The 273,144-nt window shown below is 32.3% G+C and overlaps 13 protein-coding genes across 24 annotated transcripts; 5 read left to right on the top strand and 8 right to left on the bottom strand.

Annotated features, from left to right (window-relative positions):
• Positions 1 to 8,670: 8,670 nt before the first annotated feature.
• Positions 8,671 to 9,813, bottom strand: LOC119605219. Its single transcript, XM_037958186.1, has one exon. The coding sequence runs from the start codon at positions 9,811 to 9,813 to the stop codon at positions 8,671 to 8,673; it is 1,143 nt and encodes a 380-aa protein (XP_037814114.1).
• Positions 9,814 to 16,275: 6,462 nt separating this feature from the next.
• Positions 16,276 to 17,997, top strand: LOC119605218. Its single transcript, XM_037958185.1, has one exon. The coding sequence runs from the start codon at positions 16,276 to 16,278 to the stop codon at positions 17,995 to 17,997; it is 1,722 nt and encodes a 573-aa protein (XP_037814113.1).
• A 1,876-nt stretch (positions 17,998 to 19,873) lies between these two features.
• On the bottom strand, positions 19,874 to 21,174 carry LOC119605217. The gene is made up of 2 exons (XM_037958184.1): positions 21,054 to 21,174; positions 19,874 to 21,000 (listed from the first exon to the last, which is right to left on the bottom strand). The coding sequence occupies exons 1-2, from the start codon at positions 21,172 to 21,174 to the stop codon at positions 19,874 to 19,876; spliced, it is 1,248 nt and encodes a 415-aa protein (XP_037814112.1).
• A 26,854-nt stretch (positions 21,175 to 48,028) lies between these two features.
• Positions 48,029 to 60,806, bottom strand: LOC119605230 (Golgi-specific brefeldin A-resistance guanine nucleotide exchange factor 1). 2 transcript variants are annotated; one of them, XM_037958201.1, is made up of 9 exons: positions 60,343 to 60,806; positions 59,989 to 60,187; positions 57,334 to 58,439; positions 56,274 to 57,269; positions 54,462 to 54,670; positions 54,174 to 54,400; positions 51,753 to 54,110; positions 49,351 to 49,622; positions 48,029 to 49,256 (listed from the first exon to the last, which is right to left on the bottom strand). In XM_037958201.1, exons 1-9 carry the CDS (start codon positions 60,442 to 60,444, stop codon positions 48,069 to 48,071), a joined length of 6,657 nt encoding a protein of 2,218 aa, XP_037814129.1. In that variant the 5' UTR covers positions 60,445 to 60,806; the 3' UTR covers positions 48,029 to 48,068. The 2 variants fall into 2 exon arrangements, with proteins under 2 accessions (XP_037814129.1, XP_037814130.1); XM_037958202.1 differs by lacking the exon at positions 48,029 to 49,256 and having other exon boundaries at positions 49,550 to 49,686; positions 60,343 to 60,800.
• A 588-nt stretch (positions 60,807 to 61,394) lies between these two features.
• LOC119605220 (protein HID1) lies at positions 61,395 to 64,774 on the top strand. The gene is made up of 2 exons (XM_037958188.1): positions 61,395 to 62,949; positions 63,009 to 64,774. Exons 1-2 carry the CDS (start codon positions 61,584 to 61,586, stop codon positions 64,349 to 64,351), a joined length of 2,709 nt encoding a protein of 902 aa, XP_037814116.1. The 5' UTR covers positions 61,395 to 61,583; the 3' UTR covers positions 64,352 to 64,774.
• A 3,632-nt stretch (positions 64,775 to 68,406) lies between these two features.
• LOC119605229 lies at positions 68,407 to 69,824 on the top strand. The gene is made up of 2 exons (XM_037958200.1): positions 68,407 to 68,890; positions 68,959 to 69,824. Exons 1-2 carry the CDS (start codon positions 68,556 to 68,558, stop codon positions 69,335 to 69,337), a joined length of 714 nt encoding a protein of 237 aa, XP_037814128.1. The 5' UTR covers positions 68,407 to 68,555; the 3' UTR covers positions 69,338 to 69,824.
• LOC119605228 (sodium-dependent nutrient amino acid transporter 1) lies at positions 69,801 to 149,869 on the top strand. 3 transcript variants are annotated; one of them, XM_037958197.1, is made up of 8 exons: positions 69,801 to 69,975; positions 133,571 to 133,735; positions 133,806 to 134,091; positions 134,148 to 134,644; positions 134,712 to 134,815; positions 134,886 to 135,352; positions 149,222 to 149,493; positions 149,554 to 149,869. In XM_037958197.1, exons 2-8 carry the CDS (start codon positions 133,628 to 133,630, stop codon positions 149,707 to 149,709), a joined length of 1,890 nt encoding a protein of 629 aa, XP_037814125.1. In that variant the 5' UTR covers positions 69,801 to 69,975; positions 133,571 to 133,627; the 3' UTR covers positions 149,710 to 149,869. The 3 variants fall into 3 exon arrangements, with proteins under 3 accessions (XP_037814125.1, XP_037814126.1, XP_037814127.1); XM_037958198.1 differs by lacking the exon at positions 69,801 to 69,975 and adding an exon at positions 126,319 to 126,773; XM_037958199.1 differs by lacking the exon at positions 69,801 to 69,975 and adding an exon at positions 126,339 to 126,691.
• Positions 71,955 to 78,839, bottom strand: LOC119605227 (spondin-1). Its single transcript, XM_037958196.1, is given in 7 exon segments — positions 71,955 to 73,322; positions 73,386 to 73,557; positions 75,569 to 75,823; positions 75,889 to 76,101; positions 76,166 to 76,221; positions 76,224 to 76,556; positions 78,612 to 78,839. Coding segments are annotated over 7 exon segments (2,424 nt in total). The 5' UTR covers positions 78,790 to 78,839; the 3' UTR covers positions 71,955 to 72,105.
• LOC119605223 (spondin-1) lies at positions 79,215 to 83,365 on the bottom strand. Of its 2 annotated transcripts, none has more exons than XM_037958193.1 (7): positions 83,144 to 83,365; positions 82,682 to 83,085; positions 82,411 to 82,623; positions 82,102 to 82,359; positions 81,882 to 82,047; positions 81,507 to 81,829; positions 79,215 to 80,314 (listed from the first exon to the last, which is right to left on the bottom strand). In XM_037958193.1, exons 1-7 carry the CDS (start codon positions 83,322 to 83,324, stop codon positions 79,319 to 79,321), a joined length of 2,541 nt encoding a protein of 846 aa, XP_037814121.1. In that variant the 5' UTR covers positions 83,325 to 83,365; the 3' UTR covers positions 79,215 to 79,318. The 2 variants fall into 2 exon arrangements, with proteins under 2 accessions (XP_037814121.1, XP_037814122.1); XM_037958194.1 differs by having other exon boundaries at positions 82,682 to 83,072; positions 83,144 to 83,248.
• On the bottom strand, positions 85,235 to 90,801 carry LOC119605222 (spondin-1). Its single transcript, XM_037958192.1, has 7 exons — positions 90,427 to 90,801; positions 88,224 to 88,396; positions 87,577 to 88,163; positions 87,267 to 87,521; positions 86,930 to 87,101; positions 86,504 to 86,871; positions 85,235 to 86,438 (listed from the first exon to the last, which is right to left on the bottom strand). The coding sequence occupies exons 2-7, from the start codon at positions 88,390 to 88,392 to the stop codon at positions 85,344 to 85,346; spliced, it is 2,646 nt and encodes an 881-aa protein (XP_037814120.1). The 5' UTR covers positions 88,393 to 88,396; positions 90,427 to 90,801; the 3' UTR covers positions 85,235 to 85,343.
• LOC119605224 (rho-associated protein kinase 1) lies at positions 93,096 to 115,731 on the top strand. Its single transcript, XM_037958195.1, has 15 exons — positions 93,096 to 93,390; positions 93,465 to 93,551; positions 93,611 to 93,762; positions 93,823 to 93,900; positions 93,961 to 94,288; positions 96,472 to 96,654; positions 96,720 to 96,865; positions 96,928 to 97,029; positions 97,085 to 97,344; positions 97,413 to 97,716; positions 97,783 to 97,841; positions 97,899 to 97,977; positions 98,038 to 98,277; positions 98,338 to 98,540; positions 115,431 to 115,731. The coding sequence occupies exons 1-15, from the start codon at positions 93,342 to 93,344 to the stop codon at positions 115,597 to 115,599; spliced, it is 2,439 nt and encodes an 812-aa protein (XP_037814123.1). The 5' UTR covers positions 93,096 to 93,341; the 3' UTR covers positions 115,600 to 115,731.
• A 5,838-nt stretch (positions 149,870 to 155,707) lies between the features above and the next one.
• LOC119605221 (myb-like protein U) lies at positions 155,708 to 202,929 on the bottom strand. 3 transcript variants are annotated; one of them, XM_037958190.1, is made up of 9 exons: positions 202,759 to 202,929; positions 194,842 to 195,571; positions 164,150 to 164,476; positions 160,338 to 160,504; positions 160,021 to 160,273; positions 159,784 to 159,898; positions 159,581 to 159,722; positions 156,489 to 156,562; positions 155,712 to 156,150 (listed from the first exon to the last, which is right to left on the bottom strand). In XM_037958190.1, the coding sequence occupies exons 2-9, from the start codon at positions 195,107 to 195,109 to the stop codon at positions 155,952 to 155,954; spliced, it is 1,545 nt and encodes a 514-aa protein (XP_037814118.1). In that variant the 5' UTR covers positions 195,110 to 195,571; positions 202,759 to 202,929; the 3' UTR covers positions 155,712 to 155,951. The 3 variants fall into 3 exon arrangements, with proteins under 3 accessions (XP_037814119.1, XP_037814118.1, XP_037814117.1); XM_037958191.1 differs by lacking the exons at positions 194,842 to 195,571; positions 202,759 to 202,929 and adding an exon at positions 167,464 to 168,036 and having other exon boundaries at positions 155,708 to 156,150; positions 160,338 to 160,468; positions 164,315 to 164,476; XM_037958189.1 differs by lacking the exons at positions 164,150 to 164,476; positions 194,842 to 195,571; positions 202,759 to 202,929 and adding an exon at positions 167,464 to 168,020 and having other exon boundaries at positions 155,714 to 156,150.
• Positions 202,930 to 222,056: 19,127 nt separating this feature from the next.
• LOC119605232 (calmodulin) lies at positions 222,057 to 261,053 on the bottom strand. Of its 6 annotated transcripts, none has more exons than XM_037958203.1 (5): positions 260,850 to 261,053; positions 259,923 to 260,140; positions 243,441 to 243,615; positions 234,431 to 234,673; positions 222,057 to 222,452 (listed from the first exon to the last, which is right to left on the bottom strand). In XM_037958203.1, exons 2-5 carry the CDS (start codon positions 259,923 to 259,925, stop codon positions 222,424 to 222,426), a joined length of 450 nt encoding a protein of 149 aa, XP_037814131.1. In that variant the 5' UTR covers positions 259,926 to 260,140; positions 260,850 to 261,053; the 3' UTR covers positions 222,057 to 222,423. The 6 variants fall into 6 exon arrangements, with proteins under 6 accessions (XP_037814131.1, XP_037814132.1, XP_037814135.1 ...); XM_037958204.1 differs by having other exon boundaries at positions 222,159 to 222,452; positions 259,923 to 260,126; positions 260,850 to 261,051; XM_037958207.1 differs by having other exon boundaries at positions 222,160 to 222,452; positions 259,923 to 260,126; positions 260,903 to 261,022.
• Between the last annotated feature and the right edge of the window lie 12,091 nt (positions 261,054 to 273,144).

Raw genomic sequence — 273,144 nt, 5'->3', positions numbered from 1 at the left:
TAAAATTAAGAAAAAATAATAATAATTTAAAAAGCTTTTATTAAGCAAATAATTAAATTAATTTATTTAAAACACATAATATTTAAAAAAAAAAAACTAAACTAAAAAAATATAAAAAATGATTTGTTATATATCAAGGGAATATTATAAAAAACATTGTTAATTAATTGCTACAACAACAAAGAAAAATATAAAGAAAAAAAAAACATAATTGTTATTTTAATTAAACAAGAAAACACAACATTAAAACACTTTAAATGAAAAACAAATATTAAAAATACAAGAAAAAAATCTATAAAATTTAAAAACCATATAAAAAGGCAAAAAACAACAACAACAATTTATAAAACAAATAAATTACCAAAACAATTTGTTTAACACAAACAAAAACTACTGCAAATTGCCTACAGTAAAGAAAATAATTAATTGTAATTAAAACATAAATAAACTACAAATTATTACACATAAACTTTAATTTTAAATATTATTGAAAAATAAAAAATAACAACAACACACATTTAAACAAAACCAAAAAACATTTTAAAACTATTAAAAAATACCACAACAACAAGAAAAAATCATTATTAAATAAAAAAAATTAAAAAAAAAAACAAATAAAACTTGTAATTATTTTCAGAAGAGAAAGAAGAGTTAAAGGTGAGTTTTCTTCACGAATAATATAGAATATAGTCCACACTATAGACTAGACTATAGTCCACATTATAGATTACACTACAGTCCAGACTGTAGACTAAATTATGATCCAGACTCGACTTTAATCAAGACTATAGTCCAGACCATAGACTCGATTATTTCCAAGACTATAGACTAGACTACAGTTCCGACTATAGACTAGAATATAATCAAGACTTTAGTCCAGACTATAAACTATATAGTATTATTTATTTCATGAATAATATGGTTCAGACTATAAACTAGACTATAGTCGAGACTATAGACTAGAACAAAGTCGAGTGTATAGACTAGATTACAGTCCAGACTATAGACTACATAGAGTATAATTCAGACTATAGACTAGATTATAGTCCAGACTATAGAATACAGACTAGACTATAGTCCAGACTATAGACTACATTATAGTCCAGATTACAGGCTAGACTATGGACTAGACTATCGACCAGATTATAGACTAGACTACAGCCCCGGCTATATACTTGACAATAGTCCAGGCTATAGACAACAGTCCCGACTAGAGTACCGACTATAGACTAGTCCAGACTTTGGACTAGACCATAGACTAGATTATAGTCCAGACTATAGCTTAAATTATAGTCCAGATTATAAAAAGAGTATGGTCCAGACTATATAATAGACATTAGTCCAAACTATAGAGTATACTATACAGACTATAGAATAGACTATAGTACACACCATAGACTAGACTATAGTCCAAACTATAGACTAGACTATAGTCCACACTATAGACTAGAATATAGTCTACACTATATACTAGACTATAATCCACACTATAGACTAGACTATAGTCCACACAATAGACTAGACTATAGTCCACACTATAGACTAGACTATAGTCCACACTATAGACTAGACTATAGTCCACACTATAGACTAGATTATAGTTCACACTATAGACTAGATTATAGTCCGGACTATACACTAGATTATAGTTCGGACTATAGACTGGACTATAGTCCAGACTATAGACTAGAACATAGTCTAGACTATAGTCCAGACTATAGACTATACTATAGTCCAGACTATAGACTATACTATAGTCCAGACTATAGACTAGACTATAGTCCAGACTATAGACTAGACTATAGTCCATACTATATACTAGACTATAGTCCAGACTATAGACTAGACTATAGTCCAGACTATAGACTAGACTATAGTCCAGACTATGAACTAGACTATAATCCAGACTATAGTCCAGATTATAGACTAGACTATAGACCAGACCATAGACTAGACTATAGTCCAGACTATAGACCAGACTATAGTCCAGATTATAGACTAGACTATAGTCCCGGGGCTGTAGTCTAGAATATACTATAGTCCAGAATATAGACTAGACTATAGTCCCGACTATAGACTAGACTATAATACAGTCTTTCAACTTGACCATAACCCAGATAATAGACTACAGTCCTGTCTATAGTCCAGAATAAAGACTAGTTTATAGTGCAGAATAAAGACTAGACTATAGTCCATTCTACAACAGACAACAGTTCCGACTAGAGTCCCGACTATAGACTATAGTCCAGACTTTGGATTAGACCATAGTCCAGGTTATAGGCTAGACCAAAGTCCAGACTATAGACCAGACTATAGTCCAGACTATAGACTAGACTATAGTCCAGACTATAGACTAGACAATAGTCCTGACTATAGACTAGACAATAGTCCTGACTATAGACTAGACAATAGTCCTGACTATAGACTAGACTTTGGTCCAGACTGTAGACTAGATTATAGTCCTGACTGTAGACTAGACTATAGTCCAGACTGTAGAATAGACTATAGTCCAGACTATAGACTAGACTATAGTCCTGACTATTGTCTAGTCTATAGTCAGACTAGGCTTTGGTCCAGACTATAGTCCAATCAGTAGTCCAGACTATAGACTAAAATAAATAATTGTACAAAATTAATTTTCTGAAATTTCCGAGTGACCCTCGTATTAATAACATTTAAATAAGGATTTATTTTAAAACATTGTTACAATTTTATTAATTTAACTATACGTAGTATCGGCTATGCCGGCATGCCCCCATATTTATTGTCGTCATAAAATTATGACCACAAATGTCCCTTTAATAAATTGGAAGGGTGGCCTATTGGCTCATAAACTGTGGTGCGTGTTTAGTTACAATTTAATGAATTTATAGAGCTTTTAAACTTAAAGCTTTCGTTTTTCATTTATGACTATATTTAAACTATAAATCAGGACAAACGTTACAAATTTATTGGGTTATTTTAATAGTTATATAGAACTAGATAATGGTAAATTTAGGGGAAAAGGATAATGGTAAAAAAAGTGGGTCAAAAATTTTAAGACTTAAAACAAATCGTCAGTATTTATTTCTATAGATTTATTTTGTAAAACGAAATTGTAGTCGGCATTATAAATCATGACTATATATCCGACTATTGTCATGACTTTAGTATAGTCTACAGTTAGGTCTATAGTTTAGATTATAGTTAGAACTATAGACCAGTCAGTTTAGTTAGTTTATAGCCAGTTTAGATAATAGTCAGAACTATAAACTAGAATTTAATCCAAACTATAGTTCTCTCTATAGTCCGGACTATAGATTGGGCTATGATCAGACAGAAGTTTTTTATAAGTCAGACTATAGTTGGGATCAAAGATCAGAGTATGAGCAATACTATAGTCAGAATTATAAACAGGACTATACAACAGACTAAAGTTAGTACTCGAGATCAAATTGTACTCAAGATTATAGATCAAATTAAGTTAGAAATGCAGGCTATAGATCAGATCATACAACAGATCGGACTATATCAAAACTATGGATCTGTCTCTAGTCAGGATTCCAGACTAAACAAAATAAACGTAACTGTATACCAGAAAATAGTCAGGGCTGTGAGTTAGAATATTGCCAGATCTGTAAGGTGGACTGTAGCTAGAACTTTAGACTAGAATGTCTGGTTTAGTTTAGTTAGATCTTTAAAAAGTATTCCATTTTTCAAAACACAAATTTGATTTTTTTTTTTAAAACTTAAATTTTATTTTATTTTACATTTCATATATTTTCCACATTAACCACTGACCCAGACCCTTACATATCTTTCTTAAACTTATCCTTCTTAACTCTAACACAAAGGTCACCAGGGCCAAAAGTAAACCCAACAACCAGACATAAAAAATTGAACGAAAAAAATCCATAGACAAAGCCCTAACGCCCTGATCATTCTTAAACATTTGAACATAACCCAAAAATAAGGCATCATCGAAGGCTTCATCCTCCCAGAAAAATATATAACCAGTTTGTGAAACCGATAAGATGAAATCCCTTAAGGGCTGCATGAGATAAGAATCCTTTTGCAAAGGAAATACATGATAAAAGGGACCAATGCAAATGGAGGTAAGACGAAATAAAGGTTTCTTGAGATAACGCTGTTGTTTGTTGAGAAAAGCCCAAGTATTGGAGGCCACACTATAGCCATAGCTGGTGTTAAGGCAATCACGATGTTTAGCCATTTCGGATTTAGAAACCGGTTCGATTAAATTCAAAAAACCGGGAGTATAGTTTCTCTCCAACAAATATTCCGTACTCAAAGTCCAACATCATTATGGGCAACTTAGCATAACGACATCTTGTACGGTATTGATTGTTCTAGAGACTTAATAGGCGGTCAATTGACTGGCCATTTTGGAGAGATATAAATTGGTTATACAGAATCCAAAAACAAATAGCAGCACAAATAAGAAACGTAAACGGATCAAGGGTAAAGGTTATGAGTTTAAGAGGTGTTAACGTAGTAAGGAACAAATGGATTGCAAAAATGATAAACTTACAATCCTTCTCTTTACGGGGGGAACACAGCCATAGGCCTAAGGTTATATATAAAGCAGCAAAGCAGAGAAGTAACCAACTGTTTTGCTGAAAACTCATTTGTAAATACAAATGCTCGGGAGTACGATTACGAAAAGGCACCATAAGACACAAATCATTAATACCCACCGGATAACTGGTACCCACCCGATCATCTCTCATCGAGGTATAGGAATGAGTACTTAACTCCAGCTGCTGCTTTCGCACCATTTCTATAACATCTCTTATATCGAAAGGCTCGAATTCATGCAGATATAGTAGGGTATCATTAAAGGTAGCATTGATATGATTCATAAAAGCTCCAAATATTTACCCGATGAACCACTTATTTTACTATGCCTTCCCTTATTGGGAAAACGTGTCAAACAAAATACTCCCGGCAAATCGAAATGGACCGGGGTCTTGATTTCAAAACCTTTCAAATCTAAAGTATCATTACGAAAGAAATCCTCCAGACACCAATCGTTCGATTTATTTACAACTTTTCCCATGGGAAAGGGTTCATATAGAAAGATATTATTATTTATAGTCACTAACAAAGTATTCAGGAACCGCTGCTGCCCACACCCACTCGTAAAGTAACTTATGTTTTCTTCTTTAAATTCTTGCTCTAAGGGAAATAACAGAAACATGGTTTCGTAATATTTCAAAACCATTTAAGCTCTCTGACGCCAGCTGCCATTATAGGATCCTGCCATCCAGTAGTCATAATGAAACACAAACAGGGTTTGTACCCAAAAACCCAGTCATCCAATTGGGATTATCTATTATAATGGTAACAGCTTGCCGTCGGCAATTTCTGCCAAAAACTCTTGAAAGTAAACGAAAGCAGTATGCGTATCCCGGTACAGAAGTTCTGAGATATAAAACACAAAATTTCGAACTCCAAACGTTGATGTAATCCTCTTACTATATCGGCAACCAATGAACTATTAACCATTTGTGGCCATTCTTCCCTGTCATTCTGAGCAGCTGTTGAGACCAGTAGTAGGTTGTAGAATGGTGCTGTTTAAGGCCATGAAATTTCAAAGTTGTTGTTGCTTAAAAGATTGCTAGAAAACTGTTTGCTCGGAGTGAAATTATTTGAACATTGACTTTCGCAAAACTTACCGTAGAGTTTTAATCGAAAATTTTTAATTTGCTTATAAAAATTTTAATTAAAGGTTTGAAATATTATTATTTATAAGCTAATTGCAATATTGTTGCGGGCACTATGGGTTGAAAAAAAAATGAAACCACTACTGTATGGACTACAGTTTCGACTACCGTCTAGCCCGTTGGATTACACTTTAGTGTCGACTATAATCTGGTCTTTAGTTCCGCTATAGTGTAGCTCTAAATTACAATCCGGTTTATGGTATCAACTATGTATAGTCTATAGTCTGACTATAGTCTAGAAACAGTCTTAACTATGGTTCATACAATAGACTTAACTATAGTCTACATAATAGTCTTGACTATAATCTACATCAAAACTACGTCCTGACTATAGTCTACACAATAGTCTTGCCTATACATAGTGCAGACAATAGTATTGCCTAAGATCTAGCCTACATTTTCGACTATAGTCTAGCCTATAGCCTTGTCAATAGTTTGGTCTGTAATCACAACTGTTGTTCAATAAATTTTAATGACTATAGTCTCGACTAGTGTCAAGCCTATTGACTTCATAACGTACTATTTTAACGACACGGCTACCCATCTATATATAGACTTCTTCCCATAGTGCTTATACCAATATCATGTTGTCAACAAAGTTGCAGTTGAACCGTTTAAGTTCATGGTCACTAATGATGGAGTATGATAGAAAACTTAAGAGCATTTTTTATACAGTCGATGACGCTACAATTGTAAATGTTCCGATGTAATAAAATGTTTCTAAAACCCACAATAATGAACTATAAGACTAAACTATATGCGAGTCCACAGTTTGGACTGTGGTCTAGTCTATAGTCTGGACTATAGTCTAGTCTATAGTCCTGGACTATAGTCTAGTCTATAGTCTGGACTATAGTCTAGTCTATAGTCCTGGACTATAGTCTAGTCCTATAGTCTGGACTATAGTCTAGTCTATAGTCTGGACTATGGTCTAGTCTAGAGTCTGGACTTAGTCTAGTCTATAGTCTGGACTATAGTACTAGTCTATAGTCTGGACTATAGTCTAGTCTATAGTCCTGGACTATAGTCTAGTCTATAGTCCTGGACTATAGTCTAGTCTATAGTCTGGACTATAGTCTAGTCTATAGTCTGGACTATAGTCTAGTCTATAGTCTGGACTAGTCTAGTCTATAGTCTGGACTATAGTCTAGTCTATAGTCCTGGACTATAGTCTAGTCTATAGTCTGGACTATAGTCTAGTCTATAGTCTGGACTATAGTCTAGTCTATAGTCTGGACTATAGTATAGTCTATAGTCTGGACTATAGTCTAGTCTATAGTCTGGACTATAGTCTAGTCTATAGTCTGGACTATAGTCTAGTCTATAGTCTGGATTATAGTCTGGACTATAGTCTGAATTATAGTCTGGACTATAGTCTGGACTATAGTCTGGACTATAGTCTAGTCTATAGTCTGTACTATAGTCTGGACTATAGTCTAGTCTATAGTCTGGACTATAGTCTAGTCTATAGTCTGGACTATAGTCTAGTCTATAGTCTGGACTATAGTCTAGTCTATAGTCTGGACTATAGTCTGGACTATAGTCTGGACTATAGTCTGGACTATAGTCTGGACTATAGTCTGGACTATAGTCTGGACTATAGTCTGGACTATAGTCTGGACTATAGTCTGGACTATAGTCTGGACTATAGTCTGTACTATAGTCCGGACTATAGTCTGAACTATAGTCTGGACTATAGTCTGGACTATAGTCTAGTCTATAGTCTGGACTATAGTCTAGTCTATAGTCTGGACTATAGTCTGGACTATAGTCTGGACTATAGTCTGGACTATAGTCTGGACTATAGTCTGGACTATAGTCTGGACTATAGTCTGGGACTATAGTCTGGACTATAGTCTGGACTATAGTCTGGACTATAGTCTGGACTATAGTCTGGACTATAGTCTGAACTATAGTCTGAACTACAGTCAGTATATAGTCTAGTCTATAGTCTGGATTATAGTCTGGACTATAGTCTGAATTATAGTCTGGACTATAGTCTGGACTATAGTCTGGACTATAATCTAGTCCATAGTCTGGACTATAGTCTAGTCTATAGTCTGGAAAACAATACTAAATAAAAAATACTACTATAGACTGGACTATAGTCTAGTCTATAGTCTAGTCTATAGCCTGGACTATAGTCTAGTCTATAGTCTGGACTATAGTCTAGTCTATAGTCTGGACTATAGTCTAGTCTATAGTCTGGACTATAGACTAGTCTATAGTATGGACTATAGTCTAGTCTATAGTCTGGACTATAGTCTAGTCTATAGTCTGGACTATAGTCTAGTCTTTAGTCTAGACTATAGTCTAGTCTATAGTCTGGACTATAGTCTAGTCTATAGTCTGGACTATAGTCTAGTCTATAGTCTGGACTATAGTCTAGTCTATAGTCTGGACTATAGTCTAGTCTATAGTCTGGACTATAGTCTAGTCTATAGTCTGGACTATAGTCTAGTCTATAGTCTGGACTATAGTCTAGTCTATAGTCTGGACTATAGTCTAGTCTATAGTCTGGACTATAGTTTAGTCTATAGTCTGGACTATAGTGCAGTCTTTAGTCTGGACTATAGTCTAGTCTATAGTCTGGACTATAGTCTAGTCTATAGTCTGGACTATAGTCTAGTCTATAGTCTGGACTCAAGTCTAGTCTACAGTCTGGACTATATTCTAGTCTATAGTCTGGACTATAGCCTAGTCTCTAGTCTGGACTATAGTCTAGTCTAAAGTCTGTACTGTAGTCTAGTCCATAGTCTGGACTATGGTCTAGTCTTTTTTTAATTTTAAAACAAAAACTATTTTTTAAAACACATAAATTTTTATTTAAATTTTATAAATTATGTTTTTACATTTCACCAAATTTTTCACTTAAACTTTCTGCACCATCTTTTCACTGTTGTCCGTATTTTGAAACAGCTGCATCTTTTAATTTCGAATAAAAATATTAGCGCCGACAAAATAAACCCAATAACCAGACCACATAGATCGAAATGAAAAAATTTATGGATAAAGCTCTGAAATCGTCAACATTTTTAAACATTTTAACATAACCCAAAAATAAGGCATCATCAAAGGCCTCATCATCCCAAAAGAAAGTGTAACCAGACTGCGAGACAGCCAATATGAAATCCTTTAAGGGTTGCAGCAGATGTGAGTCCTTTTGCAAAGGAAAGACATGATAAAAGGGACCGCTGCAGATGGAGGTAAGACGAAATATAGGTTTCTTAAGAAAACACTGTTGCTTATTAAGAAAATCCCAACGATCGGTGGAGACACTATAGCCATAAGAGGTATTTAGACGATCACGATGTAGATCCATTTGTGGTTTAGAGACAGCTAATACCAATTTTAAAAATTCACTATTATTGTTGAGATTTAGTAAAGAGGGATATTCCAAACCCAATATCATTATCTGTAGTTGTTCTTCTATGATATCTTGTATGGTATTTATCTGATCCGGACTACTGAGAGCGGTTAAATTACTGGCCATTTTGGTTAAGTAGATATTGGACAGACAAAAGCCCACCACAAATAATAATAGAAATAAGTAACGTAGACGTATATAGGGCAGAGTATAAAGTTTTATAGGAGCTATTTGTAAAAGAGAGCAGATGGTCTGTAGAAATGAGAGAGTTATATCACGCTCCCATTTGGGAGAACACAACCAGATGCCCAAAGTAATATAAACAGCAGCAAAACAAAAGAGAAACCAACAGTTCTGTTGAAAACTCTTTTGTAAAAACATATATTCCGGAGAACTATTACGATAGGGCACCATGAGACACCAATCATTAATGCCTATGGGATAACTAGTGCCCACCGAGGCATTTATCATGGAGGTATAGGAGTGTACACTTATCTCTAACTGTTTAGTCTCCACTAGTTCTATAAACTCCAATAGATTGAAAGGTTCAAATTCACGCTCTAGTATTACAGTGTCATTATAGCTGCCATTGATATGCTTGATAAAGGCTCCAAATAATTTACCCGAAGTACCCGATAAACGGCTGACACGTCCTTTATTGGGAAAACGTCTCAGACCAAATATTCTGGGTAGATCAAAACGTATAGGTGCTACAATTTCCATGCCTTTTAGGTTCAGCTTGTCTTTGGGGAAAAAATCTTTTATGCTCCAATCATCCGTTCTATTAACCACTCTGCCCTTAGGATAGGGCTCATAAAGATATATATTATTTTGTACTGTAATTAACATAATATTAAGAAATTGTTTTTGCCACGCCCATCCATACAGCAACTGTATGTTTTCATAAATTGAGACTTGTTGATTCCCCAAAGGAAACAGCAGAAACATGGTTCTAAAATAACGTACACTTTTCAAACTTAAAGCGGCCAGCTCCATAATTGTATCATTCCAGGCTGTTGTCATTATGATACACAAGGAGGGTGTGCTTAATAAACCCACCATAGATTGGGAATTATTCAACATTATCATTATCGGTTCGGAGGGAAAGTTAAGCCAAAAATTTTCAAAAAACACTGCCGCAATAGTTGTCTCTCGGTACAAATAAGGCGATATATAAATACAAAATTTCTTAACTCCAACTCTTCATGTAATCTCTTTACAATATCTATAACTAAAGTTCCATTGACCATTTGTGGCTCGAGTTGTCTGGCATTTGCGTTATTCGCAGCAGCAGCAACAGCTGATGAGGCCAAAATTAAATGTAAAATTGTGCTGTTTAAGACCATTTTAATGGAATGTTGTTGGCTAAAAGTTTATTTGGAAACTAATTCAAAAAAGTGACTTTATTTTGTGAAAGCATTTGCAGATATCACCGTTAAGTGTGTTTATGCGAATTTTTTTGTTTATAAAAATTTTAATTATATGGCTTTAAAAGTGTTATTTATGGCACAGAGAAATTTTGCAGAGGAAAAACAAAATAATTCTGCACTATGGTCTGTGATTTAACAAAAAAATACAAATAGAACAGTATTCCAGTCTATAGGCTAGGTCTAGTCTATAGTCTTAACTATAGTGTGGACTATAGTCTAGTCTATAGTCTGGACTATAGTCTAGACTATAGTCTGGAATATAGTCTACTCTATAGTCTGGACTATAGTCTAGTCTATAGTCTGGACTATAGTCTAGTCTATAGTCTGGACTATACTCTAGTCTATAGTCTGGACTATAGTCTAGTCTATAGTCTGGACTATAGTCTAGTCTATAGTCTGGGCTATAGTCTAGTCTATATTCTGGACTATAATCAAGTCTATATTCTGGACTATAGAATAGACATTCTGTAGTCTGGACTATAGAATAGACATTCTGTAGTCTGGAATATAGTCTAGTCTATAGTCTGGACTATAGTCTAGTCTATAGTCTGGACTATAGTCTAGTCTATAGTCTGGACTATAGTCTAGTCTATAGTCTGGACTATAGTCTAGTCTATAGTCTGGACTACAATCTGGACAACAGTCTAGTCTATAGTCTGGACTATAGTCCAGTCTATAGTCTGGACTATAGTCTACTCTATAGACTGGACTATAGTCTAGTCTATAGACTGGACTATAGTCTAGTCTATAGACTGGACTATAGTCTAGTCTATAGTCTGGAGTCTAGTCTAGTCTATAGTCTGGAGTCTAGTCTATAGTCTGGAGTATAGTCTAGTCTATAGTCTGGAGTATAGTCTAGTCTATAGTCTGGACTATAGTCTAGTCTAGTCTATAGTCTGGAATATAGTCTAGTCTATAGTCTGGAATATAGTCTAGTCTATAGTCTGGACTATAGTCTAGTCTATAGTCAGGAATATAGTCTAGTCTATAGTCTGGACTATAGTCTAGTCTATAGTCTGGACTATAGTCTATATTCTAGTCTATAATATAGTCTAGTCTATAGTATGGACTATAATCAAGTCTTTATTCTGGACTAGAGTCTATTCTGTAGCCTGGACTATAGTCTAGTCTATACTCTGGACTATAATCTAGACTATAGTCTAAAGTCTATTCTATGGTCTGGACTATAGTCTATTCTATAGTCTAGGCTACAGTCTGGACTATAGTATAGTCTTAAGTCTGGACTACAATCTGGACAAAAGTCTAGTCTATAGTCTGGACTATTGTCTAGTCTATAGTCTGGACTATTGTCTAGTCTATAGTCTGGACTATTGCCTAGTCTATAGTCTGGACTATAGCCTAGTCTATAGTCTGGACTACAGTCTAGTCTATAGTCTGGAATATAGTCTAGTCTATAGTCTGGACTATAGTCTAGTCTATAGTCTAGTCTATAGTCTGGAATATAGTCTAGTCTATAGTCTGGACTATAGTCTATAGTCTGGACTATAGTCTATAGTCTGGACTATAGTCTGGGTTATAGTCTAGTCTATAGTCTGGACTATAGTCTAGTCTATAGTCTGGACTATAGTCTAGTCTATAGTCTGGACTATATCTATTCTGTAGCCTGGACTATAGTCTAGTCTATTGTCTGGACTATAATTTAGACTATAGTCTAAAGTTTAGTCTATAGTCTGGACTATAGTCTAAAGTTTAGTCTATAGTCTGGACTATAGTCTAAAGTTTAGTCTATAGTCTGGACTATAGTCTAGTCAAGTCTATAGTTAGTACTATAGTCTAGTCTATAGTCTGGGCTATAGTCTATAGTCTGGACTATAGTCTAGTCTATACTCTCGACTATAGTCTAGTCTATACTTTGGACTATAGTCTAGTCTAAAGTCTGGACTATAGTCTAGTCTAAAGTCTGGACTATAGTCTAGTCTAAAGTCTGGACTATAGTCTGGACTATAGTGTAGTCTATAGTATGGACTAGAGCATATTCTATAGTCTGGATTATAGTCTAGTCTATAGTCTGGACTATAGTCTAGTCTATAGTCTGTACTTCAGTCTAGTCTATAGTCTGGGCTATAATCTAATCTATAGTCTGGATTATAGTCTAGTCTATTGTCTGCTGTATGGTCTAATATATAGTCTGGTCTATAGTCTAGTGTATAGTCTAGTCAATAATCTGAATAATAGTCTATTAGATATTCTATCCCATTTTCTGGACTATAGAATTTGGCAAGAAATATTTTTCATTAAAAATTATTTCACATTTTTTAACAAATATTTCTCATCAATAGTCCCATAGTGTCATATCAATAATATTAATTTAACGAAGTTAAATGGTTCAAGTGACCATTTAAGTTCATGGTCATAAATGTTGGCATACGTTTCAAATCTAAAGGCCATATTGGTAACAGTAGATGTGAAGAACCATTAGAAACTTCTATTAAAATCAGAACAAATATAACAATAGACAAACTTACATTTGGCAGTATTATGGGGACACTGAAAACGTCTGGAATCTTTCAACATAGCAAGTCATATTTGGTCAAACCATCTAAACGTTTTTTGCCTAGTTAAGGTACTAAGGTAAACAATTTAGTGCAGTTTAGTTGGAAGACTAAGATTGGCTCAAGATATTTACGGTACAGCTCAATAATTAAGCGGAAACTACACGGGAATTTGAGAATACATTGTTCGGCCCATATTTAAATATGTTGCAAGGTGGTCGATCTAGCGGTTGCCATACCTTTAGAATGTCGATTGCAATCAACTGTTGGGCATCGCCACATTGTACGTTAGAGTTTCGTAATATATTGATGCATCTGAAATCAACAACAACAATATGATCCGTTAGGTCTTTAATTAGTTTTTCAAAAAATTTAATATGAGAACATGAAAGCAAATCATTATTTCGTTTAAAACTATAGTAAATTTATTATAAAAAAAATGGAAACTGTTGGAAAACATTTTAGCAGGTTTTATAGCCATTTTGTTTTACTTTCACTTGACAAATGAAGTGTTGTCGTTAAACTACAATGTTGCGTTGCTCATAGCCATATTTAAAGGAGTCTATAGTAATTTTGAAATATGTTCATTTTCTATTCAACTATTTAGTTCAAAAACATATAGGGTGGCCCCATCATAATGTTGACTAGACTATAGACTAGACCACAGACTAGAATATAGACTAGACTACAAACAAGACTATTGACTAATCTATAAACAAGACTACAGACTAAACTATAGACTAGTCTATAGACTAGGCTATAGACTAGAAATATTAACTAAGCTTTTTAGCATTACCCTTTATTAACTGTCCTAAACAAATAGAACAAATTATGACAGATTGCTTATCTAAATCGTTGTTAAATCCAAAACTAATCTTATGCATTTCTACGCCTACTAGCAAAATGTCATCAAATAAAACAAATTATGTACATGAAATGAAATATTTACATTTTTATTTATTTACCAGACAATATAACTGTAAAATGTTAAAAAAAATGCGAGGTGTGTTTTAAAAGTTCAAGAGAATGGATTATACCATTTAGATGGTATACTGGCATTACAGTGGACTTTGCTATAGACTAAACTATAGACAAGACTAGAGTTCTACTATAAAATATTCTACAGTTCAGACTACAGACTAGACAAAAGTCTAAACTATAGACCAGACTATAGTCCAGACTATAGAATAAACAAAAGTCCGGACTAAAGTCTAGACTATAGACTAGACTAAAGTCTAGACTAGACTATAGACTAGACTATAGTCTAGACTAGAGTATAGTCCAGACTATAGACTAGATTATAGTGCAGACTATAGTCCAGACTATAGCCTAGACTATAGTCCAGACTGTAGACTAGACAATAGTCCAGAATACAGACTATACTAGAGTCCAGACTATTGACTAGACTAAAGTCCAGACTATACTCTAGACTATAGTCCAGAATATAGACTATACTATAGACCAGATTATAGACTAGACTATAGTCCAGACTATAGACTAAACTATAGTCCAGACTATAGACTAAACTATAGTCCAGACTATAGACTAGACTATAGTCCAGACTATAGACTAGATTATAGTCCAGAATATAGTCCAGACTATAGACTATACTATAGTCTAGGCTATAGACCAGACTGTAGTCCAGATTATAGACTAGACTAAAGTTCAGACTACAGACTAGACTATAGTCCAGATCATAGACTAGACTATAGTCTAGATCATAGACTATAATATAATTCAGACTATAGACTAGAATATAACTTAGAATACAGACTATAGTGCAGACTATCGACTAGACTATAATCCAGACTATAAACTAGAATATAGACTAGACTACAGATCAGACTATAGACCAGACTATATACTAGACTATTGTTGGACTACAGATTAGATTCCTGTCAAGACTATAGACTAGACTACAGACCAGATTGTAGACTAGATTATAGTCCAAACTACAGAATAGATCCCAGTCAAGACTATACTCTAAACAAAAGTCCAGGCTATAGAATATAGTCTAGCCGAGATCATAGACTAGACTATAGTTTAGACTATAGACTAGAATATTGCTCAGATTAAAGGTCATAGTCCAGACTATAGAATAGTCTATATTCTAGACAATAGTATAGACTATATGCTAGACTATAGTCCAGATTGTAGACTAATCTATAGTCCACTCTATAGACTAACCTATAGTACAGATGCTAGACTATAGTCCAGATTGTAGACTAATCTATAGTCCACTCTATAGACTAATCTATAGTACAGACTGTGGACTAGACTATAGTCCAGACTATAGACACGAATATAGTTCAGACTTTAGACTCAACTATAGTCCAAACTATAGTCCAGACTATAGACTAGACTACAGACAAGATTATAGACTAGACTACAAAACAAACTATAGACTAGACTATGGACCAGACTATAGACTAGACTATAGTCCAAACTATAGATTAGATTCCTGTCCAGACTAAAGACCAGACTGTAGACTAGATTATAGTCCAAACTATAGATCCAGTCAAAACTATAAACTATACTACAGTCCAGGCCATAGACTATAGTCCAGACTATATAGTCTAGACTCTAGACTAGACTATAGGGCAGACTATAGACTAGACTATGGTCCAGCCTATAGACTAGACTATAGTCCGGACTAAAGACTAGACTATAGTCCAGATTATAGACTAGACTATAGTCCAGACTACAGACTAGACTATAGTCCGGACTATAGACTAGACTATCGTCTAGTCTATATTCTAGACAATAGTATAGACTTTAGTCCAGACTATAGACTAATCTATAGTCCAGACTATAGACTAACCTTTAGTCCAGACTATAGACTAACCTATAGTCCACCTATAGTACAGACTATAGACTAGACTATAGTCCAGACTATAGACACGAATATAGTTCAGACTATAGATTAAACTATAGACCAAACTATAGGCTAGACTATAGTCCAGATTATAGTCCATACTATTAACTACACTATATATCCACTTCTCTAGTGCCCAAACTTTTCCTACCACCTCCCACTATTTCTCTCATGTAGTTGATTAAAAATTCCATAAATTTCATGACACCATTCTATTATTTACAATCTTAAAATTAATAGCTTAACTGTCCACTTGAAAACGAAATGAATTGCAAATAACTGAACATGTTAACATTTAGTTAACAAACTCCGCCAGCTGCCAACACTCGTTAGTCGTTTAGCATTGTTAAAACATTACAGCTGCAACATGATTTTAAATACAACCACGGCCTTGCTGTTACTCACCTCATCGGCCAGTTTATTGAGCAATGAAACGCAACCATATCCTCAAATGGTTAATAACTCACTAGTCATAAAAGTGGTGAGCGGTATACATGAGCTGTATCAGTTTAAAAATTTCGTTTTCTTTATATCGGAACGTTTGGCTCGAGATACGGATACGGCTACTATTTTCTTTGAGGATTTTTGGGATGCTTTTCCCACGGCTCCTACGATATTGATTATTAATGATCCGAGTAAAATGGCTGGTTTTCTGAGTACTCCTACGCTGTGTTTGATCTTGACCACGGAGGGAGAGGATCCTATAATGGAATTGGCCGCTTTAAGTATGAAGGGTGCTAGATATTTTAAGACTATTTTCATACTATTCCCCATCGTGGAAACGGATGAGTTTTATAATACCTTCGAGCAGTATACGATATTTTACGACAGCATACGTTTGTTATACGATTGGGTGTGGAAAAAACAGTTCCTAAATACTGTACTCATTACTATAAGGAATAATATCTATATGTATGATCCTTATCCGGTGGGGAATATTGTTAATAAGACTGATGATTGGTCAGCTACTGATTTCTTTGTTGATTTTTCCGGAGATTTTGAAGGCTATGAATTGCAGACTATGGTACGCCACGACTTACCCCGAGTATTTCGCATGTCTCGCTTTCCTCGCAAACACCAGCAGGATGAAATTAGCGGTACGTCGGGTAAACTGTTTATAGCCTTTGTGGAAGCGATTAATGCCACCTTCAATGACACCGTCAAGGATAAATCCGATGAGGAGCCACTGGATATTAATGCCATTATCCATATGGTAGAGGAAAAAGATTTAGAAATCGGCGTCAATTCCTATACCGCCATGATAGCTTCTCTAGTGGGGGCCAGTTATCCTATAGGCATTAATGACTGGTGTATTATGGTGCCCTATCAGAATCGTTCACCCGAACATGAGTATGTGAAGCGAGGTTTTCATGCCTACAGTTGGTATTTGATATTCTTTAGCGTTTTTTATATAGGCGTGGGCATTTGGATATGCACACCCTCCTGGGAGAGGGATCTTTCCTTAGCATTTCTTCAGTCTATTTGCTCCATTTGCTATATAGTTCCTCTAAGGCTTCTAACGCTACCCTACATACGTCTACGCTTTTTATTTATTTTACTTTTCATTGTGGGTTTCTTTTCCACCAATCTCTACATGTCCAAGATGACCAGTTATTTAACCACTGCCACCGCTCAACAACAAATCGACACTGTAGACGATGTCATACGCGCCAATTTGCCACTCATGATGATGGACTATGAGTATGAGAAAATGAAGGAAATGAATTATTCTCAAAAGTTTTTGGACCTAATAGTGGTGAGTTCGAAGGGTGAATTGGATAAACATCGTGATCGTTTCAATAGTTCCTTTGGCTATAGCATACAATCGGATCGTTGGTCGTTCCTTAACAAACAGCAGCTATACTTAAAGAAACCTCTCTTTCGCCTTTCATCCATTTGCATTGGTCCCTACTATCATGTCTTTCCCATACAACGTGACTCGCATTTAGCCAAACCTTTGCAGAATTTCATTATGTCCGCCTCTCAATTTGGCTTTACCACCCACTGGCGTTCGCAGGCCTTTGCTGATGCCTTATTTATAGGCTACGTTCATATGATATTGATCGATTTGAATATCCGCTGCCTTTGAATATTGGCATTTTTTCGTTTAATTTGGATTATCTGTGGTTGGGTTTGATGTTGGCTGGTTTCGCTTTCATACTTGAAATGAAAGTGGTGGTTATTAAGAGTCGCTGAGGAAAAGGATTTTTTTGGATTAAACGAAAGATATGTGAATTGTAAGTAAGTGTTCGATTTTGAAGAATAAAGATATTAAATGTTTGATTTAAGAAACGTGTTCTTTATTTCCAATGGTTTTAGGTTTTTGTTTTAAAAATGATGAATCATGACACATAAATGGGGAGAATGAAACTCTTACATAAGTTAGTCCTCCATGAACTGTAAACCCTTTAAAATAATAAATTAAAATCCAAAATGAAATCCAAAAATCATGATTTTTCACTAAAACAGACTTTGATAGTAGATCACATCGTTAGGAACGATATTGGATATAGTTTGATAAAAGGATTTTGGAAACCATCTTAGCTTAGCGCGCCGAGCGAGCCGAGCGAGCCGAGCGGGCCGAGCGAGCGAGCGAGCCGAGCGAGCCGAGCGAGCCGAGCGAGCCGAGCGAGCGGAGCGAACGGAGCGAGCCGAGCGAGCCGAGCGAGCCGAGCGAGCCGAGCGAGCCGAGCGAGCGAGCGAGCCGAGCGAGCCGAGCGAGCCGAGCGAGCCGAGCGAGCCGAGCGAGCCGAGCGAGCCGAGCGAGCCGAGCGAGCGAGCGAGCCGAGCGAGCCGAGCGAGCGAGCGAGCCGAGCGAGCCGAGCGAGCCGAGCGAGCCGAGCGAGCCGAGCGAGCCGAGCGAGCCGAGCGAGCCGAGCGAGCCGAGCGAGCCGAGCGAGCCGAGCGAGCCGAGCGAGCCGAGCGAGCGAGCGAGCCGAGCGAGCGAGCGAGCCGAGCGAGCCGAGCGAGCCGAGAGCCGAGCGAGCGCGAGCGAGCGAGCGAGCGAGCGAGCGAGCGAGCGAGCGAGCGAGCGAGCGAGCGAGCGAGCGAGAGAGCGAGCGAGCGAGCGAGCGAGCGAGCGAGCGAGCGAGCGAGCGAGCGAGCGAGCGAGCGAGCGAGCGAGCGAGCGAGCGAGCGAGCGAGCGAGCGAGCGAGCGAGCGAGCGAGCGAGCGAGCGAGCGAGCGAGCGAGCGAGCGAGCGAGCGAGCGAGCGAGCGAGCGCGAGCGAGCGAGCGAGCGAGCGAGCGAGCGAGCGAGCGAGAGGAGCGAGCGAGCGAGCGAGAGAGCGAGCGAGCGAGCGAGCGAGCGAGCGAGCGAGCGAGCGAGCGAGCGAGCGAGCGAGCGAGCGAGCGAGGAGCGAGCGAGCGAGCGAGCGAGCGAGCGAGCGAGCGAGCGAGAGAGCGAGCGAGCGAGCGCGAGCGAGCGACGAGAGCGAGCGAGCGAGCGAGCGAGCCGAGCGAGCGAGCGAGCGAGCGAGAGCGAGCGAGCGAGCGAGCGAGCGAGCGAGCGAGCGAGCGAGCGAGCGAGCGAGCGAGCAGCGAGCGAGCGAGGAGCGAGCGAGCGAGCGAGCGAGCGAGCGAGCGAGCGAGCGAGCGAGCGATCGAGCGAGCGAGCGAGCGAGCGATCGAGCGAGCGATCTAGCGAGCGAGCGAGCGAGCGAGCGAGCGAGCGAGCGATCTAGCGAGCTATCGATCGATCGATCGATCGATCTATCTATATATCTAGCTATCTATATTATCTATCTATCTATCTATCTATCTATCTATCTATCTATCTATCTATCTATCTATCTATCTATCTATCTAGCGAGGTGTCCACATCTGAACTGCAGGTATTTGCTAATGAAATGGTAAAAATTCTGCAAGTTGGTTTCCGAGATCCCAACTCCTCAAAGTACATACGATAGTTCAGCTTATTTTCCCGTCCTAAAACAAAACAACCAATTTGTTCCATATTCGATCACTTTATTTCCAAAACAATAACTTAAAACTAAGATTACCACCACCTTTCTGTAATCTATAATGAAGACACTCACCCAAAAATATTAAAACACAAACAGCACTCACCACCAACAGCATTAGAAAAACCATTGATACATGACTCAAGCCGGCGGCCTGATAATCATTACCACCGGTAAAGCGTTGCACATACCCAGCATAGACAGCATGTTCAAACGAAATACTCTCATAATAGTGTAACATGCCCGAAGAATGCACCCTATAGATAAAGTATTCCAAATTACGCCACAAAGGTGAATCCGTTTCCATGGGAAAAGCCAAATGAAAAGAACCAAAACAGATATCGGTGAGCTTAAAAAGACCCTGTTTAAGAGTGGTTTGTTGAAGCTGCAGGAAATGCCATTTTTCATCGGTAACAAAATAGGCATAAGTTTGATTTAAACGCGATTGATGATGATAAAACGTGGCCGAGTCGACGGGTGTTATGAGTTTAAGAAAATCATAGGGTAAGTTCAATTGACCCCCTAGCAAAAAATCATATTCGTAGTCTATTATTAAGGTAGAGATGTTGGCTTTGATAAGATCCTCCAAGGTATTAATTTCATCGCGAAAGAGGGTAACTGCTAAAATACTACCCAGCAGGGAGGTATAGCCCGTAGATAAAAAGAAAGCCTGGAAAAATACAGTGCTATAAAGGAAAAACCTTACCCAGGTGGGGCGTTTTATATTCTTAGAAGCGGATATATTAAGCATATAACAAAGATTATCTAAAATACTGCAACGCAAATGCCACATTAGGTGAGAACGCTTGGAAGGATCCTTTTGACTCTCCCATATAATCCACAAGCAATCGGTGGTGGCCAATGCAAAGAAGGTAAATATCAATATAAACCAGACATAAGCGGCAAAAGGTTTAATGGGATAATAAAACGTGGAAATGGTATTCTTAAGTGGGACCATTAAACACCAGCGTACCGCCATTAAGGGATAACTTTTATCTATGGTATCATCAGTTTCGAAGAGAGCATAGGCATGGGCCGTTATTAAAATGCTTTTATTCCTTATCAATTGCAATGTATCCTTCATATTTACCACTATGCCTCCTAAGTGATCAGCGGGCATTGGATAGGGCTCTATGGAGGCATTATATAGCTTATGAATAAATTTAAAATGCGATAAGCTATACCCTGCTTCTCTATTATGTTCTGCTTGTTGTAATAGCGAAAAACTCCGGGCAAATCCAAACGTAAAGGAGTATAAAACTTAAAGCCTTGACAATCCATTCCACCAGCTAATACTTTACCCATTGTCTTTCTTAAATCCCTTAAGAAATAAGTACGCAATTCAATTTTAAATTCGGGATAAGAATTAATGCCCAACAAATCGGAAGAAACCATTCAAGTAACCCACATAGAGAAAGGAATTTTGAAAATTATTTCTATGCAATTTACGCAAAATTCTCTCGGCTATCGTAAAATCTTCCAAAGGCTTAACCAATATAACAAAATTCATATAATAGTGGCGTCCCAAAAGTACACGATCATGCAGCCACATTATGGGATCCGAGGGACCCGTAGTCAATACTATGCCCATATAATTGCGTTTGCTGGTAGTTTTTATTATCCTGATATCACTATTATTGGTGAAAACCATTTGTGGTTATGGGCGTATGACGATGTATGGTATTGAAAAATTGATCCAAATGTTCACTGCTTTCGCTGTCCAAACGTTGTGATATAAACCAATTGATTTCTTGCGTTTGCATGATGGTACTCAAAGGTAATATATTGTTTAGTAGAAATTTCATATCCCACAACAACACCGTACGCCAGAAGGCCAATATTAGCAGTAGCAAGAGTGTTACTTTTCCGATGTTCATGTTAATAAAGTTTTCCAAAAACTAATTCCACTAATGTTATTTTAAGTTTAAGGAATACCTTTTAACAAGCAAAAGAAATTATTTTTAAACTCCTGTTAACAACTCCGGTTAGGTCATGTAAACATGCCCTCAAGGAATTGCATGTTTTAAGTGGTATGTTATTGTTATTGAGGGGTTTTGACAAATGTCGGCGAACTGTCTGAACTGTATTGCAGGCAGAAGAAAAACAAAATGTTTATGTGTAACAAATTGATTACATATTTAGTAAACTTAAAGATTTAATCGTTATTGCGGCTATTTTTATTATTATTCGAATAATCTATATGAAGTCAAATACTTGGAACTGGCCATAGTCATATACACTAGACTATACGCTGGACTATATTGCAGATTATTGACTAGGCTATAGTCCAGAATTTAGTATACTCCAAGTCCTGACTATAGCCAAGTCTATTAACTAGACAAAAGTCCAAACTATAGACCAGACTATAATCCAAACAGTGGACTAAACTATAGTCCACACTGGTCAAAACTCTAGTCAAGTCTGTAATCCAGACTTAAGACTATAATCAAGTCGAGACTATAGACCAGACTATAAGCTAGGCTATTATCTACACTATAGACTTGACTGTAGTTGACTTGACTAAAGAATAACTATAGTACAGACTGTAGATTGTATTACTGTCCAGACTACAAAGTAGACTATAATCCGGACTAACAATTGCACTAACTAACAGTTAATTAAGTTAGTAGTAGTTAGTTAGTTAGTTAGTTAGTTAGTTAGTTAGTTAGTAGTTAGAAGTTAGTTAGTTAGTAGTTAGTTAGTTAGTTAGTAGTAGTTAGTTAGTAGTTAGTTAGTTAGTTAGTTAGTTAGTTAGTAGTTAGTTAGTTAGTTAGTTAGTTAGTTAGTTAGTTAGTTAGTTAGTTAGTAGTTAGTTAGTAGTTAGTTAGTTAGTTAGTAGTTAGTTAGTAGTTAGTTAGTTAGTAGTTAGTTAGTTAGTTAGTTAGTTAGTTAGTTAGTTAGTTAGTTAGTAGTTAGTTAGTAGTTAGTTAGTTAGTTAGTTAGTTAGTTAGTTAGTTAGTTAGTTAGTTAGTTAGTAGTAGTTAGTTAGTTAGTTAGTAGTTAGTTAGTTAGTTAGTTAGTTAGTTAGTTAGTTAGTTAGTTAGTTAGTTAGGTTAGTTAGTTAGTTAGTTAGTTAGTAGTAGTTAGTAGTTAGTTAGTTAGTTAGTTAGTTAGTAGTTAGTTAGTTAGTTAGTTAGTTAGTTAGTAGTTAGTTAGTTAGTTAGTTAGTTAGTTAGTTAGTTAGTTAGTACTTAGTTACTTAGTTACTTAGTTAGTAGTTAGTTAGTTAGTTTAGTTAGTTAGTTAGTTAGTTAGTTAGTTAGTTAGTTAGTTAGTTAGTTAGTTAGTTAGTTAGTAGTTAGTTAGTTAGTTAGTTAGTTAGTTAGTTTAGTAGTTAGTTAGTAGTTAGTTAGTAGTTAGTTAGTTAGTTAGTTAGTTAGTTAGTTAGTTAGTTAGTTAGTTAGTTACTTAGTTACTTAGTTACTTAGTAGTTAGTTAGTTAGTTAGTATTAGTTAGTTAGTAGTTAGTTAGTTAGTTAGTTAGTTAGTTAGTTAGTTAGTTAGTTAGTTAGTTAGTAGTTAGTTAGTTAGTTAGTTAGTTAGTTAGTAGTTAGTTAGTAGTTAGTTAGTTAGTTAGTTAGTTAGTTAGTTAGTTAGTTAGTTAGTTAGTTAGTAGTTAGTAGTTAGTTAGTTAGTTAGTTAGTTAGTTAGTTAGTTAGTTAGTTAGTTAGTAGTTAGTTAGTAGTAGTTAGTTAGTTAGTTAGTTAGTTAGTTAGTAGTTAGTTAGTTAGTTAGTTAGTTAGTAGTAGTTAGTTAGTTAGTTAGTAGTTAGTTAGTTAGTTAGTTAGTTAGTTAGTTAGTTAGTAGTTAGTTAGTTAGTTAGTTAGTTAGTTAGTTAGTTAGTTAGTTAGTTAGTTAGTTAGTTAGTAGTTAGTTAGTTAGTTAGTTAGTTAGTTAGTTAGTTAGTTAGTTAGTTAGTTAGTAGTAGTTAGTTAGTTAGTAGTTAGTTAGTTAGTTAGTAGTTAGTTAGTTAGTTAGTTAGTTAGTTAGTTAGTTAGTGTTAGTTAGTTAGTTAGTAGTTAGTTAGTTAGTTAGTTAGTTAGTTAGTTAGTTAGTTAGTTAGTTAGTTAGTTAGTTAGTTAGTAGTAGTTAGTTAGTAGTAGTTAGTTAGGTAGGTTAGTTAGTTAGTTAGTTAGTTAGTTAGTTAGTTAGTTAGTAGTTAGTTAGTTAGTTAGTTAGTTAGTTAGTTAGTTAGTTAGTAGTTAGTTAGTTAGTTAGTTAGTTAGTAGTTAGTTATTAGTTGTTAGTTAGTTAGTTAGTAGTTAGTTAGTTAGTTAGTAGTTAGTTAGTTAGTTAGTTAGTTAGTTAGTTAGTGTTAGTTAGTTAGTTAGTTAGTTAGTTAGTTAGTTAGTTAGTAGTTAGTCGTAGTTAGTTAGTTAGTTAGTTAGTTAGTTAGTTGTAGTTAGTTAGTAGTAGTTAGTTAGTCGTTAGTTAGTTAGTTAGTTAGTTAGTTAGTTAGTTAGTAGTTAGTTAGTTAGTTAGTTAGTTAGTTAGTTAGTTAGTTAGTTAGTTAGTTAGTTAGTAGTTAGTAGTTAGTTAGTTGTTAGTTAGTTATTAGTTAGTTAGTTTAGGTAGTTAGTTAGTTAGTTAGTTAGTTAGTTAGTTAGTTAGTTAGTTAGTTATTTAGTTAGTTAGTAGTTAGTTAGTAGTTGTTAGTTAGTTCGTTAGTTAGTTGTAGTTAGTTAGTTACATAAAATAAAACTTCATCTAACTTTTTAATAATTCTTTTAAAGTTAACAACATTTTGAAAAGTTTTTTATTTATATTTTTTATTTTAAGTTTATAATAAATTACTTCCATCAAGAAACACCCAAAAGAAACCACATACATTGTGACCAATATATAAAAAACTAACCTCAAATGTTCCAAACCTGCAAATGTATAGGATTTCGATTCCTCCAAACGCTTCAGAAGACCCCCCTTAAAAGCATTTTGTAAAGCTTATTCTCGAACATCTGAAACAAACCCGAAGCATGTAAATGAAATAGAAAATATTCCAAATCACGCCATATAGGAGAATCCGTTTGCATGGGATAAGCCAAATGATAGGAGCCGAAACAAATATCACTAAATTTAAAAGGTTTCTGCTTTAAATGTTTCTGACATTCGTGTAAAAAGCGCCATCTATCGTCGGTAGTAAAATAGGCATAAGAAGTATTCAAAGAGATTTGATGTTTATAAAATGTCGAGGAGTTTACGGGCTTTAAAAGTTTTATAAATTCGGCAGAGGCGTGATAGCCTTCTAGAATGAGGAATTCTAGTTCGTAATCAATTATCATCACGGAAAGATTGGAGGCTATTAAATCGTCTAGATTATTAATTTGGGCACGAAATAGAGAAACGGTTAAGACACTACCCAGATAAGAGGTGTAAAAAGCACAAAGAAAAAATCCAAAGGAAAATATTGAGACATAATAAAGATAGCTCGACAGATGACTGATGGCAATTGAGCGGGTAGGAGAAATGTTTAAAATATGACAAAAATTATTAAGCCAAATGGCGTTTCTTCTCCACTTAAACTTTTTGCAGATAAAATCCTTTATACATAAAGCCATTAATGATATAACAATCAGATACCATACTTTTCCTTCGAAAGGCTGCAGGGTATAGAAAAAAGTAGAAATCTTGTTTCTTAATGGTACCATTAGACACCACTTTACCACCATTAAAGGATAACTTTTATCCAAATCATCATCGGGTTGAAAAAGCGAATAGGCATGAGCGGTTAAATCTATACGTTTGTGACGTATCAATTGCAAAACCTCATGCATGTTAATGATATTTAATAAATTTGTATTATTATCTCCAATATGATCGTACCTCTCCAGGGAACCATTTATGCTGCGTATAAATGTCTTTAATATAGAATAACTAGTTCCCTGAAAGACGTCCTTACCAATTTGATCCCTAAATGTAAAGACATTTGGTATATCTTGCTTAAGGGGTGTAAAGAATTTATAACCTTGGACATCTTGGGAAGCAGAACCAATCCTTTGCTTCATTTCTCGATAAAATTCTTTATAGTCGGTACTATTAATCATTTTAAATTTTGGAAACATTTCTATACTATATACTTGTTTCAAACCCTCAATAGTTTGAAAATAAACCACACTGTTAACAAAATTTCCTTGATATAATGAATAACATAAGTCTCTTATAGGTTTTAGATTCACAACTTTCCCGGTATATACCACAAATGTTGCACTATAATGACGTCCAATTAAATGGCGATGATGTACCAGCATTATGGGATCCTCAAGTCCAGTCGTTACCAATACACCCATATAACCCCTTTTCGATTGTATTTTAATCATTCTCACATCTCTCAATTGGGTCCAAACAAATTGCGTTAGTTGTGTCATGTTTCCGATGCCTTTGATCAAATTATTTACTCTCTCATCTTGTTCACCATCCAGTTGTTTACTGATAAACCATACCAAATCCTGCATGACATGTAGATATGGAAATGCAGCTATATATTCATAAAGGAATGCGTCTTCCTGTGGCCAGGCTGTTGAAGGCTGTAGGCTAAGTGCAGTTATTACAACTATGAAGAAGGTTTTATAATGCATGACTTCTGGATTGTAACTAATTATTTGTTTTACAATTTTACAGATTTAATTTGTAAAAGTTATAATTGCAAAAATTTGCTAAATAGGTGGGTGGTTCGGAAAGTGAACTTTATTAAAGCATGCAAAGTAATTAACTAACTACTAACAACTAACTAACTAACTAACTAACTAACTAACTAACTAACTAACTAACTAACTAACTACTAACTAACTAACTAACTAACTAACTAACTAACTAACTAACTACTAACTAACTAACTAACTAACTAACTAACTAACTAACTAACTAACTACTAACTAACTAACTAACTAACTAACTAACTAACTAACTAACTAACTACTAACTAACTAACTAACTAACTAACTAACTAACTAACTAACTAACTAACTAACTAACTACTAACTAACTAACTAACTAACTAACTAACTAACTAACTAACTAACTAACTAACTAACTAACTAACTAACTAACTAACTAACTAACTACTAACTAACTAACTACTAACTAACTAACTAACTAACTAACTAACTAACTAACTAACTACTACTAACTAACTAACTAACTAACTAACTACTAACTAACTAACTAACTAAATAACTAACTAACTAACTAACTAACTAACTAACTAATATAAGTCTGTAGTCAGAACTATAGACTAGTCTACAGTCTGGACTATAGTCTAGATTATAGTCTGGACTATAGTCTAGTCTACAGTCTGGACTATACTCTAGTCTACAGTCTGGACTAGTCTATAGTCAGGACTATAGTCCAGTTTATATTCTGGACTATAGTCTAGTCTATAGTTAGGAGTGTAGTCTAGTCTATAGTTAATCTCTATTCTGGACTATAGTCTATTCTATAGTCTAGGCTATAGTCTGGACTAAATTCTAGTATTCAGTCTGCACTATAGTCTAGTCTATAGTCTGGACTATATTCTAGTCTATAGCCTGGACTATATTCTAGTCTATAGTCTGGACTATATTCTAGTCTATAGTCTATACTATAGTCTAGTCTATAGTCTGGACAATTATCTATAAATTATAGTCTGGATTATAGTCTGGTCTATAGTCTTGATTATAATCTAGTTTGTAGTTATTATTTTGTCTCCTTGTCAATTTAACTACTTTCTCATATTATTTTCAGTTAATTGCATAATAACATTGTATATACCTGGGGATGTGCTGTTACAAAACAGAATATATTAAAATTTTGTTTTGTTTTTATTTTTATTAACTGCTAATTGTTACTTAAATAATTGAAATCAGTTTTTTGTAAATCAAATTATATAGCAATTATAATCCTTTGTTTCTTTTTTATAACAATGGTCACTCTATTTGTTAGTTTTTTTTTAGAACAAAATTATAATAAAAAATTCCCCAGGTATTGGTGTATAAATATAGTTATATATATAATATTAGATGGAGCTATTATTATAGTAAATTTTTAATATAACAATTGTCAATATATAATCCTTTATTTTTTGAAATAAATAGCTGTCAAACTAAATGTCATATTATATTCATACCTAATGACAGCTGCTCTCAATTTCAATGTTTCTTTTTCATTTCGTAACGTTTTATAAATTTTATACTTTTATAAAACAAAATCACAATTTTTTATTTAACTGACAATATTTATTAAATGACAAATCCTTATGCTGCATAGAAAATATGTGTCACCTAATATTGGACACATAATCCCTTATGTGTCGCTCTCCCCCTGTTATTTAAGCAGTGCTAATATGTCACTTATTACGTCTACTTTATTGTTATTATTAAAATAAATACAATAAAAAGTTCATAAAATAATATTACGTGTGTGGGTTATGTGATGACATATTGTCAGATTTATTAAAAGTTTGTCCGTAGCACATACTTTGATTTTATGTTTCCATAAAATAGCAAAAACGTAATACACAAACACTAGAGACTAGATAAAAGTCAAGATTAGACAAGGACATAGTCCAGACTATGGGCTAGACTATAATCCTGACTACAGACTGTATCAGACTATAGAATAGACTATAGTCCAAACTATAGAATAGACTACAGTCCAAACTATAGAATAGACTACAGTCCAAACTATAGAATAGACTATAATACAGTAGGGATAGAATTGACTATAGACCCAACTATAGAGTACACTATGGTACAAGCTATAGACTAGACTATAGTCCAGTCTATAGTTCAGACTATATACTAGACTATAGTCCGACTATAGTTCTGACTATATACTAGATTATAAGATAGACTATAGTCCAAACAAAAGGTTAGACTATAGTCTAAACTATAGGTTAGACTGTAGTCCAGACTATAGGTTAGAATACAGTATAGACTATAGGTTAGATTATAGTCGAGACAATAGATTACACTATAGTCCAGACTATAGACTAGCCTATAGTCCAGACTAAAGACTAGACTATATTCCAGACTAAAGACTAGACTATAGTTCAGACCACAGACTAGACTATAGTCCACATAACAGACTAGACTAGTATCCAGATTATAAACTACACTATTGTCAAGACTATAGACTAGAAAAGAGTTCAGACTATATATATAGTACAGACTATAGCAAAGATATAGTCCAGACTATAGAATAGACTATTGAATAGACTATAGTCCAGAGTATATAATAGTCTACAAATAGTCGAGACTATAGAATAGACTAGAGTCCAGACTATAGAATAGACTAGAGTCCAGACTATAGAATATGCTATAGTTCAGACTATAGAATAGACTATAGGTCCAAACTATAGAGTACACTATAGTCTGACTATAGTGTTGACTATAGTCCAGGCTATATAGTAGACTATAGTCCAGGCTATAGAGTAGACTACATTTTAGAATACAGCCCAGACTATAGCCCAGACTATACTAGACTATAACATAGACTATAGCCTAAACTAAAGGTTAGCCTATAGCCTACACTGCAGTCCTGACGATAGGTTAGACTACAGTATAGACTATAGGTTAGATTATAGTCGAGACAATAGATTACACTATAGTCCAGACTATAGACCTGACTATAGTCCAGACTATAGACCTGACTATAGTCCAGACTATAGACCTGACTATAGTCCAGACTATAGACCTGACTATAGTCCAGACTATAGACCTGACTATAGTCCAGACTATAGACCTGACTATAGTCCAGACTATAGACCTGACTATAGTCCAGACTATAGACCTGACTATAGTCCAGACTATAGACCTGACTATGGTGTAGACTAAAGTCCAGGCTATAGAGTAGACTATAGTTCAGACAATAGAACAGAATATAGTTCAGACAATAGTACTGACTATAGCCTAGACTATAGACCAGACTATAGTCCAGACTATAGACCAGACTATAGTCCAGACTATAGACCAGACTAAAGCCCAGATTATAGACCAGACTATGGACCAAACTATAGACCAGACTATAGACCAAACTTAAGCCCAGACTATAGACCAGACTATAGAAAAGTCTACAGTCCAGATTATAGTCCAGACTATAGTCCAGACTATAGTGCAGACTATAGACCAGACTATAGTCCAGACTATAGTCCAGACTATAGTCCAGACTATAGTCCAGACTATAGACCAGACTATAGTCCAGATTATAGACCAGACTATAGTCCAGACTATAGACCAGACTATAGTCCAGACTATAGTCCAGACTATAAGTAGGGCTATAGTCTAGACTATAGATAGGACTATAGTACAGACTATAGATAGGACTATAGTCCAGACTTTCGATAAGACTATAGTCCAGACTATAGGCCAGATTGCAGTTCGCCTTCCTTTGCTATTTAGAAACATTCTACTGTAATAGTTTACATTGTATTAGTGATTTTTCTATCCGCCAGCTGAAGTTTAAATTGATTAAAGGGGTTTTAATTATTTGATAGTTACTGTTATATGTGGTTAAGTCACGATATAATGGTTAGGAAAGAGCTTCCATATACATATTTAAGGGAATCTTTGTCTGGCGCATTGATTTAGTACTAAAATAGCCTTACGAAACAAAGAACATAAATATTTGAAATACGCTTGCAAAATTTATTTAAATAAAAATGAGAGTTTTTTTAAAGTTAATCATTATGCAATTGTTGTTTAATTCCGGTGGCACATGGAATGTGGAATATGTGGGCCAACAACTGGTATTGCCCATAGCCAAGGGCACCCAGGAGACGCTGTATTGTGTATGTGAAAAATGCTGGGATGATAATTTGGATTTACTTATGAAATGGGTGCAATCAGCCACTATGCATCCTTAACTGGTATTGTCACACAATATAGATTTGGTGCTGAAGAACAGCGATACTAAACGTAATATTTTAAGTCTGATAATTGCAAATGATTTCGAAGATCCCATATTTAAAATTCACCAACGTCTATTAACCGGAAGGCACTTTTATATTAACATCATTTTAATGCTGGAACCAGTGGAAGATTTTCAAAAAGTTGTCGCTGTGGTGAGATATTTGTATGAGCAAAAGTTTGTCAATAGCGATGTTTACTATCTGAATGCCAGCAGTCAACAGAATGAGGTCTTTAGCTATGATGCTTATCCGAAATTTTCGGTCTTAAATAAGAGTCATCTGGTGGGCGATGTGCGCAAGTTTTATTATAAAATTATCGATAAAACCGATTTGAAAGGTTATCGCTTTGATACGCCCCTTATGCAGGATCCACCTAAAGTTATACGTTATAAAAATAAAATGGGCTGTCCCCGTATACAGGGAGTTACTTATAATATCATACAATTGACTTTAGCCTACCTAAATGGCACCTTAAGTGAAACCCAGCAGAAGTCTTGGCACCAGGACCGCATACCTGTAGTGGATATGAAATATGTTTTAGAACAGGTGCGTGAGCGTAAAGTGGAATTGGCGGCCCATGCTTATGCTTTATTTCATAATGATGAGCGGGTTCAGAAAAGTTATCCTCTACTGGTGGTTAATTGGTGTTTAATGGTGCCCATTTTTAATCATGAGTTACCATGTTTTACCCGTTTATGCCGTTCCAATGGAAGGTATGGCTTACTTTTATGCTAGCCTTTGTGGTCATTAATATAGTCAGTTATATATTTCTAAAACTCCATGGCATAGATCACACCAATTTTATTCTCATCAATTTCTGTAAATTCATCAATACCGCTCCGCCCAAGCCAAGTCAAAATCCCACAGAATTATGGTTTGATATGTTACTTAATGGTTTTATATTCGTTCAAAGTTTTTTCCTTTGTGCCTTTTATACCTCTACGCTGGGCAGTTTCTTAACGGTAACCATAATACGCAAACAAATCAACTCCCTGACCGAGTTAATAGAATCCCAATTACCCATTATGATTATAGACTACGAATTGGAATTTTTACTTGAAGCCCAGTTTGATTTACCTCTTAAGTTTTGGCAACTATTAAGACCCGTTAATTCCTCTACATTTTATCGTCATCAATTTACTTTGAATAATTCCTACGGCTACTTTACCACCTATGACACTTGGCACTTTCTCAATCTCCAGCAACAGCATTTAAAGCCCGCCCTATTTCGCTATTCGGATATTTGTTTTGGTGATTACCATTTAGCCTTTCCCATGATTACCGAGTCTCCTATATGGCGCGATATAGAATATTTAATGTTACGCATTCATTCCTCCGGTTTGTATTATTATCACGAACAAAAATCTTTTGAATATGCAGTACGTGCTGGCTTGGTGCGTTATCGCAATGAACATTCCGGTTTTCAGACTGTGGGATTTGTCCACTTAAAATTAGTTTTGGGGTTTTTTATATTTGGTTTATTTGTTGCATTATTGAGATTTTTCTATGAGTTGTGGCAAAAGTGGAAAATGCATAAGTTGGCGAAGGAGGAATATAGTTATTTTAAAAAAGTTTCCAATATTTTAAAAGGATCCGGTATAATCCAAAACATTGATTGATTTATATTGTTAGATACATATGTATGTCAAGTTCTAAATAAATCTATGTATTATAAATTTAAAAAAATGTGTTTTAATTCAAAATAAATGAAATTACTCATCTAAAGACTGTACCATAGACCGATTTATAGTATGTACTATAGAATAATTTACGGTCTGGATTATTAAATAATCTATAGTTTGCTTTATAGTCTGAGCCATAAACTGAACCAAGGGATAGTCCATAGTTTGGACTATAGACTCATCTATAGTCTGGACTATAGACTCATCTATAGTCTGGACTATAGACTCATCTATAGTCTGGACTATAGACTCATCTATAGTCTGGACTATAGACTCATCTATAGTCTGGACTATAGACTCATCTATAGTCTGGACTATAGACTCATCTATAGTCTGGACTATAGACTCATCTATAGTCTGGACTATAGACTCATCTATAGTCTCGACTATAGACTCATCTATAGTCTGGACTATAGACTCATCTATAGTCTGGACTATAGACTCATCTATAGTCTGGACTATAGACTCATCTATAGTCTAGACTATAGACTCATCTATAGTCTGGACTATAGACTCATCTATAGTCTGGATTATAGACTCATCTATAGTCTGGACTATAGACTCATCTATAGTCTGGAGTATAGACTCATCTATAGTCTGGACTATAGACTCATCAATAGTCTGGACTATAGACTCATCAATAGTCTGGACTATAGACTCATCAATAGTCTGGACTATAGACTCATCTATAGTCTGGACTATAGACTCATCTATAGTCTGGACTATAGACTCATCTATAGTCTGGACTATAGACTCATCTATAGTCTGGACTATAGACTCATCTATAGTCTGGACTATAGACTCATCTATAGTCTGGACTATAGACTCATCTATAGTCTGGACTATAGACTCATCTATAGTCTGGACTATAGACTCATCTATAGTCTGGACTATAGACTCATCTATAGTCTGGACTATAGACTTATCTATAGTCTGGACTATAGACTCATCTATAGTCTGGACTATAGACTCATCTATAGTCTAGACTATAGACTCATCTATAGTCTGGACTATAGACTCATCAATAGTCTGGAGTATAGACTCATCTATAGTCTGGACTATAGACTCATCAATAGTCTGGACTATAGACTCATCAATAGTCTGGACTATAGACTATATAGTCTGGACTATAGACTATATAGTCTGGACTATAGACTCATCTATAGTCTGGACTATAGACTCATCTATAGTATGGACTATAGACTCATCTATAGTATGGACTATAGACTCATCTATAGTCTGGACTAGTCTAGTCTTTATTGTAGTCTATATTCTGGACTATAGACTTATCTATAATCTGAACTAGTACAGTCTGTAGTCTAGTCTGTAGTCTAGCCTATAGTCTAGTCTAGAATCTAGTCTATAGTCTAGTCTATAGTCTAGTCTATAGTCTAGTCTATAGTCTAGTCTATAGTCTAGTCTATAGTCTAGTCTATAGTCTAGTCTATAGTCTAGTCTATAGTCTAGTCTGTAGTCTAGTCTATAGTCTAGTCTATAGTCTAGTCTATAGTCTAGTCTATAGTCTAGTCTATAGTCTAGTCTATAGTCTAGTCTATAGTCTAGTCTATAGTCTAGTCTATAGTCTAGTCTATAGTCTAGTCTATAGTCTAGTCTATAGTCTAGTCTATAGTCTAGTCTATAGTCTAGTCTATAGTCTAGTCTATAGTCTAGTCTATAGTCTAGTCTATAGTCTAGTCTATAGTCTAGTCTATAGTCTAGTCTATAGTCTAGTCTATAGTCTAGTCTATAGTCTAGTCTATAGTCTAGTCTATAGTCTAGTCTATAGTCTAGTCTATAGTCTAGTCTATAGTCTAGTCTATAGTCTAGTCTATAGTCTAGTCTATAGTCTAGTCTATAGTCTAGTCTATAGTCTAGTCTATAGTCTAGTCTATAGTCTAGTCTATAGTCTAGTCTATAGTCTAGTCTATAGTCTAGTCTATAGTCTAGTCTATAGTCTAGTCTATAGTCTAGTCTATAGTCTAGTCTATAGTCTAGTCTATAGTCTAGTCTATAGTCTAGTCTATAGTCTAGTCTATAGTCTAGTCTATAGTCTAGTCTATAGTCTAGTCTATAGTCTAGTCTATAGTCTAGTCTAAGTCTAGTCTATAGTCTAGTCTATAGTCTAGTCTATAGTCTAGTCTATAGTCTAGTCTATAGTCTAGTCTATAGTCTAGTCTATAGTCTAGTCTATAGTCTAGTCTATAGTCTAGTCTATAGTCTAGTCTATAGTCTAGTCTATAGTCTAGTCTATAGTCTAGTCTCTAGTCTAGTCTATAGTCTAGTCTATAGTCTAGTCTATAGTCTAGTCTATAGTCTAGTCTATAGTCTAGTCTCTAGTCTAGTCTATAGTCTAGTCTATAGTCTAGTCTATAGTCTAGTCTATAGTCTAGTCTATAGTCTAGTCTATAGTCTAGTCTATAGTCTAGTCTATAGTCTAGTCTATAGTCTAGTCTATAGTCTAGTCTATAGTCTAGTCTATAGTCTAGTCTATAGTCTAGTCTATAGTCTAGTCTATAGTCTAGTCTATAGTCTAGTCTATAGTCTAGTCTATAGTCTAGTCTATAGTCTAGTCTATAGTCTAGTCTATAGTCTAGTCTATAGTCTAGTCTATAGTCTAGTCTATAGTCTAGTCTATAGTCTAGTCTATAGTCTAGTCTATAGTCTAGTCTATAGTCTAGTCTATAGTCTAGTCTATAGTCTAGTCTATAGTCTAGTCTATAGTCTAGTCTATAGTCTAGTCTATAGTCTAGTCTATAGTCTAGGTCTATAGTCTAGTCTATAGTCTAGTCTATAGTCTAGTCTATAGTCTAGTCTATAGTCTAGTCTATAGTCTAGTCTATAGTCTAGTCTATAGTCTAGTCTATAGTCTAGTCTATAGTCTAGTCTATAGTCTAGTCTATAGTCTAGTCTATAGTCTAGTCTATAGTCTAGTCTATAGTCTAGTCTATAGTCTAGTCTATAGTCTAGTCTATAGTCTAGTCTATAGTCTAGTCTATAGTCTAGTCTATAGTCTAGTCTATAGTCTAGTCTATAGTCTAGTCTATAGTCTAGTCTATAGTCTAGTCTATAGTCTAGTCTATAGTCTAGTCTATAGTCTAGTCTATAGTCTAGTCTAGTCTAGTCTATAGTCTAGTCTATAGTCTAGTCTATAGTCTAGTCTATAGTCTAGCCTATAGTCTAGCCTATAGTCTAGTCTATAGTCTAGCCTATAGTCTAGTCTATAGTCTAGTCTATAGTCTAGTCTATAGTCTAGTCTAGTCTAGTCTATAGTCTAGTCCATAGTCTAGTCTATAGTCTAGTCTATAGTCTAGTCTATAGTCTAGTCTATAGTCTAGTCTATAGTCTAGTCTATAGTCTAGCCTATAGTCTAGTCTATAGTCTAGTCTATAGTCTAGTCTATAGTCTAGTCTATAGTCTAGTCTATAGTCTAGTCTATAGTCTAGTCTATAGTCTAGTCTATAGTCTAGCCTATAGTCTAGCCTATAGTCTAGTCTATAGTCCAGTCTATAGTCCAGTCTATAGTCTAGTCTATAGTCTAGTCTATAGTCTAGTCTATAGTCTAGTCTATAGTCTAGTCTATAGTCTAGTCTATAGTCTAGTCTATAGTCTAGTCTATAGTCTAGTCTATAGTCTAGTCTATAGTCTAGTCTATAGTCTAGTCTATAGTCTAGTCTATAGTCTAGTCTATAGTCTAGTCTATAGTCTAGTCTATAGTCTAGTCTATAGTCTAGTCTATAGTCTAGTCTATAGTCTAGTCTATAGTCTAGTCTATAGTCTAGTCTATAGTCTAGTCTATAGTCTAGTCTATAGTCTAGTCTATAGTCTAGTCTATAGTCTAGTCTATAGTCTAGTCTATAGTCTAGTCTATAGTCTAGTCTATAGTCTAGTCTATAGTCTAGTCTATAGTCTAGTCTATAGTCTAGTCTATAGTCTAGTCTATAGTCTAGTCTATAGTCTAGTCTATAGTCTAGTCTATAGTCTAGTCTATAGTCTAGTCTATAGTCTAGTCTATAGTCTAGTCTATAGTCTAGTCTATAGTCTAGTCTATAGTCTAGTCTATAGTCTAGTCTATAGTCTAGTCTATAGTCTAGTCTATAGTCTAGTCTATAGTCTAGTCTATAGTCTAGTCTATAGTCTAGTCTATAGTCTAGCCTATAGTCTAGTCTATAGTCTAGCCTATAGTCTAGTCTATAGTCTAGCCTATAGTCTAGTCTATAGTCTAGTCTATAGTCTAGTCTATAGTCTAGTCTATAGTCTAGTCTATAGTCTAGCCTATAGTCTAGTCTATAGACTAGACTATAGACTAGACTATAGACTAGACTATAGACTAGACTATAGACTAGACTATAGACTAGACTATAGACTAGACTATAGACTAGACTATAGACTAGACTATAGACTAGACTATAGACTAGACTATAGACTAGACTATAGACTAGACTATAGACTAGACTATAGACTGGACTATAGACTGGACTATAGACTAGACTATAGTCTAGTCTATAGTCTAGCCTATAGTCTAGTCTATAGTCTAGTCTATAGTCTAGTCTATAGTCTAGTCTATAGTCTAGCCTATAGTCTAGCCTATAGTCTAGTCTATAGTCTAGTCTATAGTCTAGTCTATAGTCTAGTCTATAGTCTAGTCTATAGTCCAGTCTATAGTCCAGTCTATAGTCTAGTCTATAGTCTAGTCAGTATAGTCTATAGTCTAGTCTATAGTCTAGTCTATAGTCTAGTCTATAGTCTAGTCTATAGTCTAGTCTATAGTCTAGTCTATAGTCTAGTCTATAGTCTAGTCTATAGTCTAGTCTATAGTCTAGTCTATAGTCTAGTCTATAGTCTAGTCTATAGTCTAGTCTATAGTCTAGTCTATAGTCTAGTCTATAGTCTAGTCTATAGTCTAGTCTATAGTCTAGTCTATAGTCTAGTCTATAGTCTAGTCTATAGTCTAGTCTATAGTCTAGTCTATAGTCTAGTCTATAGTCTAGTCTATAGTCTAGTCTATAGTCTAGTCTATAGTCTAGTCTATAGTCTAGTCTATAGTCTAGTCTATAGTCTAGTCTATAGTCTAGTCTATAGTCTAGTCTATAGTCTAGTCTATAGTCTAGTCTATAGTCTAGTCTATAGTCTAGTCTATAGTCTAGCTATAGTCTAGTCTAGAGTCTAGTCTATAGTCTAGTCTATAGTCTAGTCTATAGTCTAGTCTATAGTCTAGTCTATAGTCTAGTCTATAGTCTAGTCTATAGTCTAGTCTATAGTCTAGTCTATAGTCTAGTCTATAGTCTAGTCATATGTCTAGTCTATAGTCTGTCTATAGTCTAGTCTATAGTCTAGCCTATAGTCTAGTCTATAGTCTAGCCTATAGTCTAGTCTATAGTCTAGTCTATAGTCTAGCTATAGTTCTAGTCTATAGTCTAGTCTATAGTCTAGTCTATAGTCTAGTCTATAGTCTAGTCCTATAGTCTAGTCTATAGTCTAGTCTATAGTCTAGTCTATAGTCTAGTCTATAGTCTAGTCTATAGTCTAGTCTATAGTCTAGTCTATAGTCTAGTCTATAGTCTAGTCTATAGTCTAGTCTATAGTCTAGTCTATAGTCTAGTCTATAGTCTAGTCTATAGTCTAGTCTATAGTCTAGTCTATAGTCTAGTCTATAGTCTAGTCTATAGTCTAGTCTATAGTCTAGTCTATAGTCTAGTCTATAGTCTAGTCTATAGTCTAGTCTATAGTCTAGTCTAGTCTAGTCTATAGTCTAGTCTATAGTCTAGTCTAGTCTAGTCTATAGTCTAGTCTATAGTCTAGTCTATAGTCTAGTCTATAGTCTAGTCTATAGTCTAGTCTATAGTCTAGTCTATAGTCTAGTCTATAATCTAGTCTATAGTCTAGTCTATAGTCTAGTCTATAGTCTGTCTATAGTCTAGTCTATGGTCTAGTTTAGTCTTGTTTTTTTATAACACGACTTCAGTTTAGTTTATATTTTTTTCTATATCCGATAGTTTAGAACTTATTTATTATATGTTAAGTCCTTAAGTTTCCCCTCTAAGGATGTTAAAAAAAATTTTATAAAATTATTGAAGCAAATTAGTGTTTATCGATTTAATTAAGTCTTTTTTAGAAATTTGGCATAATTAAATTAATTTCAGGTTAATGGTCATGTAAATAACTTCTAATGAAGATAATTGTAAACAGGTGGTTAATGTGGTAATCACCCTAATTTACCTCTAATAAGAAATAATTGAGGTCTTGTTAAAAACGATAAGAAATTTAAATACAAAAGAGTTAGAAAACCAAATCCTCAGCATTCCTTAAATGAGTTTAATAAGCTGAGAATAGCTACACATTTTGAGTCCCCTATATAAATACTTTAGACACAAAGATTTCTACCTCAGTAACGCTTTTAGCAAGCATGATTCGTGATCCAAAAGTTTTAATTCTAATATTTCTTAGCCTCTTTGGCTATAATCAAGCTTTGCCCTGTGAAGAAATTGTTCTGCAGCAACAAGTTTTAATATTAATGGATCTAATGTTGGAACTACATAGACTTCACAATTTCGATAATGTTATAATCTATCGTACACCGGGTTCTTTTTATGAACCGCCCGTGAAAAAGGGTCTTATGCTGGAAACTCGAAATCAAGGAGACTCGCTGCATGATGGCATTATACGTAAAAGTTTGGGTAACTTATTGGCCCGACATGTCTCTGCAGAGTTGAGAAAACCTTTAATGATTTTCACCATTGCCCCCTGGAATTATGTTAATAATACGGAGGGCATACCTAATTTGGGCTCAATTTTAACGAATAAAAATCTAGCAGTAGTCGTACTAAATGATATTTTCAATGCAGAGCTAAAAGAATTCGTATCTATATCTTTGGGGGCCAGTTTAGAGACGAAAATTGTATTCCTTGTCATAGGCCATGAGATGACTGAAATTTTCACCATTGTACGTGTGGAGAAAATGCGAAGATTTTTTCGTTGGTGTTGGTCGAAAAATTTACTTAATGTGGTGCTTCTATTCCAAAGGGACCATATTAAGAAAAGTTTACAGGAATTAAAATTGGAAGTTTATACTTATACACCATTTCCTAGGCCGATAAGAATTATACAGCTAACGCATGAACATCCTAGAGAATATTTTCGGGAACGTATATCAGATTTGTTGGGTTATAGGTTTCGGACACCTGTACTACCGGATAAACCTTTGGTTTTTAAGGTAAGTTGCCAAAAGAGGAATTTATAATGATAACAGCAATTTGTCTAAAAATTAGTTTTTTCAGTCTCAGGATCCTTTTACGGGTATAGATACCGTTACCGGCATTACTGGTCACATCTACAAGGAATATATCAAGTACATTAATGCCTCGTATAGGGAATTAAAATATGATGGCTTCAATGGTTCCTGGATTGCAGCCATGGACTATATTAACGATTTGCTAAATGCCCGCAATATAGACATCTCTATACATCCCTTAACCGCTCTAAAGCCCAATAATTTCTTTAACAGTTATCCTATTACCAATACCAACTGTTGTGTGGTGGTTCCAGTAAAACCGGAAATATTTCCTGCTCTCTATTTGCCGCTAACGTTGAGCTTCAAAATGTGGTCCATGTTATTGGTATTATTTTTGACTTTCCAATTATCCTATATGTTCGTTAATCATGATAATTATGGTCAAGTAAGAACCTGGTTAGCTTTTTCTACCACTTTAAAGGGACTGCTCAGTATGCCTCTGGGTAATATGGGTCATTTTAAAACGATAACTCGCAACACAATATCCTGCCGTAGGAAAATATTTCTTCATATGCTACTTTTACTTTCAGGCATGATTTTTGGTCAAACCCATATAGCCGCCCTAACTTCCTTCTTAAGCAGTACTTTGTATCCTCAGCAAATTGAATCACTAGAGGATTTAAGAAAATCTAATATCTCCATTATGCTGGTCGATTATATTCATGATGCCTATAATTATTTGGATTTAATACCCGATAATTTTAGCCATCATATAATTATAAGCGATCCCGATACCGTTTCCTATCATCTTAATCATTTAAATACTTCGTATGCCTACACTGTCTTTAAGGATGAATGGAGAGTTATACAACGTATACAAATGAATCTATGGAAACCTCGCTTTAGAATAGTACCCGACCTATGTATAGCCAATGTTTATATGGCTTTACCCATGCAATTTAATTCCCCCTTTTATCATTCCCTTAAGAAGTTTATATTGCGTGTACAGACCACCGGTCTGGAGGTTAAATGGAGCGATATGGTTTTTTGGCAAATACAAAAAGCAAATGGTTTAAATACTACTATAATGGAAAATCTTGAACATCCGGTACCATTGTCAATGATCCATTTTATGTATATTTTTTGTATTTATGCCGGTGGTATGTTGATGGCCATTATAGTGTTTTTATTGGAGGTCGCATGGGACAAAAAAGTGTGGAGGATGTTGAAGTAAAGTCTATAGTTGGAGTATAGTTTAGTCTGCAGTTGAACTACAGTTTAGTCTATAGTCTGCACTATAGTCTGAACTATAGTTAAGTCTATAGTCTGGACTACAGTTTAGTCTATAGTCTGGAATATAGTTTAGCCTATATTCTGGACTATAGTTTAGTCTATAGTCTGGACTATAGTTTGGTCCATAGTCTGGACTATAGTTAAGTCTATAATCTGGACTATAGTCTGAACTATAATTAAGTCTATAGTCTGGACTATAGTTTAGTCTATAGTCTGGAATATAGTTTAGTCTATATTCTGGACTATGTATAGTCTATAGTCTGGACTATAGCTTAGACTGTAGTTTGGTCCATAGTCTAGACTATAATTTAGTCTATAGTCTGGACTATAGTTTTATCTATAGTTGGACTATAGTTTAGTCTATAGTTGGACTATAGTTTAGACTATAGTCTGGACTTTAGTTTAGACTATTGTCTGTACTATAGTTTAGTCTATAGTCTGCACTATAGTTTAGTCTATAATCTGGACTATAGTTTAGTCTATAGTCTGGACCATAGTTTAGTCTATAGTCTGTAGACTATAGACTAGATTATAGACTTGATTATAGATTAGACTATAGAATAGACCATAGACTAGACTATAGACTAGACTATAGACTAGACTATAAACTAGACTATAGTCTAGACCATAGACTAGACTATAGACTGGACTATAGACTAGACTATGAAATACTATATTTCTATAGTCAAGCCTATAAACCGTTCTATAGTCAAGTCTATAGTCACGACTATAGACTGCTTTATAGTCACGACTATAGACAGTTATATAGTCACTATTATAGGCTGTTCTATAGAAGCTGTTCTTGAATCTAGATTGTTCTTTAACGAAGACCATAGACTTCTTAAATAATAAATTAAATATAAGAAAAAATAATAAAGAAACAGAAACAAATTTCAAATCACTCACCTTTTCTTTTTGTTGTTCAAATAACGATATTCTGCCGTTTGTATTTCCTTGCATACAAAAACAAATTTCCATTTTGCAACACATGCATACATAAACACCAACTCTTTTTTTCATTATTTGTCAACCTTTTCCCCTCACACTTTTTTCCAAAAAATTGGCATCTTTCCACACTCTCCCATTACCCCCTTTTATTAACGTTTTCTCATCACTTAACCAAACGAATGACTCGACAAAAGAAAACCACCGAGCAGCGCGGCGCTCGTCCTAACAAAATTGCATTGGATTTGTGGCAACTTTTAAAACACTATTTTTAACTAATAATGTAACACTCTTTCATAAACATTTTTCCATAACGGTTTTTATAAACAATTTTCAATAAAAATATTTAAATATTAACAATTAATTAACGCTTTAGATTAATTTAAACAAGACTATTAACACCGAACAACCGAACACTTTAGAAATTTTTAGCAACTAAAGAAAAAGACAAATAACTAAAGCAACAAATGTCATTGTTGTTGTTATTATTATTAATACTCCATTTAAAGAGCAAAAATCTCATAACAATAACAACAACTGCAACAAGTGATGGATGCTCTTTGTTATTGTTCCATTTCATTAGTTTTCTTAATATTTCTAAATTCTTCAGTTCTTTACGGGTTAATGGTACTTTTCAAATTAAACTCAAACGTTAATTAATTGTTAATAATAAAATATTTTTGTTGTATAATATTAAACAAATGTTAATTTATATCGGTATATAAATATATTTATGAAAAAAGTTGTAGAAACTAGTGAAAAAAGTGTTTTTGCCAAATTTATTAATGCAATTGTTAGAAGGTGATCGTTATTTCTTGGTTTCCAGGGCCATTCGTAAGCAGCCAAACAGGAGAAGGAGACAGTTGTTAAGTGGGTGTGTAAGAGGGGGTATACATACATATGTATATTAGTAATATGTTGTTGTTATTACATTATTACAAATTATTTAAGGAAGAAATTGTATGTAAGCAAAATCTGAGACAACTACAACAACAACATAAATAATAATTTGCCAGGCATGGCAAATTGAAATTTTGAAATAGTAGTAACTCAAAATAAAAGTAGTACTTTTTAGGTTTTAAAGTACTAAATTAATTTTTCAGTAGACTATAGACTAGACTATAGGCGAGACTATAGACTAGACTATAGGCTAGACTATAGGCTAGACTATAGGCAAGACTATAGACTAGACTATAGACTAGACTATAGACTATATACAGGCTAGGCTTTGGACTAAACTATAGACTAGACTATAGACTAAACTATAGAATAGACTATAGACTAGACTATAGACTAGACTATAGACTAAACTATAGACTAGACTATAGATTAGACTATAGACTAGACTATAGACTAGACTAGACTATAGACTAGACTAGACTATAGACTAGACTATAGACTAGACTATAGACTAGACTATAAACTAGACTATAGACTAGACTATAGACTATAGACTAGACTATAGACTAGACTATAGACTAGACTATAGACTAGACTATAGACTAGACTATAGACTAGACTATAGACTAGACTATAGACTAGACTATAGACTAGACTATAGACTAGACTATAGACTAGACTATAGACTAGACTATAGACTAGACTAGACTATAGACTAGACTATAGACTAGACTATAGACTAGACTATAGACTAGACTATAGACTAGACTACAGACTGGACTATAGACTAGACTATAGACTAGACTATAGACTAGACTATAGACTAGACTATAGACTAGACTATAGACTAGACTATAGACTAGACTATAGACTAGACTATAGACTAGACTATAGACTAGACTATAGACTAGACTATAGACTAGACTATAGACTAGTCTATAGACTAGACTATAGACTAGACTATAGACTAGACTATAGACTAGTCTATAGACTAGACTATAGACTAGACTATAGACTAGACTATAGACTAGACTATAGACTAGACTATAGAATAGACTATAGACTAGACTATAAACTAGACTATAGACTAGACTATAGACCAGACTATAGACTAGACTATAGACAAGACTATAGACTAGACTATAGACCAGACTATAGACTAGACTATAGACTAGACTATAGACTAGACTATAGACTAGGCTATAGACTAGGCTATAGACTAGACTATAGACTAGACTATAGACTAGACTATAGACTAGACTAGACTATGGACTAGACAATAGACTAGACTATAGACTAGACTCTAGACTAGACTATAAACTAGACTATAGACTAGACTATAGACCAGACTATAGACTAGACTATAGACAAGACTATAGACTAGACTATAGACCAGACTATAGACTAGACTATAGACTAGACTATAGACTAGACTATAGACTAGACTATAGACTAGGCTATAGACTAGGCTATAGACTAGACTATAGACTAGACTATAGACTAGACTATAGACTAGACTATAGACTAGACTATAGACTAGACAATAGACTAGACTATAGACTAGACAATAGACTAGACTATAGACTAGACTATAGACTAGACTATAGACTATAAACTAGACTATAGACTAGACTATAGACCAGACTATAGACCAGACTATAGACTAGACTATAGACCAGACTATAGACTAGACTATAGACCAGACTATAGACTAGACTATAGACTAGACTATAGACTAGACTATAGACTAGGCTATAGACTAGGCTATAGACTAGACTCTAGACTAGACTATAGACTAGACTATAGACTAGACTATAGACTAGACTATAGACTAGACTATAGACTAGACTATAGACTAGACTATAGACTAGACTATAGACTAGACTATAGACTAGACTATAGACTAGACTATAGACTAGACTATAGACTAGACTATAGACTAGACTATAGACTAGACTATAGACTAGACTATAGACTAGACTATAGACTAGACTATACACTAGACTATAGACTAGACTATAGACTAGACTATAGACTAGACTATAGACTAGACTATAGACTAGACTATAGACTAGACTATAGACTAGACTATAGACTAGACTATAGACTAGACTATAGACTAGACTATAGACTAGACTATAGACTAGACTATAGACTAGACTATAGACTAGACTATAGACTAGACTATAGACTAGACTATAGACTAGACTATAGACTAGACTATAGACTAGACTAGACTAGACTAGACTCTAGACTAGACTCTAGACTAGACTAGACTAGACTAGACTATAGACTAGACTCTAGACTAGACTATAGACTAGACTATAGACTAGACTATAGACTAGACTATAGACTAGACTATAGACTAAACTATAGACTAGACTATAGACTAGACTATAGACTAGACTATAGACTAGACTATAGACTAGACTATAGACTAGACTATAGACTAGACTATAGACTAGACTATAGACTAGACTATAGACTAGACTATAGACTAGACTATAGACTAGACTATAGACTAGACTATAGACTAGACTATAGACTAGACTATAGACTAGACTATAGACTAGACTATAGACTAGACTATAGACTAGACTATAGACTAGACTATAGACTAGACTATAGACTAGACTATAGACTAGACTATAGACTAGACTATAGACTAGACTATAGACTAGACTATAGACTAGACTATAGACCTAAGTTTGGTATATAGTCTAAAGTCTAGTTAGGACTATAGTTTAGTCTGTAATCTGAAATATAGTATACAATTTCGTCTATAGTTTACAGTCTGGGCTATAGTGTAGTCTATAGTCAGGACTAATATTTAAGTATATTGAATGGACTATAGTTTAGTCTATAGTCTGGACTGTAGCTAAGATTATAGTCTGTAGTATAGTTTAGTCTACAGTCTGGACTATAGTTTAGTCTATAGTCTGTACTATAGTTTAGTTTATAGCCTGTTCTAAAGTTTAGTCTATAGTCTGGACTATAGTCTGATCCATAATCTGTTGTGGAGACGGGTCTGTAATCTAATTTTAAACAAAAAAACAATTCAACATATTATTATGAATAAAACTTTAAACTTTTATGTTTCACCCTTTTAATACACTGAAAGAAAAATCCGATTTTTTTAATATTTTTATTATATAATTTGTAGATACAGTTTTATTTATAATATTTATATACAGATTGACATAGAGCTTTTTATTTAAATATTTTCTTTAGATTTTTACCATTATATAAGTGTATAAATTATTTTATGTTAAACAATTTATTTAAATTTCTGTTTGTAATTTTTTCTATATAAATATAATTAATTAAAGTTAAAAAAAAAAACACAAAAAAGTTAGCTTTTAAGCTGATGATGTGTTTTATATATATTTTTAATAATTTTGTAGCAATAATTAATAATTTTATATTTGTTACTTAATTGAACTAAATTAGAAAGTTAAAAACGTTAGACTAATTAACAAAATGGTGGAATGTTAGTGTTAGAAAAATTAAACCACCAAAATAGTAATAAAATTTGATAAAATTTTCATAAAAAGAAAAAAAATTATGCTGAACTTACTGCAGCAGGATAAACCTCTGAAAAAGGTTTTTTCTGGGGGGCATAAAACAGGTTAAGTTTTGCTTTAACTAATTCTGGGGAGCAACAGTTTGTTAATAATTTGTAAAGAAATTTATATTTTCTCTCCTTTATAAAAGGGTTTCACACTATTGTGAATGATAATTTTTAAAATCCTTTAATCTTAATCCAAATCTTCTAACTCTATTGTGATTGAATTGTGATTGCAATTTTAAAAATGATTTTAGAAATCTTTAAAATATTTTATAAATTTCAGCCAAAATTGTTTTCTAAGCTCGAGTTCTTAGATATTTTTGTTGTGAATATTTTATTGTGATTGATTTTCTCGATTGGTATTGGAATTTTGTAAATGATTTTAAAAATCTTCTCCAAAAAGTTGAAGAATTTCTTTGAAGCGAGTGGTTTTTCTCCGGAATAGTTTCTTAAACTCAAATCTGCAATGATTATTGAATTGAATGCTCTATTGTGATTTAATTTTGCTATTGTGATTGATATTTGGAAAAACCTTACTGAAACTAGAACTTTTTAAATTCTTCTACAACATTAAGGAATTTCTTTAGAGAATGGAATAAATAACTCCTCTAGAGTCCTTAAAAAAGTTTATATTGAATGCTCTATTGTGATTGAAAGTTTATGGTTAAAGGAAACTTAATAAATCTCCTAAAAAATAAAGTAATTCTATTGCGGCAATCAGTTTTATTACCTCCTAAAGTTCTCCAAAAGAAAGCCCACCAAAATCTTGGTATAAAATGTCTTATTGTGATTGTGTTAAACTATTGTGATTGAAATTTTCATTACACTTAGGAAACTTGGAAAATCTTGTACAATATTGAATAATTCTATTGGAGCAATGATATTTGTTTCCTTTTGGGATTCTCTGAGTGATAATTCTCAAATATATTGGCATAGAATGCTCTATTGTGATTGTGTTTAACAATTGTGATTGAAAATATCATTAAGCTTTAGGAAATTTGAAAAATCTTTTACAGAATTGTTAAATTCTTATGCAGCTAATAATTGGACCTCCAGTTTTAGTTCTTCAAGTGAGAGTTTACAAAAATCTTTGTTTAGAAAGCTCTATTGTGATTGAATGTCGGGGTTTTGAAAGAAATTTTCATTATGCTTAAGGAATTTTAGAGAATCCTGTATAAAATTGAGGAATTCTCTTGCAGCAAATGATTTGACTTAATCCTGCTCTTATCTAAGTGAGAGTACTCACAAATCTTTGTATATTAAGCTGTATTGTGATTGAATTTAACGATTTTGAGAGAAATTTTTATTCTGTTAAAGGAATATTGAAATTTTTTTAATGAAATTATAGATTTTACAGAAATTTTTGATTTTTACTTCTTTCAGTTGTTCCTTAAGCAAGAGACCACCGCCATTGTGATTGAATTTGACAATTGTGATTGAAATTTTACTTATGCTTAAGAAAACTTTCAAAATCTTTTAAAAACGATTCAGCAAAACTCTCAGTGCACTTAATTGAGTTGTGCTCTGAGACAGAGTCCAGAAAATACTTTGAAGAAGGCTCTATTGTGATTGAATTTCTTTAATATCTTCTATTGAACTCTAATTTCTTTACAAACTTTTATTACAACAACTAGAAAAGTAAAGTAACCTGCTTTTATTTTTTTCAACTCTATATTAATAAAACCTTTTAGATTAACAAGCATTTTAGGGTTGACCAAACAGCATTTCTGAACCGGGTGGTATAGAATTAGGATCCACAGTGGAGGTGAAATAATTGGCAGGGCTATTAAATGCTTCCGTATGATTAAGATGTTGTGAAGCTGTAGCTTGTGTAGAGGAAGGCTGTTGAGCCATTTGTTGTTGCTGCTGCTGCTGTTGTTGTTGCTGATATTGCAGCTGTAATTGTCGTAAGTTTTGTTGATGTTGTTCCACACTCACCAAGGGAGGAGCTGTGATATTGGCATTCGTTTGTTGCAGCGTTAAATTATAGGGATTTTGCACATATTCCTGATAGATATCATTGCCTGCTTGGGGCTGTTGGGCCGACTGCACATAGACGGGAGCAAAACTTTGTACAATGGCAGTTGGTGGCTGCTTGTGTAGCGAGGGATACTCATTACCGGCCAATAAATGGGAAATTGGCACATTGGCCGATGTATTGACTGCTGACGCTGATGTTGTGGTTGCTTGTGTGGGTGGAGGTCTATAATCTTCAGCACTTTCTGATATGGTTGAAACTTCATCGCCACTTAAGATGGATGTATTGAATGTGCTGGTATTATTAGCTTCTTTACTGGTGTTCATCGAATCATTGGCCATTTTTTTCATATGTTGCATTATGGTCTGATGGTGTTGATAGTTTTGATAATATTGATTGTATTGCTGCTGCAGTAACTGGCGCATGCTCTCCTGTCTCTGATGAGTTTCGTTTGACGATTGAGTTTCGGAAGAGTCCTGGGAATGAGTCGCTTGTTGTTGCTGATAACTTTTCTGTGAGCTGGCTGTTGGTGCTGATGCAGTTGGTGGTGTCTCAAATAGTTCTATGGAATATGAATTACAACCTGCTGTTGCTTCTGTCATTGTAGAACTCAATGGCATGCTATTAACACCGGTAGGAACATTAGAGGTTGCTGCAGTGGCGGTTGCTTGATTTGTCATCTGTTCATTGGTCATTGTGCTAACAGCTTCGGAAGCTGTTAGCTGGTGTATAGGAGAAGTTGTATTGGTAGTTAGCGTAGCTTCGGGTTCTATAGTTTGTGTTAGTAAAATATCACTCGTAGAGGGTATATCATCTAAGGTTGTTTGGGGCATTAAAGGGACCTGCTGCTGCTGTTGAGGTTGTTGTGGCACTAACATAGGCATGGGTACCATATTAGCATTAGATGGTGGTAACTTTTTGTTTGAAGAAAAAAAAAAAACAAAACAAAAATAATCCTTTTTAAGAAAAAAAAAAACAAAAAAAAAATCAATTTCATTGCGATCTTACTTGTCCCAATATAAAGGTCGGCTTTTGTAAAGCCTCTGCTTGAGGAGGCTGTAATATAATGCTATGACGTGGTGATTCCACTGGTGACATTAATAAAGGTGATTGTTGTTGTTGTTGCTGAATTTGTATGGGAGCCGTTTGCTGTTGTATTAAAGCCTGAGGTTGCGGTACTATGGCCACCGTTGGTATTCTATTTAGATCAGCATTTATAGTTGTTGTTGTGGATGGTGTTGATGATTGTTGTTGCTGATGCATTACATGAGCTCGATTTCCTTTAAAATTTTGTTTAAAATTTATTAGTTTTTGATGTGTTGTTAGTGTTAAGGAGAGCTTACACTAATTTAAAGTATGTAGATGAGTTTTTAGGTGATTGTTGCAATTTTATGGAAATGTTGTATGTTGTGTGAGATTTTGAGGAAAGGTGAAATTTAAAACAAAAGAAAAGACAATAATTGGGTTCATATTTTCATAAAATAAACACAAAAACACTTCACAGACAAAAATTATAAAAGCAGCATATGCGTTATATTCACATTATAATGAATATCACTACATTAACATCGCATTATAATGTAGTTCCATACATTATAATCCCATTATAATGTATTATTATACATTATAATCGCATTATAATGTATTTTTATAAATTATAATCCCATTATAAAGTATTTTTATGCGTTATAATCGCATTATAATGTATTAATATACATTATAATTGCATTATAATGTATTTTTATACATTATAATCTCATTATAATGTATCCTTATACATTATAATCACATTATAATTTATTTTTATACATTACAATCATATTATAATGTATTTTCACGCATTATAAACGCATTATAATGTATTTGCATATATTATAATCACATTATAATGTATTGCATGCATTATAATCGCATTATAATGTATTTTTATAAATTATAATCCTATTATAATGTATTTTCATACATTATAAAATCATTATAATGTATTTTCATACATTATAATCGCGTTATAATGTATTTTTATACAATATAATCGCATTATAATGTATTAATATACATTATAATCGCATTATAATGTATCCTTATACATTGTAATCACATTATAATTTATTTTTATACATTATAATGTATTTTCACGCATTATAAACGCATTATAATGTATTTGCATACATTATAATCGCATGATAATGTATTGCATGCATTATAATCGCATTATAATGTATTTGCATACATGATAATCGCATAATAATATATTTTTTGCATTATAATCGAATTATAATGTATTTTTATACATTATAATCTATTGCATGTATTATAGTCGCATTATAATGTATTTGCATACATTATAATCGCATTATAATGTATTTTCATACATAATAATCGGATTATAATGTATTTTATACATTATAATCGCATTATAATTTATTTTCATACATTATAATAGCATTATAATGTATTTTCATACATTATAATCGTATTATAAAGTATTTTTATACATAATAATCGCAATATAATGTATTGTATACATTATAATCGCATTATAATTTATTTTCATACATTATAATTTCATTATAATGTATTTTTATACATTATAATCGCATTATAATGTATTTTCATACGTTATAATCGCTTTATAATGTATTTCTATATATTAAAATGGTATTATAATGTATTTTCATACATTACAACCGCATTATACTGTATTTTCATACATTATAATCGCAATATAATGTATTTTTATGCATTATAATCGCATTATAATGATTTTTTATGCATTATAATAGCATTATAATGTGTTTTCATACATTATAATCGCATTATAATATATTTTTACACTTTATAATTAAATAAAAACTTAAATACATAAAATCAAAAGTTTCTTTATAAATAAAAAGAATTTTTCTAAAAAAACTACATTTCATTAAAATAATTATAAAATTATACAAAATCATTCTAAATTAAAGCAATTTAATGTGTATATTTAATGTTTTACAAAAACCTGCTGTAAATTCTTCAATTTCCTTATTGTTTTAAACAAATTCATTAAGAAATTTTTACGAAAATAAATAAAAATACAAAATATATTCTGCTAGAATTTTGAAACTGTCTTAAGTATTTTTCTGCCCCTAAAATTAAGAAAATCTGTTTCAAATTTCGGTTTGTTTAATCAACTTTTAATGGTCTTATACTTTTTGCAATAAGGTTTTTACTAGAAATTTATTTTTTTTTAATTTTCAGGCCACTTGAGATTTAATTCCATATTCTTTACTAGTTGGTTTTAATTGATTGGTATTTGCATACAATTTCAAGGCCTGTTCGAAGTAACCTTTAGGTTTATTTAGAATATAATTATGAAATAATGATAACGATGATAATAATGAAATAAATTTATAAGAAAAATGTTCACTTACCCTCATCCCGGAATAGTTCATCTTTAAGATTGGGTAAAAATTCTCCTATTCTCTTCCAGGTTAACTCCCACAAAGCCATATGCAGGGAGCCATCATTATTATGGAAAACTCTTACTGAATGCATGACCAGCAGCATATTTTTTAAAATTTCTTGCATTTGTTCCGACAGCATATCCGAACCAACTTTCATGAACTTTTCTATATAATCTAAAATTTGTATCCAAAGTTCATTGAAAGCATTACCCAGTTCTATCAGGGGGGTTAGGTGATGTAAGAAAACTTTTGACATAATGGTGGCGGTACGTATACGTGATTCTTCTAGGAGTATGGGATCTAACAGTGCCACAGCCGGGCTATCGGGTAGCAGTTCGTTGAGTAGAGGAAATAGAACCTGTTGGAAACAGGAAGCCCATTCAGTACCGGAGAGAGTTTGTAGATCGTGCACAAGTAAAGCTCTTTGTTGAAGACAGGATATGGCGTAGGTTCTAACCTCACGGCGTCTATCCATGGCTAAACGGGCTATGCCCTGTAAAAGAGGACACCAACCCTGAGCCCATAAGGCAGAGCACTGAGGCACAGCACAGCCTTCTTCGGCCCACCAGCGGAATATCTGAGCAGTGCGGGTATACAAAGTGTACATAAGATCTAGCAATTGTATGGACAAAGTCTCATAACGTTGAGCCAAATCATCATCGTTTTCTTCTCCAATATCGCCAGTGTTTTCCAAATGACCATGACTATCATGGCTATGATGTTTGGAGCGTTCATTTGCGCTAGTATTACGTTTGTTGGCCGCACGTTTCTTTTGATTTTGTCCTCCCGCTAATAAGGAGGCCTCAAATTTACGTCTTTGACGTATGCCACCATCACGGCAGGCCTCCACAAAGGTGCGTATACAGCGGACACAACTCTCAAAGTTGTAGGGTGTTATATGGGCCACATTGCGTACTATAAAGGCCAAAGAGTCCCAACATTTGAATAAAGCAAAAGGCATATGATCCATTAGCTTGCAATTGTAGATAAGATTAGATAAAGTGGGCGCCCCTGCCAAGGATTCTGGTGGTGATTGTGGCCGTGAAGCAGCCGCTGTTAAGTCCGTATCTTTATTAACCAAAATCCAATTCTCTGCCGTGGGACTAGAGGGAAAGGGACTGCTGGTATTGGAATTTTGCTGCTGTTGTCCTGCTTGCTGAGTTTGTTGAGTTCTTGTAGCTTGTTTGCCAGCCAATTCCGAGTCTGATATATAACCTCTATCAGGCAGACCGGAATCCTCCTCACTACTTAAAGCGCCATCTGATTTGGCTGTCATACCATTGGGTTGCGGCAGTGAAGCATCTTCATATTCTGGCGGCTCTGCGCCAGCGCCTACACATTCCAATATTGTAAAAACTATTTGCCAATCCTGTTCGGAATGTATATTTTGAGCCGAGGTCTTGAGTAATTCATACATGCCTATAGAAATCTGTTTAGAAATGCGCAAGATGACACTGGGCTTTAGCATCAGCAGCATTTTTAAGGATTTCAATACCACCGGACACAATTCTTCATTGCGCATTAGATAAATGGCCAACTTAAGCATGGCTACTATGCAACGGTTGAGTAAATAATCATAACCACAGGAGGCACTGCCCATTAACAGTAAATACATTTGATCTCTAACAGCCGGCCACAAGGGTATCATGCGATCTCTGTTGTAAATAACAATTTTCACCAAAAACTCCATCCAAAACACCACAATATCCTCTGAAAAAGGCATGCCTATAGATTTGTGGGCATTAGGAGCCTTAACAGAACCCAACACCTGTTTCAATAACTCCTGCAATGACTCCAATTGCACAAATTTCGATTCCTGAATCATTTGATCCAATTGGCATTCCTTAATGCATTTCTTTCCTATTTTAATAAATTCCTGTTCCTCATAGGAAGGTTCTCTTTGACCCTCGGAGGAGAGGTAGGAGTAAAGACTAGAGAATAAACCAGATTCTTGTTTTTGACTGGGTTTCTCTAGTATCAATTGAGCCTTGCCAGAAGGTTCACAAAAATCTTCTACCTCCATTAAAGATTTGGGTAATAATTTCAAACGGAATAGTTGCAGATAAATATCCAAGATATGGCGCCAGCCATCTCTTAAAGAATCACCATAATCATGGACCAAAGCAAATACCGTGCGCATGGCTGCTTGAGCTTTAGGATTCAAACCAAAATTAACCGCTTGCACTATTTCGTTTAAGGCTGGGTTAGGGGCCTCTTGTTGGGCACTGCTTAAAATGGAGGTGAACTTGCACAAGGTCAAAATCAAGGCATCAAAGTCCTCATAAAGATTATAGAAAGCCGAAATGCCTGCACATTTGGTAAAACCTAAATATATCAAAGGAAATTTTAAACATTTCTTAAATTACAATCTAATTTCTTCAAAATTACCGGCCAAAGTTCTTTGATAACCATTTTCACTGCTCTTATCAAACATAAAACTTAAAGAAGACAACGAAGGACCCCATATAACATTAAAGATTTCCATATCATAAGTGGCATCGTGTACATAGTTAAAAGCACCATCCGAAGTGGCACCACGTCTCAATAACACTTTCCACAAGTAATTTTCACGCACTAGACCAGTCTGCTCGGCCGGCATAACAATTTCTTCGTTTCTGTAATCCCAATTAGAAATTTAATAAAAAAATATTTTTGTGAAAACCAGTTCCAACTTACTTAATGGCATTGAATATGGTGGCCAAAAGTTCTTGATCAAAATCACTACCACCATTGAGACCTCTTAGATTTTTTAAGAAATCTTCCTGAGTCATAGGTACATTTAAACGTTTGGCATTAGAATTATGTTGATCCATATTCAACATAATAATAGCATAGGCCACACTAAAGGCAGCATCGGTATTGGCGAAGGGTTCACCATTTTGTTTCTGTAATAAGGTATGGGCAATGAGATTTAATTGGAATTTCATTAGGAGTTACATTGTAATGTACTCTAATAGTTTTATAAAGCTTTATAAACAAATTCTAAAACGTAATTATAATTAAATCACCTTTAAAATTCATTATAAAACATTTTTATACATTATAATCGCAATATAATGATCTCATATGCCTTATAACCGGAATATCGTATACTCTAATGCATTATAATCCTATTATAATGTATTTTCATACATTATAATCCCATTATAATATATTTTTATACATTATCTTTGCATTATAATGTGTTTTTATACATTATAATTGTATTATAATGTATTTTTTATCATTATTATCTCATTATAATGTATTCATAAAAATTATAATCGTATTATAATGTATTTTTATATATTATAATCGTATTATAATGTATTTGTATATATTATAATCACATTATAATATACTTCAATACATTATAATCCCATTATAATATATTGAAGTATATTATAATCTCATTAATGTGTATTTTGATTCATTAAAATCACATTATAAAGATTTTAATGCATTATAATCGCACTACAATCAACTCTTATCAGTTATAATTGTATTATAATGTATTTTTGTACATTATAATTGGATTATAATGCATTTTTGTACATTATTACCCTATTATAATGTATTTGTAAACGTTATAATACTATTATAATGCATTTTTATATATTATAATGCCATTATAATATAATTTTACACATTATAATCCCATTATAATGCATTAATATAGATTAAAATCACATTATAATATATTTTTACATATTATAATCGCATTATAATATAATTTTACACATTATAATCCCATTATAAAGCATTTTTGTACATTATAATCACATTTTAACATATTTTTACACATTATAATCCCATTATAATGCATTTTAATATATTATAATCTCGTTATAATGCATTTGTATACAATATAATCCTATTATAATGCATTTTTATACATTATAATCCCATTATAACTTATTTGTACATATTATAAGCTCATTATAATAAAATTTTACACAGTATAATCTCATTATAATGCATGTTTATATACTAAAATCGCATTATAAGATATTTTACATATTATAATAGCATTATAATATAATTTGACACATTACAATCCCATTATAATGCATTTTTATACTTTATAATCCCATTATAACATATTTTCACATATTATAATTGCATTATAATATTATCTGACACATTACAATCCCATTATAATGAATTTTTATATATTATAATGTCATTATAACATATTTGTATATATTATAATTGCATTATAATATAATTTGACACATTATAATCCCATTATAATGCATTTTTCTACATTATAATCCCATTATAACATTTTTTTACATATTATAATCACATTATAATGTAATTTTATACATTATAATCTCATTATAAAGCATTTTTATACATTATAAGCGCTTTCCAATGTATCTAACACATTATAATCCCATTCTAATTAATTTTAATCCCATTATAATGCATTTTTACTCATAATAATCCCTTAATTCTTCAGATTATTTTAATCCTATTAAAAGTTATTATAAATCTTTCACTTACATGCCAATGATCTGCAAAATGTTCCAAAACCAAGAAAATCAATGGAGCCTCACCGGGCAAACGGAATGTTTCCAAATACAAACGCAGCGCCTGATCAACGCGCAAACCATTAAAGTCAAATGATTCCACAAAATTCATAAGAATTTTAGAATCAACATTTTTCTTTTTCGATATATATTCTCCAATCATTTTCTTATCAAGACCAGGATTTTCACGTAAGAATAAAGCCACTTCCATGGGATCAAGTTGAGGATTTAAAATACCATTCTCCTGTAAGAATTGTATGCCCTTATCGGGTCTTTGATTGAAAAGTTCAGTACCTTGACTGAGAATACGTTTTTTGTTTTTGACATCTTTTAGATATTCACGTGTAATAGCCTTTTCGGCAGCAGTATCACCCGATAGTAAACGTATGCGTGTAGAGGAGTTAAGAAATTTGGAAATATTTTCCACTTTAGTGTCTTCCATATTATTGGGATCATCGATTACAATGCCTTCTAAACCGGAATTGTGGCGTGAGTGCCTGAGGGCAGAGGAGGGGTTATTAGGATTTGTTGAATCTGCTGTATTAGTTACATTAGTCGAAGAATTGGTATTTTTGGCGGCAGCACAATTACTTTCTATGCTATCCACCACGGAAATCAAAGTATCCATAGCTATTATATGGGTATTGTAGATGGCATTTGTGGCAGAGAGCGTGTACTTAGATAGTAAATTGGTAATACTTTCAAACAAATCACTGCAATATAAATCACAATCGTAATTGATATAAAGCTCGGTAACGAAACCAGGAATACGCCACAATTGTAGTAAATTATCCAAAGCCAATTCACGCATTTCATAGGGAGTCTTGGGATTATCACTGGCAATGATTTCGTTCAGTTTTCTTAAATAAAATTCCAATTGGAATTTAAGATGACCTCTCAGCGATTCGAAAAGCAAGAAACAAACTTGCAAATCAGCAGCAAAAATGGTCAAACGTTCAGAGTTCATAAGCTAAAAGGCAAAGAAATGAAATTCAATTTTAATTTTTTGGAGAATTTTAGTTAGAAATACTTACCGCAAATAGATTACGACACAAATCGTCTTTAACCAACTGCAGCAAAGAGTCATATTTGCCTATATTATCGGCTCCTACTTCAAAAGCCACTGTCAACAGACTTAAACCCATGTGCATCATGGTATCGGTGTTTTGTTTATCCAAGGGATTGCACAATAATATTAAGAATCTGAATAATTCCTGTATACAAGGCAAACCATAGGGCACCAAGGGTGCCATACCCTCTGAACCATCCACAGAGTTTTGTTGGGTAAAACGTACTCCTACAGAATTTATATATTCACTACTGCCCGCCTGGGAATGGGGCGACTGAGGACGTTGTTCTAAATCTGCTTCAGTGTTGTTATTAGTGGGTGGTGATGCTGGTTCTACCGATATCAAGGGGGTGTTAACATCAGTATTAATGGTTGTAGTATCTACCGCCATATCTGTGCTATCAGCTTGTTGTGTTAAAGCAGAGGTGGGAGTTTGGGTTATTTTCCCCTGCAAGTCTACAATATTACCAGCTGGTGTAGCTGGTGTGGTGGCCAAGGGAGGAGCTTTCAAATGATTGACCGGCCCTGGTGTCTGTAGAGTACCAGTATCCTCTCCCGGCTGTGAGTGGGTAGAAATTTTACGCTGCTGCTGTTCCTCCGTACCCAGTTTAGTTAAATCATTACCCTTTAAACTCTGACTACGCTTCAGATTCGTATCACTTGATGTTTGTGTTTTAAGCGATTTTTTCCTTTGCTTTTTATCATTTTCCATGGAAGCAGCCATCATTTGAAATTTCTTCAATAAACCCGATTCACTGCGATCATCAGCGAATTGCGGCAAACGCATAAACAGCAATAGAACCATATCTTTTAAGGCCTGCTCGGCTGATCGGCGTAAAAGTTCATTGAGTCTTGGTTCGAAACAGATTTTAAAACAACTTAACATAACTTCGCAAACAGCTTCGTTCGTTAGCACTGAACCTTCAGGACTGCGCATGAGTGTGTGCAGAACTTCAACTACACGAAAGAGAGTGACACCATCCGATGACTGATCGGTGCCCATGAAACGGGCGTGAGTCACTGCATCAGCTATGTTTTCTATTATTACCGCCAGATTGGGGGATGTGGGATCTAGTTAAAAGGCGGAGAGAGGATACAAATTAGAAAAAAATACAGTACAGTTCCATTCTAGTTCAGTTCTAGTTCAGTTCTAGTTCAGTTCTAGTTCAGTTCTAGTTCAGTTCTAGTTCAGTTCTAGTTCAGTTCTAGTTCAGTTCTAGTTCAGTTCTAGTTCAGTTCTAGTTCAGTTCTAGTTCAGTTCTAGTTCAATTCTAGTTCAGTTCTAGTACAGTTCTAGTACAGTTCTAGTTCAGTTCTAGTTCAGTTCTAGTTCAGTTCTAGTTCAGTTCTAGTTCAGTTCTAGTTCAGTTCTAGTTCAGTTCTAGTTCAGTTCTAGTTCAGTTCTAGTTCAGTTCTAGTTCAGTTCTAGTTCAGTTCTAGTTCAGTTCTAGTTCAGTTCTAGTTCAGTTCTAGTTCAGTTCTAGTTCAGTTCTAGTTCAGTTCTAGTTCAGTTCTAGTTCAGTTCTAGTTCAGTTCTAGTTCAGTTCTAGTTCAGTTCTAGTTCAGTTCTAGTTCAGTTCTAGTTCAGTTCTAGTTCAGTTCTAGTTCAGTTCTAGTTCAGTTCTAGTTCAGTTCTAGTTCAGTTCTAGTTCAGTTCTAGTTCAGTTCTAGTTCAGTTCTAGTTCAGTTCTAGTTCAGTTCTAGTTCAGTTCTAGTTCAGTTCTAGTTCAGTTCTAGTTCAGTTCTAGTTCATTTCTAGTTCATTTCTAGTTCATTTCTAGTTCAGTTCTAGTTCAGTTCTAGTTCAGTTCTAGTTCAGTTCTAGTTCAGTTCTAGTTCAGTTCTAGTTCAGTTCTAGTTCAGTTCTAGTTCAGTTCTAGTTCAGTTCTAGTTCAGTTCTAGTTCAGTTCTAGTTCTAGTTCAGTTCTAGTTCAGTTCTAGTTCAGTTCTAGTTCAGTTCTAGTTCAGTTCTAGTTCAGTTCTAGTTCAGTTCTAGTTCAATTCTAGTTCAGTTCTAGTTCAGTTCTAGTTCAGTTCTAGTTCAGTTCTAGTTCAGTTCTAGTTCAGTTCTAGTTCAGTTCTAGTTCAGTTCTAGTTCAGTTCTAGTTCAGTTCTAGTTCAGTTCTAGTTCAGTTCTAGTTCAGTTCTAGTTCAGTTCTAGTTCAGTTCTAGTTCAGTTCTAGTTCAGTTCTAGTTCAGTAGTTCAGTTCTAGTTCAGTTCTAGTTCAGTTCTAGTTCAGTTCTAGTTCAGTTCTAGTTCAGTTCTAGTTCAGTTCTAGTTCAGTTCTAGTTCAGTTCTAGTTCAGTTCTAGTTCAGTTCTAGTTCAGTTCTAGTTCAGTTCTAGTTCAGTTCTAGTTCAGTTCAGTTCTAGTTCAGTTCTAGTTCAGTTCTAGTTCAGTTCTAGTTCAGTTCTAGTTCAGTTCTAGTTCAGTTCTAGACTTTGTTTTTATTTAACACATTTCGAACAATTTTAATTGAGGTTTTTATGAAAACAATTTTTAACGCTCATACGAAAATCCAATAAGAAAGTTTTTATCTTTCGGATTTCCTCTTACAAATCTTAATCATAATGACGCAGAGTCTCAAAATCAAATAAGAAATACAATTTAACTTCCTTACCTATCAAACCATAGGAAAGAAATTTGTTTATAGCTGATAAGGCCAAACTAGTGACCGCTCCCGTGGTCTCTTCGGTGCGTATGACCTCCAGAAAGGGGGCCAAAAAGATATTCGGATCGATTAAGCGCAAATCCTCAATACGATTAAGCACTTGCTTAAGGTCCATAAATAATTTCATTAAACCATCTTTTTCCTCATCCTACAAAAATAAGAAAACATATATTTTATTTTAATTATTAACAAAAACACTAAAAACACCATATGTAAACTTATATAGTAATAAAGTATATACAAACACACAATATATAAGTACATAATATATACAAAGCAAGATATAAGCAAATACAAACTTACCACGTATGCGGTGGCATTCCAACGGGAGCCTCTACGCATAGCGGTCATCAAAGTGGACATTTCGCCCCGGACCACAAATATGCCATTGCCAGGCAAAGACATTTTTGCTTAAATTTGCGATTTTTAGGAAAAACCTTGATAAAATTTTCTTTTTTTCAGTAAATGAAAAAAAAATTAAGCACAAAAAATTCTTGATGATGGGGTGTTGTTAGTTTCTGGGGATTTTTCTCTTTTCTTTAAATTGTTTTAACTTTTTTTACTACTATTAAGTGTAAATGATGAAACACTTGTTGCTTTGTGTTGTTTTTTATTAATTTACATTTTATTTTTAAGGAAATTAATTAAATTTTCGTTAAAAAATACAACACGCAACCACGAATTAATAAAAAATCAAATTTTCTTGAAGCTTGTTTTTCCTGCTATCTGCTTCTTCTTGATCGTTGCTGTTTTTTTCTTTTAATAAGTGATGACGTTTCGTTAAGGCAAAGCAAAACTGTCAAAATTTGTTTTGGCAAACATTTTTTTAAACTGAATATAATGATATGGCAGCACAATAAACGTAAATATATGGCTGGGATGGTATTTCAGTAAAAAATAACATTTTCATAATTTTTAGATAAGTCTAGTCCATGGAATGATCCAGTCCATGGACTAATTTACAGGCGACTCTATAGACTAGTCTATAGTCCAGCCATGGTGTAGTCCATAGTCTAACTTATAGTCCTCTCTACAGACTAGTCTATAGTCTAAGCTATGGTCTAGTCTATAGTCTGGTCTATAATCGAGTCTATATTCTATAGTCTAGTCGGTAATCTAGTCTATCGTCTAATCTTTTGTCTAGTCCGTAGTCTTATCAGTCGTCTAATTTATTTATTAGTTTTTATACTAAAATAGCGCTACTATTTTTGGTACTAGTACTTTAACAACATTTCAATTTTCCATGCCTGATATATGACAAAGAGAGAGAGAGAGAGTTTGTATGAATGACAGCAAGAGCCAGAAATTAACAAAAACAAGAAGAAGTGAAGTAGTGGTAGAAAAAAAATTATGTGTCAAAGAAAATTTTTCTTGCTAATACGTGTTTTTGTTTAAAATAGTTAGAAAATTGTGAAAAAATAACAAAAATAACTTTAATTTCAGAATAAAAAATAAAAGAAAAATCTATAATTTACTTAAGTGAAAAAAGAAATTAAAAAAAATCATTTAAAAAGTGTGATATACCTAAAGAAATTTGCTACAATATGGGCAATACTGATTCAAAGTTAAACTTTCGCAAAGCCATTGTCCAGTTGACGCAAAAACATCAAAAGATCGATGCTGATGACCCATTTTGGGATCAATTCTGGTCGGGCCATCAAACATCGCTGGAGGATGTATTTGCCTTGGTTACGGCAGCCGAGATACGTAATATACGCAATGAAAATCCTGCCAATTTGGCCACCTTATGTTATAAGGCTGTGGAGAAACTTGCGGAGGCGGTCGATAGTAGTTGTCGTACCCAAGCCGAACAGCAATGTGTTTTAAATTGTGTACGTCTGCTGATACGTATAATGCCCTATATATTTGAAGATGATAAATGGCGTCATTTTTTCTGGAGCAGTTTGCCTGCTAGCCAAGAAAAGCCACAACAAAAGCCGTCGGTAGGTGGTGGGGAGGTGGATGATGCTGAGCGTGAATATTTGGCAGCACAAAATCATACTGTGCCCTTGGCTCAGTCATTGCTAAATGCTGTTAGTGATTTGTTATTTTGTCCAGACTTTACGGTGACTGCCACCCGCCGTCCAGGTCCTGATAAGGCAGAGGAATTGGCTAATATTGATAGCTGTGAATATATATGGGAGGCAGGTGTAGGTTTTGCCCACTCACCACCCAAAAATGCTCATATGGAGCGTAGGCGCACGGAATTGTTAAAATTACTTCTAACCTGTTTCTCGGAGCCCATGTATCGCACGCCTCAACCCACAGAGGAACCCAATAAATGGATAGCTTATTTTACTTCGGCCGATAATCGCCATGCCTTGCCCTTGTTTACTTCCTTTCTGAATTCCGTATGCAGCTATGATCCCGTGGGTTTTGGTGTACCCTACAATCATCTACTCTTTACCGATACCACGGAACCTTTAGTGGAGGCTTGTTTGCAAATTTTAATAGTTACCTTAGATCATGACATGATTATGCAGCAACAACAATTGCAGCAGCATCAATTGGAACTGCAAAGACATGTTAAAGGAGGCAGTTCCTCGGCTTTAGCTCCCACTGCTTACGATGATGTTTGTGGTGATAATCTATTCATTAATTATCTCTCTAGAGTTCATCGCGATGAGGATTTTCATTTTATTTTAAAGGGCATTACGCGTTTGCTTAATAATCCTTTGGTGCAAAACTATTTACCCAATTCTACCAAACGTTTGCATTGTCATCAGGAACTTTTGATATTGTTTTGGAAAATTTGCGATTACAATAAGAAATTTTTGTATTTTGTTTTGAAAAGTTCCGATGTTTTGGATATATTGATACCAATTCTTTATCATTTAAATTATTCAAGAGCAGATCAGTCAAAAGTGGGTCTTATGCATATAGGAGTGTTTATTCTGCTGTTGTTATCCGGTAGGTTAAATAATTCTTTATACATAAACTAAATGTAAACCTTTTTTTTCTTTTCCTAGGGGAACGAAATTTTGGTGTGCGCCTTAATAAGCCCTATACCGCCACCGTGCCCATGGATATACCCGTTTTTACCGGCACTCATGCTGATCTATTGATTACTGTATTCCACAAAATCATCGCCACTGGCCATCAAAGACTACAGCCTTTATTTGACTGCTTGCTTACCATTCTGGTTAATGTTTCTCCTTATTTGAAGACTTTATCCATGGTAGCCAGTGTTAAACTATTGCATTTACTAGAGGCCTTTAGCACACCCTGGTTTCTGCTCTCCGCTCCCAGTAATCATCATTTGGTATTCTTTTTATTGGAAATCTTTAATAACATCATACAATATCAATTTGACGGCAATTCTAATTTAGTTTATACCATTATACGTAAACGGCATGTTTTCCATGCCATGGCTAATTTACCCTCCGACATGGCGGGCATAGCTAAGTGTTTAAGTGGCCGTAAAGTGGGTAAATTTAATTTGCCTCCAGTTAGGCAAAAGAGGTTAACAACGGTAGTTCAAAATTTCAATTCTCCTTTGCCGCATAGTGTCGAAGATGAGGAGGAGGATGACGAGGATTTGGACGAAGAAGATGAGGAGGAAATTAAAAAGGTATGTGCTAAAAGAACTAACAATGAGGAGCCTAATTTAAGCTTAGTCGAGGAGTCAGAGACAGAGTCACATACTCAACAAGGCGAACAGCAAATGGAGGGTGCTTTCCCCGCTTTGCCAGCAGAACCGGGTACTTTAAAGGCCTCACTACCCGATACTCCGGGCATTAATCAAATGACTGAGCGTGAGCAGGCTCATCCAGGTTCGGTAGATCAAACACCCACCATAGATGGCACCTCTGACATTGTACGTTTCGATAAAATAAACGAAAGATCTCCTTCAGAATCTAGAACCGCCAGTCCCAATGGTCATGTAGAAAACGCCGACGAAAAATCACCCTTTAGCCGCCTTTCAGTGGCACATCGTGGCAGCATACGTATGGTACATCAACCTTCGACGGAAGTATGGACCCCTACCCCGGAATGGATTGTCTCTTGGCGCTCGAAATTACCCCTACAAACCATTATGCGTTTGCTGCAGGTCTTAGTACCACAAGTAGAGAAAATCTGCATCGATAAGGGTCTTACCGATGAATCGGAAATTTTGAAGTTCTTACAACATGGCACTCTAGTGGGTCTACTGCCCGTACCTCATCCAATACTCATACGCAAGTATCAGGCTAATGCTGGCACCACCGCCTGGTTCCGTACCTATATATGGGGTGTCATATATTTGCGTAACGTGGAGCCCGCCATTTGGTATGATACAGAAGTGAAATTATTTGAAATCCAAAGAGTCTAAATGTTGAATAACAACTAAGGTTAGGAGGTAAGCGAGATATATACACGATACACTACACAAATGACAGCATTAAGCTAGAGTTCTTCAGTGGGGAAATTGAAGAAATTCTCTGGGGAGATTCTTAATTATAGAAATATTTATAAATTTAAATAAGTTAAGCTTTAAGGGGCTCGTTACACCAAAAGAAATGGGGAAAAATGTACACCTTTGCTATTATTTAAAGATAACATTCGGGTATGACACAGTTTTCTTTCGGAAAAGTTTCAAACCTGGGATCGAATTACTGCACTTGTTCAAGTTTTGATCTAGTTCAGTTCTATTTAAGTTCTAGTTAAGTTCTAGTTCAGTTCTAGTTCAGTTCTAGTTCAGTTCTAGTTCAGTTCTAGTTCAGTTCTAGTTCAGTTCTTTTTCAGTTCTAGTTCAGTTCTAGTTAAGTTCTAGTTCAGTTCTAGTTCAGTTCTAGTTCAGTTCTAGTTCAGTTCTAGTTCAGTTCTAGTTCAGTTCTAGTTCAGTTCTAGTTCAGTTCTAGTTCAGTTCTAGTTCAGTTCTAGTTCAGTTCTAGTTCAGTTCTAGTTCAGTTCTAGTTCAGTTCTAGTTCAGTTCTAGTTCAGTTCTAGTTCAGTTCTTTTTCAGTTCTAGTTCAGTTCTAGTTCAAGTTAAGTTCTAGTTCAGTTCCAGTTCAAATCTACTTCAGCTCTAGTTCTGTTCTAGTTCAAATCTACTTCAGCTTCAGTGCGGTTCTAGTTTCTCTCCAGTTTAAGATCCTATCCCCCTCTAATGAAAAATTTAAAACCTAAAACAGAAAACAAATCGATGCTTTTTGTAAATAATCAAAAATTGATGTCCTTTATCCTAAAAAATAAACAAAAACGTAGTCATCGTATACAACATTCCAAGCTAAACACTGTCGCTCATCCTCTCACTACTACCTATTCCACATTGATTACGTTTTTCATGAACACAAACCGCTCAAAATTATTCTACGGCTTTCCCTTTTAAATTAAAAAAAAAAAAAACTATGATAAAAGACCAATTTTTTTTAAATAACTCTCTTATCGCTTTACATGGCATATACACTTAACATAAAAATTCAATCAAATTAGTTATCTGTCAATAACTGAAATATATGTTTATTCCCCCTCTCCACACCATCTTTATCTTAAAAAAACACGGGTGTATAAACAAAAACTCTTTAAATACATTTATTTATTCAACAAACTGCTAGTTCTTAATGTAATATTTAAACATTTTTTTAGCTTTTTTGTGTGTATTTAAGTTTAAGTGCAATTTTTTCTGAAAAAAACTACTTATTACCGTTATTTTTAACATAAAAAAGTATTTATTTTAATTATAAAAGTAAAGTTAAACAAAACAAACAACAAAAACTATATTCCAAACTAAGCAAATAAATAATTATTATATTATGTTACAAAATAAAAATAAACTATATAAAATAAAAGCAAAATATATCTTAAAAAATATGCAACTAATGTCAAATATAAGAAATTTTTGGGTATTTTGTTTATGGGGAAGTACTCATTTAAATTTTTTTCATGTGGCATCTCTAATAATGTGGCTTCTCTGTTTTGTTTTCATTTTTATGTAAACAAACAACAGCTGTTGCTGTAAATGAAGATTGGTGTAGGTAAAAAGTCAATTTCTGAGTTGAATATTTTTGACAAAGTAATTTTCCAATAAGAAAATCAATACAGCTGTTGTAAAGATAATAATAACGAATTAGCAAATTCATTGCGTTTTACGTAATTTTTATTTTATCCACAGCAGTTCTTATTTAATTCTTGATCACATCTAGTTTTAGTGCAGTTCAGTAATGAATTATAGTTTTAGTAATGTTCTAGTACAGTTTCGGTTTGCTTCTAGTTCAGTTGTAGCTCAGTTATACTACAGTTCTGGTTCTGTTCTAATACAGTTCTAGTCAGTTCTAGTTCAGTTCTAATTCGGTTTTTCTTCAGATTTTGTTAAGTTCTAGTTCAGTTGTAGCTCATTTGTATTTCAGTTATAATTCAGTCCTAGTTCAGTTCCAGATCAAGTTTTAGTTAATTTCAAGTTTTATTTCAGTTCTAGTGCAGTTCAAGTTCTAGATTAGTTCTATTTCTTTTTCATTTCAAGTTCTAGTTCAAGCTCTAGTTCAGTTCTAGCTCAGTTCTATTTCAGGTCCAGTTCAGTTCTAGAGTTGAATTCTTATTTAGTCGAAATTTGTTGTAGTTTACTTCTAATGAAACATCTGTTATGAAATAAAATGTCAAAGTTTTAATAAAAATTACAACTTTGGGGAAAATTAATTCAAAATTATTTTCAAAAAAAAAAAAAAAAAAAAAAATGTATTTTTATGAAAAAACATAAATTTTTTATGGTAAACATAGATTTTTTCTGAAAAAATGTTTTTTTTTTCAGATTCACTCAATTTTTTCAAAGTGAAACTTTTGGAATATTTTTCAATCTCTTTGTGATCCCTTTAAAGGATGTTGTTCTGGAAGAACTTTAACATCCATGTAAACATTTAGGGTAATAAATTGGGGGACTACCAATGAGGGGAGCGGAACCTCCCATATGAATTAAATACAAAAATTCGTTTATCTGGGAAACTAATAGAACTAAATTCTTCAAATTTTGCACGAAGAACTTTAATATTCATCTGAACATTTTGGAGAAAAAGGGGCGGAATTTCATCTGGGGGGGGCTTGGAACTGATTTTCTGCAAGATGTTTTATATGGAGGATAGGGTTAAATATCGGCAGATCCTCGTAAAACTTGGAGAAAGGATTTGTTTTTAATTTTTAAGAATTTTTTATTCATCCCTGCATAATTTCTCACACAACTTTTGAGCTTGCTCTGTTTTGTTGTTATAAACAATATATTTGCTTCCAAAATCCTACTTTCTGATCTCTCGGATTCCGTTTTTATCTAAAATCGTTGAAAATTTAAAAACTAAACGTAGTTGAAAACTTAGCCGGCTTAAAGTCGATTTTAAGCCGCCGCCGTTAATATTTGTCGGCGCAGGGCTCTGGCTGTTCCCTACAAGAAATGAATGACCGAAACTAACACATACAAAATTATTTTACTAACACACTTGTAGATTTTTTTAGAGAATTCTATAAAAAAAATGTATAATTCCATCAACAATGACAGCCAAATGACCGGTAAAATGACCGACACTGTACCAAACGTGTGGTATAAGGTTGCATTTGCATACGCAAGAGTGAAACAACTATATTTTGATTAATATTTTATTAAAATTTATATTTCCATCAACAATGACAGTCAAATGACCGATCAAATGACTGTCACTGTGTTTCAGAGTTGTATTTTTCGTCGTTATAAATTCATTATTTCTGCGAAAGCCAAAGTTCAAGAAGCGAAAAATTAAAAAATTTACAAAGTCTATAAATTATTAAAAATAAAGAGAATTATTATAAACTGAATTTAAAAAAAGTGCAGGAAGTGGAGCTGAAGATAAACACTTTGGAGTTTAATCAATCTATGGTAACATGAATACTTACTTTTGATTTTTATATTTCGATATTTATATGTATTTCTTTACAGACAACTTATTTCCACAAATTAAAAGGAGAATCAGAGAATTTAAGATTCTGCGAGGTATGTAAAATGGTGAAATGATTGCTAATTTATGTATATGCTTACTATATTAATAAAATTAAAAAAAAATAGATATCTTAAAATATTAATAAATTGTGTTTTATTATAAATTGGTATAGCCGTCAGTTTTGACGGATATATTCATCAAGTATGATTAGTCAACAATGACCGATTAATACATCATTTTTTATTTGTTAACTGTGATGGATATATCCATCAAGCATGATCAGTCAATCGTGACCAATATTTATATCATCCTTGATTACTAATCATCAAAAGAGTGAGCAGCTCAAATATATGTGTTAAAATCGATATAATTCATAAGTGCGAGTGTGATGAAAGATCACATGTACACAAAAGTTTCCATCAAGTTTTTCATATTGCCCTTAAGAACTTGATAGAAACTTTGTTCTACGCAATGATCGATATTTCCTTCAGTAGTGTCAGTCAAATGACCGGTCAAATGACTGTCACTGTTCTTGTAGGGTTCATTGAAAAAACTAGCGGACGCCGGAGAAAATTCGCGCATAATAATTACAAAACAAATTGTTGAAATTGTTTATAAATTTAATAAAAATTCCTAAAAATGGCATTTTTGCTTCGAAATTCTTTAAAATTTAGCTTGCAAAAACAGTTCCTTAATGCATGCAGGCAACAAAACCAACAGTGGCAGCAACAGGGATTTAAAACCTCCAATTTTATACTAAATCCTCACAAGCAAAATCCAAATACGACACAACAAAATGATACAACAGCCAATGCGCAAAAGAAACACAAAGAATCCATAAAGATAACATTAATGCAGAATCAAAATATGACAGTAACTGCTTTGGAGGAGGCACAAAGTTTGGCTAAACGACGTTCAATGCATTTGGTAAAGGTGCAGGATATGGATGCTAAAACACAAAGGCCGGTTTATAAGTGAGTATGGTGAAGGTAGGAGAATTGTTACCGACAGATTGGTTTTAATAGATTTTTCTGTTTTACAGACTCTTAACCGCGGCCGAAATGTTGCAAACCGAATTGTCCGATAAATCTTCATCTGCCGGCGATAAATCAGCGGGCAAGAAATCGGAAAAATCTTTAAATATAGGCTCGCGCATAGCAGAACATGATTTAGCCTCACGTCTAAAAAACATCTCTAAATGGTTGAATAAACAGCATGAAGTACGTATTTTAATACAAGGTAACTCCCAGCAAGATATGGCCAATTGTGAGAAAATCTTTAAGACCATAGAGGAATCCGTAAAAACCCCACAAGTTATCGGCAAAATAGTGCAAAAACGCACTAAAGGCAATATAGTCAAGTTTAATATATTGCCCGTAACACCCGATACCAATGTAAAAGCTGATGCTAAAAGTCAATGACTTGCAATAGACCATTTTATTTCGAACACCCTCACCACCATCACAATACGTTGCTATTCTCGCTTATCAACACAAAATCTCAATGATGAACGTCTTCTGTCTTCATCGGCTTCCTCAACCACATCAATGTCCAACACCTATAGAGGACCTTTGGCTTTAACTTTTCTTAGCATATGTTTTATAACCATGAAGTACATCTTTTGGTGGAATTATCTTGAAAAAGAAACTGTACAAGCACGACAGGAGGAATTGCAAATGGTGAACGATAAAAATGGCTTAAATTGAAATTTCTGCTACACTGCACGAAAATTGTTATTCTAAATTATATTTAAAAAAATGTTAGTAGTTCTTTTGATCTTTTTCATTTCGTTATTTTTTTTAATTTATTGTTTTTTATTGTAATATTTTAAGATTATAGTTTCTTTTTTTCTTATTTTCAAATAAAATATTAAACGACTGATAGTTAAATGATGATGACTGCAGATGTCTCTTCAAATGTTTCAAATAAACTCAAGAATTCAATCAAGATTCCATTGCTGTAAAATCAAAATACAAATAACAAGAAATATTTTTCAGTCCTGTTGCAAAAAATCAAGAAACCTTAGTAGTATTGGGAGTAATTTCATGTGTGAAAGGAGGTAAGAAAGACTTTATTTTTGTAGAAAGTTTAGTATTTTTTTGATAATGTATACTAAAATTTAATAAATATTCGTTAAGGACCTTGAAAATGTTTCAATATTATGGATCATCTGCTTTTTGAAATCCCTTTTATTACCCAATATGAAGGATTTTTTTTATAAAATATTGGAACTTAACTAGAACTGAACTAGAACTGAACTAGAACTGATCTAGACCTGAACTAGACCTGAACTAGAACTGATCTAGAACTGAACTAGAACTGAACTAGAACTGAACTAGAACTGAACTAGAACTGAACTATAACTGAACTAGAACTAGAACTAGAACAGAACTAGAACTGAACTAGAACTGAACTAGAACTGAACTAGAACTGAACTAGAACTGAACTAGTACTGAACTAGAACTGAACTAGAACTAAACTAGAACTGAACTAGAACTGAACTAGAACTGAACTAGAACTGAACTAGAACTGAACTAGAACTAGAAGTGAACTAGAACTAGAACTGAACTAGAACTGAACTAGAACTGAACTAGAACTGAACTAGAACTGAACTAGAACTGAACTAGAACTGAACTAGAACTGAACTAGAACTGAACTAGAACTGAACTAAAACTGAACTATAATTGAGCTAGAACCGAACTAGAACTGAAATAGAACTGAACTAGAACTGAACTAGAACTGAACTAGAACTGAACTAGAACTGAACTAGAACTAAACTAGAACTGAACTAGAACTGAACTAGAACTGAACTAGAACTGAACTAGAACTGAACTAGAACTGAACTAGAACTGAACTAGAACTGAACTAGAACTGAACTAGAACTGAACTAGAACTGAACTAGAACTGAACTAGAACTGAACTAGAACTGAACTAGAACTGAACTAGAACTGAACTAGAACTGAACTAGAACTGAACTAGAACTGAACTAGAACTGAACTAGAACTGAATTAGAACTGAACTAGAACTGAACTAGAACTGAACTAGAAATGAACTAGAACTCAACTAGAACTCAACTAGAACTCAACTAGAACTCAACTAGAACTGAACTAGAACTGATCTAGAACTGAACTAGAACTGAACTAGAACTGAACTAGAACTGAACTAGAACTGAACTAGAACTGAACTAGAACTGAACTAGAACTGAACTAGAACTGAACAAGAACTGAACTAGAACTGAACTAGAACTGAACTAGAACTAAACTAGAACTGAACTAGAACTAGAAGTGAACTAGAACTAGAACTGAAATAGAACTGAACTAGAACTGAAATAGAACTGAATTAGAACTGAACTAGAACTGAACTAGAACTGAACTAGAACTGAACTAGAACTGAACTAGAACTGAACTAGAACTGAACTAGAACTGAACTAGAACTGAACTAGAACTAAACTAGAACTGAACTAGAACTGAACTAGAACTGAACTAGAACTGAACTAGAACTGAATTAGAACTGAACTAGAACTGAACTAGAACTGAACTAGAACTCTACTAGAACTGAACTAGAACTGAACTAGAACTGAACTAGAACTGAACTAGAACTGAACTAGAACTGAACTAGAACTGAATTAGAACTGAACTGAACTGAACTAGAACTGAACTAGAACTTGAACTGAACTACAACTGAACTAGAACTGAACTAGAACTGAACTAGAACTGAACTAGAACTGAACTAGAACTGAACTAGAACTGAACTAGAACTGAACTAGAACTGAACTAGAACTGAACTAGAACTGAACTAGAACTGAACTAGAACTGAACTAGAACTGAACTAGAACTAGAACTGAACTAGAACTGAACTAGAACTGAACTAGAACTGAACTAGAACTGAACTAGAACTGAACTAGAACTGAACTAGAACTGAACTAGAACTGAACTAGAACTGAACTAGAACTGAACTAGAACTGAGCTAGAACTGAACTAGAACTAAACTAGAATTAAAACTAAACTAAACTCAAATTTAATTATAAATTCAACAAAAAATGCCAATAAGAAATATATTTAAATTTTCAATAATTTACATTTTAACTTAATTACAAAACTACCCTCGTTACTAAAGAGCATTCATACATATACATACATATAATTCTAGTAGAACTTAAACTAAAACTGATAAAGTGCCCAAAACAACACTAAACGTAATCTCTTCTCTTTTTAAAATCGCGCACATTTTGTAGTGGCACTCCCCGACTACATCCTTCTGCTTGTTTGTAGCGTAAAAATCTCTCTGCTCTTCTCATTGGAGCGGCACAATGCTCTTCACACTTTTCCAGCGAGAGAAATTTATTGCGATTATTATCACAAATATCGGTGGCAAAAAGCATACACTCATCCGTACAGTAATTGTAGAACCAGAAATTTCCAACGACACGCTGATCTATACAACCGCGAATTATATTTAAAGGTTGATAACAATATTCGGGTGGTGGTTTAAAGAGGGTTTGGCCATAGGGGTTATTGCTATGCTGTATTTGACTTATTTTCTGATAGGTGGGACGTAAATTGTTTGAATCCCTTAGTCTGGAATTTGCATAGTTTCTCATAGGTTTGTTGGGATATGTCTCTTCAAATGTTTCCTGCTTTAAATCTTCCGTTTGGAAATTATATTGCGGTTCTTGTTCTTCCTCAACTTCTTCTTCACCTTCTTCTTCAGGATCTATAGGTTGCCGGGAACGTGTCATATATTGTTGAGGTCTAAACTGATTGTTTAAACCCCTTCGTGCTGTAAATTCTGGTTTAGTATCAAATGGTTCATACGGTTTATGTGCCATTCGAAATCCGTTGTTATATTGCTGGGAATTGGTGTCAAAATCTAAATTTTCTTCTTCATCATATTCATTATTATTGAGAGGACCCAAACAACTTGGACCTTGACATTTTTTATATTCTTTTAACTTAAAGAAGAAAACTTCCTGACACTCCCTTTCATTATAGGGATTAACATATTCCCTTGTTCGTTCTCTCACACCTTCACCGCAGGAAACACTACACTCAGACCATGGCGACCAATTACCCAGCATACATTCAGCCTTTGATTTAGCCGCTTTAACAGGCATTTGTGGCAAAACTGAGTCAAATATTTCTTCCCGCTCTTCCACATCCGACCATTGATTCGTTTCGTACGGTGGATAACCAAATGCAGCCTCCATACCCGAACATTTTTGACCCTGACAAGGCCTATCTTGTCTCCTTCTCACCATTGAATCACAATTATAAATTTTAGCTACATCGGCTTGTTTATAGACTCGTGTACGATATTGATGACCTTCTCCACATTCCGCAGTACATTCACTCCAAGCAGACCAAGGATGAGTGTAACATTCTCTAGGTCTATCTTCGGGATTGTTGGCTACAGGTTTAAGATTAGCAAAATGTTATAAAGTTTGAATTGAGGATGAATTTTTCTACTTACAATCTTCATCTTCACATTTTCTTTCGTAAAGACGTTGCCTTTTAATGGTTAAGGTGGCCAAGGGCTTCATAGGCGCATGAGTTTCATCGAAAAAGGGTGAACGTGGATCTGGCGGATACTCAGAGCTCATACGTCTTATAACATCGGCGGGATATTGTGGCTGATCGGGAGACTAAATAATAAAAATTTAGAACAGATATAGACTTGAACTAGAACTGAACTAGAACTGAACTAGAACTGAACTAGAACTGAACTAGAACTGATCTAGAACTGAACTAGAACTGAACAAGAACTGAACAAGAACTGAACTAGAACTAGAACTGAACTAGAACTAAACTAGAACTGAACTAGAACTAGAACTGAACTAGAACTGAACTGAAACTAGAAACTGAACTAGAACAACGACTAGAACTGAACTAGAACTGAACTAGAACTGAATACTGAACTAGAACTGAACTAGAACTGAACTAGAACTGAACTAGAACTGAACTAGAACTGAACTAGAACTGAACTAGAACTGAACTAGAACTGAACTAGAACTGAACTAGAACTGAACTAGAACTGAACTAGAACTGAACTAGAACTGAACTAGAACTGAACTAGAACTGAACTAGAACTGAACTAGAACTGAACTAGAACTGAACTAGAACTGAACTAGAACTGAACTAGAACTGAACTAGAACTGAACTAGAACTGAACTAGAACTGAACTAGAACTGAACTAAACTGAACTAGAACTGAACTAGAACTGAACTAGAACTGAACTAGAAACTGAACTAGAACTGAACTAGAACTCAGCTAGAACTGAACCAGAACTCAGCTAGAACTAGAACTGAACTAGAACTGAACTAGAACTGAACTAGAAACTGAACTAGAACTGAACTAGAACTGAACTAGAACTGAACTAGAACTGAACTAGAACTGAACTAGAACTGAACTAGAACTGAACTAGAACTGAACTAGAACTGAACTAGAACTGAACTAGAACTGAACTAGAACTGAACTAAAACTGAACTAGAACTGAACTAGAACTGAACTAGAACTGAACTAGAACTGAACTAGAACTGAACTAGAACTGAACTAGAACTGAACTAGAATTAGAACTAGAACTAGAACTGAACTAGAACTGAACTAGAACTGAACTAGAACTGAACTAGAACTGAACTAGAACTGAACTAGAACTGAACTAGAACTGAACTAGAACTGAACTAGAACTGAACTAGAACTGAACTAGAACTGAACTAGAAAGAACTAGAACTGAACTTGAACTGAACTTGAACAGAACTTGAAAGAACTGAACTAGAACTGAACTAGAACTGAACTAGAACTGAACTAGAACTGAACTAGAACTGAACTAGAACTGAACTAAACTGAACTAGAACTGAACTAGAACTGAACTAGAACTGAACTAGAACTGAACTAGAACTGAACTAGAACTGAACTAGAACTGAACTAGAACTGAACTAGAACTGAACTAGAACTGAACTAGAACTGAACTAGAACTGAACTAGAACTGAACTAGAACTAGAACTGAACTAGAACTGAACTAGAACTGAACTAGAACTGAACTAGAACTGAACTAGAACTGAGCTAGAACTGAACTAGAACTGAACTAGAACTGAACTAGAACTGAACTAGAACTGAACTAGAACTGAACTAGAACTTAACTAGAACTTAACTGGAACTGAACTAGAACTGAACTAGAACTGATCTAGAACTGAATCAGAACTGAACTAGAACTGAACTAGAACTGAACTAGAACTGAATCAGAACTGAACTAGAACTGAACTAGAACTGAACTAGAACTGAACTAGAACTGAACTAGAACTGAACTAGAACTGAACTAGAACTGAACTAGAACTGAACTAGAACTGAACTAGAACTGAACTAGAACTGAACTAGAACTGAACTAGAACTGAACTAGAACTGAACTAGAACTGAACTAGAACTGAACTAGAACTGAACTAAAACTGAACTAGAACTGAACTAGAACTGAACTAGAACTGAACTAGAACTGAACTAGAACTGAACTAGAACTGAACTAGAACTGAACTACAACTGAACTAGAACTGAATTAGACTGAACTATATATGAACTGGAACTTAATTAGATATATACTGGACTGAATTGCTGGAACTGTCTATTAACTAGCCTTTGAATTTACATAAAATAACTGTAACTTACGGTATACGTTGGACCGGCATCGGTGCCAATATCCCAAGGATACAAATTTATCACCTTCTCCTCCAACCATGTACAGTTGCTGGCACATAACTCCAAACCTGGTACTCCTACAATCCAATCGGGTGAGGGCATAATTTTCGAAGCAATTGAAATTTGATGATGTAAAGGATCGACACGTACCGATGCTACCGAAGGACTATTTATATAGGGAAAGGCAGGACCTCTTGACTTAATAATAGTCCGGATTTTACCATCCTTTTTAAATTAAATAGAAAACTTTTAAGATTTGTTCATAAAATTTTTCATAAACTTTAACTTACCTTAAAATGTCTATTAAATTCTCTCTCCAAACCCTGGGAAGAGCCATGTTCGGCAAATTCTTGCATTTCTGGCGAGGCCAAACTGCCTTTATCCCAAAAACGATAATCAGAAGTATGAGCAGCACCCAAAATATCACTAAAGCGGGTTAGCCAGCCGCGAGCTGGGTAATCTTTGGGATGAAGATTGCGCGACCAAAGGCCTTCAAAGGTGATCTACAAAACGAAACATTTATAAAAGATTTTATTACTTGAGAAAACGTTTAAGTAATGAACATACCTCATAACGTGCCTCATCACAGGCACAACAGAGTCTCTCGTCTAAATCTTTCTCTGACTCTCCATATCATCGACTACCTCCTCGCATATACGTTTTGTTAAACCACCATCATCCATAAACCAAACATCCCGATGTTGCAATACAGTGGCTCGTATCAGAACACAACCATTTCCCGCATCCACTGGAGCTGTCCAAACAAAATCCATTCTAGTTTTGGGATTGGTGTTAGTACTCTCCACCATATTAATACACTGTTGACTATAACGCGTCTCCACCGGATCCACCACTTCTAAATGACCCAAATCTCCATTTATGGGTTTTTCACCATTTTCATTTTCCAACACCAGCTTAGCGCTTATAAAACGACGACCGTTGTAAGCATTTAAAGAAACTAATAGAAATTTCCAATTCGTTAGGGAAGTAAATAAAAAACACATGAATCACTTTACGGAAAACAGAAAATATTTAAGTTTCCAAGTTGTTTACATTTAAGAAATAAAAAAAATCGTTGTTATCACTTAAACGCCATAATTAACCTTAAAGAAAGATTTCGAATCTTTTATCAGCCAAACGACCAAATTAGTAAAACAATAAAAAGTATTTCAGATTGTTGCCAATACAAACTAGCGTGGGATTATAGTATATAGTACACCATTTCCAAAAGAGAACTAAAATTGAATTAGAACGGAACTAGAACTGAACTAGATCTGAACCAGAACTAAACTAGAACTCAACTAGAACTGAACTAGAACTGAACTAGAACTGAACTAGAACTGAACTAGAACTGAACTAGAACTGAACTAGAACTGAACTAGAACTGAACTAGAACTGAACTAGAACTGAACTAGAACTGAACTAGAACTGAACTAGAACTGAACTAGAACTGAACTAGAACTGAACTAGAACTGAACTAGAACTAGAACTGAACTAGAACTGAACTAGAACTGAACTAGAACTGAACTAGAAACTGAACTAGAACTGAACTAGAACTGAACTAGAACTGAACTAGAACTGAACTAGAACTGAACTAGAACTGAACTAGAACTGAACTAGAACTGAACTAGAACTGAACTAGAACTGAACTAGAACTGAACTAGAACTGAACTAGAACTGAACTAGAACTGAACTAGAACTGAACTAGAACTGAACTAGAACTGAACTAGAACTGAACTAGAACTGAACTAGAACTGAACTAGAACTGAACTAGAACTGAACTAGAACTGAACTAGAACTGAACTAGAACTGAACTAGAACTGAACTAGAACTGAACTAGAACTGAACTAGAACTGAACTAGAACTGAACTAGAACTGAACTAGAACTGAACTAGAACTAACTAGAACTGAACTAGAACTGAACTAGAACTGAACTAGAACTGAACTAGAACTCAACTAGACTGAACTAGAACTGAACTAGAACTGAACTAGAACTGAACTAGAACTGAACTAGAACTGAACTAGAACTGAACTAGAACTAGAACTAGAACTGAACTAGAACTGAACTAGAACTGAACTAGAACTGAACTAGAACTGAACTAGAAATGAACTAGAAATGAACTAGAACTGAACTAGAACTGAACTAGAACTGAACTAGAACTGAACTAGAACTGAATTAGAATGAACTAGAACTGAACTAGAACTGAACTAGAACTGAACTAGAACTGAACTAGAACTGAACTAGAACTGAACTAGAACTGAACTAGAAATGAACTAGAACTGAACTAGAACTGAACTAGAACTGAACTAGAACTGAACTAGAACTGAACTAGAACTGAACTAGAACTGAACTAGAACTGAACTAGAACTGAACTAGAACTGACCTAGAACTGAACTAGAACTGAACTAGAACTGAACTAGAACTGAACTAGAACTGAACTAGAACTGAACTAGAACTGAACTAGAACTGAACTAGAACTTAACTAGAACTGAACTAGAACTAAACTAGAACTGAGCTAGAACTGAACTAGAACTGAACTAGAACTGAACTAGAACTGAACTAGAACTGAACTAGAACTGAACTAGAACTGAACTAGAACTGAACTAGAACTGAACTAGAACTGAACTAGAACTGAACTAGAACTGAACTAGAACTGAACTAGAACTGAACTAGAACTGAACTAGAACTGAACTAGAACTGAACTAGAACTGAACTAGAACTGAACTAGAACTGAACTAGAACTGAACTAGAACTGAACTAGAACTGAACTAGAACTGAATTAGAACTGCAATAGAGTTCTCTCAGGAAATGGTGTTGTATGTAAGAGTTAGCTGTGAACGAACGAAACATTCCTCTAAATCCAAGTTTAAGTTCAATGCCACCATTAAAAAATCAAAACACATTTAATATTATGACGCGACAACCAGACATCGAGGCGTCTAGCTTAAATGCTGAATATATTAACTCTTCGTCCCTTCTATAAAAGAAAAACAACAAACTCAACACACTTACCATTATAACTCTGACCCAATATATACGTCTGAGCATTACCCGTTATAGATATAACAAAATTTTCATCAACTGGTGATTTAGGCGTAAAAGTATTCGAAGGATAGCGACTGCAGCGACGTGCAAATATATTTTCCGGTATTGTCAATAATAAAATAAATAAAATTTCCGACCACTTCATTTTCGCAGATCTTTATGATTGAGTTGTTTATTTAAAACTAATTTGAAATTTCCATTAAAAAATTTAAGTCAAGATTAAAATTTTATAAAAAAAAGTCACATTGTTTGGACTCTCTCTCCTCGCTATTTGTGTGTAATCTTGTTTTTTTTTTTTTTTTTGTTTATGATGAAATGTTTAAAGAGAATTTGCAAATATATTGAATAATTTCTTATCGCTTTTGCTGACTCTTACTCAATCCGCGGTCTGACGATTTCAAGGTTAGCTGAGGGAAGAAAGTATTTTTGAAAAGATTGTTTGTAAAGCGAAGCGCTATAGTTGGTAATATTGGGAAATAATTCCTAAAGAGAGTTCTACAAAGAGTTTTTTCGACTGTCGAACTAATTTTATATATTAATGTCGGAAATTTGAAATAAATTTTATAATTTTTAATTGAAAAAAATTGTTTTTATTCGAGAAAAGTTCTTAATTAGTTGAATTTTTAATAATTTTCTTAAAAAATCTTTCGACTTTAGCAATATTTAAAGTATGTTTATTTCCTATAATTCCATCTTGGCCTATAGGGTGGCTGCTGTCCGGTTTCGAAACCCCTATTGATGTAGCCTCCTCTATTATTGTACACATCCACTTCCTCTACTTGAGTCCTCTTAATGCCCACCTGGGAGCAAGCCTCTAAACACCTTTCCATACTCCAAAATTTATTTTTATTCTCATCACAATTATCGGCGGTAAATAGTTTACAGTCTCCATCTTCAGCATCATAAAACCAATAGTTTTTCACTATTAAACGTTTCTTGTTGCAGGGATCCGGATTGCCCACCGGTTTATATAAACAATAACTATCCGCTTGTTCAACTTCTTCCTGTCCCTGGCCCTCAATCGTCTTGAAACCATAAGGATCCCGTAACTTAGTGAAAGTATTACCAGTATTGCCAAAACCAGCACGATTACTGAAACTATCCTCTTCCCTAGGATTGGGTCTATTAGTTTCTAAGCCATATTGTTTGTTGGGCTTTAAGTTAGATTTCCTGGTATTTGTCAAACGTTTGTTACCACCCCCAAATGAGCCTTCTAACTCCCCAAATATATTGGTATTTTCTATTTGTTCTTCCTCATAAGGACGACGACCTTTAGCGCCTATCAATTTTTCATTGCCATAAATATTGTTGACATCAACAAACTCTTCTTGTTCGTTTTCGTTAGGTATAATGGGTCTTGAGACTTGATTTCTGAAATTGCTATTATCATTATCAAAATTCATGGGATTATAAGAGGGAGCTCCATAACTTGTTTCTAGATCTTCCTCAACTTCCGGGGCTTTCCATTTGGGTCGCTGTTGTTGAGGTTTGTTAAAAGGTTTTCTTTCAAATTTTGTGGGTTGATAGGGACTTTGCTCTTGTTCTGGTTCCTCGAAATTTTGGTTAAACATATCGCTGTTAATGCTATCGTAAGCGGAGCTATAAATACTGCCTCCACAATTTTCGCCATTGCAGGAGCGTGTTTGCTGCAGGTCCACTGGAACACCAGCCTAAAAATAAAACTAATTTTATAAATATTGCTCCATAGTTCAGTCTACAGTCTAGCCTAGTGTCTAGTCTATAGTCTAGCCTAGTGTCTAGTATATAGTCTAGCCTAGTGGCTAGTCTATAGTCTAGTCTAGTCTAGTCTATAGTCTAGCCTAGTGGCTAGTCTATAGTCTAGTCTATAGTCTAGTCTATAGTCTAGTCTATAGTCTAGTCTATAGTCTAGTCTATAGTCTAGTCTATAGTCTAGTCTATAGTCTATAGTCTAGTCTATAGTCTAGTCTATAGTCTAGTCTATAGTCTAGTCTATAGTCTAGTCTATAGTCTAGTCTATAGTCTAGTCTATAGTCTAGTCTATAGTCTAGTCTATAGTCTAGTCTATAGTCTAGTCTATAGTCTAGTCTATAGTCTAGTCTATAGTCTAGTCTATAGTCTAGTCTATAGTCTAGTCTATAGTCTAGTCTATAGTCTAGTCTATAGTCTAGTCTATAGTCTAGTCTATAGTCTAGTCTATAGTCTAGTCTATAGTCTAGTCTATAGTCTAGTCTATAGTCTAGTCTATAGTCTAGTCTATAGTCTAGTCTATAGTCTAGTCTATAGTCTAGTCTATAGTCTAGTCTATAGTCTAGTCTATAGTCTAGTCTATAGTCTAGTCTATAGTCTAGTCTATAGTCTAGTCTATAGTCTAGTCTATAGTCTAGTCTATAGTCTAGTCTATAGTCTAGTCTATAGTCTAGTCTATAGTCTAGTCTATAGTCTAGTCTATAGTCTAGTCTATAGTCTAGTCTATAGTCTAGTCTATAGTCTAGTCTATAGTCTAGTCTATAGTCTAGTCTATAGTGTAGTCTATAGTTTAGTCTATAGTGTAGTCTATAGTTTAGTCTATAGTGTAGTCTATAGTTTAGTCTATAGTCTAGTCTATAGTCTAGTCTATCGTCTAGTCTATAGTCTAGTCTATAGTCTAGTCTATAGTCTAGTCTATAGTCTAGTCTATAGTCTAGTCTATAGTCTAGTCTATAGTGTAGTCTATAGCCTAGTCTATAGTCTAGTCTATAGTCTAGTCTATAGTCTAGTCTATAGTCTAGTCTATAGTCTAGTCTATAGTCTAGTCTATAGTCTAGTCTATAGTCTAGTCTAGTCTATAGTCTAGTCTATAGTCTAGTCTATAGTCTTGTCTTTCAAAAAAATGCTCTTTACCTGACATTTCTCTTTAGCATAAGGATTACTATAATCTCTGGTACGAGTCTGAAATCCTTTGCCACACTTTTTCGAACATTCCGACCATTGAGACCAATTTGTGAGTTCACATTCTGCTCCCGGCAAATCGGGTTGTTGTATTCCACACTGAGTCCCCACACAATTTTGATTTTGCCTTAAAACCACTTTACAGTTAAAACTCTCCGCTACCCTGGGGTCCTTATAGGCTCGTGTACGATATTGGGTGCCAGCACCACACTTAGCACTACACTCAGTCCAGCTAGACCAGGGGTGGGTGGAACATTCCAAGGGTCCAGTTTGCTCTAAGAAACAGAAATGTTTATATGATATATCTTTAGCTTCTAGTTTACCCACCAAAATCACATTCTCTTTCATAGGTCCGTTTGCGTTTTACGGTGAGAGTGGCCAAAGGTTTCATAGGGGCTCCAGTTTCATCAAAAAATGGTGAACGATAATCACTGGGAAAGGTAGATGTTATGCGTCTTATAACATCAGGAGGATGTTGTGACTGATCGGGGGACTTTGAAAGAAAGATTTAAAGGTTTTTGTATTTTGTTATGGAACTTGTATTTACCATATAGGAGGGTCCGGCATCGGTGCCTATATCCCAGGGATAGAGATTTAATACTTTTTGCTCTATCCAGGTACAATTGGCTAAACATAGCTCTAAGCCTGACACTCCTAAAATCCAATCGGGGGAGGGATCTATTTTCGATACTAAAGAGATAACATGATGATTTGGTCCTACTCTTACAGTGGCTAAAGTTTTGCCAATAACATTGGGCCGATAGGCGATACCAGGGGCCTTGATTATGGTGCGTATATAGCCGGTCTAAAAGAAGAAATTTTTTACAAGTTAGTTTTTCCTTATACTTCCACTTACCGAGGTATGTTGCTTGATTTCATTCTCTAAAGTTTTGGTGGCACCATGTTCTCCCAATTCCTGCAAACCCTGACTGGCACGACCACCATATTCCCAAAAACGAAAATCCAAACTATGCGAGGCGCCTATAACCTCGCCCAAACGAGTGCGCCAGGCCTCCGAAGGAAAGTCCTTGGCATGGGTATTGCGCATCCATTTACGCTCCAGAGTAATCTGAATTGATAAGAAAGGGAAGGTAAACAAAAAATCTTCTTTTCCTTTTACAATATACCTCATATTTGGCCTCATCACAGGCACAGCAGGGATTAACTGGAGGCGTTTGACTATTGATTTCATCAATTTCCTCGGGACACAAACGTTTGGTTAGAAAACCATCGTCTACAAACCAAACATTGCGATGTTGTAAAATGGCCGCCTTAAATAAAACACAGCCACCTTGGGCATCAGAGGGAGCCATCCAAGCAACATCGATACGATTTTTGGTATTAGTATTACTGCTCTCTATCATATTCTCACACAAAGTGCTGAAACGCGTCTCGGCATTATCTATTATCTCAAAGCGGCCCAGAACATTATCTGCTGCATTAGGAGAGGTGGCTAAGAGCGACGGAGTTTCCGCCTCCACCAATAAAGTAAAACTTATAAACTTTAAACCATTCGTACTGGAAAGAGAAACTAATGAGGAGGGATTTAAAATAACGCATTCACATTTTAAAGAAAATCTGGATTTTACGATTATATTGTTGACCCGGTATATAGGTTGCAGGATTGCCATCTATTAGTATTTGATAGTTTTCATCCACGGGCGAACGATCTCCCGTAGCTCCTTGAGGTTTACGATAACAGGCCGCAGTAGTTAAATTTATTTCTGATAAAATTAAAACGCATAAAAACACTACTATTCTTTCGAACATTATTTCACGGAAGTGTTTTGCTTCACGATCTTAAACGTTACTCGTTTAAAGAAAGACTGATCGACAATATTGATCATTGATTTGAAAGCGAAAACTGTGACATAGTTTTTGTCTTTCTTTTAAATTTTCTTCCATGTCTAGCTCAGCGGCCATTTAACCCATTAATTTGTTTGAATTTTTACCCCCTAATTAAGTTGTTTTGACAATTGCTTCCACTCGTATCAATTAATTGAGTGTGTAGTATATTTACTATAAAAATCAGTGAAACACACAAAGAGCTCATGATCAATAAGAGAAACAGAATCAACATGCGTTGATTAAAAGCTGAAAAGCTTTATTAAAAGTCAACATCACATTAGCTTTCATGTGAACTAATGACTCTTATTCTCTGCTAGCTTTGAATGCCGATCACTGTTTTGAAACAATCAGAAAAACATAGTTTTTCTAAAAAATACTTTTATGTGTGGAAATGGGGTGTGTTTCACTGTGTCAATCGGCATCTTTTACTGCATATAATCTTGTCTTGTCGCCGTCATAGTATTGTTGTTGCTGTACACAATCATTAAATAGTTCAAATTCAATTCATTCATTCATCCACTTATTCATTCATTGATCTAGTGAAAAGTTGCCACGCGCTTCAATTAATGCTGTGTCATGAAAAAAGTTTATTGCTCTAAATTTGTTACTGAGAGAGGACAGAGACAGAGTGTCAAATAATTAACTTATAAACATATTGTATCTCTCATTTTAGTCAAAGTAGCGTTCAATGACCTCAAATCGAATCTTTAAAATTTTTATTAGTATTTGAGAAGTTTTAAAACGGTTCTAGTTTAGTTCTAGTTCAGTTCTAGTTTCAGTTCAGTTCTAGTTCAGTTCTAGTTCAGTTCTAGTTCAGTTCTAGTTCAGTTCTAGTTCTAGATCAGTTTTTAGTTCAGTTCTAGTTCTAGTTCAGTTATAGTTCAGTTCTAGTTCTAGTTCAGTTCTAGTTCAGTTCTAGTTCAGTTCTAGTTCAGTTCTAGTTCAGTTCTAGTTCAGTTCTAGTTCATTTCTAGGTTCAGTTCTAGTTCAGTTCTAGTTCAGTTCTAGTTCAGTTCTAGTTCAGTTCTAGTTCAGTTCTAGTTCAGTTCTAGTTCAGTTCTAGTTCAGTTCTAGTTCAGTTCTAGTTCAGTTCTAGTTCAGTTCTAGTTCAGTTCTAGTTCAGTTCTAGTTCAGTTCTAGTTCAGTTCTAGTTCAGTTCTAGTTCCGTTCTAGTTCAGTTCTAGTTCAGTTCTAGTTCAGTTCTAGTTCAGTTCTAGTTCAGTTCTAGTTCAGTTCTAGTTCAGTTCTAGTTCAGTTCTAGTTCAGTTCTAGTTCATTTTTCTAGTTCAGTTCTAGTTCAGTTCTAGTTCAGTTCTAGTTCAGTTCTAGTTCAGTTCTAGTTCAGTTCTAGTTCAGTTCTAGTTCAGTTCTAGTTCAGTTCTAGTTCAGTTCTAGTTCAGTTCTAGTTCAGTTCTAGTTCAGTTCTAGTTCAGTTCTAGTTCAGTTCTAGTTCAGTTCTAGTTCAGTTCTAGTTCAGTTCTAGTTCAGTTCTAGTTCAGTTCTAGTTCAGTTCTAGTTCAGTTCTAGTTCAGTTCTAGTTCAGTTCTAGTTCAGTTCTAGTTCAGTTCTAGTTCAGTTCTAGTTCAGTTCTAGTTCAGTTCTAGTTCAGTTCTAGTTCAGTTCTAGTTCAGTTCTAGTTCAGTTCTAGTTCAGTTCTAGTTCAGTTCTAGTTCAGTTCTAGTTCAGTTCTAGTTCAGTTCTAGTTCAGTTCTAGTTCAGTTCTAGTTCTAGTTCTAGTTCTAGTTCTAGTTCAGTTCTAGTTCAGTTCTAGTTCAGTTCTAGTTCTTGAGTGATAGATCCCTAGGAAGAATCTTAATGAAAGTTTCTGTAGGTTTGTGAATTATTCTTTATTAATTAAACGATTACATTAATACAGACACACATTTTATTGTTAATGTTTTTCTAAATACTAAATTACTATGTAATCTCCATATTACAACTTTACCACTTGTCAGTGTCATCATTACTATTCAAAAGACATGGTAACATTGAGCATTTTTCAATTCTAACACGATCCTTGCACTTATAACTCAAATCGGTGTTGAGTAGAGTGCGAGTCTTTTGACGATACGAATTATTGCCACAACTCACAGTGCAAGGAGTCCAGACCGACCACTCAGAGTAGCGGCACTCACTCTTTTCCTTCTCCTGTGCCCTAAAATGATGTTTGGCGGTGTTACGTCGACGTTCACCAGTATAAGTGGCGGAACTATAACCATCCACCGAATAGATATCTTCACAACGTTGATAGCATTTTTCCAAACGCACCAAATGTTTGGGACAAGGTTTACCACCATATTTGGGTGATCTTAAAACTTTGCGGGTTTTGATTTGAACACCATCGCCGCAGGTGGCATTACAGGCATGACTTACCCAATCGGAGACCAGACAATCGATGGGTGCCACTTGCAAGCTTTCACTTTGTAATTCCATTTTTTGTCTCGGCTGACGACAGGTTTCCTCACACGCCTCTTTGGAGGGAAATTTATTGCGATTTTTGTCACATTTATCGGCCCAGAAAATGGCACATTGATCACTCATATGATCATAGAACCAATAATTGGTTACATCACTATCACGACACGAACTAACCTTGAGATCTTCATAGCAGAGGGTGGGAACTATGGCATCACAACTGGGTATAGTGCAATTAACAACTTCTCTACGTTTAATATGGCGACAAGGATCTAAATTGTCATCATGATCGGGTTTACGTACCCCATAAACTTCATCATTATTCCACACAACACGTAGACGTTCACTAGTGCCAATGCCACCGCAGGGACCCAAACAGGGTGAGAAATCAGACCAGTGGGAAACACCACATTCGGGTGGTATATAATCATCGAGTTTTTGACTTAAACTCTCCAAGTCGCGATAACGTATTTCATTGTCTATATTGCCAAACAGAGATCGGGTGCCATCCACCTGGGCCTCATGCTCCTCGTTGTTTTTGTTGCCATTGCCATTAATATCGCCACCACAGTCCACTCCCTTGCAATTGCGTTGCTCCTGCAGTCTAACACGGCTGACTTGCTGTAAGAAAGGGGAATAAAAAACTTTACATGATTTTTGAACCTTTAAATTAGTTCCTAACCTACCTGACACTTTTTCTTAGCTCGAGGATTTAAATAATGTCTCGTACGCCTCTCAGTTCCTATGCCACAGGACACCGAACATGAAGACCATTCCCCCCAATCCGAAATGGCACATTCTGGCGTTTCAGGTGTATGACCCACTTGCAGATTTTCCGTTTCTATGGCTGCGGCTACCTCCTCATCAAATGAGTTACATTTACTGCCTGTACAGTCCTGTTCCTCCCTTAGACTAGTACGACATTTGAAACGCCAAGCTAAGGCGGCATTTTTAAATTCTCTAGTACGATATTGTTTGCCCGGACCACATTCAGCGCTACACTCATCCCAGCGGGACCAAGCGGTGGTGTCGCATTGTGGTGGTTCGTCTTCATCTGTAAAAAGAGGTAAAAATCCGTTAAGAGTCCTTTCCTTTTAGTTTATGCTACTCACCATCGGACTTATCACAGGTCTTTTCATATAAACGTCGTCGATTTATATACAATGTGGCCAAAGGCTTCATGGGTGCCCCAGAGGGATCATAAAATGGTGATCGCGGATCATTTGGGAAATTGGGTTTGATACGTCTTATTACATCCGGGGGCAATTGGGGTTGATCTGCAGACTAAAAGGAATTTCAAATTTATTATGTTCTAAAGCGAAAATCTTTCGCATGAGCTATAGATCTTTCTTTAGTATAGAGAAAATCCTGAGCTAGCGTTAGATCTTTCTCTAGTACCTTTCTCTTGAGTTTCAGTTTTTGATGAAATGTATTGTTTTTAATACCTACCGTATATGATGGTCCACTATCTGTTCCCGCGTCCCAGGGATAGAGATTATGAACCTTTTTCTCTACCCAAGTGCAATTTGGCAAACATAATTCCAAACCGGAAACACCCACAATCCAATCGGGTGAGGGATCAATCATTGACACTAAAGATATCAAATGATGTTTCGAATCGACACGAAAAACGGCGAAGGTCTTGCCCGTTATATTAGGATAAGTAATACCTCTAGCCTTGATAATAGTGCGTATTTGATCACTCTAAAACGAAGACTCTATTAAGACATTAATCTTAAGTATTAACGAAAGAACAAACCTTTTCTTTAAGTTCACTTTCCAAAGTCCTGGTAGAACCATGTTCCGCCACTTCCCTTAAACCTTCACTCGCGTTTTTACCATATTCCCAAAAACGATAATCAACGGTGTGTGATGCTCCTATAATGTCGCTAAAACGTGTCTGCCAACTATTGGCGGGAAAATCTTTGGGGTGGGTATGTCTAGACCATTTGCCCTCAAAGGTTAATTCATATTTAGCCTCATAACAGGCACAACAAGGTTCCGTAATACTGGGCTGAGTATCAATATCATCTACTTCCTCCTCGCACATTCTCTTGGTTAAGAAACCATCATCCATAAACCAAACATCACGATGCTGCACTATGGTAGCTCTCAAGAGTACACAACCCATGTTAGAACTGGCGGGAGCCACCCAAACCACATCTATGCGAGACTTAATATTGGTATTAGTATTTTCCACTAAATTGGCACAACGGGGACTATAGCGTGTTTCGGCTAAATCTACTATTTCAAATGAGCCCACCGCTTCAAAACCTCCTCCCGACTCAGATTCCAAACCCAGCATGAAACTAATAAAAGTTTGATCATTGTAGGCTATAATGGATACTGCAAATCAAAAAACTTTTAAAAATGATGGAAACTTTAAAGATCAATTTCTTAACTTACCATTATATTTCTGACCCGGTATATAAGTTTGTGGATTTCCGGCCACTGAGACCACATAACTTTCATCGGCCGGTGATTTGGCAGCCGTGGTACCTGTTGGCACGCGACTACAAGCTAACGCTATATTTAGAGTAGCCGATATGGAAATGGCTAATGACAACCAATTCATTTTGCTGGTAAAATATAAATAAAACATGTGCTTGTGAGTAATAGGAGATTTTTGTTGTAATTGATATTAATTAATATACTATTTTGATCTTGACTAAAAAGCCCGCTAATCTAGAATAAAAACAAACACTTATCAATTTCATAATAAACTATATAGTATAGAATATACTAGCAAATAGTATGGCGCAGTTAAACAAAAGTTATATTTTTATATTAATAAACTATAGCGAAATAAGGGGAGTATATGTATAGGCCGGACTATAGACTAGTCAGAATATGGCTTAATCTCTAGTCTAGTCTCTAGTCTAGTCTATAGTCTGGACTTTAGTCTAATCTATAGTCTAGTCTAGACTATAGTCTAGTCTATAGTATGAACTTTAGTCTGGACTGTAGTCTAGTCTATAGTCTGAACTATAGTCTAGTCAATAGTCTGGACTATAGTCTAGTCTATAGTTTGGACTATAGTCTAGTATATAGTCTCGACTACAGTCTAGTCAATAATCTGGACTATAGTCCAGTCTATAGTCTGAACTATGGTCTATAGTCTGAACTATGGTCTATAGTCTGGACTATAGCCTAGTCTATAGTCTGGACTATAATCTAGTCTATACTCTGGACTATAGTCTAGCCTATACTCTGGACTAAAGTCTAGTCTATAGTTTGGACTATAGTTTGGACTATAGTTTGGACTATAGTTTTGACTATAGTTTTGACTATATTCTAGTCTATAGTCTGGACTAGACTATAGTCCAGACTATAGACTAGATTGTAGTCTAGTCCATATTATGGACTATAGTCTAGTCTATAGTCTGGACTATAGTCTGAACTATAATCTAGTATATAGCTTGGACTATAGCCTAGTCTATAGTTTGGACTAGACTATAGTCCAGATTATAGACTGGATTATAGTCTAGTCCATATTGTGGACTATAGTCTAGTCTATAGCCTGGACTCTAGTCTGAACTATATTCTAGTATATAGCTTGGACTATAGTCTAGTCTATAGTCTGGACTAGACTATAGTCCAGACTATAGACTGGATTATAGTCTAGTCCATATTATGGACTATAGTCTGGACTATAGTCTAGTCTATATTCTGGACTATAATCTGAACTGTAGTCTAGTCTATAATCTGGACTATAGTCTAGTCTATAGTCAGGACTATATTCTAGTCTATAGTCTGGACTATAGTCCAGTCTTTAGTCTGGAGTATAGTCTAGTTTATAGTTTGGACTATAATCAAGTCCATAGTCTGGACTATAGTGTAGTCTATAATCTGGACTATAGTCTAGTCTATAGTCTGAACTATAGTCTAGTCTATAGTATTATAGCTTATTATAGCTTAGTCTATAGTCTGGATTATAGTCTAGTCTATAGTCTGGATTGTATTCTAGTCTATAGTCTGGACTATACACTAGACTAAAAGCCAGACTATAGATTATACTAATGTGTAGTCTATAGTATATACAATAGTCCAATCTATAGTCTGGCCTATGGCCTAGTGTTTAGTCTTGACTTTAGTCTAGCATATGGTCTGGTCTATGGTCTTGACTTTAGTCTAATATATTGTCTGGTCTATAATCTGGACTTTAGTCAAGTCTAGTCTATAGTATAATCTATAGTATTGTCTATAGTCTAATCTATAGTCTGAACTATATTCTATTCTATTGTCTGTAATATATTATTGTATCTAGTCTTAACTATAATCTAGACTGTATTCTGAACTATAGTCTAGTATATAGTCTGGATTATATTCTAGAAAATGCTAAACGTTTTTCGCGTTTATTTTTCTAAATAATTGGCATCACTTTAGAGTCTTTTTCTTCAGCATATGTATACGAACTGTATTCTCTATATTACGAGCATGAACATTTTCAATAGATTAAGAGATTTTAAAATTAGTTTGAAATTATCTCATTTAAGTACTCCTTTCTTTACCCACTTATCATCTAACAAATCTCAACTACCCTTTAACTAAATTGATCCCTAATTTTCCAAAATTTTACTTTTAACACTAAATGCAATAAAATACTCACTTGTAAGGTTTCTCGTTAATAAAAAATCTTTTACTCTAGTATAAAAATCGTTGAAGATTATAATTTAAATGGGAAAAAAAATTGTGTAAACAATTTTTGTTTTTCAAATAATTTGCATTAAATTCGTTTCAATTGAATCAATTAATTGAAATAAAAATACAACACACAATTCTTCCCGTACTATTTATTCAAATTTTTTTTATTTAATCACTTTTACTTTAATCAAAATGTTCCTGTTTATACTGGTACTGCAGCTGCTGCTAATGTTCCCGATGATTAGACTCGAATGCTCAACGTTTAATGGTCAACTGAATGAATGAATACAAGTGCGATGCATTTGAATCGTCTATGAACGGAATATAGAAGGGGTTGAGAAAATTGAAAAACACAGAAAAAATAAATAAATGAAAATTGCAAGAGGGTTATAGCATCAGGTGGGAATGGTGGTCTGAGGGGTTATGTATAGGTAGGAGGAACACAAGTGTCACTTACACTAAGAGTTTAAAATTAATTGAAAGGGCAGAAATGAGCATAAAATATATACGTGTGGTCAATAGCCGAGTAGAGATTCCCCATGTACATTTACAATTTTGAATAGAAAGAGATGGTCGGTGTTTCTCTTTTTGTGGTCAGTTGATGATTTATTTAGTATGTGCGGCATCTTCTTGTTCCGGCTTTTTGTTGTAGTTTTATTTTTTATGTTTTTATTTACATTTTTATGGCGAATTTTCTGTTTTTATTTGTAATTTCTAAACATGAAAGTGATTTTACTAAGAAATGTATACGGATGATGTGCAGAAAGAACTAGAAGAACTGAATTAGAACAGAACTAGAACAGAACTAGAACAGAACTAGAACAGAACTAGAACAGAACTCGAACAGAACTAGAACAAAACTAGAACAGAACTAGAACAGAACTAGAACAGAACAGAACTAGAACAGAACTAGAACAGAACTAGAACAGAACTAGAACAGAACTAGAACAGAACTAGAACTAAAACTGAACTAGAACTGAACTAGAACTGAACTAGAATTGAACTAGAACTGAACTAGAACTGAACTAGAACTGAACTAGAACTGAACTAGAACTGAACTAGAACAGAACTAGAACTGAACTAGAACTGAACTAGAACTGAACTAGAACTAAACTAGAACTGAACTAGAACTAAACTAGAACTGAACTAGAACTGAACTAGAACTGAACTAGAACTGAACTAGAACTGAACTAGAACTGAACTAGAACTAGAAATGAACTAGAACTAGAAATGAACTAGAACTGAACTAGAACTAAACTAGAAATAAACTAGAACTGAACTAGAACTGAACTAGAACTGAACTAGAACTGAACTAGAACTGAACTAGAACTGAACTAGAACTGAACTAGAACTGAACTAGAACTGAACTAGAACTGAACTAGAACTGAACTAGAACTGAACTAGAACTGAACTAGAACTGAACTAGAACTGAACTAGAACTGAACTAGAACTGAACTAGAACTGAACTAGAACTGAACTAGAACTGAACTAGAACTGAACTAGAACTGAACTAGAACTGAACTAGAACTGAACTAGAACTGAACTAGAACTGAACTAGAACTGAACTAGAACTGAACTAGAACTGAACTAGAACTGAACTAGAACTGAACTAGAACTGAACTAGAACTGAACTAGAACTGAACTAGAACTGAACTAGAACTGAACTAGAACTGAACTAGAACAGAACTAGAACAGAACTAGAACAGAACTAGAACAGAACTAGAACAGAACTAGAACAGAACTAAAACAGAACTAGAACAGAACAGAACTAGAACAGAACTAGAACAGAACTAGAACAGAACTAGAACAGAACTAGAACAGAACTAGAACAGAACTAGAACAGAACTAGAACAGAACTAGAACAGAACTTGAACAGAACTAGAACAGAACTAGAACAGAACTAGAACAGAACTAGAACAGAACTAGAACTAAAACTGAACTAGAACTGAACTAGAATTGAACTAGAACTGAACTAGAACTGAACTAGAACTGAGCTAGAACTGAACTAGAACTGAACTAGAACTGAACTAGAACTGAACTAGAACTGAACTAGAACTGAACTAGAACTGAACTAGAACTGAACTAGAACTAAACTAGAACTGAACTAGAACTGAACTAGAACTGAACTAGAACTAAACTAGAACTGAACTAGAACTAAACTAGAACTGAACTAGAACTGAACTAGAACTGAACTAGAACTGAACTAGAACTGAACTAGAACTGAACTAGAACTGAGAACTGAACTAGAACTGAACTAGAACTGAACTAGAACTGAACTAGAACTGAACTAGAACTAAACTAGAACTAAACTAGAACTGAACTAGAACTGAACTAGAACTGAACTAGAACTGAACTAGAACTGAACTAGAACTGAACTAGAACTGAACTAGAACTGAACTAGAACTGAACTAGAACTGAACTAGAACTGAACTAGAACTGAACTAGAACTGAACTAGAACTGAACTAGAACTGAACTAGAACTGAACTAGAACTGAACTAGAACTGAACTAGAACTGAACTAGAACTGAACTAGAACTGAACTAGAACTGAACTAGAACTGAACTAGAACTTATCTAGAAGTGAACTAGAACTGAAATAGAACTGAACTGGAAATTAACTAGAACTAAAACTGACCTGAACTATTCTTTAGTTATGTTTGCGAACTCTGTAATAATAAATGGATAGCAAATAAAAAATTACTGGGCCCAGTAACATTTGTTACAAATTTCAGCTAGACTTCAAGTTTGTCCAATTTATAAAAATATATTTTTTATATAAAAACTTAAAATTTTCCTGCCGAATTATAGGAATTTTCAAGCAAATTTATTAAAACTACAACAAATTACAGCGAAATTGAAATTTAAAATATTTTACAATAATATGGATAATTCTGCTATACCTTTAACAGCAGCAAATGAAAACTGTTTGGGTAATATTACAAAACAAATCTTTTATCTGATTATAGTGCTAATACATATATTAACGCTTTCTAAAACAATACAGATCAGGATAAATTAAAATCGCAAGAAGTGGTTGCCAAAACATTAGATCATTCCCCAGGCAGAACAAGTGTTAAAAGTTTTAAAGCAAGTAAGTTTAAAATTATTTTATTAAAAAACGGTAATATAATTTTTAAGCTAAACTTAAAGCTGTAGCACCAAAAGCAAGTTCAAAATCTATACCTAAATTAAAAGACAATAAATCTCCGAAAAGTACCACAAAGAATGGCAATAAAAGTCAAACAAGTCTTGTTAAAAATGAAGATCGTTTGCACACTTCTGTGATACCAACCAAGAAAACTGTAAGTGTTAATAAGATTTCACTTCTTTTATAAATAATCAATTACTTTTTTCTTGAAAAGCCCTCTCCAGTAGCTAATAAATCACCCAATACCATAAAGTCTCAGGCAAAGTCGAAAATACCTTTTATGAAAAAATCAGTAAGTTAAAGAGAAATTAAGATATATTTCTATTTCTAATACTATATTTTATTTCTCTAGCCTAGTTCCAGTTCCAATACGAATAGCATATCAACAGCACAGAATGTAGCTAAAAAATTACCTCCACAATCTGGAAAAATTCCCCAACAAAAGCTTACAGCGGAGATGAAGGCGCTCGATATAAAGCAGCAACATTTGATGAACTCCAAGTCCAAAACAAGTCAAAGTAGATCTTCATCGCCACAGCTGAATAAAACGCCAAGTAGCATTTCTAAATCTAGTTTTATAACATCAAGTCCAACTGTGCAGCAAAAGAAAAGGATTGCTAAAAATCAAACAGCTCGTTCCAATTCGGAGACGCCCGTTTCGGTAGCCAATAAACGGAGTGGTAAGCTTTAATCCAAAAGAAAACTAGAACAGAACTTGAACTAGAACTAGAACAGAACTAGAACAGAACTAGAACAGAACTAGAACAGAACTAGAACAGAACTAGAACAGAACTAGAACAGAACTAGAACAGAACTAGAACAGAACTAGAACAGAACTAGAACAGAACTAGAACTAGAACAGAACTAAAACAGAACTAGAACAGAACTAGAACAGAACTAGAACAGAACTAGAACAGAACTAGAACAGAACTAGAACAGAACTAGAACAGAACTAGAACAGAACTAGAACTAGAACAGAACTAGAACAGAACATAACTAGAACAGAACTAGAACAGAACTAGAACAGAACTATAACAGAACTAGAACTAGAACAGAACTAGAACAGAACTAGAACAGAACTAGAACTAGAACAGAACTACAACACAACTAGAACAGAACTACAAGAGAACTAGAACAGAACTAGAACAGAACAAGAACAGAACTAGAAACAGAACTAGAACAGAACTAGAACAGAACTAGAACAGAAACTAGAACAGAACTAGAACAGAACTCGAACAGAACTAGAACAGAACTAGAACAGAACTAGAACAGAACTAGAACAGAACTAGAACAGAACTAGAACAGAACTAGAACAGAACTAGAACAGAACTAGTACAGAACTAGAACAGAACTAGAACAGAACTAGAACAGAACTAGAACAGAACTAGAACAGAACTAGAACAGAACTAGAACAGAAACTAGAACAGAACTAGAACAGAACTAGAACAGAACTAGAACAGAACTAGAACAGAACTAGAACAGAACTAGAACAGAACTAGAACAGAACTAGAACAGAACTAGAACAGAACTAGAACAGAACTAGAACAGAACTAGAACAGAACTAGAACAGAACTAGAACAGAACTAGAACAGAACTAGAACAGAACTAGAACAGAACTAGAACAGAACTAGAACAGAACTAGAACAGAACTGAACTAGAACAGAACTGAACTAGAACAGAACTAGAACAGAACTGAACTAGAACAGAACTCTAGAACAGAACTGAACTAGAACAGAACTGAACTAGAACAGAACTAGAACAGAACTAGAACAGAACTAGAACAGAACTAGAACAGAACTAGAAAAGAAATAGAACAGAACTAGAACACAACTAGAACAGAACTAGAACAGAACTAGAACAGAACTAGAACAGAACTAGAACAGAACTAGAACAGAACTAGAACAGAACTAGAACAGAACTAGAACAGAACTAGAACAGAACTACAACAGAACTAGAACAGAAGTTGAACAGAACTAGAACTCAACTAGAACACAACTAGAACAGAACTAGAACAGAACTAGAACAGAACTAGAACAGAACTAACAACTAGAACGAACACTAGAAAAACAGAACTAGAACAGAACTAGAACAGAACTAGAACAGAACTAGAACAGAACTAGAACAGAACTAGAACAGAACTAGAACATAACTAGAACAGAACTAGAACAGAACTAGAACAGAACTAGAACAGAACTAGAACAGAACTAGAACAGAACTAGAACAGAACTAGAACAGAACTAGAACAGAACTAGAACAGAACTAGAACAGAACTACAACAGAACTAGAACGAACTAGAACAGAACTAGAACAGAACTAGAACTGAACTAGAACAGAACTAGAACAGAACTAGAACAGAACTAGAACAGAACTAGAACAGAACTAGAACAGAACTAGAACAGAACTAGAACAGAACTAGAACAGAACTAGAACAGAACTAGAACAGAACTAGAACAGAACTAGAACAGAACTAGAACAGAACTAGAACAGAACTAGAACAGAACTACAACAGAACTAGAACAGAAGTTGAACAGAACTAGAACTCAACTAGAACACAACTAGAACAGAACTAGAAACAGAACTAGAACAGAACTAGAACAGAACTAGAACAGAACTAGAACAGAACTAGAACAGAACTAGAACAGAACTAGAACAGAACTAGAACAGAACTAGAACAGAACTAGGACAGAACTAGGACAGAACTAGAAGAGAACTAGAACAGAACTAGAAGAGAACTAGAACAGAACTAGAACAGAACTAGAACAGAACTAGAACAGAACTAGAACAGAACTAGAACAGAACTAGAACAGAACTAGAACAGAACTAGCACTAAACTAGAAAATTACAAAAATTATTATCTTTCCAGCTTCCAACATATCCACACGTAGTACACCTTGTCCCAAAAGCAAAGAAATGCACGAAACGAATTTACGCAAAATGATTTCAACGGCAGGAGATCATAATAAAATGGAGAAATTGGATTCTGACATAAAACCACAAGAAGCCAAAAATCTTAAGGAACTCCCGGAAGAACTTGTGAATGATAAATGTAAATAATTTAGGAAAATAACTTAAGATTTAAGAAGATCATAATTGATTTACTTTCTCTTCCAGCAGCGGAATCACTCAATGAATTTAAGACTAAAATAAATATGTATATGGATCAATGGTTTTCTCCCTTTAAGGAGGAGTTAAATGTGTGTGATAAAAACAATTTACAGAACATTGAAAAGTTTCAAAAGAAATTAGAGGAATTGCAGGTAAGTTAGGTGAAATGTTTTGGTAGAATAAGGTTTGTTACACAGTTCATTTTTATTTATAGATCCTGCAATCCAATGATATTTTAGCCTTAATAGATGATATGTCTGCTGTTACCAAGGATAACTGTGATGTGGAAATGATTAATTTAAAACGCAAGTTAGAGGTAGGATTGGTTGTGGATTAGGTTTTGTTTAGGATGATGATAAGGTTTTGTTTAGGAAAGTAATAAAGCTTTAAGAAATTTGGAGGAAAAGTATAACGATTTAAGCAGACAATATGAAGAGGAAGTTGGCAAATGGGAAAGGGATTTAAAGGAGAAGAGTAGATTGGATTTGGGGGAAATAAAAGAGCTGCAAAAGAAGTTAAAAATGCAGGAAAAGCTAACGAAATCTACGATACAAAATGTGGAAAAGGAAAAAGAAAATTTACTAGCGGAGAAAAGCTCACTACAGGAAGAACTTAATACTTGTAGGGAAAGGTAAGTTTGTTAAACAAAATGGCTGACTAGAAGAACTTAATTTGTTATTCTTCTTCTTCTTTTTAAAGTTTGAACAATACAAATGCCAAATTTCAAACCATGGAACAGCAATTAAATCATTTGAAAAAGGAGTTGAAGCTGAAATCTGAAACAATTAAGAAATTTGAAAGTGATTTAGAGTCTAAAAAGAAATTGGAAATAAATTTAAAAGAAATGTCCAATAAACTGGAAGAACTAGAAGCTAAAGTAAAGAGTAAAACTCACAATGAATGTGTGGAACATTTGAAACAAATTTCAGAACTTACAAACAAAATCAATTGCTTAGAATCAGAAAATCAAGCCAAGTTACAAGAAAAAGATAAACTGGAACAGGTTAGTAAAAACTTAAACTAAAATTTGGAATAACTTTTTAAAGATAAGTTTAATGTTTCAATTAAGGAACTAAACGATTTGAGAAATGTTAATAAAAAACTTCAGCAAACCGAGCTTAAATTGCAGTAAGTTTTATAAACTTTAAGTTTTATGAACATTATATATATACGTCCCCCTTTTAGAGACCTACAAAAGGAATATGAAGCCAAGGCCAATACTTCTGAGCTGGTGCCCGATTATTCTAAAGAAGTGCAGCTAGAGGTGCCATAAAAAACTGCTAAAAATACTCAAAACTTTATAAAATAAATGAATTCTTTACAGTTCGCCAAATTTCGCCAATCCGAGGTGGAGAAACGTCGTGAAATTGATAAATTAAAAGTAGAACTATCCAAAGCTCAATTCAATATGTGTCAGCTGGAACAGCAAATACAACGTGATCAACAATTGCTGGAAGTACGCAGTGATCTCATCAATTCTTTGCAATCGAATGAAAAGACTCATCGTATACACATTGAGGAATTATTTGCCCAAGTGGGAGAGAAGAACAGCACCATAAATGAGGTAAGATAGAGCGCAGCATTTCTTACATTATTGTTATTAATTTGTGCTCTTGATCCTTAGCTTAATCGTGAATTGCAAGCCAAATCTGAAGAATTTCGCAATTTATTTACCACCTTAAGTGCTAAACAAATGGAAGTGGCCAATCAGGAGCATATAATCAAGCTATTGGAGGAGAGTAATGAACGCAGCCAAATGTTGAGAGTCAAACAGGAGGAGAAAATTGGCCGCATGGAAGAGGAGTTGACACATCTCAAGCAGACCATGTAAGTTATAAAGGGGAAAGCTTTAAAAACAAGGAAGTTTAAGAAGGGAAAGGAATATGCAAATCTTTTGCCCCGAGCGCCTTTAGTTTAGCCAGAAAATGCACTTTTATGTTTTCACTCAAAAATCGAGTTTTGTTAGGAAATATAAGTGATCACAGATTTTCATTGTTTAAGCCCTAGCTCTTCTGGAAGAGGAGTTGACGCATGGAAGAGGAGTTGACACATCTCAAGCAGACCATGTAAGTTATAAAGGGGAAAGCTTAAAAACAAGGAAGTTTAAGAAGCGAAAGGAATATGCAAATCTTTTGCCCCAAGCGCCTTTAGTTTAGCCAGAAAAAGCATTTTTGTAATTTCACTTAAAAATCGAGTTTTGGCAGGAAACAGAAGTGATCACACATTTTCATTCTTAAAGCCCTAGCTCTTCTAGTTTAGCCAGAAAATGCACTTTTATGTTTGCACTCAAAAATCGAGTTTTGGTAGGAAATATAAGTGATCACAGATTTTCATTCTTTAAGCCCTAGCTCTTCTAGTTTAGCCAGAAAATGCACTTTTATGTTTTCACTCAAAAATAGAGTTTTAGTAGGAAATATAAGTGATCACAGATTTTCATTCTTTAAGCCGTAGCTCTTCTAGCTTAGCCAGAAAATGCACTTTTATATTTTCACTCAAAAATCGAGTTTTGGTAGGAAATACAAGTGATCACAGATTTTCATTCTTTAGGCCCTAGCTCTTCTAGTTTAGCCAGAAAATGCACTTTTATGTTTTCACTCAAAAATCGAGTTTTGGTAGGAAATATAAGTGATCACAGATTTTCATTCTTAAGGCCCTAGCTCTTCTAGTTTAGCCAGAAAATGCACTTTTATGTTTTCACTCAAAAATCGAGTTTTGGTAGGAAATATAAGTGATCACAGATTTTCATTCTTAAAGCTCTAGCTCTTCTAGTTTAGCCAGAAAATGCATTTTTATGTTTTGACTCAAAAATCGAGTTTTGGTAGGAAATAGAAGTGATCACAGATCTTTATTGTTTAAGCCCTAGATCCTCTAGTTTAGTCAGAAAATGCACTTTTATGTTTTCACTCAAAAATTGAGTTTTGGTAGGAAATATAAGTGATCACAGATTTTCATTGTTTAAGCCCTAGCTCTTCTAGTTTAGCCAGAAAATGCACTTTTATGTTTTCACTCAAAAATCTAGTTTTGGTAGGAAATAAAAGTGATCACAGATTTTCATTCTTTAAGCCCAAGCTCCTCTAGTTTAGTCAGAAAATGCATTTTTATGTTTTCCCTCAAAAATCGAGTTTTGGTAGGAAATAGAAGTGATCACAGATTTTCATTCTTTAGGCCCTAGCTCTTCTAGTTTAGCCAGAAAATGCACTTTAATGTTTTCACTCAAGAATCGAGTTTTGGTAGGAAATATAAGTAATCACAGATTTTCATTCTTTAGGCCCTAGCTCCTCTAGTTTAGCCAGAAAATGCAGTTTTATGTTTTCACTCAAAAATCGAGTTTTGGTAGGAAATAGAAGTGATCACAGATTTTCATTCTTTAGGCCCTAGCTCTTCTAGTTTAGCCAGAAAATGCACTTTTATGTTTTCACTCAAAAATCGAGTTTTGGTAGGAAATATAAGTGATCACAGATTTTCATTCTTAAGGCCCTAGCTCTTCTAGTTTAGCCAGAAAATGCACTTTTATGTTTTCACTCAAAAATCGAGTTTTGGTAGGAAATATAAGTGATCACAGATTTTCATTCTTAAGGCCCTAGCTCTTCTAGTTTAGCCAGAAAATGCACTTTTATGTTTTCACTCAAAAATCGAGTTTTGGTAGGAAATATAAGTGATCACAGATTTTCATTGTTTAAGCCCTAGCTCTTCTAGTTTAGCCAGAAAATGCACTTTTATGTTTTCACTCAAGAATCGAGTTTTGGTAGGAAATATAAGTGATCACAGATTTTCATTCTTTAAGCCCTAGCTCCTCTAGTTTAGTCAGAAAATGCATTTTTATGTTTTGACTCAAAAATCGAGTTTTGGTAGGAAATATAAGTGATCACAGATTTTCATTCTTAAAGCTCTAGCTCTTCTAGTTTAGCCAGAAAATGCATTTTTATATTTTCACTCAAAAATCGAGTTTTGGTAGGAAATAAAAGTGATCACAGATTTTCATTCTTTAAGCCCTAGCTCCTCTAGTTTAGTCAGAAAATGCATTTTTATGTTTTCACTCAAAAATCGAGTTTTGGTAGGAAATATAAGTGATCACAGATTTTTATTCTTTAGGCCCTAGCTCTTCTAGTTTAGCCAGAAAATGCACTTTTATGTTTTCACTCAAAAATCGAGTTTTGGTAGGAAATATAAGTGATCACAGACTTTCATTGTTTAGCCCCTAGCTCTTCTAGTTTAGCCAGAAAATGCACTTTTATGTTTTCACTCAAAAATTTAGTTTTATAGGAACTAGAAGTGATCACAGATTTTCATTCTTTAGGCCCTAGCTCTTCTAGTTTAGCCAGAAAATGCACTTTTATGTTTTCACTCTAAAATCGAGTTTTGGTAGGAAATATAAGTGATCACAGATTTTCATTCTTTAGGCCCTAGCTCTTCTAGTTTAGCCAGAAAATGCACTTTTATGTTTTCACTCAAAAATCGAGTTTTGATAGGAAATATAAGTGATCACAGATTTTCATTCTTTAGGCCCTAGCTCTTCTAGTTTAGCCAGAAAATGCACTTTTATGTTTTCACTCAAGAATCGAGTTTTGGTAGGAAATATAAGCGATCACAGATTTTCATTCTTTAAGCCCTAGCTCCTCTAGTTTAGTCAGAAAATGCATTTTTATGTTTTGACTCAAAAATCGAGTTTTGGTAGGAAATATAAGTGATCACAGATTTTCATTCTTAAAGCTCTAGCTCTTCTAGTTTAGCCAGAAAATGCATTTTTATATTTTCACTCAAAAATCGAGTTTTGGTAGGAAATAAAAGTGATCACAGATTTTCATTCTTTAAGCCCTAGCTCCTCTAGTTTAGTCACAAAATGCATTTTTATGTTTTCACTCAAAAATCTAGTTTTGGTAGGAAATATAAGTGATCACAGATTTTTATTCTTTAGGCCCTAGCTCTTCTAGTTTAGCCAGAAAATGCACTTTTATGTTTTCACTCAAAAATCGAGTTTTGGTAGGAAATATAAGTGATCACAGACTTTCATTGTTTAGCCCCTAGCTCTTCTAGTTTAGCCAGAAAATGCACTTTTATGTTTTCACTCAAAAATCGAGTTTTATAGGAACTAGAAGTGATCACAGATTTTCATTCTTTAGGCCCTAGCTCTTCTAGTTTAGCCAGAAAATGCACTTTTATGTTTTCACTCTAAAATCGAGTTTTGGTAGGAAATATAAGTGATCACAGATTTTCATTCTTTAAGCCCTAGCTCTTCTAGTTTAGCCAGAAAATGCACTTTTATGTTTTCACTCTAAAATCGAGTTTTGGTAGGAAATATAAGTGATCACAGATTTTCATTCTTTAGGCCCTAGCTCTGCTAGTTTAGCCAGAAAATGCACTTTTATGTTTTCACTCAAAAATCGAGTTTTATAGGAACTAGAAGTGATCACAGATTTTCATTCTTTAGGCCGTAGCTCTTCTAGTTTAGCCAGAAAATGCACTTTTATGTTTTCACTCAAAAATCGAGTTTTTGTAGGAAATATAAGTGATCACAGATTTTCATTCTTTAGGCCCTAGCTCTTCTAGTTTAGCCAGAAAATGCACTTTTATGTTTTCACTCAAAAATCGAGTTCTGGTAGAAAATATAAGTGATCACAGATTTTCATTCTTTAGGCCCTAGCTCTTCTAGTTTAGCCAGAAAATGCACTTTTATGTTTTCACTCAAAAATCGAGTTCTGGTAGAAAATATAAGTGATCACAGATTTTCATTCTTTAGGCCCAAGCTCTTCTAGTTTAGCCAGAAAATGCACTTTTATGTTTTCACTCAAAAATCGAGTTCTGGTAGAAAATATAAGTGATCACAGATTTTCATTCTTTAGGCCCTAGCTCTTCTAGTTTAGCCAGAAAATGCACTTTTATGTTTTCACTCTAAAATCGAGTTTTGGTAGGAAATATAAGTGATCACAGATTTTCATTCTTTAGGCCCTAGCTCTGCTAGTTTAGCCAGAAAATGCACTTTTATGTTTTCACTCAAAAATCGAGTTTTATAGGAACAAGAAGTGATCACAGATTTTCATTCTTTAGGCCCTAGCTCTTCTAGTTTAGCCAGAAAATGCACTTTTATGTTTTCACTCAAAAATCGAGTTTTGTTAGGAAATATAAGTGATCACAGATTTTCATTCTTTAGGCCCTAGCTCTTCTAGTTTAGCCAGAAAATGCATTTTTATATTTTCACTCTAAAATCGAGTTCTGGTAGAAAATATAAGTGATCACAGATTTTCATTCTTTAGGCCCTAGCTCTTCTAGTTTACCCAGAAAATGCACTTTTATGTTTTCACTCAAAAATCGAGTTTTGGTAGGAAATATAAGTGATCACAGACTTTCATTGTTTAGCCCCTAGCTCTTCTAGTTTAGCCAGAAAATGCACTTTTATGTTTTCACTTAAAAATCGAGTTTTATAGGAACTAGAAGTGATCACAGATTTTCATTCTTTAGGCCCTAGCTCTTCTAGTTTAGCCAGAAAATGCACTTTTATGTTTTCACTCAAAAATCGAGTTTTGTTAGGAAATATAAGTGATCACAGATTTTCATTCTTTAGACCCTAGCTCTTCTAGTTTAGCCAGAAAATGCACTTTTATGTTTTCACTCAAAAATCGAGTTTTGGTAGGAAATATAAGTGATCACAGACTTTCATTGTTTAGCCCCTAGCTCTTCTAGTTTAGCCAGAAAATGCACTTTTATATTTTCACTTAAAAATCGAGTTTTATAGGAACTAGAAGTGATCACAGATTTTCATTCTTTAGGCCCTAGCTCTTCTAGTTTAGCCAGAAAATGCACTTTTATGTTTTCACTCAAAAATCGAGTTTTGTTAGGAAATATAAGTGATCACAGATTTTCATTCTTTAGGCCCTAGCTCTTCTAGTTTAGCCAGAAAATGCACTTTTATGTTTTCACTCAAAAATTGAGTTTTGATAGGAAATATAAGTGATCACAGATTTTCATTCTTTAGGCCCGAGCTCTTCTAGTTTAGCCAGAAAATGCACTTTTATGTTTTCACTCAAAAATCGAGTTTTGCTAGGAAATATAGGTAATCACAGATTTTCATTCTTTAGGCCCTAGCTCTTCTAGTTTAGCCAGAAAATGCACTCTTATGTTTTCACTCAAAAATCGAGTTTTGGTAGGAAATATAAGTGATCACAGATTTTCATTCTTTAGGACCTAGCTCTTCTAGTTTACCCAGAAAATGCACTTTTATGTTTTCACTCAAAAATCGAGTTTTGTTAGGAAATATAAGTGATCACAGATTTTCATTCTTTAGGCCCTAGCTCATCTAGTTTAGCCAGAAAACGCACTTTTATGTTTTCACTCAAAAATCGAGTTTTGGTAGGAAATATAAGTGATCACAGATTTTCATTGTTTAAGCCCTAGCTCTTCTAGTTTAGCCAGAAAATGCACTTTTATGTTTTCACTCAAAAATCGAGTTTTGGTAGGAAATATAACTGATCACAGATTTTCATTCTTTAGGCCCTAGCTCTTCTAGTTTAGCCAGAAAATGTACTTTTATGTTTTCTCTCAAAAATCGAGTTCTGGTAGGAAATACAAGTGATCACAGATTTTCATTCTTTAGGCCCTAGCTCTTCTAGTTTAGCCAGAAAATGCATTTTTATGTTTTCACTCAAAAATCGAGTTTTGGTAGGAAATATAAGTGATCACAGATTTTCATTCTTTAGGCCCTAGCTCTTCTAGTTTAGCCAGAAAATGCACTTTTATGTTTTCACTCTAAAATCGAGTTTTGGTAGGAAATATAAGTGATCACAGATTTTCATTCTTTAGGCCCTAGCTCTTCTAGTTTAGCCAGAAAATGCACTTTTATGTTTTCACTCAAAAATCGAGTTTTATAGGAACTAGAAGTGATCACAGATTTTCATTCTTTAGGCCCTAGCTCTTCTAGTTTAGCCAGAAAATGCACTTTTATGTTTTCATTAAAAAATCGGGTTTTGGTAGGAAATATAAGTGATCACAGATTTTCATTCTTTAGGCCCTAGCTCTTCTAGTTTAGCCAGAAAATGCACTTTTATGTTTTCACTCAAAAATCGAGTTTTGGTAGGAAATATAAGTGATCACAGATTTTCATTCTTTAGGCCCTAGCTCTTCTAGTTTAGCCAGAAAATGCACTTTTATGTTTTCACTCAAAAATCGAGTTTTGGTAGGAAATATAAGTGATCACAGATTTTCATTCTTTAAGCCCTAGCTCTTCTAGTTTAGCCAGAAAATGCACTTTTATATTTTCACTCAAAAATCGAGTTTTATAGGAACTAGAAGTGATCACAGATTTTCATTCTTTAGGCCCTAGCTCTTCTAGTTTAGCCAGAAAATGCACTTTTATATTTTCACTCAAAAATTGTGTTTTGGTAGGAAATATAAGTGATCACAGATTTTCATTCTTTAGGCCCTAGCTCTTCTAGTTTAGCCAGAAAATGCACTTTTATGTTTTCACTCAAAAATCGAGTTTTGGTAGGAAATATAAGTGATCACAGATTTTCATTCTTTAGGCCCTAGCTCTTCTAGTTTAGCCAGAAAATGCACTTTTATGTTTTCACTCAAAAATCGAGTTTTGGTAGGAAATGTAAGTGATCACAGATTTTCATTGTTTAAGTCCTAGCTCTTCTAGTTTAGCCAGAAAATGCACTTTTATGTTTTCCCTCAAAAATCGAGTTTTGGTAGGAAATACAAGTGATCACAGATTTTCATTCTTTAGGCCCTAGCTCGAGTTTTGGAAGGTAATATAACTGATCACAGATTTTCATTGTTTAGGCCCTAGCTCTTCTAGTTTAGCCAGAAAATGCACTTTTATGTTTTCACTCAAAAATCGAGTTTTGGTAGGAAATATAAGTGATCACAGATTTTCATTCTTTAGGCCCTAGCTCTTCTAGTTTAGCCAGAAAATGCACTTTTATGTTTTCACTCAAAAATCGAGTTTTGGTAGGAAATGTAAGTGATCACAGATTTTCATTGTTTAAGTCCTAGCTCTTCTAGTTTAGCCAGAAAATGCACTTTTGTTTTGGTAGGAAATATAAGTGATCACAGATTTTCATTCCTTAGGCCCTAGATCTTCTAGTTTAGCCAGATAATGCACTTTTATGTTTTCACTCAAAAATCGAGTTTTGTTAGAAATACAAGTGATCACAGATTTTCATTCTTTAAGCCCTAGCTCTTCTAGTTTAGCAAGAAAATGCACTTTTATGTTTTCACTCAAAAATCGACTTTTGGTAGGAAATATAAGTGATCACAGATTTTCATTCTTTAGGCCCTAGCTCGAGTTTTGGAAGGTAATATAACTGATCACAGATTTTCATTGTTTAGGCCCTAGCTCTTCTAGTTTAGCCAGAAAATGCACTTTTATGTTTTCACTCAAAAATCGAGTTTTGGTAGGAAATATAAGTGATCACAGATTTTCATTCTTTAGGCCCTAGCTCTTCTAGTTTAGCCAGAAAATGCACTTTTATGTTTTCACTCAAAAATCGAGTTTTGTTTTCAATCAAAAATCGAGTTTTGGTAGGAAATATAAGTGATCACAGATTTTCATTCTTTAAGCCCTAGCTCTTCTAGTTTAGCCAGAAAATGCACTTTTATATTTTCACTCAAAAATCGAGTTTTATAGGAACTAGAAGTGATCACAGATTTTCATTCTTTAGGCCCTAGCTCTTCTAGTTTAGCCAGAAAATGCACTTTTATATTTTCACTCAAAAATTGTGTTTTGGTAGGAAATATAAGTGATCACAGATTTTCATTCTTTAGGCCCTAGCTCTTCTAGTTTAGCCAGAAAATGCACTTTTATGTTTTCACTCAAAAATCGAGTTTTGGTAGGAAATATAAGTGATCACAGATTTTCATTCTTTAGGCCCTAGCTCTTCTAGTTTAGCCAGAAAATGCACTTTTATGTTTTCACTCAAAAATCGAGTTTTGGTAGGAAATGTAAGTGATCACAGATTTTCATTGTTTAAGTCCTAGCTCTTCTAGTTTAGCCAGAAAATGCACTTTTATGTTTTCCCTCAAAAATCGAGTTTTGGTAGGAAATACAAGTGATCACAGATTTTCATTCTTTAGGCCCTAGCTCGAGTTTTGGAAGGTAATATAACTGATCACAGATTTTCATTGTTTAGGCCCTAGCTCTTCTAGTTTAGCCAGAAAATGCACTTTTATGTTTTCACTCAAAAATCGAGTTTTGGTAGGAAATATAAGTGATCACAGATTTTCATTCTTTAGGCCCTAGCTCTTCTAGTTTAGCCAGAAAATGCACTTTTATGTTTTCACTCAAAAATCGAGTTTTGTTAGAAATACAAGTGATCACAGATTTTCATTCTTTAAGCCCTAGCTCTTCTAGTTTAGCAAGAAAATGCACTTTTATGTTTTCACTCAAAAATCGACTTTTGGTAGGAAATATAAGTGATCACAGATTTTCATTCTTTAGGCCCTAGCTCGAGTTTTGGAAGGTAATATAACTGATCACAGATTTTCATTGTTTAGGCCCTAGCTCTTCTAGTTTAGCCAGAAAATGCACTTTTATGTTTTCACTCAAAAATCGAGTTTTGGTAGGAAATATAAGTGATCACAGATTTTCATTCTTTAGGCCCTAGCTCTTCTAGTTTAGCCAGAAAATGCACTTTTATGTTTTCACTCAAAAATCGAGTTTTGGTAGGAAATATAAGTGATCACAGATTTTCATTCTTTAAGCCCTAGCTCTTCTAGTTTAGCCAGAAAATGCACTTTTATATTTTCACTCAAAAATCGAGTTTTATAGGAACTAGAAGTGATCACAGATTTTCATTCTTTAGGCCCTAGCTCTTCTAGTTTAGCCAGAAAATGCACTTTTATATTTTCACTCAAAAATTGTGTTTTGGTAGGAAATATAAGTGATCACAGATTTTCATTCTTTAGGCCCTAGCTCTTCTAGTTTAGCCAGAAAATGCACTTTTATGTTTTCACTCAAAAATCGAGTTTTGGTAGGAAATATAAGTGATCACAGATTTTCATTCTTTAGGCCCTAGCTCTTCTAGTTTAGCCAGAAAATGCACTTTTATGTTTTCACTCAAAAATCGAGTTTTGGTAGGAAATGTAAGTGATCACAGATTTTCATTGTTTAAGTCCTAGCTCTTCTAGTTTAGCCAGAAAATGCACTTTTATGTTTTCCCTCAAAAATCGAGTTTTGGTAGGAAATACAAGTGATCACAGATTTTCATTCTTTAGGCCCTAGCTCGAGTTTTGGAAGGTAATATAACTGATCACAGATTTTCATTGTTTAGGCCCTAGCTCTTCTAGTTTAGCCAGAAAATGCACTTTTATGTTTTCACTCAAAAATCGAGTTTTGGTAGGAAATATAAGTGATCACAGATTTTCATTCTTTAGGCCCTAGCTCTTCTAGTTTAGCCAGAAAATGCACTTTTATGTTTTCACTCAAAAATCGAGTTTTGGTAGGAAATGTAAGTGATCACAGATTTTCATTGTTTAAGTCCTAGCTCTTCTAGTTTAGCCAGAAAATGCACTTTTGTTTTGGTAGGAAATATAAGTGATCACAGATTTTCATTCCTTAGGCCCTAGATCTTCTAGTTTAGCCAGATAATGCACTTTTATGTTTTCACTCAAAAATCGAGTTTTGTTAGAAATACAAGTGATCACAGATTTTCATTCTTTAAGCCCTAGCTCTTCTAGTTTAGCAAGAAAATGCACTTTTATGTTTTCACTCAAAAATCGACTTTTGGTAGGAAATATAAGTGATCACAGATTTTCATTCTTTAGGCCCTAGCTCGAGTTTTGGAAGGTAATATAACTGATCACAGATTTTCATTGTTTAGGCCCTAGCTCTTCTAGTTTAGCCAGAAAATGCACTTTTATGTTTTCACTCAAAAATCGAGTTTTGGTAGGAAATATAAGTGATCACAGATTTTCATTCTTTAGGCCCTAGCTCTTCTAGTTTAGCCAGAAAATGCACTTTTATGTTTTCACTCAAAAATCGAGTTTTGTTTTCAATCAAAAATCGAGTTTTGGTAGGAAATATAAGTGATCACAGATTTTCATTCTTTAGGCCCTAGCTCTTCTAGTTTAGCCAGAAAATGCACTTTTATATTTTCACTCAAAAATTGTGTTTTGGTAGGAAATATAAGTGATCACAGATTTTCATTGTTTAAGCCCTAGCTCTTCTAGTTTAGCCAGAAAATGCACTTTTATGTTTTCACTAAAAAATCGAGTTTTGTTTTCAATCAAAAATCGAGTTTTGGTAGGAAATATAAGTGATCACAGATTTTCATTCTTTAGGCCCTAGCTCTTCTAGTTTAGCCAGAAAATGCACTTTTATGTTTTCACTCAAAAATCGGGTTTTGTAGGAAATAGAAGTGATCACAGATTTTCATTCTTTAGGCCCTAGCTCTTCTAGTTTAGCCAGAAAATGCACTTTTATGTTTTCACTCAAAAATCGAGTTTTGGTAGGAAATATAAGTGATCACAGATTTTCATTCTTTAGGCCCTAGCTCGAGTTTTGGAAGGTAATATAACTGATCACAGATTTTCATTGTTTAGGCCCTAGCTCTTCTAGTTTAGCCAGAAAATGCACTTTTATGTTTTCACTCAAAAATCGAGTTTTGGTAGGAAATATAAGTGATCACAGATTTTCATTCTTTAGGCCCTAGCTCTTCTAGTTTAGCCAGAAAATGCATTTTTATATTTTCACTCAAAAATCGAGTTTTGGTAGGAAATATAAGTGATCACAGATTTTCATTCTTTAGGCCCTAGCTCTTCTAGTTTAGCCAGAAAATGCATTTTTATATTTTCACTCAAAAATCGAGTTTTGGTAGGAAATATAAGTGATCACAGATTTTCATTCTTAAAGCTCTAGCTCTTCTAGTTTAGCCAGAAAATGCACTTTTATATTTTCACTCAAAAATCGAGTTTTGGTAGGAAATATAAGTGATCACAGATTTTCATTCTTTAGGCCCTAGCTCTTCTAGTTTAGCCAGAAAATGCACTTTTATGTTTTCACTCAAAAGTCGAGTTTTGATAGGAAATATAAGTGATCACAGATTTTCATTCTTTAGGCCCTAGCTCTTCTAGTTTAGCCAGAAAATGCACTTTTATGTTTTCACTCTAAAATCGAGTTTTGGTAGGAAATATAAGTGATCACAGATTTTCATTCTTTAGGCCTCAAAAATCTCACTCAAAAATCGAGTTTTATAGGAACTAGAAGTGATCACAGATTTTCATTCTTTAGGCCCTAGCTCTTCTAGTTTAGCCAGAAAATGCACTTTTATGTTTTCACTCAAAAATCGAGTTTTGGTAGGAAATATAAGTGATCACAGATTTTCATTCTTTAGGCCCTAGCTCTTCTAGTTTAGCCAGAAAATGCACTTTTATGTTTTCACTCAAAAATCGAGTTTTGTTAGGAAATATAAGTGATCACAGATTTTCATTCTTTAGGCCCTAGCTCTTCTAGTTTAGTCAGAATATGCACTTTTATGTTTTCACTCAAAAATCGAGTTTTGGTAGGAAATATAAGTGATCACAGATTTTCATTCTTTAGGCCCTAGCTCTTCTAGTTTAGCCAGAAAATGCACTTTTATGTTTTCACTCAAAAATCGAGTTTTGGTAGGAAATATAAGTGATAACAGATTTTCATTCTTTAGGCCCTAGCTCTTCTAGTTTAGCCAGAAAATGCACTTTTATGTTTTCACTCAAAAATCGAGTTTTGGTAGGAAATATAAGTGATCACAGATTTTCATTCTTTAGGCCCTAGCTCTTCTAGTTTAGCCAGAAAATGCACTTTTATGTTTTCACTCAAAAATCGAGTTTTGATAGGAAATATAAGTGATCACAGATTTTCATTCTTTAGGCCCTAGCTCTTCTAGTTTAGCCAGAAAATGCATTTTTATATTTTCACTCAAAAATCGAGTTTTGGTAGGAAATATAAGTGATCACAGATTTTCATTCTTAAAGCTCTAGCTCTTCTAGTTTAGCCAGAAAATGCACTTTTATGTTTTCACTCAAAAATCGAGTTTTGGTAGGAAATATAAGTGATAACAGATTTTCATTCTTTAGGCCCTAGCTCTTCTAGTTTAGCCAGAAAATGCACTTTTATGTTTTCACTCAAAAATCGAGTTTTGGTAGGAAATATAAGTGATCACAGATTTTCATTCTTTAGGCCCTAGCTCTTCTAGTTTAGCCAGAAAATGCACTTTTATGTTTTCACTCAAAAATCGAGTTTTGGTAGGAAATATAAGTGATCACAGATTTTCATTCTTTAGGCCCTAGCTCTTCTAGTTTAGCCAGAAAATGCATTTTTATATTTTCACTCAAAAATCGAGTTTTGGTAGGAAATATAAGTGATCACAGATTTTCATTCTTAAAGCTCTAGCTCTTCTAGTTTAGCCAGAAAATGCACTTTTATGTTTTCACTCAAAAATCGAGTTTTGGTAGGAAATATAAGTGATCACAGATTTTCATTCTTTAGGCCCTAGCTCTTCTAGTTTAGCCAGAAAATGAATTTTTATGTTTTCACTCAAAAATCGAGTTTTGGTAGGAAATATAAGTGATCACAGATTTTCATTCTTTAGGCCCTAGCTTTTCTGTTTAGCCAGAAAATGCACTTTATGTTTCCACTTAAAAATCGAATTTTGGTAAAAAATATAAGTGATCACAGATTTTCATTGTTTAAATAGAAGTGATCACAGATTTTCATTCTTTAGGCCCTAGCTCTTCTAGTTTAGCCACAAAATGCACTTTTATGTTTTCACTCAAAAATCGAGTTTTGGTAGGAAATATAAGTGATTACAGATTTTCATTCTTTAGGCCCTAGCTCTTCTAGTTTAGCCAGAAAATGAATTTTTATGTTTTCACTCAAAAATCGAGTTTTGGTAGGAAATATAAGTGATCACAGATTTTCATTCTTAAAGCTCTAGCTCTTCTAGTTTAGCCAGAAAATGCACTTTTATGTTTTCACTCAAAAATCGAGTTTTGGTAGGAAATATAAGTGATCACAGATTTTCATTCTTTAGGCCCTAGCTCTTCTAGTTTAGCCAGAAAATGAATTTTTATGTTTTCACTCAAAAATCGAGTTTTGGTAGGAAATATAAGTGATCACAGATTTTCATTCTTTAGGCCCTAGCTTTTCTGTTTAGCCAGAAAATGCACTTTATGTTTCCACTTAAAAATCGAATTTTGGTAAAAAATATAAGTGATCACAGATTTTCATTGTTTAAATAGAAGTGATCACAGATTTTCATTCTTTAGGCCCTAGCTCTTCTAGTTTAGCCACAAAATGCACTTTTATGTTTTCACTCAAAAATCGAGTTTTGGTAGGAAATATAAGTGATCACAGATTTTCATTCTTTAGGCCCTAGCTCTTCTAGTTTAGCCAGAAAATTAATTTTTATGTTTTCACTCAAAAATCGAGTTTTGGTAGGAAATATAAGTGATCACAGATTTTCATTCTTTAGGCCCTAGCTTTTCTGTTTAGCCAGAAAATGCACTTTATGTTTCCACTTAAAAATCGAATTTTGGTAAAAAATATAAGTGATCACAGATTTTCATTGTTTAAATAGAAGTGATCACAGATTTTCATTCTTTAGGCCCTAGCTCTTCTAGTTTAGCCAGAAAATGCACTTTTATGTTTTCACTCAAAAATCGAGTTTTGTTAGGAAATATAAGTGATCACAGATTTTCATTCTTTAGGCCCTAGCTCTTCTAGTTTAGTCAGAATATGCACTTTTATGTTTTCACTCAAAAATCGAGTATTGTTAGGAAATATAAGTGATCACAGATTTTCATTCTTTAGGCCCTAGCTCTTCTAGTTTAGCCAGAAAATGCACTTTTATGTTTTCACTCAAAAATCGAGTTTTGGTAGGAAATATAAGTGATCACAGATTTTCATTCTTTAGGCCCTAGGTCTTCTAGTTTAGCCAGAAAATGCACTTTTATGTTTTCACTCAAAAATCGAGTTTTGGTAGGAAATATAAGTGATCACAGATTTTCATTCTTTAGGCCCTAGCTCTTCTAGTTTAGCCAGAAAATGCACTTTTATGTTTTCACTCAAAAATCGAGTTTTGTTAGAAAATATAAGTGATCACAGATTTTCATTGTCTTCTCTAGTTTAGTCAGAAAATGCACTTTTATATTTTCACTTAAAAATCGAGTTTTGGTAGGGAATATAAGTGATCACAGATTTTTATTGTTTAAGCCCTAGATTCTCTAGTTTAGTCAGAAAATGCACTTTTTCACTTAAAAATCGAGTTTTGTTAGAAAATATAAGTGATCACAGATTTTCATTGTCTAAGCCCTAGCTCTTCTAGTTTAGTCAGAAAATGCATTATTATGTTTTCACTCAAAAATCGAGTTTTGGTAGGAAATATAAGTGATCACAGATTTTCATTATTTAGGCCCTAGCTCTTCTAGTTTAGCCAGAAAATGCATTATTATGTTTTCACTCAAAAATCTAGTTTTGGTAGGAAATATAAGTGATCACAGATTTTTATTATTTAGACCCTAGCTCTTCTAGTTTAGCCAGAAAATGCACTTTTATGTTTTCACTCAAAAATCGAGTTTTGGTAGGAAATATAAGTGATCACAGATTTTCATTCTTTAGGCCCTAGCTCTTCTAGTTTAGTCAGAAAATGCATTATTATGTTTTCACTCAAAAATCGAGTTTTGGTAGGAAATATAAGTGATCACAGATTTTCATTCTTTAGGCCCTAGCTCTTCTAGTTTAGCCAGAAAATGCACTTTTATGTTTTCACTCAGAAATCGAGTTTTGGTAGGAAATACAAGTGATCACAGATTTTCATTCTTTAGGCCCTAGCTCTTCTAGTTTAGCCAGAAAATGCACTTTTATGTTTTCACTCAAAAGTCGAGTTTTGATAGGAAATATAAGTGATCACAGATTTTCATTCTTTAGGCCCTAGCTCTTCTAGTTTAGCCAGAAAATGCACTTTTATGTTTTCACTCAAAAATCGAGTTTTGGTAGGAAATATAAGTGATCACAGATTTTCACTCTTTAGGCCCTAGCTCTTCTAGTTTAGCCAGAAAATGCACTTTTATGTTTTCACTCAAAAAACGAGTTTTGTTAGAAATACAAGTGATCACAGGTTTTCATTCTTTAGGCCCTAGCTCTTCTAGTTTAGCCAGAAAATGCACTTTTATGTTTTCACTCAAAAATCGAGTTTTGTTAGAAATACAAGTGATCACAGGTTTTCATTCTTTAGGCCCTAGCTCTTCTAGTTTAGCCAGAAAATGCACTTTTATGTTTTCACTCAAAAATCGAGTTTTGGTAGGAAATATAAGTGATCACAGATTTTCACTCTTTAGGCCCTAGCTCTTCTAGTTTAGCCAGAAAATGCACTTTTATGTTTTCACTCAAAAATCGAGTTTTGGTAGGAAATATAAGTGATCACAGATTTTCACTCTTTAGGCCCTAGCTCTTCTAGTTTAGCCAGAAAATGCACTTTTATGTTTTCACTCAAAAAACGAGTTTTGTTAGAAATACAAGTGATCACAGGTTTTCATTCTTTAGGCCCTAGCTCTTCTAGTTTAGCCAGAAAATGCACTTTTATGTTTTCACTCAAAAATCGAGTTTTGTTAGAAATACAAGTGATCACAGGTTTTCATTCTTTAGGCCCTAGCTCTTCTAGTTTAGCCAGAAAATGCACTTTTATATTTTCACTCAAAAAACGAGTTTTGGTAGGAAATATAAGTGATCACAGATTTTCATTCTTTAGCCCCTAGCTCTTCTAGTTTAGCCAGAAAATGCACTTTTATGTTTTCACTCAAAAATCGAGTTTTGGTAGGAAATATAAGTGATCACAGATTTTCATTCTTTAGGCCCTAGCTCTTCTAGTTTAGCCAGAAAATGCACTTTTATGTTTTCACTCAAAAATCGAGTTTTGGTAAGAAATATAAGTGATCACAGATTTTCATTCTTTAGGCCCTAACTCTTCTAGTTTAGCCAGAAAATGCACTTTTATGTTTTCACTCAAAAATCGAGTTTTGGTAGGAAATATAAGTGATCACAGATTTTCATTCTTTAGGCCCTAGCTCTTCTAGTTTAACCAGAAAATGCACTTTTATGTTTTCACTCAAAAATCGAACTAGAAGTGATCACAGATTTTCATTCTTTAGGCCCTAGCTCTTCTAGTTTAGCCAGAAAATGCACTTTTATGTTTTCACTTAAAAATCGAATTTTGGTAGGAAATATAAGTGATCACAGATTTTCATTCTTTAGGCCCTAGCTCTTCTAGTTTAGCCAGGAAATGCACTTTTATGTTTTCACTCAAAAATCGAGTTTTGGTAGAAAATATAAGCGATCACAGATTTTTATTCTTTAGGCCCTAGCTCTTCTAGTTTAGCCAGAAAATGCACTTCTATGTTTTTCGAAAATAATAAAATTTGTATATTTTTTTAGCAAAATCTATCAACAACATTGTCAAAATACCTTTCTAATGCCCTATTAATACAATATTACTTGCCAAAGCTATTTTCAACGGAAAACTTTGTTTTTGCATTTAAACTAAATTTTAAATTAACAATAAATCTTTTTAACAAAACAAGTAAGCTTTTCAAATGAAAAACAAAACAAACCAATGTGCTTTTATTGAAAGTTTTATGCAGCAAAGTTTTCCGTTATATTTTATTAGGGCTTTGCTTTTCATAAGCATAAAGCTTTCAATAAAGTTTTGTTGCATTCGTGAGATTTAAATCTATTGTACTTCTATATTGCAGCGCTATTTATCAAACGAATATTTTGTCAGGCAAAAATGGCAAACATTTACTCTTCTCCCCTGTTTTACCGCCCAGTAATGTGGACTATAATGAAAATTTCTATTATTATGCCAGTCAACGCAAACGAAAACGTCAAGTGGATATAAATGTCAAGAAATATGAAGCTTGATGAGTTATTAGAGAAGTCATGAATGTTTTTGTTTTGTAAATTGTAATGTTTGTTGTGATATGTTTTTTTTTATTGGTGGGAAATTGCAATTGAAAACAATATTTAATAAATTTCTTCAAGAATTTTGTTTAAATATTTAATTTTTTATTTTATAAGAAACAACTTAACGTTGTACAGTATTTATTGTGTCGCTTGTTTTTTTGCCACTAACTGTATGTTATTTATGTTCTCATTTAAATGTGTGTTTTTTCTTTATTTATGAAAAGGGCTTAATTAATCTGTCTTTATTTTGTGTAGACTACATTGATTTTAAATTACTCAGACAAAACTAGAGCAGGGCCACATTGGAAATTTAGCAGGAACAACAATTAAAAGAAATAAAAACGTAAACTTTCAAAACGTTATTAGATTAGAATACTAAGCATACACACAAACATATATAGATTAGTCTAGTCTATAGTCTAGTCTATAGTCTAGTCTATAGTCTAGTCTATAGTCTAGTCTATAGTCTAGTCTATAGTCTAGTCTAGTCTAGTCTATAGTCTAGTCTATAGTCTAGTCTATAGTCTAGTCTATAGTCTAGTCTATAGTCTAGTCTATAGTCTAGTCTATAGTCTAGTCTATAGTCTAGTCTATAGTCTAGTCTATAGTCTATAGTCTAGTCTATAGTCGTCTATAGTCTAGTCTATAGTCTAGTCTATAGTCTAGTCTATAGTCTAGTCTATAGTCTAGTCTATAGTCTAGTCTATAGTAGTCTATAGTCTAGTCTATAGTCTAGTCTATAGTCTAGTCTATAGTCTAGTCTATAGTCTAGTCTATAGTCTAGTCTATAGTCTAGTCTATAGTCTAGTCTATAGTCTAGTCTATAGTCTAGTCTATAGTCTAGTATAGTCTAGTCTATAGTCTAGTCTATAGTCTAGTCTATAGTCTAGTCTATAGTCTAGTCTATAGTCTAGTATAGTCTAGTCTATAGTCTAGTCTATAGTCTAGTCTATAGTCTAGTCTATAGTCTAGTCTATAGTCTAGTCTATAGTCTAGTCTATAGTCTAGTCTATAGTCTAGTCTATAGTCTAGTCTATAGTCTAGTCTATAGTCTAGTCATAGTCTAGTCTATAGTCTAGTCTATAGTCTAGTCTATAGTCTCTATAGTCTAGTCTATAGTCTAGTCTATAGCCTAGTCTATAGTCTAGTCTATAGTCTAGTCTATAGTCTCTCTATAGCTAGTCTATAGTCTAGTCTATAGTCTAGTCTATAGTCTAGTCTATAGTCTAGTTATGTATAGTCTATAGTCTAGTCTATAGTCTAGTCTATAGTCTAGTCTATAGTCTAGTCTATAGTCTAGTCTATAGTCTAGTCTATAGTCTAGTCTATAGTCTAGTCTATAGTCTAGTCTATAGTCTAGTCTATAGTCTAGTCTATAGTCTAGTCTATAGTCTAGTCTATAGTCTAGTCTAGTCTAGTCTATAGTCTAGTCTATAGTCTAGTCTATAGTCTAGTCTATAGTCTAGTCTATAGTCTAGTCTATAGTCTAGTCTATAGTCTAGTCTAGTCTAGTCTATAGTCTAGTCTATAGTCTAGTCTATAGTCTAGTCTATAGTCTAGTCTATAGTCTAGTCTATAGTCTAGTCTATAGTCTAGTCTATAGTCTAGTCTATAGTCTAGTCTATAGTCTAGTCTATAGTCTAGTCTATAGTCTAGTCTATAGTCTAGTCTATAGTCTAGTCTATAGTCTAGTCTATAGTCTAGTCTATAGTCTAGTCTATAGTCTAGTCTATAGTCTAGTCTATAGTCTAGTCTATAGTCTAGTCTATAGTCTAGTCTATAGTCTAGTCTATAGTCTAGTCTATAGTCTAGTTAGTCGTCTATAGTCTAGTCTATAGTCTAGTCTATAGTCTAGTCTATAGTCTAGTCTATAGTATAGTCTATAGTCTAGTCTATAGTCTAGTCTATAGTCTCTATAGTCTAGTCTATAGTCTAGTCTATAGTCTAGTCTATAGTCTAGTCTATAGTCTAGTCTATAGTCTAGTCTATAGTCTAGTCTATAGTATAGTCTAGTCTATAGTCTAGTCTATAGTCTAGTCTATAGTCTAGTCTATAGTCTAGTCTATAGTCTAGTCTATAGTCTAGTCTATAGTCTAGTCTATAGTCTAGTCTATAGTCTAGTCTATAGTCTAGTCTAAAGTATATTCTATAGTCTGGTTTATTTTCTAGTTATAGTCTTGTCTATTGTCTAGTTTATAGTCTGTTCTATTGTCTAGTTAATAGTCTAGTCTATAGTATAGTCTAAAATCCATTCTACGGTCCAGTTATAGGCTAATCTATAGTTTGGTTTGTAGTCTAGTCTAATCCTTATTAGGGTGTGAAGAGCTTCTTTGATTATAAAAGTTGCTTTTGCCTCTCTCTAATGTTGTTTACATTAAGCTCCCTTAATTGTTATTGTTCCTTTTTGCTTTATTCTTTGCTCTCTCACCTTTAGACTTTCTCAATTCAAATTGAGCCTCTTAGTTAATTGATGAACTTGAATTTTTGACACTTTGCTTTAAATTTAATTCTTAAGCAATTAGTCTATTGCAGCATTCCTTTTAGGACGGTTCGGTGATCGGAAAATAACGCGAGTGATGATTACTCTAGTAAAAAAGTGTAATAAAAAAGTGAAATCATAATTAAAAGTGTCAGTTTTTAAATAATTAAAATTATAAAACTGTCTAAAATAAAATGAAATTTATTAAAATTATTATATTTCTTTAATTGGTGAAAATGCAAAAAGTCTAATATATTAAAGTGCATTAAATAGTGTTTTAAAAATAAAATTTCTTAATATTAATAAAAAAGTTTTTACTAAAATTAATCCTTTTTTTAAAGAAAATAAATTCTTTATGAAATATGTAAATGCGTAATTAAAATGCAGCAGCAGCTCTGCATTTTCTCTGCTTTTCTTTATTAGTTTTGTGTTAAAAAATTCATTTCTTTGCGTTGCGTTTCGTTCGTTGTTAGTGTTTTTGCTGTAAAAAATAAATCGATCATTAAGCCTGTCCGAACAGGATCAATTGTAAAAGCAACAAACAGCAGCAGAATTCTTAAGGTATGTAAATTAATTTTTTTTATTACTTTTGTTCAAAGAGTGAAGCAATTAAGAGATAATTGCAAAAAATGAAATATTAAGAGAAACCAGGCATGGGAATGAGACTAATGTATTGTTTAGTGTGTAACGTAGACTAGACTATAGACTAGACTATAGACTAGTCTATAGACTAGACTATAGACTAGACTATAGACTAGGCTATAGACTAGATTATAGACTAGACCATAGACTAGACTATAGACTAGACTATAACTAGACCATAGACTAGACTATAGACTAGACTATAGACTAGACTATAGACTAGACTATAGACTAGACTATAGACTAGACTATGACTAGACTAGTAGACTATAGACTAGACTATAGACTAGACTATAGACTAGATATGACTAGACTATAGACTAGACTATAGACTAGACTATAGACTAGACTATAGACTAGACTATAGACTAGACTATAGACTAGACTATAGACTAGACTATAGACTAGACTATAGACTAGACTATAGACTAGACTATAGACTAGACTATAGACTAGACTATAGACTAGACTATAGACTAGACTATAGACTAGACTATAGACTAGACTATAGACTAGACTATAGACTAGACTATAGACTAGACTATAGACTAGACTATAGACTAGACTATAGACTAGACTATAGACTAGACTATAGACTAGACTATAGACTAGACTATAGACTAGACTATAGACTAGACTATAGACTAGACTATAGACTAGACTATAGACTAGACTATAGACTAGACTATAGACTAGACTATAGACTAGACTATAGACTAGACTATAGACTAGACTATAGACTAGACTATAGACTAGACTATAGACTAGACTATAGACTAGACTATGACTAGACTATAGACTAGACTATAGACTAGACTATAGACTAGACTATAGACTAGACTATAGACTAGACTATAGACTAGATTAGACTATAGACTAGACTATAGACTAGACTATAGACTAGACTATAGACTAGACTATAGACTAGACTATAGACTAGACTATAGACTAGACTATAGACGATAGACTATAGACTAGACTATAGACTAGACTATAGACTAGACTAGACTATAGACTAGACTATAGACTAGACTATAGACTAGACTATAGACTAGACTATAGACGAGACTAGACTATAGACTAGACTATAGACTAGACTATAGACTAGACTATAGACTAGACTATAGACTAGACTATAGACTAGACTATAGACTAGACTATAGACTAGACTATAGACTAGACTATAGACTAGACTATAGACTAGACTAGAGACTAGACTATAGACTAGACTATAGACTAGACTATAGACTAGACTAGACTAGATAGACTATAGACTAGACTATAGACTAGACTATAGACTAGACTATAATAGACTAGACTAGATAAGACTAGACTATAGACTAGACTATAGACTAGACTATAGACTAGACTATAGACTAGACTATAGACTAGACTAGACTATAGACTAGACTATAGACTAGACTATAGACTAGACTATAGACTAGACTATAGACTAGACTAGACTAGACTATAGACTAGACTAGACTATAGACTAGACTATAGACTAGACTATAGACTAGACTATAGACTAGACTATAGACTAGACTATAGACTAGACTATAGACTGATAGACTAGACTATAGACTAGACTATGACTAGACTATAGACTAGACTATAGACTAGACTATAGACTAGACTATAGACTAGACTATAGACTGACTATAGACTAGACTAGACTATAGACTAGACTATAGACTAGACTATAGACTAGACTATAGACTAGACTATAGACTAGACTATAGACTAGACTATAGACTAGACTATAGACTAGACTATAGACTAGACTATAGATAGACTAGACTATAGACTAGACTATAGACTAGACTATAGACTAGACTATAGACTAGATATAGACTAGACATAGACTAGACTATAGACTAGACTATAGACTAGACTATAGACTAGACTATAGACTAGACTATAGAGACTATAGACTAGACTATAGACTAGACTATAGACTAGACTATAGACTAGACTATAGACTAGACTATAACTAGACTAGATAGACTATAGACTAGACTATAGACTAGACTATAGACTAGGCTATAGACTAGACTATAGACTAGACTATAGACTAGACTATAGACTAGACTATAGACTAGACTATAGACTAGACTATAGACTAGACTAGACTAGACTATAGACTAGACTATAGACTAGACTATAGACTAGACTATAGACTAGACTATAGACTAGACTATAGACTAGACTATAGACTAGACTATAGACTAGACTATAGACTAGACTATAGACTAGACTATAGACTAGACTATAGACTAGACTATAGACTAGACTATAGACTAGACTATAGACTAGACTATAGACTAGACTAGACTAGACTATAGACTAGATAAACTAGACTATAGACTAGACTATAGACTAGACTATAGACTAGACTATAGACTAGACTATAGACTAGACTATAGACTAGACTATAGACTAGACTAAAGATTAGACTATAGATTAGACTATAGACTAGACTATAGACTAGACTATAGACTAGACTATAGACTAGACTATAGACTAGACTATAGAGTAGACTATAGACTAGACTATAGGTAGACTATAGACTAGACTATAGACTAGACTATAGACTAGACTAAAACTACACTATAGACTAGACTACACTATAGACTAGACTACACTATAGACTAGACTACACTATAGACTAGACTACACTATAGACTAGACACTATAGACTAGACTATAGACTTGACTATAGAGTAGACTATAGACTAGACTATAGACTAGACTATAGACTAGACTATAGACTAGACTATAGACTAGACTATAGACTAGACTATAGACTAGACTAGACTAGACTATAGACTAGACTATAGACGACTATAGACTAGACTATAGACTAGACTATAGACTAGACTATAGACTAGACTATAGACTAGACTATAGACTAGACTATAGACTAGACTATAGACTAGACTATAGACTAGACTATAGACTAGACTATAGACTAGACTATAGACTAGACTATAGACTAGACTATAGACTAGACTATAGACTAGACTATAGACTAGACTATAGACTAGACTATAGACTAGACTATAGACTAGACTATAGACTAGACTATAGACTAGACTATAGACTAGACTATAGACTAGACTATAGACTAGACTATAGACTAGACTAGACTAGACCTATAGACTAGACTATAGACTAGGACTATAGACTAGACTATACTAGACTATAGACTAGACTATAGACTAGACTATACTAGACTATAGACTAGACTATAGACTAGACTATAGACTAGACTATAGACTATACTAGACTAGACTATACTACTAGACTAGCCTAGACTATACCACTAGACTATACACTAGACTATACACTAGACTATACACTAGACTATACACTAGACTATACACTTAGACTATACACTACAGTATAGACTAGACTATAGATGTCGATAGTGCAGTCTAGTGTAGTCTAGTCTATAAATTCATCTGTTAACTCTTCCATAGTCTATGTAATATCGTCTTCAGTCTCGTCTATAAACTCGTCTATTTTTAATTAAGTAACATTCATTGTTCATTATGATGTTAGTTATTAATTAATACATAATCAATACGAGTATTTACAAATGTATATAAGAAATTTACTATTTTAAATTTTTTTATAAATTAATACTACTATGTAAAGTATGATCATTGATCAATAAGCGTAAAATTTTTAGCATCAGACAGTCAGTTATGTGGAAAAAATCTCTAGACAATAATTGTAACCGATAATAAATTGAATTTGTTTATAATGAAAACAACCCTACATTAGATAGATAACGACTTCTACAACAAATTATGTGTAGACACACCCACTTTACAAAATGGTCATGTTAACTTCTATTAAATATAAGCAAATTTTTACTTACATATTATATTAGGTTGGCCACCTTAGCTTATCTTTAAGAAAACTGATAAATCATTGTAAAAAACACCTACAAAATGTTAAACCTTGAAATACTGCTTAAGAAGTTTAAGAAGATAAACATTAAATTGTTTTGAAGATTTCCTAATTACTTTAAAATAACAGTGATAAAAATAAAACTATAAGGGGTTTAGATACAATTAAGATAATAGTCTTGGCTATAAACTCGCCTAGAGCCTCTTTAAAATTTATATATAATCGTTTTCAAACTCGTCTATAGTGTAGTATATAAACTTGTCTATAGTGTGGTCCGTAAACTCGTCTATAGTGTAGTCAATAAACTCGTCTATAAACTTGCCTATTGTGTCGTCTATAAACTCGTTTATAGTGTAGTCTATAAACTCGTCTATAGTATGGTCCGTAAACTCGTCTATAAACTCGCCTATTGTGTCGTCTATAAACTAGTTTATAGTGTAGTCTATAAACTCGTTTACAAACTCTATCTATAAACTCGCCTATTGTGTCGTCTGTAAACTCGTCTATAGTGTAGTCTAAAAACTCTGTATAGTATCGTCTATAAACTTATCTGTAGCTTAGTTTATAAACTTGTCTATAGTCTATAGTGTAGTCTATAAACTCATCTATAGTGTTGTCTATAAACTTGTCTACAGTGGCGTCTATAAAATCGTATATAGTGTCGTCTGTAAACTCGCCTATAGTTGTAGTTTATAAACTCGCTTATTGTGACGTCTATAAACTCGTCTATAGTGTAGTTTGTAAACTCGCTTATTGTGACGTCTATAAACTTGTCTATAGTGTAGTATATAAACTCGTCTATAAACTCGCATTTTGTGTCGTCTATAAACTCGTCTATAGTTTCGTCTATAAGCCTTTCTAGAAACTTGTCTATAGTGACATCTATAATCTCGTCTATAGTGTAGTCTATAAACTCGTCTATAGTGTTGTCTATAAACTCGTATATAGTGTCGTTATAAAATTGTCTATAGTGTGTTGAATAAACTCGTTTATAGTGTAGTCTATAAACTCCTCTATAGAGTCGTCTGTAAACTCGTCTATAGTGTCGTCTATAATGTCGTCCATAAACTTGACTATAGTGTCGTCTATAAACATGTCTATAGTGTCGTCTATAATATCGTCTATCTCGTCTACAGTGTCGTCTATAAATTCGTACATAGAGTCGTCTATAGTGTCGTCCATAAACTTTTGTATAGTGTGGTCTATAAACTCGTCTAAAGTGTCGTCTATAAAGTCTACTATAGTGTCAGTTAGTTAGTTAGTTAGCTAGTTAGTTAGGTAGTTAGTTAGTTAGTTAGTTAGTTAGTTAGTTAGTTAGTTAGTTAGTTAGTTAGTTAGTTAGCTAGTTAGTTAGTTAGTTAGTTAGTTAGTTAGTTAGTTAGTTAGTAGTTAGTTAGTTAGTTAGTTAGTTAGTAGTTAGTTAGTTAGTTAGTTAGTTAGTTAGTAGTTAGTTAGTTAGTAGTTAGTTAGTTAGTTAGTTAGTTAGTTAGTTAGTTAGTTAGTTAGTTAGTTAGTTAGTTAGTAGTTAGTTAGTTAGTTAGTTAGTTAGTTAGTTAGTTAGTTTAGTTAGTTAGTTAGTTAGTTAGTTAGTAGTTAGTTAGTTAGTTAGTTAGTAGTTAGTTAGTTAGTAGTTAGTTAGTTAGTTAGTAGTTAGTTAGTTAGTTAGTTAGTTAGTTAGTTAGTTAGTTAGTTAGTAGTTAGTTAGTAGTTAGTTAGTAGTTAGTTAGTTAGTTAGTTAGTTAGTTAGTTAGTTAGTTAGTTAGTTAGTTAGTTAGTTAGTTAGTTAGTTAGTTAGTTAGTTAGTTAGTTAGTTAGTTAGTTAGTTAGTTAGTTAGTTAGTTAGTTTAGTTAGTTAGTTAGTTAGTTAGTTAGTTAGTTAGTTAGTTAGTTAGTTAGTTAGTTAGTAGTTAGTTAGTAGTTAGTTAGTAGTTAGTTAGTAGTTAGTTGTTAGTTAGTTAGTTAGTTAGTTAGTTAGTTAGTTAGTTAGTTAGTTAGTTAGTAGTTAGTTAGTTAGTTAGTTAGTTAGTTAGTTAGTTAGTTAGTTAGTTAGTTAGTTAGTTAGTTAGTTAGTTAGTAGTTAGTTAGTTAGTTAGTAGTTAGTTAGTTAGTTAGTTAGTTAGTTAGTTAGTTAGTTAGTTAGTTAGTTAGTTAGTTAGTTAGTTAGTTAGTAGTTAGTTAGTTAGTTAGTTAGTTAGTTAGTTAGTTAGTTAGTTAGTTAGTTAGTTAGTTAGTTAGTTAGTTAGTTAGTTAGTTAGTTAGTTAGTTAGTTAGTTAGTTAGTTAGTTAGTTAGTTAGTTAGTTAGTAGTTAGTTAGTTAGTTAGTTAGTTAGTTAGTTAGTTAGTTAGTTAGTTAGTTAGTAGTTAGTTAGTTAGTTAGTTAGTTAGTTAGTAGTTAGTTAGTTAGTTAGTTAGTTAGTTAGTTAGTTAGTTAGTTAGTTAGTTAGTTAGTTAGTTAGTTAGTTAGTTAGTTAGTTAGTTAGTTAGTTAGTTAGTTAGTTAGTTAGTTAGTTAGTTAGTTAGTTAGTTAGTTAGTTAGTTAGTTAGTTAGTTAGTTAGTTAGTTAGTTAGTTAGTTAGTTAGTTAGTTAGTTAGTTAGTTAGTTAGTTAGTTAGTTAGTTAGTTAGTTAGTTAGTTAGTTAGTTAGTTAGTTAGTTAGTTAGTTAGTTAGTTAGTTAGTTAGTTAGTTAGTTAGTTAGTTAGTTAGTTAGTTAGTTAGTTAGTTAGTTAGTTAGTTAGTTAGTTAGTTAGTTAGTTAGTTAGTTAGTTAGTTAGTTAGTTAGTTAGTAGTAGTTAGTTAGTTAGTTAGTTAGTTAGTTAGTTAGTTAGTTAGTTAGTTAGTTAGTTAGTTAGTTAGTTAGTTAGTTAGTTAGTAGTTAGTTAGTTAGTTAGTTAGTTAGTTAGTTAGTTAGTTAGTTAGTTAGTTAGTTAGTTAGTTAGTTAGTTAGTTAGTTAGTTAGTTAGTTAGTTAGTTAGTTAGTTAGTTAGTTAGTTAGTTAGTTAGTTAGTTAGTTAGTTAGTTAGTTAAGTAATTAGTAAGAATAGCTTTCATCTTCGTTTGTTTCCGTCTCCGCTTCATAGTGACATCAATATTAAGAAAAGTAACATTATGTGACGTCATTTACATCTACGAGATCCCGTGCTCGACGTCTATAGCCGTCATTTGCATCAACATATTAATTTAGTTGGCATAAAAATTATGTTAATATTTATTAAAATATTAATAAAATTTCAATAAGTTCATATGCAAAACGTGCGTAATAAATTAAATTCACGTTTTGCAATTTCTTTGGCTTCAAACAATATTAAATATTTGACATTAATATTCATGGAATACAAATGGATCTAAATTCAAACCCTTCAAACCTTTTTAATAACTGTCTATAAATTGTCTATTTTATTTGCATATTTACTACATAATTTATTTAACTGTATGCATATAGAAGATATGAGTATATAACAAATTCATATCTATGTACTAGAGCCGATGTTGTTGTTGATCAGATACATTTGTTTTTATGTCTAGTAGATAGATTAAAACCGAACCAGAGCAGCGTACTGATTCTGTATATAGCTGTGATTTTTTTTTTTTTTTTTGTTTTAATGAAAAGACAATTAAAATATCTGGTTAAACATAACAGCACAGCTTATCAATCTCTCAGTTGATCAGGCCTTGTCATAACAAACGGTTAAACTTTGAAATAACTTGGGGGAAAAAAGTGGATAAAAGGCGGATAAATGAGAATTATGGATAAAGTTTTATGTGGGAAGAAGTACTAATAAAAAAAAAGGATTTGAATAAAAATTACAATAAATTGAAAAACAAAAATATTAAAAACTATAAAAATATCCTGCGAAAAAGGATTTTTGACAAAAAAAGTGTGTTTTAAATTATTTAAAAATAAAAAAAGTGAAAAGTGTTTAACATTTTCTCAAATGTAAAATTAAAGAAAATTTTAAAAGTGAACTAAATATAAAATAATTACAACGTTTTTGTCTAATAGACGAAAACCCGTGAGTAGTGTTTTTAAAATTCTACAAAAAATTTACTTCAAAATTATAAAAATAACGTGTTTTTCCATTAATTAAACTAAGGGTAAACATTTTAATAGTTGACAATTAACAATTGCTTATAAACTATATCTAATAATTATATTTTTTTATACCATCCATATATGACTCTTTTATGATCGAATCTCAGTCTTAACTTTCATTGGATATTTGTCAACCTTTTTAAGATTTAGTGTTTTGTTTTCTCCAAAGAAAAGAAAGTGTTTTTCAAATAAATGATAAGATTATCACGAATTTTTACTTACCTTAATAAAATTTTATATTATCTCATTAAATGAACTTTTTTTTTTAAATGAAGATTTGTTTAAATATTTTAATAATGCTACTTTGTAGTAAATTGCATTATTATCATTATTATCATATATTAATATCAACAAATATTATAAAAACAAAATTTACATGTTTTTTTGAGATGAAATGTTTTAAAAATTTTCATATTTGTTTAATGATTAGAAAGGTTCAAAAACCCTTAATAACAAAAACTGACAAAAGAATTTAGACTAAACTATAGACCAGACTAGACTGTAGACTATACAATAGACTAGACTATAGACTAGACTAGACCAGACTATAGACTAGACTATAGACTAAACTATAGACTAGACTATACACTAAACTATAGACTAGACTATAGATAGTTCAGTTCTAGTTAAGTTCTACTTCAACTCTACTTCAGATCTAGTTCAGTTCTAGTTCAGTTCTAGTTCAGTTCTAGTTCAGTTCTAGTTCAGTTCTAGTTCAGTTCTAGTTCAGTTCTAGTTCAATTCTTGTTCAGTTCTAGTTCAGTTCTTGTTTAGTTCTTGTTCAGTTCTAGTTCAGTTGTAGTTCATTTCTAGTTCAGTTCTTGTTCAGTTCTAGTTCAGTTCTAGTTCAGTTCTAGTTCAGTTCTAGTTCAGTTCTAGTTCAGTTCTAGTTCAGTTCTAGTTCAGTTCTAGTTCAGTTCTAGTTCAGTTCTAGTTCAGTTCTAGTTCAGTTCTAGTTCAGTTCTAGTTCAGTTCTAGTTCAGTTCTAGTTCAGTTCTAGTTCAGTTCTAGTTCAGTTCTAGTTCAGTTCTAGTTCAGTTCTAGTTCAGTTCTAGTTCAGTTCTAGTTCAGTTCTAGTTCAGTTCTAGTTCAAGTTCAGTTCTAGTTCAGTTCTAGTTCAGTTCTAGTTCAGTTCTAGTTCTAGTTCTAGTTCAAGTTCAGTTCTAGTTCAGTTCTAGTTCAGTACTAGTTCAGTTCTAGTTCAGTTCTAGTTTAGTTCTAGTTCAGTTCTAGTTCAGTTCTAGTTCAGTTCTAGTTCATTTCTAGTTCAGTTCTAGTTCAGTTCTAGTTCATTTCTAGTTCAGTTCTAGGTCAGTTCTAGTTCAGTTCTAGTTCAGTTCTAGTTCAGTTCTAGTTCAGTTCTAGTTCAGTTCTAGTTCAGTTCTAGTTCAGTTCTAGTTCAGTTCTAGTTCAGTTCTAGTTCAGTTCTAGTTCAGTTCTAGTTCAGTTCTAGTTCAGTTCTAGTTCAAGTTCAGTTCTAGTTCAGTTCTAGTTCAGTTCTAGTTCAGTTCTAGTTCAGTTCTAGTACAGTTCTAGTTCAGTTCTAGTTCAGTTCTAGTTCAGTTCTAGTTCAGTTCTAGTTCAGTTCTAGTTCAGTTCTAGTTCAGTTCTAGTTCAGTTCTAGTTCAATTCTTGTTCAGTTCTAGTTCAGTTCTTGTTTAGTTCTTGTTCAGTTCTAGTTCAGTTGTAGTTCATTTCTAGTTCAGTTGTAGTTCAGTTCTAGTTCAGTTCTAGTTCAGTTCTAGTTTAGTTCTAGTTCAGTTCCAGTTCAATTCTAGTTCAGTTCTAGTTCAGTTCTAGTTCAGTTCTAGTTCAGTTCTAGTTCAGTTCTAGTTCAGTTCTAGTTCAGTTCTAGTTCAGTTCTAGTTCAGTTCTAGTTCAGTTCTAGTTCAGTTCTAGTTCAGTTCTAGTTCAGTTCTAGTTCAGTTCTAGTTCAGTTCTAGTTCAGTTCTAGTTCAGTTCTAGTTCAGTTCTAGTTCAAATCTAGTTCAGTTCTAGTTCAGTTCTAGTTCAGTTCTAGTTCAGTTCAAGTTCAGTTCTAGTCCAGTTCTAGTTCAGTTCTAGTTCAGTTCTAGTTCAGTTCTAGTTCAGTTCTAGTTCAGTTCTAGTTCAGTTCTAGTTCAGTTCTAGTTCAGTTCTAGTTGAGTTCTAGTTCAGTTCTAGTTCAGTTCTAGTTCAGTTCTAGTTCAGTTCTAGTTCAGTTCTAGTTCAGTTCTAGTTCAGTTCTAGTTCAGTTCTAGTTCAATTCTAGTTCAGTTCTAGTTCAGTTCTAGTTCAATTCTAGTTCAGTTCAGTTCTAGATTAGTTCAGTTCAAGTTCAGTTCTACCTCAGTGCTAAATTTTCGCATGCATTTATGATTAATAGCCTAAATGAATTAGATTTGTCTCATTCGATTAGACACATACATTTAAAGATTTATATATATACTTACACCCCTGTCAAGGCACTAGTTCGTTCTGTTATCAGTTGTAAGAAATCTTAAGCGTGGTTCTTAACTGAACTTTTTCCTTAATAAAATTCCTCAGTATTTTTGTTAGGTATCATTAAGCAGCATTGCATTATGCATTTTATCAATAACAAAAAACATATAAAATTTATTTTACAAAGACTTGTATTTGATTATTGTTTTAAATTTTATGAAAAGTATAAAAAAAAATTAACACGCTTATCAATAATAATAATAAAAAGTGCAACAAATATCTAGACATTTGAAAATAAATGGTCAATGGAAGGGAATTAATATACAGAGCGCGAATGTCAATAACATAAAAGCAAAAAAATTAGAAAAAAAATTATGTAAATAACAGGGATGGAAAATGGAGATATTTCTTACGAAATCTTTTACCAAAAGTTAAAGTAAAATTTCTGACAGGAATAGATAAGACTGTGTTTGAATTTTATTTGATAATTTTCAAGTTATGTTTCTTTTTCAAGGAAACTAAAAACTACTGCTACTTCCATCCCTGTTATCATCACACACATAATTCATTTACAGTTGCAAGCCATTGTCTTTCTTTCGGTCTAGATGTTTTTTTTTCTCATCTTTTAAGTATTGATTTGCATAGTTAAGCGCCATAAAAATGTTGAGATAATGGAAGTGGAAAGAAATTATTAATAAAATAATTAATAAAAACGTTCACTTGAAGGTTTTACAGGGGAACCAAAATTATATACAATATTATTGGACTATAAACTAGAATATAGTTTAGACTATAGATTATACTATAGATTAGACTATAGATTAGACTATAGACTAGACTATCGATTAGACTACGGACTAGACTATATACTAGACTATAGACTAGACTGTAGACTAGACTATAGACTAGACTATAGACTAGACTATAGACTAGACTATAGGCTAGACTATAGACTAGACTATAGACTATAGACTAGACTATAGACTAGACTATAGACTAGACTATAGACTAGACTAGACTATAGACTAGACTATAGACTAGACTATAGACTCGACTATAGACTAGACTATAGACCAGACTATAGACTAGACTATAGACTAGACTATAGACTCGACTATAGACTAGACTATAGACTAGACTATAGACTAGACTATAGAGTAGACTATAGAGTAGACTAGACTAGACTATAGACTAGACTATAGACTAGACTATAGACTAGACTATAGACTAAGACTATAGACTAGACTATAGACCTATAGACTAGACTAGACTAGACTATAGACTAGACTATAGCCTAGACTATAGACTAGACTATAGACTAGACTAGACTAGACTAGACTAGACTAGACTATAGACTAGACTATAGACTAGACTATAGACTAGACTATAGACTAGACTATAGACTAGACTATAGACTAGAGACTATAGACTAGACTATAGACTAAGACTATAGACTAGACTATAGACTAGACTATAGACTAGACTATAGACTAGACTATAGACTATAGACTAGACTAGACTAGACTAGACTAGACTAGACTAGAATATAGACTAGACTATAGACTAGACTATAGACTAGACTATAGACTAGACTATAGACTAGACTATAGACTAGACTATAGACTAGACTATAGACTAGACTATAGACTAGACTATAGACTAGACTATAGACTAGACTATAGACTAGACTATAGACTAGACTATAGACTAGACTATAGACTAGACTATAGACTAGACTATAGACTAGACTATAGACTAGACTATAGACTAGACTATAGACTAGACTATAGACTAGACTATAGACTAGACTATAGACTAGACTATAGACTAGACTATAGACTAGACTATAGACTAGACTATCGACTAGACTATCGACTAGACTATCGACTAGACTATCGACTAGACTATCGACTAGACTATAGACTAGACTATAGACTAGACTATAGACTAGACTATAGACTAGACTATAGACTAGACTATAGACTAGACTATAGACTAGACTATCGACTAGACTATCGACTAGACTATCGACTAGACTATCGACTAGACTATCGACTAGACTATCGACTAGACTATCGACTAGACTATAGACTAGACTATAGACTAGACTATAGACTAGACTATAGACTAGACTATAGACTAGACTATAGACTAGACTATAGACTAGACTAGACTAGACTATAGACTAGACTATAGACTAGACTATAGACTAGACTATCGACTAGACTATCGACTAGACTATAGACTAGACTATAGACTAGACTATAAACTAGACTATAGACTAGACTATAGACTAGACTATAGACTAGACTATAGACTAGACTATAGACTAGACTATAGACTAGACTATAGACTAGACTATAGACTAGACTATAGACTAGACTATCGACTAGACTATCGACTAGACTATAGACTAGACTATAGACTAGACTATAGACTAGACTATAGACTAGACTATAGACTAGACTATAGACTAGACTATAGACTAGACTATAGACTAGACTATAGACTAGACTATCGACTAGACTATCGACTAGACTATAGACTAGACTATAGACTAGACTATAGACTAGACTATAGACTAGACTATAGACTAGACTATCGACTAGACTATCGACTAGACTATCGACTAGACTATAGACTAGACTATAGACTAGACTATAGACTAGACTATAGACTAGACTATAGACTAGACTATAGACTAGACTATAGACTAGACTATAGACTAGACTATAGACTAGACTATAGACTAGACTATAAACTAGACTATAGACTAGACTATAGACTAGACTATAGACTAGACTATAGACTAGACTATAAACTAGACTATAGACTAGACTATAAACTAGAATATAGACTAGACTATAGACTAGACTATAGACTAGACTATAGACTAGACTATAGACTAGACTATAGACTAGACTATAGACTAGACTATAGACTAGACTATCGACTAGACTATCGACTAGACTATCGACTAGACTATAGACTAGACTATAGACTAGACTATAGACTAGACTATAGACTAGACTATCGACTAGACTATCGACTAGACTATAGACTAGACTATCGACTAGACTATCGACTAGACTATGGACTAGACTATCAACTAGACTATAGACTAGACTGTAGACCAGATTATAGATTAGACTATAGATTAGACTCTAGACTAGACTATTGACTAGATATTAGGCTAGGATAAAGACTAGGCTATAGACTAGACTATAAATATACTATAAAAAATACTATAGACTACAGACTATAGAATAAACTATAGTCCAGACTATAGAAAGACTAGACTACAGACTATCCAGACAATAGCCAAGACTATAGAATATACTATAGTCCAGACTATATAATAGACTGTAGTCTAGACTATATAATAGACTATAGTCCAGATTATAGAATAAACTATAGTCCAGATTATGGAATAGATTATAGAATTGACTATAGTCAAGACTATAGAATAAACTAAAATCCAGACTATAGAATAGACCATAGTCCAGACTATAGAATAGACTATAGTCCAGATTACAGAATAGACTATAGAATATACTATAGTCCAGACTATAGAATAGGCTATAGTCCAGACTATATAATAGACTATAGAATAGACTATAGTCCAGACTATCGAATAGACTATAGTCCAGACTATAGAATAGACTATAGTCCAGACTATAGAATAGACTATAGTCCAGACTATAGAATAGACTATAGTCCAGACTATAGAATAGACTATAGTCCAGACTATAGAATAGGCTATAGTCCAGACTATAGAATAGACTATAGTCCAGACTATAGAATAGACTATAGTCCAGACTATAGAATAGGCTATAGTCCAGACTATAGAATAGACTATAGTCCAGACTATAGAATAGACTATAGTCCAGACTATCGAATAGACTATAGTCCAGACTATAGAATAGACTATAGTCCAGACTATAGAATAGACTATAGTTCAGACTATAGAATATACTATAGTCCAGACTATAGAATAGACTATAGTCCAGACTATAGAATAGATTATAGTCCAGACTACAGTCCAGTCTATAGTCCAGACTATAGTATAGTCCACAGTATATAGACTATACTACAGACCAGATTATAGTTCAGACTATAGACTGGAATACAAACCAGGCTATAGACTAGACTACAGTCAAGTTTTCACTACAGTCTAGACTATATACTAGACTACAGTCTAGACTATATAATATACCACATACCATACTATGGGCTAGACTATATTAGACTTCTAAATATTGTCCGGCCTATAAATAGACAAGATTATGATCTAATATTTATCGAAAATTTTTCTAGAAAAATAGGGTTTAATCGCTTTTTAGCGTATTCTAATGAATTTTTTAATTATTTCAATTAGAGTTTTACTTAAACCTTGATCTATTATCTGCTTAAGAAAAACTTTAATCAGTTCAACATGGATGCACAATACGATAAATTATCACAACAACAAATAAATATTTTACAAATTGAAAAGGACTCACAGCAAAAACAAAGTATTACCTATAGCAAAGATGTGGCTTTGGTAAGTCGAAACATTTTTATACTCAAATCAAGATTCTTTTAATTAAATTTATTATTTGTCTGTAAAACAGCTTTCAGTTTCTAGTTCCAACAGTGACAGCAGTTCCGAAGTGGGTCGTGAAAAATGGGGCAAAGAAATTGAGTTTCTATTTTCCTGTATTGCCTTATCGGTGGGCCTGGGCAATGTATGGCGTTTTCCCTTTATAGCTTTGGCTAATGGGGGTGGAGCCTTTGTTATACCTTATATAATAGTATTACTGCTAATTGGAAGGCCGGTTTACTATATGGAGGTAATAATAGGACAATTTTCCAGTAGGGGCTGTATCAAGGCCTTCGATATGGTGCCGTTAATGAAGGGTAAGTCAAAAACTGGAGAAAAAAGATTTAATATTAACCGATTTTTATTTCTAAAGGTATAGCCTATGGTCAAGTTTATGCCACAGCCTTGGCCACCACCTATTATGCCAGTATTATGGCCTTAACTTTAAAATACTTAATAGCTTCTTTATCGGATGTATTACCCTGGACCTATTGTCTAACAGAATGGGGTTCAAGTTGTATAGCCACTTCTGAGTCATTAGATCAGGGGGCTAATGTTACGGACATAAAACGCATTTCCTCGGCAGAGTTATTTTTCACCAAAACAGTTTTGCGTGAAAGTGAGAATATTGATGATGGGTTGGGTTCTCCCAATTGGGATTTGGTGGTGTGTTTAATGTTTGCATGGCTGATTATAGCGGTAATTCTAGCCAAAGGCATACGTAGCTCGGGTAAAGCCTCATACTTTTTGGCCATATTTCCCTATATTGTTATGTTTATTTTACTGGGAAGAGCTTTGACTTTGCCCGGTTCTTGGGATGGTATAGTGTACTTTTTGAAACCACAATGGAGTGAGTTATTGAATCCTAATGTAAGTGTTTAAAACTTATAGATTAGATCCGTATCATTACTTCATAAAACTTAAATTTTTCACCCAGGTTTGGTACAATGCCATCACACAAATGTTCTTCTCCTTGGCCATATGTTTCGGTACATTGGTCATGTATGCTTCCTTTAATAATTTCCGTAAAAATGTTTACCGGTAAGTAGAACTAAAACCTTCAAAATATTCTTTGCCAATTATTACTTTCCTTTTATTCTCTCTCTCATAGTGATGTCATCATCATAACCAGTGTTGATTCAGTTACCTCTATCCTAGCCGGCTGTATTATTTTTGGCATTTTGGGCAATTTGGCCTATGAAACGAAGACCTCAGATATTGCCAATGTTGTGAAAGGAGGAGCTGGTTTGGCATTTATCTCTTATCCTGAGGCTATAGCAAAGTTTAAATTTTTACCTCAAGTTTTTGCCGTTTTATTCTTTATGATGCTTTTGGTCTTGGGCATGGGCAGTAATATTGGCATGGCCTCGTGTGTTATCACCGTTATAAAGGATCGTTTTAATCATTTGCCTCATTGGTTCCTATCGACGGCCATGGCAGTGGTGGGCTTTTTGTGCGGCATTGTCTATATGACTCCTGGTGGACAATTTGTTTTGAATATGGTGGATTTCTTTGGCTGTTCATTTATAGCTTTGTTTTTGGCCATCGCTGAGTTGATAGCGGTGGGTTGGATTTATGGTGAGTCTTCTCTAAGTTATACTACAGTTATAGTTCCAGATCAGTTCCAGTTCAATTCTAGATCATTCCAGTTCAATTCTAGTTCAGTTCTAGTTCAGTTCTAGTTCTAGTTCAGTTCTAGTTCAGTTCTAGTTCAGTTCTAGTTCAGTTCTAGTTCAGTTCTAGTTCAGTTCTAGTTCAGTTCTAGTTCAGTTCTAGTTCAGTTCTAGTTCAGTTCTAGTTCAGTTCTAGTTCAGTTCTAGTTCAGTTCTAGTTCAGTTCTAGTTCAGTTCTAGTTCAGTTCTAGTTCAGTTCTAGTTCAGTTCTAGTTCAGTTCTAGTTCAGTTCTAGTTCAGTTCTAGTTCAGTTCTAGTTCAGTTCTAGTTCAGTTCTAGTTCAGTTCTAGTTCAGTTCTAGTGTTCTAGTTCAGTTCTAGTTCAGTTCTAGTTCAGTTCTAGTTCAGTTCTAGTTCAGTTCTAGTTCAGTTCTAGTTCAGTTCTAGTTCAGTTCTAGTTCAGTTCTAGTTCAGTTCTAGTTCAGTTCAGTTCAGTTCTAGTTCAGTTTCTAGTTCAGTTCTAGTTCTAGTTTCAGTTCTAGTTCAGTTCTAGTTCAGTTCTAGTTACAGTTTTATAGTTCAGTTCTAGTTTCAGTTCTAGTTTTCAGTTCTAGTTCAGTTCTAGCATTCCAGTTCTAGTTCAGTTCCTCGTTCAGTTTCCAGTTCAGTTCCTAGTTCAGTTTCTAGTTCAAGTCTCTCAGTTCAAGTTCTAGTTCAGTTCTAGTTCCCGTTGCTAGTTTCAGTTCTAGTTCAGTTACTAGTTCAGGTTCTAGTTCAGGTTCTAGTTCAGTTCTAGTTCAGTTCTCAGTTCAGGTTCTAGTTCAGGTCTAGTTCAGTTCTAGTTCAGTTTCATAGTTCAGTTCTAGTTTCAGTTCTAGTTCAGTTCTAGTTAGTTCTAGTTCAGTTCTAGTTCAGTTCTTAGTTCAGTTCTAGTTCAGTTCTAGTTCAGTTCTAGTTCAGTTCGTAGTTCAGTTCTAGTTCAGTTCTAGTTCAGTTCTTAGTTTCAGTTCTAGTTCAGTTCTAGTTCAGTTCTAGTTCAGTTCTAGTTCAGTTCTAGTTCAGTTCTAGTTCAGTTCTAGTTCAGTTCTAGTTCAGTTCTAGTTCAGTTCTAGTTCAGTTCTAGTTCAGTTCTAGTTCAGTTCTAGTTCAGTTCTAGTTCAGTTCTAGTTCAGTTCTAGTTCAGTTCTAGTTCAGTTTAGTTCAGTTCTAGTTCAGTTCTAGTTCAGTTCTAGTTCAGTCTAGTTCAGTTCTAGTTCAGTTCTGTTCAGTTCTAGTTCAGTTCTAGTTCAGTTCTAGTTCGTTCTAGTTCAGTTCTAGTTCGTAGTTCAGTTCAGTTCTAGTTCAGTTCCAGTTCAGTTCCAGTTCAGTTTTAGTTCATTCTAGTTCAGTTCAAGTTCAGTTCAAGTTCTAGTTCAGTTCTAGTTCAGTTCTAGTTCAGTTCTAGTTCAGTTCTAGTTCAATTCTAGTTTCAGTTCTAGTCAGTTCTAGTTCAGTTCTAGTTCAGTTCTAGTTCAGTTCTAGTTCAGTTCTAGTTCAGTTCTAGTTCAGTTTCTAGTTCAGTTCTAGTTCAGTTCTAGTTCAGTTCTAGTTCAGTTCTAGTTCAGTTCTAGTTCAGTTCTAGTTCAGTTCTAGTTCAGTTCTAGTTCAGTTCTAGTTCAGTTCTAGTTCAGTTCTAGTTCAGTTCTAGTTCAGTTCTAGTTCAGTTCTAGTTCAGTTCTTTAGTTTTTCAGTTCTAGTTCAGTTCTAGTTCAGTTCTAGTTCAGTTCTAGTTCAGTTCTAGTTCAGTTCAGTTCAGTTCTAGTTCAGTTCTAGTTCAGTTCTAGTTCAGTTCTAGTTCGTTCTAGTTCAGTTCTAGTTCAGTTCTAGTTCAGTTCTAGTTCAGTTCTAGTTCATTCTAGTTCAGTTCTAGTTCAGTTCTAGTTCAGTTCTAGTTCAGTTCTAGTTCAGTTCTAGTTCAGTTCTAGTTCAGTTCTAGTTCAGTTCTATTCAGTTCTAGTTCAGTTCTAGTTCAGTTCTAGTTCAGTTCTAGTTCAGTTCTAGTTCAGTTCTAGTTCAGTTCTAGTTCAGTTCTAGTTCAGTTCTAGTTCAGTTCTAGTTCAGTTCTAGTTCAGTTCTAGTTCAGTTCTAGTTCAGTTTCTAGTCAGTTCTAGTTCAGTTCTAGTTCAGTTCTAGTTCAGTTCTAGTTCAGTTCTAGTTCAGTTCTAGTTCAGTTCTAGTTCAGTTCTAGTTCAGTTCTAGTTCAGTTCTAGTCAGTTCTAGTTCAGTTCTAGTTCAGTTCTAGTTCAGTTCTAGTTCAGTTCTAGTTCAGTTCTAGTTCAGTTCTAGTTCAGTTCTAGTTCAGTTCTAGTTCAGTTCTAGTTCAGTTCTAGTTCAGTTCTAGTTCAGTTCTAGTTCAGTTCAGTTCTAGTTCAGTTCCAGTTCAGTTCCAGTTCAGTTCCAGTTCAGTTTTAGTTCAATTCTAGTTCAGTTCAAGTTCTAGTTCAGTTCTAGTTCAGTTCTAGTTCAGTTCTAGTTGTCAGTTCTAGTTCAGTTCTAGTTCAGTTCTAGTTCAGTTCTAGTTCAGTTCTAGTTCAGTTCTAGTTCAGTTCTAGTTCAGTTCTAGTTCAGTTCTAGTTCAGTTCTAGTTCATTCTAGTTCAGTTCTAGTTCAGTTTCTAGTTCAGTTCTAGTTCAGTTCTAGTTCAGTTCTAGTTCAGTTCTAGTTCAGTTCTAGTTCAGTTCGTGTCTAGTCAGTTCTAGTTCAGTTCTAGTTCAGTTCTAGTTCAGTTCTAGTTCAGTTCTAGTTCAGTTCTAGTTCAGTTCTAGTTCAGTTCTAGTTTCTAGTTCAGTTCTAGTTCAGTTCTAGTTCAGTTCTAGTTCAGTTCTAGTTCAGTTCTAGTTCAGTTCTAGTTCAGTTCTAGTTCAGTTCTAGTTCAGTTCTAGTTCAGTTCTAGTTCAGTTCTAGTTCAGTTCTAGTTCAGTTCTAGTTCAGTTTAGTTCAGTTCTAGTTCAGTTTCTAGTTCAGTTCTAGTTCAGTTCTAGTTCAGTTCTAGTTCAGTTCTAGTTCAGTTCTAGTTCAGTTCTAGTTCAGTTCTAGTTCAGTTCTAGTTCAGTTCTAGTTCAGTTCTAGTTCAGTTCTAGTTCAGTTCTAGTTCAGTTCTAGTTCAGTTCTAGTTCAGTTCTAGTTCAGTTCTAGTTCAGTTCTAGTTCAGTTCTAGTTCAGTTCTAGTTCAGTTCTAGTTCAGTTCTAGTTCAGTTCTAGTTCAGTTCTAGTTCAGTTCTAGTTCAGTTCTAGTTCAGTTCTAGTTCAGTTCTAGTTCATTCTAGTTCAGTTCTAGTTCAGTTCTAGTTCAGTTCTAGTTCAGTTCTAGTTCAGTTCTAGTTCAGTTCTAGTTCAGTTCTAGTTCAGTTCTAGTTCAGTTCTAGTTCAGTTCTAGTTCAGTTCAGTTCTAGTTCAGTTCCAGTTCAGTTCCAGTTCAGTTCCAGTTCAGTTTTAGTTCAATTCTAGTTCAGTTCAAGTTCTAGTTCAGTTCTAGTTCAGTTCTATTCAGTTCTAGTTCAGTTCTAGTTCAGTTCTAGTTCAGTTCTAGTTCAGTTCTAGTTCAGTTCTAGTTCAGTTCTAGTTCAGTTCTAGTTCAGTTCTAGTTCAGTTCTAGTTCAGTTCTAGTTCAGTTCTAGTTCAGTTCTAGTTCAGTTCTAGTTCAGTTCTAGTTCAGTTCTAGTTCAGTTCTAGTTCAGTTCTAGTTCAGTTCTAGTTCAGTTCTAGTTCTAGTTCAGTTCTAGTTCAGTTCTAGTTCAGTTTCTAGTTCAGTTCTAGTTCAGTTCTAGTTCAGTTCTAGTTCAGTTCTAGTTCAGTTCTAGTTCAGTTCTAGTCAGTTCTAGTTCAGTTCTAGTTCAGTTCTAGTTCAGTTCTAGTTCAGTTCTAGTTCAGTTCTAGTTCAGTTCTAGTTCAGTTCTAGTTCAGTTCTAGTTCAGTTCTAGTTCAGTTCTAGTTCAGTTCTAGTTCAGTTCTAGTTCAGTTCTAGTCAGTTTAGTTCATTCTAGTTCAGTTCTAGTTCAGTTTCTAGTTCAGTTCTAGTTCAGTTCTAGTTCAGTTCAGTTCTAGTTCAGTTCCAGTTCAGTTCCAGTTCAGTTCCAGTTCAGTTTTAGTTCAATTCTAGTTCAGTTCAAGTTCAGTTCAAGTTCTAGTTCAGTTCTAGTTCAGTTCTAGTTCAGTTCTAGTTCAGTTCTAGTTCAATTCTAGTTCAGTTCTAGTCTTCGAGTTCAGTTCTAGTTCAGTTCTAGTTCAGTTCTAGTTCAGTTCTAGTTCAGTTCTAGTTCAGTTCTAGTTCAGTTCTAGTTCAGTTCTAGTTCAGTTCTAGTTCAGTTCTAGTTCATTCTAGTTCAGTTCTAGTTCAGTTCTAGTTCAGTTCTAGTTCAGTTCTAGTTCAGTCTAGTTCAGTTCTAGTTCAGTTCTAGTTCAGTTCTAGTTCAGTTCTAGTTCAGTTCTAGTTCAGTTCTAGTTCAGTTCTAGTTCAGTTCTAGTTCAGTTCTAGTTCAGTTCTAGTTCAGTTCTAGTTCAGTTCTAGTTCAGTTCTAGTTCAGTTCTAGTTCAGTTCTAGTTCAGTTCTAGTTCAGTTCTAGTTCAGTTCTAGTTCAGTTCTAGTTCAGTTCTAGTTCAGTTCTAGTTCAGTTCTAGTTCATTTCTAGTTCAGTTCTGTCTAGTTCAGTTCTAGTTCAGTTCTAGTTCAGTTCTAGTTCAGTTCTAGTTCAGTTCTAGTTCAGTTCTAGTTCAGTTCTAGTTCAGTTCTAGTTCAGTTCTAGTTCAGTTCTAGTTCAGTTCTAGTTCATTCTAGTTCAGTTCTAGTTCAGTTCTAGTTCAGTTCTAGTTCAGTTCTAGTTCAGTTCTAGTTCAGTTCTAGTTCAGTTCTAGTTCAGTTCAGTTCTAGTTCAGTTCCAGTTCAGTTCCAGTTCAGTTCCAGTTCAGTTTTAGTTCAATCTAGTTCAGTTCAAGTTCAGTTCAAGTTCTAGTTCAGTTCTAGTTCAGTTCTAGTTCAGTTCTAGTTCAGTTCTAGTTCAGTTCTAGTTCAGTTCTAGTTCAGTTCTAGTTCAGTTCTAGTTCAGTTCTAGTTCAGTTCTAGTTCAGTTCTAGTTCAGTTCTAGTTCAGTTCTAGTTCAGTTCTAGTTCAGTTCTAGTTCAGTTCTAGTTCAGTTGTAGTTCAGTTCTAGTTCAGTTCTAGTTCAGTTCTAGTTCAGTTCTAGTTCTAGTTCAGTTCTAGTTCAGTTCTAGTTCAGTTCTAGTTCAGTTCAAGTTCAGTTCAGTTCTAGTTCAGTTCTAGTTCACTTCCAGTTCAGTTCCAGTTCAGTTTAGTTCAGTTCTAGTTCAGTTCTAGTTCAGTTCAGTTCATTCAAGTTCAGTTCAGTTCTAGTTCAGTTCTAGTTCAGTTCTAGTTCAGTTCTAGTTCTAGTTCAGTTCTAGTTCAGTTCTAGTTCAGTTCTAGTTCAGTTCTAGTTCAGTTCTAGTTCAGTTCTAGTTCAGTTCTAGTTCAGTTCTAGTTCAGTTCTAGTTCAGTTCTAGTTCAGGTTCTAGTTCAGTTCCGTCAGTTCTAGTTCAGTCTAGTTCAGTTCTAGTTCAGTTCTAGTTCAGTTCTAGTTCAGTTCTAGTTCAGTTCTAGTTCAGTTCTTAGTTCAGTTCATAGTTCAGGTTCTAGTTCAGTTTAGTTCAGTCTCGTCAGTTCTAATTCAGTTATAGTTCTCAGTTATAGTTCAGTTATAGTTCAGTTATAGTTCAGTTATAGTTCAGTTATAGTTCAGTTCTAGTTCTGTTCTAGTTCAGTTTTCTAGTTCAGTTCTAGTTCAGTTCTAGTTCAGTTCTAGTTAGTTCTAGTTCAGTTCTAGTTCAGTTCTAGTTCAGTTCTAGTTCAGTTCTAGTTCTAGTTCAATTCTAGTTTCAGTTCACTTCTAGTTCAGTTCTGTTCAGCTCAGTTCTAGTCAGTTCTAGTTCAGTTCTAGTTCAGTTTAGTTCAGTTCTAGTTCAGTTCTAGTTCAGTTCTAGTTCAGTTCTAGTTCAGTTCTAGTTCAGTTCTAGTTCAGTTCTAGTTCAGTTCTAGTTCAGTTCTAGTTCAGTTCTAGTTCAGTTCTAGTTCAGTTCTAGTTCAGTTCAAGTTCGTTCTAGTTCAGTTCTAGTTCAGTTCTAGTTCAGTTCTAGTTCAGTTCTAGTTCAGTTCTAGTTCAGTTCAGTTCTAGTTCAGTTCTAGTTCACTTCCAGTTCAGTTCCAGTTCAGTTCCAGTTCAGTTTTAGTTCAGTTTTAGTTCAGTTCAAGTTCAGTTCAAGTTCTAGTTCAGTTCTAGTTCAGTTCTAGTTCAGTTCTAGTTCAGTTCTAGTTCAGTTCTAGTTCAGTTCTAGTTCAGTTCTAGTTCATTTCTAGTTCAGTTCTAGTTCAGTTCTAGTTCAGTTCTAGTTCAGTTTCTAGTTCAGTTCTAGTTCAGTTCTAGTTCAGTTCTAGTTCAGTTCTAGTTCTAGTTCAGTTCTAGTTCAGTTCTAGTTCAGTTCTAGTTCTAGTTCAGTTCTAGTTCAGTTCTAGTTCAGTTCTAGTTCAGTTCTAGTTCAGTTCTAGTTCAGTTCTAGTTCAGTTGCTAGTTCAGTTCTAGTTCAGTTCTAGTTCAGTTCTAGTTCAGTTCTAGTTCAGTTCTAGTTCAGTTCTAGTTCTAGTTCAGTTCTAGTTCCAGTTCTAGTACAGTTCTAGTTTCAGTTCTAGTTCAGTTCTAGTTTAGTTCTAGTTCAGTTCTAGTTCAGTTCTAGTTCAGTTCTAGTTCAGTTCTAGTTCAGTTCTAGTTCAGTTCTAGTTCAGTTCTAGTTCAGTTCTAGTTCAGTTCTAGTTCAGTTCTAGTTCAGTTCTAGTTCAGTTCTAGTTCAGTCTAGTTCAGTTCTAGTTCTAGTTCAGTTCTACTTCAGTTCTAGTTCAGTTCTAGTTCAGTTCTAGTTCAGTTCTAGTTCAGTTCTAGTTCAGTTCTAGTTCAGTTCTAGTTCAGTTCTAGTTTAGCACTAGTTCAGTTATAGTTCAGTTCTAGTTAAGTTCTAGTTAAGTTCTAGTTCAGTTCTAGTTCAGTTGTAGTTCAGTTCTAGTTCAGTTGTAGTTCAGTTGTAGTTCAGTTCTAGTTCAGTTCTAGTTCAGTTCTAGTTCAGTTCTAGTTCAGTTCTAGTTCAGTTCTAGTTCAGTTCTAGTTCAGTTCTAGTTCAGTTGTAGTTCAGTTCTAGTTCAGTTCTAGTTCAGTTCTAGTTCAGTTCTAGTTCAGTTCTAGTTCAGTTCTAGTTCAGTTCTAGTTCAGTTCTAGTTCAGTTGTAGTTCAGTGTAGTTCAGTTCTAGTTCAGTTCTAGTTCAGTTCTAGTTCAGTTCTAGTTCAGTTCTAGTTAAGTTCTAGTTAAGTTCTAGTTCAGTTGTAGTTCAGTTGTAGTTCAGTTGTAGTTCAGTTCTAGTTCAGTTCTAGTTCAGTTCTAGTTCAGTTCTAGTTCAGTTCTAGTTCAGTTCTAGTTCAGTTCTAGTTCAGTTCTAGTTCAGTTCTAGTTCAGTTCTAGTTCAGTTCTAGTTCAGTTCTAGTTCTAGTTCAGTTCTACTTCAGTTCTAGTTCAGTTCTAGTTCAGTTCTAGTTCAGTTCTAGTTTAGCACTAGTTCAGTTATAGTTCAGTTCTAGTTAAGTTCTAGTTAAGTTCTAGTTCAGTTCTAGTTCAGTTGTAGTTCAGTTCTAGTTCAGTTGTAGTTCAGTTCTAGTTCAGTTCTAGTTCAGTTCTAGTTCAGTTGTAGTTCAGTTGTAGTTCAGTTCTAGTTCAGTTCTAGTTCAGTTCTAGTTCAGTTGTAGTTCAGTTCTAGTTCAGTTCTAGTTCAGTTCTAGTTCAGTTCTAGTTCAGTTCCAGTTCAGTTCTAGTTCAGTTCTAGTTCAGTTCTAGTTCAGTTCTAGTTCAGTTCTAGTTCAGTTCTAGTTCAGTTCTAGTTCAGTTCTAGTTCTCGGGGGAGTTTTTCCAGATTTTTCCTACCGAGCGCGTCCCCGGGTGGCGGATAGGGGGTGGTGATGGACCATCTGTCCTCTCCCAGCTTTAATTTCACTTAAGCTGAGGGAGGGCAGATTGTCCACCACCTGGGAATATTATATTCCCCGCGGACCAAAAAACTGGAAAAAAAAAAAAACAAATATGGAAAATAAAAATAAAAAGATAAAAGTTACGGTGCAGGGCCTAAATAACCCAGTACCGGCGGCAAGTGTTGATCTACTCGCGAGTCACGTGTCGTCGTCATCCTGCAATCGTGAGCAGAATACTACTACGGAGGTGGGTACCTTGGCCTCCGTGGCGGACAATGCGTCAAGTGTACAGCATGCCGCTGGCAAAAATATAGGGGTGAAAGAGAAGGATGTACTCGGAGAGAGCTCTAAGCTACCTCAGCCTTTAAATATAGGTGAGGGTTCCGACTCTGAATCCTCAGATGATAATAAAAATAATACCATTATAGCAAATCCCAAAAAGGATGAAGTAGAGCAAATGGTGAAAGAGGTGAGTGATAGCATAGCTAAACTACCTATTACTAAGAAAAGACTTTCTGGAGCACAGAGGAGGAAGTTGAAAAAGATGCTTCAGGAAATCATAGTTAGTCAATCCCACGACACTCCAAAGGAAAAATCGAACTCTCTCACAAGATCTGAGGCAAAAAGGATCAGGTCTCCCGAGGAGTTGACAACTGAGAATAAACCTAAGAAGAAAAAGAGCTCCCCGTCTTCTAATACACAGTCGAAGCCAAGCCATACTTCACTCAAAGGAATCTCAATTGAGAATCCTGCGAGTAAGGGTGACAACGCCAAGCCAGATATTCCGAAGACGAACACGTCGGCGAAATCAACCTCGAAGGTAAGGGAATCTCAAAAGAAGCCCCGAAAAACGAGGAAGGAGAAGCTAGACGGAGGAAAAGGAAAAGAGCCGCCATCTTACGCCACAGTTGCCAGAAGTAGGCACCGGGACGATCTCTGCTATGCAGTTTACGATGCCGGTAATCCGACAGGCAAAATTCCAATAGACCAACAGAGTAAAATAGAAGACCTGGTCAACAATAAGATAGTGGACCATGCAATCGCTTCGAAGGGCAAACAACCAATAGAGAGCGAGAGCTGCGAGTTCAGCATGGGCGTGATGTTGATGAGGTTGGCATCTCACCAATGTGTTAGCACCCTAAAGAACTTGGTGGAAAGTATCCCTCCTCCCTGGGACGGCGCTAGGCTGGGACTGGCAAAGAAGAGCGAGCTTCCGGTGCTCCTAAAGTCCACTGTCTACATAAAAGGATGGGGCAGTAAACTGGCTAATGAACGTATACTGGAAATTCTTGGTGGTCAAAATGCTGAGCTGGCCGTGGAAAAATGGGATGTCTTTTACAGGAAAGAAGAACCTGAGGGAACTTTATTTGTAATAGGTATCGACCAGAAATCCATGGCTAGTCTTGCCAAGAATAAAGGTAGAGCTTACTTCGCCTCTAAATCTGTCATATTCAAAATTGGGAAGGTGCCGATTGGAAGGGCTGTTACAACAAGCCTCGAAAAGGATACCAAAAAACCTAAGACCACAGCATCAGTATCCACTACTGATAACGTTGAGGAGTCAAATCCTAAAATCGAGGAATTTACCATTAACTCGCCAGAAGAAAGTGTAGTTGCCCTTTCCAAAATTGGGAAGGCGCCGATTGAAAGGGCTGTCAAAACCGGCCCCGACAAGGACACTAAAACACCTAAGACAGTACCCAAAGCATCATTAGCAAGTACTAGCAATGTTGAGGAGTCAAATCCTAAAAGCGAGGAGGAAATCACTCACCCGCCAGAAGACAGAACAGCAATGCTCTCCAGAATTGGGAATGTGTCTATTAAAAATATTGCTATTCCTATGCCTGATAAGGACACCGCAGTGCCATCAACAGTACTCACTGCATTAATAGCCACTTCAGGCTTTCCGGAGGAGTCAAATCCAAAGAGCGAGGAGGTGACCACCAACTCGCTGGAAGACAGTTTAATGGATGACCATGATTGAGGTTATCCAAATAAACCTCCATCGGAGCGAGACAGCTACCAACGCTCTGATGGCTAAAATCAACACAGGTAAAATACATATAGCTTTAATCCAGGAACCTTGGACGATTCGCAACAAGGTTTCTGGATTAAATCACGTAAATTTCCAACTTTTCTACGCTGATACAGGATCTCGCCCGAGAACATGTATCTTATGTCACAAGAACTTATGTTTTCTCCTCTCAACAGGATTATCAACATCGGATGCAACGGTGCTGAAGCAAGGTCGTGGCAACATATTCCTTGCATCTATTTACCTGCCTTTCGATTCTCCGACACTACCACCAACGTCGGATCTGATGAAACTGGTTGAAGAGGCACAAAGGAAAAATAAGAAAATTGTAATAGGTTGTGATGCCAACTCGCATCATGTAGCTTGGGGTAGTACAAACACCAATCGCAGGGGACAAGCCCTCATGGATTTCTTTAATACTAAAGACTTGATAACATTGAACTTAGGTAATAAAGCTACCTTCGTCAATAGAATCAGAGAAGAAGTATTAGATATAACTATATGTTCAGAAGAGCTTATAAACGAAATTCAGGATTGGAGAGTTTCGGACGAGCACTCCTTTTCTGATCATCGGTACATAAGATTCAAAATACTAAGGCCACCACCAAAGCCGATAAAGTTTCGGAATAAGTCTAAAACTAATTGGACAATGTTCGGGACCTTACTAAAGAACCGTTTAGGTCAGGACACTTTTCAATGTCGAAATAAAGAGGATATAGATGCCAAAGTGGAAACGTTCACAAGTGCCCTGGTTGAATCGTTCGAGGACAGCTGCCCTCTGCGAGAGCGGAGATCTACCCAGGAAAAACCCTGGGTAACTGGGGAGATCCGGAACCTTGGGAAGACTCTTCGCAAACTATTTAACCGGGCACGGCGTAAAAAGACCGCAGTATACTGGGATGAGTATCGTAATAAACTTGGTGAATATAAGAAAATCGTTCGAAAAGCCAAACGAGACTCCTGGAAACTTTTCTGTGAACAGGTAGATAGCGTAAATGACGTATCGAAGATAAAAAAATTCCTATCCAAAACTCATGTCCAACCGGAATCTATGATCGATGACACGGGCAGGAGGCTTGAGGATATGGAGGAGACAATGAAACTCCTAATGGATTCTCATTTCCCACCCGGTATATCGAATAACATAGATGAACCGATATTGGAGGAAGGGGAGGGTAACACGGAAATAGTAATTACAACTGACATGGTGAAAGGGGCAATCAAGAGCTTTGCTCCCTATAAAGCTGCAGGGCCGGATGGAATTTTCCCGGCACTTTTGCAGATGGAGGCGGGACTGGTTTCCGTACATCTGTCACAGATATTCACTGCATGCTTAAAATTGGCATATACCCCAGTTAAATGGCAGGATGCAAGGGTAATATTTATACCCAAACCAGGGAAACCTAGCTATGCGACACCTAAGTCCTATCGACCGATAAGTCTTACGTCCTTCCTACTTAAAACCTTGGAACGGATAGTCGATAGCATGGTTAAAAGCAGCATACCATACAATGACCTTAAATATAAGCAGCATGCTTATGTAAAGGGACGATCGGTGGAAACCGCTTTAAATGAAGTTGTCCACTACATAGGTGAATCTTTCGATAGCAAACTGTATACACTGGCAGTATGCATTGACATCGAAGGCGCTTTCAATAACGTGCACACTGATACCCTTATCCAATCCCTAGACCAGTTTTATGTTGACCGGGTGCTCCGTAACTGGATCAACTACATGCTAAGGAACAGATGGATAAGCTGCGAGATGTACGATATAACTATCAGGAAAAAGGTATTTCGCGGTATACCACAGGGTGGCATTTTGTCACCTTTACTCTGGGTTACCACGATTAATAGCCTCCTAAGGACCCTAACCGAGAAAGGACTTAGACCTGTCTGCTATGCAGACGATGTCGTAATACTTTTAAAGGGAAAGGATCCAAATTACTTGTGTAGAAGAGCTGAGGAGGCTCTGAATACGGCCTTGAGCTGGGCTCAACCGAGAGGCCTCAATGTTAACCCGGCGAAGACGGAAATCTGTCTTTTCACAAGAAAGACAAAAACTTCTACATATACTGAACCTTGCTTCTTGGGCAAGAAGATACCGGTGACAGACAAAGTTAAGTACTTAGGTGTAATACTTGACCGGAAATTAAAATGGAGACACCACATAGAGGATAGGATCAACAAGGCACATCGGTGCTGGGCGATATGTAGGAGAACCATAGGCATGAAATGGGGTCTTAGTCCTACTATGACAAATTGGCTTTATAAAAGTGTAATTAGACCAATTCTAGCTTATGCTTCAATAATCTGGTGGACTGCTTTGGACAAAAAGTGTAATATCAAACTACTACAGGGAGTTCAGCGTACATGCTGCTTGGGTATAAGTGGTGCCATGTGTACTACTTCAACCAAGGCTCTGGAAACGTTGCTAGATATTCCACCCATTGAAACATATATAAGATATGAGGCGGCGCTTACAGCCGAACGGCTCTTTACTTTAGGCGAACTGGCCAAAAACGGTTATAGGACACGTCATCAATGTATACTGGACACATTGGAAGGTTATACACATTCATCGGACGTGCCTGATCGCATACCAGACACTGAATATGTCGGAAACTTTGAAACGCTAATCCCAGATAGAATGTCTTGGTCAAGCGGAACATTAGAGCAAATACCAGTAGGAATCCGTTGCTACACGGATGGCTCTAAATTAGGGGACAAAGTGGGTCTGGGGTTCTATATTGAAGACCCAGAAACAGAAATATACCACCGTTTACCTAATCATAACACAAGCTTCCAGGCAGAAGTACGAGCAATAACGGAATGTGTAAATTGGATTAGAATAAATATGGCGCCCACAGGGCTTAATATATTTACCGACAGCCAGAAGGCAATTTGTGCGATATCAGGTGATAGAATTAAATCTAAGACCGTATTGGATTGTAAGAAAGCTTTAACTGAATACTCTCCCAGAGGTAAGGTTCACATCATATGGGTACCAGGCCACTCGGGAGTAATCGGCAACGAAAGGGCGAATGTAATAGCTTTAAAGGGAAGGGAGCTCGATGTAGTTAACCTGACAAACGCAAAACCATTCGACGCAACAAAAGCTGAATTAAAAATATGGATGAGAGAATCCCATAAGGCCTCTTGGAATAATGAAACGGTGGGTAGAACCACAAAGATTCTATGGGGTGACCCTGATGAGAGCAAGACGAGAAATCTTCTCAAAATGAGCAAGTCTGAGGTTAGTATGATGGTACGTATTCTCAGTGGACACACAGGATTACGAGCACATCTATACAAAATTGGACGTGCGAATTCAGACGAATGTAGAGCATGTGGAGAGGACAGTGAAACTCTGGAGCACTTTCTTTGCCATTGTCAGGCATTCGTCGAAGTTAGATCCAAGTATCTTGGAAGTGATGTTATTCCGGAAATAACATTCTTAACCAACACCGATTGGAAGATTCTTAGGAATTACGTCCAGGAAACTGAGTTTCTGAACATTCAGTAAACAATTTTTTTTTTTTTTTTTTTTTTTTTTTTTTTTTTTCTTGAATTGGAGCGCACAACAGGCCCGATAGTGGCCTAGGTGTATTTCTTCGGATTTGATGTAGTATACATCCTCCTATCAACCTAACCTAACCTAACCTAACCTCAGTTCTAGTTCAGTTCTAGTTCAGTTCTAATTCAGTTCTAGTTCAGTTCTAGTTCTGTTCAAATTCACTTTATATACTAATTTGGTCATCTTTTAGGTGTCAAGCGTCTCTGTCAGGACATCGAATTTATGCTGGGCGTTAAGACCAGTTTGTATTGGCGCATTTGCTGGTCCATCATTACTCCCGGTTTAATGTTTTTAGTGTTAATTTATACCCTAATCACATTAGAACCTTTGCAATATAAAAATGTGGCATATCCCGAATTGGCGTATAATTTGGCGTGGATAATGTGGGCCATAGGAGTAGGTCAGCTGCCATTATGGGCTCTTTATACAATTTATCAACAAAAAGGAGAAACATTTAAAGAGGTAAACTAAATTATAAAGTTGTTTTAAAGAACAATTGTTATACAATATTTTAATTTGCAGAAATTCTCCAATTCTCTTAAACCCCGCTGCCATTGGGGACCCTTGGAACCCAAACTATTAGAGGAATATTTAGCATACAGAAAAGCTCTGTCGCAAGACTATGAAGATGAGGACACAAGTTTATGTTCGCGATTTTTAAATAATATTTTCCATTAGTTATTTTATTTCAAAAAAATAATTAGTTTAATTATTAGAATATTAATTAGTAATTACGATGTTACAGTGCCAAAACTAAAATGTATCCAACAGAATTATTATGTATTGTGTTTTCTAAGAAAATATTTGTATTAACAATAAAATTTATACAAAAAATAGTAAAAACAAAGATTTTATATTTTTTACCAAAAATAGAAAGCAAGTTAAAACAGAATTTAAGAATTTGATTTCATAATTTTCAAGTTTACTTACACTCTTCGGTAGTTTTGCTTCTTCTCAAATGAAAATACTTTTATTTTTTTTTTCTTTTTTTAATATTTATTTCATAAATTATTTGCCTGCTTAGTTAATCTCTAGTTTTTTTAAGCTTAAATTTGTTTGTTAATCTTTGATTTTTCTAAACTTTTTTGATTTAAGTAAAAATTTCTATATGTTTTGTTAAGTTTAATACCTTGGTACTACTTATTGATATTTATTTTATATTTTTATTTAATTATTTATTAATTTTTATTTATTTACTTATATTGCCTTTAAAATATGAATTGAGTTCATTTAGTGAATTTTTCGTTAATGCTTCAATTTGAAGTAAAAAATTTAGATTTTTCTTAGAGTCTTGTTAAAAAGAAGTAAAGAAAAAGATCTTTAAAATAATTAGTTTAAAACAGATACCATGAACGTATACTTTATATGGAATTCACAAGCAACACGTATACGCCTTGCAGGTACCTGAACTTTTCAATCAATAGCAGTATACTTTCACACAAATTATTTTCTGAAGATCTTTATCATATTTTTGTGTCTTTGATAGATTTTTAGTTTTATTTTTATTAATTTATTAAGTATTAGAAAAAAATTAAGCGTCTTTTATATTTTAGTTATCATAAAATTTGAAAATAAGTGCAGTTATTTATTACCTTTTATAATACTTGTATTTTATTAAATTTAATTTTTAGCGCCATTTTGTTCTTGTTAAGAAAATGTTTGTGTGTGTAAGAATTGTAAATGTGTTTTTGTTGTTATTTAGTATCACAGCTTTATTTTATTTTAATATTATTAAGATTTTAAAAATTGTGTGTGATTTTTTATCAATTTTGTTAATGTTTCAACATTAAGTAAGAACAGTGGGTAACGAACATTATAATCGAATTAGAACCGAACTAGAACAGAACTAGAACAGAACTAGAACAGAACTAGAACAGAACTAGAATAGAACTAGAACAGAACTAGAACAGAACTAGAACAGAACTAGAACAGAACTAGAACAGAACTAGAACAGAACTAGAACAGAACTAGAACAGAACTAGAACAGAACTAGAACAGAACTAGAACAGAACTAGAACAGAACTAGAACAGAACTAGAACAGAACTAGAACAGAACTAGAACAGAACTAGAAGAGAACTAGAAGAGAACTAGAAGAGAACTAGAACAGAACTAGAACAGAACTAGAACAGAACTTGAACAGAACTAGAACAGAACTGGAACAAAACTAGAACAGAACTAGAACAGAACTAGAACAGAACTAGAACAGAACTAGAACATAACTAGAACATAACTAGAACATAACTAGAACAGAAATAGAACAGAACTAGAACAGAACTAGAACAGAACTAGAACAGAACTAGAACAGAACTAGAACAGAACTAGAAGAGAACTAGAAGGGAACTAGAACAGAACTAGAACAGAACTAGAACAGAACTAGAACAGAACTTGAACAGAACTAGAACAGAACTAGAACAGAACTAGAACAGAACTAGAACAGAACTAGAACAGAACTAGAACAGAACTAGAACAGAACTAGAACAGAACTAGAACAGAACTAGAACAGAACTAGAACAGAACTAGAACAAAACTAGAACAGAACTAGAACAGAACTAGAACAGAACTAGAACAGAACTAGAACAGAACTAGAACAGAACTAGAACAGAACTAGAACAGAACTAGAACAGAACTAGAACAGAACTAGAACAGAACTAGAACAGAACTAGAACAGAACTAGAACAGAACTAGAACAGAACTAGAACAGAACTAGAACAGAACTAGAACAGAACTTGAACAGAACTAGAACATAACTAGAACAGAACTAGAACAGAACTAGAACAGAACTAGAACAGAACTAGAACAGAACTAGAACAGAACTAGAACAGAACTAGAACAGAACTAGAACAGAACCAGAACATAGAACAGAACTAGAACAGAACTAAACAGAACTAAACAGAACTAGAACAGAACTAGAACAGTACAAGAACAGAACTAGAACATAACAGAACTAGAACTGAACTACAGCTGAACTAGAACTGAATTCGAACTGAACTAGAAATGAACTAGTACAGAACTAGAACTGAACTAGAACTAGAACTGTACTAGAACTGAACTAGAACTGAACTAGAACTGAACTAGAACTGAACTAGAACTGAACTAGAACTGAACTAGAACTGAACTAGAACTGAACTAGAACTGAACTAGAACTGAACTAGAACTGAACTAGAACTGAACTAGAACTGAACTAGAACTGAACTAGAACTGAACTAGAACTGAACTAGAACTGAACTAGAACTGAACTAGAACTGAACTAGAACTGAACTAGAACTGAACTAGAACTGAACTAGAACTTAACTAGAACTGAACTAAACTGAACTAGAAACTGAACTAGAACTGAACTAGAACTGAACTAGAACTGAACTAGAACTGAACTAGAACTGACTAGAACTGAACTAGAACTGAACTAGAACTGAACTAGAAGTGAACTAGAACTGAACTAGAACTGAACTAGAACTGAACTAGAACTGAACTAGAACTGAACTAGAACTGAACTAGAACTGAACTAGAACTGAACTAGAACTGAACTAGAACTAAACTAGAACTAAATTAGATTTTAACTAGAAGTAACTCAGTTTGTGAAGATTTTTTTTGCCTCTTACCCACTGTGTTTCTGAGAATATGTTTTAATTTTTCTGGTTTATATTTTGGGAGTATTATTGAGAGTGTTTATTAAGGGATTTCTGTATTTAGATTATTGTATCACATTTGTATTCATGCAACATCTGTGTATAAATTTATTACCTACTAAAAATATAATTTCACTTAACTAAATTAATAATTTTTGTTAATATTAATAATAATTAAAAAAATCACATGCATTTTATTTTATAATAACATTTTAATTTTCTTTTATTTTTATTATTATTTGTATTTAACTTATGTTTAAGTATTTTATTTAAATTTTAGCACTTAATGATTGATACCTTTTTTTGTGGTTAGTGTTAAATTAATATTTATATTAATTACTTGCTATTTGTAGTTAATTACTAAAACGAAATTTTGTATTTTTATAAGTTATTCAAATTCATATTTCTAGCAAAACAGTTCCACTGTAAATCGGTTTTATACTGTTTTTTAATTAGAAAAAAAGCTTATTATTTGCATAAGAAATGGCATGATTGATTTTATTTGCAGTTTCTGTTTAGAAAAAAGTAGTTTTTATTTTATTAATAATTTAAAATTGAAACTAGTGTGTTTAGTTGTTAATACATTTTAAAATAGAAAATAGTTGCTATATCTTTAGAGATTTTAAACTCGCTTTTGATTAGATAATACACTTTCCTGAAGGCTTATTTTTGATTTGATTTCAAAATTGACTTTCCTTAAACCTCTAAAATTTTTGTTAAGATTTTGTTTATTCTATATTTTGTTATTTCTATATATTTAAGTAAATTTTGCTAATTTATAAGTTTTCTTTTTTACAGGCCTTGAATGAAAACAGTTTTTTCTTTCGGTAAGTTTATATAATTTCTGATATTTTTTGGATAAATTTGTTACGGTTGCTGTTAATATTAATGTGGTCCAATAGGATATTTACGATTCATAAGTACACTACATAATTGGAAGTTTTAATTTTTTTTTTTTTAATTTTGTATTTGTTAATCACTATTTTTTCACATTTTTTAGTTTTTAATTTTAACAAAAAGACTTTAGATATGATTTTAATTAGCCTTATAGAACTCTAGTATGGTAGCGATGTTAAACGAGAAAACTATTTTTCAGGATTTAACTAATTAGACAGTAAAATTAAAGATAAAAAAATGAACTAAATATGAACTACAATAGAGCTAAAACTGAACTGGACCTAAACCAGAAATGAAGTGGAACTGAAGTAGAACTGAAGTAGGACACAACAGAACTAGAACAGAACTAGAACAGAACAGAACTAGAACAGAACAGAACTAGAACAGAACTAGAACAGAACTAGAACAGAACTAGAACAGAATTAGAACAGAACTAGAACAGAACTAGAACAGAACTAGAACAGAACTAGAACAGAACTAGAACAGAACTAGAACAGAACTAGAACAGAACTAGAACAGAACTAGAACAGAACTAGAACAGAACTAGAACAGAACTAGAACAGAACTAGAACAGAACTAGAACAGAACTAGAACAGAACTAGAACAGAACTAGAACAGAACTAGAACAGAACTAGAACAGAACTAGAACAGAACTAGAACAGAACTAGAACAGAACTAGAACAGAACTAGAACAGAACTAGAACAGAACTAGAACAGAACCAGAACAGAACTAGAACAAAACTAGAACAAAACTAGAACAGAATTAGAACAGAACTAGAACAGAACTAGAAAGGAACTAGAACAAAACTAGAACAGAATTAGAACAGAACTAGAACTAGAACAGAACTAGAACAGAACTGGAGCAGAACTAGAACAGAACTAGAACAGAACTAGAACAGAACTAGAACAGAACTAGCACAGAACTAGCACAGAACTAGAACAGAACTAGAACAGAACTAGAACAGAACTAGAACAGAACTAGAACAGAACTAGAACAGAACTAGAACAGAACTAGAACAGAACTAGAACAGAACTAGAACAGAACTAGAATAGAACTAGAACAGAACTAGAACAGAACTAGAACAGAACTAGAACAAAACTAGAACAGAACTAGAACAGAACTAGAACAGAACTAGAACAGAACTAGAACAGAACTAGAACAGAACTAGAACAGAACTAGAACAGAACTAGAACAGAACTAGAACAGAACTAGAACAGAACTAGAACAGAGCTAGAACTGAACTAGAACAGAACTAGAACAGAACTAGAACTGAACTAGAACAGAACTAGAACAGAACTAGAACAGAATTAGAACAGAACTAGAACAGAACTAGAACAGAACTAGAACAGAACTAGAACAGAACTAGAACAGAACTAGAACAGAACTAGAACAGAACGAGAACAGAACTGGAACAGAACTAGAGCAGAACTAGAACAGAACTAGAACAGAACTAGAACAGAACTAGAACAGAACTAGAACTGAACTAGAACTGAACTAGAACAGAACTAGAACAGAACTAGAACAGAACTAGAACAGAACTAGAACAGAACTAGAACAGAACTAGAACAGAACTAGAACAGAACTAGAACTGAACTAGAACTGAACTAGAACTCAACTAGAACTGAACTAGAACTGAACTAAAACTGAACTAGAACTGAACTAGAACAGAACTAGAACTGAACTAGAACTGAACTAGAACTGAACTAGAACTGAACTAGAACTGAACTAGAACTGAACTAGAACTAGAACTGAACTAGAACTGAACTAGAACTGAACTAGAACTGAACTAGAACTAGAACTGAACTAGAACTGAACTAGAACTAGAACATAACTAGAACAAACTAGAACAGAACTAGAACAGAACTAGAACAGAACTAGAACAGAACTAGAACTGAACTAGAACTGAACTAGAACTGAACTAGAACTGAACTAGAACTGAACTAGAACTGAACTAGAACTGAACTAGAACTGAACTAGAACTGAACTAGAACTGAACTAGAACTAGAACTGAACTAGAACTGAACTAGAACTGAACTAGAACTGAACTAGAACTGAACTAGAACTGAACTAGAACTGAACTAGAACTGAACTAGAACTGAACTAGAACTGAACTAGAACAGAACTAGAACAGAACTAGAACTGAACTGGAACTAAAATATAATTAAACTTAAACTCTATTTAAAGGATTTCATAAAACAAAATCATGATTTAACTTCAAATTAGTTCCACTTCGAAAATTAAATATAAAAAAAGAAGAAAATACCAACTAAATAATTAAATATGTTTTTATTGAAAAGTAAAATAAAAATAAGTCTCTAATAAAAAAGCCAAAAAAGTAAACAATAAAATTTAAAAGTTAAAAACAGAAAAGAAAAAAAGAAGTAGAAAATATAAAAACTCAAAATGCTTGAATTGGTCTATAAAGCCCTGTGTAGCCACATAGTCTAGCTCTAAGGGCAGGTATTAAAACGGCAGCTGATGTTATGTCCTTTAACAATTCGGCACATTCACAAACCAACAAATACATTTTATCACCTTTTTGTGAAGTACTTTTATGTAGAGAAATGCGCCTCAGACCGGCAGCACGAGGCAAGTATCTATTAAAATGAAATGAAACATAAAAAAAAAATTGAACAAAGAGAAGACACAAAAACTAAAAATGTTATTATAAAAATAGGAATAATAGGTTTTTTTCGGTGTTTGTAAGTAGTAGCTTGTCTAACAAACTGACAGACTGACTGACATAGACATGCATTTTTTTTCTTCTTCTTTTTCAACAACAGTAATATCTGTTTAAGTGGTAAAAAGGAGGATTGTAGGTCGATGTTTTAAAATTTTAATTATGAAATTTATGAAGTCAATTGTAAGTACATAGGAGACTACAAATATAGGAATTTATTTAAGAATATTTATACCGAGGGTTTACTGTACTCACCTATACAACATTCTGGCCCCCGTCCAGTACAACCAATTCTTTTCAAATCTCTCACCATCATCACCTTCGAAGACCTAAAAACAGACAAGAATTGAATAAACATTTAATGAACAGCGTCTCCGGTATTGCCACTTACAACCAAAAGCTTAAATTGGAAAGAATATTTGGAGGTAAATTTATTTTCCAAAATATCTTAAATCAGAAATTTAAGTTGGAAATGAGAACTTTCTGTATTTTAGATCTAAAGCCCAATTTGTTCCTAATCAGTATTAGTACTATTTCTTTTCTAGTTCAGTTTAGTTAAGTTCAGTTCAGTTCTAGTTCAGTTCTAGTTCAGGTTCTAGTTCAGTTCAGTTCAGTTCTAGTTCAGTTCTAGTTCAGTTCTAGTTCAGTTCTAGTTCAGTTCTAGTTCAGTTCTAGTTCAGTTCTAGTTCAGTTCTAATTCAGTTCTAGTTCAGTTCTAGTTCAGTTCTAGTTCAGTTCTAGTTCAGTTCTAGTTCAGTTCTAGTTCTAGTCAGTTCTAGTTCAGTTCTAGTTCAGTTCTAGTTCAGTTCTAGTTCAGTTCTAGTTCAGTTCTAGTTCAGTTCTAGTTCAGTTCTAGTTCAGTTCTAGTTCAGTTCTAGTTCAGTTCTAGTTCAGTTCTAGTTCAGTTCTAGTTCAGTTCTAGTTCAGTTCTAGTTCAGTTCTAGTTCAGTTCTAGTTCAGTTTCTAGTTAGTTCAGTTCTAGTTCAGTTCTAGTTCAGTTCTAGTTCAGTTCTAGTTCAGTTCTAGTTCAGTTCTAGTTCAGTTCTAGTTCAGTTCTAGTTCAGTTCTAGTCAGTTCTAGTTCAGTTCTAGTTCAGTTCTAGTTCAGTTCTAGTTCAGTTCTAGTTCAGTTCTAGTTCAGTTCTAGTTCAGTTCTAGTTCAGTTCTAGTTCAGTTCTAGTTCAGTTCTAGTTCAGTTCTAGTTCAGTTCTAGTTCAGTTCTAGTTCAGTTCTAGTTCAGTTCAGTTCTAGTTCAGTTCTAGTTCAGTTCTAGTTCAGTTCTAGTTCAGTCTAGTTCAGTTCTAGTTCAGTTCTAGTTCAGTTCTAGTTCAGTTCTAGTTCAGTTCTAGTTCAGTTCTAGTTTCAGTTCTAGTTCTAGTTCAGTTCTAGTTCAGTTCTAGTTCAGTTCTAGTTCAGTTCTAGTTCAGTTCTAGTTCAGTTCTATTCAGTTCTAGTTCAGTTCTAGTTCAGTTCTAGTTCAGTTCTAGTTTCTAGTTCTTCTCAGTTCTATTCAGTTCAGTTCTCAGTTCTAGTTTAGTTCAGTTCTAGTTCAGTTCTAGTTCAGTTCTAGTTCAGTTCTAGTTCAGTTCTAGTAGTTCAGTTCTAATTCAGTTCTAGTTCAGTTCTAGTTCAGTTCTAGTTCAGTTCTAGTTCAGTTCTAGTTCAGTCTAGTTCACTTCTAGTTCAGTTCTAGTTTCAGTTCTAGTTCAGTTCTAGTTCAGTTCTAGTTAGTCAGTTCTAGTTCAGTTCTAGTTCAGTTCTAGTTCAGTTCTAGTTCAGTTCTAGTTCAGTTCTAGTTCAGTTCTAGTTCAGTTCTAGTTCAGTTCTAGTTCTAGTTCAGTTCTAGTTCAGTTCTAGTTCAGTTCTAGTTCAGTTTCTAGTTCAGTTCTAGTCAGTTATAGTTCAGTTCTAGTTCAGTTCTAGTTCCGTTCTAGTTCAGTTCTAGTTCAGTTCTAGTTCAGTTCTAGTTCAGTTCTAGTTCAGTTCTAGTTCAGTTCTAGTTCAGTTCTAGTTCAGTTCTAGTTCAGTTCTAGTAGTCAGTTCTAGTTCAGTTCTAGTTCAGTTCTAGTTCAGTTCTAGTTCAGTTCTAGTTCAGTTCTAGTTCAGTTCTAGTTCAGTTCTAGTTCAGTTCTAGTTCTAGTTCAGTTCTAGTTCAGTTCTAGTTCAGTTCTAGTTCAGTTCTAGTTCAGTTCTAGTTCAGTTCTAGTTCAGTTCTAGTTCAGTTCTAGTTCAGTTCTAGTTCAGTTCTAGTTCAGTTCTAGTTCAGTTCTAGTTCAGTTCTAGTTCAGTTCTAGTTCAGTTCTAGTTCAGTTCTAGTTCAGTTCTAGTTCAGTTCTAGTTCAGTTCTAGTTCAGTTCTAGTTCAGTTCTAGTTCAGTTCTAGTTCAGTTCTAGTTCAGTTCTAGTTCAGTTCTAGTTCAGTTCTAGTTCAGTTCTAGTTCAGTTCTAGTTCAGTTCTAGTTCAGTTCTAGTTCAGTTCTAGTTCAGTTCTAGTTCAGTTTCTAGTTCAGTTCTAGTTCAGTTCTAGTTCAGTTCTAGTTCAGTTCTAGTTCAGTTCTAGTTCAGTTCTAGTTCAGTTCTAGTTCAGTTCTAGTTCAGTTCTAGTTCAGTTCTAGTTCAGTTCTAGTTCAGTTCTAGTTCAGTTCTAGTTCAGTTCTAGTTCAGTTCTAGTTCAGTTCTAGTTCAGTTCTAGTTCAGTTCTAGTTAGTCAGTTCTAGTTCAGTTCTAGTTCAGTTCTAGTTCAGTTTCTAGTTCAGTTCTAGTTCAGTTCTAGTTCAGTTCTAGTTCAGTTCTAGTTCAGTTCTAGTTCAGTTCTAGTTCAGTTCTAGTTCAGTTCTAGTCGTTCTAGTTCAGTTCTAGTTCAGTTCTAGTTCAGTTCTAGTTCAGTTCTAGTTCAGTTCTAGTTCAGTTCTAGTTCAGTTCTAGTTCAGTTCTAGTTCAGTTCTAGTTCAGTTCTAGTTCAGTTCTAGTTCAGTTCTAGTTCAGTTCTAGTTCAGTTCTAGTTCTAGTTCAGTTCTAGTTCAGTTCTAGTTCAGTTCTAGTTCAGTTCTAGTTCAGTTCTAGTTCAGTTCTAGTTCAGTTCTAGTTCAGTTCTAGTTCAGTTCTAGTTCAGTTCTAGTTCAGTTCTAGTTCAGTTCTAGTTCTAGTTCAGTTCTAGTTCAGTTCTAGTTCAGTTCTAGTTCAGTTCTAGTTCAGTTCTAGTTCAGTTCTAGTTCAGTTCTAGTTCAGTTCTAGTTCAGTTCTAGTTCAGTTCTAGTTCAGTTCTAGTTCAGTTCTAGTTCAGTTCTAGTTCAGTTCTAGTCGTTCAGTTCTAGTTCTTTTCTAGTTCTATTCTAGATCAATATCTTACCTTAAACACGGATATTATATATCCAGTAGCTGGAGTTTGTGACTTTTTAAAGCTGCCCGATTCATTGGGGGCCAATGTTAAAGGTGGACGACATATAGCGGCCACTTCGCTATACAAGTCTAAAGTATGAGCGGCAGTGTATCTAGAAAAGGAAAAATGTATTTCATTGTTAACTCCGTTTTCCTTCTCCTCCCTTTACTCACTTTAAATTTTTTGGCTCAAATTTCGATAAAGAAGAAACTCGAATGCCAGTATAAAAATTTGAAGGATCCGTTTGTGTTGTATTTATAACATAATAAGCGATAAAAGGAAACTCAGCTGGAGGGCAAACAAATCAGCAACAGCAGCCAAATTCATTGTCGTTAAAGAATAAAAGAAAATTAATGTTAATTAAATCTATAGGAAAAGTTATTTTCCTTGCTACTTGTTGCACAACTTACAGCATTTCTCCATGTTTGCCAATAACATGCCGCCTACAGCGGTATTAGCCTGTTGCACTTCTTGCAAAAGCTCTGAAGCCACAGCTCGCTGCTTTAGTAAAGGATGTGCTAAAGGAGATTCTAAAACTGGATCTATCGGTTCTAGAGGACTCATTAAGTGCACTAAAATGCACATTTTGGGATCGGAAACCTCTAAAACACTTAAGGGACTGGCAGGTTTAGTGCTATTGCCTTCAACGGGAGAGGGTGGTAACTAAAAGAAAGATTAAAGTTTAATTTTAGAGAAAATCATTTGAAAAATTATTCATAAAACTTACAGGTATGCCAGCTGGCAGAAAACGATCTACACTGTGCACCGGTATTATAAAACAATCACGATCTAAAGTGGCCAATGATATAGGCTCCGATCTAGAACAGCTTACTGTCAGACCATTATTAGCACCTCCTGCTGCAGCACCACCACCGCCACCAGTGGCAAAACTAGCTGAAATATTTGTATAATAAAATATATTTTAAATCAATTGCATTTAATATGGATCTGTTAAGCTTAAAGCTTTGAGGTTATTTGTTTACAATCTATACACTAAAAGCTTTTACTACTTTTGGCTCCTTTCGGTTGTAAAAGAGAAGTCTGTTTTCCAAAATCTTTAAGTAACGAACTTGTTATAAAGCTTTTTTTAACACAAAGCTTTCTAGTTATATTGTTATTAAACTCTTCATTTAATTCTCAAATATTTTATAGTAATTGAACATTAAAAAAAGCTTTCTAGTGCAAACTTAGTAAAGCAGGGGATTACTGTTTATATAAGTCTAAAGCTTTAAAGTTCTTGTGTGAAAAGCTTGTGTTTTTAATATAATGTTAAGTATAGAAGTAAATATGTATATATTTTTACGATTTCTTAAAGCTTTGGAATTAAGGTTTGAGTTCAGTTTTAGTTCCAGTTCAGTTCTAGTTGAGTTCTAGTTCAGTTCTAGTTCGTTCTAGTTCTGTTCTAGTTCAGTTCTAGTTCAGTTCTAGTTCAGTTTTAGTTCAGTTCGTTCTAGTTCAGTTCTAGTTCAGTTCTAGTTCAGTTCTAGTTCAGTTCTAGTTCAGTTCTAGTTCAGTTCTAGTTCAGTTCTAGTTCAGTTCTAGTTCAGTTCTAGTTCAGTTCTAGTTCAGTTCTAGTTCAGTTCTAGTTCAGTTCAGTTCTAGTTCAGTTCTAGTTCAGTTCTAGTTCAGTTCTAGTTCTAGTTCAGTTCTAGTTCAGTTCTAGTTCAGTTCTAGTTCAGTTCTAGTTCAGTTCTAGTTCAGTTCTAGTTCAGTTCTAGTTCAGTTCTAGTTCAGTTCTAGTTCTAGTTCAGTTCTAGTTTAGTTCAGTTCTAGTTCAGTTCTAGTTCAGTTCTAGTTCAGTTCTAGTTCAGTTCTAGTTCAGTTCTAGTTCAGTTCTAGTTCAGTCTAGTTCAGTTCTAGTTCAGTTCTAGTTCAGTTCTAGTTCAGTTCTAGTTCAGTTCTAGTTCAGTTCTAGTTCAGTTCTAGTTTCAGTTCAGTTCTAGTTCAGTTCTAGTTCAGTTCTAGTTCAGTTCTAGTTCAGTTCTAGTTCAGTTCTAGTTCAGTTCTAGTTCAGTTCTAGTTCAGTTCTAGTTCAGTTCTAGTTCAGTTCTAGTTCAGTTCTAGTTCAGTCTAGTTCAGTTCTAGTTCAGTTCTAGTTCTGTTCTAGTTCAGTTCTAGTTCAGTTCTAGTTCAGTTCTAGTTCAGTTCTAGTTCAGTTCTAGTTCAGTTCTAGTTCAGTTCTAGTTCAGTTCTAGTTCAGTTCTAGTTCAGTTCTAGTTCAGTTCTAGTTCAGTTCAGTTCTAGTTCAGTTCTAGTTCAGTTCTAGATCAGTTCTAGTTCTAGTTCAGTTCTAGTTCAGTTCTAGTTCAGTTCTAGTTCAGTTCTAGTTCAGTTCTAGTTCAGTTCTAGTTCAGTTCTAGTTCAGTTCTAGTTCAGTTCTAGTTCAGTTCTAGTTCTAGTTCAGTTCTAGTTCTAGTTCAGTTCTAGTTCAGTTCTAGTTCAGTTCTAGTTCAGTTCTAGTTCAGTTCTAGTTCAGTTCTAGTTCAGTTCTAGTTAACTTCTAGTTCAGTTCTAGTTCAGTTCTAGTTCAGTTCTAGTTCAGTTCTAGTTCAGTTCTAGTTCAGTTCTAGTTCAGTTCTAGTTCAGTTCTAGTTCAGTTCTAGTTCAGTTCTAGTTCAGTTCTAGTTCAGTTCTAGTTCAGTTCTAGTTCAGTTCTAGTCAGTTCTAGTTCAGTTCTAGTTCAGTTCTAGTCAGTTCTAGTTCAGTTCTAGTTCAGTTATAGTTCAGTTATAGTTCAGTTCTAGTTCAGTCAGTTCTAGTTCAGTTCTAGTTCAGTTCTAGTTCAGTTCTAGTTCAGTTCTAGTTCAGTTCTAGTTCAGTTCTAGTTCAGTTCTAGTTCAGTTCTAGTTCAGTTCTAGTTCAGTTCTAGTTCAGTTCTAGTTCAGTTTCTTTCAGTTCTAGTTCAGTTCTAGTTCAGTTCTAGTTCAGTTCTAGTTCAGTTCTAGTTCAGTTCAGTTCAGTTCTCAGTTCAGTTCTAGTTCAGCTAGTTCAGTTCTAGTTCAGTTCTAGTTCAGTTCTAGTTCAGTTCAGTTCAGTTCTAGTTCAGTTCTAGTTCAGTTCTAGTTCAGTTCTAGTTCAGTTGTAGTTCAGTTCTAGTTCAGTTCTAGTTCAGTTCTAGTTCAGTTCTAGTTCAGTTCTAGTTCAGTTCTAGTTCAGTTCTAGTTCAGTTCTAGTTCAGTTCTAGTTCAGTTCTAGTTAGTTCTAGTTCAGTTCTAGTTCAGTTCTAGTTCAGTTCTAGTTCAGTTCTAGTTCAGTTCTAGTTCAGTTCTAGTTCAGTTCTAGTTCAGTTCTAGTTCAGTTCTAGTTCAGTTCTAGTTCAGTTCTAGTTCAGTCTAGTTCAGTTCTAGTTCAGTTCTAGTTCAGTTCTAGTTCAGTTCTAGTTCAGTTTCTAGTTCAGTTCTAGTTCAGTTCTAGTTCAGTTCTAGTTCAGTTCTAGTTCAGTTCTAGTTCAGGTTCTAGTTCAGTTCTAGTTCAGTTCTAGTTCAGTTCTAGTTCAGTTCTAGTTCAGTTCTAGTTCAGTTCTAGTTCAGTTCTAGTCAGTTCTAGTTCAGTTCTAGTTCAGTTCTAGTTCAGTTCTAGTTCAGTTCTAGTTCAGTTCTAGTTCAGTTCTAGTTCAGTTCTAGTTCAGTTCTAGTTCAGTTCTAGTTCAGTTCTAGTTCAGTTTCTAGTTCAGTCTAGTTCAGTTCTAGTTCAGTTCTAGTTCAGTTCTAGTTGTTCAGTTCTAGTCAGTTCTAGTTCAGTTCTAGTTCAGTTCTAGTTCAGTTCTAGTTAGTTCAGTTCAGTTTCTAGTTCACTTCTAGTCCCTTCAGTTTAGTTCTAGTTCAGTTCTAGTCAGTTCTAGTTCAGTTCTAGTTCAGTTCTAGTTCAGTTCTAGTTCAGTTCTAGTTCAGTTCTAGTTCAGTTCTAGTTCAGTTCTAGTTCAGTTCTAGTTCAGTTCTAGTTCAGTTCTAGTTCAGTTCTAGTTCAGTTCTAGTTCAGTTCTAGTTCAGTTCTAGTTCATTTCTAGTTCAGTTCTAGTTCAGTTCTATTTCAGTTCTAGTTCAGTTCTAGTTCAGTTCTAGTTCAGTTCTAGTTCAGTTCTAGTTCAGTTCTAGTTCAGATCTAGTTCAGCTCTAGTTCAGATCGAGTCCGCTTCTTGTTCATTTTTAAATCTACTTTTGTGTTAGTGGAATTTTAAGCTTTTTCCGAAAAAGTTTTCAAATATTTTTAACCACATTAATAAAGCTTTTCATAAAAGCTATACTGATCATTAAATGGAAAAGTTTTTTATTATTAATTTTCTTTGTTATTTTGTTATTGATCATGATTATTTAAGTGATTACCGGTCATGGGCAAAAAAATGGGTACGTTTCTATTAACAGGGGTTAACAAAACATAACGAAATATATAATTTAATAATAATTTAGAATTAATTTTATGGGTTTTGTTTAACGAAAATTAAAAAAGAAATGATTTGTTAAGAACACAAAACAAAATGAGGGCTTTGAACAAATTCAAACCTTGCCTAGCAGCAGTGGACGTTGTTGGCAAGCCCGAAGCCGTACCCCCCCTTGGTGTCTGATTGTTTTCTAAAACTACTACTGTTAGGCGTGTAAATCTGTTGGCTGCTATTGTAGACATTGCTGTTGAGATTCATATTGTTGCTGCTATTGTTGTAGTTGATGATGTGGGCAGAGGTGGAGATGTTGTTGTTGTTGATGTTGCTGCTATTGTTGGCATTATTCCATCTCAAAAGCGATACTGAGGGCTTGCGATCAACTAAAGGCTGTGGTACATCCAATTCATGCTGCATGGTGGGCAGAGGAAGCGTGGTGGCGGCGGTGGTGGATATTTGTGTGCAAGCACCTGTAAAGCCACTGCAACGTTCTGTAATGAGTTGATGTTCTGTTGATTTGTTTGTATGTGTGTTTGTTTTTTTTCAAATACAGTCATACGCATTTTTTGAAGGTTTTATTTGGGGGTGGGCGTGGCATTGGTGTGGGAGGAGGAGAAATAAGTTGTAAGTGTCAATTTAAAGAGATACATTTTAAAGGTGTTTATTTGGTGGATTTTTGTGGCTACTGGTGGTGTGTTTGCTGCTGTATTTATGCCTGAATTAGTAAGTTTATTTAAGCTTTTTATTTCTCTCAGCTTTTTTTAGTGTGTTAAAGTGCTTTATTAGTAGCTTTGGTGTTTTAGAGCTTTTAGGAAGTATTTAGGATTTGGGTAAAACTATGCCTTTTTATTTAACATTATTTCTACATTTAAATTTAGCATAATCTATACATTTACTATTTTTTGTAGACATTCTTTAATAACTTACATGGAGCCATTTGTTTAAACGTTTTTTTTTTTAATTTTTGGTTAAATTTAGTAGAGTTGTTATTTATTTCTTTAAAAAACAAAAAAGCTGGTAGTACTTGTTATTACAGTTTTAATTGTTTTATTTTTTATTAACAAAAGTTCTCTTTCTTCCTCTCTCTTTTTCTTGTTATAAAATTATTGTTAGTTTAACGTTCACGCCGCTGAAGCCTGCCGATGTTTGACTTTAGTTGCACATTTAATTGTTATAAACTTTTTGATTTTATTTAGTTATTTGTTTGCTCGTGTTTAGTAACAATTTTAATGGGTTTCGATAATTACAAATTCTGCTGGGAATAGTTTAGGAATTTTAGTAAAAAGTTATGTGAATTTTGTGTGTTAAAAGTTGCGTGTTGCCTGTGGTTGTGGTATTGGTTAGAGTACAAGGATTATCTACCTTTCGGGAGAAAGGGGATTGAAGAATACAAATAAAAATGCTGATAGTCTATAGTCCGGTCTATAGTCTAGTATATAGTTAAGTCTATAGTCTAGTCTAAAATCTAGTCTATTGTATACTATAGTGGATAGTCTAGTCTAGTAGTCTATAGTCTAGTCTATAGTCTAGTCTATAGTCTAGTCTATAGTCTAGTCTATAGTCTAGTCTATAGTCTAGTCTATAGTCTAGTCTATAGTCTAGTCTATAGTCTAGTCTATAGTCTAGTCTATAGTCTAGTCTATAGTCTAGTCTATAGTCTAGTCTATAGTCTAGTCTATAGTCCTAGTCTATAGTCTAGTCTTAGTCTAGTCTATAGTCTAGTCTATAGTCTAGTCTATAGTCTAGTCTATAGTCTAGTCTATAGTCTAGTCTATAGTCTAGTCTATATTAGTCTTAGTCTAGTCTATAGTCTAGTCTATAGTCTAGTCTATAGTCTAGTCTATAGTCTAGTCCTATAGTCTGTCTATAGTCTAGTCTATAGTCTAGTCCTATAGTCTAGTCTATAGTCTAGTCTATAGTCTAGTCTATAGTCAGTCTATAGTCTAGTCTATAGTCAGTCTAGAGTCTAGTCTATAGTCTAGTCTATAGTCTAGTCTATAGTCTAGTCTATAGTCTAGTCTATAGTCTAGTCTATAGTCTAGTCTATAGTCTAGTCTATAGTCTAGTCTATAGTCTAGTCTATAGTCTAGTCTATAGTCTAGTCTAGTCTATAGTCTAGTCTATAGTCTAGTCTATAGTCTAGTCTATAGTCTAGTCTATAGTCTAGTCTATAGTCTAGTCTATAGTCTAGACTATAGTCTAGTCTATAGTCTAGTCTATAGTCTAGTCTAGTCTATAGTCTAGTCTAGTCTATAGTCTAGTCTAGTCTATAGTCTAGTCTATAGTCTAGTCTATAGTCTAGTCTATAGTCTAGTCTATAGTCTAGTCTATAGTCTAGTCTATAGTCTAGACTATAGTCTAGTCTATAGTCTAGACTATAGTCTAGTCTATAGTCTAGTCTATAGTCTAGTCTATAGTCTAGTCTATAGTCTAGTCTATAGTCTAGTCTATAGTCTAGTCTATAGTCTAGTCTATAGTCTAGTCTATAGTCTAGTCTATAGTCTAGTCTATAGTCTAGTCTATAGTCTAGTCTATAGTTTAGTTCAGTTCTAGTTCAGTTCTAGTTCAGTTCCAGTTCAGTTCTAGTTCAGTTCTAGTTCAGTTCCAGTTCAGTTGTAGTTCAGTTCTAGTTCAGTTCTAGTTCACTTCTAGTTCAGTTCTAGTTCAGTTCTAGTTCAGTTCTAGTTCAGTTCTAGTTCAGTTCTAGTTCAGTTCTAGTTCAGTTCTAGTTCAGTTCTAGTTCAGTTCTAGTTCAGTTCTAGTTCAGTTCTAGTTCAGTTCTAGTTCAGTTCTAGTTCAATTCTAGTTCATTTATAATTCAGTTCTTGGTTCCTTTCCCTTCTATTTATCGCCTCATCGCTTTTCGCCTCAATTGTGGTTTAGCTCTTCTAATTGTCCGATTTTCCCTCATGCTTAAAATCGTTTGTGTAAAATTCATTATTTCCTTCATCACCGACAAAAGGAACTTTGTTTTGATTTCTACACTTTTCCTTTACGTTACGCTCTCTTTAACGGTCTAAACGTCTGACGCTCTAATTGTGTTGCTGCATGTATATAAATAGCAACATTTAAGCTGATTTTGAAAACTGGCAATTAACCCATCGTTTAGTAAGAGTTATTAAAAGGAACTTTATTTCTCAACACTTTTTTTTTTTTTTATAGAATTCCTAAACCCTCTTTCAACCCAACTGGTCTTAGTTATGTGAGCTTTGTTGTTAATAAATTTTACTCTTTTTTGCTATTTGCTGCTGCTTTTGAGAGTGTGTTAATGGCCAAGTAGTCTTTTGTTAATAAATAATTTCTGTTTTTATTTTTTCTTAAATGCAGTGTATAGTTTTGTGTTCTTTTTCCTTTTTCTATGGTTGTTATTGAAAATTATTTTGAAAAGGAAATGGAAAAAGAACACAAAAAAAATGCTGTGTAGTGAGTGTGTATGGTTCTTGGTTGTGTATGTGTGACGGTGGTGGTGAGCGCCTACCTTCGCCCACATCATAGCCGGCACGATTGGGTGAAAAGAATAGATGAGTCCTATAGTGTATATCCTCCGGTTGTGATGAGAGACCCATATCGCGTGAACGTTTTGTACGATTCGCTTTTGTTTGTAATTTTGTACCGCCACCACCGGTTTTACCACCGCTGGCGCCTTCACGGAAATTCTTACGAAACATTAAATTCATGATTGTTCAATTACAAAAAACACACGATGCGATGATATGTTTAATGGTGTAAACGACAAATGTTTTTTTTAATTTTTTGTTTATATTTATTTTGTTATTGTTATTTGTTGTAAATATTTGTAAGAATACTTATTGTTGTTATTGTTTATTGATAATGTTCATTAAGTATTGTATACTTTTGAGGTGGTTTGATTTGTTGTGGCTGGTAGTGATTGGAATTGCTTTTCAATTGTTTTAGTGTTGGTGTTTAACGGTAAATGACATTTTCTTGATTATTTTTTTTTTTGTTTTTGTATTCTTATTTGTTTTTAATCCTTGGGCTTGCATTACAAAGTGGTGATATGGTTTTGTTGTTTGAAAATAACAAAAAATTAATAAAAATGTGGGCCAAAGATGGAAAAATTTATATATTTTAAAAGGATTTTTTCAACAGAATTTTTGCTATAATCGAGGGTAGTTTATAGTCTAGTCTATGGTATAGTTTATGGTCAAGTCTATTGTCTAGTCCATAGTCTAGTCTATAGTCAAATCTTTAGTCTAGTCTACTATCTAATCTACTGTCTAGAGTATAGTCAAATCTATAGTCTAGTATATAGTGTAGTTAATAATCTAGCACATAGTCTACTCCATAGTCTAGTCTATAGTCTAGTCTATAGTCTAGTCTATAGTCTAGTCTATAGTCTAGTCTATAGTCTAGTCTATAGTCTAGTCTATAGTCTAGTCTATAGTCTAGTCTATAGTCTAGTCTATAGTCTAGTCTATAGTCTAGTCTATAGTCTAGTCTATAGTCTAGTCTATAGTCTAGTCTATAGTTTAGTCTATAGTTTAGTCTATAGTCTAGTCTATAGTCTAGTCTATAGTCTAGTCTATAGTCTAGTCTATAGTCTAGTCTATAGTTTAGTTTATAGTCTAGTCTATAGTCTAGTCTATAGTTTAGTTTATAGTCTAGTCTATAGTCTAGTCTATAGTCTAGTCTATAGTCTAGTCTATAGTCTAGTCTATAGTCTAGTCTATAGTCTAGTCTATAGTCTAGTCTATAGTCTAGTCTATAGTCTAGTCTATAGTCTAGTCTATAGTCTAGTCTATAGTCTAGTCTATAGTCTAGTCTATAGTCTAGTCTATAGTCTAGTCTATAGTCTAGTCTATTAGTCTAGTCTATATTCTAGTCTATAGTCTAGTCTATAGTCTAGTCTATAGTCTAGTCTATAGTCTAGTCTATAGTCTAGTCTATAGTCTAGTCTATAGTCTAGTCTATAGTCTAGTCTATAGTCTAGTCTATAGTCTAGTCTATAGTCTAGTCTATAGTCTAGTCTATAGTCTAGTCTATAGTCTAGTCTATAGTCTAGTCTATAGTCTAGTCTATAGTCTAGTCTATAGTCTAGTCTATAGTCTAGTCTATAGTCTAGTCTATAGTCTAGTCTATAGTCTAGTCTATAGTCTAGTCTATAGTCTAGTCTATAGTCTAGTCTATAGTCTAGTCTATAGTCTAGTCTATAGTCTAGTCTATAGTCTAGTCTATAGTCTAGTCTATAGTCTAGTCTATAGTCTAGTCTACAGTCTAGTCTATAGTCTAGTCTATAGTCTAGTCTATAGTCTAGTCTATAGTCTAGTCTATAGTCTAGTCTATAGTCTAGTCATAGTCTAGTCTATAGTCTAGTCTATAGTCTAGTCTATAGTCTAGTCTATAGTCTAGTCTATAGTCTAGTCATAGTCTAGTCTATAGTCTAGTCTATAGTCTAGTCTATAGTCTAGTCTATAGTCTAGTCTATAGTCTAGTCTATAGTCTAGTCTATAGTCTAGTCTATAGTCTAGTCTATAGTCTAGTCTATAGTCTAGTCTATAGTCTAGTCTATAGTCTAGTCTATAGTCTAGTCTATAGTCTAGCCTATAGTCTAGTCTACAGTCTAGTCTATAGTCTAGTCTATAGTCTAGTCTATAGTCTAGTCTATAGTCTAGTCTATAGTCTAGTCTATAGTCTAGTCTATAGTCTAGTCTATGGTCTAGTCTATAGTCTAGTCTATAGCCTAGTCTATGGTCTAGTCTATAGTCTAGTCTATAGTCTAGTCTATAGTCTAGTCTATAGTCTAGTCTATAGTCTATTCTATAGTCTAGTCTATAGTCTAGTCTATAGTCTTGTCTATAGTCTAGTCTATAGTCTAGTCTATAGTCTAGTCTATAGTCTAGTCTATAGTCTAGGCTATAGTCTAGTCCATAGTCTAGTCTATAGTCTAGTCTATAGTCTAGTCTATAGTCTAGTCTATAGTCTAGTTTATATTCTAGTCCATAGTCTAGTCTATAGTCTAGTTTATATTCTGTTCTTCTAGTGAGTTCTAGTTCAGTTCTAGTTCAGTTCTAGTTCAGTTCTAGTTGAGTTCTAGTTCAGTTCTAGTTCAGTTCTAGTTCAGTTCTAGTTCAGTTCTAGTTCAGTTCTAGTTCAGTTCTAGTTCAGTTCTAGTTCAGTTCTAGTTCAGTTCTAGTTCAGTTCTAGTTCAGTTCTAGTTCAGTTCAGTTCTAGTTCAGTTCTAGTTCAGTTCTAGTTCAGTTCTAGTTCAGTTCTAGTTCAGTTCTAGTTCAGTTCTAGTTCAGTTCTAGTTCAGTTCTAGTTCAGTTCTAGTTCAGTTCTAGTTCAGTTCTAGTTCAGTTCTAGTTAAGTTCTAATCATAAACTATAGTCCATTGAGATAGGTCTAGTTTATAGTCGAAACTATTTTCTAGTATTCGATCCTAAATTAAAAAAAATACAATCTTGTTAAATTTACCACCCCCGTTACAAATTTGTGTTTTGTTCCAATTTTTTGCTATATGCCTTAAGACTTTATTGTGTACTAGCTTATTACCCGCTACTTTGTTAGCGAGGGTTTTTATAGAATGAGAAATATGTTGGCTCTTCATTTAGCAAGGAAAAAATAATATGTTTACAAAGATTACAAATTTTTAAATATTGGTAATTCCCTAATTTGAAGAAATGATGATTGTATATGTGTACTCAATTTTAAGTATTTAAAAGTCCACTTTTATAGATTCTCATTTACGCCGTGCTCTATATGCTTAATTTCATGTTTTTAGGTTGAATTTTATAGAAAACTCAAAAAATACCAATCGAAGGACGAAAAAGTGCCAAAAAGTTCACTTTTATAGATTCTCATTAACTAAGGCCTCTGCATGCTTAATTTCATGTTTCTAGGTTTAATTTTATGGAAAACTCAAAAAGTACCAGTCGAAGTACGATAAAGTACCAAAAAGTCCCCTTTTATAGATTCTAATTTACTCCAGGCTCTACATGCTTAATTTTATGTTTCTAGGTTAAATTTTATAAAAAACTGAAAAAAGTACCAGTCGAAGAATGAAAAAGTACAAAAAAGTCTCCTTTTATAGATTCTTATTTACTCCGGGCTCTACATGCTTAATTTCATGTTTCTATGTTCAATTTTATAGAAAAATCAAAAAGTACCAATCGAAGAACAAAAAAGTACCAAAAAGGTCCTCTTTTATAGTTTCCAATTTACTCCGGGCTCTATATGCTTAATTTCATGTTTCTAGGTTCAATTTTATAGAAAAATCAAAAAGTTCCAGTCGAAGAACGAAAAAGTATCAAAAAGTCCCCTTATATATTCCCATTAACTAAGGGCTCTGCATGCTTAATTTCATGTTTCTAGGTTAAATTTTATAGAAAAATCAAAAAGTACCAGTCGAAGAACGAAAAAGTACCAAAAAGTCCCCTTATATATTCCCATTAACTAAGGGCTCTGCATGCTTAATTTCATGTTTCTAGGTTTAATTTGATAGAAAACTCAAAAAGTACCAGTCGAAGGACGAAAAAGTACCAAAAAGTCCCCTATTATAGATTCTCATTCACTCTGGGCTCTACATGCTTAAATTCATGTTTCTAGGTTAAATTTTATAGAAAACTCAAAAAGTACCAGTCGAAAGACGAAAAAGTTCCAAAAAGTCCCCTTTTATAGATTCTCATTTACTAAGGGCTCTACATGCTTCATTTCATGTTTCTAGGTTAAATTTTATAGAAAACTCAAAAAGTACTCTACATGTCGAAGGACGAAAAAGTACCAAAAAGTCCCCTTTTATAGATTCTCATTTACTAAGGGCTCTACATGCTTAATTTCATGTTTCTAGGTTAAATTTTATAGAAAACTCAAAAAGTACCAGTTGAAGGATGAAAAAGTACCAAAAAGTCCCCTTTTATAGATTCTCATTTACTAAGGGCTCTACATGCTTAATTTCATGTTTCTAGGTTAAATTTTATAGAAAACTCAAAAAGTACCAGTGGAAGGACGAAAAAGTATCAAAAAGTCCCCTTTTATAGATTCTCATTTACTAAGGGCTCTACATGCTTAATTTTATGTTTCTAGGTTAAATTTTATAGAAAACTCAAAAAGTACCAGTCGAAAGACGAAAAAGTCCCCTTTTATAGATTCTCATTTACTAAGGGCTCTACATGCTTAATTTCATGTTTCTAGGTTAAATTTTATAGAAAACTCAAAAAGTACCAGTCGAAGGACGAAAAAGTACAAAAAAGTCCCCTATTATAGATTCTCATTTACTCTGGGCTCTACATGCTTAATTTCATGTTTGTAGGTTAAATTTTATAGAAAACTCAAAAAGTACCAGTCGAAGGACGAAAAAGTACCAAAAAGTCCCCTATTATAGATACTCATTTACTCCGGGCTCTACATGCTTAAATTCATGTTTCTAGGTTAAATTTTATAGAAAACTCAAAAAGTACCAGTCGAAAGACGAAAATGTTCCAAAAAGTCCCCTTTTATAGATTCTCATTTACTCCGGGCTACATGCTTAATTTCATGTTTCTAGGTTAAATTTTATAGAAAACTCAAAAAGTATCGGTCGAAAGACGAAAAAGTACCAAAAAGTCCCCTTTTATAGATTCTCATTTACTAAGGGCTCTACATGCTTAATTTCATATTTCTAGGTTAAATTTTATAGAAAACTCAAAAAGTACCAGTCGAAGGATGAAAAAGTACCAAAAAGTCCCCTTTTATAGATTCTCATTTACTAAGGGCTCTACATGCTTAATTTCATGTTTCTAGGTTAAATTTTATAGAAAACTCAAAAAGTACCAGTCGAAAGACGAAAAAGTACCAAAAAGTCCCCTTTTATAGATTCTCATTTACTAAGGGCTCTACATGCTTAATTTCATGTTTCTAGGTTAAATTTTATAGAAAACTCAAAAAGTACCAGAAGAAAGACGAAAAAGTACCAAATAGTCCCCTTTTATAGATTCTCATTTACTAAGGGCTCTACATGCTTAATTTTATGTTTCTAGGTTAAATTTTATAGAAAACTCAAAAAGTACCAGTCGAAGGACGAAAAAGTACCAAAAAGTCCCCTTTTATAGATTCTCATTAACTAAGGCCTCCGCATGCTTAATTTCATGTTTCTAGGTTAAATTTTATAGAAAACTCAAAAAGTACCAGTCGAAGGACGAAAAAGTACCAAAAAGTCCCTTTTATAGATTCTCATTTACTCCGGGCTCTACATGCTTAATTTCATGTTTTTAGGTTAAATTTTATAGAAAACTCAAAAAGTACCAGTCGAAGGACGAAAAAGTACCAAAAAGTCCCCTATTATAGATTCTCATTTACTCTGGGCTCTACATGCTTAATTTCATGTTTCTAGGTTAAATTTTATAGAAAACTCAAAAAAGTACAAGTCGAAGGACGAAAAAGTACCAAAAAGTCCCCTATTATAGATTCTCATTTACTCTGGGCTCTACATGCTTAAATTCATGTTTCTAGGTTAAATTTTATAGAAAACTCAAAAAGTACCAGTCGAAAGACGAAAAAGTTCCAAAAAGTCCCCTTTTATAGATTCTCATTTACTCCGGGCTCTACATGCTTAATTTTATGTTTCTAGGTTAAATTTTATAGAAAACTCAAAAAGTACCAGTCGAAAGACGAAAAAGTACCAAAAAGTCCCCTTTTATAGATTCTCATTTACTCTGGGCTCTACATGCTTAATTTCATGTTTCTAGGTTAAATTTTATAGAAAACTCAAAAAGTACCAGTCGAAGGACGAAAAAGTACCAAAAAGTCCCCTATTATAGATTCTCATTTACTCTGGGCTCTACATGCTTAATTTCATGTTTGTAGATTAAATTTTATAGAAAACTCAAAAAGTACCAGTCGAAGGACGAAAAAGTACCAAAAAGTCCCTTATTATAGATTCTCATTTACTCTGGACTCTACATGCTTAAATTCATGTTTCTAGGTTAAATTTTATAGAAAACTCAAAAAGTATCAGTCGAAAGACGAAAAAGTACCAAAAAGGTCCCCTTTTATAGATTCTCATTTACTAAGGGCTCTACATGCTTAATTTCATGTTTCTAGGTTAAATTTTATAGAAAACTCAAAAAGTACCAGTCGAAGGACGAAAAAGTACCAAAAAGTCCCCTATTATAGATTCTCATTTACTCTGGGCTCTACATGCTTAAATTCATGTTTCTAGGTTAAATTTTATAGAAAACTCAAAAAGTACCAGTCGAAAGGCGAAAAAGTTCCAAAAAGTCCCCTTTTATAGATTCTCATTTACTCCGGGCTCTACATGCTTAATTTCATGTTTCTAGCTTTAATTTTAAAGAAAACTCAAAAAAGTACCTGTGTAGAACGAAAAAGTAGCGAAAAGTCCCTTTATTATTAATTTCATGTTTCTATTTCAATATCATAGAAAACTCAAAAAGGACCAGTTGGAGAATGAAAAGTACCAAAAAATATCACTTGGTACCGGGGTTCCAAATAACACCCCATTAGGATATGTAGTGTTTTTAAATTTAAAAATTTTATCAAAATTCGATCATTGTGGTTGAATAAAATCAAATTTCCCATTTTTACCCCTTTTGGTACTTTTTTCCTCCCCATTAACGAAATAAAAATTCTATTCCAAAAAGTTGCAACATCGTAGTGGGAGCCCCTTATTATGTATTCATATGTATAAGTTAATAAACCAAAAACAATGTTTTATGAAAAAAGTACCAAAAATAGGTAAAATTTTAACCCCTTAAACGTCCGAATATCCAAAAAGTACTAAATTCATATTTTTATTTTTTCGTTAAGTTATGAAGGAGTCAAAAATATTTTTTGAATGTGCACTGGTTTAAAAGATACATGGGGTGCGAAAAAAGTACCAAAATACAGTTTTTACCCGTTTATTCCCTAAAGGGGCCGAATTTTAAAAAAGTACCAGACACCTGTCCGTTTATTTTTTAAATGAACGGCGATAAGCTTTAAACTGTTTTTGTATCTTTTCTAGTTTAGGAGATATAAGGTTACCGAATTTACCCGTTTTTACCCTTTTTTACCCCCTAAACATTCGAATTTCCAAAAATCCCGTCTTAGTGGATCTATTTGGCGGGAGACCAACCTCCTGTCCAAATTTCAGCTCTTTAGCTTCAACCGTTTAGGCTGTGCGATGATGAATCAGTCAGTGAATCAGTCAGTCAGTCAGTCAGTAACGTTAGAATTTTATATATATAGATTGTTGTTTTCCAAAGGATCTTTGTTTATATTTTTATACAAATTATTTTCTCTCACAAGCAACAGTCTTTTTCTTTTGAGCTTTTAAAACCTCCTGGAAATTTCTAGTTCTAGAAAAAACGAAAATGTATATAAAATGTTCTTTTTCAAAATAAATAATGTTTTATCCAAATTTTTATCTTTAATCGCGAAAGTAATAAATTTACTTTCGGTTTTAACTTTTAATTATTGTTGCTGCAAGTATTTAGCACAATTTTGTAAGATTTTAAAAAAACTACACACACTATTATTAAAACACTTCTGTGTGGAAAAGAAAAATAGCATTTTAAATATTGTATGTGTGTGTGTGGCTAAGGATGCGGAAATAGCAAATATCCGCATTGCGCGCCTATTAACACAGTAATTTATACAGTAATAAATACACTTTGTTCACAACAAAACAAATAATTTTGTATTTACAACCATTTTAGAGTATGAGATGTTGATTTTCTTGCCAAAAATTACTTAAAATTGTATACCAAACTCACACGACTACAAATACCCCTCACATATACTATGGCAAAGAAAAATAAACAAATCAAACACATTTACACTATTGTCATAAACTACTTGCACGTAAACTTCTATTTGTCGGCACAGTGGGTTGGCTTTTATAATTATTATTATTTAAATACTTCCCCCATTTGGCAAAAACATGTTTAAATTTGTTTAATATTTCCTGTTGATTATTATTTGTTGTAAATATTTTATTAACTTTAATATTGTTATAACAAACAAATAACACTTGTTAACCCATAGTGCTTCAGCTATTGCCATGACATGACACTTAACTTTTATATAAAGTTTATATTTTTATTTGTTTTAAAAGCGTGACTAAATTTTAGTACATTTTCTATTTTTAAAATATAATAATAACAACAACGAATGAAAGAAAATAACAAAAAAAATATATAAATTTATTATGACAAATCATGACTATTATTGAAGGTATTTTGACATTGTTTATTTATAATAGATACAGGTATACAAACATGTCAAAGTTAAACACCGAAAAAATTAGATTCAAAAGTCTATAATCTAGTCTATATCATAGTCTAGTCTGAACTATAGTCTAGCCTATAGCCTGTATTATAGTCTAATCTATAGAGTGGACTATAGTGTAGTCCACAATCTTTTTCAAAATTTAGTTCATAGTCTAGTCTATTCTATAGTATAGTCTATAGTGTAGTCTATAGTGTAGTCTATAGTCTAGTCTATAGTCTAGTCTATAGTCTAGTCTATAGTCTAGTCTATAGTCTAGTCTATAGTCTAGTCTATAGTCTAGTCTATAGTCTAGTCTATAGTCTACTCTATAGTCTAGTCTATAGTCTATAGTCTAGTCTATAGTCTAGTCTATAGTCTAGTCTATAGTCTAGTCTATAGTCTAGTCTATAGTCTAGTATATAGTCTAGTCTATAGTCTAGTCTATAGTCCTAGTCTATCTAGTCTATAGTCTAGTCTATAGTCTAGTCTATAGTCTAGTCTATAGTCTAGTCTATAGTCTAGTCTATAGTCTAGTCTATAGTCTAGTCTATAGTCTAGTCTATAGTCTAGTCTATAGTCTAGTCTATAGTCTAGTCTATAGTCTAGTCTATAGTCTAGTCTATAGTCTAGTCTATAGTCTAGTCTATAGTCTAGTCTATAGTCTAGTCTATAGTCTAGTCTATAGTCTAGTCTATAGTCTAGTCTATAGTCTAGTCTATAGTCTAGTCTATAGTCTAGTCTATAGTCTAGTCTATAGTCTAGTCTATAGTCTAGTCTATAGTCTAGTCTATAGTCTAGTCTATAGTCTAGTCTATAGTCTAGTCTATAGTCTAGTCTATAGTCTAGTCTATAGTCTAGTCTATAGTCTAGTCTATAGTCTAGTCTATAGTCTAGTCTATAGTCTAGTCTATAGTCTAGTCTATAGTCTAGTCTATAGTCTAGTCTATAGTCTAGTCTATAGTCTAGTCTATAGTCTAGTCTATAGTCTAGTCTATAGTCTAGTCTATAGTCTAGTCTATAGTCTAGTCTATAGTCTAGTCTATAGTCTAGTCTATAGTCTAGTCTATAGTCTAGTCTATAGTCTAGTCTATAGTCTAGTCTATAGTCTAGTCTATAGTCTAGTCTAGTCTAGTCTATAGTCTAGTCTATAGTCTAGTCTATAGTCTAGTCTATAGTCTAGTCTATAGTCTAGTCTATAGTCTAGTCTATAGTCTAGTCTATAGTCTAGTCTATAGTCTAGTCTATAGTCTAGTCTATAGTCTAGTCTATAGTCTAGTCTATAGTCTAGTCTATAGTCTAGTCTATAGTCTAGTCCATAGTCTAGTCTATAGTCTAGTCTATAGTCTAGTCTATAGTCTAGTCTATAGTCTAGTCTATAGTCTAGTCTATAGTCTAGTCTATAGTCTAGTCTATAGTCTAGTCTATAGTCTAGTCTATAGTCTAGTCTATAGTCTAGTCTATAGTCTAGTCTATAGCCTAGTCTATAGTCTAGTCTACAGTCTTGTGTATAATGTAGTGTATGGTCTAGTCTATTGTCTTGTCTTTAATATAGTTTATATGTAACCAACCTAAATATAATATATAGCTTTTCTTTCTGTGTACCAGTCTGTGTAGTTTTCCACGGTGGCCCAATGTAAATATGTTAAAAACAATATTGTCATGTTTTAGTTTATTATTTATACTAGACAACATTACATATTGTATTATTTCATAGCTTAATATTATATTTGAACTCAAATTCCTATTTAAAAGGTAAATAAAATCATAAAAATTAATTTTCCATAACAATCATTCTTTAACAATTTGGTTTAATTTCGTAAATGCAATAAAATCTATTATCCACTACCCTACCCCACTGTGCTAATTCTTTGCAATTATTATTCACTTATTGTAAAAAGACTTTTGCCAAATTTTTAGCGACAATTACGAAAATCTACCCAACACACAAAAAATAGCTATAAAATACCACAAACTACGTTCACATTATCAACAAGTTTTGTGAAATTTAATGTCATTTTTCAATTGTCACAGCAAATAACATTTTGCATATGAATTGCAGAAAGTGTCATTTAGCATCATAAATTTTCATTTTCAAAATAAATGTTTATTTTAAGACTTGTCTAGCTTAAACGGCGCATAATTTACAGATAATTGTGAAATAAATTTAATTTGATTCTAGTGAACATTTGTTTGATTTGATTTAGTAGTCAAAAGTTATGGGGGAACTTGAATGAAAAGAGGTGAGAAAGTGTGGGAATAAATAATATGTATAAATTAGAGGCTATAGTTCGCTATAAACTACAGGCAAGGCTCCTGAATGGGTTAAAATCTAAAACTATACCAAAAACAACTATCTATAGATAGTCTATAGTCTATAGACTAGACTATACACTAGACTAGACTATACACTAGATTAGACTATAGACTATACCATAGACTTGACTATAGACTAGACTATAAACTAGACTATAGATTAGACTATAGACTAGACTATAGACTAGACTATAGACTAGACTATAGACTAGACTATAGACTAGACTGTAGACTAGACTATAGACTAGACTATAGACTAGACTATAGACTAGACTATAGACTAGTCTATAGACTAGACTATTGACTAGACTATAGACTAGACTATAGACTAGACTATAGACTAGACTATAGACTAGACTATAGACTAGACCATAGACTAGACTATAGACTAGACTATAGACTAGACTACAGACTAGACTATAGACTAGACTATAGACTAGACTAGACTAGACTATAGACTAGACTATAGACTAGACTATAGACTAGACTATAGACTAGACTATAGACTAGACTATAGACTAGACTATAGACTAGACTATAGACTAGACTATAGACTAGACTATAGACTAGACTATAGACTAGACTATAGACTAGACTATAGACTAGACTATAGACTAGACTATAGACTAGACTATAGACTAGACTATAGAAGACTATAGACTACTATAGACTAGACTATAGACTAGACTATAGACTAGACTATAGACTAGACTATAGACTAGACTATAGACTAGACTATAGACTAGACTATAGACTAGACTATAGACTAGACTATAAGACTAGACTATAGACTAGACTATAGACTAGACTATAGACTAGACTATAGACTAGACTATAGACTAGACTATAGACTAGACTATAGACTAGACTATAGACTAGACTATAGACTAGACTATAGACTAGACTATAGACTAGACTATAGACCAGACTATAGACTAGACACTATAGACTAGACTATAGACTAGACTATAGACTAGACTATAGACTACACTATAGACTAGACTGTAGACTAGACTATAGACTAGACTATAGACCTAGACTATAGACTAGACTATAGACTAGACTATAGACTAGACTCTATACTAGACTATAGACTAGACTATAGACTAGACTATAGACTAGACTATAGACTAGACTATAGACTAGACCTATAGACTAGACTATAGACTAGACTATAGACTAGACTATAGACTAGACTATAGACTAGACTATAGACTAGACTATAGACTAGACTATAGACTAGACTATGACTATAGACTAGACTATAGACTAGACTATAGACTAGACTATAGACTAGACTATAGACTAGACTATAGACTAGACTATAGACTAGACTATAGACTAGACTATAGACTAGACTATAGACTAGACTATAGGACTAGACTATAGACTAGACTATAGACTAGACTATAGACTAGACTATAGACTAGACTATAGACTAGACTATAGACTAGACTATAGACTAGACTATAGACTAGACTATAGACTAGACTATAGACTAGACTATAGACTAGACTAATAGACTAGACTATAGACTAGACTATAGACTAGACTATAGACTAGACTATAGACTAGACTATAGACTAGACTATAGACTAGACTATAGACTAGACTATAGACTAGACTATAGACTAGACTATAGACTAGACTATAGACTAGACTATAGACTAGACTATAGACTAGACTATAGACTAGACTATAGACTAGACTATAGACTAGACTATAGACTAGACTATAGACTAGACTAGACTAGACTATAGACTAGACTATAGACTAGACTATAGACTAGACTAAGACTAGCTATAGACTAGACCTATAGACTGGACATAGACTAGCTATAGACTAGACTATAGACTAGACTATAGACTGAGACTATAGACTAGACTATAGACTAGACTATAGACTAGACTATAGACTAGACTATAGACTAGACTATAGACTAGACTATAGACTAGAACTATAGACTAGACTATAGACTAGACTATAGACTAGACTATAGACTAGACTATAGACTAGACTATAGACTAGACTATAGACTAGACTATAGACTAGACTATAGAACTAGACTATAGACTAGACTATAGACTAGACTATAGACTAGACTATAGACTAGACTATAGACTAGACTATAGACTAGACTATAGACTAGCTATAGACTAGACTATAGACTAGACTATAGACTAGAACTATAGACTAGACTATAGACTGACTATAGACTAGACTATAGACTAGCTATAGACTAGACTATAGACTAGACTATAGACTAGACTATAGACTAGACTATAGACTAGACTATAGACTAGACTATAGACTAGACTATAGACTAGACTATAGACTAGACTATAGACTAGACTATAGACTAGACTATAGACTAGACTATAGACTAGACTATAGACTAGACTATAGACTAGACTATAGACTAGACTATAGACTAGACTATAGACTAGACTATAGACTAGACTATAGACTAGACTATAGACTAGACTATAGACTAGACTATAGACTAGACTATAGACTAGACTATAGACTAGACTATAGACTAGACTATAGACTAGACTATAGACTAGACTATAGACTAGACTATAGACTAGACTATAGACTAGACTATAGACTAGACTATAGACTAGACTATAGACTAGACTATAGATTAGACTAAAGACTAGACTATAGACTATACTATAGACTAGACTATAGACAAGACTATAGAGAAGACTATAGACTAAAATAGACCAGAGTACGGATAATAGAATAGACTACATTTCTAACTAAAGAACACACCATATTCTGGTGTACAATTTAGACTATAGTCCAAACTATAATTTAGACTATAGTCCTGACTATAGTTTAGACTATAGTCCTAACTACTGTTCGGTCTATAGTTCAGACTAATTCAGACTACAGTCTAGACTCTATATTAATCTATACTACTAGAGTAGACTATAATCCAAACTATAGATTAGACTACTTCAGAATATATACTGGACTATAGTCCAGAATAAACTATACACTAAACTGTAGCATAGACCTTATTCCAGTCCAGTCTACAATCCAGAGTATTGTTCAGACTATAGTTCAAACTATAGTCCAGACTATATTTCAAACTATAGTCCAGACTATAGTTTAGACTATAATTCGGACTATAGTCCAGTCTGCAATCCAGAGTATTGTTCAGACAATAGTTCATACTATTGTCCATGCTATAGTTCACGCTATAGTCTAAGCTATAAATCGGATTGCAAATCTCTAGTTATTACTTTACATAATATAAGCTATAACTGAACAAAGTAAATAGTCCATTAGTTCCATTTTTTACCAAAAAAGCTAGTTAAAATATAACAGTGTCTATTTAGATGCCAAATTTATGTCATGTTAACTTAAGTTGTATGCTTTATTATTTCTTGTTTAATCAAAAAACTAATATTGGCAACATTTAAATATTTGTAAAGTGTCAGACATACTGTCACTGCAGCAAAAAAAAAAACACATGGTAATTATTGTTATTTTAAACAATTGTTTAGTTATATGTGAGAGGAAAATATTTATAGAAAAAAACAAAGTATTTTTAAACAAAAAATAATCATATGTATGATGAGGGGACCAGTAGGAAATTTTGAAAAAATTTTAAAATGAGGAAAATTTATTAAAAATATAGAAAATTTTCTGAATTGAAAACGGCCTTTTTAAAAATTTATAGAAAATTTTTCACAAATTTAAAGTTTTTGATAACCCCTTTTATGAAAAAAAAACACGCCCCTGTTTTTTATTTATTTTAATGATGCCGAAGTCTAAATGTTGTCTAAAGAGTGCTGAACCAACAACAACAAGAATTTTTCTTTTTTGCGGTAAAATTTTGTAAGAGTAAAAAAAAACAAATGAAAATGTTGTGAGAGTGAAAAAAAAATTAATTATTTTTCTTTATTTGTAAAAATGTTTGTTTGTAATTTTGTTTTTTGCCTAGACAACGTTAAAGCCCTTGACCTTGATGGCATAGAATTTGAAAAATGTTTGTTGTGATTTGAAAAATTGTTAACAAAAACAACAAAAACATGTTCTTGACATGATGATAATCGATCTTTTTTATAACAACAAAAACACATATGTCTTTAATCCCAAAACAAATATCGGGATCTTAGGCATAAAAACTTTTAAAGGGTTTTGATTTATAGGACAATGAATTACATGTTTAAATTTATTAGTTTTCGAAATTTACGATTTTTTTCTCTTTTTTTTCAACATACATACATAATAATAATTCATATAGAAACACACACACTTAAACACTTAAAAATTTTTCTAATTTAGTTAAGAAAATTTTCAAAATATTTTCTTTAAATTCTTTTCCAATTTAGCTTTAAATTGTATTGTTTTCTTATTCCTTTGTTTTTTGTTTTTAATTTAGCCACTTTTTATACACAATTTAAATTTCTATACAAAATTTAACTAATTTATTTTACAACAATTTTATATATTTTGTATGTTGTTTTTTATTTATATATATTTTTTGTTTTTATTTTTCAATTAAACATTTCTGTTAAAAGATCTTGTCTATGTTTTGACGTCTCGACCACAAATTTCGAACTGATGCTAAAGAGAGACACACAAAATTTTGTCAACGTTAAATTAAGAAAAATAAAGAAAACAACAACAACACTCAAATGGTCATTAGAGATTTAAAAATATTCTGCAAACAGTGGGCGGAAAAATTAACAAAGATCTGTATATATAGACAACTGACTAGACTATAGGGTAGACAACAGAGTAGACAATAGACTAGACTATAGGCTAGACTATAGACTAGACTATAGTAGCCTATAGTCTAGACTAGACTATAGGCTAGACTATAGACTAGACTATAGTAGCCTATAGTCTAGACTAGACTATAAACTAGACTAAAGGCTAGACTATAGACTAGACAATAGACTAGACTATAGACTAGACTATAGACTAGACTATAAACTAGACTATAGACTAGACTACACTATAGACTAGACTACACTATAGACTAGTCTAGACTATAGACCAAACTAACTAGACTACACTATAGACTAGACTACACTATAGACTAGTCTAGACTATAGACCAAACTAATGACTATAATATAGGCTAGACTAGACTATGCGCTCGACTATAGACTAAATTATAGAATAGACTAGACTATATACTAGACTATGGACTGCACTATAAACTAGACTATAGAATACACTATAAACAAGACTATAGACTACGCTATAAACAAGACTATAGACTACACTATAGTCTAGTCTATAGTCTACTCTTATAGTCTATAGTCTAGTCTATAGTCTAGTCTATAGTCTAGTCTATAGTCTAGTCTATAGTCTAGTCTATAGTCTAGTCTATAGTCTAGTCTATAGTCTAGTCTATAGTCTAGTCTATAGTCTAGTCTATAGTCTAGTCTATAGTCTAGTCTATAGTCTAGTCTATAGTCCAGTCTATAGTCTAGTCTATAGTCTAGTCTATAGTCTAGTCTATAGTCTAGTCTATAGTCTAGTCTATAGTCTAGTCCATAGTCTAGTCTATAGTCTAGTCTATAGTCTAGTCTATAGTCTAGTCTATAGTCTAGTCTATAGTCTAGTCTATAGTCTAGTCTATAGTCTAGTCTATAGTCTAGTCTATAGTCTAGTCTATAGTCTAGTCTATAGTCTAGTCTATAGTCTAGTCTATAGTCTAGTCTATAGTCTAGTCTATAGTCTAGTCTATAGTCTAGTCTATAGTCTAGTCTATAGTCTAGTCTATAGTCTAGTCTATAGTCTAGTCTATAGTCTAGTCTATAGTCTAGTCTATAGTCTAGTCTATAGTCTAGTCTATAGTCTAATCTATAGTCTAGTCTATAGTCTAGTCTATAGTCTAATCTATAGTCTAGTCTATAGTCTAGTCTATAGTCTAGTCTATAGTCTAGTCTATAGTCTAGTCTATAGTCTAGTCTATAGTCTAGTCTATAGTCTAGTCTATAGTCTAGTCTATAGTGTAGTCTATAGTCTAGTCTATAGTCTAGTCTATAGTCTAGTCTATAGTCTAGTCTATAGCCTAGTCTATAGTCTAGTCTATAGTCTAGTCTATAGTCTAGTCTATAGTCTAGTCTATAGTCTAGTCTATAGTCTAGTCTATAGTCTAGTCTATAGTCTAGTCTATAGTCTAGTCTATAGTCTAGTCTATAGTCTAGTCTATAGTCTAATCTCTAGTCTATAGTCTAGTCTATAGTCTAGTCTATAGTCTAGTCTATAGTCTAGTCTATAGTCTAGTCTATAGTCTAGTCTATAGTCTAGTCTATAGTCTAGTCTATAGTCTAGTCTATAGTCTAGTCTATAGTCTAGTCTATAGTCTAGTCTATAGTCTAGTCTATAGTCTAGTCTATAGTCTAGTCATAGTCTAGTCTATAGTCTAGTCTATAGTCTAGTCTATAGTCTAGTCTATAGTCTAGTCTATAGTCTAGTCTATAGTCTAGTCTATAGTCTAGTCTATAGTCTAGTCTATAGTCTAGTCTATAGTCTAGTCTATAGTCTAGTCTATAGTCTAGTCTATAGTCTAGTCTATAGTCTAGTCTATAGTCTAGTCTATAGTCTAGTCTATAGTCTAGTCTATAGTCTAGTCTATAGTCTAGTCTATAGTCTAGTCTATAGTCTAGTCTATAGTCTAGTCTATAGTCTAGTCTATAGTCTAGTCTATAGTCTAGTCTATAGTCTACTCTATAGTCTAGTCTATAGTCTAGTCTATAGTCTAGTCTATAGTCTAGTCTATAGTCTAGTCTATAGTCTAGTCTATAGTCTAGTCTATAGTCTAGTCTGTAGTCTAGTCTATAGTCTAGTCTGTAGTCTAGTCTATAGTCTAGTCTATAGTCTAGTCTATAGTCTAGTCTATAGTCTAGTCTATAGTCTAGTCTATAGTCTAGTCTATAGTCTAGTCTATAGTCTAGTCTATAGTCTAGTCTATAGTCTAGTCTATAGTCTAGTCTATAGTCTAGTCTATAGTCTAGTCTATAGTCTAGTCTATAGTCTAGTCTATAGTCTAGTCTATAGTCTAGTCTATAGTCTAGTCTATAGTCTAGTCTATAGTCTAGTCTATAGTCTAGTCTATAGTCTAGTCTATAGTCTAGTCTATAGTCTAGTCTATAGTCTAGTCTATAGTCTAGTCTATAGTCTAGTCTATAGTCTAGTCTATAGTCTAGTCTAGTCTATAGTCTAGTCTATAGTCTAGTCTATAGTCTAGTCTATAGTCTAGTCCATAGTCTAGTCTATAGTCTAGTCCATAGCTAGTCTATTCTAGTCTATAGTCTAGTCTAGTCTATAGTCTAGTCTAGTCTAGTCTATAGTCTAGTCTAGTCTAGTCTATAGTCTAGTCTATAGTGTAGTCTATAGTCTAGTCTATAGTCTAGTCTATAGTCTTCTATAGAGTCTAGTCTAGCATATAGTCTTAGTCCTAGTCCTAGTCGAATCGTAGTCTAGTTCTATAGTCTAGTCTATAGTCTAGTCTATAGTCTAGTCTATAGTCTAGTCTATAGTCTAGTCTATAGTCTAGTCTATAGTCTAGTCTATAGTCTAGTCTATAGTCTAGTCTATAGTCTAGTCTATAGTCTAGTCTATAGTCTAGTCTATAGTGTAGTCTATAGTCTATAGTCTAGTCTATAGTCTAGTCTATATCTAGTCTATAGTCTAGTCTATAGTCCTAGTCTATAGTCTAGTCTATAGTCTAGTCTATAGTCTAGTCTATAGTCTAGTCTATAGTCTAGTCTATAGTCTAGTCTATAGTCTAGTCTATAGTCTAGTCTATAGTCTAGTCTATAGTCTAGTCTATAGTCTAGTCTATAGTCTAGTCTATAGTTCTAGTCTATAGTCTAGTCTATAGTCTAGTCTATAGTCTAGTCTATAGTCTAGTCTATAGTCTAGTCTATAGTCTAGTCTATAGTCTAGTCTATAGTCTAGTCTATTCTAGTCTATAGTCTAGTCTATAGTCTAGTCTATAGTCTAGTCGTCTATAGTCTAGTCTATAGTCTAGTCTATAGTCTAGTCTATAGTCTAGTCTATAGTCTAGTCTATAGTCTAGTCTATAGTCTAGTCTATAGTATAGTCTATAGTCTAGTCATAGTCTAGTCTATAGTCTAGTCTATAGTCTAGTCTATAGTCTAGTCTATAGTCTAGTCTATAGTCTAGTCTATAGTCTAGTCTATAGTCTAGTCTATAGTCTAGTCTATAGTCTAGTCTAGTCTAGTCTATAGTCTAGTCTATAGTCTAGTCTATAGTCTAGTCTATAGTCTAGTCTATAGTCTAGTCTATAGTCTCTCTATAGTCTAGTCTATAGTCTAGTCTATAGTCTAGTCTATAGTCTAGTCTATAGTCTAGTCTATAGTCTAGTCTATAGTCTAGTCTATAGTCTAGTCTGTAGTCTAGTCTATAGTCTAGTCTGTAGTCTAGTCTATAGTCTAGTCTATAGTCTAGTCTATAGTCTAGTCTATAGTCTAGTCTATAGTCTAGTCTATAGTCTAGTCTATAGTCTAGTCTATAGTCTAGTCTATAGTCTAGTCTATAGTCTAGTCTATAGTCTAGATAGTCTAGTCTATAGTCTAGTCTATAGTCTAGTCTATAGTCTAGTCTATAGTCTAGTCTATAGTCTAGTCTATAGTCTAGTCTATAGTCTAGTCTATAGTCTAGTCTATAGTCTAGTCTATAGTCTAGTCTATAGTCTAGTCTATAGTCTAGTCTATAGTCTAGTCTATAGTCTAGTCTATAGTCTAGTCTATAGTCTAGTCTATAGTCTAGTCTATAGTCTAGTCTATAGTCTAGTCTATAGTCTAGTCTATAGTCTAGTCTATAGTCTAGTCTATAGTCTAGTCTAGTCTATAGTCTAGTCTATAGTCTAGTCTATAGTCTAGTCTATAGTCTAGTCCATAGTCTAGTCTATAGTCTAGTCCATAGTCTAGTCTATAGTCTAGTCTATAGTCTAGTCTAGTCTATAGTCTAGTCTAGTCTAGTCTATAGTCTAGTCTAGTCTAGTCTAGTCTAGTCTAGTCTAGTCTATAGTCTAGTCTAGTCTATAGTCTAGTCTAGTCTATAGACTAGTCTAGTCTATAGTCTAGTCTATAGTCTAGTCTATAGTCTAGTCTATAGTCTAGTCTATAGTCTAGTCTATAGTCTAGTCTATAGTCTAGTCTATAGTCTAGTCTAGTCTATAGTGTCTAGTCTAGTCTAGTCTAGTCTAGTCTAGTCTAGTCTAGTCTAGTCTATAGTCTAGTCTAGTCTAGTCTAGTCTAGTCTAGTCTAGTCTAGTCTAGTCTAGTCTCTCTATAGTCTAGTCTAGTCTATAGTCTAGTCTAGTCTAGTCTATAGTCTAGTCTAGTCTATAGTCTAGTCTAGTCTAGTCTAGTCTAGTCTAGTCTAGTCTAGTCTATAGTCTAGTCTAGTCTATAGTCTAGTCTATAGTCTAGTCTATAGTCTAGTCTAGTCTAGTCTATAGTCTAGTCTAGTAGTCTATAGTCTAGTCTATAGTCTAGTCTATAGTCTAGTCTATAGTCTAGTCTATAGTCTAGTCTATAGTCTAGTCTATAGTCTAGTCTAAGTCTAGTCTATAGTCTAGTCTATAGTCTAGTCTATAGTCTAGTCTATAGTCTAGTCTATAGTCTAGTCTATAGTCTAGTCTATAGTCTAGTCTATAGTCTAGTCTATAGTCTACTCTATAGTCTAGTCTATAGTCTACTCTATAGTCTAGTCTATAGTCTAGTCTATAGTCTAGTCTATAGTCTAGTCTATAGTCTAGTCTATAGTCTAGTCTATAGTCTAGTCTATAGTCTAGTCTATAGTCTAGTCTATAGTCTAGTCTATAGTCTAGTCTATAGTCTAGTCTATAGTCTAGTCTATAGTCTAGTCTATAGTCTAGTCTATAGTCTAGTCTATAGTCTAGTCTATAGTCTAGTCTATAGTCTAGTCTATAGTCTAGTCTATAGTCTAGTCTATAGTCTAGTCTATAGTCTAGTCTATAGTCTAGTCTATAGTCTAGTCTATAGTCTAGTCTATAGTCTAGTCTATAGTCTAGTCTATAGTCTAGTCTATAGTCTAGTCTATAGTCTAGTCTATAGTCTAGTCTATAGTCTAGTCTATAGTCTAGTCTATAGTCTAGTCTATAGTCTAGTCTATAGTCTAGTCTATAGTCTAGTCTATAGTCTAGTCTATAGTCTAGTCTATAGTCTAGTCTATAGTCTAGTCTATAGTCTAGTCTATAGTCTAGTCTATAGTCTAGTCTATAGTCTAGTCTATAGTCTAGTCTATAGTCTAGTCTATAGTCTAGTCTATAGTCTAGTCTATAGTCTAGTCTATAGTCTAGTCTATAGTCTAGTCTATAGTCTAGTCTATAGTCTAGTCTATAGTCTAGTCTATAGTCTAGTCTATAGTCTAGTCTATAGTCTATATAGTCTAGTCTATAGTCTAGTCTATAGTCTAGTCTATAGTCTAGTCTATAGTCTAGTCTATAGTCTAGTCTATAGTCTAGTCTATAGTCTAGTCTATAGTCTAGTCTATAGTCTAGTCTATAGTCTAGTCTATAGTCTAGTCTATAGTCTAGTCTATAGTCTAGTCTATAGTCTAGTCTATAGTCTAGTCTATAGTCTAGTCTATAGTCTAGTCTATAGTCTAGTATAGTCTAGTCTATAGTCTAGTCTATAGTCTAGTCTATAGTCTAGTCTATAGTCTAGTCTATAGTCTAGTCTATAGTCTAGTCTATAGTCTAGTCTATAGTCTAGTCTATAGTCTAGTCTATAGTCTAGTCTATAGTCTAGTCTATAGTCTAGTCTATAGTCTAGTCTATAGTCTAGTCTATAGTCTAGTCTATAGTCTAGTCTATGTCTAGTCTATAGTCTGTTATAGTCTAGTCTATAGTCTAGTCTATAGTCTAGGTCTATAGTCTAGTCTATAGTCTAGTCTATAGTCTAGTCTATAGTCTAGTCTATAGTCTAAGTCTAGTCTAGTTCTATAGTCTAGTCTATAGTCTAGTCTATAGTTAGTCTATAGTCTAGTTATAGTCTAGTCTATAGTCTAGTCTATAGTCTAGTCTATAGTCTAGTCTATAGTCTAGTCTATAGTCTAGGTCTATAGTCTAGTCTATAGTCTAGTCTATAGTCTAGTCTATAGTCTAGTCTATAGTCTAGTCTATAGTCTAGTCTATAGTCTAGTCTATAGTCTAGCTCATAGTCTAGTCTATAGTCTCGTCTATAGTCTAGTCTATAGTCTAGTCTATAGTCTAGTCTATAGTCTAGTCTATGTCTAGTCTATAGTCTAGTCTATAGTCTAGTCTATAGTCTGTCTAAGTCTAGTCTATAGTCTAGTCTATAGTCTAGTCTATAGGTCTAGTCTATAGTCTAGTCATAGTCTAGTCTATAGTCTAGTCTATAGTCTAGTCTATAGTCTAGTCATATAGTCTAGTCTATAGTCTAGTCTATAGTCTAGTCTATAGTTTATAGACCATAATACAGATTATAGAATTGATTACAGTTCTAACTAAAGTACAGACTATATTCTGGTCTACAATTTTCACTATAGTCCAGACTATAGACCTGACTATTGTTCAGACTATAGTTCTGAATATAGTTCGGTCTATAGTTCAGACTAAAATTCAGACTAATTCAGACTACAGTCCAGACTATCGACAGAACTCTAGATTATAGAACAATTCAAACTATAGTCCAGACTATTGTCCAGACTATAGTTCATACTATAGTATAGACTATAGTTCAGACTGTAGTCCAGAGTCTAGTCGGGACTATAATTCAGACTATAGTTCAGACTATAGCCAGACGCTATAAGTTTACACTATAAGTCCACACTATAGTTCAGAATATAGTCCACACTATAGTTCAGACAATAGTTCATACTATAGTTCACAGTATTGTCCAGGTTATAGTTCAGTTTATAGTGTAGACTATAGGTCTACTTATACTATAGAGTCTACGGTATAAATTTACACCATAAGTCCACACTATAGTACAGATTATAGTACCGATTTGTCTAGACTACATTCCAGACTAGATTTTAGTCCAGACTTTAGAATTTTGGCCAGACTGTAGACTTTTCTTGTATATAGTGTACTCGCTGCTCAAGTTTATAGCCATATCCCTAGAATTAATTAATTGTTACTTGAAAGTTTTGATTCTTCCCAGCCCATTGTGCCTAGCTATTTATAACAATGTCTCTGCTATCTGATTGAGTGCGAAAAATCCGCACACTTAAGTGCGTGTGTGCGTTATTTTGACTTAAATTTTGTTTATACATCATTATGAATTATTAAGATTTATTTGCAATAAAAGAAAATTTATATTTAAATCTCACACCCACCAAAAACAAACGGCCAACAAAGTCAACCAAACTTGACCCTAATTAAGAGGTAATGATAGATTAGCAGAGATATATATAAAAAGAGATAAGAGAATTAATAAAATTAAGAGAAAATTTATGGGAATTTTTTGTTAAGTTTTTTTAAAATATCACACTTTCTCTTTTTCATCTTTAGAAATCTTCTTTTGTGAAAATAATTGTATTGATAAGTGAATAGTTAAAATAACAAGATTATGTTTGACGGTTTGTGTAAAAGACTTTTTGTTACAAACAAAAAAAGCACTTCAATTATAAAGAAATCTAGTTGAAAAGGAATTTGTTTTTCACACCCTTTTTAATACCAAATTGTTGTAGTAGTTATCCTATAAAAAAAGGATGTGTAGATTAGATTGATGGATTTGGGGGGGTGGAGGATGTAAATTAAATTTTTCTCTAACAACTGTCTATTGTTAACAGATGACACAGTTTATGAAATAGAATAATTGTTGTTGCAGGAAATTTCCATATTTTCAATAGATTTGTGAAATTAAAACTTGTATTGTTGACACTAAGTAAACAATAGATTTGTTTGTAAACATTTAAACATTGTTGACATAAAGTAAAATTTAAGTAAATAAAAGATAGTTCCGAATTTATGCCCTTAAAGCTAAATTTTTAACACTTTTTGAGTTATTTACATGTTATTGACATGATGTAAACAATCATTTTACTTTAGATTTTGTTGATTTTATACAAATTTAAAACATTTAAACAGAAAATATAGCTAATTTACTTCATTTACTCCATGTAAATATTAAGTAAACAATTGTTTACATTTGAATTTTTCAAAATTTTAAACGAATTTCTGTAATTTAAACCTTAATCACAGCTTTTTTACATTGTTTACCTGTGCTTGACATCATGTAAACAATAGATTTTCTCCGCTTTTTATAATTTTAAAACAAATTTAAGACATTAAAACATAAAATACAGTTAATTTACATTATTTACCTCATGTAAATATGGGGTAAACAATTGTTTACATTTGAAATTTTAACATTTTACTTAAAGTTTTAGTATAAAACTTGAATTTACCGCATTTTTACATTGTTTACTTATTGTTGACATTATGTAAACAATGGATTTTCTTAATTTTTTATACATTTTATAAAGTTTTAAAACATTTTTACAAAAGAATTAAAACATTTACATATTTTACATGGTGTAAACAATTGATTTTGTGTAAAATTTTAATATTTTTTTAAAAGATTTAAGTTTTAAAATCTAAAATGTTTTAGTTTTTTACAATATTTACCCACTTTTTTACATTATTTACCTAGTGTCAACAATGTAAATTTAAAGTACTATAATTCTACTTTAATTTGGCAAACTTTAAATCGATGTAAATTATGTAATTTTAAAGAAAATCAATTGTTTACATGATGTCAACAATGTGTAAACAATATAAAATTTACTCAAGTATAAGATGACAAGCTGTAAGTTAGTAAAAAAAGTTTAATTTACAGAAATATTTAATTGTTTACATGCTGTAACATTATTTACATTATTTACCTAGTGTCAACAATGTAAATCAAAAGTACTAAATCTCTACTTTAAGTTAACAAACTTAAAACTGATGTAAATTATGTAATTTAAAAGAAAATCAATTGTTTACATGATGTCAACAATGTGTAAATAATGTAAAATTTACTTAATAATAATATGACAAGCTTTAAGTTAAGCAAAAATGCTTATTTTACATATATATTTAATTGTTTACATGGTGTAAAGTATGTTTACACAATGTAAACAATAACAAAATTGTGTAAACCTAAGCAAGTTTTACATGTAAGTATAGTGCAATAGATCTGCAAAATGTTTTTTGTCTTAATTTCATACTTTACATTATGTAAATAATATATAAAGAATGCGTAAACAAAGACTAAACATTAGATCGCATCGAATTTATTACTTTAAATTGAAAATAAGATTATTCTTAAAATCTTAACATGATGTAAACAATGCGTAAAATATGTGTGTATATATGATGTAAACAAGGTATAAAATAAGTATACATGATGTAAACATTTGCTAAATTTTGTAAAGTTCTTCTTTTCAAGCTTCCAAAGTGATTAAAAGCTATTTCTTTTAAATATTCTAATAGTTTACATAATGTAAACAATAAGTAAAGAATGGGTAAACAATAGCAAAATTAAGTTTTTGTTTACTTTTCAATAACATAATTTATTTTCCTTGAAAATTTTCATAGTTGACATGATGTAAACAATGTGTAAATATTGGGTAAACAATAGCAAAACTTGGTAAACATTTGTTATTTTTACTTTTAATAATTTAACTTAAGTTTCTTTAAAATTTTCATACTTTACATGATGTAAAGAATGTAAATAATGTTTACACAGTGTAAACAATTGTTAATTGTTATGTAAATCATATTTTCGAATTTCTGAGGTAATTTTTAACATAAAATAATACAAAATTTCTTATTTTACATTATGTAAACAATAGGTAAACAATGTAGATATGATGTAAACAATAGTCAAAAGTTGTAAAAACCTTATCAGCGATCTTATGACAAATTTGTAATGAAATTTATTACAAATTTTATATTTTACATGATGTAAACAATGGGTAAACAATGACAAAACTACGTAAAATTATATTTTATTCACTTTAAAAAGATTGAAAACAAGTTTGTTTACAAAAATTTCACATTTTACTCGATGTAAACAATAAGTAAACAATGTAGATGTGATGTAAATAATGAGTAAACAATGTCTAAAGTTTGTAAAATTACATTTTATTCACTTTAAATATATGGAAAGCAAGTTTATTTACAAAATTTTCACATTTTACACGATGTAAACAATAGGTAAACAATGTAGATATGATGTAAACAATAGTCAAAAGTTGTAAAAACCTTATTGTCGACTTTGTGAGATAATTTCGATGAAATTTTTTCAAAATTTTGTATTTTACATGATATAAACAATATGTAAATAATGGGTAAACAATGTCTAAAGTTTGTAAAATTACATTTTATTCACTTTAAAAAGATGGAAAACTAGTTTGTTTAAAAAAATTTGCCATTTTACACGATGTAAACAATAGGTAAACAATGTAGATATGATGTAAACAATAGTCAAAAGTTGTAAAAACCTTATCAGCGATCTTATGACAAATTTGTAATGAAATTTATTACAAATTTTATATTTTACATGATGTAAACAATGGGTAAACAATGACAAAACTACGTAAAATTATATTTTATTCACTTTAAAAATATGGAAAACAAGTTTGTTTACAAAAATTTCACATTTTACTCGATGTAAACAATAAGCAAACAATGTAGATGTGATGTAAATAATGGGTAAACAATGTCTAAAGTTTGTAAAATAACATTTTATTCACTTTAAATAGATGGAAAACAAGTTTGTTTACAAATTTTTACATATTACACGATGTAAACAATAAGTAAACAATGTAAATGTAATGTAAACTATAGTTTAAAGTTGCTAAAAACTTATGTACGACCTTGTGACACAATTATAATTAAATTTGTTAAAAATTTTGTACTTTACATGATGTAAACAATGTGTAAATATTGGGTAAACAATGTCTAAAGTTTGTAAAAATACATTTTATTCACTTTAAATAGATGGAAAACAAGTTTGTTTACACATTTTTTACATTTTACATGATGTAAACAATAGGTAAACAATGTAGATATGATGTAAAACATATAAACAATTGATAACCAATGAAAAAATGATTCTTTTTTACTTTATATAAATTACTTGAAAGTTTTTCATAGTATACATCATGTAAACAATGTGTAAACAACATGTAAATATATATTAAATGTTAAAAATTTTGGAAATTTTGGTTTGTAAGATATTTAACTTGAAATTTTAAAGTAATTTAGTTAAATTATGTTACTTTTCCTTAAGCAATTTCATCAGTTTTTTTATTATTCTATCACTGAAAACAATTTTTTTTTAATAACTCACCCTTTTTATAATGATGACTATTATTATTACTATTTCCATTTGCTATTGAGGTTTTGCCATATGCCACGGCTTGTGCTGCTGCTGCCGATGATGGCGGTGGTGGCTGTAGCGATGACATTGGTATGGCCAAACAATTGCCACCCAATTCGACATCCTGTGCATCGAATAGAGGACATGGTGCATAGGCAACTTTTGTACCACGACCCGGCGAAGGACTCACACGAGCATAACGGCCAGCTGATGAACTAATACCAACGCGATCACTCATTCGTAAAACTCGACACAACACAAGCACTCACGCTCATTTATTCACTCACTCAACGGGATTTTAAAGGCAGGCAGGCAGACCGACAGACGGACATACACGTTAAATTGATTTCGATTATTTTGCATTCATTTTACGTGTTGATTACAACAACAATTTACTCTTAATTTATTTAATTATTTTATGGAAACTATAATACATTTGTTTAATACACGTAATATTGCGACAGTCATTATTATTTTTCAATATTTTTTGTTGTATTCACTATGATGTTGAAAATTTTGTTACACTTGGCAGGGACATGGTTTGAAAATGTGTTTTTATAGACTTTAACCTCTTTTTGTTTGTTATATATCAGTATTATTTCTTTTTCTCGTTTTTTTTTTTTTATTATTTAATTTGATATTATTTATTACATTATAATTTCATTGATTTTTTTCGACGTTTTTTTTTATTTGGTTTCCACTTTGGACATGAAATAAAAGTTGTAAAAAGAAATTTGGGCCAAATAGAATGATGGCTGTGATATCAGTAGAAAAAATTTCAAAAGATTTCCTACAAAAAAACTTTTTGGACAATAGATTGTTTTAGAAGCAAGAAAATATCCTAAAAATTTAATTAAATAAACTTCTATTTAAATTCAAACCATTAAAAACTATGACATCATCCTCACCTCCTAACTTCACTTCTGCTAATTCACAACCACAGGAGTTTTATTTCCTCATTACTCTACTAAACTTCCTGCTTAACCTTAGATTGACTTAATTAAAAATTTAACAAAATTGTTCACAATACCAAAAGCTGTCATACCAAAGTCTGTACAACTGATTAAAACTATTTTTAAAGATTTTTTTTGACTTGACATTTCTATGTCACTTCAAAAACATTTTTTTTCGTGTAACCACCCTCCAGTCTTTTATACATCTTAAAAATAGTTTTTTGTTGGAACAGTACATTTTTTTTATATTTTCTGGTTTAATTTTAATACACTAGACCAACAGAAAGCAAAGCATCAAGCTTACAAATAGAGCAGTTTCTTCTTGACATTTACTTGATGTTAATAATAGGGTAGTTACTTTACTAAAGACAAGATTATGGACAAGACTACAGATTGGACTACAGAATAAGACTATGAGCAGACTGTAATCTAGACTTAAGACTACACTGTAGCCCTGACTATAGTTTAAACTAAAAACTAGTCTTTAGACTGGACTAAGAACCGACTAATCTGTAGACTAGTCTATAGTCTAGTCTATAGTCTAGTCTATAGTCTAGTCTAGTCTAGTCTATAGTCTAGTCTATAGTCTAGTCTATAGTCTAGTCTATAGTCTAGTCTATAGTCTAGTCTATAGTCTAGTCTATCTAGTCTATAGTCTAGTCTATAGTCTAGTCTATAGTCTAGTCTATAGTCTAGTCTATAGTCTAGTCTATAGTCTAGTCTATAGTCTAGTCTATAGTCTAGTCTATAGTCTAGTCTATAGTCTAGTCTATAGTCTAGTCTATAGTCTAGTCTATAGTCTAGTCTATAGTCTAGTCTATAGTCTAGTCTATAGTCTAGTCTATCTAGTCTATAGTCTAGTCTATAGTCTAGTCTATAGTCTAGTCTATAGTCTAGTCTATAGTCTAGTCTATAGTCTAGTCTATAGTCTAGTCTATAGTCTAGTCTATAGTCTAGTCTATAGTCTAGTCTATAGTCTAGTCTATAGTCTAGTCTATAGTCTAGTCTATAGTCTAGTCTATAGTCTAGTCTATAGTCTAGTCTATAGTCTAGTCTATAGTCTAGTCTATAGTCTAGTCTATAGTCTAGTCTATAGTCTAGTCTATAGTCTAGTCTATAGTCTAGTCTATAGTCTAGTCTATAGTCTAGTCTATAGTCTAGTCTATAGTCTAGTCTATAGTCTAGTCTATAGTCTAGTCTATAGTCTAGTCTATAGTCTAGTCTATAGTCTAGTCTATAGTCTAGTCTATAGTCTAGTCTATAGTCTAGTCTATAGTCTAGTCTATAGTCTAGTCTATAGTCTAGTCTATAGTCTAGTCTATAGTCTAGTCTATAGTCTAGTCTATAGTCTAGTCTATAGTCTAGTCTATAGTCTAGTCTATAGTCTAGTCTATAGTCTAGTCTATAGTCTAGTCTATAGTCTAGTCTATAGTCTAGTCTATAGTCTAGTCTATAGTCTAGTCTATAGTCTAGTCTATAGTCTAGTCTATAGTCTAGTCTATAGTCTAGTCTATAGTCTAGTCTATAGTCTAGTCTATAGTCTAGTCTATAGTCTAGTCTATAGTCTAGTCTATAGTCTAGTCTATAGTCTAGTCTATAGTCTAGTCTATAGTCTAGTCTAGTCTATAGTCTAGTCTATAGTCTAGTCTATAGTCTAGTCTATAGTCTAGTCTATAGTCTAGTCTATAGTCTAGTCTATAGTCTAGTCTATAGTCTAGTCTATAGTCTAGTCTATAGTCTAGTCTATAGTCTAGTCTATAGTCTAGTCTATAGTCTAGTCTATAGTCTAGTCTATAGTCTAGTCTATAGTCTAGTCTATAGTCTAGTCTATAGTCTAGTCTATAGTCTAGTCTATAGTCTAGTCTAGTCTAGTCTATAGTCTAGTCTATAGTCTAGTCTATAGTCTAGTCTATAGCCTAGTCTATAGTCTAGTCTATAGTCTAGTCTATAGTCTAGACTATAGTCTAGTCTATAGTCTAGTCTATAGTCTAGTCTATAGTCTAGACTATAGTCTAGTCTATAGTCTAGTCTATAGTCTAGTCTATAGTCTACTCTATAGTCTAGTCTATAGTCTAGTCTATAGTCTAGTCTATAGTCTAGTCTATGGTCTAGTCTCTAGTCTAGTCTATAGTCTAATCTGTCGTCTAGTCTTTAGTCTAATCTATAGTCTGGTCTATAGTCCAGTCTATGGCCTAGTCTGTAGTCTAGTACTCTTTAAAAAGTGATTTTTGTTAAAACATTGTATTAATGCAGGCGTATACTTAATACGGAATAGAGTTTGTATTGAATAATAATCATACGCCTCAGCAAGAAATATTTTAGAAGGAGAATAAAAAATAAAAGAATGTCTAGTCTACAGTCCACACCCCGGTTTAGACTATCTAGACTATAGCCTTCTATTTGAAGTTTCTGTTTTCAGAAAGACTTGTATTTGAGTTTAAACCATGTAAACATCTTAGTTCCTTTAGAGGAAATACTACTATTTAGGATTTTTGTAAAGTTTTCTTTACAAATCTCAATTTCCGGTCTACCCTTATAACACTCGTAATACTGAATATATGAATGTGGTAGAAGGTATTTTACATAGTATACTCTACTATGTAAAATACCTTCTACATTCTTTTCACGTCTATGCTAAAGAATAAAGGTACGTACATATATACATACATATATACTCAAGTGAAAGTATGCTGTTAAAAATTGCATTTGAGTTAATGCTATTTTTGAGCCTACAAAAGACCTCTTTTTTTAAAACAACACACACACATGCAAAAAAATACTATAAATATAAACATATAAAGGTTTATAGTTTTTCCCATATTTATAGTCATACACATATAAAGGTTTTGTGATTTTTTTTATATACATACATATAAATTCTTCTTTATTATTTTCAGATGTTTTTTTTTCCTCTAGTTTCATTTAGTTCTACATGGATATAACCTTCTTAAGTAAAGGAAACACACAAAAAAATTGCAACAAAAATTAAGAATATATCTTACATTAGTACACAAAAACAGACGTATAAAGTATTTACATAAATGTACATATGTACGTATTGGTGTGTATATGTGTGTCTGCATTAACATGTGTATGACCATTTTTATGAGTGTTTACAACAACTATAAAATAAAAAACTTTAAAATACAAAACAAACGAATGTACTATAAACAAAACGTATTTTTTTTTTGTCTAAGGAACCTTAACAAAAACAACAAAAACTCAGACAACATTAAAATATACACATACACAAGTGTTCAATCACACAAACACTCATTTACAGATAAAGACACGGAAGAACAAAAGTTTGACAAGTTGAAACGACTTATTAAAGCTGTACAAGAGATTTTTGTAAAACTTTTGTATTAAAGGGGCGTATACTTAATAGGGAAAAGAGTTTGATTTATATATTACTCATACGCTTCGATTAGGAATATTTTAGTCTGGACTATAAACTAGATTATACTATAGTCCAGACTATAAACTAGACTATAGTCTGGATTATAGTCTAGTCTATAGTTTGGACTATAGACTAGACTAAAGTCTGGACTATAGACTAGACTAAAGTCTGGACTATAGACTAGACTAAAGTCTAGACCATAGACTAGACTATAGACTAGACTATAGTCTGGATTATAGACAAGACTATAGTCTGGATTATAGACTAGACTATAGTCTGGACTATAAACTAGACTATAATCTGGACTATAGACTCTCGACTGTTGTCTAGATTATAGTCTGGACTATAGACTAGACTATAATCTGGACTATAGACTAGACTATAGTCTGGACTATAGATTAGAAAATAGTGTAGACTATAGACTAGACTATAGTCTGGAATATACACTAGACTAGACTAAAGTCTAGACCATAGACTAGACTATAGACTAGACTATAGTCTGGATTATAGACAAGACTATAGTCTGGCTTATAGACTAGACTATAGTCTGGACTATAAACTAGACTATAATCTGGACTATAGACTCTCGACTGTTGTCTAGATTATAGTCTGGACTATAGACTAGACTATAATCTGGACTATAGACTATACTATAGTCTGGACTATAGATTAGAAAATAGTCTAGACTATAGACTAGACTATAGTCTGGACCATTGACTAGACTATAGTCTGGACTATAGACTAGACTATAGTCCGGACTATAACGAGAATATAGTCTGAACTGTAGTCTAGACTATAGACTCGACTATAGTCTGGACTATAGACTAGACTATAGTCTAGACTATAGACTAGGCTATAGTTTGGACTATAGACTAGACTATAGTCTAGACTATAGACTAGACTAAAGTCTGGACTATAGACTTGACTATAGTCTGGTCTATAGACTAGACTATAGTCTGAACTATAGACTAGACTATAGTCTGAACTATAGACTAGACTATAGTCTGAACTATAGACTAGACTATAGTCTGAACTATAGACTAGACTAGACTATAGTCTGGACTATAGAGTAGACTATAGTCTGAACTATAGACTAGACTATAGTCTGAACTATAGACTAGACTATAGTCTGAACTATAGACTAGACTAGACTATAGTCTGGACTATAGATTAGACTATAGTCTGGACTATAGACTAGACTATAGTCTGGACTATAGACTAGAATATAGTCTGGACTATAGACTAGACTATAGTCTGGACTATAGACTAGACTATAGTCTGGACTATAGACTAGACTGTAGTCTGGACTATAGACTAGACTATAGTCTGGACTATAGACTAGACTATAGTCTGCACTATAGACTAGACTATAGTCTAGACTATAGACTAGACTATAGTCTGGACTATAGACTAGACTATAGTCTGGACTATAGACTAGACTATAGTCTGGACTATAGACTAGACTATAGTCTGGACTATAGACTAGACTATAGTCTGGACTATAGACTCGACTATAGTCGGGACTATAGACTAGACTATAGTCGGGACTATAGACTAGACTATAGTCTGGACTATAGACTAGACTGTAGTCGGGGCTATAGACTAGACTATAGTCGGGACTATAGACTAGACTATAGTCTGGACTATAGACTAGACTATAGTCGGGGCTATAGACTAGACTATAGTCGCGACTATAGACTAGACTAGACTATAGTCTGAACTATAGACTAGACTATAGTCTGGACTATAGACTAGACTATAGTCGGGACTATAGACTAGACTATAGTCGGGACTATAGACTAGACTATAGTCGGGACTATAGACTAGACTATAGTCGGGACTATAGACTAGACTATAGTCGGGACTATAGACTAGACTATAGTCGGGACTATAGACTAGACTATAGTCGGGACTATAGACTAGACTATAGTCGGGACTATAGGCTAGACTATAGTCGGGACTATAGACTAGACTATTGTCGGGACTATAGACTAGACTATAGTCGGGACTATAGACTAGACTATAGTCTGGACTATAGACTATAGTGTGGACTATGGACTATTCTATAGTTTATTCTATAGTTTAGTCTAGTCTAGTCTATAGTTCTGTCTATAGTCCTATCTATATTCTTGTCTATAGTCCTGTCTATAGTCTAGTCTATAGTCTAGTCTATAGTCTAGTCTATAGTCTAGTCAATAGTCTAGTCAATAGTCTATTCTATAGTCTAGTCTACAATTCATTCTATAGTCTAGTCTATAGTCTATTCTATAGTTTTGTCTATAGTCTACTCTCTAGTCCTGACTATATTCTAGTATATAGTCTAGTCTATAGTCTAGTATATAGTCTAGCCTATAGTCTAATCTATAGTCTAGTCTATCGTCAGGTCTATAGTCTATTCGAATCTATGGTCTAGATTCCGCTTCATTTATAGGGTACTTTATGAAATTCTAAAAAAAAAAATATCAATTGAAGAAAGACTTCTCTTACTTTTTATGTCAATTTGTGTTAGTCTATAGTCGGGACTATAGACTAGACTATAGTCGGGACTATAGACTAGACTATTGTCGGGACTATAGACTAGACTATAGTCGGGACTATAGACTAGACTATAGTCTGGACTATAGACTATAGTGTGGACTATGGACTATTCTATAGTTTATTCTATAGTTTAGTCTAGTCTAGTCTAGTCTACTCTAGTCTATAGTTCTGTCTATAGTCCTATCTATATTCTTGTCTATAGTCCTGTCTATAGTCTAGTCTATAGTCTAGTCTATAGTCTAGTCTATAGTCTAGTCAATAGTCTAGTCAATAGTCTAGTCAATAGTCTATTCTATAGTCTAGTCTACAATTCATTCTATAGTCTAGTCTATAGTCTATTCTATAGTTTTGTCTATAGTCTACTCTCTAGTCCTGACTATATTCTAGTATATAGTCTAGTCTATAGTCTAGTATATAGTCTAGCCTATAGTCTAATCTATAGTCTAGTCTATCGTCAGGTCTATAGTCTATTCGAATCTATTCTAAAAAAAAAAATATCAATTGAAGAAAGACTTCTCTTACTTTTTATGTCAATTTGTGTTTTTTTTTTTTTTTTTTTTTTCAACATTTCTTACGGAAATGTATAGAATCACAAGGACATAAGCGTCAATAATATGCGGTACACGCGGCATACTTCAACTCAAAAAAAAAATATAATCTATTTTTGCACACAGACACTCTAAGGCAAGCACGCATAAACATACTCACATCAATAGAGTAACAAAAGCACACACACACACTCGCATACATCTATAAATCATACATACTATACAATAATTAGAGAGATAATGTTTCCTTTTGTTTTTATACTATAAATTGTTGACTGTGAACTTTTAATCAAACAAATTTTTTGTACAAAATATTATTTTTTTTAAAAAAAGATTTTTAAAATAATTTTTTTTTATTAATAAATTTCATAAATTGATTTTTTTAATTATATTTTAAAAAACTATCACTTTTCTATTATTTTTTCATAAAATTTTTATTATTATTTACATTTTCTATACTACAGGTTTTCACTTGTATTTTTTTAGAATTTTCATTATTATTTTGCTTCTATTATACGTTTCCCCACTAGCTAAATTTTTGTATATAAAAATATTTTCTTTTTTAATTGACACCTAAACGTCAGCGCCGTTCTCCGTTCACGAGGACTTTTGCCTGCAATATCCAGCCTACAACTGAATTTAACAGGCGGCTTTTTATACGCTACAACCAACATACGAAGGAGGCTGTTTTGTGTTGGGATACCTTTTTTAATACACTATTTAGAAAATGTTTTTCCCTTTTGTTGTTTTTATATTGTCTATAAGTTTTTATTTTGATTTTATGCTCTTTAAAAATAGCACGTGCTAATAAGCTTTTATCCGTAAAAAAGCTTTTTGCGCGCGCAAAATTATTTTCTAAAAAACCTTTGGTTTGTGACTGAACTAATTTGAGGGAGAACAGATATAGGTTATACATGTGTAAGTGCTATGTATCCAAATGGATGGAAAAGGAAGTAGAACTTATAGGTGGAAGAACTAGAGAATTAAGTGAAAAGTAACCACAAAAAAATTTACCAGTACAAAAGTTTTGCAAGAAATTTAATAAAGCTTTTCTGTTATGTTCAACACTTTGAAGAAAATTAACTGGAGTTTTAAAAAACTTAAAGACAAATAGTCCAGTCTATAGTCTAGTCTATAGCCAGTCTATAGTCTAGTATAGTCGTCTATAGTCTAGTCTATAGTCTAGTCTATAGTCTAGTCTATAGTCTAGTCTATAGTCTAGTCTATAGTCTAGTCTATAGTCTAGTCTATAGTCTAGTCTATAGTCTAGTCTATAGTCTAGTCTATAGTCTAGTCTATAGTCTAGTCTATAGTCTAGTCTATAGTCTAGTCTATAGTCTAGTCTATAGTCTAGTCTATAGTCTAGTCTATAGTCTAGTCTATAGTCTAGTCTATAGTCTAGTCTATAGTCTAGTCTATAGTCTAGTCTATAGTCTAGTCTATAGTCTAGTCTATAGTCTAGTCTATAGTCTAGTCTATAGTCTAGTCTATAGTCTAGTCTATAGTCTAGTATAGTCTAGTCTATAGTCTAGTCTATAGTCTAGTCTATAGTCTAGTCTATAGTCTAGTCTATAGTCTAGTCTATAGTCTAGTCTATAGTCTAGTCTATAGTCTAGTCTATAGTCTAGTCTATAGTCTAGTCTATAGTCTAGTCTATAGTCTAGTCTATAGTCTAGTCTATAGTCTAGTCTATAGTCTAGTCTTAGTCTAGTCTATAGTCTAGTCTATAGTCTAGTCTATAGTCTAGTCTATAGTCTAGTCTATAGTCTAGTCTATAGTCTAGTCTATAGTCTAGTCTATAGTCTAGTCTATAGTCTAGTCTATAGTCTAGTCTATAGTCTAGTCTATAGTCTAGTCTATAGTCTAGTCTATAGTCTAGTCTATAGTCTAGTCTATAGTCTAGTCTATAGTCTAGTCTATAGTCTAGTCTATAGTCTAGTCTATAGTCTAGTCTATAGTCTAGTCTATAGTCTAGTCTATAGTCTAGTTCTATAGTCTAGTCTATAGTCTAGTCTATAGTCTAGTCTATAGTCTAGTCTATAGTCCTAGTCTATAGTCTAGTCTATAGTCTAGTCTATAGTCTAAGTCTATAGTCTAGTCTATAGTCTAGTCTATAGTCTAGTCTATAGTCTAGTCTATAGTCTAGTCTATAGTCTAGTCTATAGTCTAGTCTATAGTCTAGTCTATAGTCTAGTCTATAGTCTAGTCTATAGTCTAGTCTATAGTCTAGTCTATAGTCTAGTCTATAGTCTAGTCTATAGTCTAGTCTATAGTCTAGTCTATAGTCTAGTCTATAGTCTAGTCTATAGTCTAGTCTATAGTCTAGTCTATAGTCTAGTCTATAGTCTAGTCTATAGTCTAGTCTATAGTCTAGTCTATAGTCTAGTCTATAGTCTAGTCTATAGTCTAGTCTATAGTCTAGTCTATAGTCTAGTCTATAGTCTAGTCTATAGTCTAGTCTATAGTTCTAGTCTATAGTCTAGTCTATAGTCTAGTCTATAGTCTAGTCTATAGTCTAGTCTATAGTCTAGTCTATAGTCTAGTCTATAGTCTAGTCTATAGTCTAGTCTATAGTCTAGTCTATAGTCTAGTCTATAGTCTAGTCTATAGTCTAGCCTATAGTCTAGTCTATAGTCTAGTCTATAGTCTAGTCTATAGTCTAGCCTATAGTCTAGTCTATAGTCTAGTCTATAGTCTAGTCTATAGTCTAGTCTATAGTCTAGTCTATAGTCTAGTCTATAGTCTAGTCTATAGTCTAGTCTATAGTCTAGTCTATAGTCTAGTCTATAGTCTAGTCTATAGTCTAGTCTATAGTCTAGTCTATAGTCTAGTCTATAGTCTAGTCTATAGTCTAGTCTATAGTCTAGTCTAGTCTATAGTCTAGTCTATAGTCTAGTCTATAGTCTAGTCTATAGTCTAGTCTATAGTCCAGTCTATAGTCTAGTCTATAGTCTAGTCTATAGTCTAGTCTATAGTCTAGTCTATAGTCTAGTCTATAGTCTAGTCTATAGTCTAGTCTATAGTCTAGTCTATAGTCTAGTCTATAGTCTAGTCTATAGTCTAGTCTATAGTCTAGTCTATAGTCTAGTCTATAGTCTAGTCTATAGTCTAGTCTATAGTCTAGTCTATAGTCTAGTCTATAGTCTAGTCTATAGTCTAGTCTATAGTCTAGTCTATAGTCTAGTCTATAGTCTAGTCTATAGTCTAGTCTATAGTCTAGTCTATAGTCTAGTCTATAGTCTAGTCTATAGTCTAGTCTATAGTCTAGTCTATAGTCTAGTCTATAGTCTAGTCTATAGTCTAGTGTATATCTAGTGTCTAGTGTAATCTATAGTCTAGTCTAGTCTATCGTCTAGTCTAGTCTATCGTCTAGTCTATGATCTAGTCTATCGTCTATTCTATCGTCTAGTCTATCGTCTAGTCTATCGTCTAGTCTATCGTCTAGTCTATCGTCTAGTCTATCGTCTAGTCTATTGTTTGGTCTATAGTCTATAATCTAGTCTATAATCTGGTCTATAGTCTAGTGGAAATTTAATTTAGTACTTTAAAGCCTAAAATGTACTATTTTTGTTTTGAGTTACTACCATTTCAAAATTTCAATTTTCCATGTCTGGTATATAAATTACTGACCTTTATTAGTGTTTTTGTTGTAGTTGACTTACATTTTGCTTACATACAATTTCTTCTTTAAATAATTATAATAATGTAATATCAACATTTTAATAATTTACTAATTTACACTCCCACTTAACAACAACATTCACTTTCCAGTTTGGCTGCTTACGAATGGCGCTGGAAACCAAGAAACAACGATCACCTTCTATCAATTGCCTTAACAAATTTGGCAAATTGCAAATTTTATTAAATTTTCTAACACTTTTTTCACTAATTTCTAAAATTTTTTCATAAATATTTTTATATACCGATATAAATTAACATTTGTTTAATATTTTACAACAAAAATATTTTATTATTGACAATTTATTAACGTTTTAATTTAATTTAAAGAGTACCATTTACCCGTGAACAACCGAACACTTTAGAAATTTTAAGAAAACTAATGAAATGGAACAATAACAAAAAGCATCCATCACTTATTGCAGTTGTTGTTATTTTTATTCTTTATTTGCTCTTTAAATGGAGTAGTAATAATAACAACAACAATGACATTTGTTGCTTTAGTTATTTGTATTCTTCTTCAGTTTCTAAAATTTTCTAAAGTGTTCGGTTGTTCGGTGTTTATAGTCCTGTTTAAATTATTCTAAAGCGTTAATTAGTTGTTAATATTTAAATATTTTTATTGAAAATTGTTTAAAAATAGCATTATGGAAAAATGTTTATAAAAAAGTGTTAAATTATTAGTTAAAAAATTGTGTTTTAAAATTACCAAAAATTCAGTGCATTTTTGTTAGATCGAGCGCCGGTCGTTTGTTTTCATTTGTAGGGCCATTCGTTGTGTTAAGTGATGAGAAAGTGTTAATCAGAGGGGGTAGTGGGAGAGTTTGGAAAGAAAAAAAATTTGTTTAAGAAAAAGTATGAGAAGAAAAAGTGTTAAAAATGAAGAATGAAAAAGAAGTTAAAGAAAAAGAATTGGTGGGAATGTATGTATGTGTTGCAAAATGTAAATATTGTTTTTGTATGCAAGGAAATATAAGCGGGAGAATATCGTTATTAGAATAAGAAATGAAAAAGGTGAGTGATTTGAAATAACTAGTATAAATTGTTTTTGTTTTTTTTATTTATTTTTTTCTTATATTAAATTTGACTATAAAAAGTGTATGGTCTTTGATAAAGAACAAACTATAATCTAGAGTCTAGATTCTAGACTATAGAACAGTACATATTCTTCACTATAGAGCAGCCTATAGTAGTGACCAAAGATCAGTGTTACGTCTTGACTATAGAAAAGTCTTGCCTATAGAACAGTCTATAGTCTTGTCTTTAAAAAAGATTTTTGTCTGGAATACATAACAGTCTATAGTATATTATAGTTTAGTCTATAGTCTATGGTCTAGTCTATAGTCTAGTTTATAGTCTAGTCAATGGTATAGTCTATAGTCTAGTCTATATTCTAGTCTATAGTCTAGCCTATAGTCTAGTCTATAGTCTAGTCTATAGTCTAGTCTATAGTCTAGTCTATAGTCTAGTCTATAGTCTAGTCTATAGTCTAGTCTATAGTCTAGTCTATAGTCTAGTCTATAGTCTAGTCTATAGTCTAGTCTATAGTCTAGTCTATAGTCTAGTCTATAGTCTAGTCTATAGTCTAGCCTATAGTCTAGTCTATAGTCTAGTCTATAGTCTAGTCTATAGCCTAGTCTATAGTCTAGTCTATAGTCTAGTCTATAGTCTAGTCTATAGTCTAGTCTATAGTCTAGTCTATAGTCTAGTCTATAGTCTAGTCTATAGTCTCGTCTATAGTCTCGTCTATAATCTAGTCTATAGTCTAGTCTATAGTCTAGTCTATAGTCTAATCTATAGTCTCGTCTATAGTCTCGTCTATAATCTAGTCTATAGTCTAGTCTATAGTCTAGTCTATAGTCTGGTCTATAGTCTAGTCTATAGTCTGGTCTATAGTCTAGTCTATAGTCTAGTCTATAGTCTGGTCTATAGTCTAGTCTAGTCTAGTCTATAGTCTAGTCTATAGTCTAGTCTATAGTCTAGTCTATAGTCTAGTCTATAGTCTAGTCTATAGTCTAGTCTATAGTCTAGTCTATAGTCTAGTCTATAGTCTAGTCTATAGTCTATAGTCTAGTCTATAGTCTAGTCTATAGTCTAGTCTATAGTCTAGTCTATAGTCTAGTCTATAGTCTAGTCTATAGTCTAGTCTATAGTCTAGTCTATAGTCTAGTCTATAGTCTAGTCTATAGTCTAGTCTAGTCTAGTCTATAGTCTAGTCTATAGTCTAGTCTATAGTCTAGTCTATAGTCTAGTCTATAGTCTAGTCTATAGTCTAGTCTATGTAGTCTATAGTCAGTGTCTATAGTCTAGTCTATAGTCTAGTCTATAGTCTAGTCTATAGTCTAGTCTATAGTCTAGTCTATAGTCTAGTCTATAGTCTAGTCTATAGTCTAGTTATAGTCTAGTCATAGGTATAGTCTATAGTCTAGTCTATATTCTAGTCTATTAGTCTAGCCTATAGTCTATAGTCTATTAGTCTAGTCTATAGTCTAGTCTATAGTCTAGTCTATAGTCTAGTCTATAGTCTAGTCTATAGTCTAGTCTATAGTCTAGTCTATAGTCTAGTCTATAGTCTAGTCTATAGTCTAGTCTATAGTCTAGTCTATAGTCCTAGTCTATAGTCTAGTCTATAGTCTAGCCTATAGTCTAGTCTATAGTCTAGTCTATAGTCTAGTCTATAGCCTAGTCTATAGTCTAGTCTATAGTCTAGTCTATAGTCTAGTCTATAGTCTAGTCTATAGTCTAGTCTATAGTCTAGTCTATAGTCTAGTCTATAGTCTCGTCTATAGTCTCGTCTATAATCTAGTCTATAGTCTAGTCTATAGTCTAGTCTATAGTCTAATCTATAGTCTCGTCTATAGTCTCGTCTATAATCTAGTCTATAGTCTAGTCTATAGTCTAGTCTATAGTCTGGTTCTATAGTCTAGTCTATAGTCTGGTCTATAGTCTAGTCTATAGTCTAGTCTATAGTCTGGTCTATAGTCTAGTCTATAGTCTAGTCTATAGTCTAGTCTATAGTCTAGTCTATATTCTAGTCTATAGTCTAGTCTATAGTCTAGTCTATAGTCTAGTCTATAGTCTAGTCTATAGTTAGTCTATAGTCTAGTCTATAGTCTATAGTAGTCTAGTCTATAGTCTAGTCTATAGTCTAGTCTATAGTCTAGTCTCTAGTCTAGGTCTATAGTCTAGTCTATAGTCTAGTCTATAGTCTAGTCTATAGTCTAGTCTATAGTCTAGTCTATAGTCTAGTCTATAGTCTAGTCTAGTAGTCCTAGTCTAGTCTAGTCTAGTCTATAGTCTAGTCTATAGTCTAGTCTATAGTCTAGTCTATAGTCTAGTCTATAGTCTAGTCTATAGTCTAGTCTATAGTCTGTCTATGTCTAGTCTATAGTCTAGTCTATAGTCCTAGTCTATAGTCTAGTCTATATAGTCTTAGTCTATAGTCTAGTCTATAGTAGTCTATAGTCTAGTCTATAGTCTAGTCTATAGTCTAGTCTATAGTCTAGTCTATAGTCTAGTCTATAGTCTAGTCTATAGTCTAGTCTATAGTCTAGTATAGTCTATATAGTCTAGTCTAGTCTATAGTCTAGTCTATAGTCTAGTCTATAGTCTAGTCTATAGTCTAGTCTATAGTCTAGTCATAGTCTAGTCTATAGTCTAGTCTATAGTCTAGTCTATAGTCTAGTCTATAGTCTAGTCTATAGTCTAGTCTATAGTCTATAGTCTAGTCTATAGTCTAGTCTATAGTCTAGTCTATAGTCTAGTCTATAGTCTAGTCTATAGTCTAGTCTATAGTCTAGTCTAGTCTATAGTCTAGTCTAGTCTATAGTCTAGTCTAGTCTATAGTCTAGTCTAGTCTATAGTCTAGTCTATAGTCTAGTCTAGTCTATAGTCTAGTCTATAGTCTAGTCTAGTCTATAGTCTAGTCTATAGTCTAGTCTAGTCTATAGTCTAGTCTATAGTCTAGTCTATAGTCTAGTCTATAGTCTAGTCTATAGTCTAGTCTATAGTCTAGTCTATAGTCTAGTCTATAGTCTAGTCTATAGTCTAGTCTATAGTCTAGTCATAGTCTAGTATATAGTCTAGTCTACAGTCTAGTCTATAGTCTAGTCTATAGTCTAGCCTATAGTCTAGCCTATAGTCTAGCCTATAGTCTAGCCTATAGTCTAGTCTATAGTCTAGCCTATAGTCTAGTCTATAGTCTAGTCTATAGTCTAGTCTATAGTCTAGTCTATAGTCTAGTCTATAGTCTAGTCTATAGTCTAGTCTATAGTCTAGTCTATAGTCTAGTCTATAGTCTAGTCTATAGTCTAGTCTATAGTCTAGTCTATAGTCTAGTCTATAGTCTAGTCTATAGTCTAGTCTATAGTCTAGTCTATAGTCTAGTCTATAGTCTAGTCTATAGTCTAGTCTATAGTCTAGTCTATAGTCTAGTCTATAGTCTAGTCTATAGTCTAGTCTATAGTCTAGTCTATAGTCTAGTCTATAGTCTAGTCTATAGTCTAGTCTATAGTCTAGTCTATAGTCTAGTCTATAGTCTAATCTATAGTCTAGTCTATAGTCTAGTCTATAGTCTAGTCTATAGTCTAGTCTATAGTCTAGTCTATAGTCTAGTCTATAGTCTAGTCTATAGTCTGGCCTATTATCTAGTGGAAAATGAATTTAGTACTTAAAAACCTAAAAAGTATTATTTTTGTTATAAGTTAGTACTATTTCAAAATATCAATTTTCCATGCCTGCCATAAACCCTGGTGTTTACACTACTTCAGTAGTTTGTGATGAAAATTTTAGAATTTGTTTGATATTCGTAAATAATTTGTATATAAAAAGCTTACCCGTTTAAAAATTACATCTTTTAGGTAATTTTCTTTCAATTTACCCACTGTAATATAATATCAATTAAAAAATAAACACTCATTAGGTAGTTAAAATTCGCGCTTACTTAAATTGATTTTATTTTTGCAATAAAACGTTGCCAACCTTTTGTTGTGTTTATACGTGAAACTTACCTTCTGTTTTCGTTCTTTTACAAATAAAAACAAGAATTTTTGTTTGTTTGTTTTTTTGAGTTATTTAAAGTTTTTTATTTATTTTTTTCGGATTTTTTATGTTTTTATTATTATATAAGTGTTGTTTTGTTATTATTATTCTTATAATTTTATTTTTCAGTTAATTTGAATAGAGAGACATGTTTGTTGTTTGTTTTATTTTATGAAATTGTTATTTTTTTGTTTGTTGTTTGTGGTGTTTTAGCAAATTTTATATATGTTTTGTTGGGTTGTTTATACAAATTAACATGAAAAAAGTGTTTGTTTTTAAATTTCGTTTTATTTTTAAAAATTTGTTTTGTTTTTGCTTTTATGTTTGTTTGTTAAGAGCGAGAGCTGCTGGTAGGTTTTACTTAAAATTAAACATTTATATAGTTTTTTTCGGTTATTTTTTTTTTTTTGTTAATTAATAATATTTTTTGAATATTTTCTGTTTTCTTTGTTGTGGTTGTTTTATAAGTTTTTTGCAAATTGTTTTGTTGTTTGGGTTTGCTAATTGTTTTTGTTTTTAAATTTAATTTATTTTTTCTTTAATTTAATTTTAATGTTTATTTTTTTTAATTAATTTTTAATATAATGTTTTTCCAATTGTTTTTATTTTTTTTTTAAGATTTTGATTTTTTTTAAGAAAAAACTTAAGATTTTTTTTGGTTTCCTTTTGATTTTTAGATTTTTTTGTTTTAATAAGATTTTAAAATATGAAATTAAGGTTTTAATTATTTATTTTTAAATTAAATTTTGTTTAAAGTTTGAAATTAATTTTTTGTTTAATTAAAATTATGTTTTAAAGTTTGAAATTATTTATTTAAATTTTGTTTTAAGTTTTACACACATTTATAAGAAAAAAATAATAAAATAATTTAATTTTTTTTTAAGTTTATTTAAGTGTTAATAATTATTTTTATTTATGTGTGATTTTTAGTAAAGCTTTAATTTTTAATATTTGTTTTTGTTTCTTAAATTTTTTGTCTTAAATTTAATATTCTTTTTTATATATTTAATATGTTATAAGGAAGAAGGAGACGAAAACATGTGGCTGCCTCATATTTAATTTTGCTAGTTTTTAACACATCAATATTATTTCTTTTTTATAATTGAATATAAATACAACATTTTCCTTTGTTTTCCAACATTTTAATGAGTTTTTATTGTTTTAATTAATATTATTATTTAAAAAAACCCAGATTTTTTTTTTTTTTTTTGTTAATTTTATTTATATGGTTTATAAGATAACCTTTGCTACTATACTGTTTTCTTTGCTTTTTAACATACATATACTTAACATTTTATTTAAGTGTTTTTTTAATATAACTCCTTTATTTTCGGTTTAATAACTTTTCTTTTTTAAATTGTTTTAAAGGCTTAAAATTGCTGACTTAATAAATATATTTAAACTTGTTTGCGTGGTTTACCATAAAACATACATATTCAATATTTTAATTTGAATTTTAAGAAATTCCTACTACATTCATTTATATTTTTATTTTTAATTTTAAGTTCAAAACTTGTTAAGACATACATTAACTTTTTTCAAATATTTTTTTTATGATTAACATATACTTTACTTTTTCTTTGCTTTTAATATATTTTATTAATTAAAGTTTATGAAGTTAAATTTTTTTAAAGTTTTAATTAAAACATTTATATTTTTTCTGGTGTAACATTTAAGTTTTGCTATATTATATTTTTTCTTATGCTTGACTACTTTTCAATAAATATTTATGTTTTTGTTTTTTCAAACTTTTCTTTAAATCTTAATTTTTAAAAATATTTTCTTTAATTTTTGCTTTAAAGCAATATTTCGTCTTGATGTTAAGTTTTAACCGCTTTAATTCATCATCTTAATAATTCGTCTTTTATATTGGATCTTAATAATTCGTCTTTTATAATTCATCTGTTGTTGTTGTTGTTTCACTTAAAATTAATAATAAGAGAGAGGGCACTCAGTGTTGTTCTTCACGTGGTCATCTTAAAAGTTCTTATAATTATGTTTATTGGATCTAGGACACTTTTCATTTTTATGTTATTAATATTAATCTTAAACGTTTGTTTAATATTTATATTAATATTAACATAATTTTATTAATTTATTATTAAAAAATATACATGTTTATAAAACAAAGTTTAGAACATAAATTTATATATTATATATTTTATATATGTATGTTTAATATATATATATATATATATATGCATATATATTGTTAAAGTGCTTTTTTATAGATTTCTTTAAGTTTTGCATAATAATAATAATATTAATAATAATTAAATATTTCTTGATGTTTTTATATATTTTCAACAGCTGCTAACCTTTTTGTTAATTTACTTTGTTAGTTTGACTGTGTTTTTTTAACAGTTTTTAATTTTCAAGTTTTTAACCTGTTTAAGGTGTTTAATCTTTGTCTTTGCCTTTGTTAATTTTTGTTGTTAGTTTGACTCTGCGCTAAGTTGTCAGGTTTTGTTTACCTTTTTGTGTTTTCGTCCTGGCAAACTGCTTTGCCCAATTAAGCAGTTTTGCCTTTCACTCCTACACAAAAAAGGACAACTCTACCTTTTGCTTAGTTGTTGTTTTTGTTGTAATATTTTATCTTACATAGTTGTTGTTGTAGTAGTTATTCAAGCATTTTTAGCTTTTTCTTTATAAAATTCACCTTTTACTTTCATTTGTAAAAGGTTTTGTCTGCCTTTTGCTTAGCAGTTGTTTTTTGTTGTAATAATCTTCTTACTTAGTTGTTGTTGTAGTTATTTAAGCATTCTTTGCCTTTTTCTCTATTAAAAACACCTTTTACTTTCATTTGTAAAAGATTTTATTTATGTTTTTGTTTCATTTGTTTACCTTTGCGTAAGGCCGCTGGTTTAGACTAGTTGCGCCGCCGCTTTCAAACAATATGTAGCGACTTGGTTTTCTGCATATCTCTCCTTTTGTTTACATTTGTTTATCTTAAGATATTTGTTGTTTTTTTCTGCTACCAGCTGTCTCTGCTTGCAATTCTCTTAACGTTCAACGGCATTTCTTTTACAAAACAGTGTTAGCAACTGTTATTAATATATAAAACGCTTAAATCACTATTGTTTTCATATGCTTTTTAATAAATAACATTTAAATAAATATTTTTTTGTAATTATATATTGTTATTTTTTCAACATTGAATAATATTTAAGAAGTATTGTTTTAAAGGTACATTTATAATTTGTAAGCATAATTTTTTTGACATTTTTTTAAATATTTCTGTTATATTTTTCACTACGTGCTTAATCTTAAAACATTTAATAAATATTTAATTTTTAAATAATATTTTTATATATTTTTTTAATATTTTTTAATATTTTTTATAATTTTTTTTTTTTTATATTTTTTTTAATATTTTTTTATTTTTTTTTTTATAATTTTATTTTATTTCATATAATTTTCATATATTTTCTTTTTTTCTATAACCTGTCGGTTACTGTTTTTTTCTTCTTCTTAATTATCTCTTTTTTTAGCCATTTTTAAGAGAGGGATTCATTTTTCTTTACTTTTCTTTCATTCTAATTCAGGCCTCTTTTTTTCTTAAACAAGATCTATAAAAAAAAGAAATAGAAAAAAAATTATATTTAGTTTCGTTAAAAACAAATCATTTAAAACTGTTAAAAATAAATTTAAGAAATTTTTATTTATAATACAAACCTATTGTTAAAGCAGTCAGCTAGTAACGATTCCTTATATAGTCAAATGCTAAATTTAACTTTCAACAAAAACCTGTAAAAACTAATTAAATAGAAAATTTTTTATTATAATTTTAATAGCAAGTTTAACCAAAACATCTTCAAATATAAAACAACTCCCTCTAAAGGTTTCCTTCCCTTAAGGGATTCCTTCCACATTTTATTAAAATTCCCGTAGCAAATTTGCCAACTAAATGACAAGTTTCTAAAGTAAATTCGGCTATAAACTAGACTATAGATTAGACCATTAACTAGGATTTAGACTAGTCTACAATAGATTAAACTATAGGTCAGATTTTAAAGTAATGTATAGATATATTTGCTAAACTAAAGACATAACTATAGAATAGACTGAACTTCCAGACTTTTGCCTAGACTATACACTGGAGTTTAGACAAAACTATAGACTAGACTATAGTCAGAACTATAGACTAAACTATAAACTAAAGTTTTGACTAAACTATAGACTATATTCTAGATTAAACTATAGAATAACCTTCCAGACGTTAGACTGGACTATAGTTCAAACTATAGTGCATACTGTAGTCTGAACCTATACTATAGACTGTACTACAGTCTAGACTATGAACTGAATTATAGACTGAACTTTAGTCTAGAGAATAGACTGAACCATAGTCTGGACTATAGACTATCTATACTAGACTATAGAGTGAATTGAAGTCTATGCCATAAACTGAACAAAAGTATAGAATATAGACTAAACTACAATCTAGATTATAGACTGAACTATAATCTAGACTACAGATTTAACTATAATCTAGACTACAGACTGCACTATAGTCTTGACTACAGACTGAACTATAGACTAGGTTATACAGTGAACTATAGTCTAAATTATAGACTGAACTTTAGTCTAAACTATAGACTGAACTTAAGTCTAGACTATAGACTGAACTTTAGTCTAGACTATAGACTGAACTTTAGTCTAGACTATAGACTGAACTTTAGTCTAGACTATAGACTGAACTTTAGTCTAGACTATAGACTGAACTTTAATCTAGACTATAGACTGAACTATAGTCTAGACTATTGACTGAAGTATAGTCTAGACTATTGACTGAACTATAGTCTAGACTATAGACTTAACTGTATTTTAAACTACAGACTAAACTATAGTCTAGACTATAGACTGAACTATAGTGTAAACTATAGACTAAACTATAGTCTAGACTAGGACTGAACTATAGTCTAAACTACAGACTAAACTATAGTCTAGACTATGGACTGAACTATAGTGTAAACTATAGACTGAACTATAGTCTAGACTACAGATTGAATAATAGTCTAAACTACAAACTGGACTATATGCTAGACTACAGACTGAACTATATTTTAGACTATAGACTGAACTAAAGTCTAGACTACAGACTAAACTATAGTCTAGACTACGGACTGAACTATAGTCTACACTACAGACTGAACTATAGTGTAGACTATAGACTGAACTATAGTCTAGACTACAAAACGAACTGTAATCTAGACTATAGACTGAACTATAGTCTAAACTACAGACTGAACTATAGTCTAAACTACAGACTGAACTATAGTCTGAACTACAGACTGAACAATAGTCTAGACTGCAGACTGAACTATAGTCTAGACTACAGACTGAACTATAGTCTAGACTACAGACTGAACTACAGACTGAACTATAGTCTAGACTACAGACTGAACTATAGTCTAGACTACAGACTGAACTATAGTCTAGACTACAGACTGAACTATAGTCTAGACTACAGACTGAACTATAGTCTAGTCTACAGACTGAACTGTAATCTAAACTACAGACTGAACTATAATCTAGACTACAGACTGAACTATACTCTAGACTACAGACTGAACTATAGTCTAGACTACAGACTGAACTATAGTCTAGTCTACAGACTGAACTGTAATCTAAACTACGGACTGAACTATAGCTTACACTACAGACTGAACTATAGTCTAGACTACAGACTGAACTATAGTCTAGACTACAGACTGAACTATAGTCTAGACTACAGACTGAACTATAGTCTAGTCTACAGACTGAACTATAGTCTAGACTACAGACTGAACTATAGTCTAGTCTACAGACTGAACTGTAATCTAAACTACAGACTGAACTATAATCTAGACTACAGACTGAACTATACTCTAGACTACAGACTGAACTATAGTCTAGACTACAGACTGAACTATAGTCTAGACTACAGACTGAACTATAGTCTAGACTACAGACTGAACTACAGTCTAGACTACAGACTGAACTATAGTCTAGACTACAGACTGAACTATAGTCTAGACTACAGACTGAACTATAGTCTAGATTACAGACTGAACTATAGTCTAAACTACATAATGAACTGTAATCTAGACTATAGACTGAACTATAGTCTAAACTACAGACTGAACAATAGTCTAGACTGCAGACTGAAATATAGTCTACACTATAGACTGAACTGAACTATAGATTATATTATTGACTGGATGGATTGAACTTTAGTCTAGACAATAGACCGAACTATAGTCCAAACTATATAATTTAGTCTAGACTATAGACTGAACCATAGTCTAGACTATAGAGTGTAAACTATAGCCTATACTTATGACTAGACTATCGACTGAACTATAGACTACGCAGACTATAAAAGAGATTTCAAATCTTCCCCTATGAAGAAATTATGATGTCTACATTTAATTTATGTTTTCATTGTATAGTTAGTCACACTTTATTTAAGCCAATTTTAAAAAAAGTTTTAAAATAAAATTGTTTTGTTTTTTAATTATTTTAGTTGCCTTAAAAAAAGAGACACATTTCTAGTTACGTTTGGTAGTTTAGCACAAAGTAATGTTTAGTTTTTACTTAAAATTACTTTAAATTTATATAAAATTAAAACGTTTATGTTACCATTTTTAAAGCCAAGTTTTAGTTTTTAGTAAATTTGTTAGTGGGAAATTGTAAAACAAATGAAATTTTGTTAAAAATTTGCAAAAATTTTTTAAAATTAAGAAAACTAAAAGTTTATAGTTAATAATAAGTAAAAGTTAAGTTGTTTTTAAAAAATATTGTTATTTTAAAGAAAAATACGTTAAAAGTAAAATTAGTTTGAATATCGGAATATTGACACACAGTTTTTTTGTTTAAAATCAAAGCATATTTTCAGGTGAATGAGGACAAAACTTTGCAGTTATGTTTTACTTTAAGTTATCAGTATCTGAGTCTTAAAGTAGGCTTTAGTTTTCGAATGCAAGCCTAAAAGTAGACAATAGACGTTTATATTTGCGTAATCAGCGTCAAAGCTCCTGATATGAAACCTATAATTAGGCAGTAGTTTATAATAGGTATTTTTTGGCTTAAATTTTAGATAATCTCTTGTTTTAACGCCCAAAAGTAGGCTATAGATTAGGAATTATCTTTGCTGGCTAATGAGTTGTATCTAAAGTCTAAAGATAGGCTTTAGTTGTTTTAATTTCATTAAAAATGGCTTTTTATTTTAAGCCACTTCTATATTTTTTGTTTAAGCCTAAAAGTAGTGCTTAGTTTTTAAAAAATATGTAAGAAATCCTTTCAATGTATAGTCCGCCTTACAATTAAAAAGTTTTCCTAACTTTTTAGTTTGAAAAAAGTCTTAAGTTTAAAAAATTTCTTTTAAAATCCTAGACATTTTAAAAAAATCTTAAATTTTATATGTATTAGGCCTAAAACTAGACTATGTATAACAATATTAGCTTTTTATTTCCTAGATTTTTATTTGAAATGAAATTTGTTATAAAACATTAAGAAAACTTTTGATTTAAAGCCTAAAAGTAGGCTCTTAGTTTATAAAGTCTTTTTGACCAAAGCATACTATATTGACCCCTTTTAAGTATGCTTTAGTAGCTATGAAAAAGACTTTATTTTAATTTTTTCTTAAGTTTTCTTTTAAGCCTAAAAGTAGGCTATGTAATGCCTATTAAGCTTAATAATTGAAAGTTTTTTATTGAAACAATCTGTAGGTTTCCTTTTGAACTAGAAATTGTGTAATATATTAAAGGAACCTTTCGATTAAAGGACTAAAAATAGTCCGTAGTTTAGGAAATGTGTTGTTTAAGCTAATGGATGCTATATATAGCCTAAAAGTAGGCTTTTGTTTAGGGAATTTGTGGGAGATTTGGATTTCATTTAAGAGATCTGTTTAATTTTCTTTTAAGCCTTGAAATAGACTTTAATTGTTAATGAAGTTGTCTTAAAATAGGCCACGTTTTAGTTAACTTAATAAATTACTCTTATAAGCCTAATATTAGGCAGCAGTTTTTAGTTTTATGATAAAATTTTTAAAAAATTTTACTTTTTGAAAGAAATTTATTTAATTTTCTTTTAAGCCTTGAAATAGACTTTAGTCGTTAAAGAATTTACCTTAAAATAGGCCATGCTTTAGTTAACTTTTTAAATTACTCTTATAAGCCTAAGATTAGACTATAGTTTTTAGCTTTATGTTAAATCTGTTAAAGAATTTCTTGAAAATTCAACTTTTTGAAATGTATTCCGCTTTAGGCCTAAAAGTAGCCTTTACTTGGACAAAAATTTTAAGGATTTGCCTAAAAATATGCTATGTTTTATGAAATATTTTAAATTTCTCTTGAAAGCCTAAGATTAGGCAGTAGTTTTTAGCTTTATGTTAAAACTTTTAAAGAATTTCTGGAAAATTTTACTTATTAAAAGAAATAGGTTTAAATTTCTTTTAAGCCTTAAAATAGACTTTAATTATTAAATAAGTTGCCTTAAAAGAGGCCATGTTTTAGTTAACTTTATAAATTTCGCTTATAAGCCTAAGAATATGCTTTAGTTTTTAGCTTTATGTTAAAATTGTTAAAGAAAATTTTACATTTTGAAAGAAATCGGTTTAACTATCTTTTAAGCCTTGAAATAGGCTTCGATTATTAAAGAATTTGCCTTAAAATATGCAATGTTTTAGTTAACTTCATAAATTTCTCTTATAAGCCTAAGAATAGGCTATAGTTTTTGACTTTTTTTTAAATTTGTAAAATAATTTCTGGAAAAAATCCCATTTTGAATGAAATCGGTTTAATTATCTTTTAAGCCTAAATGTAGACTTTAATTGTTAAAGAAGTTGCCTTAAAATATGCCTTGTTTTAGTTAACTTTATAAATTTCGTTTATACACCTAAGAATAGGCTATAGTGTTTAGCTTTATGTTAAAATTGTTCAAGAATTTCTTGAAAATTTTACTTTTTGAAAGTAAAAGTAGCCTTAAAGCCTAAAAGTAGCCTTTATTTGTACAAAAATTTAAAGGTTTTGTCTAAAAATAGGCTTTGTTTTATGAAATCTTTTTGAAATTTCTCTTGTAAGCCTTAATTTAGGCTATAGTTTTAGACTTTTTGTAAAAATTGTTAAAGAATTTCCTGAAAATTTTACTTTTTTAAAGATTTTTTGGTGTAAGCCTAAAAGTAGCCTTTCTTTGTCAATAGGCTTAAAGAAATTGCCTAAAAATATGCCACGTTTTAGTTTATACCTTAAATTTCTCTTGTAAGCCTTAGTTTAATCTAAGGTTTTTAGTATTTTGTTAAAACTATTAAAGAATTTGTTGAAATTTTTACTTTTGTTTTAAAAATTTCCAAGTTTAAGCCTAAAATTAGCCTTTATTAGCCTAAAAATATGCCATGTTTTAGGAAATCTTTCAAATCTTTTTTGTAAGCCTTAGTTTAGACTATAATTTTTAACTTTTTTGTTAAAACTGTTAAAGAATTTTTTGAAAATTTTACTTTTTTTTAAGATTTTTTTAGTTTAAGCCGAAAAGTAGGCTTTATTTAAGTACAAAATTAAAGAATCAGCCTAAAAATAGGCTTTATTTAATGATTTTTTTTAATTTATCAGGTAAACTTTAAGTTAGCCTAAAGTTTAGGACTTTAATAAAGAATTTTTTCTTTTTTTTAAAGATTTCTTGCTTTAAGCCTAAAAATATGCTTTAAAAACTGTGTTTTAGATTGCAATTTTAAAGTTTTTATTTTAAATAAAAATTTTAAGTGTTTATAAAGCCTTAGTTGAATTCTTACCCTTTTTTTTGTATAAAATTTGAAAAATTTTTTTTTTAAATTTATTAATTAAGCAAGATTTTTTTTTTAAAGTAAAAAAATTGAAAACAGGGTTTTGTTTTTTTAGATTTTTTAAAGATTTTTTTGTTTTATTTAAAGTTTTTTTTTTATATATTTCAGTTGTTTTTATTTTATTAAACATTTGTTGTTTAAATAAAAGTATGTTGTTGTTGTTGTGGTTGTTTTAATTACTCGTTTTTGTTCTGTTTAGAGAAAAGAAAAAAAAGCTTTAAATGGAATTAATTAATTTTGTTTTTACTTTAAAAAGTTTAAATTAGTTAGAGAAAAGACTTTGTTTGTAATAAAGTCTTGAAAAAAAAGCATTTTTTTCTTTTGTTTTAGAAAAAAAACGAGTAAAATTAAGAGAATTTATTTTTGTTTGTTTTATTAGTTTTTTAATTAAATTTGTTTAATCATAATTTAATTAATAATTACATTTATATATAAATGTGTTTGAAATTTTTTTTCTTTTTAACATCTTTTTTTTGTTGTTTTTGTTATATATATTTCTGGTAATATTTTTTTTTTTTTTGTTTTTGCAAATAGAAGTCATGTTAAGAAAGTGTAAGAGTGTTAAATTTTTTTTGTAATTTTTATTTTTTTTTTAATATTTTTTTTTATAAATTAAATTTAAGTATCTGATTCAAAAAAAGTGTTTTTGTTTTTTTTCATTTTTGTAATTGTTTAACTAACTTACTATCAACGAGGACTGCAAGTGTTTAAATTTTAAGAACTTTTTTTGTTTTCTGTTTAAGAGAAAATAAAAGTTTTTATTTTTTTTTTTAAAAAAACTTTTATTTTTTTTTTTATTTTAGAAAAAAAAAGTTCTTTATTTTAGGCTGACTGCTTTGCTTTGTTTGTTTTATTTAATTTTAATAAAATTTAATTAAATTTAAAGAAGAAAATGTCGAAAAAAAAAACTAAACAAACTTTTTCATTAAATTATTAAAAAAGGGAATAATTTCTTAGCTAATTTAAAATTTAGTTTAAATTATTTTTTTAAAAAAAAGAGCCTTTTCTTTTTTAAATTGTTTAAAAAAAACAGTGTTAAGTGTTTTTTTTGTTGTTGCTTAAGAGAGAATCCTATTTTAATGTTTAGCTTTCCATATTTAGCTTGTTTAGCTTAAATAATAGTTGTTTTTGTTTTAAACTTGTGGTTTGTTTGATTTTTTATTAATTTAAATTTAAATATATTTTCTGGGTTTTTTTTGTAATTTAAGGTTTTTTTTATTAAGTTTTTTTTTTATTAATTGTATTTATATTTAAATGTTGTTGTTGTTTTTTATATAAATTTAAGTTTTTTAAGTTGTTGTTGAGGGATAGGTGTTTTTATTTTTGTAATATTCTTTTTCATGTTTTTTTTTATATATATATAATATTTATATTTTTATTTTCAATTTAAATTTTTAAGTTTTCAATAGTGTTTGTTGTTGTTTCTTCATTTAAATATTTTATGCTGTTGTTGTTGTTGTTGTAGTTGTTATTTATCCATAGCAGCAGCAATTGCGCGTTGTTAATGCGCCCAGCTACAGTCTTCGTCAACATCTTAAAAACATAGAAAAGCTTAAAAAGAAGTAATTTAGCTGCTCACTTTGATGTCATCATAGTCACGAATTCTGCAAGAAAACAACAACAAAAATATATATTAATACAACATACAAAAACAACAAAATTTTAAAACTTTATAGAAAATTTCAAAATATTTGAAAAAATTCTAGAAATCTTAAACAAATTTCATAATTTTTCTTTAATTTCTCAAAAATTTCTAAATTATATTAAAAAAATTTCAAAAATATCTTAATAAACTTAAAGTAGCACATCCTAGATAACAAAAAAATCAAGTAGCATACCCTAGAAAACGAAAAAATCAAGTAGCACACCCTAGACATATAAAAAAATCAAGTAGCACACCCTATATAACTAAAAAATCCAAGTAGCGCACCCTTTGCAAACAAAAATTTAAAATTTTCTACAATTTTTCTTAAATTTTTTAAAAAATTTCTCGTTAAAACATAAAAATTTTAAAAATATCTTAAAAACTCAAAGTAGCACAGCCTATAAAACGAAAAAATAAAGTAGCACACCCTATATAACTAATAAATACAAGTAGCACACCCTTTTCTAACAAAAACTCCCTAAATTTCTTAAGAAATCTTAAAAAAATCCAAAAATTTCTACATAAAAAGTAAAAATTATAAAAATGTTTTAAAAAACTTAAAGTAGCACACACTAGAAATCGAAAAAATCAGGTAGCACACCCCCTAGATATCAAAAAACTAAGTAGCACACACTTTGCAAACAATTTCTTTTTATATTTCCTAAGAAATCTTCAAAAAAGAAATACAACTTTTCTTTAACTTCTCAAAAATTTCTCGTTAAAACGTAAAATTTCGAAAAATATCTTAAAAAACTTAAAGAAGCACATCCTAGAAATCGGAAAAATCAAGTAGCACACCCTAGACATATAAAAAAACCAAGTAGCACACCCTATAAAACTAAATAATCCAAATAGCACACCTTTATTATTGAAAAAATTCCATAATTTTCTTTAAATTTTCAAAAAAATTTACAAAAAATGGAACAATTTCAAAAATACCTTAGAAAACTTAAAGTGGCACAGGTAGCACACCTTAAAAATCGAAAAAATCAAGTAGCACACCCTTTTAAAACCAAAATTTCTTAAGAAAATTAAAAAATTTCTATAATTTCTCAAAAATTTCTAAATAAAGAGAAAAAATTTTAAAAATATTTCAGAAAACTCAAAGTAGCACACCCTAGACATGTAAAAAAATCAAGTAGCACACCCTTTATAAACAAAAATTCCTTAAATTTCATAAGAAATCTTCAAAAAATTACATAAAAAGCAAAAATTTCCAAATTATCTTAAACAACTTAAAGTAGCACACCCTAGAAATCGAAAAAATCAAGTAGCACACCCTATAAAACTAAATAATGCAAGTAGTACACTCTTAACAAACAAAAATTCAATATTTTTTCTTTAATTTCTCAAAAATTTCTACATAAAATTAAAAAAAATTAAAGTAGCACACCTTAGAAATCGAAAAAATTCTGTAGCACACCCTATATAACTAAATAATTTAAGTAGCACACCCTTTTCTAACAAATATTCCTTAAATATTCAAAAATTTCTATAATTTTTCATAATTTTCTCAAAAATTTCTATATAAAATGCAAAAATTTCAAAAATATTTTAAAAAACTTAAAGTAGCACACCCTATGAATCGAAAAAATCAAGTAGCACACCCTTTTATAACAAAAAATTCCTTAAATTCCTCAAAATTTTAATAATTTTTAAATTTTTTTCAATAATTTTTTAGTAAAACCCTTAAGAATTCAATAAAATCAAGTAGCACACCCTATATAACAAAATATTTTAAGTGGCACAACCTTTAAAACTAAAATTTCATCCAAATTTTTAAGAAAACAAAGAAAAAATCAAGTAGCACACCCTTAATAATGGGAAAAAATCAAGTAGCACACCCTTTAAAATGAGTTTTAACAGGTCAAAATTATAAAATGTTTTAAATATTATAGAAAATTTAAAGTAGCACACCCTTTAAAAAGAAAATTTCATCAAAATTTTAAAGAAAATAATAAAAAAATCAAATAGCACCCCCTAAATAAGGGAAAAATCAAGTAGCACACCCTAAATATTGCAAAAAATCAAGTAGCACACCCTTTAAAATGAGTTTTTAACAGTTCAAAATGATAAAATTTCTTAAGTATTATAGAAAATTTAAACTAGCACACCCTTTAAATCGAAAATTCCATCAAAATTTTAAAGAAAATAAAGAAAAAACCAAATAGCACCCTTTGAATAAGTGAAAAATCAAATAGCACAAACTTAGTAAGGGAAACAATCAAGTAGCACACCCTTAATAAGGGAAAAAATCAAGTAGCACACCCTTTAAAATGAGTTTTAACAGTTCAAAATGATAAAATTTCTTAATTATTATAGAAAATTTAAAGTAGCACAACCAAAAAATAGGAAAAAATTTTGAATATTTTGGATATTTTATGACTTCCTTGTTAATAATAATAAATTAAAATATTTAATAGTACGATTAAACGTTTAAAGTTTATATAAAATAAAAATTAAACAAAAACAAATTTGTTTTTATTAAAATTGTTATTTAATTATAAACAAACAAACGCGCAGCAGCGAAGTATATAAATAAATAAAAGTTGAAAAAAAAAAAAGTAATTGCGTGTGGGGGTATTATTTGTTTTATTAATTTATGTTGAAAATAATGGAAAATTTACAAATTACAAAAAGAATATTGAACATTTTTTCTTAAAAATTTATTTTTTATAAAAAAATTTTTTAATTTTTTTGAAAATTTTCTTAACAAAGTTGACGTTATTTTATGAAAAAACCCATGATGTGATATTGTTATACCTTGTTTTGTAAATATGTATAGATTTTTTTTTTTTGTTAATTCCTCATTCTTGGGATATGTTAAAAATGTATACTTAACAACAATACAACAACAACAACAACAACAACAAGAAATCGAAATTATTTTTAGCAATAAAATGCAAACACCTGCTAAAATTGGGGGCACAATTTTCAAAATACTAACTAAAACTGAAAAGAACAAAAACAACACACACACACAGTCTCTGTACAACATAATGAAAACGAGGAAGCACTGTTTGCTCGACAAGTGAGAAGAGTCCACACAACATGATATTCTTGTTGTGTGAGTGTAAATTAATTTAAAACTATTACTAATAGTTTTGTACAGCAACAACAACAAATAAAACGCAAATCACAAGCAACAATTTGAAATCAACATAGTTATTTTTATTGTGATTAATTTGAAAAATTACCCCAAATAAATACAATATACAGTGGACGTCCAATAGTACGTATACTCTTTATTACGAATATCCAATAATACGAATGGCAAAATTGTTGCATTGTATACTCTATAGTACGAATAAAGTCACAATTTTTCTGTTCGATAGTACGAATAACGCATTTTTTATGGGAATTTTGGTTTTATTTACGTATGAATGAAGTTTTTATTATGTTTTTATTTTATTATTTCGGTATCATTCACCTTAAGCTCAGTAATTTTGAAGTTTTTTTGTATTTATTACAAGTGTTTTGTATTTTTAAAAATCCTATACACACAATTTACTGCATGTATATTTACAAATCAACAATTATTTAGTGTTATTAATTTATTTTATTGGAATTTTGATGACCCAAGAGAAGAAATTAAATTGGATGATAACGCCAATGAGGAAAGTATTTTATTAGTTCCCGACAATAACTCTGCTGAGAACAATATTGAAGCCTCAAAAGCGTTGTTATTGAAAAAGCCGTAAGAATCGTTTTACAATGTAATAAACATCGATGTTAAATGATGGATTTTTTAATAAGTAAAATGATATTTATATACATATGTATGTATGAACTGTTAATTTTGAAAGTAGTGTGACTCCACATTCCAAACAATGGGTTTAAGGATAACTATTCTAATTTTTAAGAGAAAATTATAAATTAGAGAATTGTGGTATATTCCATTCAAGTTTCTAATAAAAGTTTTATGTAATCTGAACATTTTAATACATTTTAGAACACATATGTAAATTGCAAATTGTCTTTGGCACACATCTTTTTAAAAACATTAAAATTTAAAACCTTCTACATATATCTCATTTCAACCATTGGACTCACGATACTTTCAAAATTAAATATGTCCATTTTATGCCTGTTTATGTACAAGAAATTTATTTAAAATAATACACATTTATTATATTTTGTTCCGTTATGTAATTTTTCATGAAAAATAAAACAAAAATAAATAAAATCCAATATTTTATGTGTATTATTTGAATTTAAACATACAAAATGTGTTGTTCAATAATACGAATTTTTCGGTATTACGAAAGGGCCTGACACTATATAATTCGTACTAGTGGACGTCCACTGTAAATTGGATACATTCCCAGTCACGATTTTGAAAAAAAAAAGAAAACAAAAGAAATTTTAAAAACTTTTTTTTATTCAACACAGCAGACTGTGTTTTTGAGAAAAACAAGCAAAAAATAAACTAAAAGATAAAAGACATTTTTTCTTTAACAGAAAATTGTCATAGGTTGGGGTTAACAAAACAACAAGATAATGTAGAAAAAATACAAAATGTTAAAGAATTTTTGCATAAAAACCATTAATTTACAAGAATTATAAAAAATTTCAAATAGCACACCCAAAAAACTTAAAAATTTTGCAATAAAATCCAGTAGCACACCCTAAATATTTAATTTTTAACAGTAGCACACCCTTTAAAACTAAAATTTCAACAAAATTTTCAAGAAATTTACAAAAATTTTAAGTAAAACTACTAGAATTTTTAAGTAGCTTCCCCAAGAAAACATAAAACTGAAGTAGCACCTCTAAGAAACCGAAAAACTCAAGTAGCACACCCTTTAAAACTAAAATTTCAACAAAATTTTCAAGAAAATCTCAAAAATTTTAAGTAAAACTGTTAGAATTTTCAAGTAGCTTACTTAAGAAATCATAAAACTTATGTAGCACACCCTAAATATTAAATTTTTACAAGTAGCACACCCTTTAATATTAAAAATTTTAAGAAATTACTAATAATTTCTATAATTTTGCAAATTGTTTTCAATAATTTTAAGTAGCACACCTTAAATATTAAATTTTTACAAGTAGCACACCCTTTAAAGTTACAAATTTTAAGAAATTCCCAAAAATATCTATAATTTTGCAAAATTTTGTCAATAATTTCTAGTAAAACTGCCGGAATACCAAAACTATTATTGAAATTTTGAAGTAGCACCACCAAGAAACCGAAAAACTCATGTAGCACACCCTTTAAATCTAAAAATTTATCATAATTTTCAAGAAAATCTTAAAAAATTTAAGAAAATCTTCAAGAATTTTTAAGTAAATTACCCAAGAAATCATAAAACTTTAGTAGCACACCCTAAATATAAAATTTTTACAAGTAGCACACCCTTAAAAATTTTAAGAAATTTTTAAAAATTTCTATAATTTTGCAAACTTTTTTCAATAATTTTAAGTACAACTGCAGGAATAACAAAATTATTATTGAAATTTTCAAGTAGCACACCCAAGAAATCGATAAAATCAAATAGCACACCCTTTAAAACTAAAATTTCATCAAAATTTTAAAGGAATTCTCAAAAATTTTAATTAAATCTTCCAGAACAGCAAAAATATTAAAATTTTTAAATAGCACACCCAAGGATCAAGTAGCATACCCTAAATATATTATTTTTATCAGTAGCACACCCTTTAAAATTAAAAATTCATAAGCAAATTTAAGAAATTACCAAAAATTTCTATAATTTTGCATATTTGTTTCAATAATTTTAAGTAAAACTGCAGGAATAACAAAATAATTATTTAAATTTTAAAGTAGCACACCCAAGAAATCGATAAAATCAAGTAGCACATCCTTTAAAACTAAAGCTTTATCAAAATTTTAAAGAAATTCTCTACAATTTAAGTTTAATCTGCCTGAATTGCAAAAAAATTTTAAAGTAGCACAGCCAAGAAATCGATAAAATTAAGTAGCACAGCTTTTAAAACCGAAAACTTATTCAAGATTTTAAGAAATTCCCAAAAATTTTAATAATTTTGAAAATTTCTGCAATAATTTAAAACATAACTTCAAGAATTTCAAAAATGCCTTTGAAAACTTCAAGTAGCACACCCAAGAAATCGTTAAAAACAAATAGAACACCCTTTAAAACTAAATTTTCATCAAATTGTTAAGGAAAATTTCAAAAATTTTAAAAAATATATTAGAAAATATCAACTAGCACATTTTAGAAATCGAAAAAATCAAGTAGCACACCCTAAATAATAAAAAATATTAAGGAGCACACCCTTAAAACCTAACCAAATCATAAAATTTCTTCAGAAATCGTCAAAAAGTTCAATAATTTTACAAACTAAATTCATTATAAATATATAAAATACTTAAGAAAGTTAGCTAATTAGCTAAGTAGCACACCCTAAAAACTAAAAATTTGTTATAATTTTCTCAGATTTCAGCTGAAAATTCAGTAGCACACCCTAAATATTGGAAAAAATTAAGTAACATTTTAAATTCTTCGATTCAAAACTATTTTTTTTATAAAATTTCTGGAAAACAGAAAGAAAATCAAGTAGCACACCCTAAAAATAACATAAAATATACCCTTTTACAAAAAAATGTGGTTCGCCTTAAAATATTCTCTAAAAATTTAAGTAGCACTCGCACTAAAACTTTATTTACTAGCACTTTCAATTAAAATTTTCGAAGAATGGCTAATATTTTTAAGTAGCACACCCTTAATATATGAAAATATCAAGTAGCACACCCTGAAAAACTATTTTAAAGGCATAATCAAATGAAATCTTAAGAAAATAATTAAAATTTTCAAGTAGCACACCCTGAAAAACTATTTTAAATGCTTAAGCAATTGAAAGCTGAAAAATTTCAAGAAAAAGCTTTAAAAAAGTCTACAATTTACTGGAGATTTTGAAAAATATAGCTCAATATCAAAGAAAATTAAGCAGCACAACATAAATTTCAACATAAAACAAGTAGCACACCCTGTGAAATCATTTAAATGCAACTTTTCAAACCAAATTCTTTAAAAAAGGCAAAAAAGTCATTATTTAAACCAGTTTCAACCAGAAACTTCTGCGAATTTTGTAATAAAATTTCCAGAAATTCCTTTCACACTTCAAAAACCACATTTAACTAAAAATAACATAAAATTATAGACAACATTAACAATAAAATTAACAATTTAATTTATCGAAAATAACAGATGAATAAAAAACACGGAATCTGCCAATATACAATTAACAAATAGTTTGTACACAAAAAAAAATTGATTTGTCTATAGAGCGTCGAGAAAGATAGAAAGTAATCAAAAGAAAAAAAACAACTATTAACAACATTTAAATACAATTTTTTTTAACGGATTAATATTAACATTAGACAACATCGAACAACAAAAAAAAAGATTTCAAATAAAAATGATGATTATTTGGCTAAAGGCCAAAATTGAAGGAAAATCAAGAAAAATATAGGAAAATATTTTGTATTAGTAACAGAAAAACCAAGCAGGAAAAAATTAATAAAAATAAAGAAAAAAAATAATTTAATAATAAATGTAAACAAAAAGTGGTCAGGAAGGAAAAATTTTTTAAATTAAACGCCGGTTTTAAGGGGATTACAAGTTCCAAATGAATTGAACTAGAACTGAACTAGAACGGAACTAGAACTGAACTAGAACTGAACTAGAACTGAACTAGAACTGAACTAGAACTGAACTAGAACTGAACTAGAACTGAACTAGAACTGAACTAGAACTGAACTAGAACCGAACTAGAACTGAACTAGAACTGAACTAGAACTGAACTAGAACTGAACTAGAACTGAACTAGAACTGAACTAGAACTGAACTAGAACTGAACTAGAACTGAACTAGAACTGAACTAGAACTGAACTGGAACTGAGCTAGAACTGAACTAGAATTGAACTAGAATTGAACTAGAACTGAACTAGAACTGAACTAGAACTGAACTAGAACTGAACTAAAACTAGAACTGAACTAGAACTGAACTAGAACTGAACTAGAACTGAACTAGAACTGAACTAGAACTGAACTGGAACTGAACTAGAACTGAGCCAGAACTGAACTAGAAGTGAATTAGAACTGAACTAGAACTGAACTAGAATTGAACTAGATTTGAACTAGAACTGATCTAGAATTGAACTAGAATTGAACTAGAACTGAACTAGAACTGAACTAGAACAGAACTAGAACTGAACTAGAACTGAACTAGAACTGAACGAGAACTGAACTAGAACTGAACTAGAACTGAACTAGAACTGAACTAGAACTGAACTAGAACTGAACTAGAACTGAACTAGAACTGAACTAGAACTGAACTAGAACTGAACTAGAACTGAACTAGAACTGAACTAGAACTGAACTAGAACTGAACTAGAACTGAACTAGAACTGAATTAGAACTGAACTAGAACTGAACTAGAACTGAACTAGAACTGAACTAGAACTGAATTAGAACTGAACTAGAACTGAACTAAAACTGAACTTGAACTGAACTAGAACTGAATTAGAACTGAACTAGAACTAAACTAGAATTGAACTAGAACTGAACTAGAACTGAACTAGAACTGAACTAAAACTGAACTAGAACTGAACTAGAACTGAACTAGAAATGAACTAGAACTGAACTAGAACTGAACTAGAACTGAACGAGAACTGAACTAGAACTGAACTAGAACTGACTAGAACTGAACTAGAACTGAACTAGAACTGAACTAGAACTGAACTAGAACTGAACTAGAACTGAACTAGAACTGAACTAGAACTGAATTAGAACTGAACTAGAACTGAACTAGAACTGAACTAGAACTGAACTAGAACTGAACTAACTGACTAGAACTGAACTAGAACTGAACTAGAACTGAACTAGAACTGAACTAGAACTGAACTAGAACTGAACTAGAACTAGAACTGAACTAGAACTGAACTAGAACTGAACTAGAACTGAACTAGAACTGAACTAGAACTGAACTAGAAACTGAACTAGAACTGAACTAGAACTGAACTAGAACTAGAACTGAACTAGAACTGAACTAGAACTGAACTAGAACTGAACTAGAACTGAACTAGAACTGAACTAGAACTGAACTAGAACTGAACTAGAACTGAACTAGAACTGAACTAGAACTGAACTAGAACTAGAACTAGAACTAGAACTGAACTAGAACTGAACTAGAACTGAACTAGAACTGAACTGAACTAGAACTGAACTAGAACTGAACTAGAACTGAACTAGAACTGAACTAGAACTGAACTAGAACTGAACTAGAACTGAACTAGAACTGAACTAGAACTGAACTAGAACTGAACTAGAACTGAACTAGAACTGAACTAGAACTGAACTAGAACTGAACTAGAACTGAACTAGAACTGAACTAGAACTGAACTAGAACTGAACTAGAACTGAACTAGAACTGAACTAGAACTGAACTAGAACTGAACTAGAACTGAACTAGAACTGAACTAGAACTGAACTAGAACTGAACTAGAACTGAACTAGAACTGAACTAGAACTGAACTAGAACTGAACTAGAACTGAACTAGAGCTGAACTAGAACTGAACTAGAACTGAACTAGAACTGAACTATAACTGAATTAGAACTGAATTAGAACTGAACTAGAACTGAACTAGAACTGAACTAGAACTGAACTAGAACTGAACTAGAACTGAACTAGAACTGAACTAGAACGGAACTAGAACGGAACTAGAACTGAACTAGAAATGAACTAGAAATGAATTAGAATTGAACTGATGTAGAACTGAACTAAAACTGAAATATTGTCTCATTAACAACCAACTTTTCCTAAATTCAAATAAAGCTAAAACTTTCTTTGTTTTCTTAACGAAATTTTTGGAAATTTTTTTTCTTACTTTTATTTTTCGTGTTAATTTCTTTGTGTACTCAAAATATTAGATCACTCGTTTAGGAATTCATTTCATTTATTAATTTTCATGTTATTTTCTCTGCCCTGCTTTGGTTTTTTTCATGTTGTTGGTTGCCACCAACCAAATAAATAAAGTAAATATTTATTTTTCTTTTTATTTTTCGTTCTTTTTTCGTCTAATTTCAGTCTTTTATTTGTTTGTATTTATTTAAATGCGTTTATATGTGAATGTGTGTTTTTTTTAGGTATGTGTGTGTGTGTTTATTAACTATTGTCAAAAGGTGTGAAATCAGCTCTACATTTTTAGATAAATTAATTGCAAAAAAACACCTCTATAAAGTAAGACGACCCACCACCTCTTACACTACCTTAAGGTAAATGTTCAACCCCCCTTGTTGTCGCTCGTTCTCCCTAGAGAGAGAGAAAAGTAAACATTGTTATTATTTTTTCTGCTCCTCCTGCTGTGTTGTTTTTGTTCCCCTAAAAGCAACAAACATGTGATGCCGCTTTTATTTTAATTAAATTTTAAACTAAGACATCAACGTACAAAGTACGTAAGAAAAAACTTAACTAACTTAAAAGTTAAATATTTTTTTTTTATAAAAAAACAAACAAGAAAAACGAATAGATAAAGAACGCAAAAAGTTTGTTGTACAAACTTCTTCAATTAAGGGAAAATAACACACCTTTGTTCTTGCAGTTTACTTAAAATATGTGTATAAAGTTGTTACAATATTTTTATCAAAATATTGTTTAACAATTTTATATTTAATGAATAATTAAACAACTAAATTAAGTTGTGTTCAAAAGAACAACTTTTCTACAGAAATGTAAAAAGAGACCTTTCAGAACTAGAACTGATCTAAAAAGGAACTAGAATTGAACTATAGTAGAACTAAACAAGAACTGAACTAGAACAGAACTAGAACTAGAACAGAACTAGATCTGAACTAGAACAGAACTAGAACAGAACTAGAACAGAACTAAAACAGAACTAGAACAGAACTAGAACAGAACTAGAACAGAACTAGAACAGAACTAGAACAGAACTAGAACTGAACTAGAACTGAACTAGAACTGAACTAGAACTGAACTAGAACTGAACTAGAACTGAACTAGAACTGAACTAGAACTGAACTAGAACTGAACTAGAACTGAACTAGAACTGAACTAGAACTGAACTAGAACTGAACTAGAACTGAACTAGACTGAACTAGAACTGAACTAGAACTGAACTAGAACTGAACTAGAACTGAACTAGAACTGAACTAGAACTGAACTAGAACTGAACTAGAACTGAACTAGAACTGAACTAGAACTGAACTAGAACTGAACTAGAACTGAACTAGAACTGAACTAGAACTGAACTAGAACTGAACTAGAACTGAACTAGAACTGAACTAGAACTGAACTAGAACTGAACTAGAACTGAACTAGAACTGAACTAGAACTGAACTAGAACTGAACTAGAACTGAACTAGAACTGACTGAACTGAACTAGATCTGAACTAGATCTGAACTAGAACTGAACTAGAGCTGAACTAGAGCTGAACTAGAACTGAACTAGAACTGAACTAGAACTGAACTAGAACTGAACTAGAACTGAACTAGAACTGAACTAGAACTGAACTAGAACTGAACTAGAACTGAACTAACTGAACTAGAACTACTAGAACTAGAACTGAACTAGAACTGAACTAGAACTGAACTAGAACCGAACTAGAACAGAACTAGAACTGAACTAGAACTGAACTAGAACTGAACTAGAACTGAACTAGAACTGAACTAGAACTGAACTAGAACTGAACTAGAACTAGAACTGAACTAGAACTGAACTAGAACTGAACTAGAACTGAACTAGAACTGAACTAGAACTAGAACTGAACTCGAACTGAACTAAAACTCAACTCGAACTAAACTAGAACTGTAGTAGAACTGAAATAGAACTAAACTAGAACTAAAGCTCAATTAGAACAGAAGTAGAACTGAACTAGAACCAGAACTGATCTATAAAGGAACCAGAGAAGTTACACAAAACTACCAAAACTTACCTTCGTAATTGACTTGACCATCACCATCGATATCAGCTTCTCGAATCATCTCATCGACTTCTTCGTCTGTTAACTTTTCACCCAAATTTGTCATGACGTGACGTAATTCAGCCGCTGAAATGAAGCCGTTACCATCTTTATCGAATACTCTGAAGGCTTCTCGGATTTCTTCTTCACTATCGGTATCCTTCATTTTACGGGCCATCATTGTCAAGAATTCAGGAAAATCAATTGTGCCGTTGCCTTTACAAATAAAAGAAAGTTAAAAACAACAATTAATAAAACTATTAATTATATTTGTTATTGTTAATATAGAAAACACAGGAAATTTTACCTTAGTTACAAATAAATATTTGCCATCTATATTTAGTTAATAGTTTTTTTTTTATAAAAAACTATATAATAGTATTATTTTCCTATTTTTTTTTTTTTTTCTAATAAATTTAATGAACCATAAAAATTCCATCATTTTGCCAATATTATCAAACAACATCAGCTTCGGTATAAATTTCAATTTAATGGCGAAGTGGAAAAATAAAAATGAGAAAATATTGCAATTTCTTTTTTTTTTTGTGTTACAAACAAAATCCCATAAATATTTAAAATGGTTTTTTGAATGTTTTGCCAAGCACCAATACAATTTAGCAAAAAAGGGTGTGTTTTTTATGGTTGGCTTACAATTCTTAATATGAAAAATATGAAAAAAGGAATATTTGATTAAATGGCAAAAGAAAAGTAAATTGTTTAGCAACCACCACCTTAGAAAAAAAAAACTTTTCCAACCTAACCTTAAAAAAATTTTATGAAAAAGGTTACATTTTTGGGGGGTGAAAATAACACACAAATTAAATTAATCTATTTATTGTTTTAGGATAAAAACAAACAATAAAATTAAATTTATTTCCTCAAGGCAAACAAACGAACAGAAAAAGGAATAAGTTACCTATAAAACGTTTTACTTAATTAGCCTTTAAAAGCAAAAGGCGATTACATTTCTGAGAGAAAACTAGAATTGATGCAGAACTGAACTAAAACTGAAATAGAACTGAACTAGAACTGAATTAGAACTAAACTATAACTGAACTACAACTGAACTAGAACTGAACTAGAACTGAACTAGAACTGAACTAGAACTGAACTGAACTAGAACTTAGCTAGAACTGAACTAGAACTAAAACAGAACTAGAACAGAACTGGAACAGAAGTAAAACAGAACTAGAACAGAACTATAATAGAACTAGAACAGAACTAGAAATGAACTAGAAGTGAACTGGAACTGAACTGGAACTGAACTAGAACTGAACTAGAACTGAACTAGAACTGAACTAGAACTGACCTAGAACAGAACTAGAACAGAACTAGAACTGAACTAGAACTGAACTAGAACTGAACTAGAACTGAACTAGAACTGAACTAGAACTGAACTAGAACTGAACTAGAACTGAACTAGAACTGAACTAGAACTGAACTAGAACTGAACTAGAACTGAACTAGAACTGAACTAGAACAGAACTAGAACAGAACTAGAACAGAACTAGAACAGAGCTAGAACAGAACTAGAACAGAACTAGAACAGAACTAGAACTAGAACAGAACTAGAACAGAACTAGAACAGAACTAGAACAGAACTAGAACAGAACTAGAACAGAACCAGAACTAGAACAGAACTAGAACAGAACTAGAACAGAACTAGAACAGAACTAGAACAGAACTAGAACAGAACTAGAACAGAACTAGAACAGAACTAGAACAGAACTAGAACAGAACTAGAACAGAACTAGAACTAAAACAGAACTAGAACAGAACTGGAACAGAAGTAAAACAGAACTAGAACAGAACTATAATAGAACTAGAACAGAACTAGAAATGAACTAGAAGTGAACTGGAACTGAACTGGAACTGAACTAGAACTGAACTAGAACTGAACTAGAACTGAACTAGAACTGAACTAGAACAGAACTAGAACAGAACTAGAACAGAACTAGAACAGAGCTAGAACTGAACTAGAACTGAACTAGAACAGAACTAGAACAGAACTAGAACAGAACTAGAACAGAACTAGAACAGAACTAGAACAGAACTAGAACAGAACTAGAACAGAACTAGAACAGAACTAGAACAGAACTAGAACAGAACTAGAGCAGAACTAGAGCAGAACTAGAACAGAACTAGAACAGAACTAGAACAGAACTAGAACAGAACTAGAACAGAACTAGAACAGAACTAGAACAGAACTAGAACAGAACTAGAACAGAACTAGAACAGAACTAGAACAGAACTAGAACAGAACTGAACTAGAACAGAACTGAACTAGAACAGAACTAGAACAAAACTAGAGCAGAACTAGAGCAGAACTAGAACAGAACTAGAACAGAACTAGAACAGAACTAGAACAGAACTGGAACAGAACTAGAAGAGAACTAGAACAGAACTAGAACAGAACAGAACTAGAACAGAACTAGAACAGAACTAGAACAGAACTAGAACAGAACTAGAACAGAACTAGAACAGAACTAGAACAGAACTGAACTAGAACAGAACTAGAACAGAACTAGAGCAGAACTAGAACAGAACTAGAACTAGAACAGAACTAGAACAGAACTAGAACAGAACTAGAACAGAACTAGAACAGAACTAGAACAGAACTAGAACAGAACTAGAACAGAACTAGAACAGAACTAGAACAGAACTAGAACAGAACTAGAACAGTACTAGAACAGAACTAGAACAGAACTAGAACAGAACTAGAACAGAACTAGAACAGAACTAGAACAGAACTAGAACAGAACTAGAACAGAACTAGAACAGAACTAGAACAGAACTAGAACAGAACTAGAACAGAACTAGAACAGAACTAGAACAGAACTAGAACAGAACTAGAACAGAACTAGAACAGAACTAGAACAGAACTAGAACAGAACTAGAACAGAACTAGAACAGAACTAGAACAGAACTAGAACAGAAGTAGAACAGAACTAGAACAGAACTAGAACAGAACTAGAACAGAACTAGAACAGAACTAGAACAGAACTAGAACAGAACTAGAACAGTACTAGAACAGAACTAGAACAGAACTAGAACAGAACTAGAACAGAACTAGAACAGTACTAGAACAGTACTAGAACAGAACTAGAACAGAACTAGAACAGAACTAGAACTAGAACAGAACTAGAACAGAACTAGAACAGAACTAGAACAGAACTAGAACAGAACTAGAACTAGAACAGAACTAGAACGGAACTAGAACAGAACTAGAACAGAACTAGAACAGAACTAGAACAGAACTAGAACAGAACTAGAACAGAACTAGAACAGAACTAGAACAGAACTAGAACAGAACTAGAACAGAACTAGAACAGAACTAGTACTGAACCAGAACTGAACTAGAACTGAACTAGTACTGAACTAGAACTAAACTAGAACTGAACTAGAACTGAACTCGAACTGAACTAGAACTGAACTAGAACTGAACTAGAACTGAACTAGAACTGAACTAGAACTGAACTAGAACTGAACTAGAACTGAACTAGAACTAAACTAGAACTGAACTAGAACTGAACTGAACTAGCACTAAACTAGAACTGAACTAGAACTGAACTAGAACTGAACGAGAACTGAACTAGAACTGAACTAGAACAGAACTAGAACAGAACTAGTACAGAACTAGAACAGAACAGAACTAGAACAGAACTAGAACTGAACTAGAACTGAACTAGAACTGAACTAGAACTGAACTAGAACGGAACTAGAACTGAACTAGAACTGAACTACAACTGAACTAGAACTAAACTAGAACTAAACTAGAACTGAACTAGAACTGAACTAGAACTGAACTAGAACTGAACTAGAACTGAACTAGAACTGAACTAGAACTGAACTAGAACTGAACTAGAACTGAACTAGAACTGAACTAGAGCTGAACTAGAACAGAACTAGAACAGAACTAGTACAGAACTAGAACAGAACAGAACTAGAACAGAACTAGAACTGAACTAGAACTGAACTAGAACTGAACTAGAACTGAACTAGAACTGAACTAGAACTGATGTAGAACTGAACTAGAACTGAACTAGAACAGAACTAAAACAGAACTAGAACAGAACTGGAACAGAAGTAGAACAGAAGTAGAACAGAATTAGAACAGAACTAGCATAGAACTAGAACAGAACTAGAACTGAACTAGAACTGAACTAGAACTGAACTAGAACTGAACTAGAACTGAACTAGAACTGAACTAGAACTGAACTAGAACTGAACTAGAACTGAACTAAAACTGAACAAGAACTGAACTACAACTGAAATACAACTGATCTAGAACTGATGTAGAATTGAATTTGAACTACAACTGACCTAGAATTGAACTAGAACTGAACTAGAATTATACTAGAACTATACTAGAACTGAACTAGAACAGAACTAGAGTAATTTCTATTTTTAAATTTAATTAATTTTTCTAAAAAATAAAATAATTTTGGAAACTTTTTGTTTATTTTGTTTGTTAATAAACTTTTAATTTAATTGTTTTTAAATATTAACAAAAACCAACAGAACAGCAAGACTAGCAGCAGATGCCCCAAAAGTTTAAAAAAAGAGGTGGGGGCAGGCAAGTAGAATAGAGGGTCTTACATTTGCAATTCATAAAAATTTTTTTTGCTTCTACTCAACTAAAAATAGTTTAGCGTAAATTTACAAAAAAAAAAAAAAAAAAAAATTCTTTCATTAAAAGTGTCATTTCATTTATGTGCTGCATGCATCCCATGGCTCGCTAAAAGGCAAATTTTTCTTTTTCAAAATAAAATATAAAAGAAAAAACAACAAAATAAATAGAAAAAGTTTATTTTTGGAAAGGTTAAAATCCTCTAATGTCTGCGCGGCGCTGCTATTAAAGCCATAAAGAAATGAGAAATATGCATAGAAAATTATTATTTCAGAAATAAGAGAAATTCATAAAGAATTTTAACATAAAGTTGGATTTGGGAATTTAATAGAAAAAAAAAGGAAAATAAGAGAAATATGAAACAAAAAATGCTAATAAGCAGATTTGTAGAGTAAATTTTTGAGGGATGTAGTGGTGGTGGTGGTTTAAACTCCCCCTGGGGTTTAAGGGGGTTTTAAGGCAATTTCATGCAGTAAGACGTGGATGGGAGGGGGGGGCTGCCGAATATTAATTTATGACATTTGTGGAGTTAGTTTTTCAAGTCGGAGATTGTTTCCCTGGGAAAATATGAAAAACTTTAGCAACAGGACCTGCGCAGTTATTGGGGTTAAAAGTTATGTTTTTCTTTATATGAAACCTTTTTTTTAAATGCTATTTGCAGAAAGTAATAAACTGTATTCTGTATTATTTGTAAATGTTCTAAATTAAAAATTTTTTATTGCCTTAAAAACACTTTCTCCCAAAATCATTTAGACAAAATTGCCATTTGGCTTTTTATATTGTTTAGAATAATTTATTGTTGAAAATGTTCTTAGAATTATTGTTGCTTACACAAAGACCGACAGAAAGAAGAGTATTATTTTAAGTCATAAAAAAGCAATAATAAGAATATTTGCTTATTTTTGCTAAAAGTAATGAAATGATGAAATTAAATGAACAAAAGAATATTCTATAAGATGGTTTGTCTTTCTAATATTTAGACTTTTTTCAGCTAATATTCTATACAATTTATTATTTTCTTTTAATTTTCAAATGTAGACAGACAGACAGACAGACACATTTAATAATATGTTACTGACTGTTACTATAAAAATAAAAACAAATTAATAAAGAAAAAACCAAAAAATTAAATCTAAAATATGTTTCGAGAAAAATAGCAACAATATTAATGTATAATAAGCTAATATTTATTAATTTCAAGAAAATCAAACATTCATCACTACTACCAAGAGGCATTTCCCGCGCACGTTCCTCTCAACAGCAGCAGAAGTCTTAATAGACAATTAATATGTTTCTTTATACAAACACTTCCAACTAAACAATTTGATATTTGAATCATAAAGGAATGGGTAGTATTGAACGAATTTTAAAGGAGCTCTACATAAAAGATTTAAACTAATGTAGAAAACAAGTACAACTGAACTAGAATTGAATTAGAACAGAACTAGCACTGAACTAGAATAGAACTAGAACAAAACTAGAAAAGAACTAAAATAAAACTAGAAAAGAACTAGAACAGCACTAGTACAGAACTAGAACAGAATTAGAACAGAACTAGAACAGAACTAGAAAAGAACTAGAAAAGAACTAGAACAGAACTAGAACTGAACTACAACTGAACTAGAACTGAACTAGAACTGAACTAGAACTGAACTAGAACTGAACTAGAACTGAACTAGAACTGAACTAGAACAGAACTAGAACAGAACTAGAACAGAACTAGAACAGAACTAGAACAGAACTAGAACAGAACTAGAAAAGAACTAGAACAGAACTAGAACAGAACTAGAACAGAACTAGAACTGAACCAGAACTGAACCAGAACTGAACTAGAACTGAACTAGAACTGAACTAGAACTGAACTAGAACTGAACTAGAACTGAACTAGAACTGAACTAGAACTGAACTAGAACTGAACTAGAACTGAACTAGAACTGAACTAGAACTGAACTAGAACTGAACTAGAACTGAATTAGAACTGAACTAGAACTGAACTAGAACCGAACTAGAACTGAACTAGAACTGAATTAGAACTGAACTAGAACAGAACTAGAACAGAACTAGAATAGAACTAGAACAGAACTAGAACAGAACTAGAACAGAACTAGAACAGAACTAGAACAGAACTAGAACAGAACTAGAACAGAACTAGAACAGAACTAGAACAGAACTAGAACAGAACTAGAACAGAACTAGAACAGAACTAGAAAAGAACTAGAAAAGAACTAGAACAGAACTAGAACAGAACTAGAACATAACTAGAACATAACTAGAACATAACTAGAACATAACTAGAACAGAACTAGAACAGAACTAGAACAGAACTAGAACAGAACTGAACTAGAACTGAACTAGAACTGAACTAGAACTGAACTAGAACTGAACTAGAACAGAACTAGAACAGAACTAGAACAGAACTAGAACAGAACTAGAACAAACTAGAACAGAACTAGAACAGAACTAGAACAGAACTAGAACAGAACTAGAACAGAACTAGAACAGAACTAGAACTGAACTAGAACTGAACTAGAACTGAACTAGAACTGAACTAGAACTGAACTAGAACTGAACTAGAACTGAACTAGAACTGAACTAGAACTGAACTAGAACTGAACTAGAACTGAACTAGAACTGAACTAGAACTGAACTAGAACTGAACTAGAACTGAACTAGAACTGAACTAGAACTGAACTAGAACTGAACTAGAACTGAACTAGAACTGAACTAGAACTGAACTAGAACTGAACTAGAACTGAACTAGAACTGAACTAGAACTGAACTAGAACTGAACTAGAACTGAATTAGAACTGAACTAGAACTGAACTAGAACTGAACTAGAACTGAACTAGAACTGAACTAGAACTGAACTAGAACTGAACTAGAACTGAACTAGAACTGAACTAGAACTGAACTAGAACTGAACTAGAACTGAACTAGAACTGAACTAGAACTGAACTAGAACTGAACTAGAACTGAACTAGAACTGAACTAGAACTGAACTAGAACTGAACTAGAACTGAACTAGAACTGAACTAGAACTGAACTAGAACTGAACTGAACTGAACTAGAACTGCACTAGAACTGAACCAGAACTGAACTGAACTAGAACTGAACTAGAACTGAACTAGAACTAAACTAGAATTGAACTAGAACTGAACTAGAACTGAACTAGAACTGAACTAGAACTGAACTAGAACTGAACTAGAACTGAACTAGAACTGAACTAGAACTGAACTAGAACTGAACTAGAACTGAACTAGAACTGAACTAGAACTGAACAAAACTGAACTAGAACTGAACTAGAACTGAACTAGAACTGAACTAGAACTGAACTAGAACTGAACTAGAACTGAACTAGAACTGAACTAGATCTGAACTAGAACTGAACTAGAACTGAACTAGAACTGAACTAGAACTGAACTAGAACTGAACTAGAACTGAACTAGAACTGAACTAGAACTGAACTAGAACTGAACTAGAACTGAACTAGAACTGAACTAGAACTGAACTAGAACTGAACTAGAACTGAACTAGAACTGAACTAGAACTGAACTAGAACTGAACTAGAACTGAACTAGAACTGAACTAGAACTGAACTAGAACTGAACTAGAACTGAACTAGAACTGAACTAGAACTGAACTAGAACTAAACTAGAACTGATTTAGAACTGAAATGGAACTGAAATGGAACTGAACTAGAACTACGAACTGAATCAATAATTTTTCTTTACAAAAGTCTGTATAGTTTCCCTCTTATACTAATTGAATTGTAGCACAACAACAAATAACATTAAAATGATTTAAGAATGAAGAAAAAACGCACGTGGAAATAAATAACATTAATCTGAAAAAAATGCTACCAATAAATATTTATACAAAATTAAATGAAAATAAACAGAAACAAAAAAAAACAACAACCATGACAACACACACTTAGAAAAACCATAAAAATTATAAAGAATCACAAAAAAAAAACGCGAATATTTTGAGGGACAGACAGACAGACTGAAAAAATCATTCGATAAGTTTGTTTTTTTGATATTAAATCAATAGAGAGATAAATTAATAATAAATAATAATAAAATAACAAAAAAAAGTATTAAATTAAATTTGTTATAAAGATTAAATCAATCTTTATAATAAATAGAAAAATATAATAATGATGGTTGGGGTTGGTTGGTTTCCACAGAGACCTTAAAAGGTTTAAAAGTAATAAAGATAAATTGATTTTCTCCCCGGTTAAAGAAAAAATCTGTTTTAATGTAAAATTAACTTTGTTTGTTTAAAAGTATTAATTCCCTGTGTTTCCTATATAAGTTGGAATTTTGAATTTTTTTCATTTCGTCAACTTACCATCAGCATCGACTTCATTGATCATATCCTGCAATTCAGCTTCTGTGGGATTTTGACCGAGCGATCTCATGACTGTGCCCAATTCCTTTGTTGTGATGGTGCCATCACCATCTTTATCGAAAAGTGAGAATGCTTCTTTGAATTCAGCAATTTGTTCTTCTGTTAGTTGATCGGCCTTTAATAATAAAAAAAGAAATGATGAAGATGTTAATGAACCCTTACGAAATTTAATTAAACATTTTAAAGAACTTTAACACACCATTTTATAAAACTTCTCTTCTCAAGATAAACGTTAAGTAGCAAAAACAAATATGTTTAGTTTTTAACGTAAAACCGTTATTTTTGTTTAAAATTTTATTATAAATCTTGGTTTTGTTTTATATTTTTGTAGAGTTGTCAATTTGATTTTGAAAATCTATAAATTTGAATTGTAAATCTTATGTTATTGTGTTAATTTTGTAAATTTTTTCTAATTTCTTTTCAAGAATTTTAAATAAAGTAATAAATTATAAAATAAAAGCTCGAATAGTTCTACTAGAGTTCTTTTTCAGTTCTAGATCAGTTCTAGTTTAGTTCTAGTTCAGTTCTAGTTCGGCTCTAGTTCAGTTCTAGTTCAGTTCTAGTTCAGTTCTAGTTCAGTTCTAGTTCAGTTCTAGTTCTAGTTTAGTTCTAGTTCAGTTCTAGTTCAGTTCTAGTTCAGTTCTAGTTCAGTTCTAGTTCAGTTCTAGTTCAGTTCTAGTTTAGTTCTAGTACAGTTCTAGTTCAGTTCCAGTTCTATTCTAGTTCTGTTCTAGTTCTGTTCTAGTTCTGTTCTAGTTCTGTTCTAGTTCTGTTCTAGTTCTGTTCTAGTTCTGTTCTAGTTCTGTTCTAGTTAAGTTCTAGTTCAGTTCTAGTTCAGTTCTAGTTCAGTTCTAGTTCAGTTCTATTTCAGTTCTAGTTCAGTTCTAGTTCAGTCCTACTTCAGTTCTAGTTCAGTTCTAGTTCAGTTCTAGTTCTGTTCTAGTTCTGTTCAAGTTCTGTTCTAGTTCTGTTCTAGTTCTGTTCTAGTTCTGTTCTAGTTCTGTTCTTGTTCTAGTTCTGTTCTAGTTCTGTTCTTGTTCTGTTCTAGTTCTGTTCTAGTTCTGTTCTAATTCTGTTCTAGTTCTGTTCTAGTTCTGTTCTAGTTCTGTTCTAGTTCTGTTCTAGTTCAGTTCTAGTTAAGATCTAGTTCAGTTCTAGTTCAGTTCTAGTTCAGTTCTAGTTCAGTTCTAGTTCAGTTCTAGTTCAGTTCTAGTTCAGTCCTACTTCAGTTCTAGTTCAGTTTTAGTTCTGTTCTAGTTCTTTTCTAGTTCTGTTTTAGTTCTGTTCTAGTTCTGTTCTAGTTCTGTTCTAGTTCTGTTCTAGTTCTGTTCTAGTTCTGTTCTAGTTCTGTTCTAGTTCTGTTCTAGTTCTGTTCTAGTTCTGTTCTAGTTCTGTTCTAGTTCTGTTCTAGTTCTGTTCTAGTTCTGTTCTAGTTCTGTTCTAGTTCTGTTCTAGTTCTGTTCTAGTTCTGTTCTAGTTCTGTTCTAGTTCTGTTCTAGTTCTGTTCTAGTTCTGTTCTAGTTCAGTTCTAGTTCAGTTCTAGTTCAGTTCTAGTTCAGTTCTAGTTCTGTTCTAGTTCTGTTCTAGTTCTGTTCCAGTTCTGTTCTAGTTCTGTTCTAGTTCTGTTCTAGTTCTTTCTAGTTCTGTTCTAGTTCTGTTTCTAGTTCTGTTCTAGTTTCTGTTCTAGTTCTGGTCTAGTTCTGTTCTAGTTCTGTTCTAGTTCTGCTCTAGTTCTGTTCTAGTTCTGTTCTAGTTCTGTTCTAGTTCTGTTCTAGTTCTGGTCTAGTTCGTTCTAGTTCTGTTCTAGTTCAGTTCTAGTTCAGTTCTCGTTAAGATTCAGTTCGTTCTAGTTCCGTTCTGGTTCAGTTCTAGTTCAGTTCTGTAGTTCAGTTCTAGTTCAGTTCTAGTAGTCAGTTCAGTTCTAGTCAGTTCTAGTTCAGTTCTAGTTCAGTCTAGTTCAGTTCTCGTTAGTATTAGTTCAGTTCTATTTCAGTTTCTAGTTCAGTAGTCTAGTTCAGTTCTAGTTTCAGTTCTAGTTTCAGGAGTTCTAGTTCAGTTCTAGTTCAGTTCTAGTTCAGTTCTAGTTCAGTTCTAGTTCAGTTCTAGTTCAGTTCTAGTTCAGTTCTAGTTCAGTTCTAGTTCAGTTCTAGTTCAGTTCTAGTTCAGTTCTAGTTCAGTGTTCTAGTTCAGTTCTAGTTCAGTTCTAGTTCAGTTCTAGTTCAGTTCTAGTTCAGTTCTAGTTCAGTTCTAGTTCAGTTCTAGTTCAGTTCTAGTTCAGTTCTAGTTCAGTTCTAGTTCTTCTAGTTCAGTTCTAGTTCAGTTCTAGTTCAGTTCTAGTTCAGTTCTAGTTCAGTTCTAGTTCAGTTCTAGTTCAGTTTCTAGTTCAGTTCTAGTTCAGTTCTAGTTCAGTTCTAGTTCAGTTCTAGTTCAGTTCTAGTTCAGTTCTAGTTCAGTTCTAGTTCAGTTCTAGTTCAGTTCTAGTTCAGTTCTAGTTCAATTCTAGTTCAGTTCTAATTTCTATACTAGTTCTGTTCTAGTTCATAATCTTTTTCACAGATTCTATTAAAAATTGAATTCATTCCTACAAAATTCTTTTAAAATCTTAAACTTTGTTCGCTTTACTTTCAAATTCTATTGTATTTTACCTACACACACAACTCAATTTTTAAATATTATAATAATTGTAAACGTCATCGTCATCAACATCATCATTTTCTAAAATAAACTCAAACACTTCATACTTTGACTGCTGCTGTAGCTGATGAATAATACACTTTATTGTTTTTCTATGTTTTTTTGCGTTTTTTTTTTTTTAATATTTAAATTTTTTTGTTATTTGATCTAAAAAACAGTTCATTTTGTTTTTTTTTTTAACATAAACAAATTTTCATTTATTTATTTGTCTCTTATTGTGCATTTAACAAATATTTATCAAAGATCTCTCTATTCTATAAAGTTTTCTTTATTACATGCAAATACATGTTAATAATATACGCATCCTTTTTTATCTCTGTAGAAGAAGTTTTTTTCTTCAATTTCTTGTTAATAATTTTATTTTATTCATTCATTCATAGTACGCCAGTTATGCAAATATCATTAGCATTTTTTGGTATTTGCTGACGTCAGTTTAGATTCTTTATGTACTATTTTGTCACTACAAAGATACTATTTGTCTTGTTATAATTGGCACCCTAGAGCTTATATTTATTGTAATTTAACACCGTTTTCTTGCTACATTGTTATTTTAGTAAGAAATAATGTAGAAAATAAAAGAGAAATTTGATTATGAAATTTTTCTAGAAAAATTTAGCTTTGCTTTTCTGTAGAAAAGTTACTGGTTTAAAAGCTAATATTTCTAGAACAAAAGTTGGAGAGAACTTGAAAAGAACTTGAACAGAAGTAGAACAGAACTGGGACAAAACTAGAACAGAACTAGAACAGAACTAGAACAGAACTAGAACAGAACTAGAACAGAACCAGAACAGAAGTAGAACAGAACTAGAACTAGAACAGAACTAGAACAGAACCAGAACTAGAACAGAACTAGAACTAGAACTAGAACAAGAACTAGAACAGAACTAGAACAGAACTAGAACAGAACTAGAACAGAACTAGAACAGAACTAGAACAGAACTAGAACAGAACTAGAACTGAACAAGAACTGAAATAGAAACTGAAATAGAACTGAAATAGAACTAAACTAGAACTGAACTAGAACTGAACTAAAACTGAACTAGAACAGAACTAGAACAGAACTAGAACTGAACTAGAACTGAACTAGAACTGAACTAGAACTGAACTAGAACTGAACTAGAACAGAACCAGAACTAGAACAGAACCAGAACTAGAACAGAACCAGAACTAGAACAGAACCAGAACTAGAACAGAATTAGAAACAGAACTAGAACAGAACTAGAACAGAACTAGAACAGAACTAGAACAGAACTAGAACAGAACTAGAACAGAACTAGAACAGAACTAGAACAGAACTAGAACAGAACTAGAACAGAACTAGAACAGAACTAGAACAGAACAGAACCTAGAACAGAACTAGAACAGAACTAGAACAGAACTAGAACAGAACTAGAACAGAACTAGAACAGAACTAGAACAGAACTAGAACAGAACTGAAATAGAACTAAACTAGAACTGAACTATAACTGAACTAGAACTGAACTAGAGCAGAACTAGAATAGAACTAGAACAAAACTTGAACAGAACTAGGACAGAATTAGAAATGAACTAGAATAGAACTAGAACAGAACTAGAAAAGAACTAGAACTGAACTAGAACAGAACTAGAACAGAACTAGAACAGAACTAGAACAGAACTAGAACAGAACTAGAACAGAACTAGAACAGAACTAGAACACAACTAGAACAGAACTAGAACAGAACTGAAATAGAACTAAACTAGAACTGAACTAGAACTGAACTAGAACTGAACTAGAGCAGAACTAGAATAGAACTAGAACAAAACTAGAACAGAACTAGGACAGAATTAGAAATGAACTAGAATAGAACTAGAACAAAACTAGAACAAAACTTGAACAGAACTAGGACAGAATTAGAAATGAACTAGAATAGAACTAGAACAGAACTAGAAAAGAACTAGAACTGAACTAGAACAGAACTAGAACAGAACTAGAACAGAACTAGAACTAGAACAGAACTAGAACAGAACTAGAACAGAACTAGAACTGAAATAGAACTAAACTAGAACTGAACTAGAACTGAACTAGAACTGAACTAGAACTGAACTAGAGCAGAACTAGAATAGAACTAGAACAAAACTAGAACAAAACTAGAACAAAACTTGAACAGAACTAGGACAGAATTAGAAATGAACTAGAATAGAACTAGAACAGAACTAGAAAAGAACTAGAACTGAACTAGAACAGAACTAGAACAGAACTAAAGCAGAACTAAAGCAGAACTAGAACAGAACTAGAACAGAACTAGAACAGAACTAGAACAAAACTTGAACAGAACTAGGACATAATTAGAAATGAACTAGAATAGAACTAGAACAGAACTAGAACAGAACTAGAAAATAACTAGAACTGAACTAGAACTGAACTAGAACTGAACTAGAACTGAACTAGAACGGAACTAGAACTGAACTAGAACTGAACTAGAACTGAACTAGAACTGAACTAGAACTGAACTAGAATTGAACTAAAACTGAACTAGAACTAAACTAAAACTGAACTAGAACTGAACTGAAACTGAACTGGAACTGAACTGGAACTGAACTGGAACTGAACTAGAATTGAACTTAAACTGAACTAGAACTGAACTTAAACTGAACTAGAACTGAACTAGAACTGAACTAGAACTGAAGTAGAACTGAACTAGAACTGAACTAGAAATTCAAACTTAATTTCGAAATTTTCGAAAATTCAAAATTTTCAATTTTTTTTTTAAGAAAAAACCTATTTTTGGGCAATTTTTAAGAATTTTTAACAGTTTTCAAACAATTTTCTTCCCCAAACTTTTCATCTTCCCCTCCCTTTTACGTTTTTTTTAAAATGTTATGCTTTTACTTGAAGCCTCTTTTTTTTTTGCTGTTTTCGTTTAAGGAAACCTTATAATTTGCTTATTCACTGTAGAAGTTTAGTAATCATATTCTCATTTAAATAATACAAGATGATGATTCACATTTTCATAATACAATATGAGACGAGTCAAGTTTACCGCGCTATAACCACTACCAAACAAACAACCAACACAAAAATTGTACAAAACAATCATTTGTTTTATTTAGAGTGAAAAAAACCATAAAATAAAATTAACACAAACAGAAAAAATAATAGAAATTAAAAGCAAATGAAAAAGTTGATTCATTTATGTTAAAGATAAAAACTTGAATAAAAAAATAAATAAAAATTCCTCCAAAAAAAACTTTTTAAAGAAAATCTAATCTTTTAGAAATGTTATAATAAACTACTCCCTTTCTTATCAATTTATAATTCCAATTTAAAATTAAACTTATCGTTTCACATACTTGTGGTTTGATAAATATAGATTTGAAATTGTGGGTAATAATAATAATATTGCAACATAATCATCATGATTATAATAAAAACCAAACCACACACTTTTTTTTTTGCTAAATTTATTTCTTAATTTTATGGTTATTATAAGCTTTTTAAAAGAATTGGAAGAAGAAAACAAATTTTATTGAAATTTATGACCAAATAAATAACAAACTGTTAAAGACATTCAAGAAAAAACCTGAACATACAAGAATTCTTTGAAAAAACTTCGAGTTTAAACGTATAAAACTCACCCTTACAAAAAGAAAAGGAAATTTGAAAAAATTTCCGGATTTTTTAACTTCCCCAGTTAGAAAATGTTAAAAAATGTTCAATAAATTTCCTCAAAACAAAACATTTTTCAATTTTCTATTAATTTTTTAAAATTTTCTTTCCAAAATTAACAAAATTTCGTAAAAAATTTTAAATCCTTCGAGGGAATTTTGTAGTCACATTTTGGGAATTTAATTTTTGTAACATTTTTCAACAATTTTTAAGTTACTTTTAACCACAAAATATAATTTTTTCTAAATTTTCTTTAAAATTTTAAAAATTCCTAGGAGATTTTAAAATCCCAGTAAATTTCCTCAAAACAAAACATTTTTCTATTTTCTATTAATTTTTTAAAATTTTCTTTCCTTTCTTTTCAAAATTAACAAAATTTCGTAAAAAATTTCAAATCCTTCGAGGGAATTTTGTAGTCACATTTTGGGAATTTAATTTTTGTAACATTTTTCAATAAAATATGGATTTTTAAGTTACTTTTAACCACAAAATATAATTTTTTCTCAATTTTCTTTAAAATTTTAAAAATTCCTAGGAGATTTTAAAATCCCAGTTTGGGAATTTAGTTAATTTTTATGAAAAATTCATTAAAAACTATTTACCTTTCATTCTTTTTCTAAAAATATAAAAATTTTGAAATTATGCTTAATATTCCTAAAAATCCGGGCAATTTTTTCAAATCCCTTTTTGGGTATTTGTCATTTTAATTTGTGAACTTTTAATTTTTTTTATAAATTAAGTTATTTTCCACTACTTTGTTTGCAAAAATATAAAATTTATCAAAATTTAAATCCCCGGAAAATTTCCCAAACCCATTTTTAGGAATTTTCCATTTTAAGGTAAAATTTCTTAAAATTTTTATAAAAATCAAATAAACAAAGTTTTAAACATTTTAAACCCTAAATTATAAAATTGTCGCTCATTTTAGCAAATTTCCATTACAGGTGATTTTCAAAATTTCCCCCGGAATTTAATAAATAATTTTGAAATTTTTCTTTTAAACAATATTGGTTTATTATAGTTAAAACAAAATGATTTAAATTTAATCAGAAATTCTGTTGAATTTAAGATTTTTAACTTCCCCTATATTTTGGGAATTCTTAAAAATTGAAAATTTTGAGATTTTTCCATAATCAAATTTATTTATCTTGTCATAAATATAAAATGTTTTTAATTTATTAAAGAAATTCTGTTAAATTTAAGCCTTTTAAACTTCCCCTATATTTTGGGAATTCTTAAAAATTGAAAATTTTGGGATTTTTCCATAAACAAATTAATTTCTCTTGTCATTAATATAAAATGCTTTATATTTTATCAAGAAATTTTGTAGATTTCAAGGTTTTTAACTTCCCCCATATTTTGGGAATTCTTAATATTTGATAATTTTATTTAAAAATATCTTAAGATTTCTAGTTTTTTATTGTTCTTTATAAAAAAATCGTAAAAACCCAATTTTTGCTATTTTTTTAAGAAAGTTTTAAATATTATTTGAAAACTTAATATATTAAACACGTAATTTGTGTCATATTATAAAAAAATGTTTATAAGTTAATTAAAAATCTACTCAGGTTTCATTTTAGGTAAACATTTTTCAAAACCCCATAAGCTGCTTAATAGTTTTGGGAGTATTGAAAGTATTAAACAAAAAGTTGACCTAATTTTTTAATAATTAAAAATTTGCTTTAAAACAAAAAAATTTTGCTTTATTACTAGATTAATTTGCCGGAAAATCTTATTCATAGTTTGAACATAGTTTATCCTTTAAAAATTTGTTCTTCAAACAGTTTCTGTATTTCATTTCCTTTCAAAAACTTCCACTTCATATGTAAGTCATCAGTTTTCTTAATAAATTCACTAACAAAAATAATTAACAAATCTATATGAATAATATGTACTAAATAATTATTATGTATAACATTTATTAATTCAAGTTATGACTCTACCCAGAGTACCTTTTAAAAAAGTGTGTAGGTGACTAATACTTATTAACAAATTATAATACAAATATATACAATAACATAAAAAACGCTCTTGAATTATAATTATGTATTGACCTATTTATAACAAAATACATGAAAATGTATAAAATAAATCTTAGTTATAATGAATTGATTTAGTTTATTGATAAAATATAATAGAAAATGAACGACAAAAAGGTTAGAACAGTATGAACAAAAAAAACCATAATCATATGCCATCGATTATATTGTAAAGTATAATGAGTTTTTCTTCTAGGAAGCAGGTGTGTGTATAGAAATTTAGTTGTTAGTAACTAAGTAATACATTTTAAGGGTTGTTTGAGTAATTAGAGTTATTAATTTATAATAGTTTTTAAGGAAATTTCAATGTTATAATACTAGAAAGTAGAAATTCTAGTAAAATTTTAGAAATTATTACAAATTTTCATTCTAATAATACTTAAGGAACAGATTTTTTATTTAAATTGTTATAACGTTAATAAATTCCTGTTTAATTTTCTTAAAAATCATTTAATTTATTCAAATATTATTGAAATTTTTAGAGGTTTCATACGTCCCTTTACAAAATTGCTTAAATTGTTTTAAAATTACAAAATTTATTTCATTGCTGCTGTTGATTTTGTTTTTTTTCAACAAATTTTGTATAATTAACAAAGAATACTAGATAAGTGTTTAATAATTAGTAAAACTTCTTTATAATTAAAGAATTTCTTTAACAAAATCCCAATAGTTTAACTAAATAAGTTTGACTCTCAGCCAAAGCTTAATTTTTTAGTTTTCTTTAGCTTTTGCAACTTTATTTTTAATAAAACTTGCATTAAACATTTAAATTGTTTAAAATTTATCAAGATATCTTTAATTATTTACAATTTTTAACTAAAATTAACAATGTTCTATAGATTTTAACAAACTTCTATAAGTTTATACTGCTGGTTGAGTTTGTCTTTCAAAATGGACTCCATTTTGCTTTTATTTTATATTTTTCCTAAATTTTTGCTTAAATAACAAAAAAATTTAATTAATTGTTTAAATTCTTTAATAATTTTTAAAATTTCCTTAATTATTTGCCATTTTTAACTCTACAATTAACAAACTTCTATGAGTTTATACTGCTGGTTTAGTTTGTCTTTCAAAATGGACTCCCTTTTGCTTTTATTTTATATTTTTCCTCTAAATTTTAGCATAAATAACAAACAATTTTAATTAATTGTTTAAATTCTTTAATAATTTTTAAAATTTCCTTAATTATTTGCAATTTTTAACTCTAAAATTAACAAACTTCTATGAGTTTATACTGCAGGTTGAGTTTGTCTTTCAAAATGGACTCCATTTTGCTTTTATTTTATATTTTTCTTTTAAATTTTGGTTAAATAACAAAAAATGTTAATTAATTGTTTAAATTCTTTAATATTTTTTAAGATATCCTTAATTATTTGCCATTTTTTTACAAAATTTAACAAAATCCTTTTGCTTTTTACTGCCGAACGAGTTTGGCATTTTCTTAATAAATTGATGTTTTTCTCCAAATTTTTTGCTTAAATAACAATGAATTTTAATTAATTGTTTAAATTTTACAATATTTTTGAAGATTTCCTTAATTATTTGCCATTTTTCACTAAATTAACAAAATCCTTTTGGTTTATGCTGCCGAACGAGTGTGTCACTTAATCTAGACAAAATTTTGCATTTATTTTAACATTTTCCTTTAAATTTTGCTTAAATAACAACAAATTTTAATAAAATTGTTTAAATTATTTAGTAATTGTTTAGATTACTTTAATTATTTGCATTTTTTACGAAAATTTACTAAATTCTATTAATTTAAACAGGTGGTTGAGTTTGTTGGTACTTATTGACGCCATTTTGCTTTTATTTTAACATTTCTCAGTTAATTATTGTTTTAATAACTTTAAACTTTAATTATATATGAAAATTTTTTAATATTTTTTATTAATTTATTTAATAATTTTCTAATTTTAACAAAAATTTATCAATTTGCTAAAATTTCTTTAGCAATTTCATTTGTTTACATTTTTTTCTTTATTTTCGGACACAGTTGCAAAAAAGAGGAGCTTTTTGTTTAAATGCCAAAGAAAACTTAGTTGTAAGAAAAAGGATTTTTTAAAGGAATTTGTAATTATTTTAGTTTTTTACTAACATTTTTTTGTTTTTATAACATTTATCTTTTAAAAAATGATAAATTAAATTAATAATAATTATTATTTATTTAATTAATTACATTTTTCATTAAAAATTTAGCAACAAATTGAAAGAGAAGTCGTTTGTTTACATTTTTTTATTTACAAACAAGGTTTTACAGAGTAACCAAAATGAGGAAGGAAGGAAATTTGACAGAATTTGGATAATTTTCAAAAATTTGTTAAAATAGCTTAATTTGTAAAACAAATTTCATAAATATTATACCTATATTCCATTAATATGTTATAATTAATGAAAAATTGCCAAATTTCTTTTCTTTCCTCCATTTTAGGGTTAATTTTAAAGAAATATTAGCATATGTATAAAAAGAATACAAAAAAACTGTGAAAAAATATGTACATTACTTTAGTAGACATATAAAATAATTAAATTAAAATATGAGCCAACAAAAATTTACGAAAAACAACAAACAAATCAGAAAAAGAAAAAAAAAACTAGTGTTATCAACCAGCAAAAAAAAAAAAAACACAAATTTGTTGTTTATCGCAATAATTTTCTTCTTTTTTTTTGCAAAACCAACAACTACATAGCATGTATCACCAAGTGAAATGTTATTGTTGTTGTTGCCTTATCTGTTAAATACTTTTGGTACATTTTTATTAAAAAAAACTTTTTGTTTTTGCTTTTAAACGCCAGACTAAAGCAAAAGAAAAAAATGTACAACAAAATGCGAAAATTAAAGATAAAATACAAAAAAGAAAATACTACTACTAAACACAAGTAAACGGCCAAAAAAAAAAAGCTAGAAAATAAAACACAAAACAGAATAAGAGAAAATATAAACTTAAGAATAACCGCAATGCGGCATAATGAAACGGTACGAAACGGTAGAACAAAAAATAAACTCAAAAAACATATGGGAGATGAATTTTGAAAACAAAACCCCCCAAAAACGCATAAAAAATTAATCTCTCTCTCTTTTAACACATTTTTTGCAAAGTGGTTGTTTTTTTTTTACTTGACAAGAGAGCAATATTTTCTTTTAATTTTTTATTTCTTTCTTCCTTTACATTCTATTTTATGGAAAATGTAAGCCAAACGGTTGGTGGCTGTTAAAAAAAACTCTTGAAAGAGAGAAAGAATGAGGAGAAATTAAAAGAGCCTATAACGAAACGGTTATTTATACAGATTTGTGTGTTTGTATAAGTGTTAAAAAAAAGCCGAAATAATAACAAAAAAAAGCAGTGCAAAAAAGAAATATGAAAGAAATCTATCTGCTGCTAATTTCATTATTTTTAAACAATTAAAACAAATTCATTGTTGTCTGCTTCTTTATATTGTTGTTTTTATTATTGTTTGAAATTCCTAATAAAATTCTTTTACGTTTATATCATGTTTTAATGTTGTAGCACAAAAACACTATGACGGCAAAATAACCTCAATTTACTTAACTTACACCTCCCAACCCTGCCCTTTAACTTAACAACAATTAACAGAGAAGCCAAAGAAAGTAGCAAGAAAAAAAAAATAGTAGTAGTCAACTGTTAAATCACTCAAAAGTAGTGCCAACGTGTTTCATTGTAATTTTATTAACAGGGGAAACAAAGATAATCGCCAAAATCTCCTAAAATTAATGTAATTAAGCCCAATAAAGTGCAAAGTTTTACAGCAAATAAAGAAAAATAATATATTTATATGTAAACATGTAAAATTTAAGTAATAACTAAGAAATATTTCAGGAAATTAATTTCAAATAATAAAAGTTTGGAAAAAAATCTTTAAAAATAAGTTAGGGTTTTGATTTTTTAAGGAAATGTTTAACAAAAATTCCATTTTCAGTTCATTTAACAAATTGAAAGTATTTTTTTTAAGTAAAACTTTAAAAATGTATAAAAAAGTTTCAGTTTTCTTTGAATTTATTAAACAATTACTTTTTTTTTTAATTCAAATAGTTAAAATAAACATAAATTTGTATAAAAAATTTTTGAAATAAACCTATGAAATGAAATTTTTTTAATTAAAGTGAAATTTAACCAAAATATTAAAAAAACTAATCTACTAATTTAAAAGCAAAATGATGAAAAGAAAAATTAATTATTTAATTAACTCTTAAATTTTTGAAATATTTTTAAAACATTTTTGAAAATTTTACACATTTTTTCCAAAAATTTTTATAAAACATTGAAAAGATTGCAAAAATAATTGAAAACTTTAATCTTTAACTATTCAAATTATTTTAGAACATCAGCACTAAAAATTTTTGAATATAATAATAAAATATTTTAGAAAATTTTAAAAAATTTTTTAAGAAATTTTCATTAATCTTTGAAAAAAATGCAAAATTTTAAAAAATTTATACAAACTGCTAAAAATTTTTAGAATTTAGAAATTTTTATAAATCTTTAAGAAAAACTGGAAAAAGTTTTTAAATTTTAATGCTAATTTTAAAATTTTGCAAGAAATTTGTTACAAAAATCTTTTAAAAATTGCAACATTTGTATACAAACCATTAAAAATTTTAAGAAATATAAATCTTTATAAATCTTTAGAAAAAATCTTAAACAAATTTCAAATTTGTAAACAAATTTTAATGTTTTCTAAGAAATTTATTACAAATAAACGCCTTTTTAAATTTTTTGAAAATTATTAATTTTTCTCAAAATTAAAAATTTTTAATAATTAAGTTATAATTCAAATAAAGTTTAATATAAATTTCAGTCATTTTACTATATATATATATATATATATATATATATATATATATATATATATATATATATATATATATATATATATTTTTTTTTTTTTTTTTTTTTTTTTTTTTGAAAAAGCAATACTCAATAATTATAAAAATGTTTTAATATATTTCTTTATTATTCTTTTATAAATAAAATATGTGTATTTAAAATAAAATCCTAATATTACAAATTTTTGATACTAAAGAAACAAATTAAACTTGAATTATTGAAATCTTTTCAGTTTTATAAAAATTTTTGATTTTTTTTTCAATTTTTCTTTTTTTCATAGAAGAAAATTATTAAAATTATATTAAACCAACAAAGTCTATTCTAGAGAATTGTAGAAATTAAAAATATAGGTATTCCAAATATGTATAAGAACTTTTTTTATTAATCAGCTTACTAATTAAAACAAACCACAATCGTTAACCAAGAATTTATAATATTTTTACAATTCTTGAAAAAAAAAAAAAAAAATTTCTAAAATAATTTCAAACAAAATAAAAACCTTGGTGGTTTTTAACCATAATTTTATATATATTTTTTTAAACTTAATTAATTTAAAGATATACCCTAATGCAAGTTCTGTGGTAGATTATTTGCCCTACAAAATATCTAACATAAAATTAATGAAAAACCTAATCATATTAACTGCTTAATCCCACAATTTAATAAATATTTTTTCTAAATAATACTTCAAAGATAGTTTAGTAGTAATCTAATTAAAAAATGGTATAAAAAACAAGCTAAAACCATATTTTTTATATTTTTCTATATTAGATTATAAAAAAACCTTTTAATCATTATCAGGAAGTAAGTATTTGAAAAAAGTTATTGCTTTAATCTACTTTTCAAAGCCAATCAATTTAAGTACCTAAGTATTTATTTTAACTAATCTTATATTTACTTTATTGTGCTCTACCCATAAAATTTGATAATAAATAATTGGCATTTTTAATAGATATAAATAACACTCTTGCAATTTTCCATGGAATTATATAAGACTAACAAATTTAAAAGAAATAGTAATTTATTAACAAATTCACACAATTTTCTTTAGAAAACTTTTTTTTAGAAAATATCTTTAGAAAAATTCTTCAGCAGACAATTTGCCATAAAAATTTTACTTCCTAACAAAATTTTTGGGTTGAAAAATTAATTTTAATGAAACTTTTCTGTAGAAAATTTTATTCCACAAATTGTTTTCTAAAAAAGATCACGTTTAAATAAAATTATCTTAAGAAATTATTATTTTCCTATAGAAAAATAACAACTCGTTAAACTTTTCAACGAAAAAATAGGTCCTTTTAAGAGTATGAACTATATTACTATAGAGTAAAAGTTCTTTAGCAGAAAGTATTCCTCAGGAATCTTTCTTTTTCAGAAAATTTTATTTAAAAAACTTTTGTCTAAAATACTTTTTTTCTCTTTTTTTATAGAAAAATAACTTTTATGGTAAGTTTTATATTTAAAACTTTTCTTTACACTATATTTTTATATAAAATGAAAATTTTTCACGAAACTTTTCTTAAGAGAAGTGTTTTTATTACAATTCTATAGAAAAATTAAATCTTTTTACACACTATTTTTACATAAAATGAATATTTCTTTAGAAAACACACTTTTCTCTGCAATTTCATTAGAATAGTTTCATCAGCAGCTACTTCTCTATAAAATATTTAATTAATTTTTAAATTTTCTATAGGAAAAAATACATTAATGGAAAGTTTTTATATAAAACTATAATTCACATTAAATATTTTTTTAATAAAACGAAACTTGTCTTTATTTTGTGATGAGTTTTTTAAAACAATTCACTTCACGTAAAAATTTTCCATAATCTGTAAATTACTTACTTTATCTTCCAATTTTTTTTTATAGAAAAATAACTTTCATGGAATCTTTTCTATAGAAAACTTTGTTCACCAAAATACTTTTCTAAGAAAAACTTCATTGTCAAGAGTTTTTTTTTCTATTTTTCAATAGAAAAACTATTTTTTTCTTTACAATTATTAAGAGAAAATGAGACTTAAAAAAGCTTTTCTATATAAAACATAATTCTATTTAAAATTAATTCTTAAAATTAATTAAGAATATTAGTTGAATTATCAACTTGCCTTAAAAAATTTTATCTTCACGTTTTTTTTTTTTCTAATTTTCAATAGAAGAGCAAAAGTTTCTTAAAAAGAATATAGGTAGTTTCTTATTTTAATAGAAAAACGTTTTTGTTTTCAATTATTTAGAGAACATAAACAAATTCTAAGGATTACTGTTTAATTTTTACAAAAATGTGAAAATTTTTGTTTAATGTTAAGTTCTTATATTAATTTTGTGATAATTTCTGCAAAAAAATATCGAAAATTTATTCAAAATTATAATTTTTAATGAAATCCCATTGTTTTAAAATATTTCTGAAATAAGGGTAACTCTAACCATTTTGCAAACACAGCCAGGCATGGAAAATTTAATAATTTATTACTTTTTTCAGTATTTTTCACGATGTATTCGCGATATTTTCGTTATTTTTCTTTAGTTTAGTCTAATTTATATAGCTTAGTCTATAGTTTATTTTATTAGACTAGTCTATAGACAAATCTGTAGTTTAGTCTTTAGTCTACTTCATAGTTTACTTTATAATCTAGTCTACAATCTAGTCCATAGAAGAGTCTATGGCCTAGTCTATATTCTAGCCTATAGCCTTATCTAGTCTTTAGTTTAGTATATAGTCTAGCCTATAGCCTTATCTAGTCTATAATCTACAGTTTAGAGTATAGTTTAGTCAACAGCCTAGGCTATAGTTTAGTCTATAGAGAAATCTATAATCTAGTCTATAGTGTAGTCTAAAGTCTAGTCTATAATCTAGTCGATAGTCTAGTCTATTATTAATTTAGTTTGTACTTCAAAACCTAAACAAGTACCATTTTTGTTAACTTAGTATTATTTGAAATTTGCAATTTTCCAAGCCTGGCACATAGTAGTATAATTGTAGTTGTTTACGCTACACTCCACACCCTTTTTTAACGGAAATTTTATTAACACGATTTCCTTCTCTGTTATCAGTTACTCACTGTTAAGTCAGTCAAGTTTAACAGTGTTAAAGTTTAGTCATCTCTGGTGAAAACAAGTTTTAAGCAAAAAGAAAAAAAATCGTAAAATTTTTTTAAACCGGTTGGTGTTAAAGTTCTTAAAAAGTAATTTAGTTTTTTTTTTTACGAAAACTTACCATATTTAATGTGTTTTTTGTGTTTAAAAGGGTTTAATTAAAAAAATTTAAAGCTGTTGTTGTTGTTGGTAGTTAAATCCTTTACTGGAGAATTTTGTAAACTACTGCTGTTGTTTGTTGTTGGGTTTTAGTTAAAATTAAAAAATGCTTGCGTTTTTTTAAGTCTTTTACGGCCTTTAAGTGCTCCACACCTTTGCTAACAGTCTTACAAATAAAAACTGTTGAAATTAGTTAAACAAATTTTTTCTTTAAGTTTTTTTTTTTTTTTTGGCGAACGCACAACAACAAAAAAGAGAAAACAATAAAAAAGTAATAATTTTTATAATGTAGCTTTTTCCCAAGAAAAAAAAAACGCCAATTTTTTTTTTATTAAATTTAGCGGTTTTAACACGTATGTAGGGAAAAGCAAAGAAAACGAGATATAAAAAATTGAAAAGAGAGAGAACTCTATAATACTCTCTTCAGAAAAAAGAGCATATTTTTGCTAAAATTTTTAAACCGTTTGGTGATTTCCTTTTGCTGTTTTTGGGAAATTTACTTTGCAACAACTACAAACACGAGCCACAGGAAAAAAAAAATCGTAAAAGTACACCACCATTAATTTTGGCTGCTGTTACTAAAAGCCAGAAAAATCAATATAAAAAAAACTTTTTAAATAAAAATTTCTTTAAATTTCACCAAACAAACAGAAAAAAAAAATCACCACAAAGCCACACTTTTCGGTTTTTAAAAGCCTCTTTACACAGCGAAAAAAAAAACTTAAAGAAAAAATCCCCAAAATTCTAACAATTTCTTTAAAAAGCCAGAAATTTTAAACCGTAAGTATATTTTCTACTTTTTTTTCTTTTATAATTTATATATTTTTTTTAAACAAAAGTTTATTTTCTCTTTAATAATAACTTATTTTAAAAAACTTTTCTTAATTACAATTTTTTTCTATGGATGTGTGTAAAACTTTTCCAATTTGGTTTTTTTTTTACTTCAGTATTTTATTTTTTATATATATATATAATTTTTTACAATCTTAAAAAAGAACTTAAACGTGAGAACTCGCTAATAATTCAAGTCCGCCACGGTCAACAACTCAATTGCAACTGAGCTGTTTTCTGTACGACTCTTCTATGTTTAGCTGTCGAATTTTTTTTCTTCGCTTTTCTATATTCTTCATTTAACTTTTTCATTATTGTTTTCCTGCTGCTTGTTCTTCTTTATGTGCTTTTAGCTCTTCTTCTTTTTATTATTTTGTATTTCATATCATCATTCCTTTATTTCACTGCTGTTTCCATTACTTTTTTTTCTGTCTGCTTTTGCTTTGCTCTGTTAATTTTTCTACTCTATTATAGCCGTTTTTTGTTGTTGTTGTAAAACATGCGTTTTCTGTAAAATTTCCCCTTTGTACAGCTTTTTCTTAACCGTTTCGCTCTCTTCTCTTTCGTATGTTTTTTTATACACTTTGTTGCCATTTTGGCAACCACCACCACCTGGTGGCTGTAAACGAGCTGCCATATGTTTTAATGAAATTTTAAAGGGATTGAAATATATTAAAAATTCCAATTGGAAATTTAAAAGCTATTCTACACACTGTAAAGTAGGGTTCTATAGTTGAAACGCAATGTCGACTTTTCGGCTTTTTTCATTTAGTTAAAAGTCGACTTTTCGACTTTTTGCATTTTATGAAAAGTCGATTTTTCGACTTTTTTCATTTAATTAAAAGTCGACTTTTAGATTCTTCGACTATAAGTATTTTATAAATAGTCGACTTTTTTCCGACTTTACGATTTTTTCGACTATTTTCGACTTTTTTCCGACTATTTTTTGACTTTTTTCGAGTTTTTCCGACTATTTTAGAGTTTTTGACTTTTTTTCCACTTTTTTAAAATTTTCGACTATTGTTGACTTGTTTCTACAATTTTAGAGTTTTCGACTTTTTACGACTCCTTTCGACTTTTTCCGACTTTTCGACTTTTTTCGACTTTTCGACTATTTACGACTTTTCGACTTTTTTCGACTTATCGACCTTTTTCGACTTTTCGACTTTTTTCGACTTTTATTAACAAAGTCGACTTTTTTCACAGACGATAGTCGAGTTATTGACTTTTTTGGAACAAAATAGTCGACTTCGACTTTTCGAATTTTTCGACAAAAAGTCGATTGTTCGATTATTCGAAAGCCGATTTATAGAACCCTACTGTAAAGTAGACCAGATAAGAATATACATATGTATATAGCCATCGTTAGACCAGAATATAGCCGTAACTAAAGGCTAAGTTGTAGAACAGATTAGAGACTAATCTTCAGTCTGGGCTATAATCAGAACTATTGATAAGTCTAATATATAGCCTAGTCAATAGTCTGAACTATCTATCTAATGTGGACTATACTGTAGTCTATAGTCAAATACATAGTCTTTGTAATCTGCTCTACAGTTTAGTCAATCCTTTAGCCTATAGTTAAGATTATAACTTGACCTAAAATCTACTTTTTATAGCCTAGTCCATAGTCATGTCTAGTCAGCTTTCTATTCTATAGTATGGGCTTTCGTTGCGTCTATAGACTAGACTATAGCTTAGCCTATAATATGAACCACAGTTTAGCACAAATTCTAATCGATCTAATACGGTTGTAGTCTGGACTATAAACTAGACTCCGGTTGTGCTCTACCCTAGTTCTGTTCTAGTTAAATTCTAGTTCTGTTCAAGTTCAGTTCTAGTTCAGTTCTAGTACAGTTCTAGTTCAGTTCTAGTTCGGTTCTATTTCAGTTCTAGTTCAGTTCTAGTTCAGTACTACTTCAGTTCTAGTTCAGTTCTAGTTCAGTTCTAGTTCAGTTCTAGTTCAGTTCTAGTTCAGTTCTAGTTCAGTTCTAGTTCAGTTCTAGTTCAGTTCTAGTTCAGTTCTAGTTCAGTTCTAGTTCAGTTCTAGTTCAGTTCTAATTCAGTTCTAGTTCAGTTCTAGTTCAGTTCTAGTTCAGTTCTAGTTCAGTTCTAGTTCAGTTCTAGTTCAGTTCTAGTTCAGTTCTAGTTCAGTTCTAGTTCAGTTCTAGTTCAGTTCTAGTTCAGTTCTAGTTCAGTTCTAGTTCAGTTCTAGTTCAGTTCTAGTTCAGTTCTAGTTCAGTTCTAGTTCAGTTCTAGTTCAGTTCTAGTTCAGTTCTAGTTCAGTTCTAGTTCAGTTCTAGTTCAGTTCTAGTTTAGTTCTAGTTCAGTTCTAGTTCAGTTCTAGTTCAGTTCTAATTCAGTTCTAGTTGACTTCAAGTTCGGTTCTAGTTCACTTCAACTTCAATTCTAGTTGAGTTATAATTCAGTTCTAACTTTCTTCTAGTCTAGAATATACTCTAGTGTATAATCTGGTCTTTCTATCAAAAGCGTAGTCTACAGTCTAACCTATAGTCTATTTCGGTTTATAGTCTGTAGTCTAGTCTGTATTTAGTCTAGAGTCTAGTCTATAGTCTAGTCTATAGTCTAGTCTATAGTCTAGTCTATAGTATAGTCTAGTATATAGTCTAGTCTATAGTCTAGTCTATTGTCTAGTCTATAGCCTAGTCAATTGCCAAGTCTATAGCCTAGACTGTAGTCTAGTCTATAGTCTAGTCTATAGTCTACTCTATAGTCTAGTCTGTAGTATAGTCTATAGTCTAGTCTATAGTTTAGTCTATAGTCTAGTCTATAATCTAGTCTATAGTCTATTGTCTAGTCTATAGTCTAGTCTGTAGACTAGTGTATAGTCTAATATTATAGTGTAGTCTATATATATATAGTCTAGTCTTTAGTCTGGTCTATATTCTAATCTATAGCCTAGTCTATATTCTAGTCTGTATTCTATATTTTAGTCTATAGTCTAGTCTACGGTTTGTGATGAGTCTAGTCTATAGTCTAGTCTATAATCCAGTCTATAGTCTAGTCTGTAGTATAGTCTAGTCTATAGTTTAGTCTATAATCTAGTATATAGTCTGGTTTATTGTCTAGTCTATAGTCTAGTCTGTAGACTAGTGTATAGTCTATTCTATAGTGTAGTCTTTATATAGTCTAGTCTTTAGTCTGGTTTATATTCTAATCTATAGCCTAGTCTATATTCTAGTCTATATTTCAGTCTATAGCCTAGTCTACGGTTTGTGTTGAGTCTATAGTCTAATCTAAAGTCTTTAGTCTCCTTACTCGCTTATTAGTTCCCAGCCTTATTCGCAACATAACTATCGAAAAAAATCAGACCATCTGGCAACATTCCATGCCAACATAGTTTGTCTGCAAAAATAGTACAAAGTATCTCTGCTGTATGTCGTATTGCTGTTTAAATAAGTTGTACAACACAATAACAAAAAGAGGTATACAAAAAAACTCCCCTAATTATGCTAAATCGAAAAAAAAATATATACAAAAAAACCTCAACAACTAGTAAAATATTTCTCCGTATTGTCTGCATTTCTGCACATAACACAGCAATAACAACAAAACCTGGTGTGTAATGCTTTCTTTGGCAAATTGCAAAAAAAAAGTGTAGAAAAAAAATCACATACTAAAAACCAAAATAAAAAGAAACTATGCGAAAAAATGTGCAAGAAATAAAAAAAAGAAGAAAAAAACGGAAGAAACGAAACATTTTCACGTACATTTTTTTTAATAACTTTGATCAACATGTACGAAACAGAGAGAATGTTTATCGATGATGATGATGACGATGATACGAGTGATAAATACACTTTCGTACAAACAAATAAACATGAACGAATTTAAACGAAACCAACAACCACTGACTGATTTTTGTTGCTTTATGTTTGTGTTTTGTTTGTTGGTGTGTGCAAAACATTGTTGATGAAAAAATGCGCAATATAGAACAGGGGCGAAAAGAGGAACTGGTTTAGGTATGTATAAGAACAAATGTAGTGTTTATTAGACGGCGTCCATTTTAATTAATAAAACTAATTTTATACTGTAAAAGTAATGATGTTTTGCTGTGCACCCTTAATGTTCATAATCATAACGTTATAAATTATGTTTATGATGTTTTAAAACTGAAATAAACTAAAATATTCAATTGACTCCAACTAACACCACTTGACCAGGTAAATACTTGTTTTCATTATTAAATGTTTCTCTAATCTCTGCAAAACCAGAGAGCTAAGAGAGCCATCATGTAAACAAACGGAAAATTTAAAAAAAAAATTCATTGATAACATTTCTTCTGCATTATTGATTGATAGGTGTGGTGGACATTCGTGAGTGTGTTTGTATCGCTAAGAATTATCATAAAAACATACTTTATACTAAAATGTTATCAATTGAAACGGTTTAGTCTTAATGTGATATTGCACACTTGTTGTACTCAATAAAAAAACAAATTACTTCAAAAATTAAAAATGATCAGGTAAAATGGACTTTGTATTTAACCCTTTTTAGGGAAGGATGGGTGCCTTAAAATATAGACTACTACGACCTAGGACATACCATAATATTGATTATAGACTAAACTTTATTCCAGACTATAGACTAGACTATAGACTAGACATAGACTAGAACATAGACTAGACAATACAGTAGACTATAGACTAGACTATAGATTAGACTATAGACTAGACTACAGACTAGACTATAGACTAGACTATAGACTAGACTATAGACTAGACTATAGAATAGACTATAGACTAGACTATAGACTAGACTATAGACTAGACTATAGACTAGACTATAGAATAGACTATATACTAGACTATAGACTAGACTATAGAATAGACTAGACTAGACTATAGACTAGACTAGACTATAGACTAGACTATAGACTAGACTATAGACTAGACTATAGACTAGACTATAGACTAGACTATAGACCAGACTGTAGACTACACTATAGACTAGATTATATACTAGACTATAGACTAGACTATAGACTAGACTATAGACTAGACTATCGACTTGACTATAAACTAGACTATAGATTAGACTATACACAAGACTATAAACTAGAATATAGACTAGACCTGTAGACTAGACTATAGACTACTATATACTATAAACTAGACTATTGACTAGACTCTAGACTAGATTATTGACTAGTCTATAGACTAGACTATAGACTAGACTGTAGACTAGTCTATAGACTAGGCTATAAACAAGTCTATAGACTAGAATATAGACTAGACTATAGACTAGACTATAGACTAGACTATAGACTAGACTATAGACTAGACTATAGACTAGACTATAGACTAGACTATAGACTTGACTATAGACTAGACTATAGACTAGACTATAGACTAGACTATAGACTAGACTGTAGACCAGACTATAGACTACACTATAGACTAGATTATATACTAGACTATAGACTAGACTATCGACTTGACTATAAACTAGACTATAGATTAGACTATAGACTAGACTATAGACTAGACTAGACTATAGACTAGACTATAGACTAGACTATAGACTAGACTATAGACTAGACTATAGACTGGACTATAGACTAGACTATAGACTAGACTATAGACTAGACTATAGACTAGACTATAGACTAGACTATAGACTAGACTATAGACTAGACTATAGACTATACTATAGACTAGACTAGACTATAGACTAGACTATAGACTAGACTATATACTAGACTATAGACTAGACTATAGACTGGACTATAGACTAGACTATCGACTTGACTATAAACTAGACTATAGATTAGATTATAGACTAGACTAGAATATAGACTAGACTATAGACTAGACTATAGACTAGACTATAGACTAGACTACAGACTAGACTATAGACTAGACTACAGACTAGACTATAGACTAGACTACAGACTAGACTATAGACTAGACTATAGACTAGACTACAGACTAGACTATAGACTAGACTATAGACTAGACTATAGACTAGACTACAGACTAGACTATAGACTAGACTATAGACTAGACTATAGACTAGACTATTGACTAGACTATAGACTAGACTATAGACTAGACTATTGACTAGACTATAGACTAGACTATAGACTAGACTATAGACTAGACTATAGACTAGACTATAGACTAGACTATAGACTAGACTATAGACTAGACTAGACTATAGACTAGACTATAGACTAGACTATAGACTAGACTATAGACTAGACTATAGACTAGACTATAGACTAGACTATAGACTAGACTATAGACTAGACTATAGACTAGACTATAGACTAGACTATAGACTAGACTATAGACTAGACTATAGACTAGACTATAGACTAGACTATAGACTAGACTATAGACTAGACTATACTAGACTATAGACTAGACTATAGACTAGACTATAGACTAGACTATAGACTAGACTATAGACTAGACTATAGACTAGACTATAGACTAGACTATAGACTAGACTATAGACTAGACTATAGACTAGACTATAGACTAGACTATAGACTAGACTATAGACTAGACTATAGACTAGACTATAGACTAGACTATAGACTAGACTATAGACTAGACTATAGCCTAGACTATAGACTAGACTATAGACTAGACTATAGACTAGACTATAGACTAGACTATAGACTAGACTATAGACTAGACTATAGACTAGACTATAGACTAGACTATAGACTAGACTATAGACTAGACTCTATACTAGACTATAGACTAGACTATAGACTAGACTATAGACTAGACTATAGACTAGACTACTAGACTAGACTATAGACTAGACGATAGACTAGACTATAGACTAGACTATAGACTAGACTATAGACTAGGCTATAGACTAGACTATAGACTAGACTATAGACTAGATTATATACTAGATTATAGACTAGATTATATACTAGATTATAGACTAGACTATAGACTAGACTATAGACTAGACTATAGACTAGACTATAGACTAGACTATAGACTAGACTATAGACTAGACTATAGACTAGACTATAGACTAGACTATAGACTAGACTATAGACTAGACTATAGACTAGACTATAGACTAGACTATAGACTAGACTATAGACTACACTATGGACTAGACTGTAGACTAGACTATAGACTAGACTATAGACTAGACTGTAGACTAGACTATAGACTAGACTATAGACTGGACTGTAGACTAGACTATAGACTAGACTATAGACTAGACTATTGACTAGAACTATAGTCCAGTCTATAGTCCTCACTGAAGACTAGTTTATAATCCACACTATGGTCTATAATCTGAACTAAATTCTTTTAAATTCTTATTCAATGCAAATATTTCACAAAATTTATTTGCTTGTTATTTACAAAATTTATTTTAACTTTAATTCTTGCTGTAACCTTCAAGCCATCAAGACCGGATAGATTTACAAGTGGTTTGAAATGGAAGAAGAAGAAGAAAAAAATGTAAATCTAAAAATAAATATAATGTCATTCATTCATTTCCAATGTGTGTTTTCTTGGTGTGTTTTTGTTGCTGTGATTGTTTTCACTTTCACCTTTTGCAATTTGTTTCTAATTTTTTTTTTTTTGCATATTTTTGTTTTTTCTTGTTAGCAAGACTTGGGTTTAATTCTAAACGACCCAGGTTTCAAATGCAATTCTACTTAATGACATGCTAGTAGAAACACAATCAAACCCCTTTTCGTAAAATGTATTGCGCTGCAGTTGAAAACATGTTCAGGTTAATCCAATAATAAATGTAAATGGTGGTCAGTACAAGTACAAAAGTATTTAGTGGATTTATTTCCACACAAGGATTGGTGGTTTGGTGGTTTCATCCAATACATTTGTTACTCTTACTCTGTCACAGTTACTCACATGTTTTCATGGGGAGATGGACAGACGTTGAAGCGTAACAGAGAAATTTATGTGTGTGAATGTGGTTGTGTGTGTGTGGATAGAAGAAAGATGTCCCATGGGTGTAAAGCATTTTTACCGCATTGTCATATATCGGGTGACAACTAAAGCAATATTACAGCCACAACTACATACATACATACACTCAGTGAGACACACACACACTCTTTTAAACATTAAACTTGGAAAACTTTTGGAAAATTTGTCGCAACATGTCGCATTTTGTTAGCCGCATTTCTTCTTTTTTACAGTTATTTTTTCATTCTTCATTCCTCATTTGTTGCTGCTACTAGTAATGCTGTTGTTATTGTTGTTGTTGCTATTGTCTATAAACGACAAAATTCATTGTCAACATTGACTGTCGTCGTCGTCTAACCAATCAATGTAACAACACGCATCCCTGCATATGAGCAGGCATGCACCCAGCAACTCTGCTCCGCTCTGACGTTTCGTCCAGCATTTGTTAAATTATGTTAACAATACATTTTCAGCGCAGCAAATAAACAAATAAAACATTTTAGAGGAAGACAATGACAAAATACAATATTGTTATAAATTGTTGTTATTGTACTACAAGTAGGCATGTATGTGCATGGTTTTGCATGTTTTCTTGTTTTTTTTTTCTTGTAGAAACGAATATTTATATGCAGAATGAGAAAACGGCCACCAGATTTAAAAGAATTATAAGCCAAAGTGACGACTACGACGACAATAACAGCAATGCGCCAATTTTTATTCTCCTTGTTGTACTCGGAAAGAACAGGGGTGACCTAACTATGATTTACATATGAATAGATTAAAGTCCAAAACATAGACTATAGTGCGGGATATACATAGATAACGTTATACATATTTCAGCAGATAGAGCCGACTATTGCTTTCACGAAAAGGACTGATCTATAGACCCGACTATGGGCTAGAACATGGTCCAGATATCTGCGAAACTATAGTTCACACTTCAGTCCAGACTATAGACTATAGTCCATTAGAAATTAGACTATTGTTCAGACTTATATAGTCTAGATTATAGTCTAGACTATAGACTAGACTATATACTAGATAATAGACTAGATTATAGACTAGATTGTAGACTAGACTATAGACAAGACTATTGTCCAGACTATAGACTAGGCTATAGTCCAGACTATAGACTAGATTATAGTCCAGACTATAGATTAGATTATAGTCCAGACTATAGACAAGACAATAGTCCAGACTATAGACTAGACTATAGTCCTGACTAGACTATAGTCAACTCTATAGACTACACTAGACTATAGTCCAGACTGCAGACTAGATTTTAGTCCAGATTATAGACTAGACTATAGTCCAGACTATAGACTAGACTATAGTCCAGACTATAGTCCAGACTATAGACTAGACTATAGACTAGACTATAGTCCAGCTATAGACTAGACTATAGTCCAGACTATAGACTAGACTATAGTCCAGACTATAGACTAGACTATAGTCCAGACTATAGACTAGACTATAGTCCAGACTATAGACTAGACTATAGTCCAGACTATAGACTAGACTATAGTCCAGACTATAGACTAGACTATAGTCCAGACTATAGACTAGACTATAGTCCAGACTATAGACTAGACTATAGTCCAGACTATAGACTAGACTATAGTCCAGACTATAGACTAGACTATAGTCCAGACTATAGACTAGACTATAGTCCAGACTATAGACTAGACTATAGTCCAGACTATAGACTAGACTATAGTCCAGACTATAGACTAGACTGTAGTCCAGACTATAGACTAGACTATAGTCCAGACTATAGACTAGACTATAGTCCAGACTATAGACTAGACTATTGACTAGACTATAGTCCAGACTATAGACTAGACTATAGTCCAGACTATAGACTAGACTATAGTCCAGACTATAGACTAGACTATAGTCCAGACTATAGACTAGACTATAGTCCAGACTATAGTCTAGACTATAGTCCAGACTATAGACTAGACTATAGTCCAGTTAATAGACTTGACTATAGTCCAGACTATAGACTAGACTATAGTCCAGTTAATAGACTTGACTATACTCCAGACTATAGTCCAGACTATAGACCAGACTATAGTCCAGACTATAGACTAGACTATAGTCCAGATTATAGACTAGACTATAGTCCAGACTATAGACTAGACTATAGTCCAGACTATAGACTAGACTATAGTCCAGAGTATAGACTATAGTCCAGACTATAGACTAGACTATAGTCCAGACTGTAGACTTGATTATAGTCCAGACTGTAGACTTGATTATAGTCCAGACTATAGACTTAATTATAGTTCAGACTATAGTCTAGATTATAGTCCAGACTAGAATATAGTCCAGACTAGACTATAGACTTGACTATAGACCAGACTATAGACTACACTATGGTCCAGACTATAGACTAGACTGTAGTCCAGACTATAGACTAGACTGTAGCCCAGACTATAGACTAGACTGTAGTCCAGACTATAGACTAGACTGTAGTCCAGACTATAGGCTAGACTATAGTTCAAACTACAGACTAGGCTATAGTCCAGATTATAAACTAGACTATAGTCCAGACTATAGACTAGACTATAGTCCAGACTATAGACAATAGTCCAGACTATAGACTAGACTATAGTCCAGACTATAGACTAGACTATATTCCAGTCAATAGACTAGATTATAGTCCAGACTCCAGACTATAGACTAGACTATAGTCCAGACTATAGACTAGAATATAGTCCAGACTATAGACTAGAATATAGTCCAGATTATATAGTCTAGATTATAGTCTAGACTATAGACTAGACTATATACTAGATAATAGACTAGATTATAGACTAGATTGTAGACTAGACTATAGACAAGACTATTGTCCAGACTATAGACTAGGCTATAGTCCAGACTATAGACTAGATTATAGTCCAGACTATAGATTAGATTATAGTCCAGACTATAGACAAGACAATAGTCCAGACTATAGACTAGACTATAGTCCTGACTAGACTATAGACTAGACTAGACTATAGTCCTGACTAGACTATAGTCAACTCTATAGACTAGACTAGACTAGACTAGACTATAGTCCAGACTGCACACTAGATTTCAGTCCAGATTATAGACTAGACTACGGTCCAGACTATAGACTAGACTATAGTCCAGACTATAGTCCAGACTATAGACTAGACTAAGTCCAGACTATAGACTAGACTAAGTCCAGACTATAGACTAGACTATAGTCCAGACTATAGGCTAGACTATAGTCCAGACTATAGACTAGACTATAGTCCAGACTATAGACTAGACTATAGTCCAGACTATAGACTAGACTATAGTCCAGACTACAGACTAGACTATAGTCCAGCCTATAGACTAGACTAAGTCCAGACTATAGACTAGACTAAGTCCAGACTATATACTAGACTAAGTCCAGACTATAGACTAGACTAAGTCCAGACTATAGACTAGACTATAGTCCAGACTATAGACTAGACTATAGTCCAGACTATAGACTAGACTATAGTCCAGACTATAGACTAGACTATAGTCCAGACTATAGACTAGACTATAGTCCAGACTATAGACTAGACTATAGTCCAGACTATAGACTAGACTATAGTCCAGACTATAGACTAGACTATAGTCCAGACTATAGACTAGATTATAGTCTAGACTATAGACTAGATTATAGTCTAGACTATAGACTAGACTATAGTCCAGACTATAGTCCAGTTAATAGACTATATTATAGTCCTTGACTATAGTCCAGACTATAGATTAGACTATATTCCAGTCAATAGACTAGACTATAGTCCAGACTATAGACTAGAATATAGTCCAGACTTTAGACTAAATAGACTAGTCTTAAATATAATCTAGATTAGAATATCATTCATTTGGGCCCCTGTTTGTCCACTTATGGCTTTTCTTGTCTTTCTCCGACAACAACTAAATAACTAAGAAAATGCCGTATTGATAGTTTTCTTTTGATATGACTTTGTTTGACTGTGATTGCATATGTATTCATTCATACATATAGTAAACAATGTCTTTTGCTTTATTTTATTAACAAGTAAATGACTAGAGATGGTTATGTGTCATAATGTCAAGGGGTGAACAATGTAGTCATGTGTCACGCGTGACATTAAAGAACACACACAATCTAAAGAAATATTCCTGTAAAATTGAATACATATAGTAAATGATTGTACAACTATACTATTGCTACATCCGGCCAATAAACGGTATATAGTTTTTTTATTTGTTTATTTCATTACGTTTATTTTAAATGAATATTAAATAGTTTTATATTAAACAGTATGTGTGTTTCATAATTGTGTATATTATTTGTATGTGTGAAGATGTGTTTATGTTAGTTGGTTTGTATAGCAAATGTTTAACCTTTATAAATTGTGCCATCTCTCTTGTAGATGGAAAATT

Source organism: Lucilia sericata, unplaced genomic scaffold (genome assembly GCF_015586225.1).
Source record: "Lucilia sericata isolate MDLA Ls3-8-SP2 unplaced genomic scaffold, ASM1558622v1 Contig000466F_arrow, whole genome shotgun sequence".
In the NCBI taxonomy this organism is placed as follows: Eukaryota; Metazoa; Arthropoda; class Insecta; order Diptera; family Calliphoridae; genus Lucilia; species Lucilia sericata.
Note: the sequence above shows the minus strand (reverse complement) of the source record. Positions and strands in the feature narration are given on the sequence as shown.

Excerpts from the sequence above, each read along its gene's own strand:
- LOC119605219 (XM_037958186.1), bottom strand. The coding sequence starts at position 9,813 with ATGGAAATTGTAGCACCTATACGTTTTGATCTACCCAGAATATTTGGT.
- LOC119605217 (XM_037958184.1), bottom strand. The coding sequence starts at position 21,174 with ATGGGTAAAGTATTAGCTGGTGGAATGGATTGTCAAGGCTTTAAGTTT. Across the intron at positions 21,001-21,053 it reads GAACATAATAGAGAAGCAGG|AGCCCTATCCAATGCCCGCT; the intron begins GTATAGCTTATC and ends ATGCCTCCATAG.
- LOC119605220 (XM_037958188.1), top strand. The coding sequence starts at position 61,584 with ATGGGCAATACTGATTCAAAGTTAAACTTTCGCAAAGCCATTGTCCAG. Across the intron at positions 62,950-63,008 it reads TATTCTGCTGTTGTTATCCG|GGGAACGAAATTTTGGTGTG; the intron begins GTAGGTTAAATA and ends TTCTTTTCCTAG.
- LOC119605228 (XM_037958197.1), top strand. The coding sequence starts at position 133,628 with ATGGATGCACAATACGATAAATTATCACAACAACAAATAAATATTTTA. Across the intron at positions 133,736-133,805 it reads ATAGCAAAGATGTGGCTTTG|CTTTCAGTTTCTAGTTCCAA; the intron begins GTAAGTCGAAAC and ends TCTGTAAAACAG. Across the intron at positions 134,816-134,885 it reads TTCCGTAAAAATGTTTACCG|TGATGTCATCATCATAACCA; the intron begins GTAAGTAGAACT and ends TCTCTCTCATAG.
- LOC119605229 (XM_037958200.1), top strand. The coding sequence starts at position 68,556 with ATGGCATTTTTGCTTCGAAATTCTTTAAAATTTAGCTTGCAAAAACAG. Across the intron at positions 68,891-68,958 it reads ACACAAAGGCCGGTTTATAA|ACTCTTAACCGCGGCCGAAA; the intron begins GTGAGTATGGTG and ends TCTGTTTTACAG.
- LOC119605218 (XM_037958185.1), top strand. The coding sequence starts at position 16,276 with ATGATTTTAAATACAACCACGGCCTTGCTGTTACTCACCTCATCGGCC.
- LOC119605221 (XM_037958190.1), bottom strand. The coding sequence starts at position 195,109 with ATGAGTGATCGCGTTGGTATTAGTTCATCAGCTGGCCGTTATGCTCGT. Across the intron at positions 159,723-159,783 it reads TTTGAGCCAAAAAATTTAAA|ATACACTGCCGCTCATACTT; the intron begins GTGAGTAAAGGG and ends TTCCTTTTCTAG. Across the intron at positions 156,563-159,580 it reads ATATAATATCCGTGTTTAAG|GTCTTCGAAGGTGATGATGG; the intron begins GTAAGATATTGA and ends GTCTGTTTTTAG.
- LOC119605223 (XM_037958193.1), bottom strand. The coding sequence starts at position 83,324 with ATGTTCGAAAGAATAGTAGTGTTTTTATGCGTTTTAATTTTATCAGAA. Across the intron at positions 83,086-83,143 it reads ACCGGGTCAACAATATAATC|TTTCTCTTTCCAGTACGAAT; the intron begins GTAAAATCCAGA and ends CCTCCTCATTAG. Across the intron at positions 81,830-81,881 it reads TGAAAGAGAATGTGATTTTG|AGCAAACTGGACCCTTGGAA; the intron begins GTGGGTAAACTA and ends TCTGTTTCTTAG.
- LOC119605222 (XM_037958192.1), bottom strand. The coding sequence starts at position 88,392 with ATGAATTGGTTGTCATTAGCCATTTCCATATCGGCTACTCTAAATATA. Across the intron at positions 87,102-87,266 it reads ATAGTGGACCATCATATACG|TCTGCAGATCAACCCCAATT; the intron begins GTAGGTATTAAA and ends AATTCCTTTTAG. Across the intron at positions 86,439-86,503 it reads GAGCTAAGAAAAAGTGTCAG|CAAGTCAGCCGTGTTAGACT; the intron begins GTAGGTTAGGAA and ends CCTTTCTTACAG.
- LOC119605232 (XM_037958203.1), bottom strand. Across the intron at positions 234,674-243,440 it reads CAATGAAGTCGATGCTGATG|GCAACGGCACAATTGATTTT; the intron begins GTAAGTTGACGA and ends TTATTTGTAAAG. Across the intron at positions 222,453-234,430 it reads TGGTCAAGTCAATTACGAAG|AATTCGTGACTATGATGACA; the intron begins GTAAGTTTTGGT and ends GTTTTCTTGCAG.
- LOC119605230 (XM_037958201.1), bottom strand. The coding sequence starts at position 60,444 with ATGTCTTTGCCTGGCAATGGCATATTTGTGGTCCGGGGCGAAATGTCC. Across the intron at positions 58,440-59,988 it reads TCTTTCCTATGGTTTGATAG|ATCCCACATCCCCCAATCTG; the intron begins GTAAGGAAGTTA and ends CCTTTTAACTAG. Across the intron at positions 49,623-51,752 it reads TGAACTATTCCGGGATGAGG|GAAATCGAGCTCATGTAATG; the intron begins GTAAGTGAACAT and ends AAAATTTTAAAG.
- LOC119605224 (XM_037958195.1), top strand. The coding sequence starts at position 93,342 with ATGGATAATTCTGCTATACCTTTAACAGCAGCAAATGAAAACTGTTTG. Across the intron at positions 93,901-93,960 it reads TACCTTTTATGAAAAAATCA|CCTAGTTCCAGTTCCAATAC; the intron begins GTAAGTTAAAGA and ends TTATTTCTCTAG. Across the intron at positions 97,717-97,782 it reads AAAAAGATAAACTGGAACAG|GAACTAAACGATTTGAGAAA; the intron begins GTTAGTAAAAAC and ends GTTTCAATTAAG.